Source organism: Mesoplodon bidens (assembly GCF_964165515.1).
Source record: "Mesoplodon bidens genome assembly, chromosome: 8".
In the NCBI taxonomy this organism is placed as follows: Eukaryota; Metazoa; Chordata; class Mammalia; order Artiodactyla; family Ziphiidae; genus Mesoplodon; species Mesoplodon bidens.
Genome location: NC_138165.1, coordinates 41,201,673 through 41,490,030, shown reverse-complemented (window position 1 = coordinate 41,490,030; position 288,358 = coordinate 41,201,673). Strand labels below are relative to the sequence as shown.

Here is a 288,358-nt window from a genome sequence, read left to right as displayed (position 1 = left end):
AAAAGGTAAAGACTAGCTTAACTAGTATCTAGTACACAGCCTGCAATGTAGCACATTCTCAATAAGTGAGTTCTGAATAAAAGATAGGAGAGAGCTAAGGGAGAAGAAAGGAAGGGTAATAATAATAATAATAATAAATCTTTAGAGACCCTATTTTTTAAGGCTTATCGCAGAATTTTTTTTTAAATGTATTACCTTGCTCTTTCCTCCTTTTCCTTTGATGTAATTTATTATCAAGTTGGGGCAAACCATCTACCTGTTTACAAGGCAACCATGATTATTAATTGTTGGTCAAGATATGACATGGTATTCAAACATTTCTATTAACATAAGCAAAACTGTGCTTGGTTATTATATACATCTTGAGTTTTCTCTGTAACTCCCCTTGTCTTATTATAATTTTCTAAAGATTAAACATGATTTGAATGAAAGAAATAGATTTCACTTGAGAAAGATCAGCCCTTGTATTCCAGATTGTAGCCCATTTCTCTGACTAAGAAATAATTATGTTCCTTGTCTATCAGACTGCCAGTTTGTAGAGAAATCAATTACATCAAATGATGCTCAAAACCCCAGGAGTGTAAGAAAACCCACACCCATCTGTCCACTTCAGGTGAGGAAAAAAATAAACAGCATGTGGAATCTGGATTATGGGTTCAGTTTAATTCAATCAATGGCTGAATATTTGTTTAATTCAATCAATGTCTGAATATTTGTTTCCTGGATGTTTGTTAAATATTTGCATGGGGGAATCAGGTTAATTAATGCATAAAAGTAGTCTGACTTCAGAGTAACTTTCCGTATAATTAGGAAAGAGGGAAAGCTGGAGATATTGGCTCTTTATGGAAGTCGATTTCTCTTCTGTGCTGACCAAATAATAGGAAAGAGACAGTTTTTGGTGCAAAGATTTTTTATTTGGAGATCTTAGGATATAAGTGACATTTTCTGTGCGTTGCTATAATTAGTTTTTCTAGGCTGAACAGGTATTAGAATATATCTGTGACTGTATTCAATGTACCCTTTTAAAATCAGCTTTTGCCATTGCAATTATCATTGTTTTCATTCAAAAGTTTATGTAATTGTGATGAAATAGAGATATGGTACTGGTGACTTTGTCTTTTGATACACTTTTTAAGAAAATTGAATCTATATAGGAGAAATACTTCATTTAGGAGATGATTTTAGAAGGATGGTTTAATTTATTAATGGTAAAACCCACCCAGTTCAGCAGAACCTTTTCAGTGCCCATACTCTATGAATCACTGATTCTTGTCTCCTGAGGGGTGTTTTCAAACGGTCACAGTGGAGTAGGATGTAAGATAGACAACGTATCTTTTATCTTTCCTATATACAAGAACGTCAAAGTTTATCCAAACGCTAATGTCTCTGAAGTCCTAGGTAATTCACATCCAGGACCAGAGCCTACGGAGTGGGTAACTGTCTACTTTGTAGGGCTAGACCAGGGCCTAGAAAGTCATTCCTGCTCCATCCGTAAAGTATTTCCCTTGTCCCCATGTGCCATCATGCTTGAAATTCTCTCTTTAGAGATTCATTCATTTGGGTTAAACATTATCCTCTCATTAAAAATGCAAATAAATGGAATAAAACATTAAGCTACTAACCCATAAAAATCATAAATCACAAGACAAGTAATTCTTGAAATCATCTATCCCACCTCTGCTCTATGGAGAATCTGTGTCTGATGATAATCCTGGTTAATCCACTTAAAAATGGCAGGAAGAAAGAACAGGGTACAGATAGAGAAGCCTGTGGGTATCAAAAGCAGGGGCCATCCTATTCACCTTTGTTAGGAACTGGTGCTAGTCTACTTAGCTACTACTGCTACATTATCTTGACATAGTATCAAGAAGATGGATTTTGAAGACAAACAGAACCACTACCTTCTGGCTATATAACTTAGGCAAGATTTTCCATCTTTTCCTCTTTGGTTCCTTATGCTAAATAGAAGAAAAATGAGACCTGCCTTTAATGGTTGTTTTAAGGAGAAAAAGAGGTAAGATTTGTGACAAGTATTAGTTTATTCCTTTATTTTATTTTTTTAAAGTATCTCCAAACTGTCTAAAACATCTGGTACCAGACTTCACATGAGGACAGCCACTGTTTTCTAAAGTCAAATCATTCATGCCAAATTCATTGACAATTTAAGGTAGCACTTTCAAAGGTGTGGAAATACTAATCAATTTTATATCAACTCAGGTTTTTTTAAAAGAGCTTAAACACATGTGCTTACTCATAACTACTAATATGTACGTTCCATGAAGGCAAGGATTTTAATTTTGTCCATAACTATATACCCAACATGTGGAACACTGCCCAGCACATAATGGGGGCACATAAATAGTCATTGAATAAATGAAAGAATGACTATAGCCTATTTCTCTGCAAAGCAGGGAGGGGCTTTTTAAGGAAGAAAAGGGGCGTTATGACTACCAATAAGTTTATTTTATGTAGACATGCAAAGGTTGTAATAGCGAAGAAAAAGGAAACGAAAATAAAGGAAAGGGCATCAGCCAATATTTGTCATGTACCTACTTGTGTCGGGCATTTTATGGACATTGCTTTCACTTCTCACAGTACCCTCTGAGATAGATTTACAACCCACATCCTGAGACAGGGACACTGAAGCCCAGAGATATTACTGACTTGCCTAACGGGACAACACTGGTTGCTGTAAGTAAAAGTTTAACCTGGGATTGTTTGACTTGAAAATCCACATTCTTTTTACTGCCCTATGTCTCTCCAAACTTCCAAAATAGAAAAAAAAAAATTTTGATGAGCCCAAATGTAGAGGTGGAATGGGAGAATAGGGATAATAGAAAACAAGTTTGGCAAAAAGGAACATAAATACTTCTGTTTTAAAAGCTAACATGAGTCTAGAAAAGTGTTTCAGAAACACAGTAATGAAAACTCATGTCAAAATTTCTTTGGTTTTAACTTTCTAAAAATTTTTGTGTTAAGATATAATTATATCATTTTGTTACAACATATTTAATAGCTCACTGTGTTCACACACATTAATGATCATACCAAAGAGAAAACCTTCACTAGCCAACTCTAGTATGTTTTTCCTATTAAAATTTTCAGATGACTTCGAGTATTCATCTCAATGATTATAATTAATTTCAGTAGCTTCTGCATTAGCTCTGTGGTTGGAATTTCTGGAACGATGCACCTGATGTTTGAGTAAGTGAGTAATTAGGTAAGTTTAGGAGACTAAACCAGAGGTTACATATTGGCAGCACCTAGTGCAACTAGTAGGAGATCTGTTGGGTAAGTTCATCTGGGACCCATTAAGTGCTGTGGGATTGAAGTCTTACCTCAACAAGTTAGAGAAAGTCACACTGCACCCTGGGGATGAATAAGCTAAGCTGAACTGAGTTACAGATTATTAGATTGATCAGACAGTATTCTAATAAGAAATCTGCTTCCCAAGTCACATTATCTAACCCCTGATTGACAGGGGCATGGCTGACAACTGCAAATGAATGTTAGACACTTGATGTATGACCACAGAACATGTTTGGGTAAATCCAAGCCAAACCAAACTAAGTCAAGCTAATGTCTAAGTCCCATTAGCGTTAACTAGACCAGATACACAGAACTCAATGTAGTAATAAATGCAAGCTAGTGTGATATGTATATACATATATATACTGTTAACAACAACAACAACAACAACAATATATATATATATATATATATATATATATATAGTTATCTATGTTAACAAAATTGGTTTAACAATCATTACCAGGTCAAGCTGTACAGGAGGACTGAACCAAAGGAGAGTTGAGCCAGGTCATTGAACTTAGAAAATCAAAAATGAAATGGATGTAATAAAATTAGGCAAACCTAACCATAAAGCACAAAATGGTGAAATGACAAGGAGAATGCCTGTATTCCTTTCCAACCTAAAGGTCAATTCACTCCAACACTTCCAGGGTTACACTCACTCAGAATTTTGAAGGATAATTACTTACCACTAGCTCTTTTGCCTACAAAGCATAACTTGCTAATATTAACAAAAAAAGTCAAAGACAATGAATTAAAATATATTGATGATTTCTTAAGACAGCTAGAGTTCTGTGGCTAAATTGAAACATCATTTCCATTTTGTTTGTACAAAAAAGCATCAATTGTCTACCAACACGATGACTCACCTCTCCTTTAAGTCGCTTTGCTGAAGTTTTATTTATAGACCACTATAATGGTACAATTCAGTTATTTTTAGTGAAAGTATAGAACTATGCAATTATCATCACAATTCGGTTTAAGGACATTTCTATTACCCTAAAAAGATCCTTCATGCCTACTTATTGTCAACCCTGCTCCCACACTCAAACCCAGGCAACCACTAACCTACTTTCTGTCCCTATAGATTTGCCTTTTCTGAAAAGTGGATTTAAGTAGAACCAAGCAAGTTGTGGTCTTTTGTGTCAGACTTCTTTCACTGAGCATGGTTTTTAGGTACATTCACAATGTAGCATGTATCAGTGGTTTACTCCTTTTTATCTTAAACCAACCTTGTATTTAATGTAATTATTGATATGGTTAAATTTACATCTGCCATTTTGCTATTAGTTTTCTATATATGCCATTTTCATTCCTCTGCTCTTTTTTTTCACTGCTTTCTTTTGTGTTAAATCAATATTTTTTTTCCACCAAAAAACAAATGGTCATGAAGAACCTAGGGGCAAGATGGGAATAAAGACGCAGACCTACTAGAGAATAGAGTTGAGGATACAGGGAGGGGGAAGGGTAAGCTGGGATAAAGTGAGAGAGTGGCATGGACATATATACACTACCAAATGTAAAATAGATAGCTAGTGGGAAGCAGCCGCATAGCACAGGGAGATCAGCTCGGTGCTTTGTGACGACTTAGAGGGGTGGGATAGGGAGGGAGGGAGATGCAAGAGGGAAGAGATATCGGGATATATGTATATGTATAACTGATTCACTTCGTTATAAAGCAGAAACTAACACACCATTGTAAAGCAATTATATTCCAATAAAGATGTTTTAAAAAATAAAATAAAATAGGTCAACAATGAAAAAAATATTTTTAGCATACTCTTTTAATATTTTTAAATACATATTTTAATTATTTTCTTAAATAATCGTTGCTCTGTAGATCACAATATGCATCTGAACTGTTCACAATCTGCTTCATGTTAATATTGCCTTAATTCCAGTAAAATAGAGCAATTTTGCTCCAATATCATTCCATTTATTCCCTCTTCTTTTGTGTTATTAAATGCATATATTTCACCTATGTGTATTATAAAATAAACAATAGTGTTATAATTATTGTTTTAAAAATCATATCTTTTAAAATAATTAAGAAAATAAAAATAAAAATATATATTTATACAGACTTTTATATTTGCCAACATATCTACTATTCATGGTGCTTTTCATTTCTTTCTATAGGTTCAAGTTACTATCTAGTGTCATTTCCTTTCATCCTAAAGAAGTATTTCCTTTAGTATTTCTTGTAGGGCAGACCTAGGAACAAATTCTCTTAGTCTTCACTTAGGATCATCTTTATTTCTTCTTCATGTATGAAGAATAGTTTTGTTGAACTATTTTGTTGAACAACTTTCTTGGTTGAAAAGGTCTTTCATGTCTTTCACACTTTGCATATGCCAATCCATGTCCTTCTGGCTGCCATTGTTTCTGAAGAGAAGTCACTTATTAAACATGTTGTAGTTCCTCTATGTATGATAAGCATTTTTCTCTTGCCACCTTCATCAGGTTGACAATGATGTATCCAGATGTTTATATATTTGTGTATTCTACTTGAGATTCATTGAGATCCTTGAATCCGTAGATTAATGTTTTTCATTAAATTTGAAATTTTTTCAAACATTATTTCTTCAAATCTTTTTTCTACCTTATTTTTCTTTTTGCTGACACTCTATTACATGTGTGTTAGTACATTTAAATATTATCTCATGGATCTCTGAGGTTCAGTTCATTTTTCTCAATTTTTTTTCTTTCTGTTTTTCAGATTGGTTAATTTCTTTTGCTATATATTCAAAGTCACTAAGTTTTCTGCCATCTCAAATCTGCTGTTTAGCCTAACCAGTGAATTCTTCATTTTGGTCATCATACTTTCCAACTACAGAATTTCCACTTTGTTCTCTTTTATAGCTTCTATTCTTCATTGATATTCTGTATTTATTGAGTCATCATCACCCTATTTTCCTTGAAGTCTTTAAAAATAATTACACAGTTGCTTTAATTCTATTCATAATAGCTGCTTTGAAGCTTTTCTGCTAAATCCAACATCTGCGCCCAGAGTCAGTTTGTATTGGCTGTTTATTTTTTCCTGAGTAAAGGAAAAATATTCAGGAAAATACTTTTCTGTTTCTATGAATGTTCCCTAAATTTTTGTTGAAAACTGGATACCTTAGGTAAGGTTTAGCAACTCTGGATTCTGTTCCCCTCCTGAGGGTTATTGCTGCTGTTTTTTGTTTTGTTTTGTTTTGTTTTTCTTTTTAATGACTTGCCTGGACTTAATCTGTGGAAACTGCCTTCTCCTTGCAGAGTGGGAACTGATGTCTCTGCTCAATATTTTTTTTTTTAGCTTAGTTTCCCAGGAGTCATCCTGATTGCATAGCAGCCAACCAATGCTTGATCAGAGAATGTGTCCAAACATCTTGAGCTAATAAGGCTTCTACCTTCTGCTGATGGAGCTGTGTGTGGATTGAGAGCTTCTTTTAAGTCTTCCCTGGCTTTTACTTTTTACAAGTCTCTCTTTGGTCTTTCCTGCTTATGTGAACAGCCTCCCAGTCAGCCAGCGAGGTGTAGAGCTTATCTAGCCCAAGAGTTACTATCTCATTTCCAGTATCTCCCTATTAAATATTGTGCTTGTCAGCTTGTCTGTTTCTTGCCTAAACAGGGCTATCACCTAGCCTAGGGGAACTGTAGGTTTTCTCCATTCATTTTCTTCCAAGTTTCCTATTTTTATTGACAACACCAATGAGCTTGGGGTTTTTTTGCTCTCTGCTCCAAGTAGAGCCACTCCTCTCTGGCAGTGAATCTGATGTTTTTCACAGCTAGTCCTGCCCTGGTTTTATTACTGTACTAACCAGCCTGAGGAATAGTGGGGAAGGATGACTGAGAAGGAAACAGCCCCAGGCAAGAACATCACAAACTCCCACTGTTTTTACCTAACATTCAGCAGTTTTTTGTAAACAAACATTTCTCAATTCACTACTTGCCTTTGGTTAACTTCTAGAGATTGTTTCTGAGAATTTTATCCAGTTTTAAAGTTCTTTTTTTTAACTGTAGGAAGAACACAACATGATTTTTAAGGGTACAATACAGTGTCGTTAACTATAGGCACCATGTTCTCTAGAACTTATTCTCTTGCATAACTGAAATTTATACCATTGATTAACATTTCCTCATTCCCCCACCCCCACCCCACCAGCCCCTGGGAACTATAATTCTATTCTCTGCTTCTGTAAATTTGACTGTTTTAGATACCTCATATACGTGGAATCATGCAGTATTTGTCTGTCTGTAACAAGTTTATTTCACTTAGAATAATGTCCTCAAAGTTTATCCATGTTGTCACATGTGGCAGGATTTCCTTCTTTTATGAGGCTGAATAACTTTTCATTGTATGTATATACCACGTTTGCTTTATTTATTTATCCAGTGATGGACATTTAGATTTTTCCAACATCATGACTATTGTGAATAGTGCTGCAATGAACATGGGAGTGCTAATATCTCTTCAAGATCCTGATTTCAATTCTTTTAGATAAATACCCAGAAGTGGAATTGCTGAATCACATGGTAGTTCTATTTTTAATATTTTGAGGAACTTCCAAACTTTTGTTTCATAGAGACTGCATTATTTTGCATTCCAACGAAAAGTGTACAAGGGTTCCAACTTCTTAACATCCTTGCCAACACTTGTTGTTTTTGGTTTCTTGATAGTAGCCATCCTAACAGGTGTGAGGTGATATCTCATTGTGGTTTTGATCATATGTATAGAAAACCCTAAAGAGTCCACCAAGAAAAAACTGTTGGAACTAATAAACAGATTTAATAAAGTTGCAGTATACAAAATCAACATACAAAAATCAGTTACATTTCTATACTCTAATCAGGAACTATCTGGAAAAAGAATTAGGAAAACAGTCTCATTTACAATTGTATCAAAAAGAATAAAATACTTAAGGCATAAATTTAACTAAGGAAGTATTGATAAAAGACTTGTATACTGAAAACTACAAAACATTGATGACAGAAATTAAAACAGACACAATAAGTGGAAAGACATCCATGTTCATGGATTGAAAGACTTAATATTTATTTATTTATTTTTGCTGTGTTGGGTCTTCGTTTCTGTGCAAGGGCTTTCTCTAGTTGTGGCAAGCGGGGGCCACTTTTCCTCGCGGTGTGCGGGCCTCTCACTATCGCGGCCTCTCTTGTTGCAGAGCACAGGCTCCAGACGTGCAGGCTCAGTAGTTGTGGCTCACGGGCCTAGTTGCTCCGCGGCATGTGGGATCTTCCCAGACCAGGGCTCGAACCCGTGTCCCCTGCATTAGCAGGCAGATTCTCAACTGCTGTGCCACCAGGGAAGCCCTGAAAGACTTAATATTGTTAAAATATCCATTTGGCCCAAAGTGATCAACATGTTCAATGCAATCTCTATCAAGGGCCCAATGGTATTTTTTACAGAAATAGGAAAAAACTCTAAAATTTTTATGGAATCATAATGGACCTGAAATAACCAAAACAATCTTGAGAAAGAAGAAAAAGCTGGAAGTATTATATCTCTTGATTTCAAAATACATTACAAAGCTACAGTAATTATAACAGTATGGTACTGGCATAAAAACAGACATATAGACCAATGGAATAGAAGAGAGAGTCCAGAAATAAATCCACACATATAAGGTCAACTGATCTTCAACAAGGACATCAAGAATTCATGATAGGGAAAGAAAAGTCTCTTCAACAAATGATGCTGGGAAAACTGGATATCCAAATGCAAAAGAATGAAACTGGACCCTTATCTTACACCATACACAAAAATCAACTCAAAATAGATTGAAGATTTAAAAGACCTGAAATTGTAAAACTTCTTTCTAGAAGAAAACATAGGGGAAACTTCATGACATTGGTCTTAGCAATGATGTCATGGATATGACACCAAAAGCACAGGTAGTAAAAGCAAAAAAAAGATAAATAAATAAAAATAAGACAAGTAGAACTGCATCCATCCAAAAAACTTCTATGTAGCAAAGAAAACAATCAACAGAGTGAAAAGGTAACCTATGAAGTGGGAAAAAATATTTGCAAGCCATATATCTGATAACAATTTCCAAAATACAGTTAACCCTTGATCAACACAGGTTTGAATTGTGATAGTTCAGTCATACATGGGTTTTTTTTCAATAGTAAATACTACAGTACTACACAATCAATGGTTGGTTGACTGTATGGATAAGAAACTGCAGATGCGGAGGGCCAGCTATAAGTTGTGCACTGATTTTTGACTGTACAGAGGGTTGGCGTCCCCAGCCCCGACATTGTTCAAGGGTCAACTGTATATAAGGAACTCCTGCAACTCAATAGCAAAAAAACAACATCTGGATTTGAAGGAAGAGGATTGGCCAACCCCCTTCACTTTGCCATCACTGAAAGTGCTATCTAAACCTACCTCTCTTTTGTTTCTTCCATAATGCCCTTTGTTTTATTTACTTGAATCTTCTGAGCAGGTTCAATTATTTTCAGTTATTTTTCTTCACCACATTGACATTATGCTTTTTTCCCCCCCACTGGAATGTATTTTCCTTTTATCCTTTTTATATTTGTTATATGTTTGCATATTTTTCTTCCTTTTAAGCTACTTAGCATTTAGAAATAATTTGCTTCAGACTATTACTTCACATACAGAAATATAATGCATAGTTTTTTAATGAAAAAAATGATACAGTACATATTTTTACCCTCTCTCAGAATTTCCTATCTCTTCCTCTCATTTTGATAATTGTCTTAGAAAAAAATGGCAGGCTGAAAGGGATAATCAAAGGGATTTTAATCAAAGGGACCATTTATACGGTTTTAAGAGAGTGGTTCTCAACTGGGAATGATGATTTTCCCCCTCAGGAGATATTTGGCAATGTTTGGAAACATTTTTGCTTGTCACAACTTGAGAAGTGCTACTGGAATCTATTGTGTAGAGGCAAAGGGTGGTACTAAGCATTTTACACCACACAAGACAGCCCCCATAACAAAGAATTATCCAGACAAAACATCAATGTGCCAAGGTTGAGAAACCATGGTTTAAGGAAACCAACAAAAGTTGATGAATTCCTCAGGGAATCATAAAATCAGGAAAGGGTTACTACCTTTAGGCCCAAGGAGTCAAGGTGAGAGAGCTGTCACCAGATATCAGTTAGAGCTATAATGTGGAGAGGGACCATGATTCAGGTTTTATAGGGCTTAAGTTTATATAATTTGAAGTACCCACTTCAAGAAAAAATTAAGCAAAATTCCAAATATAAAATTAGGCATTGGGCCTCCCTGGTGGCGCAGTGGTTGAGAGTCCGCCTGCCGATGCAGGGGATACGGGTTCGTGCCCCGGTCTGGGAGGATCCCACATGCCGCGGAGCGGCTGGGCCCGTGAGCCGTGGCCGCTGGGCCTGCGCGTCTAGAGCCTGTGCTCCGCAACGGGAGAGGCCACAGCAGTGAGAGGCCCACATACCGCAAAAAGAAAAAAAAAAAAAAAAAAAAAAAAAAAAAATTAGGCATGAATGTGGATATTTTAAAATAAAAAATCTCAAATTTTTTAAATCGAATAAATACCGCAAACACAACAAAATCTAGAAAGTAATTATTTTATTTATTAACTAACAGAAACAGTTTTGAAACATCTTTTATCTGACTTCTTTTGGTTACTTATTCTGATTGCTTCTTCATATAATTTTTAAGATCGATTTTTAATAGGGAAAAAATAAGTATTTTCTCTAGCATGATGGATTGAAATTTATTTTTCATCATTGTTCATTTAGAATCAACTATTACAATGTATAGCTTCACAATTCCTACTGTTAATGTTTATGTAATTTTTTTGTTTTGTATTCAAATTTTGGAAACCTTCCATCAAGTGTCTGTCATATATAAGCTATAAGATTTCAGGTCATCTCAAGTTTTCTTGTGTAGCAACTAGTATTAAATACTGTTTGAGTTGACAATAGTCATTAACCAGTTTGTCCTAACTGTCCTCATTATAGTGTCTTATTGTGAGTTTTCTATTATCTTTATCAATGTCAGTAATTCATGTCAAAGCATCAACTAATTTATATCTTTCTCCAATGTGTCTGTATGATTCATTCCTCTTTGTTAATTAAATTATCAAACAATTCAAGAGCCTATTCATTCTTTCTATTCATAATTTATTTCTTACTCTGTGAATTACAGCTTTTAGTAAGATCCGAAAAAAATTTGTTCTATTTCTCATTATCAGAATTACTTCTACTGATTTAATCACTCAATTTATCATTTCATATTTCATTAATTGTTTAATTTATCTCTGTTTTTTTAACAAGTGTGTTTAGTGATGAATCAGGAATCTCATATTTCTTGCTTAGAATTTTTAAACTTGTGATGCATTATTGAAATATTCTAAAATTTCTTTTCAAATATACTTCTTAATGCCAGCATATTTTTTTCTTTTAACAAAAACATATGATTGTACAAATATTATTGGAGCCCCTCTCTGGACCTTGGAAAGAGCCTTGCATTTGTGAGTGGTTCTGAAGCTTAAGCTTCATTCATTTCATGGAAATCCTCCTCCAAATGCAGTCACTGCTAGATCTTGGTCCACCATGGAAGAAGTCAGGAAAATAAAAGCCTCAAGCTCTCTCTACTGCTGGTGCCTCCTATTGGCCAAACCCAAATGCAAGGGCAGCTCTGGAGGGACAAACAGTTGAAGGAGCCCAGCTAATTGTGTTTGAATAATTCCTGTCTTCTAAAACTTCTATTTTATAGTATTTATACCTTATTTTGGACTCTTGTGCTTGTGTTCATAGAGAAGGAAAGCAAAATAAAAAATATGATTGGCACTTGTTCATAGAAATTACTTGCTCAAGAAGCACCTGCTAGCTTAAGTATGCCTGTGAATCTGTACAATCTTGGTTCGGCAAAGCATATTCATCCCATAATACATTCACATATCATAATCGAAAGTTTCAACACATGTCTTCTAATGATGTCACTCTATATAATGAGATATGCAAATTAAAATGTTATAGAGAGTCTTAATTGCATTATATCATTCAGAGTTGTAAATGTTCAGCTAGTTACAGCCCAGGTAGGACAATCAGAAGAAGAAAAGAAGAAAAGAAATATTCTTTTGGCTGTTTGACCCAAAAATGAAATAGACTTACATTGTTAATAGGCATATTAAAATGCTCCTCAGACATCTATAGTAACAGAGGGTTAACAGGGATGGCCTCAAGAGCTGTATCAGCATTTTCTTATAAATGCTTTATGAACCCTAGCTTCAGTGTTTTGGGGCCCCCAGGCTCTATTTCATATATTGTTTTAAAGCTTATAAACTGCAAGAAATTAAAAAAGAAAAATATGACTTGTCAGGTAAAGAGTGTAGTAGGGCACAGTATACCTGCTAAAGAAAAACTATGTTCCCTTTCATATACTTTCCATGTAGTTAAATAATGTCCATAATGTTATTTTCCAAATTCTAAATTCTATCATGATTTGACAAGATAAGAAAATGGAACTTTGAAGACCATTTTCCTGGAATAGACTAGAGCAGATTTCCAAGAGGGCTGAGGAAAGGACTCACCACCCTTGTGTTGAGCCCTACTAGGCTTCCCATGCATTTCAGCCCCAGTGTTATCCTCCATAAGAAGTAGATAGGGTTCCAGGTTTCTTATCTTCTTAAAAATTGACTTGTCCCAGGTACTATCTCCTTAGGCCCTCAAACTTATTTAAGAGATAGCTAAATTATTTAGCAATGTAATCCATGGTCATGTGATGGTGCATTCCATAAGATTACTGTTTTCATAGCAAGATAACTATGTGCTTTAGAGGGACCCTCTAGAATATCTGTCTCATACCAAAGGAATAATTCTTCTGGTAGAATTATCATGCTCTACAGCAGGTCTGTTGGGGTAATGGTCTTTTTGTGACAATCAGATTCTATCGTGATCAATGACAATCGAAGCTTTATCGTTTAGACCTCTGGTATTAAAAATTTCCCTTACATACAATGGAATATTTATGTATATATTCGTTCTGGAGTCAGTATAGTGTACTGATTAAGAGCAATGGTTCTGGGGCCTGGCTACCACCATTTAAATTCTAGCTCCAATTTGTTGGCTGTGTGACTTTGGGCAAGTTACTTAACCTCTCAGTACTTCTGTTCCCTTTTCTGTAAAATAGGGAATATAAGATCCTATTAACAGGGTTGTTCTGATGGTTAAATGAGTTACTCCATGTAAAGGACACATAATAAACACTCCATCAATGACAGTAGTAAATAATTATTCATTTATTTTTAACTGGCTTGTTCCCAAAAGGTTTAAACAAGCCAACTGAATAAATAAGACATTCTATATGTAAACCAATCCCATATTTATGATGTTATCTTTTTAGGAATAATAAACAAAGCAGGTTGCTTCTGAACAAGAAAAACATTGTTACTCATCCACAACTACTAATTAGTATCATCTCAAATCAGAGTTTGAAACAACCCAGTACTGAGAAGTGACAGCTACCAGTGAAAAAGAAGAAAACATTCACCAACTAGAAAAACACAACAGTGTGGGACTGACTGTTTAGTTATCTATATTCCCCACTACATTGTATTTTCTGGAGGAACCAGGACTATGTCTTTCTTTTTCATTTTAATTCCAAGCTCTAGCATATTCCTTGATACATACTAGGAGCTCAATGCATTTTAAGTGAATTAAAACTAAGAGTCTTGAGCAGCAGAATAGACTGTGCAAAACAATAAATCTATATTTGTGTCAGTAATTTCTTCTGTGGGGGGATTTGCAATATAGTCATTCTATACATCAAATTATATTAAGGTCTAAAATGTTTTAGGCCAACTCAGAACAACGAACATGTCAAGCTCATCTCAAGTTCACGTGTGTAATATTTTTTCTAAACAAGAAAAGTCTTATATACCTTGTGAAGATTTCATATAGACACACAAACTCTAAAAGTATTTTTAAGTAACTTCTATAATTTACTTGTATAGAAAAAATATATATATAGTACATAGATTATTTTTCATTTCCTAACAAAGTGAAGTAAACATGTTTCTTCTTGAGTTCCCGTAACACAATGTGCATACTTCCATTCCAGCACTGCTCACTATGTAGTGTATCTGTTGATTCTTGTGAATGCTCTGTTAGACTAAGCATCTGTGTCTTTCATTTTTATATCCCCTGTGCTATCTGGTACATAACAGAAACCTAATAATTATGTGTTTAATTAATTAATAAAACCTTATTTTCAATGTGAATTTCTTCTTTAGGCATTTTGACTCCAGAGTAAAGTTTTCTTTACAGAAGCCATCATTTTCCAATAAGAATGATAATGTCTCTTGGTAATTTGGGTCACTGGCAACCCATGCCCTCAGGATAACGTTAACACCACTTAGAAGGTTCTGGGTGGTCCAGCTCCTTCTTTTGCCTCCAGATCCATATCCTTTCATTCTCTACCTCACAATGTCCCTTTAGCTCCAAGTGAGCTGCCTTTTATGAATTGGCTAACCAGGAAATCTTTGCAAGGATCAAAAAGAAAAACTTCAAGACTCTAGTTAAACTATAAATAAAAAAATAATTTTAGGTAAAAGTTCATTGCCTGGTGGGGATCAATAAAAATGAATACAGTTACTCCACAAGGGCATCTGCAGTGATGGCTCTGTTCTCTGATTTTTGATTGTTACAGTTCTAAACATGATATTAGCCGGCCCCTGAATTATAATTTATTTTGAGTAGAGATTGAGTCTTTCTTTAGTAAATATTTATAACCTTGAAAGAGATACCTGGGAGGCTACAAACATGATTTTTTTTAACAATAGGCAATACATTTGTTTTTACCATAAGTTGTCAATAAAATACAAATAAAATGTAAATATAAACGCACATGTTTTGAGTGTCCTTGTCCCCGTGGTGAGCCACAGCCACCCCCTGCCTCTGCAGCAGACCCTCCAACACTAGCAGCCATGTGGCTGACAGGGTCTTGGTGCTCTGGCCAGAGGCCTGAGCCTCTGAGGTGGGAGAGCTGAGTTCAGGATATTAGATCACCAAAGACCTCCCAGTCCCACGTAATATCAATCGGCAAGAGCTCTCCCAGAGATCACAGTCTCAATGCTAAGACCCAGCTCCACCCAAGTGATGATTTCACTTCCCAGTTGAAGTTTCATTCATTGCCAACTGGTCAAAATATAAAATATAAAATGCTTTGTATGGCCTTGTAGAATCCAGGTTCTGATTATCAGTCTAATCTCACCTGCCAATATCTTCTCCCTCAGATTTTATATGCCAGCATTTCTCAGAAAACCCTAGCCTTTTCATATCTCTAAGCCTTTAATCTTACATTCCCTTTTGTCTTTGAAGTAAACTCCTATTTTCCCTGCAAGAGATTCTCCCAGGGATACTTGGGTACTCCATCCCAACGCATGGCTTAGAGGTCCCTGCGTAGAGTTATTAACATACTGTGCCAAAAGTGTTGGTTTTCACGTATGTCCTTCTTATATGACTATAATAGACTTGAGAGCAATGACTATGGATTTTCTTCTTTGTATTCTCAGCATCCCTACACTAGCACATAGAGAATTTGCAGTCAAGATTGGTCAATTAGATGAATGCAAAAAAGGCCCTCCACATTGAACAGTATTACAAACCACCAAGTACAACTACAAAATTAATTGGAGTGGAAGGTGGAATTGAAATTAAAAGTGCTTCTATTCTCAGAGCCTAATGAGATAGTGGCAGTAGAAATAACCACACCTTACTGAGGATTCATCATGTGCCAGACTATTTTTATCTCATTTACAGATGAGGAAACTGAGGCATAGATAGGCTAGGTAAACTGCTCAAGGTAACACAGCTAGTAGTTAGCAATGCTCAGCATACTGCATACTTGTTGGGTTGTTTGGTTGTTTACAATGATTGCTAGTTTTATTTCAGTGCTCACAGGAAGTGCCCAGAATCTCACCGTATCTTGTACATGATACAATGCATTGGATTCTTGAGTCATGGAATAGCTATACTCTTGCATTTAGTCAACTCCCATATTTATATCCAAATGTCAGAACTATTCCCCAGGGTACTCCTAAAAGATTCTAAAACCATCATTCCACTGGAGCCTGCTTCTTCCCTTTATTTTTCTAAAACATAGAGCTTTAAACTAAGCAACTAATCTAATTCCTGAAGGGCTCCTGATATTAGCACAAGGTGGGTTCACTCTTCCCTAAAAACCTCCAAATAGAAAAGAACGATGGGAGCAGAATAGGTACAGAGTCTTGTAGACACCTATGGAAAATAAAAAGCTCTAAGACAAGAGTTTGCTCTATTAAATATGTCAACTCTCCCTAGTTCCACAAGCCTCCAGATCCTAGACTCTCAGTAGGAGTTCAATGCACTCATTACGACAAAAGACCAGGCACTGTGAATAGGTCTACTTGCTTATGTTTTATCTATATGACCTAGACTGCTTTAAACATGAACTTTGAACCTGCAAAGAAGTAAGTTTTACTTTAATGACTAAACCAATGTTTTGCTTGCCTTTGGTTAGGTATGCCATTATTTATGCCCTCATTAGTGTCAGAGCAATTTGGTATCTATATATGTAATAAATATATGTCTACTACCTCAAGCGTTTCCTCTGTACTGTGCACATCTTTAGAATATAAGTCATCTATAAACCCACGAAGAAAGTGTTAAGCAACAAAGCTTACCATTGTCAAAAACTCTCATATTCATACCAACGCAAAGACATCTTATTCCTTGGAAAAAAATCAATGGTAGTTATTCACATATGTTAAAGAATCATCTCAAAAAACTACTTTTTCTATAAATAAATACATTTTGTATAAGTAAGCCAAATGTACATAATGTAATTTAGATACACTTGGCATCCTGAAAACACTTGGGAGAGTATTCACGAAATCATTCACTAAATGCTATAATATTCTGTCACTGTATCATAATATTTTATATGCAAAATATGCCCTTCCTAAAGTGGGCCTAAAAACAGTCATTTCTGAGACGTTTATCTGGAATATAAATGTGTTAATGCACTATGGGGTAAAACACTTGAGTGCCTAAGGATTTTCACTAGGTACCAGAAAATTATCAAAAGAAAAATCTTTCATTCCTTTTAATGGCATACTCAAAGTAATTAGCATCTAATATTAAAATGCTCATAAAAATTTTTTTCAAATCCCCATTCCATGACACAATTCCCTTTGTGCACTTGGAGATAAACTGGGATCTTGTCTTTGACATGCAAAGGAAGCAAGACAAGATTGGCCAAGTGAAAGAAAGATGGCCTTAGACAACCTTGTGAGACCACTTTAAGTTCATTTTACAATTCTATAAACAGACAGGTGTTTAACTTCCTAAGAAGACAATAGATGTTAACTGCCTCAATCTATTTCCCTAGAAATCAATCTAGGGACTTCCCTGGTGGAGCAGTGGTTAAGAATCTGCCTGCCAATGCAGGGGACACGGGATCGATCCCTGGTCCGGGAGGATCTCACATGCCACGGGAGCATCTAAGCCAGTGAGCCACAACTACTTAGCCTGTGCTCTAGGGCCCACGAGCCACAACTACTAAAGGTGCGGCACGCCTAGAGCCCATGTTCTGCAACAAGAGAAGCCACCGCAATGAGAAGCACGTGCACCACAACAAAGAGTAACCCCCGCTCACCACAACTAGAGAAAGCCTGCGTGCAGCAACGAAGACCCAACGCAGCCAAAAATAAATAAAAATAAAGTAAATTTATTTTTAAAAATCAATCTAATTCACAAAGTAGCCATTATAAAGATTACACACGTTATGTCATAGTTAATAATAATGTTCTTGTATCCAAAGAAAATTCACATGCTGTGCAATGATCTGGTGAATTTGCAAGGATCTAGACAACTCATTTATACATTGTCATTGTCTAACTCTCAGCTTCCTTAACATGACCTGGTTGGACTTGTCCTATGCTTTCAAACAAGAGACTGAAAGGAAACACAAACAGCACAGAAAGAAAAAAAAAAAGAAGCATAATCATGTCAGGAAGTCTTGTGGTCAAAAACCCGAGCTCAAAATAATACAAAGATTAAACTAAATTAAAGGTTTAGCATGCAAATGGGAGGGTTAGGACTAAGATTCCACTGTGGAGCCATGACAAGATTAAAAAGGAAAAAGAAGTGATTGATTTAAAAAAACCTTAATATCACTTACAACAAATTCCTGATTGTTAAATAAATTAGAATAATAAAAAGACTTTGCCATTAGTTGTAGAACCTAGGTTAAATAGAATAATCTAAAATTCAACATTCCTTTAAATGATCAGAAGAATTAAGAGTGTTTGAAATAAGCTAATCATAAGACTGAAAATAAAAATCAACCCCTCCTTTATCCACAGTGGTATTTTTAAATGCACAGTTACAGAAGAAATGTTCCTCATTAGAAAAGTTTATCATTAGTTTTACAAGAAAAAGTCAATGATAGCAGCTTTGTTTACTTTAATTAATTTTTTTGTGCAAAAGTAAGGTCATTTTTCCACTAAATCCTTAACACAGTAACAAAAGTAAAGCAGTTTAGCAATTATAAATGTTTGCTTACAGCATAGTCTACCTGTGTAATCTCTTTTCTATCGCTTTTTAATGCAAAAATGATTAAATTAAATCTCCAGGCTGAAGAGTTTTCTAAAATAAAATCAGAAATTATAACCATTTACAAAATGAAAAAGAAATCTACTGAAATCTTATAGCATCCTCTTCACTTAATAAAACTGTCTAGTAAATATAGTTCATTGACTTTTATTAGGGTAATGCATTTTTTAAAACATTTTTTAACAAATAATAATAAAAAAGAACAGTTGGGATCTCCTGCAGCACACTAAGAAGGCACCACACAGACACTTTATATGTCATCTTGAAACTAAAATTATCTGGTGAGTTTGGGTATAAAACACACCCATTAGAAATGTAAAGATACTCTAGATAAAACCAACTGGCCGTAATTGACACAAGCTATTATGTATCAGCTATAAACAACATATCAAAAAAAGGTACAGACAAATGTTGGCTATTTTTTTTTTTCTCCAATCAGCACAGTAAATCCACCAGGGTCCAGACATCAACGTTTACTACGCGGCTTAAGAGAAAATACCTGTGTGCTCCCAATATGATACCTTACTGTTAGAAGTTTAAATTAGGCATATAGGAAATATCAGTTCAAATAGAGACAGACTATAAGTTAGTATTATCGTGGAATCATACATAGGATCCTATCCAGAAATAATTACACGCAGCCTTTTGCAGCAGGCACCCCTAGAAGCCTGCATATGTTGGCTTCTCAGCAGCCTGACAGCAGGCAGTTTCAAAGTGCATGGGGAGTGGAGAGCTCATGTTAATGAGATTCTCTTTCTGCATCTCTCTGCCTAACATGCTGCATCTTCTAGCACAGAAAAATCACTCTCTTACTACGACAGGGAAAGCAGGAGATCCTTATGAGTCTTGAGTTCACTTACGTCTTTTTGCCATTAATATTTTTAGATCTGTTTCTATTTCTCATTGACACTGGAAGAAATATTTTCCTTTGCTTGGCTTCTAGAGCAGGATGCTTTGTAATATCCTTTCCCTCACCTCCTTGCTTATTATAATTTAAAGTGGCCACTTCATTTTCCATTTGTACTTTTCCCTTCCAAGCTGCTCCAAGTTTCAGAGGGGCATGCCAGAAAAAATACTAATAAAAGATAAATGAGAGCACGCCTTTCTTCTTTTATATGTTTGATACTGGGCTGTGTTCCATCAGCATCACTTTCATTATGAGGAGAACAATTCCGTGAGAGGAATATTTTACTAAAAGAAAACGTTAAAATCCTCTTATTACATTAACCAAGGTAGGGTTAGCTTACTATAGAATATGTGGTCAAGAATAGATCTACTGCGAAGAAGACCTCTGAAAGTAGGAAAGATTCTATTTTTAGGATAGCTTCATTTAAGATTCACTCTGACCTTTATTTGAATGTGTCATATTTAGTTTAAACTACATATAAAATTCTTCACATTCTAAATTGAAGTAAACTATTGTTTTTTTCTTTGTTTTCCTCTTTCTCATCTCAAAGTTTTTCTAGTAGTGAATAAGTGGTCCTTTTTGCATTAAAATAATAATAATAATAATAATAATAATAATAATGCAATACTCTTTACTAATTCCTCAAAATTGCCTCCATTATTTTACAAGTAACATCATGCAAATTATTTTTCTGATAATCTACCAAATCCCTCTTTACTTATTTTCTTCCCCTTACCTCAAAGTTATCACCACTTTGGACCCATCTAAGCAATTCAACTCCTACCTTGGTATTTACACTCCTCAAATAATCATACATGGTTTTCTTGTCTCCTCCCCACTCTACTGCTTGTCTTGTTTGGATAAGCAATACATAACTGGTTCTTTTAATCTTTTCTCCTAAGTCAATTGCTCCAGCCCTTAATCATTTTTTGTTGTGGTTCTCTGAAATCTGTCCAATTTGTCAACATCCCTCTGGTGCTGGGAAGTTCAGGACTGCACACAGGATTCTGGCACTGCTTCCTCAATGCTTTCTTCAGAAAAGGATTTTCACCTCTCTTGTCCTGATGGTGAGAAGTCCCTGGGCATGCAGCTTTAAAAGTATACAAGCTTTTTCTCTTTTTGGCTCTAATTTTACGTGGACTATTTCTACCGAACTTTTTATGTAGCCTTCACTCCGAGCATTAGCATTTTACAAATTTTTCGCTTGCACTCATACTCTGTATTTCAAATCCATTATGCTGAGACATGTATTGGACATATTTGCTTTCATCTTTCTCAGCTGAGAAGTGCTTCATTTTCTCTGTGTATGCCTGACCTCTCTTTGTGCCTCTGTATTTCTCTGGTCTCACCAAGTTCTCCATTCTGTACCATTTGTGAGTGTAATTAATGTGATCTTTGCCCATTATAAGGATTATTAATAATAAGGTTAAATACAAGCCTTATAACAGCACCCCCAGTGAATCACTCCACACAAGCCAGCTTTACTGCCAGACAACAGTTCATTTTATGTATGCTCTTTCAACCAATTTTCAGCACATGTGACAGTGCTCTTGTTAATCTGAATAAGATTTCAAAAAAGGTTTGGTGAAACTGTATCACAGGTTTCATGTTCTTTTCAGTCACCAGTTTTGTAATTTGATCAGAGGGTTGTTAAGTTTGACTGCTGCAGCTCAGTCTTCAATTTTGGAAGTTACCGTTATTAGCTGGAGGAAAAAAAATGATTAGGTGGTTCATAGTAGTGGGAGATTGATTTCTCTAAGTGAAAGCCATAGGAACATAGACTTTTAAAAATAATAAGCATTCATTGCAAAATCATATACATTTAATAATATGCTTACTTTCCATGTTTATGGTCCTGTTTCACTAAGTTATCATCAAAATTTATGAATATGTCTACATAATGCAAGTATTTGTATTCTAGTTACAGAAAGGAAAAAAATGCTTATTTACAGCTTCCTGTTTATAGTACCTTGCCTTTTCTGTATCATACATTGCTACTTGCAATCTAATGAATGATGCACTTCTCACCCACACCAACTTTCCTATAGTCATCAAATTCCATAACTGTTTTATATTATGGTACATTGGAATGCTTATTTTGAATACATGTCAAGGGAAATTAACTCAAGGAAAGACAAGCACTTGATTTTCTTTTTCTTGCTTTTCTGTTAAGTACGTACAAGATATGCAATGAATGAATCAACAGTACATATTTTGATGAAAGCAATGTTAAACATACAAAACACTGCACATTGAAGAGAAGCCTTGCATTTTTCCTAACTCATAACACTGGAAATGAGATTCACAATCTTGTTAGTGTTAGACTCTCATCCTTCACATTGCTCTACAAATCAAACTACTATTTTGAAAAGAACAGCACTGTACCTTTCATGTTAAAGTTTTCTGTTGTTTTGTGTTTTATGAAAGAAATTTTGCTCAGAAAGATCCTCAAGGGATGTGAAAGACGTAAGGCCTTGTGAGTCCAGAAGAGAAACTGGAGGATACCAGTAGGTAGCAGATAGCGTGCAAATTGGTCTCTTGATACCATTTGAATTGCAAGATGCGACATTAAATACTTGTGCTAACTGAAAGTAAACTTATGGTATTCTTGTCAAACCCCGGGCCACTACTGCTGTGTGTGTCTTGGAGGTGATGTGTTAGCCCCCAGGGAGAGGGTACATAGGAAAGTGCACATAAAACTTCCACTCCAGAGGAAAAGCAGCACTGACACCCTGGACACAGAAAGTTGCCCCTTTGTCCTCCCACCTGGAGGTACGGTACGGTCCTGGCATGTGACAACAGGTGGAGATTAAAAACAGGAGAAGTATCTGGGACAAAAAAAATGTCAAAGCCTTAGAGTCAGTTACAGTCTTAAAGAGAATAACATTTAAAGGGAAGTCACATTATTAGCAACATCAGCTTTAAAGGGGAAAGAGTAATTAGCAACTTATTAGTTCTGAATTACAAAACTTTCAGCCAAATTCATCCATCCTTAGACAAGTCTGAATAGACATTAGAACAGACTTTGTGTAGCACCCATGTTTATCACACAAGGTAAAAGTGATAGCAAAAGATTTTCAGTCAAAGTTGTTGCCTTTTCCAACACTCAGAAAACAAATGATAATCCTTTTCGTAATATGTTATTCATAAATTTGAAGAAAATTCCTCACCAAACATTCACTTTTGAATTCATTTACTCAGCTCTACCTGTAGAACTAACATAGAAGATGGTACAGGGAAAGATGACCATAGTATCAAACCTATGTCTTATTCAGAGAATGCTGTCGAAATCTCTGATTCTATCTATATTTAGGTATGTAGATTTTTTACAGTAGACTTACCTCAAGGCCACCTAAATTTCTCAGTTCAATTGGCACTTCTCTACTAGAGATACTTTACATCCCTTCCAAAAATAACTGAATACAGGACAATTTTAAATGCTACTCAGACAGATTTCAAAACCTCTATTCATCACACCAGATTCTGGCACACAAATTCCTCAGCTTCTGAAAGCATAATCATTCCATAGAATTGTTTTTCCTTATGTGCTAATCCAGGACTGTAGCAAATTTGGTATGTTTGACATGTATCAAATATATTTTTTCTTTTAAAACTAAAAATCAAATGATCTCTTCTCTATATAGCTCTCTTTTTCTGGCCATAGCATAGAAACCAGTAATAATTTAATTCATTTAAAACATTATTTGCATAAATAATAACAAATAATTCATCCAATAAGGAGACTTATAGACCCCAAATATAAACACCAAGAGCTGTATTTTAGTAGGAAAACATGAACTATTGGGGGAAAAAAATGCAAGACAGAGCAGTACACCATACATAAAATGTCAAACATGTCAAAACACTCATGAATACCAAGATCTCCCACCACACCATGACCAATTTTAAAGGTTATTTAGGGCTAACACATCTGCAAGTGCAGATTTTACAGCAACAGACTTCATTTTTCTCAGATATATTAAAAATAAGTCACTGAAGTGTCAAATGTTTTTGATGTTGTTTCCACACATGTGGCCCAGCCACATTCTGCCCAGCACTGCTGAGAGTGGGACCATTACACAGAACACGGATTCTTGGCATCACATAGATTCATTATGGATTTCTGGAAGCTTGTTTTTAGCTGTATCCATTCACTATACAGGGAGGATAATTCAGCAAAAGACCAAGAAAGCAAATGTAGCTGTCTTCATTCCTCAAAAATAAAAAGCCCTGTTAGGGTCTCCATAATTCAACTTTTCAGAACTTCATTTCAGAAAGGCACTTTCAGAACATGTCACAAGGCTTCCTTGTCCTAAGTCACTGATTGTGAATTATTTCCAGAGAGCTGCAGACAAGTATGTTTTATAAAACAAGAAGCATAACACATGCAGAACATACCTATCCTATTCCCAGCCCTCAGATAAGCAAAGCTTAAATTAAATGTCAAAGACGAACAAAATCTATTGTATAAACAAACAGCTGACCTAAATCCACGATATTTTGTTTGTCAAGTGCTATATTTTAATAAAATTTGTAATATAATAAGACTATTTTTGCAGCCCTTTGACCATGCCAACTTGGATGCAGATAGTCTTCTGGAGAAATATTACTCTCCACTTGACACTCTAAGCAAAATCCATTTATGCCATTTGGTGGACTGTGAGAGTAGCTTTTAAGAAAATGTTCATAACAGGTAAACATTGCAGACCACAAATACAGGAGAAGTCAGGGAAAGAGTGAATGGCTCGTGCACAGCCAGTTTTTACAAAGTGGTCTGCTTGGGGCTGTGACTAAAGTGAGCTTACTGATGTACAATTTGGTTTTCCTGATGGGAGATGTAGAAGCTGGCTAGAAATCAGATGATTAATAAAAGGAAATTCAAACAGCTTGAGGAGGAAAAACATTTTTCCTCATATTACCTTTAATACGACTTTCTTGATGACAAAAACAAATACAGCAATCATTCCCATTCTTTTCTTGGGCAGCAAAGCAAGCAACTCAAAACTCCTTCATGCATTAACTGTGAAAGCAATCAAAACACAATCAAAATAATCCCTTCTGAGAGAAGGGATTCTTCTCATAAATAAAAGAGAAGAGCAATGTACTATTATCACTACCCACTATGATTTCATGTTAGTTCTCCCCTCTAGAAGTCTGAATACAACATTCTCAACTCTCAGCAGAAACTCATAGTCAGTTTTGGCAGAAGTTATGGGAGAAAAAGGTACAATCCTTCTGTGCCAGGTAGCACAAAAGCAAGGCAGTTGGAATTGTTGTCCTGGTTCTGAGTTCAAATTCCAGCTATTCCATGTACTTAGAAGCCAAGATATTTAACAGTACCTTTGAGTCTCATGTCATTTGTAAAATGGAAGCAACAATGCGAACCTCACAGGTTGGAGTTGAGAGGATTACATGATGAGATGAGATCTAGCCTTGCAACATGGCAGGTAGAGTTATTGTGATGGCACAGTCTCAGAAACCATGGCCTCATCTGCCATTTGGTACTGCCTTTCACATTGGCCGGAATCTTGAAAAGAATCCACATTACCCCAGACTGGAGACTGCAGCACCCCTTAAGAAACAAGCCTGCTTTCAATACCCCTTAGTTAGAATGGAATGACAGGGGAAGTACTTTTCCATGTCAATGGTTTTGTTCCTTTTAATTCCTTATGACATAACTTGAAACTTCTGTATGGTCTCCATTAACCCAAGGTTTCCCACACCTAAAGCCACCCTCTCCTTCCATAATCCTTTTACTATGGCCTCCACATCCAACTTTCATCTTATATCTGCCCACCCACACCCAGCATCCTTTATGTGCCCCTTCTGTTTGCTCTTATTGGTCTCTTCTTTTTTCTTGAAGCCCATCCATATTATTGCTGGTACCCTGGCATCCTGTATTTCTAGGGCATTTTAGTCTTCTTTCCCATCTCTATTTGCCTTCAATTCTAGCACTTCGATTAAATAAATCCTCAAATTTCCCCTTCCTCTTCCATCTCCTCAGTCCCCACTCATCTGATCTTTCTCAGTAAGGTTCATTATCTTTACCCTTCCCTATCTCTACCTATTTCCTCAAAAGCTTTTGCTTCTTTCCCAGCGTTGGGCAATAAATGAAAAGGCCAGGCACGTGGTGAATGGACAATGTGATGGTCACTCCCCTACCCTCTCTCTAGCTTCCCCCACGACTTGCTTCACTGTTTACTCTATTCCCAGGTGCTAGGTTGCTGAGGGAAAGGCAAAGGGAGTGGCTTTGTGTGCTTGTCCCCTGGTCCTTACTCACAATGCCCAGCCGGGCTCCAAGCACTCAACGGGCCAGAGGATAAAGAGAGGTGGAATTTCGTTGGAGTTGGGGAGGAACACGGAGGAGACGGGGGACAAAAAAATAAATAAAACATACAGAAAAGAGAAGACTGACCACAAAACCACAGTGCTAAAATTCCCTTATCAGCATCTCTCAGTACAGGCAACCCCCCTCCTTCACTTCCGGCACAGTCTGTTCGGTCAGCAATGGCTCTCAAACTTTTTACCTGAGACCCACACTCATAAATATATTCTATACTGTGGGCCAAGAAAAGTTTCAGCTAACAATGCTTAGACTTTTTATACTTTGGCTATTCTGTACAAAGCACTCGTGAGTTCTATTCTGTTATTCATTTATTTCTTTGAAAGAGAATTCTGATCGTAACCCATTATTCGGATTTTACACACCACTAGTGGGTCAGGACCCTCAGTTTGAAAAACACTGGCCTACTTGCAGCTTACTGATGGAGAGTCCTCTCTCCCTCTCTACCTCGTACCTTCTTCAGAAGTCCAAGTTAATCTAAGATAGTTAACCCGAGCTTCCCTTAGCAGGAGCAGTCCCTCTAGAAGCCCTTCTAGTATCCAACGGAGTTCTCACACGCGCAGCTGCCCCTCGACCACCCTCTACTGCCCCCAGGGAAGTCTCTTACAGAAACTCGGAGACTCTTATTTGTTAGGACTGGCGGCACGTGTCCTGGAAATCCTAGTTTCTCTAAACACAACTTTAGCTAGAAATATAGAGAAATAGGAGTAAGAGAGATCAACTGGACGAAGAAGAAACGCGGAGGAAAGCGTGGAAGCCGATCTCTCCAAGGATCCGGGTTCCTGCTCGGTGCTCTGTCAGGTCCAGCTGAGGACTACAGAGCTCGGCTAAGCAGAGAAGAGGGCAGCCAGCAGCCCGCAGTCCGCGGCGTCTTTAGGGGAGGAAGGAGCGCGCCCGCGGCAGGCGGATAGGCGGACTGGATGTCCTGAGGCCCCTCCAGGCGCTGCACTCATCTGGCCACCTGACGAGTCGCATCCCCCGGCGCGCGGGCCTAGGGCTCACAACCCGTGGTGCGAGACCTGAAAGCAGAGCCGGATGCGCACCATGTCTCCTAGGAGCTTCGGGGTTGGGAGCACACTTGCGGGGCACACGTGTGCGGGGGGTCCTGGGGCCCCTTTCCGCAAGGCGGATGCGCCTCCGACTCGCGCCCCGGCGCCTCTGCCCCTCCTATTTGTGAGCCCACAACCAGGGAAAAAAGATTTTCCCCAGGAAAATCTGGAGTGGATGGACGCTCCAGCTCGGCTCACAACTAGGGGAGACCCAAGACTGACCACTGATCTGTGGGTGCAGGGGAAGCCAGGGGCGCTCTCGGCCGCACGTGCTCGCGCCCTGTCGCACCGGACCTGGCCACGCGGCGACTGGAACCTGTTGCGGCCTCCGGCCCTGGGGGACGTGGAACAGCTGGGAAAGAAGCAAGGAGCAGCTGGGGAGGGCAGGGCAGGAAACGGAGGAAACAGAGTTAACCCGAGCGAGTTCGTCCTAATTGGTCCAGTGCTCCCTGGGCAAAGTCTCCTGCTGCAACCTTCAGAATCAAATTCTAAGTCTCCAAAACGCCTCGGGCAAAGCTGGAGCGCGTGCGTCCCCGCATTCGCACCCCCGAACCACAAACGGAGCCACGTCCTCTCCAGTAATTCTGGGGCCTCAAAACCAGACCACGCTGGGAGGGGGGAGCCTAGTGGGAGGGCGTGGGGGTAGGGAGTAAGCGGCCGGAGCCTCGCTCTCCGGAGTTCTCCCGCCACTGTCTGTTGGGCAGGGAGCGCACGTCGCGGCTAAGAACCAGGGGTGCGGCCACCTCCTTACGCCCCTAGCGTTGGGTGGGGCCCCGCTGTCCCGCTCCGGGAAGCGCCCTCCTACGGAAGTGGGACTTAACCTAAAGAAGCGCAAAATTAAAGTCGGAGCAAAGACCCTGCGGCCCCAGCGGTCATCTCCAGTCGTGCTCAGGAAACAGAAAGACTGAGCGAAGATGGATTTAAACGACAGCCTCACCATCCTAAATGGCTATGCGTAATACCCAATTTGGAGTTTCTAGTAAAATTCAAAAGTAAAAATGAAACGTGGATTTGTGCGTGTTTGTTTTATTATTAAAAACGAATTACAAAAAAATGACGGCGCTGTTTGGAGTTCTTATCTTGCTTTACTAGTAAAGTCAGCCAGTATCGACTGAACCCCAAAACATGCAGCTTTGCTAAACGCGATCCCCTGGCTGAGTTCTGCCAGATGCATAGATCTTGGCCGAACCTTTCTCGAAAACTGTTGCTACTGGGTGCGCTCTTTTCAGTCCTGGCTGAGACCCATGGGGAGGATCCGTTGACTGGGCTTAGGCTGGGACCCCAAACTCCATCCCTCCCCGGTGGGACTCTAAAACTCGCGGGGCGCACAGGAGGCTTGGACTACTGAGGAATTTCCGGGCGCGCCCACGTAGCGACAGTTCCTGTTCCCGAATAGCAGGCGAGGTGGGGGGAAGCCTTAAAACCCTTTTTGGAGGAGCACGTTTTAGAGATACTCACTCCCAGACCTCTTGTTCAACCGTCGAAATAATACTGGGAAAAAAAAGTTTTTAAATCCGCGGAACAAGTTACCCTCTTTTCCCCTCCCACCTCGATAGAACCTGTCTCCATTTTTGAGGTGGCGGCGAGCAACACGGCTTCGAGACAGAACGAGGAGCCTCCCTCACCGAGAGAAGCGATGCCGGCCCGGGAGACCCCAGCCCTCACTCTCCGCAGCCACCTCCGCGCTGCCGCGCGGCGGATAAAAAAGGAAACGGGCGCAAGTGAGGAGCTAGGCAGGGAGCTGGTGGCGCAAAGATGCGCATCCCGCGACATGCCTGGAAGGGCCCTGGTATCGCTACCCTGGATAGGGCCTGGCGCGATGGTAATGTATCCTGTACCGGAAAACTCTGTGATCAAAATATTGCAATGAAATAAAACTTTCCCCTCACAGACGTGTTTGTATCGTGGAAGTATTCACTGCCGACGCCTAGGTTTAACATACAATTAGGTAATTGACTATTAGTTTTGAAGCGCAGATAATGCCGAGAGATTCTCATGGCAAAGTGAAATGGAATCTTCAAGCGACATTCTTAAGTTGGCAGGAATATCTGCTTCTCCTTGTCCGGCTCCTTGCACTCTAAGAACCAGTGTCCCATAAGACTTATGACCGGTATTTTTAGTGGAGGGGGCACACCAACTCTCTAGGGACGGAGTTGAGCACCGAAATGAAATACACAAGGTAAGGTCGTTGGGTGCCGCTGTCACCGCAGGGTGCTATCAGCTCTCTGGACCAGGCTATCTCTCTCGTTAGAATCAGGACCAGAAATTCAACCCCCCCGCCCCCCGCCTCTTTCTCTCCGCGAAAGCGGAAAGTCAGAGCCAGGGCCGCCTGGGTTCTTGGAGAGACTGTGGCAGTCGCCTGGACGGTAAAGAAGCGGAGCGCACCAAGTAACAGGCAGGAGCGCTGCTCACCCGTGCTTTGTATTAAGGGCAGCTCTCCATAAATTCAGGGCGTTCTAAGTAACCACTCGACGTGGGTCTAGACACCTTGAAGACTTAAAATGAGACCCTCTTTCAGAGCTGAGAAGTGTATGGTCATGTCTTCTGAACAATGATAAAATATTTCCATTGCTGAAACAACACACAGTAACTGAAATGCTTAAGAGGACTTGGGGAGAGGAGGGCTATATGAAGCCCCCATTATAAAGTTTTAATCTATTTCTATAGGAGTTCCATGAAACTTCTGTCTTTTGCAACGCATCATGTCTGTTGCTTTTCTTGGGCTTTACTCCTAGAAAGACCAGGACAGGAAAAGTCCTCAGCCTTACGGATACCGGAAGCTGCAGGATAGATGCGTGCGAGGCTCTTTCCCCGCGCAACCCAGTGCGCAGCCGGGAGTTGGAAATTGACTCGGTAACTGTGAAGCAGGAAAAGGACTAGCCACTTTTCAATTTAGGAATTACAACTAAATATACGCGGAGCCGGTGCAGTCTGCACGCGGGCATGGGAGAGAGTCATCCCTCCCTCCTTTCACCCCAAATTCTCGGGAGGCGCACTACCTGACACCCCACTGGCCTCGGGTGATGCACAGCCGCTTCCTTAAGGGAGAACCTGCAACAGAGTTCGTTTCTGGGTTCAACTCTCGAGGATTCTGAGTCGGAATGTAATTGTCTCGGGTTTGCAGACACCTGGGAGATGACTGCTGACGGCTCTGCAGACTCCCAGCATTTCTAAAGAGCTTTCTCTTTCTCTCTGCTTATTAGTGTTCGGCTTTAGTTGAGCAGAAGTTGTGAAAATCAAAGGAAATGGCAGGCCCCATCTTTTCAAGGAAGCTAGGACATTGGACATTTTGCTTATTACTTAATCTCTTATGTGGCCACACACTTTTGCCCCTCAGAGTTACCTGTAGAGAAACGCGTCTCTTGTAAATAACCTTAAATTACCACGGAGACCTGCCTTATCTCTATTGCCCGACCCGTAAAACATGTCTTTTTTTTTTTTTTTTTTTTTTAAGGAAGAAAAGGCAAAGTAAAAATAACCTGAGAACTCTCCTGGAAATTTACTGTTCTAACTCTGCATTTTAAAAATAATAACACGTTCTGTAAATTTCAGTGACCGGGAGGCCAATTGAAATCCACCAGGGCCAACGAAGAAAACCACCCCCATCCTGCACTTTCTATGAATTCACAGCTGTCCAGAGGCGAAACTGGCTGGACCTCCACCACCCAAGGACCAGGTCGCTGAGAGGAAGCTGGTACCAGAAGTGGCTTCTACAGTGTTAGTTACTTTCTTTGCTAAAAGTTGGTGCTGGGTGGAATCCTAGAGACTTTGGTATAACTTGTTTGTATCTGACAAGACCCAGGACCTGACAAATGGATATTTTGTCCTTTACCTGAGAAACTTTTAAGACGGAAATATTATTCTAAAACTGCAGATTGAACCTCATCACTATTCACTGAAGGAGGAAAACAAAAAGTTGTAAGAAATGCCTCTATTCTGCTCTATGCCAAAGACCACCGACCCAAGGCCCAAAGGGACCAAAATGCTTGGCTCTTCCTCCAAGATCCTTTACAAGGAGTGGGAAAAATCAGAGATTATATTTAATACACTACAAATCCATGTTGACTTTCTGAGTCTTAAAAAGATACTTTCTAAACATTGTGCAAGACAAAAACTTGATAGGACTTCGAACCTTGCAAAACTTCAAAAGCTGTTAGGTCTCCTGAACTTCTCTTCTGAAAGCTGCACTTACTGGCAAAGTTATCAGAAGAGTTGAGATATTCTCACCTGATTCTGATAAATGTAGGTTGCCACACTGGAAAATTCCGGTTAAGGAAAAATACTGTACAGAATTCTCTGGATAATTAGTTCAATTTCCCAGTTCCTTTTGCCAGAATAGGTCTAAGCTGTCAGAAACTCAGATGTTGAATAAGTGACCTATCCCAAATCAATCTCCAACTCTGTCTATTGTATACTGCTGTTTAGTCATCATTTTTCCTAACCCAGAAAGAAGACAAAATTCTGTTCATTTACATAGTTTATTGTTGTAAACATTAAAATTGTCTTTCTCAAAGAAAGAATTTATCAGGAAAAAAAATCAGCGTCTCTAACTGTCATACACCATAGAAAAAAAGGCAGTGACTCATCTCGTGTGCCATACTGGAAATATACAAAGAAAAATACTACAGAATATGGCAATATTAAAATTCTTACTCAAACATAAAATAATATATTAACTGACAATCTTAGACATTAAAACAAAAAACAAAAAAATTCAAAGTGCTCAGTAATTTCCAGGGAGTTATGTATATTATAAGCACTCTGGAAACGGTCAAAAGCTGCTGCATGCAAGTTCTGTTTAGCTTTAGACAACAAAATAATCAAGATATAAACTTTCTTTTATCAACATCAACGGTACATACAACACTTACAAACAAGGAATGTTGGACGGTGTTACAAACACTATGTGTCCCTTTTGTCAGGATTTTCTGATGTGTAATACTTGTGCCGACCTATTTTACAATTGAGAAAATGTTTAAGCTCAGATAACTACCAATCTTTATAAAATCTAACAGACTACATAGTGTCTGAAATACTATTTATATAATATAGACATTACTGAAGTAGCAAGTGCCTATAACATTTTCAACCTAGAATCAACATGCTTGTCCCTTTTTTGTGGTTATTTCTTTTTTCTTTTTTTTTTTGCAAACACACTTATCTTTTAGAATTTGTAATATTTATTCATAAATAGGCACAAAATAATTTAAAAAGCCAAACTGCATTGGGTAAATTTACAAGCCTTTGCCTTCTTCAACTCATGCCACCCACGCAACATTTAGTTTTACTATATATTACAGCTTTCTTTACAGCAGAAAACTTTGAAGTCTTTTAAAGGGCAATACTTGTGGGTCCCCTTACAATGTGGGTGTGTGTGTATGTGTCTATGTGCATTACATTTGTCTTAACTGCAACAACCAAACATGGCCAAATGTTTTCCGTCATACATTAAGAAGCTTCCTTCTGAACAATAAAATGATTTTTAAACTGATAATAAAAAGTTTATACCACTGTATTGTGTGTAGTCCGTGTTCTAAATCCAGGATGCCCCGGAGCCAAAATGCCCTTTCAGGTTCTGCCTGCAGGTTAGGAAATAGTAACAGTTTTTGCTTTTGTTGTTGTTTGTTTGTTTGTTTTCTTTAGAGATCAAGGGCCAAGGTGTATGGAAGGGGTGGGGGCCGGCTAGAGCTGAGGCAGCTCAGGGGGATCTCTCTGCCCTTGTGACTTGCCCCCTCTGGACAGTTTTAGGTTTCTTTCCAGTTTCTTTGAAGTGCATGGAAGGAGGTCTTAGAAAGGTAAAGTGTCCAGGAAAAGTTTGTCAATTATTGCTGGTGGTGGTACCAAATCTTCCAGTTTCAGGTAGAAAATGCGCTGTAGCCCCTGCGTGCAAAGCGTACGGAGTTCTGGAAGCTTCCCCAACAGTTTGGACAAATAGTTGGGGCGGTTCAAGCCCCCATTATTGAAAGTCACATGGTCTTTGAGACAATTTACAATCTTGTTTTGCAGCTCCTCCACTCTCTTGGGTTCCTTGAGACCGTGTCTCTCTGCAGAAAACACAACCAGAAACAAAAGAGGAATGCACCGAGCAGTTAGCTAGCTGACAGGACCAGGGGGTGGGGTCGGCAGGCAGCAAGGGAAAACCGGGACGAATCCCACTGGGCAGTTCTGGAGAAGTGCCCTGTGCCTGTGGTACTGACCTGTGACCATAGCCAGGGCAGCAATGCAGGAGAAGGCAGAAATGTCGATGTTCATATTCTGCAAGTTGGAGGAGAATTCAACAATGGAATCAATCCATTCCCCAAAGCCACGAACGCATTGCAACCTGTGCAAGACCACCCCATTGCAAAAGATGAGTTTACCCTCCACTGGGTTGGACCTGCAATTAATACCAAAGAGAGGGGGAGGGGGAGAAAAAGAGAGAGAGAAAAAAGCTAAACAACTAATTACTTGAAGAGCAATAAATGAGGGATTTAAGAGGCACCTAATTACCAAAGAGTTAATAAAACGTAGGCCAGTGGACCTTGAAAGGGTTTAATTTCATAACAATCAAGAATGCCCCCTATCCCACCTCCATTCCATTCATCTAAGGCTTCTGCCCTCACTCCTTCCCTTCTCTTCCTTTTATCTACTCTCCTTTCCCCCTCATTTATTTCCCATTCTGTTCTCTTCTCTTTCCCCCTTTTCTTTCCCTTTTCCTCTTTCTTTTCCTTTCTTGATTCCTCTCTTCCTCCATTCCCAGCCTTTCTGGATCGCCCTCTCCGTTTACCTGTATGCTAATCTCAGCACAAATAGTTCTAGGAAAGCCGATTCGAAAAGCAGGTCCTGGTCGGCTTTGGGCAGGTCAGCGAAGCCCGGGATCTTCTCCGCCCAGCCCCTGATGATCTCCATGGAGCCAGTCAGGAGATCATAGAATTGCTGGATATGCTGGGTGTCATCTCCACTCATCTGATAGTCAGGGTTCGCCTGGAACTGGAATTTCATTTTAAAAAGCACTTAATGAGGTTCTCTAAAATATATAACCCGTGAAATTGCTAACCTCGCTTCTAGTAGGGGAGCCAGGTTTTTATAACAATTAAACCTCTCTCTGACCAGTAAGGAAATTAGATGTTCCGGGGCAATTAATTCAATTAGGGATGGTGCTATGAGGTCGCTGCTTTAAATATGTAAATTACCATTTCCATACAGACTAAATACGGTGCCAACCAGCCCTGGGAAACGTTCACTCTTATCTCCACAAAACAATTGACACGTTAGTATTCATGCCAGTCCCAGAGTGGGTCTCGAGCAGAGACGCCCTTTGCAAATCTCAATAAAATTGCAGTGGCTTCTAGGTTTGCTTCTAGGCTTGCCCGGCACATTTCCTCCATTTAAAGCACACACATTTCTCATGGCTGGGGTAAAAAAAGGAATCTGACCACTTGATTCCCCCGTTCACTGCCATTCCTCATACCCCCTTCTCTTCCCCTTCCCTGACCCGGGAGGAGGCATCCCTCACCCTGACGGCACCAGAGAGAATGAGGATTGAAGCATCTCAGTGGAGGACTGGTGATAGAACCCAAGTGGGGGCTTTTGCACTGCCTCTGGTTTATGCATCAGAGGCACTGGTGTGTGTGTGTGTGTGTGTGTGTGTGTGTGTGTGTGTGTGTCTGCACTGTGGTGCTGGGAAGGGGCCTCACAGAGGTTTGACCACTGTGGCCTACCCTCTCTTCCTTCCTCTGCCCTGTCCTCACGTCTGCAGCCCTAGCAACGCCATCTGTCTTCTGTGGCCCTGCCCAGAGCTGTGAAGCCACAGCCTCGCATGCTTCCTTTATCCCTTGGGCCTGGGGGTTAGTGATGGGTGTGGGGAAGGGGTCCTGCCCATCTGTCAGTTGTCCGAAGGATCCCCCCCCGCGCCAGCTTCTTACCCTGGAATAGTCCAGGCTGGTCATAGCCGGGTTGGAGTCGACATGGGCCCTGACGAGGGCACTGATCAGACTCACCGGGGGCGAGGGGGGAGAGGGCTCCTGTGGGCTCTTCGGTTTCGAAGGTAAACGACCTCTCCGGCCTTTTAAACTGTCTGTGCGAACCACTGCAAAGGAATCGCCGGGTGAGGGCAAGCAAGATCCAGCTGCTGCCTGGCCCCCTCCCCGGAGGAAGGCCGCAGCCGCGGGGCACCCGGCGGGGCGGGGCAGCGCCCCATCGCTTGTAAAGCCTTTACTGACAAGAAGCGTAAAAAAGGGGGGGTTGTTTCATGTCATCTTCCCAATGGGTCGTATAGTTAAAGGCGGGAAGGGCCTAGCGGCTTTCTCCTAGGGCAGGATGGGCTAGCAGGCAGCTGCCGAGTCGTAGAGGCCGGAGGCCGGTGCGGGGGAAGCCGGAGACCTCCCCCCGCCCCCGCCCCGGCTCTGGGAAGTGGGTTTGGGGCCGGAGCAGAAGCTCCCCAAAGGCGCAGACTGGGGAGTGGGCTGCTGGCCCCAACCTACCTTCTTTCACCATCCCAACAGCCAGGCACTTCTGAAATCTGCAGTACTGACAGCGATTCCGGCGCCGCTTGTCCACTGGGCAGTTTTTATTTGCTAAACACACGTATTTCGCGTTCTTTTGCACCGTGCGCTGCAAAAGGAGACAATACAGGCCGGAAAAAAATTTTTTTTACTCTTGAAAATCCAACAATTCAGGGAATCCAGACACAATTTCTGAACGGCCGGGATCCACACACCCTCCCCATAAACAAACACATACACAACTCCTTTTTATTTTTTTCTTTTTCCTTTTCTTTCTCTCTCTTCTCTTTTTCCTCCCCCAGGGCATTTAACAGAAGAAAATTGATAGCGTTAACATTTGAGCTAACCTTGCCGCTCCTTGCTGTGTTTTATATGCCAAGAGAAGAAGGAGACGCTCAGTAAATACAAATCCGTGGGCATTCATATTATTTACATTCCTTAGAGACCTTCTCTATTTAAAATGATAAGATTATTCAATCAGGATGGCGAAATAAAGAGATCACTTAATTTGACCATAGGGAATTCTGTTCCACTTGGTTAGCTCAGACACGGTTCTCTGTCCTAACCAATTTCAATCTGAACAGAGAAGACAGCTCCTAGCACATGCAAATGACCCTCTTCCAACTCAGCTCCGGCAACTTCGGGCGGGGGCTCGCCGGGTCGGCTGCGTGCGGCGGATGCGACCCCGGGTCTCCCGGTCTTTCAACTTCCCTTTCCCAGGCACCCAGAAGCCTCCGCCGCAGCCCAGGGGAGGCTGCAGGGCAGCCCCCGTGGACCCCGGGAGTCGGACGGTCAGGGGCCAGTTGGCGCCGGGCGCCTGCACCCCGGTGGAGCCAGCACTCTGAGGCTCCGGGCACTAGGGGGCCCCTACCTGTCTCCTCCGCCCCCGTCCTGGCTCACCTTAAAGAACCCTTTGCAGCCCTCACAGGTGCGCACGCCGTAGTGCTGGCAGGCCGCGTTGTCGCCGCACACGGCGCACAGCCCCTCGTTGGAAGGGGAGCCCCGCGACGGCGGCGAGGGCACCTGCGTGTCGAGCAGCTGCGACGCGTGACCGATCTGCAGGCCGGGGAAGCCCATGGACGCGGGCTTTCGGATGGGGTTGGGCACAGCGAAGGTCTGCCCGTCCACCACGTGGTGGCTGCTCGCCGGCTCCGGGTTCATGGGGACGTGCAGGGGTCCGTCGAAGCGCATCTGGCAGCTAGACACGGGGGTGCCGGGGGGCGACTGCTTAAAGGAGAAGAGGGAGAGGCGGGAGACCGGCGTTTTCCTCTGCTCAATCATGTGCGTGGTGGCCACGTAGTTCTGGTGGAAGTTGTGGAGGGAGCCTGGGTCGTCCCACATGGGGCTGTGCTGCACCTGGAAGCCCGGGGTGGTGGGCGTCGGGGGAGAGGAGGGCTTGTAGTAAACCGACCCGGAGTGCGGCATCATCTCCTCGGACTGGGGGGGCAGGTGGCTGTGTTGCTGGTAGTTGTGCATCTGAATGTCTTCTACCTTAATGGAGGACTGCTGTCCGGACAGGGGCATTTGGTACAAGCAAGGTGGCTTGACGTCGTAGCCTGTGCTGTAGTTGTCCATAAAGGTACTGAAGCTGGGGAGAGAAGTGGTGGCAGTGATTTCAGTGTTGGTGAGGTCCATGCTAAACTTGACAAACTCTGGAGTTAAGAAATCGGAGCTGTATTCTCCCGAAGAGTGGTAACTGTAGCTCTGAGAAGCGGGGCTGGCTCCTTGAGGCGAGGACCCATACTGCGCCTGAACACAAGGCATGGCTGGAAATGAAACAGGGTAATATACACTCAGCCTGGTCAACTGAACACTTTCTCCCGGGCTCGGGTACACCTGGAGCTACACCGGCAGCCCGCGGCGGTCAGAGAGCACGTAGGGGCGCGAGAGGAAGGGCGGAGAGTGCGAATACTGCGGAGCGAAACAGTGCAGGACAAGGAAAGGCTGATCCAATAAAGACCCAGAACTAGAAAGCTATTACAGTCTCCATTCCCGGATATTTCCAGCGCCTCCCCCTCCGCCCCCTTTCATGGGTAATCCCTCTTCAATGAGCCTTTCCTCTGAAGCTCGGGTTCAGCAAGCTCAATCCAGAAATCAAGTTGAATTGCACAATGAGAAACTTGTTCCCGAAGGCGATGGGTCGGGGGGGAAAAACTTAAGTTACAGGGTTTGCTGGGAAAGATCGCATTGCCCTGTTTCTTGACGTTTACGGAACTCGGGGGAGGGAAAGAAAAAAAATGAAGTTGCACTAACCTTCAGCTGAGTTACAGGCGTTTTCGAGAAAATTAAAGGTGGACAGTGTCGTAATTCAATGAAGGACAAAGTTTCCAAGATTTTTAGAAAAGCAGTGGAGAGCCCAGCCTGGCAGATCTCCTCCCTGAAATAAAGACACAGGAAGCCTTAGGGTGACTTTCTGGACAGATTTGGCTGGGCATCTGTATCACCAGGCAGGCCCTTCTATGCCTTTCTTGATTGTTTAATTGGAAATTAGTGTGTAGCCTTTATCAAACAGCATTTAAAATGAATGTCTAAAAGAGATGGCTGGAAACAACAGAAATTTTCACCCATTGACTGTGTTGATCCTTGCAGAGAATACCTCTGAAGAAGGAAAGGTATTCCATGTACTTATTTATGATGAAATAAATTGGCCCCTTTACTGGGTGTTTGGGGGCAGTGCAAGGGGAGTGTCATTTCCATTTTAGTTTAATTCAAAACTAAATAAGAAGAAACTGGGGGTTAATAAAATACAGCACTGGAACCTTCTCTTGAATTTTTTTTTCCTGTGGTGAAACTGGCTTTTCATCTAGGAAGCAGGGAAGGAAGTAGAAGTCAAGAATATAAAATGTGAAAACAATCTCTTCCTTCACCCCCTAGGAGTTACAAAATGTTAGCAAGGCCCGGTAGCCCTGAAGGCAATCTTAATGGAAGCATCTGGATTTCCTAAGAGCTTTTGATGGAGTACTGGGTTTGGGGATACAGGTGAATGGGCATTCACTTCTCCAGGAAATTTGTCTTTCATCTTTAATGGCCAAGAGGTGGAAACAGGGGACCCTATTTTTTCAGGAGCATCTTAGTCAGTTTCAGGGAGAGGGAAATGCTGCATATCCAATCGTGGCACCGGTGTTTGAAGCACCTCTCAACATAGCAAGCTGAGCACCTTTCCTATCCAGCCTTCCACAATCTGCTTACTTGCTGGAACAAGGCATTCTTGTGTCCTAGTACTTTTCAGATGTTCCCACTTGGAAGGCATTCTAGAGCATAGACGATTGTATTACTAATGAAAAAGAAAGCCAAACATCCAATTCTGTTCTCCTCCCCCACCCCCCTTCATAATCTTGCTTCATGGAGGAGGGAGGGTAACCAGAAAAAGTAGAAAGAAAGGAGACCCTTGACGGATATGCCTGTGCTGGATATTAACCCTCTGGTAACTTCGCAGCTTCATAACTACTCTAAATAGTCTGTCTCTCTGTCTCTGCCTCTCTGACAAACTCACAAACACAAGCGCGGCATATGTCAAAACCAGAAATTTCAAGCAACTTAGTAACAGGTCACTCTACCAACCGCCCCTCCTTACTCAACAGTACCCAAGAGACACGGGCACTCTGGCCAGCCGCGGAGATACAGTTCCCAAGCAACACATAAACTGAAGAACTTTCACTCTCCCTGTCACTTTGTGGGCAGCGTCCAGGTCCCTCGTATACACAGGACTTGGAGTCTACGTGTCCAAAGACCACAATCAATTCCGCACCAAGAGCAAACTTTGCGCACATTTCCGCGTGTTAAGTCCGCAGCTCCCGAAACTGTGCAAGCCTCCCTCTCACGTCCACCAATGAGGAGCCTGGAAGCCTCTGTTGGGTGGCAAAGCAGGAGTTCCGACAAATGCCCTCTGTAGCTGCGCACACCTACTCCCCATCCTCCGGCCCCACTCGCGCTCCGCGCCTTCGGCGCCCACTTCCAGAGAACCTGCACCACACAAGCGGGAAGAAGAGACGTGCAAAAACAGAAAGAAGGATAAAAGAACGCGAGCTGTACGGGCTGCACCTACTCACTTAGGAGTTCTCCGTCTCTCTCTTCATTCATTCAACTCGGCCAAAGTGTAGTTCCCTCCGGGAGTCGGGGTGGCAGGGTCGGGGAGGGGTGGGCGAGAGGGGCGAAGGGAACGGAGGCGCCGAGAGCGGGGAGGGAGCAGGGGAAGGCGGCGGCTGGGCAGGCGAGCGGGACCGCGGAGCCTAGCGCGAGCCACCGGGCGGACTGGCCCTGGCCGCCAATGTGCCTTTGTTTATGTGGCTCGCGCTGCCGCTGCCAACATTCACCTAAAGTCTCCGCGCGTCAGCGCGCGTCAGCGGCCTGCCGCCCAATCGCCGAGCCGCCGCGATCCCCAGACTCCTGGCCGGCGCTCGCTTTGGTATATTTCCGACCTGACGTCACGAGCAGGGCCGATTTTAAGGTGGGAACCATTCAGGGTTCACCTTGGTAGCCAGCTAGGTTTTTTTTTTTTTCCCCCTTTTCCGAAAGAGGTGTGACCTCTCCACTTAGGTCCGCGCAGCCCACAGAGCCTCGACATCTCCCCTCCCCACCCCCCCACCCCCGGCCAATCCCCGCGCCGCCGCAGCGGTCCGGCAGCTCACAAGTGGGGGAGGGTGCAACAAAAGCCCGAGCGGAAGGGGACCCAGGCGTGGGCCAGGTAGCCAGCACCTGGAATCGCACGAGAACGGGGCGTGCCTGGCAGCACCCTAACCTCGCCCACCCACAATTGCCACCCCCGTTAGCGGAAGCGAGTACAGATGTCCCATGACACGAGACGCTCGGAGGGCTCAGGCAATTGGGGTGGGATTTCCCTAGTCCAGTGCATCCCCCTTTTCTCTTTTTTCCTGTCCCCGGCCTTCTCATCTAGCATATTCTCTCTCTCTCTCTCTCTCTCTCTCTCTCTCTCTGTCTCTCTCTCTGTCTCTCTGCCTCTCTCTCTCTCTCTCTCTCACACACACACACACACCAAGGTGGAAGAGAGTAGGTATGGCCTATTTTCTATGTTCCCTTCTTTCCTTGCAGTGCTCACGTGCGAGGGAAGACGTGGTGCGTGGGGAGGGAAGCGGAAAGGAGAGGGTAGCCAGTGACCCAGCCCTTCAGGGACCCCCAAAGTCAAAGTGAGGCGTCACCCACTTTCCTTTCTCAGACAATGCAGCCGAGCGCCGGGCAACAGGTGTGTTCTGCAGAAAGGTGCCCCAGCCTCACCTTTTACCAACTCTCATACTTTGACACTACTGGGTGCCCATCAACTCGTGTCTTTCCACGAGTTTTAGGGAAATAAATCTACCCTCCTCTGAAGCACAAGGGCTCTCGAAGCTTCAATCTGAGAGCCAAGAGGGAAAGACTAAACATGGGGGAAGCGGCGGGGAGGGGGGGGGTTCTAGATCTCTGCGAGGCGTACGGTGTGTGCGTTCAGCCTTCCCAGGAGTGGGGCGCGGCGGGCGACCGGAGCTCGCCGCACCCCCGCAGCCGCCCCAGCCGCAGCAGACTCCGCTTCGCAAGTCAATCCACCTCCAAGCTGAGGGCTCAAGGCGCTTTCTAGCAAAGAAACGCCGCTTCTCCCGGGAGCAAGCCCCCTTCCGGGTTCCTGGGCTCGAGCTGGACGGGCCTCGGGGCTTCTCCCATGGGGCTGGGGAGTTAAAGGGGGAGGGAGGGTTCGGAGGCGTCCCCCTCCTCCGCCCAAGAAGACTTCCAGCCGCCCCTCCCCCTCGGCGTAGCTCGCTTCCAGGCTCGGGGCCCCTTTGCACACCCCCATCCTGGTGTTCCCAGTACAGGCGGGCCGAAATCGCCGTGGAGCTCTCCGCCTTACGGTGCCGCTCAGCTCTAATCTGCACCCCAGCCTTTGCCCTCTCCCGCCGCCTCCTGCTCCCCGGCGGCCGGAGAGGCGTTGCCATCAGGTGCCCCGAGGCTGCCCCAAGAAGCCGCAGGCTCTTCTGCACCGCATCCTCGGGAAAACCTACGTGACCACCTTAAGTTTCCCCCAGATGTTGCGACTGCCGCTGCTGCTACTGCAGCCACCGCGGCGGCTCAGCGGTGCCCTAGCGGGCGCGAGGAAAAATAAAACCAGGAAGTGTGTGTGAGAGCGCGCGCGCGCGTGTGCGTGTGTGTGTGTGTGTGTTGGGTGGTGGCGGGGGGGAATGTTGCGGTGGCGAGTGAAGGTGTGTAAGTAGGGGGATGAGAGGAGGAGGGCGAAGAATAGCTTATTAGCATGAGCTGGGTAGCGTCAGCGCCCTGTGGGCAGAAACGATTCCACGCGAACGAAAGGGAAAAAGTGAGAGTTTGGAGAGCAGGGGAGAAGGAAAGCGGTGGGGGTGGCGGTGACGCAGGGGCTCAGGCATTGACGCACCCGCCGGGCTGGGCCCAAAATAGCAGCAGCTCTAGCTCGGTGGCGCCCTCCCGGGTTCCCTTCCCCTTCCACAAGGGAGCAGGACGCGCGGCCTGGGGGAGCTTTCCTTGATCCCAGGGGTGGGCCAGGCTCCCAGCAGCTATTTTCAGGCAGTCGGAAATTCAAGCGCAGCCATGCTGGAGTGGCAGTTATTGTTTTTTAATATATTCCTAGGAAGGCGGGGGCCAGGAGAACTTTAAGGTTGTAACCATCATTCTCCAAACACCAATACTCACGTCTAAGTAGGTACATTCCCTCCACACGCTCCTCCTCCCTTAAACCATTTAAAAAAACACTTGGCTTTAGCCTGGGTTGAGTCTGCGGGCAATTTGAAAATTCTCTCCCAGTAAGTGGGAAAATGTGCTGGAGTTCTTAAAGTGAGCTCCAAGGAAGACAAACATTGTAATGTGATGGGTTATTCTATAACAGCAACTTGTCGAGTCTGGCTTCTTGATAACAGAGCTTTTGCTCAAGTCTTAAGGCACCCAAGATCGAGACGCAGTTTTCACAGCAGCTTATTATAACAATTATTAGTAACCGGAAATGGATTGAATAAATACAACATCAAAATGAGAAAAAAAGGTGGCTTTTTTTGCCTTCTATTCTACAATCCATATGAATTTTCTCTCTCCTCAAATTCCTATTCTAGCTCCTAGGAAGTGTGTCTTCTTGGGAAGACACACTGGATGCAAGGCGGATAAACTCACTTAAACCCATTATTGGGTAAGCTATTTCTTGGGTTGGTATTTTTGGTAGGGCTCAGATGTGCTCGGGGTGAAAAGGATCCAGCAGACATTAGAAAGTGTAAAGAATGACCACGCTCAAAGCTCCAGACTCCTGTGTCCCCACCAGATTCTGATGGAACAGCCTCAGTAGAAGGGCCAATGTCTGTAATTGACTGATCCTGTCAGTAGGGGGCCTGACTCCACAACGTTCAGGAAGATACATCACACACACATACACACACACACACACACGCACAAGCACATACACACACAACTAGCTATTTACTACTTAGGCCAAGCCCCAGGAGAGCTTACTGCAAGCCAAAATATTCATATTCTGCTGGAATTCATAAATAACTACAAATCTTTGATTCTATTCTGTATTTCTCAAAAAGGGAAACAGTTTAACACTGGAATTAGGTTCACAACAGATTTTCTTTATTTCCTCCTGTCCATGTTTAACTCACTGTTAGCTCACAGGGAGAAAAAAAAGTCAAAATGGTAATAAAATCTTTCATTTTATCACCAAGCAGTTCAAATTTGGCATTTAGTTTGGAAAAATGAAAGCATGTTTTAAAATCTTATGATTACATGTTTAAATAAATTATAGTTTAGAAGAGGATTCCTGTGGGTGTATTTGCTAGTACATAAGAGAATGCTTTTGTGAATAGAGGTTTAATTACACATATAATGGAATCAAAATGTAGAATTGAACAACCTTTTAGAATATGTTCAAATGATGCTCTAGGCTAAAAGAAACTGAAATTCTGCATTTATATGACTGCAATCCTGCAAGATTCTTGAACATAAATAGATTCTTGAATATAAACTATTTTATAACTCGATTAAAAAACAATAATGTTTCTTTCAGGGCCCAGAGTCTGATATAACTTTAAATTATTGCCATGTATAAATACATAAAGTTACCCCAAATGAAGGTCGGTGTTCTTAACAATTTACAATAAATGGGAATAAAATTGATCCTATCCATAAGTAGGCCCTTCTTTTGAAACCAACTAAAATAAATTACAAAAGTATTATTTCTATCAATATACAGTATTAGATGACCTCAGAAACAGCATATAGGAAAATAATGTTACTATGTTATCTTTTATGATATTAGTCAATATTAAGCAGAATATATTGGTACATGTATAGAAAAAACATTTTCATAAAAAAACAATGTAAATAATGCATACTCACATCTAAACCGAAGTATTTATTTTATGCAAGGCTAGGCAGATTATACTTAATAAAATTGAGATTTTGGTATAATTTAGAAAGCAAACATGGATTTAATTCCATAGGGTTTTGTATCTTAATGCATGGGAAAGGGGTCTTTAGGGATTTATTTCACTATTCTCCCAAAATGTACTCAGAGTAGCCCTTAGCTCTTACAATTCAAATATAGTAAACAGATATACCTGTTATGCTATAAGAATCAAGGTAACTTGAAGACATTTCACAATAATATTAGTTAATGGAGCCTATGTTAAGCATAAAGTGAGACATATTTTAAGTTATATTTGGACAATTTCCATGGCATTTGTTGCCATTCAGCAGGAAGTTTTACATTAGTGATAGAAGAAAGAAATTTTCACTTTGAAAAAAACTCAGTTTCTGAAAATACAAAATCATTTTTTAATATGGAAGGTTTTTGGTTATTTGCTTTGCCATTTCACTTGCATTAATAAGATACTAATCAAGCAATCATTTGTTCCTCTTTTATGAGATGCCTAGAGAATAAGTCAAATGCTCAGCTGGTAATTCACATTTTGGGTAGTTGTGGCTTTTGCTCAGTTTTACCCAGCCCATTTTTCACTCCAAACCACTTAATGCAAAGACTTTAAAAACTGTTTCTTGCTTTGATACAGTATTCAGTTCTAGAAATGTGGAAAGATGTGCAGAAGAAAACAGCACTCTTTTTTTCTAGAAGCATCTACTTATAAATTAAAATTCTAAAACTGAACATATGGTAAAACCTCATGCCACTCAAAAAGTATTTGCATAATAAAAATCCTTCATCTTTTCTCTAATTCTTGACTCTCAGTAACAATCTCCTAAATATTTACTTTAAATTAACCACTTAAAATTTTCTTTTTGTTGTTGTGGTAAAAGACACATAACATAAAATTTACCATCTTACATTTGTTAAGCGTACAGTTCAGTCATGTTATATACAGTCATGCTGTTGTGCACCAATCATCACCATCCACCCCCATAACTCTTCATCTTATAAAACTCTAACTCTATAACCATTAAACAATAACTCTCCATTCTCCCCTCCTCCCAGCCCCTGGCAATCACCAATATTTTCTTATGTAAGAATTCTTCTTGATTCAGCAAGGAAGTGTTACTTTGGTTTTAGATTTCCTTGCTGATTTCACTAAACATGGGAGCCATTAAAATGTACAAAGTCCTGAAAGACACTTTAAAGATTCTGAAAATAAGTTGCTATATGCTAAGAATATATCTCAGACACTTGAAATTCTAGAAGTAGCTGATAACATTAGTAACCATCACAGTATTACATAGAATTTTCTTTTAGTAGATAAAATACATACACTTTGCAATAGTTTTCATATGTATATCATAGCTGGTTAGTTTTTGTTTTACCTTTAATGATAAAATAACCATTTTTTATTTTTTTTCCTCAGACTAACTGGCGTATAGAAACTTCTCAATTTAATAAAAAATGAAGACATGTTATTGATATATTATGACAGACATATATGCCCTTTTTTATCATAATTCTGCAATTATCAAGCCTACAATTTTAACACTACAAAAGTAACTTATAGCAAGGACCCTTATAGTGATAAGTAATAAATCTAATTACCATATCCTTTGAATAGATGTAATATAAATTTCATTGCTCACTTAAAAGTTCTAAAGTTAACAGCATAAACTTGAAGTTGAGTAATTAAGTAATCCTTATATAGACACTTATTAAAGTATTTATACATATTATCTTAAATCTACATCTATCATTTTGCCAATTAAAATTAGGACTTTAATTGCAATTAAGTAATTTAATTGCCAATTGAACAGCAAAATTGCTAAGTGACTAATTTCAATGCCTATTTTAATTACCAATCATGACTGGGGAGGGAGCTAATCAAGTTACATCAAGCAGTACCAGAGTAATGATGTGAAGAAAAAAAAAAAGTAGAACAAACATTCAAGGCTACACGCTTTAAAAAAAGAAACATAAATTAAATAAATGCAAACACAATCTTATAAATGTATAAAAATACTGTATTTCAACATCTGAATACAGAACATGAAGTAGAGCAAGATTAATTAAAGAAGCCTCTGTCCATCTTCAAAGTAAGGAACACCAAATCAAAATTTTATGTGTTATTTACATGGCCACCACACTAACCCAGGTAAAAACAAAGCTGCATATAGTCGAGAATAAAAGATTGTTTCCTGCTTGGCTGGTTAAATATTTACAGATTGACAGTTTTTTTAAAACATGTTTAAATGAAAGGCTATAAAAGAGAGAAACAAGTTTCCAATGCAGCAATGTGGTTTTAAGTTTGAAAAGCAAACAGGGCCAGTGCAGTGGGACTATATACTCTTTCCTGATGGCTCTCCTCCCCACACTCACTCACTCAAATGAAGTGTACCATTAGAGGTCTAATGCCTATCCATAACTTGTCCTATATTACCTTGAGAAAGGCATAAATCTGTCCTATCTTAAATATTTTAAAATACATTCATAGGTTAAAAAAAATAGAAAGCATCTAGGATTACATCACAATTAAAATTACTTAGAGCATGGGCAATATACCTTGTCCTAATAGTATTTCTTAATTTTCAATTAAAATATACCTGCCGGCTCAAGATTAAGACTGTAAACCAGCAGGCAACCAAAAACTCTGGTGAAAATCTTGGCCAATACAAACACATTTTCAAAAGTTTTCATATTCAAACAAATTCTCAGATCAGCAATATGGAAGGGCCATATTGAAAGAGGTAGGTGAAGTTGGGAGCTCAAAAAACAGGAAGTGATTCCCTGGTAGACAATAACAATACCACTACTTTCCAGCTATAGGGATCCCCTTGGCAGCCAGCCACCTCATCTAGAGTAACAATGGACAACCATCAAATCTTTGTTTAAAATAAGTCATGATGCAAGATACATAATTTGCTTTTGCTACTATATATGTATAACAAATATACATAGTTTTTGTCTACAAATGGGCCCGAAATTATTCACAATGTATGTAATATAACTTCAGGAAAAGCAAATATTGCTGCTTAGGATTTTATGTACTAATGGACTTGAATTCTGAAATAAAGCACAGCAGGACTTTCAGCCTGGCTTTTGAAGAACATGTTAATAATCATGGGGCTTGACAGAAGCCTGCAATATCTGCTCATGACAATAACAGCTTTATAAGGCGAGTTCTGTGTGACTGGTTAAAGGACACATTCACTGTCTATTCAGAAGTCATGGAGATGGAGTCATTATTGACAACCTCACTACTGATCAAGGTTAAAACTCATTGAATGCTGACGCTACAGAGAGAAATACAACCTCAGCCACTAAAAGACTGCCAAAAACAGTCTCCAGTAAGGGTTGCCATAACTCAGATATATCTTATTTTGTTCTGTATAAAATTTTCTGCCATTTACATACACAAAAGATCTTATATTATTTGATAATCATTATCAAAATTATTGCCCTAACTCAAGCACTAGGTAACAAATCATCAGTCATTACAAAAAGAGAAAAGAAAGGAGAAATATTATCTTGTAATTTAAAAATGAATATGAAACTTGTATGACTGAAAATATGTATATTTTCAGACTATGTCCATTTTGTGTATTTCGCTAGTTTATCAGTTCACATGAATTAATGTGGTTCACATATTGCTGGATGCAAAATCTTTTAAAAGATAGTATGTCTATAGCTTTTAGATATCCCTTAATAGGTAAAAGTTTAAAAACAAAGTTATTGTAAATTATTTTACTTTTTTTTTACCCTTATTTCTTGTTTTTCAGTGTTGCCTCTCCTCATTAGTGAAGGAAAAAGGAGGGATACAGTAAAAGACAAGCATGTTTATAATCTGAAATTAGGGCCAATCAATTAAATATTTTATTAATCACCAGGGTATTTTTTTAGAAGACCTGTGAAATATTACAGAATCATTCCACTAGGATCTGACAGTGAGCTCAGTATGCTGTCACTGACATTTGGGGGGGGGAATAACAAACGACCAGTATTACCACATCCAGGATTCAAGTCAAAGTACACACATAGTTGAGGGCATGGAGGCAGGGAGGGAAGGGTATAGAAACTAGTTTACTAAGGAGGTCCTTCTTATCTTTCTTATATTTCATATTTCTAAGTACTTTTCCATAAGTTACTTTCCTAAGTTTAAGAATGACTGAAGTATAAAAAAACAGAATTTCAAATAGTTAATAAATGGCTTTAGGAGTTATATTGAAACGACTCAGAACACATAATTTTCTTAGGAGTCCTTTAATTTTCTGATTCAGAAAGTACGGTATTCCTAAAGACTGCTCTTAAGTACCTAGCTCTGGAAATCATATTTTCCATTTCTCCATACCCTCATCGATTAGTATTTGGTCAGCTGATTGGCAGTTACCAAGACAACAGTTTTGCTAAACTTTATAAACTTTCTATCAGCCAGAGGTGGGGGGGAGGGGGGCAAGACAGAAACGGATTTTACAGCCAGAATGGTGTGACAGAGCCCCTCAAACTACAAATAGATGTTACAAATCTGAAACGTAGCTCTGTAGTTCAATTTATACCACAGAAACTGTGAGATGCTACCTTCCTGTTGTTATAACGTATCAGGTCAAGGGATATAAATTGTACCAGGTAATTCATTTTGCCATTCAGAGAGTCATTAAGTTCCTCCCAGAATATACGTGATTGATATCCCTGGAGGTGAGAGGCTAAAGGAAACATATGGCAACATGTTGCATTCCGTATGCTATCTGCCCATCCGTGCTTAAGCTGCCATTAGCAACATCTGTACCTAACTGAAATCCAGCTGCGCCGACGCCGGCTGACGGAATTGTACTTGGGGGGGAAATCTAGCTTAGCGCCATTAACTTGAGACTTAGAGTCTATGTACCAGGACGGATGGAAGCTTTCACAATTAGACGAGACGACACAAATGCTTTATTAAAGTTTAATTTTGAACTCCCAATTAGCGAAACTGCATTACAAATCGACTGCAATTTCCTAGAAGGCACAGCAAGTTCTCTGCCTGCCTGCCACGTGCGAGAGGCTCCGGAGCCAGCTTCCCCAGCTACCGGCTGCTGAAAGGGGACGGTTCAGAGCTGCTCTCCGCATCCCAGGAAGTCCCTAAAATCCTCGCCAGCCCCTCCTTCCGCGGGGCGGGGGCGGGCGAGGACCGAACCCGCGGCGAGGGGGTTGGGGGGGAGGACTCAGATGTCCCCGGCGTTGGGAGGGAAGCAAGGGATGGGAGTGGGCGGGGGAGGGGCGACGGGGGGGGCCTGCGCGGAGGGGGGTGCCTGCGCGGAGGCGGGCGGGGGTCCTCTAGTATCCGAGCCTCTCCGGAGGAGCCTCAGCTAGTCACGCAGAAGTTTCTCTTTCGCTCTTCGCGCTACACACCCAGGTTGGCTTCCTGCGGGCAGGCCAGGGGTCCGGAGAGCGGGGGAGGAGACAGGAGACCCGGAAGGGCTGCCCGGCATCCACACCCACCCCAGGTCCCCTCCCCCGACCCCAAACAAAGCCCCCACTCCAGGTCCAGGATACGTTACCTGCCTGGCGCTCCCGGCCCCTCGGTCACCGCGTCCCCCGCTGGGCGCGCCTTGGGCGGGTCCCGCTCCCCGGGACGCACAAAGTGGTCTCCCCCGGCCGGCTAAATCCCACTCTCTCGTCATGTTGGGGGCCAAGAAGGGGGAGCGGGGGAGGTGGAAGCGGAGGTTGGGGCAAGGAGAACTGACTGATAAAATTTTTTTAAAAAAGAAAAAAGCAGCAGCCGGCGGGGCCCGGCCAGCGGCAGAAGAGGCCGGTTACGTTTCGGGGGTCTCGGGCGAGAGAGAGGGGGGGTCGGGGAGCGGCCGCCCGCCCCCCTCCCCCCGGCCCCCAGCGGCGACGGCAGCTGCACACACAGAAGCCCATTGTCGCCGGCGCCCGGCGTGCAGCCCCGCGGACTCGGCCCCGCGGCCAAGCGCGTCAGCGGCCCCGTCAGCCGGGCCGGGCTCCGTGACGCGCGCGCAGCCCGCTCTATAAATAACCCGCCGCCGGGCGGTTCGGGCGGCTTTCCAGTGACGCCGGGGCGAGGCGCGGGAGGAGGAGGGCGAAAGGAAACAATGAAACCGCCCGCCGCCCTCCTCCCAGGCCGCCCTGGGCGCTTCTCGCCGCGCTCCCCTGTCCCCGCCCCGACCCGCCCTGCCCGGAGCAGAGCGCGCGTGTGGGAAAGACCTCGCAGAGCCTGCGTCCCCCGAGCCCGCCAGGAGACTCGGGGGTTGGGACCCATCGCTCTCCCCCGGGGCGGGAGGGCGGCTACTTACACACCGGGGAACGGGCCGGGGGAGGGAACTTGGCGACGAGTTTAGCGAATGGGTCGCTGTGTTACTTACTCCCAGACTGATTTAAACAACTTGATGCTTGCTCCGACGCTTTCCCACACCCGTTCTAATACAGGTCGGGTGTGTTCATGGCAGTAAACCCTCACTTCAAAACAAAACACAACACTTCCCTCTTAAACGTTCTGACCTAGCGTATTTTAAAGTATATGCCTGTGTTTGCATCTCATAGGGTTCTGCCTACATCTTACCCTGTATCTGGATTATATCCTTCCTTTCCTAAATTCCACCGGAATTATTTATCTAGGTTTTTGTCGGGCCAGGCCTACGTTACTGTTTTCATTTGGGGAGTTGTATAAAGGGTGCCCAGTAGAAGCAGCTTGGGCGTGGGTTCCCGGACTCATGCTCTCAGTCCCAGAGCCTTTTTGCATGTCTTTTTGGCCTTGAACATACCATAGGCCTTGAACGTAGAACATTTGAATTTTCCAAAGTCTATAATATTTCAACGTCTTAGACTTTCATCAAGGCTGCCATTTAAAAGGGGCTTTTTCTATAGGTAAATTTTTTCTGAGGACTTTCTGTCTTGCTTGCATATTTAGGCCATTCTGTCCTACACCCGGACACTCCTCCCTATTAAGGTGCCCATGTACAACTGGAGGCAGTCTGTCTTCCCGGAACCATCAATTAATGGACTAGTAAGACAGGAGTTCCTCTTGAGCAGAAGATCTCACATATATGAACTCCACGTTTTCTGGGATGCTGATATCCATAGTTTGCAGAAGCAAGCAAAGTTCTGAAGTGACCAGGCACGGATAGAGTGAGTTAAAAGGGCTGAGGAAGTGGTTCTTGGTTCACAGTCAAGACAAAGTAGTGTAATGAAGGGTTCACTGGGCCGGTTTTCAGGTTTTAATTCTATATTCATTGTATCTCTCTGTGCCACCTTGCAGAAATCGCAGTCTGTCTCTGCTTCAGTTTCCTCGTCTTCAAAATGAAGGACCAGTGGTTTCTAAGCCCCTCTCAACACTAGCATTCTAGGACTCTTAAAGGATATAACTGTGTTCAGGTATAAAGTTACTAATGTGAATACCCAGTGTCTCATGGGAAAAGGATAACCAAATGTAGAATGATTAATTCAGTCTTCTTTCAGTTTCTTATTTTGTACATTTTTTTCAGAAAGAAAATATATTGAGGCCACTTCAGAAAAAGAATGAATTCACCTGCACGATTACAACTATAATAAGAGGGAAAAATAGTTGTCACTTTTTGCTCCATTCACATGACAGCAAACACAATTACAGTCTGATGATGTCTTAGGCCCTTTCCAACATCATATTCACCATGTGAGTGAATAAATTATGAGTAGCAAAATGTACTAGGACCACTTTCTCCAATTTTGCCCCCAAACCTGTCTTGTATGGTCTTTAGGAGGAAGTTTTCAATTGAAAGACACTAAATTGTTTATCAATGAGCAGTATTTATGAGACAAGCAAAAGTCATCTGATTGACCCTCACCAGAGAGTCAGAATTTGCTTTATTCTCCTGTCTCCAGGTTGGTGAAGGGAGAAAACATAAAAGCGGCAGAAACAAGTTTAGAGCCAAAGCATTTGCTTCACATAGACACCACCAAAGTGTGATCACAACTAAAAGTTAACCAGTATTTTCCCGGTTCCAAAAGCACATCTGTCTCCCTTTCCCATAAAATGTTCTGTATCTCTGATTTAATTTAATTTTGTCTTAAAGTTCTTTCTTCTGTAGCTTATAAAGAGGTATTTTTCTTTCACTGCTACTTTCCTGAAACTTCCAACTTCTCACATCGTTTTTTTTTTTAACATCTTTATTGGAATATAATTGCTTTACAATGGTGTGTTAGTTTCTGCTGTATAACAAAGTGAATTAGCTATATGTATACATATAGCCCCATATCTCCTCCCTCTTGCGTCTCCCTCCCACCCTCCCTATCCCACCCCTCTAGGTGGACACAAAGCGCAGAGCTGATCTCCCTGTGCTATTCAGCTGTTTCCCGCTAGCTATCGTTTTACATTTGGTAGTGTATATATGTCCATGCCACAGGACAGGAATAAAGTCACATAGTTTTAAATTGAAACTCTTTCGCTTATTTCTTATCTTTTTTTCATGTGACCAGTTCAATACTCCATTATCCTTACCCTTAAACGTTTAACAGAATGAGAATTAGAGTATCCAGGCTAAAATTGAAACATGACCAATTTTAGAGAGATGAAAGAAGGCTTAGTTCTAGGACCAGTAGAAGTACAGTGAAACAACCAGTTTTCTCAGAGCAAAAGCAAAAAAAAAAAAAAAAAAAAAAAAAAAAAAAAAAAATCCAGAACAATCAGGCTGAAATTTGTGAAAATAGGAGACTGAAAATGTGGAAAACTTTTATTTGGATCTCCTTGACACCATAAAACTTGTTACAATTCTTTAAACAGTGAATGTTTTAGAATGTGGATATTTCTTAATATTTCCAAAGTTTCTGTCTACCTGAAGTTAAATCCTTTGAAAAGACTACTCTACGGTAACAGTATTGAAGAATTTATTCAAGAAACTATTGTGCACTCTTGCCTTATTACTCATTTAATCCTGATCTATGTTTAGAGAGTTGTGCCAGCCAGATCGAGGCCTCAAAGAAATGAGCACAAACATTTACCCTTTCCTATGCAGTATAGTTTTGGTGATAGAAAATTCATTTGGGAAATATCATTGAAGTTATAGTATAAGCAAATTCAGTAATCTTTAAATAGATAAACAGAAAGCTACCGATAAAGTGATAATGGATTCTTAGTATTTCAAATGAAAAGAAAGGGGAAACCAAAGTTTTAGAGCTAGGAGCTTTCTGCATTTAAAAAGCCAAGGAATTAAGGCAGGCAGTGTTCTTAAAAGGAAGGTTGACTAAATTCGGCAAAATTAATAGGGCTTCCAACATCAGTTCAAAATATGAACATACGTACATAACTGGCTCTCTATTTTTTTTTCCCTGATTTTAATGGTTTATCCCCAAGCTGTACAGCCTTTGGTAACTCCTTGATGAGATCCATTATAAACAGCTTTGTTCTTCCTGTATAAATTATAACATCAAACCAGGATTTGTTAACAGTGAATTAAAAAGAAATTCTTTGTGAGGCTTCAGGATTCCAGGCCTGTTTGCTCTCTGATCCATTCCTGGCTCTTCTCTCCCCCTTTCTGGTCTATATCACAGGGGAGCTGCTCCTGCAAGCAGCGTTGCCCTGCCTTCCCTTAGGAGCTGGCTGCCAGCTGGGTGTGACCAGTGGGAAGCAAGAGCAGGAAAGGAGAGAGCTGGAGGATGGGGCAAAGTCAGGATATTCCTCACTCAGCCTCCCTGCTCTAGCTCCTGCCAAATGCCCTGTGACTTGACCCTGGGCTCCAGTAACGTTGGCTTTTCCCTTTATTCCTCCTGCTTAAGAATCATAGTGGCTTTATCCTGTTCAGAATCACTGTCCTCTTTTGGGGTTCTCTTCTCCCTTCTGTCACCTGCTTTTACAAATTCCTCGAATTAAATTCCCCCTCTGTTGACTACTTAGAGCAGTTTTCTGTTTTTCTGTTTGGAGCCTGACTCTGTGCATCCTATTGAAAGGCATTATTGGATGATATACATGGAAAACTCTATTATTCCTTGATTTTCTTTTGCTAGAAATTCTTTACTTTTAAATGTGCTATTTAGAAGTGCTAATAAAGGGTTCAGTCCTCAAAAAAGCAGAAAGAAACCCAACACATTTTTAAAAATCAGTTTTCCATGGTCATAATATTCAAAACTATAAACACAAAATATTATAAGCTTTACTGTTCATTAGTCAGAACAGGGCTATACTTAGCTGTGACTGATATATAAATTCCATCCTAAAAAGAGGAGTGGCATATAATACTTGTCAAGACAATTACATCACACATCCTGTATAAGGGGTACTCATTCACCAGCTTATTTGCCAGTGGTCTCTCTGTTTTCTCATATCAGAGAGAGAGAGAGAGAGAGAGAGAAAGGGAAAATAGAGAAGAAAGAAAAACTGGAACTTTCTGAATTACCAATTTGAAATGCCATGTTTGTGAGTCCTTGGGATAATATTTTGAAATCTACATTATGTCAGCACTTTTTTTTCTCCCTGTATTTTCTGCTATTGCTTCTCTCCTCCCTTCCCACCTCTGTAAGCAGGTCTCCTGCTAGGTATTCATTGTCCCAAGAAAAGGCAAAAAGAAAGGCAAACAAAAGTAATCTATGTGTATTTCTGGCTTTGTTTTATAGAATCCTGAATTCTCAGGGAAAAGAGTTTCAGGACACAGACTAAGTATCTTGAAGGACCTTCAGAGGGAAAAGGGTTTTCCTGAATCTCAGAAGAGGATACCCACAGGCACGCAGAAGGGGAGAGAGAAACAGTGCATGTTCAATGATTCCTGAGGAAGAAGCAAGAAGCTGGGAGCTGATACTGGAGGAGTTGCTGAAGTACAGAATCCAGGGTAGACTTAGCAAAGGAGTCCCCTGAGATCATGGTTCTAGCATGCAGGTGTGTCATGGCAGATTACTCATCACACAAATGCTACCTGGACCTCATTCGTCTGTACCAGCGATTACATTAGTTCTTCCACCTATTGACCAGTCAGCACCCCAAGTAGCCACAGTGACTGGTCAGGACATGTGCGGGAGCCACCAGGAACGATTTCTCCCTTTTTTTGTTCTCTGTGCTTGAGCATGGAAAGATGTAAACTGCCACCACAGGCAAGAGTCTGCGAGAGAATGCAGCTAACACAGAGAAAATGGATCCAAGAGATGGAGGGGAATTGGGTGTTGAGGACATTTGAGCCTGGATCAAGCTGTTTCTGGAGTGAGACCTATCAGACTCTCAAGTTATGTGAGTAAATCAGTTCTCTTTTAGCTAAAGTCAATTGGGATTGAATTTTCTGTCATGTGCATTGGAAAGACTCCTAATTGATACACTTATCCCTAATACCTACCTGTTCAAGGCCTTAGTGCTGGGGCATAGTAAGTACAGAACTTACCTGAAGACTAATACTGATGCATACACTTAGGATATAATTTATTATGCTACTGCTACTGGGCAGGGGGAGAGAGCATTTCATATTATCACATAGGAAGTGGCATGTCAAAATCAAATGGGAGGGGCTTCCCTGGTGGCGCAGTGGTTGAGAGTCCGCCTGCCAATGCAGGGGACGCGGGTTCGTGCCCCGGTCCGGGAAGATCCCACGTGCCTCGGAGCGGCTGGGCCCGTAAGCCATGGCTGCTGAGCCTGCGCGTTCGGAGCCTGTGCTCCGCAACGGGAGAGGCCACAACAGTGAGAGGCCTGCGTACCGCAAAAAAAAAAAAAAAAAAAAAAAAAAAAATCAAATGGGAATGCCCATTTTGGGTTAAACCTTCAGGGAGGATGAGACTCTTCTTGCCACAGAGACATTAAACCCTCTACCACCACAACAGAGAGCTTAGTGATAAAAGCTGGAGACATGAAACACAGCAGCCTTTTTGGGCCCTGTACACCTCTCACCTCTTTATTTCTTGATTCACTCAGCCTCAGTTTCCACGCCTAGTCAACTAACAGGATTAGTTAGACTAACCCCAAATTTCCTGTGTTGCTTCATGTATTAGTACCTTTGCACTAGCTCTTTCCTCAGGCTGGAATGAACTTCCCATACTGTCTACCTTTCAATTCCCAGTTAAGGGGCTTTAGCTTCTGTGAAATTTTGCCTGACACCAACACTACCCTGCTTATTATACCTCCCACCCACATACTCTAAAATTGATCACTTGTCACACTGTGTACATCCTTCTGTTGTGACCCATATGCAAGTTTTTGTTTATTTCTCTGTCTCCCATATTAAACCAAGCTCCATGAGGGCAAGAATTCTCTCTAATTTATCTTGGAATTTTTAGGACCTGGCCATTAGGCTATCTACAATTATTTGTGAATAGTGGAAATTATTGAATACATGAAATAAATGAATGTGGAAGCAGAAGGAGTCATACATTTTTAGAGCTGGAATATTAGAGTCCACCTAATCCTTGTGAATTAAAATATTTACCACAGGAACAGGAATAGCAAAGTTATAAATTTTAAGAGAGTGAAAGGTTAAATTTTATCAGAACGCATCATATGATAGCATTCTTTATTTTATTCTTGCACAAACTATAACCTTATATTACAAAGTTTAAGAATTCTCATTTTTTTAATTTGGCTACCTTAAATTTCTCTTTTTCAAATTTAAGACCTTCTTTTCCTTTAAGTATTTTATTTCCTGTACAAGTCTGTTTGTTCCCCAGGACTATGCAATATTTGTGATTACAGAATATGAGTTCAAATAGCAAATGAAATCAGATGCTTGAAAGAGCCAAGCTAATTATAATTGGAAAAAAACCCTCCACCAACTTTATACACACAAACACACACACACACACACACACAACACTTATATCTATACTCTTTAATAATTCCATGAATTCAACATCTTTGTGTAGGAAGGGAGTTGCTGTCACTTGAAAAGGTTATGTAATGCATCCTGTTTCTTACACACCTATAGGAATCTGGGCAAGGTTAGAAGCAGGAGGATGAACAAAGTGAGAATCAACATAACTCTGAATAAAAATGTAGCCAGTTATCTCCATTTAGGGTAGACTCAGTGCAGATTATGTTTTTAGGAAAATTTTTCTCTTCCTTAATGTGAATTGTCTTTGATAATTATTATTTGCTTTTGGGAGATATGCATGTGTAGAATCCAGTGGATGAGCAAGGAGAACGAGGTGCGAAATCTTCACTGCTACCAATAGGTACAGATTGAAATGCAAATTCCACGGGGGCTGTGCTGTTAGAGACCCTCTGTAGTATTAGTTCATACTGCCTAATTCAGGCTTTGGGAAAGGTGTTGCTACACATAATATCCTGTGGTTGCACTGACTGGGAAAGGGGCTGGACCCTCCATGAGATTAAACGCCATGAGTAGGGCGTAAGGTGGTAAAGATATGTACTGTAGAGATATGAAGAAAGGTATTTTCTAAGGGGAGAGTCAATACCAGTGGACCTTGAGACGGGGGACTTGAGACAAGGAAGAAAGGCTAGGAGTTCGGGATATGCTCTTAAGGGGATCTTTGTGTAAGTAGTAAGTTTTTTTGTTGCTCTTTTCCTTTGACCAGTTGGGAAGTTTTATTTAGTGAACAGTTTGTAATCTGTCCTCTATGTTGTGATTTCCTTCATTTGTTTCTAACTTTCAGTCGTTATTAACACCTGCACAGACTTGAGTGGTGGGTGTATGGGACAATCAAGGAAAAGAAGACAGCATCGGGAAGTATAACCTTCTGCACATGGCACCTCCCTGAGACCAGGGTTGTGGTCCCTACTTCTGACAAGCAGCAGGGAACTGAGTGGTGGCCTCTGAAGCCTCGTGGAGGAGACCAAGGCCCAGAAAGAGCTATGGATGAGCAGGTAACTCAGGAGAGTGGGGCAAAAACTTTCTTTGCCAGAGGTGTCAGAGCTTCCTGTCCATTTTAACTCTAAACACTGTATCCCCACACTCCCTTCCCCTCACAATCTATTTCCTTGCTCTTCTTTCACCTTTCGTCACTTTTTACTTGGATTTTGGCAACAGCTGACTATGTCATCTCCTGTCACCAGTGGCTTCCTTGCCCTGGCCTGGCCCTACTCCACACAACTGCCATGGTTGTGTTTCTAAAGAGTTCTGGCCCTTGACCTTCCCCAGTGCTTGGCCAAAACCTCCTGTAAAAACCTTCTTTCTGCTTGTTTACTGTCCTTGGGATTTCTATCGAAAGTTGCACCTTTCATTTGAAGACTAGGTATTCAAAGCTAGTAGAGGTGCCACTAAAGTCATTAAGAGGTGCCATTAAAGTCATTTGTCATGCTAAGAGGATTCCATTTAAGATTTACCCCCTTAAAGATTACTCAAGTTTTCAGTATTGAGACAGTTGGCAACACAGTGGAAGCAGTGATGTCCTGGAAAATCTGTCAGTTTTGTTTGGGAAATTAAATGTTCATATAGTCAAAGGCTTGTGGGATATGCTTTTTTAATAATTCCGTAATCTCATCAAATATTTCTGATCCTAGATGAATCCAGAGAGAGTAACATAGGATATGATAGAGAGCATGGTGGGGTCTCTGAACCATTGGATTCAAATGGACCAATTCTTGGGCAAGGATCTTTACCACTACACCTTCTCTTTATCACATTACACCGGGGGCTTTTTTACACACAGAGCTCACTTAATTTCCTGAAAGTTAGTTATTTTTAGCATTTTAAAAAGTCTTCTATAGAGTTAAGTTCATACCCACATTTCTAATATGCGTGATGGTTTATAAATATGTAGAAGAGAAAGGAGGAAACAGAAAATATGCTCCTCTATCCCAGTAAGTCATGCTATTGAAAAGGGACCCAGACATAGCTTTGAAATCCAGTCTGGAGCTCCCATTATCCCTCTCTTTTCATTTCTTTGGTCTATCTTGATTGAATGGATAGCATGAAGCTGATATATAGAGTCTTGTCCTCATCTGTATCATAGAGAAGTACATCATGGATGTCTTCATAAGTGACACTAGTATAAAATTTCTCCTATATCAACAATGTTGTTATAATACATTCAACTTTGGTATTTCGTTTATATGCCTTAAATCCAAAAGCTCTTCACCCACTGCTGCCCACATATGCTGACAACTGTTCTGATCTGATCCCAGCAGGAGTAACAGATTTTATTTCTTAAGCATTGCAGAACTACAACCAGAGTGTTATCATTAGATGAAAGATCTCATACTGGTTTTGCAAGAGAGAAAAAAGAAAGAATCGAGATGAAAATAATCTAGGCTATTTAAAAATGCCCCACATTTTCAAAATTGTAATTCAATTTGGTTTTCAAAGGTAACATATTAAAATGGCTCAAAGTTCAAAAGGTACAAAATTATGTACAGAGAATAATTTCTGTCATATCCCTGTTCCCCTGCCATGCAGTTCAGGCTAAACTAATGTTATAAAATGTTTGTATTTTCTCCCAGAGATAGTCTACATGTATACAAGCAAATGTGAGCTCACACACATTTTAAAGTATGTATCTTGTCTATTTTTCCTTAACCACTTATTTCGGAGATAGTTTTGTATCAGTACATAAAGCGCTTTTAAATTATTTTTTCTGGTTGCATACTGTTCCCTTGCAGGGATATACATAGTTTATTTCATCACTACCAAGTGAATGAATATTTAAGTTGTTTCCAAAGTTTTGCTAACACAAAGATATCCCTGCACCTACATCATTTGGTTTAAGGATAGATATTTCTTTAGTATAAACTCCTAGAAATTGAATTTCTTGCTTAAAACTATACTTTTTTAAAGAATGTAATTTATTCGTTTTTGAATTGTGATAAAAATTCAAAAGGAACAAAAGGATATATCTTGAAAAGTAAGCTTTCTTTATCCCCCTTTGCCCAGCCCCCCACTTTTTTTTCCCAGAAGCAAATATGTCATCAACTTCCTGTATATCCCTTCGGAGATTTTACACACACACCAAGCACACACACGTACAGACGCCTATGCAGGAGAATGTCCATATGAGAAAATTTAATGTATATAGGCAGATTTGTATTTTCTTCTGCATTGTAGTCTGCAGGGATCAGAAGGCCCTTGCAAATACGGCTGACAGCATTCAATGTTAACAATTTAAGTCAGGAATATACTCGTTTATTGCCTCATATACCATTATCATTTAAAGTAATTCTACCACTTTTCTCTATGCACAGCTGTTCTGTGTGGAGGGAAGGAAGGCTGTGGATAAAGAGCCTTGCCCTGTCCTCACCAAAAATTGTCTAAGGAGGTCCATTATGGCCTGTATGCAAGGTGAACCACAGTTAGCCTGTAATGCTGTCCTCTTTATCTAGGGCTTCTCTTCCCCTTTCTTTTGTGTTGGAGTCCCTGTTCCCTCTGGCACATGTAATCCTCTTTTTCTTAGTGTTCCCCCCAACTCCTCCTCCTTGCCAACACACATTCTCTTTCTCTCAGAATATATCTTCTGGGCTTCCCTGGTGGCGCAGTAGTTGAGAGTCCGCCTGCCGATGCAGAAAACATGGGTTCATGCCCCGGTCCAGGAAGATCCCACATGCCGCGGAGCGGCAGGCCCGTGAGCCATGGCCGCTGAGCCTGCGCGTCCGGAGCCTGTGCTCTGCAATGGGAGAGGCCCCAACAGTGAGAGGCCCGCGTACCGCAAAAGGAAAAAAAAAAAAAAAAAAAAGAATATATCTCCCAATAGCTCCAGCACAAGAGTGTCTAGGAGGTAAGTTTTTAAAGATCCTACATTTCTGAAAATCTCTTTAATTCTTTAATCTGATTAACAGTTTGGCTGATAATACAGTTTTAGGTGGGAAATACTTTTTTTCAGACATTTAAAGACATTGCTCCGGTCTTACTGTTAAGAAATACGGTGCCATTGTGATTTCTGACCCAATTTTTTCCTCTCTGGAAACTTTGGTGATCTTCTCTTTGTCCTCATTGTTCTAAAATTTTCCAATGATATGCCCTGATGTGATTTTATTTTCATCCATTATATTGAGCACTGAATAGGCCTTTCATTTTGGAAATTAATGTCTTACAGTTATGGAGAATTTTCTTGAATTATTTCAGTAATGATTTCCTCTTGTATGCTTTCTTTTATCTCCATTTCTGAAGATATATTCATTATATATTATATATTATATATTAGACATCCTGGACTGGTCCTTCAATTTTCTATCGCTTTTCTACTTGTTTTTATTTCGTTTCTGCTATATTTTTTGAGAAAATTCCTCACCTTTATTTTCCAACTGACATTCTTATATATTTTATTTTTCTATTTATTTTTATGGTGGCAAAATATATATAACATAAATTTTCTGTTTTAACCAATTTTAGATGTACAGTGCAGTGGCATTAAGTATGTTTACACCGTTGTGCAGCCATCACCACCATCCACCTCCAGAACTTTTTCATCTTCCTAAACTAAAAATATGTATCCATTTAATAACAACTCCTATTCCTTCCTTCCCCAAGCCCCCAGCTCCTCCATATTAGAGGTTTTCTCAGATGTCTTATAATCCTTGATTTTCTGCTTTTGATTAAGAATGAAAAACTAAAAGCTGATTGGGAACTTTGAATGCATACATGCATATGGAACTCACTGATCTTGAGCTTTACTGCAAGGTGATCTGGGAAGGCTGTTTTTTGGGCATCCTCATTAGCAATACTTTTAGGTCTTCCTAGGTGGCATGGCCAGGTACTAGAGAAAAGTCCACCTGTCTCCTTCGTGGAGGGTCAAGATTTGGCTGCCAGTGTCCTGGGAGCTGAGTGGGGAAGGTGTTTGAGGTGGTGTTTTCAACAGAATATTCAAGTCTTCAACTGTGCCTGGCCTTTATTAGTCCAAAATAACCACGGGGCCTTATTCCAAGGTGAGGAGAGTTAGTCTCCCACTGGCATCGGGCTGGGAAGGAGATCAAAGGAGATGATTGCTTCTCAGTCAGCTTTCACCGAATACTCCTGTAGCACCGACCTTCCCTCCTTCACTTTCAGTTTTGGAAGTACCTGGGCTATTATTTCCTGAACCTTAGGAAAATTCTGTTGTATTAATGGAGATGTTTCTCAGCTTTCCCCATTACTAGCTTAGTTTCCCCTCTCTGAGGTCTGCTAAGTCTCTCAGGTTTCATTCACTTATTTTCCAGTTTTCAAAAGTATGTTGCTGTTATCTCCTATCTTCCTCTTTTTTTTTTTTTTGTGGGTGTGTGTCTTAAAAAACATGCCCTTAAGATTTCTTTCACAGGATTTCCTGAAGTAGTGGCAGTTAACGTGTGTGTGTTCAGTCCTTCCTTCAGCCCCACGCTGGCACAGCATATTTAATGCTTGCCTGGAGGATCTCCTTGATTCAACAACTTCCAATAAATTTAGGGATCTAGAATTTAGTTTTATGCCATTAACTTAATATTGCCTTATTGAAAATTCTCTCATTTCCTCATTTTAAGGAAATATTTAGAAATTGGTTTATTTCTTCACCACTAAGGTGCTAAAGTTGGGCCTAAATCATATGAAGTGCCTATTCTGATAAGGCAGTTGACATGTCAGCAAATAAATCTATTTTTTTAAAGGTGTAGGGCTTCCCTGGTGGCGCAGTGGTTAAGAATCCGCCTGCCAGTGCAGGGGACACAGGTTTGAGCCCTGGTCCAGGAAGGTCCCACATGCCGCGGAGTAACTAAGCCCGTGCGCCACAACTACTGAGCCTGCGCTCTGGAGCCCGTGCTCCACAAGAGAAGCCACCACAACGAAGAGTAGCCCCCGCTTGCCGCAACTATAGAAAGCCCGCCTGCAGCAACAAAGACCCAACGCAGCCAAAAATAAATTTAAATAAATAAATAAATAAATAAAGGTGTAATCTTCCTATAGACACTCTATTAGGAGGAATAATCATTGAGAAAATTATATTTACTCAGCAGATTTTAAATTATAAATGATTTGTGTAATTTGGTCCCCATTTATTAAAAAAAAGTGTTCCTCTAGGTTTTTTTTTTTTTTTTTTTTTTAAGTTTCACATGTTTTCTTTGAGGTCATTGCAGTTGGTCAAATTAGTGTTGCGGTAATCAAAGTGAATTTTCAAGGGAAAAAAATAAAAATAAAAATAGAACCTGTTTATTACCCAGATATATCTGTTCCCTCTGCTGCATTTTAGTCATAGCTATTTAATTTCCTGAAACAAAAAACAAACAGATTTTTCACTAATGTCAGTACTGCAGAGCTAGCATAGGACAGAAGAGCCAGCTGTACTCGATTTCGTCTTATGCATCATCAACAAAATTGGCAGCTAAGTTCTGATTTCAGAGCCTTTATGGTTAATGATGATGTACAAGCTGTGCTTGATTTTCAGATACAAGACTAGTCTTTGCTGACAGAAAAATCTATTTTTGATTTGTAAATTGAGCAAATTTGATGCAAAATTATTGATGTAGGATAAACACAGATCATGAAGATAGCATTTTTAGACTCACATTTCTAACCCTAAAGCCACTTCATTTTATTATTATTGTCATCATCATCATCCTTATAATTATTAGCATTACAATGATGGTAACTAAGTATTTAACTAAAATTGCAGTTAAGTTTTGCGAATGAGTCATATCGACGAGTATAGTAACTTAAGAATGTAACTGCAATGAAAAGGAGCAGCAGAACTAATTAGCAATCAATTCTCTTAGCATCCCTGTTCTGGGTATAAGGCTAATTCAGAATCATGTTGCAAGAGATCATGGGTAAAATCTGACATTGTGTAAAGAATGGTGGAGCAAATAGGTGTGAAAGAGGGAAAAAATGCTTCTTTGATTATAAGCTCTTTGACAATAGCGATTATAACTCAGTCATTGCTTAGAGCAGCTACTATAGTTTTTGAATTCATACAAATCAATTTTATCATACTTGCTAATGGCATACCATTGAATTTTTTAATAGAAGCAGCAATATTGGCCTTGTGCAAATTATGGAGCTATAAAATCTTGTCTTAGATGTTCTCTCATCTTGTCCCTTGTTAGGAGTCCTACCATACATAGCCAGTTCTTTCATGCTGCCTATTTCCTGGAGGTAGTGCTCGCTACCCCTGCTTGGGGTTGCTCCTCCCTTACTCTATACCTATCACTCCTTAACCTTATCAAAACTTATCTGCCCTTGTCCCATTCCTTTATGATTTTGCAAGGACACGTGTTAAGAGCTTTAAAATGTTTATTTTTTTAATATGTTATTCTAATAGTACAGATTTGTGGGGTTTTTTTGTTTTTGTTTTTGTTTTTTTTTGCGGTATGCGGGCCTCTCACTGTTGTGGCCTCTCCCGTTGCAGAGCACAGGCTCGGGACGTGCAGGCTCAGCGGCCATGGCTCACGGGCCCAGCCGCTCCACAGCATGTGGGATCTTCCCGGACCAGGGCACGAACCCGTGTTCCCTGCAACGGCAGGTGGACTCTCAACCACTGCGCCACCAGGGAAGCCCAGATTTGCATTTTTAAGAGGAACTCTTGAAAACCTATTGCCAGCAGTAGAAATGTCATATCTTTCTGTCTGGCAAAAGTGGCAAAAATCCATATCCAACAATAACAGGCTTTTACTTATTGATTCTACCCAGCTTAAAATGTGTGTTTCGGAAGCAAAATGAGATACAGATTAAGTTCAAGGGCTTTGCAGTCAAATGGATCTAGTTTGAAACTCAACTCTGACACTTACTAGCTGTTGGTCACAATTTACTTATCTTTAAGATGGGATACCATTATCCACCCTATAGGGTTGTAGTGAGAAGTAAATAAATGAATGCATGTAAAATTATTGCTATAATGCTGAGAAATAGTAAAGGTTCAGTAATTGGGAACTGCTATTATTATTTACATAATTTATATCAATATATATTCAAATATTCTTTCTACATTGTTGATTTTTTCTTGGTCTCAAATATAGGTTCTATGTAAATATGCCTAAGTGAACCAAGAATATGTAAGGCTTTGTTTTCCCGAGACTGCATATAATAATTGCTAAATGAATATCAAATTTTATTTAATCCACCATGAAATGTCTTTGATTACATTATATATTTCCTATATGGAAGAGGTGGCTTAAATAAAGGAAAAAGATTTTCACACTAATGTACTTTAATTGAATCAAACCATTTTTTGTGGTTTTCTTCAGTAAGATCAAATGAAGTATGCTCTTAAAACACAGTCCCATTTCTTTTGTCATTAGTAAAACAGAAACCTTACAAGTTTTAAGCAATAAACCGGTATCCCAGGGCCCAATTTACTGTTAAGGAGCACATTAGATACCTTTAGATTAATAGCAAAGAACAATAAATTACACTCTGGGGTCCTAAAGAGTTAATATCTCCCTATAAAGTGCTACTTGTTTTATGATCAGGGAATAATTTAAACATTTTGAGAATCTGTTTTAATAATATCAACAAAAAAAACAGCAGCATCAATAATGTTTGGTCCAATTCTGTAGGGCATAATTAGTGGGCTGGAGTTTAAAAAATATCTTTTAGAAATGGGGGTTGTGGGATTTCCCTGGTGGTGCAGTGGTTAAGAATCTGCCTGCCAATGCAGGGGACATGGGTACAAGCCCTGGTCAGGGAAGATCCCACATGCCACGGAGCAGCTAAGCCCGTGTGCCACAACTACCGAGCCTGAGCTCTAGAGCCTGCGAGCCACAACTACTGAAGCCCGTGTGCTACAGCTACTGAAGCCCGTGCCCCTAGAACCCATACTCCGCAACAAGAGAAGCCACCGCAATGAGAAGCCCGCGCACTGCAACGAAGAGTAGCCCCCGCTTGCCGCAACTAGAAAACGCCTGCGTGCAGCAACGAAGACCCAATGCAGCCAAAAATAAAATAAATAAGTTAATTAATTAAAAATAAAGAAAGAAAGGGGGGTTGTTCGAGGGTTGTTAAAAATGAACATCCGGGCTTCCCTGGTGGCGCAGTGGTTGAGAGTCCGCCTGCCGATGCAGGGGACACGGGTTCGTGCCCCGGTCCGGGAAGATCCCACATGCTGCGGAGCGGCTGGGCCCGTGAGCCATGGCCGCTGAGCCTGTGCGTCCGGAGCCTGTGCTCTGCAACGGGAGAGGCCACAACAGTGAGAGGCCCGTGTACAGCAAAAAAAAAAAAAGAACATCCAAGAGACCATCTCTAGGTAGAGAGTTTACTTAGTATTTGCAGTGAACTTCAATCCAGGAATATTTTATTTGCAGTATAGCTGATTTACAATATTGTATTAGTTTCAGGTATACAGCAAAGTGAGTCAGTATACATACATATATATTTTTTTCAGATTCTTTTCCATTAAAGTTTATTACAAGATACTAAATATAGTTCCCTGTGCTATATAGTAAATCCTTATTGATTATATATTTTATATATAGTAGTGTTTATTTGTTAATCCTATAATCCTAATTTATCCCTCCCCCCCTTTCCCCTTTGGTTACCATAAGTTTGTTTTCTATTCTATGAGTCTGTTTCTGTTTTGTAAATAAACTCATTTGTACTATTTTTTAGATTCCACATATAAGTGACATAATACAATATTAGTCTTTCACTGTCTTCACTTAGTATGATATTCCATGTTGCTGCAAATGACAATATTTCATTCTTTTTTGTCAGGCCAGATATCTTTTAAAATTGTTTCTATAGATTGAGTTCAAGGTACTGTCATAATGAGTGACTAGTGAGTGACTCTGAATGAGTCTGATGCAAAACATCAGGCCCTCAAAAATACAATTTGATGTCTAACAAAATCTAAAAGGCTGCTTGATTTTTGGAAGCTGCTGGATCATCTTTGAACATTGGAGAACCTAAATTGACTACTTACTGATTGAGTTTGGGGATACAGACATGAGTGGAGTAAGAAAACCTTGCCCATTCCCATATTTACCAGTGATTGTATCTTCGTTCTTTAGAAACTCAATGTGTTTCTACCTACATGAAGCCTTGCTTTGCCCTTTCTCCTTGAACTGGAGTCAGCTCACTGGAGTCAACAGCACTGAACATCCTAGAGAAGAGGTAGTCTCAAGCTTTTAGCTCCAGATGAGACCCATTTACCATCCTGGATTACACTGGGGCCACTCAAAAGCAGATTCCCCACCAAAACTAATGCTTCTTGCCCATCTCAGCAGTTCCATGTCAAGGTCTTCTCTTATCCCTAGCTGAAACACCGGGGAGCTGCAGATGCCAACAGATGCTTGGTAGCTTCACACCTCCCATCTTAAAGTGGCTATCCTCCTTCTTTAGGAAGGTGTCAAACACCTGTTTTGACCCACATTTCTGCCTCTTACCTCAAACATCATCAGGAACTCAAGCTCTTTTTTTTTTTTTTTTTTTTAATCCATGGGCCAAATCCAGCCCACTGCCTGTTTTTGTGAATAGAGTTTTACTGGAGCACAACCAAGCCCATTTCTTTACATATTGTCTGTGGCTGCTCTCACACAAAAAAGACAGAGTTGAGTGGTTGTGACAGAGGCCATCTGGCCTGCAAAGCTTAAAAAATTTATTAGATGGCTCCTTATAGAGAAAGTTTGCTGACCCCTAGCCTAGACCTTCATCCTCATCTGACTCTGTACATCCACTCACCTGACCTGCTCTTTCACTTCTGCTGCCATCACGTCTACTCTGCCACCTGGAGCTCAGAGTCCAGCAGCACCAGACCTGTGTGCATCCTCAGCTTCAGCTCTTTGCTTTCTTACTCCAAGTAAAACCTGGATGTGCTCTGCTGAAATCACTTCTGATGCATTGTAGTCAGCATGGGCTGTTTTTCTTTTACATCCTACCTAACTACAGGTCTGATCCTGGAGTCAGTGTTCTCCTTGCCTCATCATTCCAAACCCTCAGCTCTGTGAAGTTTATGCCATCATACTTTGTCACCTTCTCCTCCGCTTTGTTGAGTTCTAGATAACTCAGTTGCCTTCGTTATTTGATAAAGTTAGCACCGGCATCACTGTCTTTCTATTATTCTACCGTTATTCTCCTAGACTGACTTCAGTCAGTCTCCTTCTTACTGACTTCAGCATCCACGTGGATGATACATCCAGTACCTTCAATTCTCAGTTTCTGGACCTCCCCACCTTATGACAGAATGATGTTATTCTTCACCCATCCTCAGCCAGTTTCTCCTATGGTCATACTTTTGACCTTGTGATCATCATCAAATCCATCATCTCCAAAATTTCAAGTTCAAGCATGCCACTCTCTCCTAAACAGCTCAATAAACCACGTACACATACACAGCAACATTTTGACTTCATTAAGATGTTCCAAGCTGTTGGCTTTGTGACTGTATCACTATCAATCTGCCCTCCCCAGATCCTCTCTTCCTTCTGTACCCAGCTTAAATTATATAATACATTCATATAATACAATATTAAGCCACTCTCTGACAACACCCTTCAGTCCTTTCTGCCACCCTCTCTCACCTGGCCGAGCTGCAACCCTGGTTTCACCCAATAGTCCCCATACACCTAAACAACTGAACATTGATGAAGACACAATAGCTATGTCAGCCAGTATCACCTTAAATGCTGGCTATAAATCTCAGACCGGTAGTTGTATTAGGATTTTCCAGGGAAAGAGACCAATGGTAGATAGATAGATAGATAGATAGTAGGTAGATAGGGTGATAGTAAGGAATTGACTCATATGATCATGGAGTCTGAGAAGTCCCAAGACCTATAGTTGGCAGGCTAGAAACCCTGGAGGGTGAATGGTGTAGTTCCAATCCATGTCCAGATGCCTGAGAACCAGGAAAGTCAATGATATAAGTTCTAGTCCAAGACTGAGTCCAGAGTCCAAAGGCAGAAGACCAATGTCCCAGTTCCAAGACAGTAACACAGAGAGAGTGAATTCTCCTTTCCTCAGCCTTTTTGTTCCATTCAGGCCTTCAGTGGATTGGATCATGCCTACTGCACTGAGGAGGACAGTCTGTTTTACTCAGTCTATGGATTCAAATGTTAGTCTCATCCAGAAACACCCTCACAGATGCACCCAGAATAATGTTTAACTAACTATCTGGGCACCAGTCAAATTGACACATAAAATTAACTATTGCGGTAGTCAAGTTCTATCATATTACTTTTATAGGACTTTAACATTCCCACTTTTCAAAATGATAATTTAATATCTTGTCTTTACTCCCTGAATCTCCTAACCCCTTTTACTCTCCATGCTCTCAGCATATAACATTGCTTCATAAATCATTGAGAAAATGGAAGTAATTCGATGAGAATTCCTTTACCTTTCCAACCTAAAACTGTTTACTCACCTCACTCTGTGCCTGACCTCTGCCTGCTTTGTTTTATGACAGAGCAATCATCTCTGCTGCCATAACTGCCAACACCCCTCTAGTTGTGCTCTGGATCCCATTCCCCCTCTCCTTATCAGGGTCTCTATTTCTCAATTATCGCCTCATCCTCTCCTGAATCATCAGTCTTCACTCAATTACTCCCATTGTCATAAACCACCTCTGGTAACTCCTTTCTCAAACACACACACACACACAAAACAACAACAACAACTACTACTTCTACTACAGCAACAGTAGCAACAATAGCAGGAAAAAGACCCTCACTTCACCTTACATCCTCTTCCAGTGGTCTCTTGGGCCTCCACTAAAATGTTTTCTAAGAGGAGTATTCCCTGTCCACATATTTAAAAGTAGTCACACAGGTACTCTTTATCTTATTCTATTTGAAGTCTCTACGTTGCATTTATCACTCCATTATGTGTATATATGTTGATGGTGTGTGTTTACTGCTTTTCTCTCCCCAGTATTACATAAGCTCTGTGAAAGCAGGTGTCTTCTCTGTCTTTTCACCTTCATTTTATCAGCACATGTGACAGACATAGAGGATCCTCAGTAATGATTTCGCAAATGATTGAATGAATGAACGATTTCCTTTTTTTTTTTCTGTCTATTGCTAGACCATAGGATTCTCAAGGACAAGGACTCTGTGTCTTATATATGTCTTTGTAGTTGATTTCATAAACACTTGTTGAATGGGTGAATGAATCATTGATCTAAATGAGCAATAACCTAAAGATAAAAGTTATTAACATGATGTTCTACTTTTAAAATTGGCATTGGCATTTTTACTTTAAAAAATCAGAATGATTTCTTTAAGATTTATACTAATTCCTTTTAAACTAGTGCTAATTTGTATGACTTATCCATATGCATCTAAATTAATTTTTCTAACTTTAACTAAGACTTATAAATAAATAAGTGTACATATATGTATGTAGATGGATGGCTATATATACACCTACCCACACATATATAAAACATATGTTAGTCCTGTTCTAAGAATCTGCCAAACTTTCTTGGTAAGACTTGCCAATTGCAATCATGTGACAGGATGACAGTTCTCTTCTCTGGGAGAAGTCCAGACTTACAGTGTCTGGGACAGAAATAATATAGACCAAGAAACATATATAGCTGATGATGGATGATTTTTGGCTCCCATAATGTGAGGTTTGGTCTTCTTATTGTGAGACTTTGAAAATCATTAGACCAGAATTTTTTTTTTTTATTTCTACTCAGCTAAAAATTTTCTTTCTCATATTTCTGTATGCAGGCATACTGCAAAGATAATTTGCCTGGTCAATTTGGATTTATACTAAACTCTACCACTTAATGATAGCTTGAGATCTTTTTGCCAGTGTAGCTGCCTTATTTTTATTGGCATTGTAAGTATGTGCCCAAATATACCCAATTACAGATGCTTTCCTTTCATCATTGATATAATACTCCTTAAGAGTGAAGGTGTTTTGGGCTTCCCTGGTGGCACAGTGGTTGAGAGTCCGCCTGCTGATGCAGGGGACACGGGTTTGTGCCCCGGTCCAGGAAGATCCCACATGCCGCGGAGCAGCTGGGCCAGTGAGCCATGGCCGCTGAGCCTGCGCGTCCGGAGCCTGTGCTCCGTGACGGGAGAGGCCACGACAGTGAGAGGCCCGCGTACCACAAAAAAAAAAAAAAAAAAAGAGTGAAGGTGTTTTCACTCTCAGGCAGAACTGATTCTAAGGAGGTGACCAGGACACTTCAGTGATCGCATATGTGCACAGAGGAGGTAGCAGTTAGGAATGCTCTTAGCTGCAAGCAACAAAAAAGTCAACTAGCAGTGGTGTCAACAGATTTTCGCACAGTGGCTTAATGACATTAAGGCTGCTATCTCTGCAATGCCACTGGCCTTCTCCTCAACGTCAAATGATGGCTGCAGCATAAAAGTGTTCTGGCACCCTTGTCTCAGCAAAAGCATGTTTCAAATGCAGGAAGCAGGAGGTGTGTGGGCAATATCTTTGAACATTGTCTTCTCATCAAGGAGAGAAAACTCTTCAACAGACTTCTCTTAACATCTTCTTGGCTCCAAATTGGTCCCATGACAGTCCTTGGACCAGCTGCTGAAGCCATATTTCCTGAGAACTAGAGACTGTTGCCTGATTTCTGAACAAACCTGGGGCTCCTTTTGAAAGAATAAAAAGAGGAATGACCTTTCGTTGGCAATGAATGGTGTCTCCCACAGAAGCTACCAAGAACACTCATGAGACTTCACGGAGATCATGCTTATGTTGAATCTGGAATTCAAGTAGAAGTTGGCCAGGTGAATAAAGTTTGGAAGGGTTGAAAAGGCAGAGGGAGCTGCTTCTGCAAGTGTGTGGAACAATCAGAGAACTGCAAATAATTAGAGTTGGGCATCCTGTATGTGTGGAAGAGTGAGAGAAGAGACTGCAGAGGTTTTTGGGAGTCACATCGCTATGAAGACAAGTGAAAGCAGGGAGTCAAGTTCTCACACCTTCAGGAATTCATTCTGAGGTCGTTAAATTTGCAAATAAATACCTGTCTGGGCTTTTCCCCCAACCTCCCACCCCACATGTGGCTGAGAAGATCTAGACAATACTTCCATTTCCCTGTTTTAAAGAAGAAAGATAGAGCAGTCATTACACATGATTACTTGCTCTCTCTTTCTCTCCTTAGCCAAATCTTGCTTGGGAATTTTTCAGGTGTTTGCTAAGCCAGACTGTACTCGGTGGGTTATGGAGCCTCAGAGGACTTGCCAGCTACGCTTCCTCTACTAAAACCTTTGGAGAAAAGAAGCTGAGTGCTTAGAATGAAACCAGTCCTACCGTGATCATTATTGATTAGACCAAGGGATCAGTACCTGAGCCAAAAGCTGCCCAGTAGGAATGCAACTTATTAGGTAATGACAGACAAACATAATCAGATCTTCTCACTTTGGGAAGGTTAACAGAGTGAGGGACAGATGCCAGAAATATCAGTAGCAGAGGCAAGGTGCAGAGGAGGGAGAAGGGAGAAAAAGGGCTAGAGAGAGAATAAGAGGAAGGGAAAGGGAACAATAGCTGAGCTCTAGAAATGAACACAGTAAGTCTTTGATCTTGGAAACTGTGGGAAAAAGAACATAGAAAGCATCAATTGTTAAACAATTCTTTAGTGACCTGAATTGTATTACCATCAGACCATATGAATCATTAAATTTATTTTCAAAATGCAATATAACCCCATTCCTCCAAAGAATATGATATAGTCAGATAAAATTATTGATGCAGGTTGCAATCATAAATTATTTTGGATCAGGTTGAACTGCTGTTCACCTTCCAAGGTAAGTACCTGAGGTGTGAGGTCTCTGGGAATAGGCATGTCACTGTTTCCTTTCTGTGAGCTTGTGGTTGATGGCTCATAGAGAAGACTTCCTTTCTTCCCTGAGTAGTTTTGAATAAGAAAACAGTTATCAAAATGGAATAAGGTAATCTCTGAGGCAACAAGAGAAAGAGAAATGACGTTTAGTTATTAGAAACTGAGGGCCAGAGGAGACATGATTCGTGGATCTGCCAGGCTGAGGTGTACAGCCTGAAGTGCAAATAGAAGCAGATTGGAGAACAGGAAAGAAGCTTGTGGGGAAAGCAGGCAATAGGGACCTGTTCCAGTTGAAGAATACCTACGTCTCCCGGAAAAGTAGTTCTTCACCATGACTACTCATCAGAATTGCCTGGAGTACTATCGAAAAACTCCATTTCCAGACCTGAAGTCCTGCTGAATCAGAATATGACATTTTATGCAGCTGGCCCAGCACTCACCCATGACGGAGCTTTCACCTGCTGAAGTGAAAATATTTGTGTCGTGATGGCAACAGTCCTTTCTTGAGAAGGACTGTCTTTTTTTCTCAGACCATGGCTATCTTAATTTTTTACTGGAATGTTCTTCCTGTTATGAAATTGTTGTGATAAAACATGGTACTTTAAAACAATGTTCTTAGCAAAATCAAAGTTAGCAAAACTACTGTGGGTTTTGACCTTGGGTAATTTACCATCATTACTATCACTAGTTTCCTGACCTTAAAATGTAACAGAGTGGTTTTGTGCAGATTAAGTGAGATAACATGCGTAATGTGCCTGGTACGTATAAAACTCTCAAAATTTTCTCTTCCTATGCTGTTAGGTAAAGTACTTGAGTTTGCAAAGTTTGATAACTCCTGCTTAGACAATAAAGATGATTTATTGTTTCAGATAAGTGAAAAGTCTAGATCTTGTGGTGGGCATAGGGTATTATTTAAACAGACTTGGCTCTAATTTTCTATGATTCTTTCTGTTCTACCCTCCTCTGTGTTTTGGTTTTGTCTCTGGGCTACCTCTTCAATGTGGCTGCACATAGTGAGAGATCCACATAGTGAGAAAGAATGCAGTTCCTGAAACCAGGAACCAAATTCCAGTCCTAAGGAGTTTGGACCACCCCTGAGCCAGTGACTATGACCAGAGAATGCCGTGCATTGACTGGCTCAGCCATGATTCATCTGTTCCTGAACCAATGCCGGTGCTAAGGGAAATGGGATTGCCCTAATCAATTTAACGTGCCAGGACCAGTCCCCAAAGCTGGAGATGCTGTAAATCCCAACAAAACCAAAAGGCTGCCACCCAATGGGCTGGAGGAGAATTGAAGCTGGAGGAATTACCACAGGCCCTTCCATAGCTTTATTTCTAAATATACTTGCTATTGGCTACCTGCATACAGCAGCCTCCTATACATACCCTTACTGCCTGCATTAAAGTAGTTTGGGTTAAAATGAAAGAAGCTTCCAGCATTAAATGTTATTTACTTAATACTTAAAAGTACTAAAATGTTGTTATTGAAGATTGAAAAATATAGAAAATTAGAAGGGAGAAACGGCTCTTATGCCACCAGCGAAGATAACCATCATTAAAATTTAGCGTTATCATCATTGTCTTTCTCTTATGTGTGTGTATATTATGTTATATACCAAATTTTGTATGTCATTTTAAATTGAGTTTTAAGCTAATATATACCTTTCTTGATTATAAGAGAAGTATCTAGTCAAGTTTTTAACATGGGAAAATACAGAAGTGTGAAGTAAAAAGAAAGGATGGATGGCAGAAAGTAAGACAAAAACAGAAATTTCATTGAAATACCATCTCTAATTTTTAGTATGCATCCAATATTTGTTCCATATAGTTGAGGTAAAGCTACTTATACTTATGTTTTAAGCATAATTAACAAAAAATGCTCATTTTTCCTAGATGACAGATAATATTTACCACTGGATGGTTTATTAGTCTTTCCCAATTAAAAAAAACGACTCGTAATCAATATGAGTTTTAAAGATGTGAAACTCATAACTCAAGCTTCCTAGCAATAAAAGTGACCACTGTTACTATATGTAGCTCTGTTTTATGGAAGGGAGGGTAGGGGCTTAACATGTAATAATTCTCTCAGTGTGGCTCACAACTTAGTAAATAGTTTAGCCATTTTTTATTTTAATTTTTAAAATCCAAGTAGTATATGCACATAATTTTAGAAGATAAATACAAACACAGAAGTCCTCTGCTCCAGCTCTCCTAGTGGATCCACTTCTAGTCCATCTTCCCAGATATAAGCACTTTCAGTTCTTTTGGCTGTATCTTCTAGAGACCGTACTGGCATATGTCTTAATGCTCTTAGTGCCATTTATAGTTATTGATTTTAAACTTTAACTGCTACCTCTCAACTCTAGAATATGAGTATTTAGCAATCTTCCACTCCTCCTCTCATCCTCCCAATATTATATCACAATTTTGGGTTAAATAAACATAAATTGTTTGTGTTGCTATGTCCATATAAATACTGTTTATAGATGAGTATGTAATTTATTATGATGATACCTTCTTTCTTCTATAACTTTGCCTTCCAGAGTTAATTACTGTCTGACTTGGTTGTTGTTATTATCAGTTTTCTTTATTTCCTATACATCTAACATTACTTAGCCCCCCCAAATTTTTAATATTGATTTTTAAACATTAAACTCTCCCACTGAAATGAAAAACGTATCAATAGAGTCAAACATATCAAGTTCCTCTTGCTTGCTGGCTGCTTACGTTTTTTGTGCTATCACCTCATCCCAACTGCCCTCCTGTTCCAGGGACACAGACTAACTGCTTTCCAGGTCCTCTGCATCGCTGTTGTCCTGGGATTCCCCTCACTACTCTGTGTTGACTGTTTTCTAAAGATTTTTCCCTCTTTCACTGTACTCCTTCATTTAGTAGAGCAAATCATGCATCGGAAGGCCATTTTTTGAGAACTTGCTTGTCTGACAAATTTTTATTCATTCACATTCAATTGATAGTTTGGGTGGGTAGGTAATTCAAGACTAAACATTTTCTCTCGGTGCAATAAAGGCATTTCTCCACTCTTCTGGCATCCTGGGTTTCCAGTTACCCTTCCTTGAATGTGGCCTCCGCTTTCTCTCTGGAAGTTCTTACCTCTGTCTCAGGTGTTCTAAAATCTTATCGTGAGCTTTGATGTCTGTCTCTTTCTATTCATTGTACCAAGAACTCTGCAGAAACCTGTTCTTCAGTAACAGGATATTTTCTTGTATTATTTCTTTGATCATTTCTTTTTATCAATTTGCCTCTCTCTCTTTCAAATTCTTACTGTTCTGATTTTGTATCTCCTGTATTGGCATGCTTGATTTTCTTATTTTTCCTCTCCTGTAGCTCATCTTTTTGCCTTTTATATTATTTTCTCTGGCTGACTTCCCCAACTTTATGTCCTAAACACTCTACTAATTTTAAAAAATTCTGCTGACGTGCTTTATAATTTCTGCGAACTTTTATTCTTTTCTTCCTCTCTACTTCTTTTTCTTCAATAACATGTTCTTCTTGATTTATGGATACAATATGTCACTTAGTTTTCTGATTATATTAATTATACTTTTTTTTTTTTTTTTTTGCGGTACGCGGGCCTCTCGCTGTTGTGGCCTCTCCCGTTGTGGAGCACAGGTTCCGGACACGCAGGCTCAGCGGCCATGGCTCACGGGCCCAGCCGCTCCATGGCATGTAGGATCCTCCCGGATTGGGGCACGAACCTGTGTCCCCTGCATCGGCAGGCGGACTCTCAACCACTGCGCCACCAGGGAAGCCCCTAATTATACATTTTAAGCACAGTTTTTCTGTCCTCCACATTTCTGTTTCTTCTGCATTCAATTTTATCTTTTAAAAATAGGTATTCCTATTTTGTATTTTGGAGGTGGCATTCACGTTCCTGGGGATAGTGGGCTGTCTCTTAGGTTCTAGATGGAAGCTCTATATGCTAATTGGAGGCTCTGTGCATGTGTATGGGAGTGAGGCGATGTGAAGTGAGAGGGATGTGGCCAATTTGAGGCTTCCCTGCTGCAGGGTGAAAAGAGAGGGACCTAGCTGTCCAAATGTCAGTATTGTTGGCCTTTTATTTGGGCCAGATCCTTTGTGTTAATTTTCTATGACTGCTGTAGTAAATTGCCACAATGACTTAAACCAACACAAATTTATTTGATAGTTCTGTAGTTCAGAATTCTGAAACAGGTCTTACTAGGCTAAAATCAGGGCTATGTTTCTTTCTAGAAGGTCTACAGGAGAATTGGTTTTCTCGCCTTTTCCACCTTCTAGCAGCTGACCACATTTCTTTCCTCATGGCCTCCTTCTATGTTCAAAACCAGCAATGGCTGGTCAAGTCTTTCTCATATCTTATAACCCTGACCCTGACTTTTACTTTTCTATCTCCCTCTTCCACATTTAAAAGACACTCTGACTACTTTGGGCTACTCAAATAATCCAGGATAATCTTCTTACTTTAAGGTCAGCTGATTAGCAACCTTCATTCCATCTGCAACCTTAATTCCCCTTAGCCATGAAACATAACATATTCACAGGTTTGGGGGATTAGGACCATCTTTGGGGGGGGTCACTGTTCTGCCTACCACACATTCCAATTTCCTGTCTGATGATCTCTTCTAGGTACAGAGCAGGGAATAGAACTGAGGTGTCTTGATATTTTATAGGAATTTCATATATTCCCCCTGTTTTCTATTTTTGCAGTGGCTCACTTCCCATTCTCTTTTGTCTTAGTGTGGGTTCCCTATAGTTTAATTCTTCTGGAAAATGAATCTCTGGTTCTTGCCAAATATAGAAAGAGATCTATCCATAAACCGGGAACCTGCCTGGGAGGGTGATAGCTCCCTAGATGGGGTGGTCACGTGTGTGGGTAGCTGTGTCACTGGGTAGTGTGGCATGAAGATATGAGAGGCTAATGGCTGTTCTTTCCCTTTTCAATTCCAGCCACTACTCCCACCTTTTTAGGTACCTGGTGTATTCCTAAGCCTTCTCAGGAGTCATCCATCTGCTTTCCTTCTTTCAAATTTGTTGACCTCCTTTTTTCACTAATTTCTTCTCACATTATTTTTCCTCCTGTGAGTTTTTACCTTTTTTATTCCTTTATGTCTATTTTAGTGAGATATTTTGGAAGGATCAGAGATAAACAAATATAATCATTAACCAGAAGTTGTTTATCATTTTTAAACAAGTGATAAAACTGGAGAACAACAGGTATTATTTTAGGTTGTCACTAAACACGGAGAGAGGTTCATTATAAACTGAGAGGTACAGATTTGCAAATAAACATTCATGTTCAGGTCATTGGAAAAGAGAAAGAAAAAAGAGGAAAGAACAGATTAGGGAAGCACTGAAGATTAAGATTGTTCCAAGTCTGCAGAATTGATCTGATATCACATTTTCAATGGGATTAATGAAAGAAGGCCACACCATGTAAGAAAAACTATGCAAGTTCTTTCATATCACTACTTCTGCATTTTTGAAATCTTAATTTTGAATCATCTCTGAGTTCTCCAGATTATAACTGCACGGTACCTTATTTTCTGAGACAATGCATACCTAAGAATTTCTTCCTTGTTCCCTGATGCCTGAAAGACAGCTTGTCCAGGTGTAAATATTTTAGTTATTTTTTTCTTTAAATCTCTTCAGATGTTCCTCCATTGTCTTGGGAAGGTGTTATTGTACAGGTGTGAAGATGGCTTTTTGTTCCTTTCTGTACAGCCTGCCTAGGTGCTTCTGAGACTCTTTTTTTTTAGTTATTAAAATCATAAATTTAGGCAATTTTGGGTTATATGCTATTGATAGTCTAAAAGTAATAAACAATGAAAGTTACTTTAACATACATATTGACACATTTCTGAGATTAGGGTAAAATATGTAACAATGTTGTAATCAAGGATTCCTTGAATCACATACAGATGGTCCTGCTTAATGATCTGTCCTAATTAAAAGCTGTCTTAATTTTTAAATCAGCCTTTCCATGGAGTCACAAGTGGGATTATAAATTAAAGGCCAGTAAAAAGCTGAATCACTTAATTATCTAGAAATTTCTTACTTTAAAATCTGTGTAAATCTATATTACTACTTTAACCCTCCTTATTTCAGAATGTCAAAGCCACAAAGGCTAGTGTTTACCCTTTCTGTAGGAGCTGACATATATGTGAAGCTTTAGCTTTTATTACAGAGTGGATGTTGTTACAGTCTGACTTGGTCATTTTATAGGCAAAAAAACTACTTCAGCTGATTTAATTGTCATTTCAATTTTTCACTTTTTTCTTTTTCTTTTTTTTTTTTTTTGCACTTTGGAGACATTCTCTATTCAAATTACAAGTGCTGTTTTGTTTCTTTCTAACCCTGTTGTCTCAGAGTGTCAATTTCACGAGCTATACAGTCCTTAAAGGTAGGGTCAGGTCTCATCCATTTCTATATTTGCAGGGCCAAGCCCAACAACTAGTTTGAAAGATGCAGAGTGCGGGTGAGGTGTAAGTTGTGCATTTATACTGGAGCGTATATTTAAGCCTGGAGTCACAATGGTCTTTCTCCTACCACTGTACAGTTCTCTGGGCCTCCCAGAACAGATAGTCCACCCTCTGGCTTTAGTGGTAAACCTATCTGGAGGCATGGATTGTAGCTGAACATACATAGGATGTTTGCTTTGGGGAGTTCCATGGCCCATGCCACCCATGGAACTGCCAACAGCATATCTGACGACATCTTGAGAGGTTGAGTGAAGGGTTAGGATACCTGTTGTAAAGCAGTAGTACAGTTGAGTGAACAGCCTGATATAATGCAAGTGATGAAGGAGATGAGAAGGAAATGAAAGTCCTGGAACCTGCTCAGGAAGGTGAGGTTTACCTAGATGGCAGGGCTGGAGAATGACAGAAGACAGCAAATGAAAAATTGCTGAATTCCCAGGCATAGAACATAAGGAATTTGAATTCATATATCCCAAATGAGTCTCCATCATTATTTAGGCACCTAATTTTTAAGAACATCACTATTCTCTTCATATTCACAGGCATATATACCTGTATAGTAAATTGTACTATATTTTATTCCCATTGAAGAGTTAAATCTATTTAAGCTCCATTCTCCAATGGAGAATTCTTAAATCATGGTCTCTGACTATTCCTTTAATGAACAAGTGAAGTCTTGTGAATAGCTTGAGTATTTCAACAATGGTCAAGTAAGCTTATAAGCAGAAACTTCTATGTAACAGCTGGATCATTGCCTTTATCTAACCAAAACAAGGTGAATCAAGAATTAATCTTCCTAAATTACACTCTAAATATTTGTTTCAACTTCTAGGCTTGCCACAAGTCTATGGGAGATCTGGTTAGTGTTTATGAATGACCTTCCTAATGGGTGGGAGAAAGCAACCCTCCTGCCCCCTCTCCCCTGCAGACTTCTCCAGTCTTTTCTGGTGCGTTTGTTATAGAAGAATTCCAAGATCATGATGGCTCTGATTCGTCAAAATCATTTGGAAAAGGTTTCATTCAGATCCCAACGCTGTCATGAAATGGATATCAAACTGGGATATGATCACAATAACAGCCATAGAGGAGTCCTTAAATACCTCTTCCCAAAGGATTATTTCTTTATGATGCAAGTTGAAATCCAAGGAAATAATTAATATTCCTCAAGGCAATAAATAAATAAAACAATAAAGTAAAAATTCAAAGCCATAAGTAAAAAGTAAGGAACTTCTCTCAAATTCCTCCCAGAATTTTCCTGTTTAGGTATCCCAGGGATCTCGTGTGTATAGCCTCCAAATGCTATGGTTCCTGTGTTCCTGGTAACTAATCTATGAATTTTATTCTATTTAATTCAGTTACGTAGAAATATCTAACATTTATTACTTCTATGTGGCAGGTCCAGTTCTAAGTGCTTTGCATATATTTACTACTCAATCTCCACTTAGCTTTTGTTATTCCTGTTTAGAAACTGAGGCACAGGAAGGATAGCAATTGTCTCAAGGTTGTTCATGTAGGAAGTAAGAGAACTAAGATTCAATCCCAGGCAATCTGGTTCCAGCATCAAAGTGCTTAATCACACACGATAATGCCTCTCTAAAATTCTTACTTTGTTACACATAATTATCAAATCCTATGATTTTACATAGTTTTCTGAGTGAAAAGAGGAAGCAAAGGAGAGCTGCCCAAAAATGTTAGAAGCAAATGTTATCCTGCTGTGTTCATTTTTTAAAAATCTTTCACTGACCTCATGAGTACAAAGAAATGTGTCCCCATCCAGATAAAACACCAACGTGGTGTTCCAGCAATGGATTTGAACTCCAAATCTTTGATGATCATAGATAAGAGACTTGGGAGAACCTAATTTAAACAAATTGATTTGAGCTAAAGACAAAGCTCAAATTAATGGTACAACCTAGAAATGCTCGCTGAAAGGCTAAATCTTTGGATTTTTATACTATTTGGAAGAGGAGTGGTTCTGTTAATAGGACAGACTTTGTGCAACATATGTTAAGAAAAAATTTGGAAGCACTTAAAAAATACAAGCTGGAAGCTCAATCTTGTAAAAAAAAAAAAAAAAGGGAAAAAATCCTTAAAATATTTTGGAGCTTTTAGAAGAAAGTCAATATTAAAATTAGCATGAATATAGAGAAAGGGCTTTATGAGTCGAGTGTCTGTTGTTTTTCTAAATGTCAGCATGGAAACCCAAACAGACAGAGGTGAGTTAGGTCCCTGGAAAGACTGACTGGGAAAATTGTGTGTTAAGTTTGTGACGTGGTTGATGGCAACCAAAAATTGTCAAGTGCATGATGACAAAGTATTTCCTGGAACTAGGGGCCGCTTCAAGACGTATAAACAAGGGTAATGTGGGGACCCATGCTTTAAACTAAGATGGGTTATTGCCACACATCACCAGCTGTTCCCAGAGGGGGAACAATGTTCCCAGAGAGGTCTCTGGAATTCGGAAACCATTAACATAGTTTGAGCTGAACTTTATACTGAATTGACAGTCTATGCATACAGCAGAGGAAAACACCCAATTTTAAAACATAACTTCCACTCTTTCATTTTAATGTCGTAATCTTGAAAACAGAACACTTGGCTGTTAACCGAGACTAGAGCTTACTTCATTACAGCTCTTAGAGTTTACCCTGAAAATCACATTTCATTGAGTTCTTAACTTTAATTCAAGAAAACTTCCTCTAGAGGTATGACTACCTACTCCAAGGAAGCAGGAAATTGTATTTGAATTCAAAGTTACCGTCGGACCCTTAGTTTTCTCATCTATGAAAAGGAAGGTTTGGTCTAAACCCTCTATAAGAGTTTGTGGGATTTGTTGGTGTTGTTTTTAAGCCTCATAATCAAATTCAGATGTTGTTGATATGACCTCCCTAGAGTGACTATCAGTTGTAACAGAAGAGAAGAGAGGCCTAGGGGTGTGTGTGTATATGTATCAGACATACCCACAATACATATGTATGTATACATGTGTATATGTATACATATACGTGTGTATACATATACATGTATACATATACATGTGTATACATATACGTGTGTATACATATACGTATACATGTATATGTGTGTATGTATATATGTATATATAATACTCAGAAGTGAATATGATGCTCAAGAAATTTACCACACTGAAAACTAAATAAGAGGCCCTCTCTGCAAAAACCAGAAAAGAAACTTACCTAGCTTTCCCAGTATGCTTCTCCAGAACATTTTTCTCCCCATAGAGTAAGAAAAGTACTTTGCAAAATTCTTAAAACATCAGCCTAAATAGAGTTGTGACTCCTTCTGAAGTCATGGGTGTTTCTGGCTCACACTTTACCATTTAGGTTACCATTTACCGGAACAATGAAGTGTTTTTGTTTAAAAGTCTGTCCTCTCTAATTAAACAGAAATGGAACTGAGTCAACAATGGAGTTCTAGAAGCTGACAAACTGAAAATGTCAATAAGCTATTAAAGACATGCCCTGTCAAAAGATACTAGGAAGTTGCATTGATCCTGAATCCTTAAGAGAAAAAGACCTTTAGATCAGAAAGCTCTCCTTAAAAGGAGCTGAGGAACCTTAGCCTAATCGTGATTCCTTCCCTTGCGAACGCTTTCTGATCCACAGGCTCAGCAACTCGGCCATGCAGCAATGGCATTCTCTCTGTACTGTCTCCTAACCCTTTTGTAAAATGCAGAACATTTGTTTAGCAGAGGGCACCAGTGCTCAGAAAGCAGACCGGTCTGATGGTGTGCGATGATTCTGTCTTTTATCTGTCTTTATCCTTGGGGATGGGGGAGGGTTCTTTATACCTGGACCACAGAGCAGCCATCTCCATGAAACTTTTAACTAACCCAGTAGACTTCAAATTTTATGGTGATGGTTGCACAAGTTTGTGAATATACCAAAAACCAGTGAATTGTATGCCATAAATGGGAGAATTATATCTCAACAAAGTTGTTATAAAATTTTTATAGTGTGTAGCGTCACACCTGGATACAGTTCTTGAGTCTTAGTCCAAAGGGCTGAATCTCTAGATGCTGAGTCCAGGCAACCGTGTTTTATATTTTTTTATAAAATTTATTTATTTATTTATTTATTGGCTGCATTGGGTCTTCGTTGCTGTGTGCAGGCTTTCTCTAGTTGGGGTGAGCAGGGGCTACTCTTTGTTGTGGTGCGCGGGCTTCTCATTGTCATGGCTTCTCTTGCTGAGGAGCACAGCCTCTAGGCGCGTAGGGTTCAGTAGTTGTGGCACGTGGGCTCAGTAGTTGTGGCTCGCGGGCTCTAGAGCTCAGGCTCAGTAGTTGTGGCGCATGGGCTTAGTTGCTCCGCGGCATGTGGGAATCTTCCCCGGCCAGGGCTCGAACCTGTGTCCCTTGCATTGGCAGGCAGATTCTTAACCACTGCGCCACCAGTGAAGTTCCAGGCAACCGTGTTTTAAACAAACATTTCAGGTGACTCCAGTGAGATGACCCAAGGTCCACACTTTTAGGGAAATCTAAAAGAGGTGCTACATTTTGGTACTTCCTCTAAACAAGAAAAGAAATCCCACAAAAGTTCAGAATAATCAATAATCGGTAAACAAGTAGTATAACCATCCTTCAGCAATCATGAATTTGATTCAATTCATAATTCCCCATTATGAATGTGAATATTATCAGTACTGTAGGAACTGTGATAAATTTTTACTGGAACTAGGTCAGGAGTCCCCTCAGATAACTTATATGAGTATTTATCAGGCCACAAAGGAATTTTCAGTACATTTTCTTACTGAATCCTCACAAAAACCCTATTGAGTTGCAGGAGCTGTAAAAGCCACCTGTCTTCTACAGATGAGAAGGTGGAGATTCAGCAAGGGTAAATGTTTTGCCCCAAACACCTGACTGATAACTGACAATCTGCTTGGATACCAGGTCTTCTGACTCCTAGTTCAGCACTCTTTTCACTATAAAAATCTGTCTAAAGATGCTTCCTCAGCATATACCAGCATGGCCTGCCTCTAACCTTTAGAAGCTATTGTTTGAGCATATTTATGAAGTTACTATTATTAATGCTGCTAAGAAACTGTACATCTTTTTTTTCTATCCGTATCACAAAAAGAAAATGCACAACTTAACACATTTAGCCCCAATTTCTGTAACAGTTTTGTCTAAAAAACTGGATTAATGTACATCAGCAGTGGGGAGCATCTGTGAATGTGTGTGTATGTTGAGAGAGAGAGAGAGAGAGAGTAGATATATGGTGTTTCCATATGTTTGTGGAAAGAATGGAATATTATTCTAATGTGAAGTTACAAAATAGAATTATCAATTTGTAGGTGAACTGTTAAAAGAAATGAACATGTATTGGATAATTACTATAAATCTACTTCCCTCCTCTCACCAATCCCCACCTCTCCCTGTCTCCATTCCTTAAAGACATGCATTGGGCTCATGGCCTGCTCCACCCAGACCCCACCATCTTCCTGAGGTGAATTAATGTCCCTGTTAATATCTCAAGCCTTTCAATTCCTTGATCATCTCATCTTTATTAACCACCTCCACTCTACCGTAGATACCCATTCCCGTGGCGATGTCATCACCCTGAACTTCCCCATCTTTGAAATATTTGTTCCAAAGATCCCACTGACCACAGCTCTCTCATTTGACCTCAAGGAATTCTTCAAGCATCTGGTCAACCCATTCCTCTCTTTATTACTGTTAAGGAAAATCTTAGATTCTATGTTCATCTCTTCAGTTGTACTCTTGTCAATTCCCAAATTCCTGGCCCCATTGTCCTTTCACCATGGGCACCTTCAGAATCTCTACCCAGGCAATCTGGCATTCCCCTTTCTCTGTGCCTACTGCTGACCACTGGCTCTCCACACTTCTCTCTTTAACCTCATCTGGGTTTCAGTGCTGCCTGGAAATCCTTCCAGCTCCTTTAGACTTTTTCCATTTTCATCAACCCTTTAAACACAATAACTTGTCTAATAAGGCCATGTGGATGGACTCTCTTCTTTGCAAAGGAAATAGAAGCTTTTTTCATGGAAATGTCTTAAATTTACTACCTCCAAATCTATACAGTTAACTATATGCCAGAACCCATCTGTTCACACTTTTCTCTTGCTTCAAGAAGGTAGATGTGTCTTCTTTAAGGGAGACTTTTAAGATATTCTTCACATATCTTTGTTGTCTCCCTCTCTTCTGACTCCATGTTTTTATTCAAACATACTGAATCTTCTTCTACCTTAAATTAAAAACAAAACAAAAAACGTTTCTTATCCCTAGACCCTCTTCAATCTACCATTCTTTCATTTAGTTGCTCAAGTCAGAAGCTTTGGAATCATTTATTCCTTTCTTTTCCTTATCCCCCATATCCAATTGATATAAAAGCTCTGCCAAACCCATTTCCTCAGTATCTCTTTATTCATTCAATTTTCTCCTCCTCCATTTCCCATGCAAAGTCTCTAAATCAGTGTGGTCCAACAGAACTATAATGTGAGCCACATGTGTAAAATTAAAATTTTTCTATTAACGATAAGTAAAAAGAAAATTAATTTTAACGATATATTTTATTTAATCCAGTATATTAAAATATTATCATTTCAACATGTAGTCATCATGAAAAAAGCTACTAATGAGATATTTTACCTTCTCGATTTGGATTAGCCATATTTCAATAGACATATGTTGCTAGTGGCTACCATATTTGATAGTGCAGCTCTAAATCATCATCTCTTGCCTGAGCCCATCATTTCTTTGCTTGGTGCCAGAAGGAAGCTTCCAGTGGTCTCCTTGCTTCCTGTTGGGACCCACTTCCATATGTTCTATAAATTTCAGCCAGAATGCTTTTTCTAAAAATAAAATCTCACGTTCGTTTCCTCTGTAGAACTCTGCATGGTTTCTCACAGCTTTATATGCTTTTACGATATTTACAAGACCCTGCATAAACTGGACCTTGTCTACTTTCTAGCTTCCTCTCTTCCTTGTCATATTCCACAACACAGCACACACACCCCACTAAATATATTTTACTCCTGAGAGGTTTATGATCTTCTTGGCTTCAAGGTCATTGCATATTATTCTGTTCTTGCTGCATAGTATGCTCTTCTTCATCCTTATCCCTATTCATCCTCAGTAGGCTAACTGCTACTCATACTTCAAGTCTCCACAGAAACCTTCCCTGATCCCCTAGTCTGGATTATGTGTTCCTCTTGGGTGCTCACATGGAATTCTTAGTTCCTTCTACCATAGCCTTTACTGTACTATCAATGCTTTCTTTATATTCACTGCTTCCTCACTTACCCCTAAGTACAGTCAGGCTTGGGGCAGGACTAACTTTGTCACTTTTTTATCCCCAGTTCCAAGCACAGTGCCTAGCATGTGGTAGGTGATCAACAGATCTTCACTGAATAGATAAATGAGTAAAATGAATACATGTGACCTTTTTTAAGACAAGAAAATTAAAAAAAGAAGAATCTTTCCTATTTGCAAATTCTCCTGTGATTAAAGGTAGTTGTGTCTCTTGTCCTTTCTTGATTCCTTGGATCTCACTAATTTCCAGATGAATTTGCTTCAAAAGAAATAGTTTCTTTAAGGCAGGTATTAAAAGGTAGAGAGCATGAAAGAGCTTCCACTAGAAGAAAGACAGAAAAACTTCCCAGAGAGAATAACTGAATTACATGGCATATATTAGAAGAATTAACATTTGATTTTGTGGTGAAATAACCATTATTAAAATTAAACAATGACTTCCATGTCACTAAATCCAAGGGACGTTTTAAATCATCGAAAATTTACCTGATTTCTCAGGTGGCAGTGTTTTTAAACTTATCTCCCTATTGAAATGTCTTTTCCAGTTGGGATCCCTGAAATCTTACTCTGCTTTTCCTTCTGTCTCCCTGGCTGTTCCTTTTCATTCTCCTTTCTCAGTCTTTAAGTATTAGAGTTCCTCAATGCTAGACCCTCAGTCCCTTCTTGTCTCATTCCCTGTTCTTTCCTTAAATAGTCTCATCCAATCCATGACTTTGTTTTCTCTATACCAGAGCTTCTCAAATATATATATTTCAATGCCAAACCTCCCTTCTTGTCTCCAAATTCATCATCTAAGTATCTACTTAAGATCTCTATTTGGAGAGATGAATGCATCCTAAATTGAACAGAATAAAAATGGAATTAATAACCACCTATAAAGCTCCCTCAACCTCCAGTGTTTTCTGTTTCATTGAATGACACAATGGTGCACGTAAATGTTTAAGTCAGAATACTGGGAATCATCTTGGACACCTCCTTCTCCTGTAATTGCTATTTCCATAAATCAATCAATAGTTTACTGAATTAATATCATAGATGTTTTACATTAACAAATATGTACAGAGCCCTTAACACATATATGTATTATATGTTATATATTATTATTGTATTTATGCAATATATACATCTATATTTGCAGAGCAATGGAATTTTTTCTGAAGTTCCAGACATTTATCTAAATGCTCCTCATTCCCTATTCTTGTAACAGTTATTGGAAACAGTAGTTTCCCTATCTATGTAACAACTGTTTGCTTCTTTCTACATTCACAGGAAATCATTCATTCACTTTTCCTCTTTTGTGCGTCATTTTGTTTTCTTTTTCAGATCAATTGTGCAATCTGTATGTGTAACTTCTCACTGTCACATTAATCCTATTCCATTATTAACACATTCCATTCCCTTACATCCCCCTCTTTTGAAGCTTTATTGAAGGGTAATTTACACACCAAAAACCTCACCCATTGGGCTTCCCTGGTGGCGCAGTGGTTGAGAGTCCGCCTGCCGATGCAGGGGACACGGGTTCGTTCCCTGGTCCGGGAAGATCCCACATGCCGCGGAGCGGCTGGGCCCGTGAGCCTGGTGGCGCAGTGGTTGAGAGTCCGCCTGCCGATGCAGGGGACACGGGTTCGTGCCCTGGTCCGGGAAGATCCTACATGCCGCGGAGCGGCTGGGCCCGTGAGCCATGGCCATTGGGCCTGCGCATCCGGAGCCTGTGCTCCACAACGGGAGAGGCCACAACAGTGAGAGGCCCGCGTACCGCAAAAAAAAAAAAAAACTCACCCATTTTAACCATCAAATTAAGTAATTTGGGTAATTTTACTGAGTTGTGCAACCATCACCATAATCCAGTTTTAGAATATCTTTTAGAATATCTTCATCACTGCAGTAGAATCCTTTATGTCCATTTACCCTTAAACACCCTTTTAGCCAATTTCCCACTTGAAATTGTAAAGTCAGGATGTATCACATGCCTCAGTAGAACTCAGTGAGTGCTTGGTGCTATGGGGAATTCATATAGAATAAAATACAATACCTAATCTCAAGGGGGCTAGCTAGTTGGTAAAATAAGACCTCAGTCAGAGACCCACACAAGAGAAAATAGATCCTATTTCCCGCTTTTGTGAATGGGCCAGTATAAGACTACAGAAACTCCTGTCATTGAGCAGATAATCTACATTTGGAAAAATCTTTCATACCCCATACAGATTTTTTTTTTCTCCTTGCAGCCTTACAACACTCTTTCTTAAACTGACCATTGATAGTTTCCAGAAGTATGGGCTTTTTGTAACATCTTTTCTCTCTTAAATGTCATCTTAAATATGTACCTCCTTCTGTTTCCATCCATTTGTAACCAGAATCTAAATTACAGAATTTGCATCTTTCCAAGTAGAATCTAACACTGTTCAATAAATACGTCAAATATGATCACTATAATTTTTCACTTTGGGGTACTAGTGAAAGGAGTAATGTTTATTAACTTTCTTTGAATTAAATGTAACCAGTAGCTTTTCTGGCCCTTGGGTTGTTATTAATAATTAACTGTGGTGATGAAGAATTACTAATAGTTATGACCCCGAGGAGCAAAATAATGTATTTCGAAGAGCTGCCTGTACCTTTAAGTGTTGAGTAAAGCAATTCAGTCCTTTTTCATCCAGGAAGTCACAAGCACAAGGCATTCCCAGGTGCCAAGTGCTGATTGCTCTGCTCCCATCCTTTCCTAGTCTCCTTTGAGCCCTTCTAACAGCCAGCAGATCAGCAGGGACAGCTCACTGGAGGAACCCATTAACGTAATGTGGGGATGGGGTAGAGGAGACAGGATATGTGAAGCTAAGAAATGTTTGTTTGCAGCACGTGAACACCTGCCTCCACCAGTTTTATTTTATATGAAGGAAAATAGGGAGAAGTTGGAATGAGTTAGCTTCTTTCACCCTCTAGCAATGCTAATTTCCCAGTGTTCAGGGCCCTGTGCAGTGAGTCCTCCACTGTCAGAATTTTGGTAGGCTTGGCTGCTCACATAACTAGGTGAAGAGCTTGAGAAAGTACCTACTGGAACGCTATGGTTCTCTACCTTGGCTGCACATTAGAGTCTCCTGGGAAGCCTTTTAAAACTCCTATGTGCAGACCACCAATTAAATAAGTATATTTAGGGATGGGATTCAAGCATCAGAATTTTTTTTAAAGCTTGCTGGGTGCTTCCAATGTGCAGCCACATTTGAGAACCACTGGACTGGTGATAGACATCTCTTGGGGGTTTTTTTCCCCAGTTTTATTGCAACACAATTAACATATTGTATTAGTTTAAGGTGCACAACATGATTTGATATATGTAAATTTTGTGAAATGACTAACACAATGAGGTTATTTAACAACCATCACCAGACATCTGCTGTTGTCATGAAAATAGCCCTCAAGCAGTGGCTCTCAGGCTTAGCTGCACACTGGGGTAACCGGGGAATTTAAAAAGATACTGATGCAGGGGCTTCCGTGGTGGCGCAGTGGTTGAGAGTCCGCCTGCCGATGCAGGCGACACAGGTTGGTGCCCCAGTCTGGGAAGATCCCACATGCCCCTGAACGGCTGGGCCCTGTGAGCCATGGCCGCTGAGCCTGCGCGTTTGGAGCCTGTGCTACGCAACGGGAGAGGCCACAACAATGAGAGGCCCGCGTACTGCAAAAAAAAAAAAAAAGAAAGAAACTGATGGGTAGACCCACTCCTAGCGATTCTGACTTAATTGGTTTGGGGGGGTGCTCAAGCAAGTATCAGCATTTTTCAAAGGCCCTCTCAGTAATTCTAATGTGCAGACAGGAGTAAGAACTACTGCTTGAACTGGGAATAAACATCTTAACTCGTTGCCAGCTTAGAGGGAAAGATGCTGTATACCTGCTGGACGAAGATTGCCATGAACTGAAGCAAGAATGTGAAAGGAAATGTGGAAGCAGTACCAGAGATAAAAGTCACCTGCCTCAAAGTGGGGACGTAAGATCAATCGTTGTGAATGGGGTGTGTGTGTGTGTGTGTGTATGCATATGCGTGTGTGCACAATGTGTGTGACAGAGAGAGAGACTGAGAATTGGGGAAATTTGTCCCCAACCAAGAGAGATGTGCTGAGGGTGGAAGATAGAACTGAACTTTTTAATACTTCATAATTTTGGACACTTGGTCAGCCTCTCTTCATCTGCAAGCAGAGGTGGGGCAGTTTTATTTGCATATAGAATAGATGGGATCCAAGAAGTATTCCCTAATCCAAAAATGTGCCTTCTCTTTCACCTTTCCCATCGAACACAATGGCTGAAAAAGCCATCTTTCTCTTGGGTTATGCCAGACCAGTAAATCGATTTCACATTCTCTGTTGGTTTTAGAGCTTGGCTTCATTTTCTTTATCAAACGCACCAAGTTAGGCCCTGGACTGGTAGGAGGAGTGAACAGTTTAAAAGAAGCCTTCTCTAGGCTTAGCTCTGAACCTTAAGAACAAAGGTTCCTGCCTGAGAACAAAGTCCCAGAAAAGAAGTGCCTCAGGTGATTGAGAAATAAACCATAATGTGAGGAAGGGATCCTAAAGAGGATGTCAAAGATGAGGTCACCAAAGGCAAACGTGCTTCCTTTACAATTAACTGAATACTGCAGTTGTAATTTGCACTGGTGAAAACCCTGGTTGGTGAAAAATGGTCTGTCTCTGTTTCCCGACTCAGAGTCAGCTGAAGGTGTTCATGTTCTAGTGCCTCTGGATGGAAAGCAGGGGTTGGTTTGGAAATGTTTTGGTTCTGAGTAGAGCTCCTTAATGACTGTCCACTGACGTGGCTTTTTTTTTTTTTTTAACATTCTGTATTATAGCTGTATTAGATCAGTATGTGGTTGTTCTCATTAAAAACAAAATCTGATTATGAGCCATTATTTGTTGAAATTACTGTAAGCAAACACAGTAACATTTATTTTTAATCTAGGACTTGATTATGAAACTTGTGGTTTACCCAGAGTTATTTTGAAACTTCTGCTTTTCTGCTCTGGCTTTTGGCCTGCTGACTATTCCATTTACGAGGGGTGCTCTGCTGCAACGGAAAGCAGTGGAAATTCTAGGCCCTCACCGTTTGCTTGCTGGGTCAGCCTTACAGGTCGGCTGGAAGTGAAGGTAGCCCAGCTCCCCTGACACCAAATCTCTCCCCTGCTCTTTCCCATCAGGGTGTCTGAGGCTTCTCTCAGTCAGCCTTCACTCCCCTGGGATGGTATCAGTTTAAACTGCACTGGGAAGGGTCAAACACACATCATTTCATTATAATGTAAGTTAGCTCATCATATGACCTAACACTCAAACAACTAGAGAGGCAATTTCCGAGGAAGCAGGACTCGAGGTACATTTCTTCATTTGGGGCTGGGAGTACGATTAGCGGTTAGTTAGGAAGGGTTCAGAGGACAATAAAGGAGCTGTTAAGTGACTTACATTCCTATCACAACATAGTCACATGGGTCCAAGGTGTAAATATCAAACAGCGAGCAGAGTGCATCTTGAGCGGGTACCTCGCCTCGACTTTATCACTATTTGTACAAGATTAAGCTACAAAGAGGGTATCGGTGTCAGTTTCTTTCAGTTTGGGCCCCACTCAAAGAACACGTTGTTAAGTTATTTTTACCTCCAAGAGTTGGCTGTAATCCCTACAAAGTCCAGTTTATGGGGATTTGGCGTGAACACGTCGTTTTCCTGAGACGGGGCGTGGGGGGGGCGTGGTGGTGTACAGGTAAATCCAAAAGGGTTTTGGGTGCGCACAGAAGGTCCCCACCGCTCTGCTTCAGGAGCAAGTCTCCTCTGGCCCCTGGGCAGCGTCCGTGGCTCTGCCCGCCTGCTGGCCCGTCAGTCGGCGTCGTAGGCGGGGCTGCACCCGTAGCAAAGCGGCGGGCTAAACGCCCCGCCCCCCACCTCTGCGTTCCGGGCCGCCTGCGCAGTCAGCCGGCAGAGGAGTCGAGCTCGGGCGGGCGTCTGGCAGGGCAGGGTACCCGATCCCTGGTCGAGCTCCAGGCGTCCGGCAGGAGTGCTCGAGAGCTGGTCAAGGTTGCGGCCCACACCGCTGGCTGCGTGGAGTTCCGATACACCCTAGAAGCAGTTTAAGGCGGTGTAGGAAGGGTAGAAGCGGGGTGTCGCAGAAGCGCTCACCAAAATAGTCTTAAAACTTAACTATAGCAATTGGAGTAGCGCTGGAGTGAATGAATACCTATACCAGAAAAACTTTCCTCGGCTGGGGGATGTAGCTCAGTGGTAGAGCGCGCGCTTCGCATGTGTGAGGTCCCGGGTTCAATCCCCGGCATCTCCATACAGCCGCGATGGTCTTTTAAATCTCAGAACACTATATGGCCCATTACTTTTTGCTCATATACTCTAGGGCCCCCAAAAACGTCTAAAAGAAAGGCCAGAGAAATACGGCAAATCTCAGGGAATCGGCAGTTTCGACTGCTCGAAGAAAAAGTGAAACGGGAAATTATCGTTGCTTTGTCTTTCTTCATTTGCATAAAATCAATGTGTCTATGTTTTTGTTGAACTTCTTTTGGGGATCTGAGGTGTGTAGGAAAGATGGGGTGAGATAGAAAAACATTGCTGGTTGCATTGGCCGGGAATCGAACCCGGGCCTCCCGCGTGGCAGGCGAGAATTCTACCACTGAACCACCAATGCATACAGGCAGATGAGTTCTTCCATGCTCTACTAGAATAGATATTTACGTGTGTACTGACTCTTATGTTAGTAATTATAAACTTATGTATTCAACATCAGAGGAAGCAATGGATTTTTTAGATTAAATAACTATAATAAAATATTGAGTTAACATTTACATAAAAATCTCATTATACTTACTTCTGTTGAACCTTATGAGGAGATTCTTTCCTCCGAAGTCGTCCTTGGTGAAGGAGGCAAATGAAAATTTTGTCATGTATACACAAGATTACATAATTACTTAGCTGTATCTTCAGATATTTAGATAATTTAGAACAACCACTCCCTTTTTACTTTTCTTATCTTAGCTATTCAGACAAATACATGAAGATATTTGTCAGGTATTGGGAGTAGGGATGACGGGGCACCAAGTTATAAGAGTATATTGGAACTATGAGATCTGAACAGGGAACTTTGGAGCATTGGTCATTGACAAGTGACCTAAATTCTCTAAACTGCCCCTTCCTTCATAGTGAGAGACTTGATCCTGGGACCCCTTTCTACTCTAATAGTATGAGTCTGATCATTTACCCTTAGTTTCCATAAAGTGTAAAATTGCAAACCACACACCAAATACATATAAGGGGGAGAAAGTAAAGTGAAGGAAATTCATTCGTGGAAATGAGTCTAAATATAAGATGGAAGGCTCTGGATTTAGGCATTACTGGCCCTTTATCCCTGAGAGGGAAATTCCCAGAGATCTGCAGGATCTTTGATAGCCAAGAAGAATTTTTTTGGGGAAAATAGCAGAAAACACATAGCACTTACTATGTGCTGGGCTATGTAAATAGCATTACATATGGACTTCAACCCAGTGAAGTAGGTATTTTTATAATTACCCTAACTTAACAAATGAGAAAACTGAGGCTGTTAGAGGCAAGATTGGAACACAAGTGGTATCATGTTTAACATTTGGTTGCTTAGCCACTGTCCTGTTCTGCCTACAACAGAATAAATCACTGTGTAGTTACAGCAGAAATACTGCATGTGTAGCTCAGGAACACTGTATATCAAGAGTGGAGTTAAAGAAAGATCATAACACACTGCTGAAATAATGTAAGAACTTCTACATCAAGATTTATTTTTAAGAACTTTTTTTTTAGTGTCTGCATACAAAGCAGAATTTGAAGAAAAATACATTACAGAATTATAAAGATGTAAAAGATATAGAGATTAGAGAATCAAGAAATCTAGACTACAATCTTAGTAAGCCATGGAAGAACAAATTCAAATCATTTCACCTCTCAGAACCTCAGTTCCTTAAAATAAGAGAACTATAGGAGAGATGAGGTTTTAAAATTGCATTCTGAAGGACTCTAGCTTTCCAGAAGTGCCTCAGGGCCACTAGCTAGTGGGGCCTCACCTTCTTTTCCCGGGCCCCTCACTTCACCAGCTCATTCATAAACTCTCCCATTTATTTGCATTTGTTTGATGGGTTACAAGTCTGGAATAAAAAACATTGAAAAGCCCTCAACTAAATGACCTAAGTTTATTTGAATCTGAAATGTTATGATTCCAAATAAAAAAGCAATCTAAAAAAACCTCAGCATGAGAAACACTACAAAAATTTTAAACAGGTGGAAGGAATCAAATAAGAAGTATGATCTAATGGCAAACACTATTCGTGACCTCCTATTTTACTTTTTTTCTTCCTAAAAGTCTGGAAGAGGTTACCTAGCTCTAGGGACAAATGTGGTGCATTAAGCCAGTTATCCCATTTTCCCTTCCGAAGATTGAGCCGGGATGGGTTTGTGACAGTTCCTGCCAATGAGAGAAAAGAATGGTCAGCTAGGGAAAGACGGTGTGTATGGAAGATCTCTTTAGCCCTTTCTTGCTTGCTTGTAACACTGCCTTGTGAGGTATAATGGTTAGAGCTGCCCCAGCCATCTTGTGACTTGCAGGGAGACTGAGGATGACCCAGCAGAAAGAAAGAGACATTGCACCATCCTGGAATTTTCTCCAACCAGATTTTAGGTTAGGTCAGATAATTAAGGATCTTTATTGTTTAAGCCCCTTTGAACTGGGTATTTTGTTACATGCAGCCAAAGGCATGCAGGGCGTGTGTGTGTGTGTGTGTGTGTGTGTATGTGTGTGTGTGTGTGTCCAGCAGTTCATACACTTTCTGGTACAAGTCTTCTATTCTGTAGAGAATCAATACCTTGAGATATGGGTGAGGCTAACTTGCCTCTTCATCTCTATTTTTCTGTCACAGTGATAGGTCTACCCAAATATTTTCCCTTGCCACTGTGCTTAAATAGAGATGATATGTGACTATAGCAGGGGTAATCAGAGTCCTTACCAGAACTTTCTTTCCAGAGCTATAAGCAAAGACTATATTTTTGATGTGGTGGGCAAACAGGTTGAATGTATAACTGGGATTGTTTGTGGCCATCTTGCTTGTCCAAAAGAGTTAAGGACATACCCACCCCTAGTATGACATTGAGCCCCTAGAAGCAGCCATGCCTAACTAGAACAAATTCTGGATTTTGCGTTTATATGAGTCAGTAAATTGTCCTTATACAATAAGTTGTCTTTTATTTTTTAAGTCAGTTTGAATAACATTTATATTGCTTGCATCTGAACAACACAAATTGAGAAGTTATTTTACCCCAAACAGTAAATTTAGAGAACTCATTACTCCAGAATGTGCTATAGGATGAAAATATGAAAGTTTAAGAAAAGTTTAAAGAAATTCATCATCAGTGGCTGAATGACCAAGAGACAATAAAAGCCATACAAAAAGTTTGAAGGACCCATCCTTAGTTTGTTGGACTAGAATTAATTCTGTAGCAAAGGAAGCCACCTAACATTTTTTGAGCAGGGAAAGGATCAGAGCATTTGGAGAGATGACCTAGCAACAATGTGTCAGAGAAATGGAAGTAAGAGAAACTAAAAGTAGGGAAATTCACCGAGGAAGTGGTTACAGTGGGAGTGGAGAGGCATGAGGTCTCTAGCATGAGGCAAGGCAGGAGGAAGAAGAAAAATGAATCTAGAAATCCAACTTAAGTGAGTGGGAGAATAGTGGTGTATTGTAGGGAAGTCAGGAGAAGAAAGGATGGGAAGAAAACGGTAGAGTGTTTACTTCTGGAAATACTGCCTGAGGTAAGTAGGGGGAGTCCCTTACTGGGCAGCTGACGCCTAGATCCGAAGAAATCAAGGCTCCAAGGTGGAGTGGGGCGTTGACTGTACAGAAGTGAAAAGTAAGAATGTAGATGTGGAGGGAATCACAGAGAGAGCAGAGAGCTGAGGGCAGAGCCTTGGGAAGGTCTATTTTAGGGAATGGCAGGAGTTGAGGGGACAAAGGGAGAAAATCAGGGGAGTGGGGTGTCTGGAATCTGTGGAGACATGGCTTCTCAGGCAGGCAGAACCCTCCCCCTTTGCTAATTCTGAGTGACACATCATGACAAATACTGGTATTACTGTGTTTCAGGGATATACTCTGAATTCACACCAGAGATTCTGTGGCAGGCGGTGATTTTGTCCTTGGTATGGTCAAGCATGTAAAGATCACAAGATGGCACACACTAACACTTTCCCTAGTCTGCTGGGCTCCCAGGCTCTGATGAGTGGCCCCTGCTGAGGCTGGCCGAGAGGAGGAAAGCAGGGAGTGCCGTGAAAGGTTACACAGTCACATATCTTAGGAAACCTGGTCTTTGTGACAGCCCCATGGGCCAGGCAGGGGCTTGTGATTCACATCATAGCACCTTGGGACACTTGCTCAAGGCACCTAGTCCTGGCTGGTGTTGGCTTACCATGGAAATGTGGCCAGGCTTACAGCTGAAGAAAGCAAACCATTTAGAAACAGAAGTAGTTCATAGAATGCATAGCCACCAAAGCAATGACTTTTTTTTTTTTTTTTTTTTTTTTTTACCTTGTGAGTGATTGTATTGATTTAATACACACAGCTTATTTCTGTCCCAGGTTACAAACTAGCCCTAGGGAAATGGTGGAACCAGTCATTTGGATTGCCCTTTACTGGCTGGGAATTAAATCATTACTTATTCCATTTTAGAATCATAAGTAGTACCCCAAGGCCTACTTTCCTAAGGATTAGAATCAAGGCATGGAAATGAAGAATACAGGTGTAATTCTAAGATGCATGCAAGATGTTGAGAATGCAGCAGTTTTTCCTGGAAAGCTGTCACTACAAAATCCTCCTGCTCTCGATATGCTCATTCCTAGTCCTCCAGCATGTCCAATTAGTCAACACATCTGATTCCCCCCTTTTATTTTATTTTTATTTGTTTATTTATTTTTTGCAGTACGCCGGCCTCTCACTGTTGTGGCCTCTCCCGTTGCGGAGCACAGGCTCCGGACGCGCAGGCTCAGCGGCCATGGCTCACGGGCCCAGCCGCTCCGCTGCATGTGGGATCTTCCCGGACCGGGGCACGAACCCATGTCCCCCGCATCGTCAGGCGGACTCTCAACCACTGCGCTACCAGGGAACCCCCCGGGGAAGCCCCGGGAAGCCTCTTCCCCCCACCTTTTAAAATGGCATTGAATCTTGCTTTTCCTCCTCATGCCTATCCCTCCCTCCTACCTAGTGCAGACCCTTATCAGCTCACTCCTTGGGTTGCCTGGGAAACCCCTGGTTTCCTTTGCCATCCTGTGTACTGTTACCAGTTGAATTTTCTCCCTCCTTCTCCTATTCCTTCCCTCACTCCCTGCCTCCCTCTGTTTCTGATTTCCCTAATTTTTGAAAATGCAATCATTCCTTTATTGCTGGTTCAAAAATTGAATTAATTTCAAATCCATACAGAGTCCTCAGGCTATATGGGTGTGAATTCTTTATCCTTTTCTTGTGACACCCCTCTCTGGATGCAGCATTTATTCAAATACTCTTGAGCTGTGTCACTTGGTGGCTCACCATCTAGGGGCAGTAGTGAGTGGCTTTCCCCTCCTTTCCCAAGGGCTCCTTCTTCCTCTCAAGTCATTTGGTCTCTTAAAATATATTTTTTCAGAAGTAACCCATGCATATGGTAAAAAAAAACCTCAAAAGGTGTAAGAATACACATTAAACAGTAAGTCTTAAAAAAAAAACGGTAACTCTTCACCCCACCGCGGTCCAGTTCCTGGGTTCCCTTTCCTACAGGCAACCCGCAGTCATTCATTTCTTGTGTTTCCCTCCACAGATATTCTATGTAGATACGCATATAGCATTCTACTTTTATGCACAAATGGTACAATACCATACACACTGTTGTGCTCATTGCCTTTTCTTTCTTTCTTTTTTCTTTTTTTTTTCAGAAAAATAGATCTCAGAAAAATTTCCTTCTACATGCATGTAGAACTACCTCTTTCTTTTTCATGGCTCTATCATTTTTAACTGCCCTTTACTGGCTAGGAATTAAAACTTTATTTATTCCATTTCACAATCACAAATGGTGCCCCAAGGCCAAGTTTCCTAAGGATTTAGGTCAAGGCAGGTAAATGAAGACTGCAGCTATAATGTTATGATGCATGAAGATGATGAGAATATCCATTGCATGGAGGTGCCATCATTACCTTAGCCAGTTCCTTAGCAGAGGACAACTAGTCTGTCTCTGATCTTTTGCTAGTGGAAACAACACTGCAGTGAATATCCTTTAACAAAAGCCATTTTGCTCATGTATGAAACATGTACACGATAAATTCCTAGAGGTGCAACCACCAAGTCAAAGGGTAAGTGCATTGAAAATTTCAATACATATTACAGAATTACTCCCAAGAGAAGTCTGTATTTTTTTTAAACAATGATTTCATTATATTACTCTTTTGCTCACCAACCTCCCAGTTGCAAACATTTTCTAAACCTTGCTAGATTCAGGCGCATCCTGTGCAGTCACCCAGAGCCTCGCACTTGGATGGTAATGGCACACACCATTGCTTGTATGCAACATGCAGAAGGAGTGGGTTAGATGTATTACAGAGCAACATGGATGCTCTCAAAAACATGATACCTAGTGAATAACGTAGGCTAGGGGAAAATGAGATATGACAAGATAAGTTACATAAGTTTAAAAATAATGTATGTACAGCTTTCCTGGTGGCGCAGTGGTTAAGAATCCACCTGCCAATGCAGGGGACACGGGTTTGAGCCCTGGTCCGGGAAGATCCCACATGCCGTGGAGCAACTAAGCCCGTGAGCCACAACTACTGAGCCTGTGTGCCACAACCACTGAATCCCACACACTTAGAACCCGTGCTCTGCAACAAGAGAAGCCACCGCAATGAGAAGCCCACGCAGTGCAACAAAGAGTAGCCCCTGCTCACCGCAACTAGAGAAAGCCCACGCACTGCAACAAAGACCCAACGCAGCCAAAAATAAATAAATTTAAAATAAAATAAAATAATGTACGCAGAACATGTTTTGTAAGGTCACATATAAACAAAAAGATGTATATTAAACACAATATAGTGATGGCTTATGGGGAGGCAAAGGAAATGGAATAGGGATATGGGGATAAAAGTGAATAAATATATGAACAAAACAAGAAAGGGGTGTGGTCCAATGATAATAATGAATCATGAACAGAAAGTATAAGTAACTCAACTCTAGACAACTGAGCTCTCCCCAGCTCAAAAAAGGATGAAAAAGAAAAAGTAAAGCATATATGTTATAAAAATGCAAACAATACAGAAAGGTATAAAATTGAAAGTAAAACTTTTCCTCCATTCTAGTATTCCTTCTCTTCCCCATTTCCTAAATCCAGTTCTTAAAATTTTCGGCCACTAATAACTTCTTGTTTAACCTATCTCTCTGTATATCCATTTCAGCATAGGCAGATCTGCCCTTACTATAATAATGGCTGAGTCCTCCATGGTAGAGAGAGAAAGAGAAAGAGAGAGAGAGAGAGAGAGAGAGAGAGAGGGAGAAAGAGAGAACATAATGTAATCAATCCTCTATTGATGAGCCCCATTTGCTAGAATGTTTCTCATTTTTAAATTGATTTTTGAGAGTATTTGTATATAAACAAACCTCATTTGTATTTTCCTTTTTTTGAGCTCCTTCAGTATTTCTAGTCCCTGTCAAAATTTAGCTCTTAATTATTGACAAAAAATATTTATATGTTTTACTCTTATTCATATCTTCCTATTACATCATACTTGTAGTCAGAGAAAGTTTTATACAGCTGTTTTGTTTGCATGATTGCTTTTCAGCAGTCCCTAATGCAATGTTGGATATAAAGTCAGTGTTCAGATATTCTGATTGATATTGGGAATTACATGTGCAAAGTAACCTACTCTCTAGTTTTGAACAAAGATGTCCATTTAATGGACATTTAATGGACTTAAATAATAAGGAAGATATGTTATAGGCAACAGAAACAATCTTCTAAGCAAGGAACAGAAGAGCTGGAACCAGCTATAACTTTATCAAGGCTATTAATATATCAAAAGGAAAAAAAATGTGTCTCTGGGAAGGGGTTGGGGATACTTGGCTTGGAATAGGGAGACACACTATAGCTATATGCAACTCATCCAAGGATGAGAAGGGCTCAGACTGTCATCTCTAGGTTACATTTAGAATATACAGTGTATGCTAAATAACATGAAAGGGCAAGAAAGCCTCCCTGACCAGGGGTGAATTATCTTCCAAACATGCTTTTTAGTTCAAAACTAGAGAGTATTCATGACAAATTGTAGTACAGTACATTACAGAAAGATCTGATTTCCCTGTGTTCGAACCGGCACATCCTGTGCCAACCCTGCGAGTGCTGGCACACCACAGAGCCTCTGCTCCCAAATTCTGGCTTTTTTTTTTTTTTTTTTTTTTTTGGTGTGTATTCTGTTGTTTCCTCGTCCTTATGGCCCTCAGACATGCTCTTGGAAATGATTCCCAACTTCCTTGCTTCCTGGTACTTCCTCTTGGGGCATTTATCTCCTTTAGCCCAGTGCTCTGAAGGCTCAGTTCAGCTCAGTTCCTAAGGCCCCAGATTGGATGCCATAGGCCTAAAGAACAGGGCCAGGGCAATGTCTTAAATAACTTCGTGTCCCTTCAGCATTTTGCACACATTTAGTTTCCTCTAAGCGTGTGCTAATATAATGGACAAATCCATCTTTTGAGTTGTTTGCAAATGCCTTGAACTTTTTTCCATCCAGGATTGAGTCATCCTAGCACAGAAGCTGTGGAGGTAAGATATCTTAATAGAAACTTACAGATTTAACTTTGGTTGAACACTAAGAACCATTAACACATTTGTCTTTATTTTTTCTTTACCTTCATTTACTGCAAGGGGCTGGATTACAAAGTCATATAGTGTTTGACTTTGTTTGGATCCTTTACATTCGTGACCATCTTATCTTGAGTTTATGCTTAAAAGGTTAATACTGCTATTAGTTACTTGGAGACCTCTTCACTCTTCCCCTTTCCTCTGTTATGTATATACAGTATTTACCCAGAAAGGATATTGCACTGGTGAAAGGAATATTTCATTTGGTCAATTAACTGAATGTCTAACAGACAAATTATTTCCAATTTAATGTGATTTTTTTTCACACTTCTAAGACTAATCCTATGTAGTGGAAGAAAAATAACAGGGTTGGTGAAAACAACTAAAACTGCATACAGTATTTTTAAGAAATTAATCTTTGTTCAGCTTGAACTAACAGCAAAATAATTACCATAAACTAGAACACTTGCAGTTAACAGATTGAGGAAATTAAAGTTTAAGTGACTTGCTTAAAATCCTTCAAAAAGTAAGTGGAGGGTTGGAAATATGACTCCACAGCTTATATTCTTGACAAGTGGTCTATAACAGACCCATAACAGATTTACTGTGTATTTGATTTGTATAACTTTCCAGTTATTTTAAGTTCTATATATTAAACAATTGCATCAGTGGATATTACTAGCAGTTTTTCCTTTAGCACCAGGTAGCTGGAAGACATCAAGCTAATCAGATGTCTTCTACTATGACCTTAAGGGTCATTAAACCTGCAGTTGTTCCTCAAAAGGGTAAAGAATTCTAAATATAATTGCCATATTCTGACTTAATGATCCCATATTGTAGCACAAATACATACTATTAAAATAACACTCGAATGTTTGAATCATTGATAGGAATTCTTTCTATAGGATCCTTCATGGTCTTGAGGAATATTATGCCTGGCCAGAAAAGCTAAGTCTGCTCAGATACTAAGTAGTTTCCTTGGCTCAGTTTACTATCCTGAGTGAAAGTGCTTGCCCAAGTCAGTTGAGAACACTGGTTAAACAGAACACCCATGGGCTTCCCTGGTGGCGCAGTGGTTGAGGGTCCGCCTGCCGATGCAGGGGACACGGGTTTGTGCCCCGGTCCGGGGGGATCCCAAATGCTGAGGAGCGGCTGGGCCCGTGAGCCATGGCTGCTGGGCCTGCGCATCCGGAGCCTGTGCTCCGCAGCGGGAGTGACCACAGCAGTGAGAGGCCCGCGTACCGCAAAAAACAAACAAACAAAAAAAACAGAACACCCAAAGCTTCTCCTACCAGTGTTGAGTAATAAAGAGGCAGGCTTTATCAGTCACCCCTTAGAAAGTACCTGTAGACAGTTGTATGGAACACTTGTGGCATGATATAATAGTTAAAAGTTCAGGATCAGGTCAGGCCAAGTTTTAAATCCCATTTCCATCTCAAGCTCTCTGAACTTAGGCAAGGCATTTACCTCTCTGTCTCAGTTTTTCCCTTGGTAAAATGTGCACACAGTTGGACTTACCTCTTAGGGTTATTGTGAGAAGTAAATGGGCCAACGCATAAAAAATTCTCCCACAGTGCCTAGCAAATAATAAACTTAGCTCAATAAATGTTAGTTATTAATAATAATAAATGAGAACCAATATTGCAAAACCTGCTTATAATCAGTATAAAGGTGAGTAACATAGTTATAAGGACCAATAAATACAAAACTGAGAGAAGAAACAACATAGTATCCAAAATATATTTTTTGCTGAGTTAGCCAAAAAGGCCGTTCTTTATGTCATCAATGTTTCATAGTCTTTGCTTATAGTTTTTGCAGCTATTTTGGTAGGGATGATGTCAAAAGTAATAATCGGGCCTCCCTGGTGGCGCAGTGGTTGAGAGTCCGCCTGCCGATGCAGGGGATACGGGTTCGTGCCCCGGTCTGGGAGGATCCCATATGCCGCGGAGCGGCTGGGCCCGTGAGCCATGGCCTCTGGGCCTGCGCGTCCGGAGCCTGTGCTCCGCAACGGGAGAGGCCACAACAGTGAGAGGCCCGCATACCGAAAAAAGAAAAAAAAAAAAAAAAAAAAAAAAAAAAGTAATAATCATAATGGCCTTTTATGTTTATAGTATACTTATGTCACGAAGTTCTTTCACAGGCATTTTGCTTTGCGACAATCCTGTGACAGCTAACATTTCCTTGTTTTAATAGTGTAGAAACTGAAGGTTAAAAAAATAAAACATCCATTTCAAAGAGGCATAAGGTTTTATTCATTCTAAATTCCTGAATTTTCTTCCATGGGAGTGTGGAGAATGTAGATAGAGTGACCTATATATTTAACACAGTAGTGAATCAGCAGAAAGGATTCAATTGGATTTAGTTTGCCTCAGAAATTGTCACTTCGGTTTAAATAATTTGCAATGTTAAATTTAAAAGTTTTGATGCAAATGCACAAATCACTTGGAGACAAAGCTTGATTTTCCTTACAATTGAAGGATAGAGTCTTGATGTCATTCTTGCTGTTACTTAAATTTTAAAATGGTGATAAAAATATAGAGAACATACATCATGTCATTAATCTACTTTCATTTTAGCATTCTAAGTGAAACTGTTTTCAGAACTGATATTTTAAAGCAGACTAAAACATAAATAACATACAATTTATTGGTTACCTATGTTTCTAGTTCTTCAAATTGTATCTAAACTGAAAGTTAAACCCAACAGTTCTGTAATAATTGATCCTAAAGCACAAGGAGAGAGAATCGACATGTGAGGTCAAACATTCACATTAAAATTTACGGAATAGACCTATTATCTAAAATTATTTATAATGTTTCTTATAGATATATCTAAGTGTGTTTCTGTCCTAAGGAATACATTGGTCCTGAATAGTCTAGATATTCACATGCTTTATGGAAAGGGTATGAACCGAATGATCTCAAGTTACTTTCTGGCTCTGTAGCTCTGTGACATTTCGGTGGCTTTATCAGCATCATATTATTGGTGAGCTTTATTAAAAAAGGAATCAACCTCTTACATTCAAAGTGGATGAGATCTAAAAACTTTTTCGGTTATTTAGTACCAGCATTACTTTAATGAGTACTTACTCTTTAAATTATTATAATTTCAACGCCATTTGTATTTTGAAAAACAGGGCATATCATCAATTATTTCATATATATTCTAAATAGCAGTGACAGTCCCAGAAGGGATCAGCAGGTCCTTAATATATGTTGTTAAATAAGAACATAAAGATATTACATAATATCTAACTAGATTCAGAAATTACATTATTATGATGATGAGTTAATGTGCTCCTATTTCCTCCATCTTTTAGACAATGTAATGGCCACACATGTTATTATGCAACTGTGGAAGAGTAGAGCAAGAAGGAAGTCTAATTCAAAGTCTTTACTTTTTACTAATTACTTTAGTCATTCATGAAATATTTTTTGAGACCTTTATGTGCCAGGTACTCTACAAGTCACTGAGGATACATCCTTGAATAAAACAGAAAAAAATCCCTACCCTCATGGCATTAACATTCTAAGTGGGAAGATTTTTAAAAGATGCAATAAATGGGAATAATAAACCAGGGAAAGGGGTTATATAATGTTGATAAGGGACTAAAATTGTAAATAAGGTGGTGAGGGAAGGCCCCATTGCGGAGGTGACATTCAAGGGAAGATGTGTCAAGGGGGAAGAGTATTCTTGCAAAGAGAATATAAAGTGTAAACTCCAAGGTCCCTGAGGTGGAAGGTGCTTTTTTTTTAAAGAAGCAGCAAGGAGATCCTGTAGTTGGAATGAAATGGAGGCAGGGGAAAGTGATGGGAGATGAGATTAGGGAGATAGGTGGGCAGGTGGTGTCCATGGCGAGGAATTTGGCTTTTGATCTGAATGATATGGAATGTCACTGGAAGATTTTAAGCAGAGGAATGGTTTTACTAAACTGATATTACTTAACAAAAGTAGTCTGGCTGCTGAGTTGAGAATAGAGTGAATGGGGGCAAGAAAGGCAGCAATGAGTCAAGGTAAGAGGTTATTCCAATAATCCAGGCAAAAGATCATGGCGGCTGGGACAGATGGTAGCAAGGACAATGGTGAGAAGTAGTTAGACTCTGAATGTGTTTTGCAACTACAACCCAATGTTAGATGCTTCCAAATCTAAGCAAAATTCAGGCCCAAAGAGGCTGTAGTTTGACTAAGGACAGGAGCCAGTTACTGGTAGAGCTGTCATCAGATTACAGGTCTTCTTCTAACCCATTTTATACTTTTCCCAATAATCTCACTTGTATAAGAGTTAAAATAACTCATCCTTTGAAATCATATTGGAAAATGAAAAAATATTACTTGAATGTAATTTGGATTACGTGTGTTAGGATTCGTTGTTTAAAATTAAATGAAAATATGTCAAAGTCTCCACATGCTTTATATCACTTTGTTCTAAAGTTCAAACTAATTTGCCTGGCATACTGGACAGCTTAGATCTGGATTGATTTTTTCCTGTTTATCCAAGTGGTTAACATCTGACTCTTTTCCTTCACTATTCATGAGTTTTATGAATGATTCTTGAGTGCCCTGTATGGTGCCAGATCCTGGAGATTAGCTAATACATGACTCTACTGAAACCTCACCTTGGCTGTCCTCAGGCACTGTTGGTCACTCCTTTGTACTCCTGAGGCACTGATACATACCTCTCTTGTAAGATTTATTGCCCCAAATGACATTTATCTGTTTAACAGACTTGTTTTCTCATGAAATTTTAAGCAGTTTGGAATCAGGATTAAGTCTTTTTTTATCTCCGCATTTTCAGAAACTAGAACCATGTCTCACGCATAGTAAGTGTTCACTGACGGATGAATCAATCAATTTTACTCAGAATTTGGGTTTGGGATCACTTTCTTTATTTTTTTTTTCCTTAGATCTCATCCTTTGCAAGGTGAATGATCAATAAAAAGGAACACTGAAAAGTTACAAAATAGTATTTGATTAATGCCAGTAATTAGGTAAACTCTGTGAATGGTTGTATAAAATTAAACATATGCCAGAAGATGAAAATTACGATTGATTTGATGATTTGGAGCAAAACCTTGATGAATGGGCAATGATTTCCTATTTGTATCTTGCATATTCAGGTTCATAAACAAGCTACTAAAAATAAGATTTGTTCCTTAATTTACCAAATATTCATTGAGCACCTATTACATCAGGATTTGCCAAATGCTGTTGGTTCATGAAATGCTTTTAGGTGCATATGGACATTTAAATTTTTTCATTTATTTAATTTGTTTATATTAATGTGTAATTCATGGAAATTATTTCTTAGGGAGAAGTTAAATTTTTTAAAAAGTAAGTTGATTTGAAGAAAAATGTTAACTAGGGAAGCAAAAATAGTGAGGGGCATGTATAAATATTAAAAGTTTGAGAAAAAAATAAACCATAAAGTTACAACCAAGAGATTTCCAGCGACCAGTCAAATGGTCCGTGAAGTATTATAGCTGATAATGAAGCTTGATTTCAGGAAGAAATAGCATTTCTTTCCAGTTTTAATGAGAAAAGAATTAGCACTTCAGCTCTTTTTCTTCTTGTTACTGTTGGCTTTAAATTTATATATCTGAGTGACGTAAAGCCTCCGTACTGACTGATCTCATCTGGATCTCTCCCACTTCCATTCTGCTTTTCTTTTTTTCTTGACCTCTTTTGTCTTTTTAAATCATCCTTCTCCTCCTTATCATCAACAAGAACAAGTCTGAAGAGACAGAACATGGTTAAATTTGCATTAGAGAAATTTTACCTGAGTATTTTTTATGGTGAAATGTGCATTGAGACATATACTTTTGAGTACTAATCAAAAACTTATAAATAAGTGCTCTATGGCTCTGTGGTTAATTCTGTCTGTCTGCCTGCCTCTCTCTCTCTCTCTCTCTTTTTTCTTTTGGTTAATCAAAATCAAACATTTCTTTATTTAAAATAAACTTAGAGGATGAAAACAACCAAAGTTGCATTGCATCTTTAAGGTCTAACAAACTTTGAAACTTCTTTCTAAGTATATTTCAAACACAAGAAGTGGGATACAAAATTTTTACTTGATCTAACATATATTATTTTTCCCTTTGGGTTATTCCAAATCCCACCATACCTATCTGAAATAATTATTTAACTATTTAGTGAAAATTTCAACATCCTAACAATGTTCAGATTTGATTACAAGATGGTTGTCTCCAACCAGATCCTTATAAGAGACTAATACAATGAAATCTGTGACTTAACAAGGTGTATTTCTACCAATTTTTAACTTCTTAAAATATCAACTAGGAATGGTAAATAAAAGCTCCATGTTTTCCCTATTTGTTTTGTGTTTCAGCTACATAATTTTCTAATTTGAAAGGTTCATCAGTAGAAACTGACAAGAGGAATAAAACCAAACCCAATTTTATTTCATTTAGCATCTATTGATCATACTTCGAACTGTTTAAATCTTTCTTGCTGCAACCTCCCCTGTTAGAGACTGATATACACATAGAAGGGGTTAACTAGAGAACTATGAATAGATCATTTAGATCTCATTTTTCCTCATCACTTTTCCTGGAATGTTAGTGAAGGAGTCTTATATGTCACTGGCTTATCCTTCTGGGATTTTTTCCCCCCGAGATTATTCAAGTGATTCTGGAAAGAATGTGAGACACAAGGCTTCTTGATGCATATTCTCAGTACCCAGTAGTATATGAATTCTTGGTCTCCCCAAAAACCGAATGGATGGGACTTCTACTTTTCATGGGAAATTTTTTCTATGTTGGATATACTCAGTTTATTTATTGACAGTTAACCTAGGGTTTATTAGAATTTAATGTGCATGTGAATCATCCAGGAAAATTTTTAAAGTACAGATTCTGTCTGGTAGGTCTGGGGTGAGGTCTGAGATTCTGCATTTCTAACAAGCACTGAGGTAATGCTTTTGCTGCTTATACAGGAACTGCCTTTTGAGTAGCAGGGGACTAATATAGCAGAGTTATTCAACATGGCATAATCTGAGGACTACCTACATCCAAATTAGCTTGGGGTGCTCATTAGAATACAAATCCTTAGTCCCCAACCTGTTTTTACAGGACAAAATCTATGTAGGCACCTTTTACTTCTAGGGAGAAACATTTTCATATAAGTGGTCCAGGTTATTTGTACATACATTAAATAAAAATAAAACAAAAAACAATCAACAACTTTGTATCAAGCAGCCCTACAGTTCTATACTTTTCCTGGAAGCAGAGAGAGGGTTGAGTGGGCATTGGAAGAGTGGGCTAAGAGGTAACAGTGGTTTGCCTTCCTTGAAAGTTCTGCCTGGTGTTGTGGATCATGAAAATGTTCATGTTAGCATTCCAGAAGGTGCTCCAACTCCTTAGCATATTCTCGAGTGTTGAAAGAAAAAAACCCTTATCCTTTATATCTTTTACCTTACATTACCCTCAGAGTTCTCTATAAAACTACTGTTCCTTTTTACTGATTTAGCCCCAAAGATGCCTGGGTTTAGAGTATGACCTCAGAACAACTTGAAGATAATGAGCTCACTCCTGTTGATATCTTTCTCTCACTTTTCTTCCCACTCTTCTGCTTATCCTTTAACACCCAGCTCCAGTATCCCTTCCACCTGAAAGCTTTCCTTGGGCAAGCTAATAATAGGTGTTAAAATGTTTTTTAAATGTTCATCAGATTTGGCTCAATAATCCCACTTGAAGCATATATCCTTAAGAATCATTTGGACATGAATACAAAGATATTCAAAGCAGTGTTGTCTATAATACAGTTTGGAAGCCATCTTTGCAGGTCCTTGAATAAGAGATTGGCTGAATAGATTATATCTTCCCACTGAAATGCTATGCAGCCAGTAAAAATGATGATATGGATCATGTCTAAGTATTTATTTTCATATAAAGATGTTCTCTATGTGTTGTTAAGTGAAAGCATATACATAATAGAAAACATTTGTAATATGTTTATAGCAAACTATTAACAATGGTTGTGATCTGAGTGATGGGACCATAGGGATTTCTTTCTCTTTTTTGTCTGTATATTTTCATGTTTACAAAATGACCATGGATTACAGTAGTAGTCCCCCTTATTCACAGTTTTGCTTTTCGCAGTTTCAGTTACCCATGGTCAACTGCGGTCCTAAAATATTAAATGAGAAATTCCAGAAGTAATCAATTTATACTTAGTGGCTGTCTAGGTTATGAGATCAGATAGGCTGTTGCATGCTTGTGTTCAGGTAACCCTATTTTACTTAATAATGGCCCCAAAGCTCAAGAGTAGTGATGGTGGCAACTCAGATATGCCAAAGTGAAGCCATAAAGTGAGAAGTTGAAAGTTCTCGACCTAATATATAGAGAAAAAAAATTATGTGCTGAGGTTGCTAAGATCTACAGTAAGAAGGAATCTTCTAACCGTAAACTTATGGAGAAAGAAAAAGAAGTTCGAGTTCGTTTTGTTGTTGTACCTCAAACTGCAAAAGTTATGGCCACAGTGTATGATAAGTGCTTAGTTAAGATGGCAAAGGCATTAAATTTGTACAATAAGGTATTTTGAGAAAGAGAGACCACATTCACATAACTTTTATTACAGTATATTTTTATAATGGTTCTATTTTATTATTAGTTACTTTTGCTAATCTCTTACTGTGCCTAATTTATAAATTCAACTTTATCATAGGGATGCATGCATAGGAAAAAACATAGTATGTATAGGGTTCAGTAACACCTGCGGTTTCAGGCACCCACTGGGGTCTTGGAATGTTCCCCATTGATAAAGGGGAACACTGTACTTTCATAATAAAATGCCTATATTAAAAAGAACCTTTTTTTGTTTATTTCACCATCATCGCCAACAAAAATGCTTTCTTTGGCATTTTTCTTTCTAGAAAGAATAAATCATTCCCTTTTCTTATGCTATGTCAAAACCCAGCTCCACATCTACTTTTTGCTCTTTTCACTCTTTTATAGTTATTATTGTTTCAATTTTGTTTCTTTCCAACTTAAGCAAGTTGGAGAGTGTATTTTATTTATCTTTTTATTTTTAGGGCTAATGTGGTGCTCGGTGTGCCAGACATATATCCAAAGAGATTTATCTAATGAAAAAAGAGCTTTAAAATAGTAAAATCACTGTTCATCATTCTATTTTTCTTTACCCCTTTCCTTGTGCAGTAAATATTACGTGTTTGTTCCTCGTCTCTGCCTTGGCAAAGCAAGTCTCAACTGCCCTTTTATCTCCTACTGCTAAGAGCAGTAGCCACTAAGTGTAAAAAATCAAAACAAAGCACTTTCCCATCTCCCTGATGGAGTAAAAGCAGTGAAGCCCAAATAATGCTTAGTTACCAAAAGCAATGCCAGGTGTCTAATCGAAACGGTATTGATTTTAGCTAGTAAATAGCCCTTAATAAAGTTGGAACCTGGGTTGAATATGCAGTCTGGTAATTAGCTAATAAAGCAAACAAGGCCTGTAGAGAACGTGGTGCAGTTGGATAAACAGCAGCCTGTCATCCAGGAAGCTTTCCTAGGTCTAATACCTTCTCCTACAGAGGACTTAAGTTACCCTTAGGTCTCCATGCCTAGTGTTTTTAGCCATTAAGTAAGGAAAAAAACAATAAGTGTATCATAGGGTCTGAGATATGACTAAAAGCAGTTGTAAATGTTTTACAAATATTACATGCAATAGAAATGCTTCCTGGAGACAGATGTTGCAATTTAATAATCTTAAGTGGGAAGGTTTAATAACTACTTTAGATCATTAGGATAATGTTTAGTGCCCTAGGATAATTATTAAACAATTCTCAGTTTGCTAAATTATCTGATACTCCAGAGAAATCCATAGCCTGATTAGTTCTCACATTATCTGTCAACTGCTCAATGAAACCGCAAAGCAGTAGAGGCCAGCTGGGAAAAAAGAAGAGCAAGGGTGAGAAAAGGACTGTGTTAGCCAGATGTCAGGTTGAGAAAGAAGAAAATCAGGGATGGAGGGCCAGAGCCAATGTGTAAGGAAAAGTGGTAAGGTGCAAATGATCTGAATCAGAGATGCTGATTAGAGCCTAGAGCTTCAGCATCCAAATGCATTGTATCAGGCCTGCACAGAGGTTTTGTCGCTGTTGTTGATTTGCTTTTAGATGTGGTTGCTAATATTTTCTTATGTGGGAAAAGCATTTTATATAAATATCCCAGATTTCCGGCTTCTTTTGAAAATTCAGAGTATCTAGTAACAGTGGGCCTAATTCCTACATGACAGCAATGGACAAGAGCTGTGTAAAGGCTGCCCCATTTATTTTCTCTCAAGATTTTGATTATGAAAATCTTAAGGCTAACTGAAGAGTAGAAATACAAATAAATATCTATTCACCTACCTCTAGATTCAACAATAGTTAATATTTTTCCATATTTATTATAAAAGTAAATACCTATATACATTTATATTTTTGCTGAACCATCTTAAAATGGTTATATTACTTCATCCCTAAATATGTTAGCATGCATTTCTAAAAATAAAGACAGTTTCCTACAGAACTGCAATCTTACTATCATGCTGAAGAAAAAAATCAATCATCATTCCCGAAGGTCATCTTTACTCAGTCTATATTCAAATTTCCCCATTGTCCCAAAGTTTCTTTCAGATTCATTTTCCTTTCAAGCCAGGATCCAATTAAAACCTATGCATTGCATTTAGTTATGTCACATAAGTCACTTTTACTCTAGATCAGGCTCTCCCCCACTTGCCCCTTTTCTTCTATGGCATTGTCTCGTTGAAGGGGTCAGTTCTCTTGGGGATTGGGATTCAGATCTAAAGGCTTGACTAATTTAGGTTAAACATTTGGTGCAAAAATAATTCTGAGGTGATAATGCAGACTTCATATTACATCACATAAGGAAGCATATACCTGCTGTCCTAGCTGGTAGCACAAAGTTTGATCACGAGGTTTAGGTAGAGCAATCTCTTTAGCTGTGGTATGCTCTCTCCAATTTGCCCCAGACCCACCACTCCTTGTCTTACATCTAGCCTAATTAATTCATTTTACCTTGCCTGGAAGGCATATGTAAAGGTCAACCTAGAGCCTATCACATGCTACAATCTGGACTATGTGATACGAGCACCTACCACTGTATCCCTGGAACAATAGAACAGTGCCTGGTGTATAGGTGGTGCTCAGTAAATATCCATTGATTGACTAAAATTAGAAACACATAAGTTAGAGAAACTTGAAAGGAAGTAGGGTTTGGGGAAAAATTTGGCAACTCATACTCCTGCACTATATGTGGTTCAGAGAAGCCTGGTGCCCTTGGATATGTAGAGCAGATTGCAAAGGCTCCTGGCTCTAGGAAATGGTTCTTTATTTGAGCTGGACAGAAATGTATAATCCCAGTGGATAAATCAGAGAAAGGAGAAAGAACGAATTTAAAATTATGTGGAACTGAAGGGTTTGGTTACCTGGGCTTCCCATTTATGAAAGGCCCTGACGCAGCTTGGGTTTTCTGGAAGCAGATACTGAGACAGAGTATGACATGCAGGTTATTTTTAGGGATACTTGTGAAAAGAAGAGTGCAGAAGCAGAAGTGGACAGAGGGAGAAGTAGAATTGTGATGCAAGCTCAACAAAGCTTCATTCACCCCCTAAGGGAGTTCTGGAGCATACACAGCCCATTATCCAGCTGAGCCTTTATACCCCTGCTTCACTCAATCACAGGGTAAGGACCAGTCCAGGAAAGGGATGGCCTTGCACAAGGCGGCTCTCTCATTGAGTTGGCAGCTGGAGATGCTTCCAGCAGCTGGTGAAAGAATTTCTGCTTGAAGGAGGATCTGGGTGGTGTGTCAATCCATCTACCACAGACCTCAAATTAAAAATTTTGCTCTTATCTCTAAATGAAGCTATAGGGACAATTACCAACATATTCCTTCTGCTAAGCATTAGTTGGCTAACTGTAACATTCAAATTATACCATAATTTTTTCAACCTTGTTTTGGTATTTCATCACTTATTAGAAAGCTCAAAAGAAAAAAAGGTCCAGGCATCTCTCAAATTTTGGAAATTTCTGGTATTGCTTGAATGTCCCACAAGGCAGAAAATTGAGCCCATTTACATGGCTGTAAATTGCTTTGGCATCTTGAATGAAGAATACCCTACAAATGCCAGTGATGTACTGAAGGGCTAGATCTACAGAGATAGATTGATGTTGGTGTCAAAGGAAAATAAATGAAGGAAGTTGTATTAGTTTCCTATTGCTGCTGTAACAAATTACCACCAACTTGGTGGTTTAAAACAAGAGATATAGTCTCCCACAGTTCTTGAGGCCAGAAGTCCAAAATTAGTATCACTGGACTCAAATCAGGGTCAGCAGGGCTGCACTCTCTCCAGAAGATCTGGGGGAGAATCCATTCCTTGCTTCTTCCAGCTGCTGGCATTCCTTGGCTTGTGTCTGCATTACTCTAATCTGTGTACTTGATGACATTGTCTTATACTCTTCTGTCTGTGTAAACCCTCCCTATTACTTCTTTCTTATAAGGTTATATGTGACTGCATTTAGGGTCCACCCTGATAATTCAGGAAAACGTCTCCATCTCAGGATCCTTAATTAAATCATATCTGTTAATACTCCCCATCCCCCATATAAGGTGACCTTCAAAGGTTCCAGGGAGGCCACTATTCAGCCTACAATAGGATAGCTTTTAAGTCTTCACTTTACCTCCTTAAGCCTGGGGATAATTTGCTTTCACGTAGCTCCAAAGCAAGAATGTAAATTGTGTCTAAGGTGAGGAAAATCATGGAAAAGGTAGAATTCCACCCTGCAGCACTTTGAGACCCACTGTAAGAAGGCCATCTTTGTGAGGGCTGGACTTTTACTCTTTTTCAAAACTCTGTGAGGCTCAGTTTGATAGTGAAGAGCACATGCTCAGGAAAAAGTGCCTTCCTCCACATTTGACTATTGAAAGATATTTTTAGAACACACATACTCTAAATTTACAAGGAAAAAAATTGTTTTTTCAGATGCCCTGACATCAGTTTCTAGCTTTTTATCACATGTCAAGCTGTCTTAGTTCTCAGAAACTTGACCAGGGTTGAAAGTTAGGCAAGAAGGATATGGGATTATCTATTTACAGTGTGGTCTAGAGAATATTAATAGACTTTCCATTAAATTTTCAAATTTCTCTTTGATGAAGGTTAGATTGGACCATTCTCTTCTTTTGTTTTATGCCCCCCAAAAGAGCTATTTAAAAAATAAACTTCCATATGTAACTCAAAGATAACAGAACAAAGATTCTCTACTTTTCCATGGTTCATTTTTTGGCTTTGCATGATGCTTTTGCTGATAGAGGAGGAATGAAGGAGATTCCCTTTTGAGTCCAAGGTATTTGCTGAGGTAACAGCACCTGTTACTCTCTGGCCTATACCCCTGTGTGTAAATGGCTTTCCTCTTGGCTTGGAAGAAATTAGGTCATTGCTCATGTGCTTCAAGGCTGCTGAATTAAGACACAACATTCTTCTTATTTTAAAGCTGATCAGGCACAGGCATAAACCCTGTCCTTTGCTGTTGTTGCTCTATTTTTTTGCTATTCAGATTCATTCGTTCAAAAAAAAAATCACATTATAACATTACAAACTGTAGTCAAGTTAATTTTAAGCATTTACTGCTGAGATTGAAGCCATCTCCAGGTTATGTAACAGGTATTCAGACACGGAACTGAACAAATCTCCAGTTTCTTGGGCTGTTTACTCTTGGCTTATTTGCCTCTTTCACTGAATCATAAACAGTTACTCTGAAGAACCCAATCCTCCATTTTGTTTCAGCTCCCACATCAGAACCTAATACTTTTTCATGTTCTCTGCATGAGTTATTTGGGACATATCTACTTGCCCACAACCTTCCTCCTGCTATTAAATAGGAGGCTATGTTCCAGAGACAACATTACTCAATTTATATCACCAACATTTGTTTTCAGTGCTGCCTTGTCCAAAGATCAAAGTGGATGCCTGCCCAAGGAAGTTCATATTTCCTTTACCCACAAGACCTTTACATCTAAGTAAGTTTCCTGGTGTCACTTTATATTGATGCCTTAAAAATTTATTTCAAGAAGACTTTCCCAGATTCTTATAAAGCAGAAATAAACCTTAAAGAACCCATTAAAATATGTGTTAAACCTATTAAAATATAGTTAGTATTTTCATTTCGTCTTTTCAAGGATCATATATTGTATTTTTACCTCATTCTTGATCCTAACTCTTTGAAAATCACTGATGTGGGAAGATTTTCTGTTGTATATTTTTAGATGTCTATAATTCTGCTTTTAAGAATTCAAGTAACAAGGAGGTGGAGGCCCACTAAATGATAAATGACCTGCTCTAATCTCCAAGCCCCAAAGGTACTGGTCCAGTCCTGTTCAAGGATTTAAGATTTTTCTGGACAGCGCTGCTAATCTTCTAGAAACTCCATATTAGTGGTTTTTTGTTTTGTTTTGTTTTGTTTTTTGTAAGTAGTAAACTTGAAGTCTTTGTTTAATGTTTGGTTATCTTCTTAATGTTGTAACTGTTGTTAACAATGGATAAGATTATAGGTACATTCAGTACTTCCTAAATTATGTAAAGTACTAAAATAATAGAATGGAAGAAAGATGTGAGCATACACAGCAATCGAAGCTCAGAACAAAGGTGTCTTGGCCCAGTATTGGACCATGAGTCAGAATGTGTGGGGTTCAGGGTAGGGAAATGACATTGGTGATACTTTTATCGACAATCTACATGTCAGGCATTTTACATATATTATCCCATTCAATTCCAGTTTGGCTGTTGCTAGCTGTGTTTTCTTGGGCATGTTACTTAACAATTTTGTGCCTCAATTTCCCAGTTTGTAAAAACAAAGCCAAACCAAAAAACTCATAGTTATTCAGAGTATTAAAGATTACAAGTACTTTGTTAAGACTAGTGCCTGACATAGAGTAAGTAGTATTGAATGTTTGCTATTCTCAATATATTCTCACTGATGAGGAAACTGAGGCTCTGAGCGGCTAGAGGTTAAAGAACTTAGAAGAGGATGGATTTGAAGCCCACACACTGGTCTCTATACCAAGCAGTTTCTCATTTTAGTCTTGGCTCTATGTCAGGCTAACTCTGTAACTTTAGGTAAAGTACTTAATAATTCTGGGCCTTGGTTTCATCATTTGTCAAACAAAAGTCTGTGAGTTAATAACATTTATGGCCCCTTTCAATCCTTACATTCCGTAATTTTATTATGAGCTTTGATAACCAATGAACACTCAGGGAAAATGTGTTCCTCTCTAGAAGTGGGCAGGGACTAAAACAGTTGACCCTGGGCAGGTGGTAAATGGTCATAAAAGGTGAGTAATAGAATCACCAATGGAAGGTTCCCCATTTTGGGGAAAGGTCACCCCCAGCAGTTGGGTTGAAGATGTCTAAGCGTCAGGGAACCTACTCTCCAGGCTTGGGAAGGGAAGAACTTCTCACTTGTATTGTTACACTAGACTATAGAAAATAACCCAAATTTACCTGACAACACCACAAAAGCAAGATAAATTAATGGCAGGCGAATTTAGGCTTTGTTTACATAGGAACAAAGGAAAAGGGGAAAGCTTTTCAGATTTCGGTAGCCATGTGAGCCTGAAAACCTAGGATAGTCCTGAAGTTTCCGTAGGCACATGAGAAAAGAGTTAGGTGGCACCAAAGTTATTTGACACCCTCAATCTGAAAGACAGTAAACATAGTTTCATTCCAAATGCTGAGTAATGCTTACGGCGACAAGGAGAAACACTTAAGACTCTTAACTTCTCTGAGGTACTGGTAGGGTCAGTAGATTGTTTTCTGCTAAAATAATTACTTCATGCTTTTAAATTTAGTTATGATAAGTGCTTCCCCTCCTACACTCTCACTCAGTTTTCTCCCTTTTTAGCCCTCAACATGTTTGTTTGGTTTTGTTTTAATTCCATGAGAAGCTGTAGCAGGTGTATGTGTGTAGGGAAGACTTTTTCTTTTTAATATTGCTTGTGTATCTAGTGTAATACTTAATTTTGAAGAGTAATTTCTAAATGAATGATTATTGCCCTCCTCCCCCAAAAATTATCTTAACAATGAAAAGAAATTGCTTATCCATATGGGAAATTACATTACTGTTAGATATGTCAATCAGCAACCAAATTCTTTCAGTGGAATTCTTATCATAATAAGCAAGACCCAGGGGCAGAGATAGAGAGGTGGAAAGCTACTTTAGGTACTCATAAACAGTAACCTAAGTTTTAAAGCATCATGTTCAAGGCTAAAAGGAAAAAATTATTTTTATACTTTATTCCTTCTAGAAGATACTGATGGAGTAAATACAGCATAGGTTTTGATTTTGTAAGTCTCTGTCGGTCTTAAAGCAGAAGGATCATAAAACTCTGCATTTTGAAATTATCTAGTGTATATATTGAAAAGTTAATTTTTTTACCGCTTTTGCCTTGAATAAAAGTGGATGCCTAATTTATGTTGAATAACTACAAATCAGCTATGTTTTTATGCATAATTGGAAGTAATTATTTTACAATGATTTCTAATTAAAAATTGTTTTTCAAGGCTGTAGTTGAGATTAGATGTGTATGGAGCATGGGGAAGAGGAGAGCCGAGGTGGGTTGTTTAGAAAAAGAAGATCCAGAGTAAGCTGTATGCTTATCATGCATGTTAAGCTTTCTTATCTCTCCTCTCTTAACCCCTCCCCTACACACCTTTTTCATTTGATACCTTTCCTGAATTCCACCAATGCCTAGGGTCCTCCTGCTTTCCTTTGGTTGCTTTGTGCCCCAGCCTTGGCAAGTGAAAACATGTCCAGTGCTTCTGAGTTTTCTCACCTCAAAATTCTCTACCTCTTCCCATGTCTTATTCCATCAGGGTCTGACTTGGATTGGACCATCATGGATGGTCATGGGGTATTGATGAGAACTGAATCCCTGCTGGCTTGTTAGCTAGCAAGGTGACCAGGACTTGTGGGGAAAATAAACAGCAGACATAATAGGGCTCGGAACAAATTGTTCACCTGAGCATTCATTTCATATCAATGAACAATTATAGAACATCTATTATGTTATAGGGACTGTGCTAGGTACAAAAGTGAATATGTTGTCTCCATTTTCCAAGCACTGAACTGTCCTGGGAGAATTACTGGGAAGAAAATCCAGGACTGGCACCTCAATTCTGCCAGATTATTCCTTTTCTATGCAACGTGTTGCTCTTCTAGACAAATGTTTAGGATTTGAAAAAATGTGAAAGCAATGGTCTATTAGAGGGGTTCTCAACCCTGCCTGGGTGCTCACGTGGATCATGGGGTGGGGGGAGGGTTTCAACAGTGGTTTCAACAGTGGTTCCAAGCTGTAGTGTGCACCATAATCTCCTGAAGGGCTTGTTCAATCAGCTAGGCCCCTGGCCCCAGAGTTTAAGAATCAGGTAGTCTGGAGTGAAGCCGAGAATCTGCATGTCTCTCAAGTTCTCTGGTGATGCTGGCTCCCCCAGCTACACTTTGAGACCCATAGTTTTAAAATATAAAGATTTCCAGGTTCCATCCACCGACTGATTCAACTGGTGTGGAGATGGGAAACTAGCATTGATCATTTAACACACACACACACCCGCCCCAATCCCCCGCTGTTCCACTGGATAGACTACCCATTGGATAAGCTGGTTTCCTGTTACTATGAGTTTGGGACCCAATGAAACTACATATTCCTCTGGGTCAATTATAATAATTATCTGGTATTTAAAGAAATTAGTAAGTGACAATAAATAATTGGCTGAAAAAAACCCACCCCTGCGATTTTGTTTCAAACTAATTTGGCTGCCTTTTTTTGGAAGGCCTTTCCAACCCTTCCCTGGGTATTTTCCAATACCACGGTAGAAACGTTACGTGTAAACCTCCCAGAGATCTTCGGAGGAAAGACCTTAAAGAAATGGGTCAATTTGAACCCTATCTGCGTCCTCCTTGGGCCCCCTTGGTCTCGCCTAGCACTTCTAGTGCCAACAAGTGAGCTGGGCATGCTCAGTGGGCAGGGTCGGTTCTGGGGGTGCAACTGGGAAGCCTGCTGCTCTGCTGCCTGGGCTCTCCCCTCCCCCCACCTGTACGAGGCTGGGCCCGAGGAGCCCGTGCTCAGCATCCCACCCCCTGAAGCTTGGGCTTGGTCTTCCCTGCGGGTCTTCTCGCTGACATTCAGGCAGGGGTCAGGCGGCCGGGCACGCCTCCAGAGCGCGCGGGGGGAGCCCGGACGAAGGCTTTGGGCTCTGACGGTGGGGTCCCAGGGGTCCGCCTGCCTCCCAGACGCGTTTCTAGGCCCAGGGAAGCCTGCCTGCCGAATAGGGGAAGCCAGATTCGGGGGCGGGTAACGAGAAATCAGGTAAGCCAGCCCCACCGGCGTGTAGGCGGACGAGTGTCTCCTCTCTCCTGGGCAGGTGGCGAGGGCGGCACACAAGGGGGAGGGCGGAGGAAATCCGACACCTCCGCCGTCTTCCCTCGGCCTAGCCCCGCCGAGGCTTCCCGGCCCGCCAGCCGGCTGGCGAGGCGGGGCGGAAGGTCTGAAGTGAGGCCGGGAGAGGACGCGGGCAGCACTTGGGGCCTGGGGCCAGGGCCCCGCACACGCCGCGCCGCGGCCCATCCCCGCGGGCCCCGCGCCCCGGTCTAGTCATGTTCATTTGGAGGCGGAGACCTCGCTCGTTCTCTGCCCGCTGGTTCGCAACCCTTCCCCGCCTTCCCGGCCGGGTACCCCGCCTCCACTTCCGCGCTTCCCCGCTGGGTCGGCGTAGCCTGGGCCCGAGGTATCCGGCTGGATGTGGCGGTCGCGCCGCCGGGGTCGACCCAGGGGTCGGCAGGGGAGTGGGAAGCGCGAGTTTCGGGGGAGGCGGGGGCGCGGTTGCTCTGGTGCGTCGGGTTACAGTCGCCCTGCTTATTCGGGGGGGTGACATCCACGCGCACCTCGCTGCGAGTATCCGGACCGAGGCGCTGATTCGGTGGAGGCAGAGACTCCGCCCAGGCCCGCGGAAACGGGTGCTTCTTCCCTCACTCTCCTCGCGCGAGAGGATCAATCTAAGGTGTGTGCTTCCCGGGAGACCCCCGTGCCCCCGCCCCCTGGGTTCTGGGGAGGCGGGTGGTCCCTCTCTGGCCGGGTGGAGTCCGGTGTTGGGGTGGGTGGTGGCAGAATCTGGGGAAAGATTTAGAATTTTTCCGCACCGACAGAACGTGGGCTCATTCTTACCGGGAGCGGGGCTGTGGGGTGGAATACTTTTGCCTCCTTGGTTAAGTGGCAGGACTTTGGGGTGAGGGTTGGTGTCTAAATGAAAGTTTGCTGCAAACTTTTGGCTTGTGGATGCCGCTCGTCTGAAAAGGACTGTTGCTCCCTTCTGAAGCAAGGGAGGGAAAGATTCTAGAAGGGGACTGAGGCTTCTTTGAGATCTTAGCTGCTGGAGTGTGACAGTTTTAGGAGGAAATGGAAGGTGTACCCTGATGAACTTAAAACAGACCCTACTCCCCACGTAGTAACTTCTGCGTCAAAAATGGACTTGAAGCGTGCTTTGGCAGGAACGTATAGCCCTGTGAATGAAGGGCTGATCTGGAGCCCTTGACCTCTAGACTGCCTTCCATCTTCTGCGGGGGAGCATTCACTCCGGGAACTGCCCTCCTCAGGAGTTCCAAAGTTTACACATGCAAGTTCTCTTAGTGACGGGGCCAACCCAAATTATGCAACACTTTATAAATATCATGGGAAGGGGTGGGGACAGCTATAGAAATAGCTGACAACTAATTTAGTCAACTTTTATACTTGTATAAATAGGTATGGGATGGAAAAGTAGGTTCCACTGAGTCCTCATTGCTTAAAACAAAACAATTTTGCATGCGTTCCCAAGTTTAATAGATGTGAAGTTTTGTTTTGGAGTGTGGAGGGTAATGGGAACTGCCACACGGGGGCCAGGCACTTCCTGGTAGCTACTGACCACTCTAGTCTCTGAGTGCCACAGTTCTTGCTGGCCATGGGCTGAGTGCTGGAGGCCATTGCTCAACGGATACCATGTGCAGCCTGGCGAACCTTATGATGAGGAGGATGTTGGAATCCTTCTGTGTTTCTCATAGGGGGATTATGTCAAGTTACAACACTCCCTTGATTTTTCCGAATCAACTCGTCAAATGATGCAGTGGTACCTTAGTAATAATGGATAAAGATGGAATTTGGGGTTTGAGAACCAGCATCGTTGGAGCTGTCCATTCTGATATCTCACATAGTCACTTTATTTTATAGACATTCTGAGCAGCATTAATACTCTGCTTCCTTCTCTCTCCCTCTGATTTATTAAAAGACTCAATGGCTTAGCTCAGTAATTGACAAGAGGGCCAATCGTCAATGCCTCCCCTCTTGTTTTTGTAACTATTTAATCTCAGAGATGTTTAGAAATATTTGACTATCATCGTACATAAGTCATGTTGGTGAATAATTATAACTTTCAAGTTATCCCGTTTGCTATTAGTTTCTGCTTTCATTACTAGAATGTACATTCTGTGAGAGGGCGTGGGCTGCCTCACACACTTTCGTATTTCCAGTATCTAGAGTGGTGACTAGTTTGTGATAAATGTTTTCTCAATGAGTGACTAAACTGTGGGAAAAACTCTAGCTGGATGTAGTGGGGGAAGAAAACCAGAGATTTTGGCTTTAGGGAAACTAGTCAACCTCACTGGGCCTCAGTTGTCTCACTGACAAAATGTAGATAATAATATATGATATAACACGTAAAATCACTAGTGATGTTCCTTTCAGGTAGTAGACTTCAAAATATTATTTTCTTCTTTCTTATGTATTTTACTTTTTATATTCAAAAAGGGAAGACTTGGGGAAAGAATGCAGATAGTTGTGAATGAATTATCCAGGTTTTTTCCCCGTTAATTTGGTGTGTGTGCTAGAAGGAAGGGGGAGGGGGGAAGTTAGTGGCAGCTATGGTTATTAGAGACAGAAAACAATTTCCAGATCATTATCTAATTTCTCCTCTTTATATTTTTCATGTGATGAAGTTTCTGCTCAGGTTTTCCAGAACTTGATTTTTTTTTCTACTTGTCAACAACCAGACTCACTAGGTTGTCCTAAGTACAGAAACAACACTTTAGAAAGAGCATTAGGAATCAAATATTTGTAACACTTGACTTCTTAAATGAAATTTTCTGTAGTCTTGTGCAGCATTATATAGTAACAAGATAAAGAAAAATATGGTTATCCTGCTTTTGAGAAGGTTAGAGTTCATTTAACAAGGTAAAACATATAGATGTTGAACAGTTACAGAGCAGCATAAGATCTTGCATAGTCCCGCACCCACTGGTCATGGAAGGGAGAGGTTAACATGCTCTCAAGTAGCTGGAGACAATTTTGTGGTGAAGAGAATGTCACTTCAGCAACAGAGAGACTTAAAGTTTCCTGAAGATTACAGCGGATCATTTTTGTTTCAAGAATGTTTGCTATTTTGTACTTCAGTGTATTAAAAAGCCAAACAATCATATACTTTCAAAAGTAAACTTTCTATGGAAAAGCATATTAGAAACTTACAATACAATTCTGTACATGAACTAAGTGATACTTTTCACTGTGCCTCTGAAGTTTTAAAGCCCAGGATTGGAGTTAAAAATTATAACTTTTCATTCTTGCCACTTTTAACACCCTTGCTTAAAACAAAGTGTCAGATGGCCTGCCTTTTACTCTCTCCAGTTGTATATAATAGGATATCGTTTTCACTGAAGTTTCTGGGGAAAATTACTAGTCATTAAGTTTGGGATCCCCACAACTGGCTAATTTTAGACGGTGTTATAAAAGTGGTTTTAGATGCTCTTCAAAATACTCAGGAAATTCCATCAGGATTCATCACCTTTGAGATAAGAAGGCAACTTGGAAGTTGTTTTATAGAGGAAGAAGAAGCTAATAAAAGGGTGTGTTGTATACTTCCTTGTTTTAGAATTGTTGACATGATGGCGGAAAGAAATGTGGGGGGGGAGAGATGATCAGATTCAACTGCAAGTGAGAAAGACAAGGGCCAACGTGGCTGCAAGTCAGGAAATGTCGAACAACTTTTGACCCCTTCCTGTATTACCTGACCAGGGATTGATCTCAGGAGCATTTTTAGGAAAAGGAAGCTGAGGAGCTAATGGTTTGAATACCTGAGGACGTTGAGGTAATGACTGTGGTCAGAGTTTGTCTAGAACTCTAATTTTGTGTCCTGAGGTGAATGTGACCATTTTTGTTTGTTTGTTTGTTTTAGTCTTTTTTCCCCTTGTTTCCCAGGATTTTCACCTTTTTTTTTTAGCAGTTCTTACTAGTTCTTTGGGTTAAATATTTCTTCCTATATCGTATCTGTGTTCTTATTTCCCATTTTCAGTTGAAAATTTTCTGTTGATTCTTTTAAAATAAGGTTTCTCATTTGTGCAGCAGACAAAACATTGTTTCTGATTTTAATTAGGTCAAGCTCTGGTGCTGTTAATTCACTAAAATTAGTGGGAAAAATTAACTAATAGAAAATGTTGCCCTCCTAAGTAAAAATTTATTGTGACAAAACATATTAACAAAACTCTAAAGCATTACTTGGGGATATCTTTTACTTTTTCTGGCAAAATGAAATGATTACTAGTGTACTTTATTCTGTAGCAGTCAGATACTGTTAAAGTGTGAGCAATGACTGTTTCATTTAGATTTTTCTAGCCTCGGATTCTTTAAATAGTGATATATCCTCTATGGAATTTCATATTTGATTATCCACCTATATCCTTCAAACCCCACAAATTATAACAGAGAGGCTGTTTTCTGAAAATGAGATTTCTAGAAGCTGCTACTGTCAAATGACACGGTCTTCGAGTATGACTCGCTGACACATGCTTAGAAAGCTTTATTACTTACCTCATATGCACCAGTGACCACTAAGTCTGGTTGGTTATTCACACTAGGAACAAAAGTTGATGTTCAAGGTAAACATTTTAGGAAAATTTTCATTGGGATTTTATGAGTTTCAATAAAACACAATGAATTTCTACCTGTATTTGAAAAGTGATGAAAATAGTACGGCTCAGAGTACTAGGTTCTCAAAAGTCGTTTTCCTTTTGTTTAAACTGAAGAAAGAGAGGATGTTTTGTTTCGCTGCAGTAATATCAGAACTGCTTTGATCATATCACTCTTTGTTCCACCCTTCCGTGGGTCACTCTGCCCTATTGCATTAAATTCTTAATATTTATCTTTGAATTCATGGACGTTTCCGGTCTTGCCCCAATATTAATCTTCTGCCCTTCTCTTCCTCGTGATCCAGTCGAACTGGACTACGTTAGATCTGTTTTATTCCTACTGCTGCCCCCTATGCTAATGTTCTTCCTTCTACTTTACCTCTTTAAAATCCTACCAATCCTTGAATGTCCTGACCACAGGCTACCAGTTTTGTGACGCTTTCCTTCACTACCCCAGTCAGAAGTGTTTTGTACATTTCCTAAACTCTTTTTCGGTAAGCGGGCCTCTCACTGTTATGGCCTCTCCCGTTGCGGAGCACAGGCTCCGGACGCGCAGGCTCAGCGGCCATGGCTCACGGGCCCAGCCGCTCCGCGGCATGTGGGATCTTCCTGGACCGGGGCACGAACCCGTGTCCCCTGCATCGGCAGGCGGACTCTCAACCACTGCGCCACCAGGGAAGCCCGATCCTAAACTCTTCAACTACTCTTTTTATGCCACTCATAAGTATCTCATTTACTCCTGTGTATGGTCATTATTTGAAAACATGCATAATTTCCTTTCCTGCAGAAGATCATGCAGAGCAAGGGCTGGATCTTTTACAATTTTATAGACCTCATGTGCCCAGCCAAGTCCCTGCATGTGGGGACACCTAGTAAATAGTTGTTGAATGAATGATTGACTCATAATTCACTCATCCCTTAATTACCAAGAATAAGTGATAGAAATGGTTGGGGTGTGATTGGACAGCAGGTAACACACAGGCAGATGCATTTCAGATAATCCGTTAAACTGAATCTTTATCTTTTTTCAGGCCTCCCTTTCTCCCTATACATTTGGCAGTTCTTATATCTAAAGGATATTTGTTTTAGGAGGAGGAAAGGAAATTGCTGCATTTGAACCAAAGTTATAAAAGCAATCTGTGAAGAAAATCAGTGGAGGAATCTGCAAATGAGGAGGTCATTTAAGATCTGCTAAGGAGTCACCTTTGTCAGGGCTCTTAGGGCTCCCTTCTCTTCACTAACTTCTCTCTTTTCCCCCACCTGCCTACCTAATCCAATCTCTTAAGAAAGAATCAAGAAAATTAATTCACAACAAGATGACTGATAAAATTAGCTTGTCGCTATGTCAAAGGTCTCTGGATTCTAAGGGGACAAAACCTTAGGGACCATTTATGTAGGATAAGTAGAAGGAGCTTTGGGGGTGGGCAAGTGTTTACTTCTGTGCATCCCTGAAGTCACATTATAGCCACCTGCCTGTGGCCTTGGTCAGTCTCTGCACCTGTCAGTTTCTTCCTCCTTAAAATAAGGTGGCAGAACTGTGTGAATTTAAAGCCATAAAAGTGCGCGGTGTTTTATTGCTCTTGCCGTGTCTTGCAAGAAGAAGCCAGTCATGGTCAGTGGGTTCTGTTCACCTCTGGACCTGGCCTAACTTTTCCTCTTACTTCCCCGAGTTTGGGATGTCCTTTCTCTCAGCCTCTCCAGATATGGCATTCACTTGGGAGGATGCTGCATTCCCTGCTTCTCCTTCCTGGCTTGTGCTCATAGGATCTGTTACAACAAATATCCTTTCACTTCTCTCTTTCTTTATGTTGCCCTTTTCCCCTATCCCAACCCACCATTAAGTAGCTGGGATATTTATCTAAAAATATATATATTCACAGAATTTTAAATAGGAAGGGGGTTAAAGATCTAACCCAATGCTGCTTTTTATTATTGATAATAAATAATAATAAGTATCATCTAGAACATTTAGAGCAACCACCTTTTTCTAGGCCCTGTGCTACGCACTTTGCACACATTATTTCATATATCAACAGTGAACCCTGTTATATCAGTGAGGAAACCGAGTTCCAAAGAACATAAGTGACTTACTCAAAGTCACAGTTATGTTCCAGTATGACAGAAACTCCCTTTTTTTTTTCTTGCTACTTTGGATTCCCCTGCTTGACTCATTGAACTTTGCCTTTTAATATTTCACTTCCTAATACGTTGTGCTGTGGGTCAACAGTTTCCACCAGTGATGCTGAATTTGTTCAGACATTGAATGCATAGCACAGTATGCCTGCCTGAAACAATATTTCTTTTTTTTTCTTGTTTTCTATGTTTTTCTTTATTTTTTTAATTTATTATTTTTATTGGAGTAAAATTGCTTTACAATGTTGTGTTAGTTTCTGCTGTACAGTGAAGTGAATCAGCTATATATGTACATATATATCCCCTCCCTCTTGGACCTCCCTCCCCACCCCCTGCCCATCCCACCCCTCTAGGTCATCACAGAGCACCGAGCTGAGCTCCCTGTGCTATACAGCAGGTTCCCACTAGCTATCTGTTTTACACATGGTAGTGTATTTATGTCAAACCTAATCTCCCAGTTCATCCCACCCTCCCCTTCCCCACCGTGTCCACATGTCTGTTCTCTACGTCTGTGTTTCTATTCCTGCCCTGCAAATAGGTTCATCTGTACCATTTTTCTAGATTGCACATATATGCATTAATATTCAAAAAGACACATGTACCCCAATGTTCATTGCAGCACTGTTTACAATCGCCAGGATATGGAAACAACCTAAATGTCCATCGACAGATGAATGGATAAAGAAGATGTGGTACATATATATAATGGAATATTTCTCAGCCATAAAAAGAAATGAAATTGGGGTCATTTGTAGAGATGTGGATGGACCTAGAGTCTGTCATACAGAGTGAAGTAAGTCAGAAAGAGAAAAACAATATTTCTTTTGATTTGACTTCTAGGAACCATGACATTGTTAAAATCCTCTTTAGTCTTAATGAATGTGGGAACAACCTGCGACTTGGTATCAATCTGCATTTTCCACTCCTACACCTGGGTTTGTGAATGCTGGTGGGAAAATGAACACCATCATGCAAACTGGAGGCACCTACAAATTTATGTTCTCTAGCTTTAGCCACAAGGCAGTTCTTTTATCTTTCTAGACAGCATCTTTTCTTGTTTCTCCCCGTAGTTTTTCCAAACCTTCCGCATTTTCTTTGAGCCTTTTATCCCACTGTGCGTTTCTTTACCAGAAGATGATCGTTAGTGGTTAGAGCAGACTAAACTGTTCTAACAGAAAGATCTGAAAATAGATAAAAGCACAAACACAGCAGATGTTTATTTCTTGATCATGTCATAGTCTTGGTTGGTGGATGGCTTTCCTCTAATTGATGACTCAGGCATCCTGGAACCTTTGATTTTGTGATTCTGCCATCCCTTAGGACTTTGTTTTCAAGCGTCTTCAGCTTCTCTGAAAGAGAAGAAGCATATCCACTTTCTAAATACTTAGTCTTGAAGTGAATGTAACAGTTCCACTCACATAGCATCAGTCAGAAATCAGGTGCGCAGTCACACCTATCAACAAGGGGAGATTGGAAAGTCTAGTCTGGCTGGGAGAGGAAGAGATTATGGGTTTTTGGTGAAGAGTTAGATGTACCTTTCACAGTGTCCTTGCCTCCTGTTATACTGAGAAAACAGATATCGTGTCAATATTTTGATATCTTAATATTTTGTTCTCCTTTCCACATCTTCCTGTATCTGAATATATTAACTCCATCATTAACTACCAACTTAGAGGTAGAGTTATCCAGAGTTTATGCTTTCCCCAATACTCTAAATCTCCCATTTCTTCAGCTAGCTTACTCTATGAAGTTTCTCCATATTCACCTGCATTTTAAATATTTACAAGAATGTTCAATATTCTCCCATCACAATAACAAGACCAAAACCCAAAACTATTCCTCCTCTCTTCACTCCCCTCTAGCTACATGCTCATTCTCTCCTTTCTTTCAAGCTACACTTCCTGTAAGTATTTTATATGTTGTTTTTCTACTTCATTACCTTCCATTCACCCCGCAACTGTTGAAAATTTGGCTTCTACCTTAGATGAATCTGTTCTTTTTATGATTATTGGTTTCTCCCTGACCGGCAAATCCATAGGAGCTTATTGCTTGAAATTTCTGTGATTCTGCTGATTCCCTCCTTTGTGAAATTGAACTTTCACCAGGCTACCATGACACTTCATTCTTCTTATGGGTCTACTTATGGATCTCTTTGCAGATTCTTCCCCTTGATGTTGTAGTTCCCAGGGTCTGTTCTTAGTTCACTGTCTTCTCATTGTAGATGTTCTCTGTTCCATCAAGTACATCTATATCTTTGATTTCGATGATTTCAAATCAACATCCCCAACCAGACCTCTTCCTTGATTTCAGACTCAGTGGATATTTCCACAGTCAAGACAGGACTCATAATCCCCCTCCCTGCCCTCATGATGTTTTTCCTCTCATTGAAGAGCACCACCATCCTTTCTCCCACCTGTAGCATCCACTCATTTGTTAAGTTCCTCAGTCACCTAATATGTGCTGGGTATTTTTCTACAAATTAAAATTATAGTGGTGTACAAAACAGATACAGTCTCTTCTCTTGTAGCATTTACATTGTCAGGGAGGGGGAAATTTTCCCCTCTACCTGTCTTGAGTTCCTGTGGCTGGATTAGTAACAAAATTGACATAAGACATTGACAGGAGAAAAACAAATTTTAATTCATGCACTCAGAGGTCTCATTGAAATGGGACATAAGAAGTGGCCAAAGCAGGCAGCTTTTATATTTTTAGACAAAGAAACAATAAATTTGTGAGGAGTTGACAGGACAAAGAAATTTAGGTTTTGGTGCTCAATTAGTAAGGAACCTAACCAGAGTTTGGGCTTGAAGAAGTAACCAGGTTTGTTTATATAGGCATCTCTGCCCAAATTCCCTATCTCTGGCCTGAAGGGTGTCCTACTTCCAGATTCAGGGAGTGTACCTTTCACATGAGAGATTTATTTCTTACTTTCAGGGAGACAGAAAGGAGAGTCAGACTGTCCCTCTTGCATTCACCATTTCTTAAGGAACTTGAATCCAAAATAATCAATATACCATTGTACATATTTTGGGGTGGCCTCCCCTGAGCCCTAGCAACATTCTGGGGGGTGCAGGGAAGAAATAATAATGATTAAATAAAGATGAGATGTATGAGCTGATGAGAGCTGTGATTATTTTGGATTTGGATGGTTTGGGAAGGCCTCTCTGAGGAGCTGACATTTGAGCTGGGTCCTGAGTGAGCAGAAGCTAGCTGTACAGAGATGAGCAAAGCATTCCAGGCAGAGGAGACAGCTGGTGCCAAAACCCTAATTGTATTCTTGATGAATCTGACGGGCAGAAGAAGGTAAATAAACCCAGAACTTCGCGAGAGGCAGAGGTATCTGTATTAGTTTCCTGTGGCTGTTAAACAAATAACTGGAAGCTTGGTGGCTTAAAACAACAGAAACATATTCTCTCTTCGTTCAGGAGGCCGGAAGTCCAAAATCAGTATTACTGGGCCAAAATCAAGGTGTTGGCAGGCCATGCTCCCTTCTGAGGCTCCAGGGGAGAATCTGTTCCTTGTTTCTTTCAGCTGCCAGTGGCTCCCGGCATTCATCAGGTTTTGGCTGCATCACTCCAGTCTTTGCTTCTGTGGTCACATTGCCTTCTTCTCTTCTGTGTGTGTCAAATCTCCCTTTTGCTTCCCTCTTATAAAGATACATGTGATTGCATTTGGGGCTCACTCTGATGATTCAGGATAATCTCTCCACTCAAGATCCTTTATTTAATCACATTTGCAAAGTCTTCTTTTTGGTGGTTGTTATGTAAGATAACACTCATGGGTACCAGGATTTAGGATGTGGATATCTTTACACTGCCACTACTCAATCTACCATAGTATCCAAGAGAATCTTTATAAAGTAGGCAAGGGCCAGATCCTATAGAGCTGTACAAGCCAGGATAAGGCATTTAGATTTCTTTCTGAGGTTATATAAGCCATTGGAGGATTATGTGCTGGTAAATGAAATGGTTTGGTTTTGCTATAACATAGTGTCTCTCAACTTTTTTTTTTCCATTATGTCTTTCCAAGAAGAAAAATTAAGTTGAAATTAATTAATTAAAATTTTAAATTAATATTTCCCTAGCAAGAATGTATTCCTTAAATATAAAAAATAAGATTTTGTTAGGTAGAGATGAGCTTTGGAGGACCACAGCTCATTATAATATGTAAGATTTTTCACCGTTCTGCCCCAAGAACCAACTTTGTCCCCTTGTGAGTGTTGCTGTTCCCATTCAGCCTGTGTGCTATCAAAGGCTGATCTGGCTACACAAAGTGGACTGGATTGTGGCAAGTTGGGGAGGGAAGATTGGATGCAGGACTCCAGTTAAGAGTCTATTTTAGTTGCCCAACTAAGGAATTACAGTTGTATGGACAAGCAGGTGTTAAAGATGGAAAGAAGTGGATGGATTTAGGATTTGTTTTTGCAACCAAGTGAGTTGACTGAACTTTCTGATAGATTAATTCTCTGGGGAGAGGAAACAAGAATTGAGACAAAGGCTTACACTTTTTACTTGAGCAGCTGGGCCATAAACTGAGAAGAGGAGAATTGGGAGAGAAGCAATTCATGTACTTGAAGGAAGATGTAAAATGTTCTGTTTTGGCTGTGCTAAGTTTGAGGTGCTTCTTAGACATTCCTTTGGAGATGTCAGTTAGATAATTGGATAAATGGAGTCTGGAGATTCTGGGAAGGGTTTTGGCTGAAGATATGGAGCTAGAAGTTATTGGCATATAGTTGTATTTGATACTGGATGGAATTACCTATGGAGAGTGTGTAGATAGAGAAGTGGGCTATTGGAGCACTGTGTTATGCAGAAGAGAAGGAGGACTTGCCAGTGGGGTAGGAGGGAAACCAGGAGGGTGTGGTATCCCTGAAGTTAAGAATTCAAAATGTTTTTAAAAGGAGACATTAAACTGTTTTTAAAAGCTTATTGGATTGAGTTGTGGAAGTAGAGACAGTGCTTAGAGACAGCTCTTTCAAGTAATTGTGTCATGAAGAGAAGCTGAGAAGTGGAAAAGTTCCTGGAAGAAGTTACTGGTTAAGGGAGGGTTTCTTGAACCAGAGAGTAATAGAATGAGTTTAAGTAGAGAGGAAATGATAGAATGATTAACTAGAGAGGAAAAACTGATGAAGGCAGGAGAGAGTTATGGATAACTGTTGGAGTACAATTCTTGAAGAGGCAAGAAGGGAGATTTAGAGACAGATGAAGAGGTTGATCTTCACTAGGATCAGGAACATTTCATTCATAGTAAAAGGAAGCTCTGCAGAGAGAGTGGGTACAGAGCTGATAGGTCATGGTTTGGGTGGTGGGAAGATAGAGTTCTTATCTCATGGCTCTCCTTTCCCAATGACGTGTGATGATGTTGAGGTAGGATGGGGTGAAACAGGTTTGGGAAAAGAGGAGATTTGAATTGGCTATTTTGAAACACCCTGGAAAATGTAATAGTATTGCTGGTCAATGTGGATTGCCCATTAGAGACTTGTAGCCATGAATTTAATTGAGGCTAGTTGTGGATGTGGTTCTTTCTTCAGGCAGTTTCTTTAGCTGTTTAGGTAGAGGTGTGGAGCAGGCAGATAGCTGGGCTTAATCAACTTGAGTATTTTCCAGGTAAGTAAGAAGCAGGAAGAGAGGATCAAGGACGTTAAGGGTGCTTTTTGCAAAGGAGAGTTTACAGTGATGGACCTTGACCATGAGCTGGACAAAAAGGGAAGTGCATGTGTAACTGATAGTGTGGAAATTGCCAATGGATTGGAAAACCAGATAATGCCAAGAAGATGCTGGAATGGAAATATCAGAGTAGATGAGCTGGAAAAAGAGAAGACGTTGTTCACATGTAAGATGCTTGAAGCTGACGTCTCAGAGCGGGTGCAAGTATTCATAATGCTAAATCAGAGGTTATGACAATGAGAGCAGGTGGCTGAGGCATGGTCAAAGAGAAGACCATCAGAGGTGAGGTACTTTAGGAACTGGGGCCTCCATGTGGATGTAGAAGACAGCAGAAGTGAAGACAGTTATGAGTTTGGAAAGGGAAACAGCCAGGTGCTTAGGTCATCAGCGAATGAGAGGAAACAGCAGTAGATGGGTAGATGACAGCAAGAAGGGGTGATGGGTGGTAAGTATAATGATGTGAACTTCAAAACAGGTAAGATTTTTGACAAACAACCCAATCCAAAAATGGGCGGAGGACCTAAATAGATATTTCTCCAAAGAAGACATACAGATGGCCAAGAAGCACATGAACAGCTGCTCAACATCACTAATTATTAGAGAAATGCAAATCAAAACTACAATAAGGTATCACCTCACACCAGATAGAATGGGCATGATCAAAAAATCTACAACCAACAAATGCTGGAGAGGGTGTGAGGAAAGAAAGGGAACCCTCTTGCACTGTTGGTGGGAATGTAAATTGATACAGCCACTATGGAGAACAGTATGGAGGTTCCTTAAAAAACTAAAAATAGAATTATCATATGATCCAGCAATCCCACTACTGGGCATATACCCAGAGAAAACCATAATTCAAAAAGACACGTGCACCCCAATGTTCACTGCAGCACTATTTACAATAGCCAGGTCATGGAAGCAACCTAAATGCCCATCGACAGACAAATGGATAAAGAAGATGTGGTACATACATACAATGAAATATTACGCAGCCATAAAAAGGAACGAAAGTGGGTCATTTGTTGAGATGTGGATGGATCTAAAGACTGTCATACAGAGTGAAGTAAGTCAGAAAGAGAACAACAAATATCGTATATTAACGCATGTATGTGGAACCTAGAAAAATGGTATAGATGAACCGGCTTGCAGGGCAGAAATTGAGACACAGATGTAGAGAACAAGCGTATGGACACCAAGGGAGGAAAGCGGCGGGGGTGGTGGTCGTGGTGTGATGAATTGGGAGATTGGGATTGACATGTATACACTGATGTGTATAAAATTGATGACTAATAAGAACCTGCTGTATAAAAATAAAATAAAATAAAATTCAAAAATTCAAAAAAAAAAACAGGTAAGATTTTTGAAAGAGGATAGAGGAGAAATTGGAAGGTGAAATGGTGAGACACTTAATGATCTCCAGGCCGGGGGATTTGCAGAATAGAAGCAGGCGTTTAACTCAAAGTATTTACAGCTAAAATGGAATGGGTACTGCAGGTACAGATCTTTAGTCTGGAGTGGGGTCCTGGAGCCTTTTGTGAGGCTAGACATTAACTCTTTAATCACTTAATCATAGGAAGGTCCTAGGAAAGGGGCTAGTTATCACCTGGTTCAGAGATGTTTTGATATTTTAGCAACTGGTACAGCCATTGCTGTTTATCCTGGCTGAACGCTGGACTTAGATATGAGAGTATAAACAAACTCCCTTTAATGGGGTGCTGTGAAAACAGTGTAGGTAGGCTTCAGCCTTCAAAATTCAGATTAAATCTTGCTTTCTCCATGTTTTCAGGGTATTGCCTGATGAAAGGAACGTCTAGAGAAGAAAAGGATAGATTTTGAGTTCTAGAGGGCTTAACTGGGAAGGAGAGAGGTCTGAGAAGGTGAGAAATGGGGCAGGTTGGGCTTATGGTGATGACTGAGGTAAAGAGGATTGTGGAGCATGCTAGGATTAGTCCTGTGATGTCCTGGGGGGAGCTGGTTGCAGACATCTGGCAGCTCCTGTTGATGTGGTGGCCAAGGGTGAGCAAAAGCCTCCTCAGAGTATCTGTAGCCCTAGGACATCTCCTCATGGCTTGGTGGCCAACTGGAGTATAAAGGCCTCCTTGGGGACTGCTCTCAAGTGGCCAGGAGCGCCAGATGCTCTGAGGGCCTCTTTCTCAGCCAAAATGGTGGTGCAACCCCTGGGGGAGGTGCTTTCTCCTATTTGGCAGAAGCTAAGGAGTGCTGCTTCTGGGGACCATCATCAGAGTCAAACGTATTTAGACTGTGTGCTCTCCACTGTTGTTACTGTCATTGGCTTAGTATGGACCCTTAGGAGTTTGTGCTGGGATGTTTACAACCAGTCTCCTGATTTCCCTTCTCCCAGATGTGTGTCCTTTTAATTTATCTCCCAGCACTGCTTCTGGTAGTGGGGAGTGGGGAGGATGGTCTTTAAATTCAAACGTGTCTATCCATCCTACTAGGAATGTTGTGAGGATTAATATAACATGTATCAACCTACTAGCACAGTCCTTGTAACGCAGTATGTAGCCAACAAATATGCTTAAAAGCTTTCTTTGGTGATCCATTGCTTACTGGACAAAGACCAAAATCCTTTGATTGGCACATAAGATCTCCAGAGATTTTACCCTTGCTTTCCTGTTCAGTCTCCTCACTTCCTCACTTATAACTGTTGTGTACCATCCTGTTCTCTAGACATACATATTACACCCCCTTCTTCTTGAAAATGCAATATTCATTCATACAGTCATGTCCTTGCTCATGTTCACTTGGATCTGTTGAACCTTCAACATTTGATTAATTATTGCTTTCTCTACAAACCTGCCCTGATGACGTTTCCTACCTCCCCTTAATTAACCCCATGGGTAATTACTCCCTTAGCCCCTAGTCCAAACCTTATTTGTATCACTCATATTTGTTTTAGAATCTTCTTCTCCAAGTTGTGAGTTCCTTAAAGGCAGAAACTATAAATTATTCACATTTGTTTACTCACAGTCTTAACACAGTAGGTGCTGAATGAATATGTTGAATAAAGGAAAACTCAATACATATTTAAGTTTACATATTGCCTCTCTGTTATAAAATATAAACTATATTTTGTGTACCATCTTTTTCTTTAATAGTGGAGGCAACTTTTCTGACGAAGCAGAGGAAAATTGGTGACCATGAAGTTAGTGAGTAGGCAGACTTAGTCCTGTGTTCTTTTTCTTTTACCGAGTGACTTTTATTTGAGTTATCCAGTGATATTGTTCACCATCATCATTGCTTTATGTTGAGTTGTAATCATTAACTTTTGCAGTTATACCCCCAAAGAACCTCAGACAAATGTGGGTTTCTGGTATTGGTTCGGTATGCTTGACCGGGTGGTTTCCAGTGCCCGCTTACAATTGCAGGATTGGTGTGTGGAGCCTTTGGCAACCTTGGTCAAGATGTGCAATTCCTTTTAGGTCTCTTCGGACCTTGGTTCCTTTGATCCTATGAACTGATTAATTATATTTAACAAAGAATTGAGATAATGTAAATCAGACATCAGCAATCAGAATCTAGTCAGAAAAGGGTGGGAAGAGCAAATGTGAGATGAGGTGGCAGGAGTGAGTCACTCCTTGTTGTCAGTGGACTAGGAGTGGCGGTAAGAGGGCAAAGGTGGGTTGAGGGGTGATGGAGGCGTCTGTGGGGAGCGGGCGGGATTGTGTGGACATGGGTAAAGGTGGTTTGGAGGATACAATAGACTGTTGGCTAGTGGTTGGCATGCAGTGAATGAATGGCCAAACAAGACTCTTTGGGCACTTAAATGACTCTTGTTCCTAGGTTCTTGCTGTGTACTTAGTCAGAGTCATGGTGTATGTTTTTACATCTTGGGGTAAGGGCATGATCCTAAGAAGGGACACATTCTTGAGAAATATCTCAGTTTCTTTGAAAATACATTGACTCATAGAGTTGACTGTTTTGGTAGCATTTTGTTTTTATATCAGTATTTTTTTTCCAAGGTAGAGGGTGTTCAAGGTTTGTGATAGAGCCAGAAAGCAATTCCTCACCCTCTCTGAACTAACAATAAATACCAGGAAATATTCTGAATAGAGGACAGAAAACCACTCTTATGGGTCAAAGTTTTCCCAGTGACTTGGGTTGACTCAGGACACAAACCTTAGATCAAGCCTCTTACAGAGACGGTTTTAAATCCGCTGACTAATTGAGCTACTGGAGGTAGACTGTAAACACTGGCTTCCATGCGCTCAGAGTCTAACCTGAAGCAAAAGAGCCTGCTGCGTCCTGTGACCTCTGGAACAGCTAACCTGTGGCCTGGAGTCAGATCTGCGTTAGATGCTGGGCTTTACAGGGTTTTTATTTTATTTTATTTATTATTATTATTATTTTTTTTAAAGAAGATGTTGGGGGTAGGATTTTATTAATTAATTAATTTATTTTTGCTGTGTTGCGTCTTTGTTTCTGTACGAGGGCTTTCTCTAGTTGCGGCAAGTGGGGGTCCCTCTTCATCGCGGTGCGCGGGCCTCTCACTGTCGCGGCCTCTCTTATTGCGGAGCACAAGCTCCAGACGCACAGGCTCAGTAGTTGTGGCTCACAGGCCCAGTTGCTCCGCGGCATGTGGGATCCTCCCAGCCCAGGGCTCGAACCCGTGTCCCCTGCATTAGCAGGCAGATTCTCAACCACTGCACCACCAGGGAAGCCCAGGGTTTTTATTTTTGATAGAACGCTCCACAAATAATGGTATCCGTTCTGTGGAGAAGAATGTTTATTTGGGGGAGAGATGCTAGAGAAATGCTTGAGAGACCTGCCTACTCTTTTTTTTTTCCAAGGGAAATGACTGACAGGATTCATTTCCCCAACCTGGGAATCTTAAGTGCACTTGCTTGGTCAGAGCCAAGTGCTGCTTGGGCTAAAGCTAGGTTACGGCTGCCTTTGTTCTCTCTAACCACAGTCTGTATCGCCCTGTTCAGCACTGCACACGTGGGGACCCACTGCAGGTTACGTATGAGTAATGGGAGTTGTTGACAGCAGATATACTTCTACACTTCATCTACATTATCTCAAATTTTCAACGTAAGTTGTGAAACAGATGAGATTTTATGCATGAGAAGACGAAAGCTCACAGTCAGTCACACAGCTAGTAAGTGACTGAGTTGGAATTCAATCCGAGGGGGGTGGTCTCTGATGACCTCTACACTGGCTACCTCCTGCAGAGAATGTTCTATTGACTGGTCAGTGGTGTGGTTTGAATATGCCAAGGACAGCGCCTATGACAGAAGGATCCCAGTTATACCTAGGCGAGTAGCTGTGTTCCTGCGTGTAAGCACTGAATTGTCACGGGGCAGGGAAGGGGAGAGAGTGTTGGCCTCCGTCTAGGATGGTCTGTGCTTTCTCTGTGTACCTGTGGCTTCCTTCAGGGCTGGCACCGTGGAGGGGTCCCCTGGGTGTGTTGTTGGCTGAAGAGTTTCTGTGTTTATGGAGTTGAATCCTGGGGAGCACTAAATGCCAGTAAGTTCGATCAGGTTTGCAGTCACTGGTTTGATTAGTTGTTGGAATTTCTGATGTTATGTTAAACTTTAAATCCCTGAGACGATGTAATATGAAATAACTAGAAATTCAAGGCTAGTTTAGGGGTAGTTTAACTCAGGCTTAAATAGTTATTGTGTCAGATGCTCGAGGCAAATTCATCCCAGTTAGGGTAGAGACTGTTCTTCAGAATAAGGTAGATAATTCTGTGACATTTTCTAGTTCTTGTTCCAAGAGTCCTAATAAATTCTAAAGGCAAAATATCCTTTTCCTTCTCTGTGTGGGTCTTTTACTCTATCTAGTTCATTAAAGATGAGAAAAGTTGTGTAACAGGAAAATCACTCAAGTAGTGGTCAAATGATATGGGATTTAGTCAAATGTCAGCCACCTATCTGCACGGTGCTCTTTAGAGCTCTTATTTTTTTTTTCTCTCTCTCTCTCTTTTCTCTCACTCACACATACACACACAGATTGCTTTTTTTTTTCTTATTACAAGAATAACATGTGATCATTTTAGAAATTTAAAAAATGATACACACAAGGAAGATAATAAAAATGACTTTCAACCCTACTATTCAAAGATGAGATTTTAAATATTTTTGGGTATGTCCTTCTAGCCTTTATGTGTGTGTGTGTGTGTGTGTGTGCGCGTGCGTATGCACATATACTTTAAAACAGAAACACACACAGATACTATTTTATCTACTTTTGTTCTCTTCATAATTAATTTTCATTGCCCATTACCCCATCTCTATCCAGAGTGTAATTAACCCAGAAAGAATTAATTCCTAAGCAGTCAAGAAATTCTAGAATGTATAACTTACTTAAGGCTGTCTGCTTATTTCTAGACATTTATAATTATTACCAGCATAAAAATGTTGCTTTTTCAAGTCAGAGTGGGGTAAGAGGATGGCAGTCATTTTGGCCTGGTGAGTGACCTACCCTTGTGGTCCAGTTCAGATGGGAAAAATGGCAGGAGACTCTGGAGAGCAGAAACCCAAGCTTATGGGGTCTAGCAATGCATGCAAAAGGAAATGTCTAGATGATTTCAATCTTTTATGTGAGGAATCTGAAGTCCAGAAAACTCAGGTGGCTTTGTTGAGGCTGAGATTGTCGCAGGGTGGGGGTCTGGCTCCGGTTGCTGACTGCCTGTCCTGTGATCGCTGCAGAGCCTCAAGACACAGACTGAAAAACAAACCACGCTCTTGCTGCTGCCAAACTAATGACCAAGGGAGTAGGCACAAGTGCACTGGGTGAGGTCATGCCTGAAGGTCGCTGCGTGGTTGTTGGAACCTGGCATTTTGACAGGAGTCCTATAAGATATACCATTTTGTAAGTCATTTTTTAAGTCCTGACAGCCTCGTGGTAAAATCACAGGCTCAACTATGGGCTAAATTTTTTGGATTAACTTTGGGTTTCACTTAACATTATCTCAAAATTTATGGTTGAGAAGAGGCTGTTGAGTATAAATTGCTAATGTGCTCTGCTGATTTCCATCAGCTATGTGCTTTGACTGACAACAGTGTGGGCCTAGCCCACTGGGGTCTGGTGAATTACATCTGCTCAGCCAGAGTGTTTCTTGAGCTGGAATTGAAATGCATGGCCCTTTAGTTTCCAGTGTGATGCCAACACTCAGGCAATTGACTTTTGCTCTTCAGTCTCCAGCAGGGGGAAAATTATGAAATAAAATGGGGAGAGGCCAGGCATCCTCAAGATTCAAACCCATAAATATAAATAACTGTAATTAATCATATGCAGTCTCTCTTGTCTATTACCTCTATACTCAGTGTGTCAGTAAGTTTCACACAGCTCTTTAGCGCCCTGCCTGTATGGTTGGTGCGGAATGTTCTGAGTGCCTCAGCTTGTTGAGATGTGACCTAGGGTTCTTTTCCAATATGAGTTCAAAATCAGTTCAAGATATCATGAGTTGCTGGGGGGCAAAGTCACCTGCAACGTACCCTAGCCCAAGGGGGAATAGAAGTATAAAAAAGACCTCTGCTGTTGGCATTTGAGAGGCTCTCTCAGTTGACACTCTGTTCTTTGTTACCAGCTTGTTAGACTGAATGGGCTGGAACAGTCTTTCAAGTGTGTAAGTTCAGCAGACATTTATATTCAAGATTATCGCTGAAGTGTTTGTTTTCCTATTACAGAATCCTATTTTTGATTGTGGTTTACATTTTTTTTTACTATTTTGTCATATGATTTATTAACTCTTCCTCTCTCTCTCCCCTTTACGTCCTTTTTTCATCTACTCATTATGAACAGGGCTAATGGCGTCCTTAAGAAAAAGCAACTGCTTTTACTCTTATATCCTTGGAAAGCATCCTCTATGCTGTAGCTAGGGTCAATCTTCTTTCCTCCCTCCCTCTGCTTAAATTCCATTGTATCATCGCACTGATTAGGACCTTCCACTGATTTTCTGTCTCTATCTTGTCAGACTAAACACCTTGCTAGAAGGAAGTCATACATGACTTGGCACATGTCTGGCTCTCTGACCTGATCTGGAACCCACTGCCCACATGATACACTGTGCTGCCCCTACATTGTCCAGTGGAGCCCAGGCGTACACCTGCTGTGTGTCTTTGTATGCCTGTCCCCTCTGTGTAGAAGGCCCTTCTCTTAGGTCCCTGTGTGGCTGGCTCTTCCTCCTCAATTACGTTTGTGCCAAATAACCTGCATGGACTTTCTATCTAAAGTAGATCCCTTCTACTCCCAGTCACTCTCCAACCTAATTATGTTCTTCATAGCACTTGTCAGTTTCAAAGTACTCAATTTTTAAATTGTTATAGGTTTATTTTTTGTTTCCCCCAATCCATGAGAGCAGAGAAATTGCCAGCCCCTAGAACAATGCTGAGGATATAGCAGACATTCAGTCAATCCGAGTTGAATCCATGTTGCAAGAATGAATGCTCCTCTTTTCATCTCCCTTAGTTGGCTAGTTCCTTCAGTGATACTTCCCTGAGTTTTGTTGAACTGTTGCTTTCATTATTTTCTTAGAGCGTACAATTTTAATCTCTCCCTCACCAATGGTAAGTGCATTTTTCATAAACCAGTTTCCAACAATTAATTTTGAAGTTTTTTAAAAGTGGCAGGACTTCCCTGGTGGCGCAGTGGTTGGGAGTCCGCCTGCCGATGAGGGAGACGTGGGTTCGTGCCTCGGTCCGGGAGGATACCGCGTGCCGCGGAGCGCCTGGGCCCGTGAGCCATGGCCGCTGAGCCTGCGCATGCGGAGCCTGTGCTCCACAACGGGAGAGGCCACAACAGTGAGAGGCCCGCGAACCACCCCCCCCGCAAATAAAATAAGAGTGGCAGATAGCTTCTTTTTTGGCCCATTTATCTGTAATCTTTTCCTTAAATCCAAGAGAGCACAGAAAAGAGGTTCTAGTTGTTTCTAGAGCAGAAGCATACAGCTTTGCCATATTTTTTTTCATATATGTAATGTGAATTTGTTCAGATGAGGCAGAAATGAAATAAGAATTTTCTTTTTCTTATCTTGGACTATGTGCTTGTACCTGGCTTGAAATTCTTAATCTTCATCGGAGACCTGTGTAGTTTGTTTCATCCACGCTGTGTACCATAAACTTCTGATAAGACATTATCTGGTAAGATCCACTGACCTAGAACAAAGGAAGGAAGGGGGAAAAAGGCCCTTGAATAAATACAGCCAGAATGTTGAAAATCTAAAAGCTAGAATGCTAATGAGTTGCTCCTTTTGCCTTGCTCAGAGTTATTTATTTGTATTTTAAACACAGTTTTAGCTAAGTTGGCTCTCACTTTTCTGACCACAGTGGCAACAAGTTAGAAGTGATCTGGAGAGCTCAAAGATCAAAAGGGAAAATTACCATCAGCCGTATAGTTTGAAGAACCAGGAAAACTTTATAAAGCAGATACGGGAAGAATTCAAATGGGAACAGTGTGGTTTGGAGCCACTGAGTAAAGGAGTAATAGTATTCAGCTGTTCCTGAGGACATTACCCTAGCAGCATAGTCTAATGTATATAAGGATGGCTCCAAGCCATCAATAATTGAATTCCTGGTTAATATTTTTAAGAAGACAAAGTATGATTTCTATTTGTGAAATATTTAAATTCAAAATAGTTTAGACTTAAAAAAAAAACTATAAACTCCATTCAAATGTAAGCTCTTAGAAGGCAGGGATTTTTGTTATGTTTGTTCTCAGCTGTATGTTTAGTGCCTGGCATATGTTAAATGATTAGTTAGTAATTATTGAATGAAAGAATGAATGCAAGCCTTAATCATCCAACATTGCTAAATAAATAGGATATTAAGGTAGTACCAAGTTTAGTGCAGAAGGCTTTTCTTTTCCTTCTGCACCTATTGAATGAAGAAAAACCATAAAATAATACAAATTTAAAGTTAAAATAGATCTGGACATTTTCAAAGATGCTTCGTTTATAAGTGGAGTGAAGATCAGCAAATTCAAATGATTTGCCTGAAATCACAAAGCAAGTTAGTGGTATAGATGGAATTACAAGGCGAGTCTCCTTAATCTCTCCTTCTAGAATACCCACTGGTGATTTTCTTTTTTAATATGGTATTTCAAGAATTAAAAGAATATAGAGGTTTTTGGTGTGTGTGTACTTTTTTTGGGGGGTGGCAGTTTTAGCAAGAATATTGAGTAGAACCCTTGATCTTCTCCTGTGCATGCTATTTCAATTTTAGACTGTCAGATGCTAGGGTATTAGCTGTGTAATGTTGGTACACAGTATCTCATGCACAATGACTAGACTTGTTTATAGTCTAGTATTTGAAAGCTTTCCACTTAGGGTGCGTGCCCGTCCTTTTAACGAAGAAAAGAAAAATCTAAATAGGAGAGGCTTGGAGAGGTTGCCTCATTCAAGTGGGGAGAATAAGATCTTATGACCAAGACTGTTTTAGCCAAGATGACTGAGATGGAAATACAGCTTTGTTTATTACTTTTGCATAGGTGAAGACCTACTATCTTTTCTTCTCCTTTCTGAGGGGCCAGGGGATGGAGCATTTACAAACTGTTGTATGATATGTATTCCATACTTTTGAGAGAAATTTTTGGTAGAAATATGAATTACTGCAGTCTTTCTCTCCTGTTATCTGATTCTTACTTCCTTAAGGGTGAGACATTTTTAGGGAGTGTCATCACTAAGCTAAATAGTATAAAATATGATTATTTTGTTGTAGTACATCTTAGATTTTCTTTGCATCTGTGCTTTTTGTGTGTAATTTGACCCTTTGTTGATAGTTAGATTTATACATGCAGTGGATTATTAGATATGTATGGGAGTGAATTTTAAATGCAAATTTCAGCAGGCTATAGGGGAAAAGTGGTTACAGGATGTAAAAAGTGGTTAGATTTATTTCCTGGGGATTTTCTCCAGCTCAAGGAAGCAGAATAAATGGTCTCCCCACCCCATACACTTTTTGGTCTCTGTTATAACTCCCAACGATGTCTTATGCATTAATAGAGCTGTAATAGAGCTGTAATTAAATTTAGAACTTTTTTATTTACAATGTAAGTAAATTAAATTAACTGAAATTATTGTGCTATAACTAATTATCATAAAAATTATATCATAGTTTTTTATGAGCCCAGATTTCATAAACTATTTTCAACAAGTATTTCCTAAAATGCATTTTTAATGACATATATAATGCAATTGCTACTGGAACTTTTGAAAGAATTGGTACATTTTCATTGTATTTGGTGATAAAAATAATGAATAAAGCTGAGTTAACTCAATTGGCATCAGCATTTTGAAGTAAAAAAAAAAGCCAGTTTCTCAAAGTTTTGTTTGTGCTTATAACTTTCTAAGGCAGATTCTCAAACCTTCTACATCTGTGCTATTCAAAAAAAAGAGATTTTGGAAAAATGAGCTTGTCTCTTTATAAGATTTTTTTGAGCCTTAAAAAAATCCCTATATTTAGTAGATAGTTTTTCCTAATTCATAATGCCATATTTCTTAAAAATATATGATATTGGATAACAACAAAACAGATCTCTGATTAAGATCCAGGCAAATAGAAGCTTAATTATCTTAAGCACTTCTTTTTCTGAACATGCTAAATTAATTGAAATTTTCTTAGGGTATATTTCTTTTGACTAAAGTTCATTATCATCTATATGTGTTAAAAACCTTTTCATTTGATTCACAGTGCCTGCGCACTATTTTATAGCACCTAAACCCTTTTTATATAATGAAGTAGATGTTTTCTTATGGAACATTTTAGGGTGTGTAGTCAACAGCCATGATTGTTATTACTTTATAAGGGTTTGTTATTTTTATAATAAATCCGGAGGAGAGGCTTGATATATTTTAGTGTAAAGGCAGATATTTTGAGCTCTGTTATTTGATTTGCAGTTTATTCTATAACAAAGTAAAGGGGTTCTTCTTGTCTTAATTACTGAAGTAGACTCTATAACAGAATGTAAAATCTAAAAAAAGGGGGTTTATGCTGCTAGAAGAATGTGAACCATTTTCCTAACCCAACAATAGGGTTAGTAAAGGGGCAGAAAGACTGCAAGAAGCCCAGGACTGGGACTTCCCTGGTGGCGCAGTGGTTAAGAATCCACCTGCCAATGCAGCGGACACAGGTTCAATCCCTGGTCCTGGAAGATCTCACATGCTGCGGAGCAACTAAACCCGTGTGCCACAACTACTGAGCCTGTGTTGTAGAGCCCGTGAGCCACAGCTACTGAGCCTGTGTGCCACAACTACTGAAGCCCGCGTGCCTAGAGCCCGTGCTCTGCCACAAGAGAAGCCCACACACCACAACGAAGAGTGGCCTCCGCTCGCCTCAACTAGAGAAAGCAAAGAAGACCCAACGCAGCCAAAAACAACAACAACAAAAAATCACAGGACTAGTGTGGTCTGTTTGCCTAAAGAATTATTTTGGTGTGCGATTCACTGGTAACATTTCTTCTTCTTCAAGACAGAATTAAAGCTTTTTACATTGTCTGCTGTATTCTTTTTAAGTGAGGCATTTCTTATTAGTTGATACATAAATGCAAGTTTATTATTTCATAGTTGGCATGCTATCCACTCAATTCCTTAACCTGACTTGGGTCTTTATAAGGGGTGGGCATTTTGGGGAAGGAATGCTCCAGAATTTCTCTTATAAGGGGCATTTTATTTTATGCCTCTCAGGATTACCTTAAATTACATAGGGTAAACAAAGAAGGCAGACATATATTTTTATGGAAAATCACTGATAGGATTTTACAACTTTAAACAAAAACCCATTAACATATCTAAGATGACAGCGAATATATATTAATTTCAGTTTTAAAATGATTTTAAAATGGAAAACAAGTTCACCTGCATGAACTAATTATAGTTCTTCATGATTTTTAATAGCAATTCTATGGAGAGCAAATACAGTGGAAATCATTCCATTTTGAATTAAACTATGATCATTTGCATTTAATGAATATAAATCTATTATTAGCTGAGATGGGCTTCATTGATTTCTTGTAATTCTAGAGTGAACCTTATGAAAATAAGAGAAAAGGGTCAAATCTGTGACTTTATAGTATTGGTATGCATTTTAGAAATGGCAGAAAACATAAATACATAATATGGAAGTTGCCTTGGCAACCCTATTTATTTTTTTAAAATTGCGTCTTACATAATAAATGACAGTTAGAGTGTGAGCATGTATCCTCTTGTTCCTCTGCGGCCTTCTTCCCTTTTGAGACGTTTTCATTTTGGAGGACTTTGTGAAGTAAATGCTTTAATTGGTTGTGGCATTGCATACTAAATTTAAAAAAAACCAAAAATTACACCAAAAGAATTCATGTGATAATGTTTGAGTTGAATTTTTATAAACAGATAGAGGCTTCTAACTGGCTCATTTTAAATGGTTGACTTTATTTTCTCCTCTTTTTTTGGGGGGGGGGTGTCTTGTGCTTACATTTCTTAAAGTCTGATTTGAACCTCTGAAAGCAGTGCAGCCCTTTTCTGTGCCAACTCTTTCTGTCAAGCTTCCAGGTGCCTGCTGTCCTTTGAGCCTGAGGGATGGTCCTGGGCTAACCTCTCTCTCAGTCATCTGTAGCTGTGTGTTGTGTTTGTTCTAAAATGATATAATTGACCTAAAGGTGCCCCAGAGTGACTAGTAGGAATCATTTCCAAAGTACCTTCTGGCTTGAAGCTATGTGGACCAATACAAATATAGTGTTTGTCTTCTTTCATTTTCTCTTTGTTGCCCGATTCTGTTTCTCTTTTGTCTTTCTTAAAATACTCTCCAGTCATTGAGATTTTTTTTTTCCATCTTTTGGGTTGGGCCCTTCTGGCAAGGGATTTCCTGGGGAAATTGATTGGAAATGGAACCTGCCCATCCCTAAAGCAGTCTGGCTTTTGGATAGGGTGTGAAAGACAGGGACCAAGCTAGGGTTTGGGTGCTGTGCCAGCCACGTGTGATTACGTTGCCTGAGCTTCCTCATCAGCCACAGGCCAAAATTTCGGACATCCAGAGCCTGAGGACTCATTACATTTATAAGTTTTGTGCTGACTTTTACATGGTCCTTTCATTTACCTTGTTTTTCAGGAGAATGCTTTTCTCAATGATTTCAGAAAAATCTTTTTGTTTGTCCTTTGATATCCTGTTCAGTGTATGTATTTTTTACAACTGTAGGCTGTAAATTGTTATCATTGTTATTATGGTGTTTGTGGTTTAGGGAAAAATATATATGTATGTACGTATATGTGTGTGTGTATATATATATATATATATATATATATATATACACACACACACACACACACACACACACACACACACACACTAGAGGAAGGCCTAGGGAAGGTGAAGACACTTTTAAGTGTCTCCTGTTTTCTCAGGATTTGATACATTCACTTATTTCCATTGGGATAATCTTTTGTGGATAACCCTTAGGTCCATTTTCTATGAGGACTTGGTCTAAATCCTTTTCAAAAATGTTTGAAGCAACTGAAAAAAGAATGATTCAATTTCAGTTTATGGACTAGGGCCCCTTTCTGTTTGCAAAGAACAGGCTGATGGGCCTCTGATGTTGACTGTTTGGTTCATTTACGTCTGACAGCTTTCAAAGAGCATGCTTGAGGGTTCACTCTGTGTTTCTGTAGGGATCCCATGCTGCTGTGTAAGACGTATGTGTGCAGAAGTTCCTCTCTGCTTGGCTGGGGAGGATGCGTTTGTAGGCAGAGCGCTAATCACTCTCCCCTCTGTAAAGCCAACCTTGGGGAAAGAGGCGGTAGTGCTTGGTGTGCTTTGATCGGTACTCGTTTGTGGGAGCACTTTATCAGGCTTAGGCTTGGTGTGCCTAAACTGTTACGTTGTTTCTTATAGGAAAGTATGCATAGCATTTGCTATCACATCAATCGGAAGAATAAAGGGTTTGCATGCTGAAACATGCCCAGTTCAAAGCACCCCCAAAACCTTGACTTTTATAGTTAAAACTACTTGGGTGGGAAGGTGCTTTTGCGTTCACTCCCTGTTCTTCCATTTTGCTGTGAACTTGCTGTCAAGCTCCATGACTTTCTGGGTAGGACTTCCTCTGATGAGGCCCTGCACCCTTATTTAGTAAGATTCATGCAACTTTCTCCCTTAAGTCACTGAATTTGTGTGCAGGTGGATCTTGAGGCCCTGCGCTCGGACTTGTGCCATCTGTGGGTTTGACGGAGTGTCATGACTCAAAATAGATGAGGGGGAGGCTTTCCACGCACAGCCACAAGGAGGGTGGCTGCACAACTGGAGTGTAAGGAGCGTCTTCCTACCTTTGGACCTGCATCTGCTTAGGTAAAGGGCTGAGTGAAGTAGCACATGCTACATCTAGGTTACATTCGGGGAGTCTTATTTTATGTTTTAAATGCCTTGTTCATCTTGGGGTCTCAGTGTAGGTGATCAGAGGGGCATAGAATGCCTTTATATCTTGCCAGAGAACACATGTGCCAGGGACAAGGCTTGTGGTTGAAATGACTCTTCTGAAAATGATCTTTGAGCTATCCTCCTTCCTCCCCAGCACCCACACTGATAATTCTTGTGAGGGATGGAAAGAAATAGGTTTGCATCTGTGCTGGCATAAGACTCAAGACCCTGAGAAGTCTCAATTTTTCTTAAATTAATGGAGAGCATGGAGGCTAAAATGGAAATAGCTGTTTCTACGCAAGAGAACAGAGGATAGGAGAGTTTTTGTAGAAGTGAAGGGATCCTTCCACAGAGGAGTGATAAATCTATTTGGATAGATTTTTATTTATGCTGAATTAAGAGAGAAGCTAGGACTGCAAGACAGGGGGAGGAGTTTGAGCACTCTATTTTGAGAATTCCGGGGCCAGGAAGTGTGCTTTTGTTCTGGAATAAATTTGCTCGTGAGTAGTTGCCAAGGGGAACCCCAGCCGTTGCCAGTGGGTGGTTATTTCTTGTTTTTAATTCTCAAGTGTGTGGTTAAGTCATCTAAATGCATGATTTAGCTGGTAGAGTAGCCTTACCAATGAGTAGGAGGAAGGCAGAAGTGGTGAGCGCTCAGGAACTATTTAAGATAAGGTCTGAGCGGTTGTCTTCATCGTCGAAGTCACTCTGTCTATAATGAGAGTCCTAAAAGGACAGCCAAGAATCCTGTGGAGCCAGATAACTTGCAGGGTTAGCTAGAAGCATGGGTCAGCAAACTTTGAGAAGTGGCAAGTCCAGTTTTTGTTTTGCTGGCGATAAGTACATTTTATTGTGAGCAGGTATATCTGTCCGTTTTAGGCAGAAAATTCCTCACACCATAGCTTTTGCTATGAGGACTCTTGTGAGTTTAAGACCCTCCTATCTTTATGTTTGCTCTTTTCTCTCTGTAGGTGTTCTGTCAAGATCTTAAATATTTTTGCTTCCAAATGAACTCCTCTTCTCCCTTAAACTTGCTTCTCTTTCTGATTCTTAATGTTGTAATGTTGGGGCAAATCCCCCATTACCCAGGCTAAAGCCCCTTATGACCTTCAGTTTCTTCCTGTTTCCTTCTGTAATCACTTGTCAGATTCTGTAATGGTCTGTAATTGAGTGCTGTCATTAGAGATTTCTGCAAAGCATCAATGTCTGCATTAGTACTTTTCAGTGTTGTCCTAAACCAGGCTTTCGTCTTCTCATGTGGGGACTATTTTATTGCCTTCCAGTTGGTCCCCTCAGTCTTCATCATAAGCTTCAACACCAAAATCTACTTGAACATTCTTCATAAGTCATGAGATGAAGCAGCTTGCTTCCTTCGTCTGGAATCTCAGCTCTCATGGCCAACAGAATATCATAGAAAAATATCTTATTTCACATGTACAGAATGTTCTTATCTCTTGCCCTGGACTTCTTTTTAAACCTCACTTTCAAATGAACATCATCTCCAGCCAAACCAGATAACAACTCGCATGCCTCCTGAACATTACCATGATGTTCCTCTTTCTCCTCCAAATCTTTCTCAATCCAGACCTGCCCGTACTCACTCCCCTCCAAATCCTTTCTTCTTCAAGAGGCTTTTCAAGTCTCCTGTCTTCTGAAACCTTCTTTAATTCTTTTAGTGAGAATTAATCTCTTTTCACTGCAATGATATAGTACCGTGCTTTCTTTTCTATCAGAGTATGTATGTGTTTGTATGTTTGTGTTTATTTTATTTTATTTTTTTTCTATTTTGTTTGCCATTACCATGTGTTTAGAGCATACAGGATGAGCTGAAGCATAAATTCACTGTGCCATCTTGACTGGATAGTCACTGATTTTTAAAAAAATTTGATATTGACATGGTTTAGTAAATAATGTAATTTAACAGCCTGCTTTATTTATAAACCCTTCCACCCTTCCACTAATTTTGAGGGAACCCAAGTCACAGAAATTCAGGTGAAGTATAATCACTGTCCATTTAGTGATTCCTTTCTTTATTTGAGGGCATGATAACTCAGTGCTTGAGTTAGAATAGAACAAAGGAGAAATAAGCATCTTAGTTTTATTCTGCGCTGTATCTTCTGGTTGATGAAAATGGTATCAGATAGTGCTTTGAGCTATTACTTTCAAACCACTTTGAGCTATTACTTTCTTTTGGCTGTAATTTAAATGTTTTTTTTTCTTCCAGGTTTATTGAGATAAAATTGACACGTAACATTGTATTAGTTTAAGACATAAAACCTAATGATTATATAACATTATAATGATTATATAATGATTATATAACATATATAACATTATATATATGTGTGTATATATATATATATAATGAAATGATTATCATAGTAAGTTTAGTTAACATCCATCATTTCACATAGTTATGATTTCTTTTCCTTGTGATGAGCACTTTGAAGATTTCTTCTCTTAGCAACTTTCAAATATGCAATTCAGTATTGTTAACTAGTCACTATGCTGTACATTACGTCCCCAGAACTTATTTATCTTATAACTGAAAGTTTGTACATTCTGACCACCTTCATCCATTTCTCTCACCTCCCACCTCCTGTCTCTGGCAACCACCAATTTCTTCTCTGTTTCTGTGAGTTGGGGTTTTTTAGATTCTACATGTAAGTAAGATCATACTGTATTTGTCTTTCCCTGTGTGTCTTATTTCACTTAGCATAATGCCCTCAAGTTTCATCCATATTATTGCAAATAGCAGGGTTTCCTTCTTTTTTCATGGTTGAATAATATTCCTCTGTGTGTGTGTGTGTGTGTATGTGTTTGTGTGTGTGGTGTGTGTGTGTGTGTATCACATTTTCTTTATCCATTCACCCTTTGATGGACACTCTAGATTGTTTCTATGTCTTGGCTATTACAAATAATGCTGGAATGAACATGGGGGTACAGATAGTTCCTTGAGATAGTGATCTTGTTTCTTTTGTATATACACCCAGAACTGGAATTGCTGGATTATGTGGTGGTTCTGTTTTTAATCTTTTGAGGAACCTCCATACTGTTTTCACATAGTGGCTACATTAATTACATCCCTATCAACAGTGCAAAAGGGTTCCCTTTTCTCTATATCCTTGCCAACACTTACCTCATTTTGTGTGTGTGTGTGTGTGTGAGGTGGTATCTCATTGTGATTTTGATGTGCATTTCCCTGATGATTATTGATGTTGAGCACCTTTTCATGTACCTGTTGTCTATTTGTACGTCTTCTTTGGAAAAATGTCTACTTAGTCATTCTGCCTGTTTTTAAATTGAATTTTTTTTTTTTTTTTTTTTTTGCTATTGAGTTGTATGAGTTCTTTATATATTTTGGGTATTAACCCTTTATTAAATATATGATTTGCAAATATTTTATTCCATTCATTAGGTTGCCTTTCATTTTGTTAATGGTTTTCTTTGCTGTACAGAAGTTTTTTAGTTTGATGTAGTCCCACTCATTTTTTTTTTTTTTTGGCTTTTGTTGTCTTTGCTTTTAGTATCAAATTAAAAAAAAGTAATCGCCAAGACCAGTGTTAAGGAGCTTACCCTCTATGCTTTATTCTAGGAGTTTTATGGTTTCAGGTCTTAATATTTAAGTCTTTAATCCATTTTAAGTTGATTTTTTTGTATGGTGTAAGAAAGTGGTCTAGTTTCATTCTTTTGCATGTGGCTGGTCCAGTTTTCTCATCACCGTTTATTGAAGAGACTGTCATTTTTCCAGTGTATATTGTTGGCTCCTTTGTTGAAAATTAATTGACCATGTATGCACGGGTTTATTTCTGGGCTCTCTATTCTGTTCTATTTATCTATGTATCTGTGTTTATGGCAGTATCATATTGTTTTAATTATGATAGCTTTGTAATATAGTTTGAAGTCAGGAATTGAGATGCCTCCAGCTTTGTTCTTCTTTCTCAAGATTGCTTTGGCTATTCAGGGTCTTCTGTCTATCAGAGTATTAATAACATTCAGTGTAGCACATGTAGTTATAAGACAGTTATAAGACAGACTTTGATATTTAATCCTCCAAATTGATTGTAAACCCCTTGAGAGCAGTTGATAAACTCACAGATACATTTAGTTGACTAACTTTGTTTAAGGTTTTGTTTAGTTGCCTGGTGTTCTCCTTGCAAGAATTAGAGGGCTGGCATTGGTCTGTGCAAATGCAGGAGCCAGTCCTGAGTCAATGTATATGTGATTTATTCACAGGCTATTTAACATAGACATCAGGCTATGACAACTAAGCTAATTTTATTTTTAGATGATTTTTCTACCTCCGGTTTTCTTTTCTACCTCTGGTTTTCTCTTCTGCCTCTGACTTTCTCATACTTTTAGTTGCAAAAGGTAAAGATTTATTGACATTTTTATTCCCAGTCTTTGCTAACTTCCTGGTTGCAGCTTTTATGTAGAAGGAAGCAATCTTTTTCTCCTTGTCATCATTGTGAAAACCTTTTTCCTTATAATGGAATGTAAGTGGGTATAAGTAGTTCACAGCACATAGTTTAACGTTAATCTGGTTTTACATTTCTTTTGGTCAACATTAAAACAAAGTTTTCACATTATCTGGCAGAAGGTTACTAGCAGATATTTTGTCAGAGTTTTCCTCATTGCCTTAGAGGAACCTAATGCCGAGGAACTGTACACTTTGGGTGACTGCTTGTGAATAGGGCTTTCTTTTGGGAGTAATAGCAAAATATGGTGTGGCTCTTGGGGAGAGGTTGGCTTTTCAGAGCAAAGGCAGGGCAGAACCACCTAGTGATTAGCAGCAAAGACTAAGCTGTGGCTTTGTCACTTACTAGGGAATGACCTAGGACAAATCCCCTACTCTCTTTGAACTGCAAGTGCCTCTTTTATGAAATTAGGATGTTGTGAGGGTGATATGAGCTGATATATATAAAGAATTAAAAGCATGGTACCCATTTCCTAGCAAATAACTCAGTAAATGGCAACTATTGTCATTATAACATTAATGATGATGATGCTCATCATCATTATCATCATCATCTTGGGAGAGTCAGGTAAAGTCGACTGATTCTGTGCTTTTGTAAGAGTGATTTATTCGTTACAACCAGCTAGATTATCTTGTGGATAAATTTGATCACAATAGAAATAATAATATTTAAGCATAGGTTATTTTATGAAAATACTGAAAAAAGAAACTTTATTATAGCCAATATTATCAATAACTCTGCAAAATAATATGTCAATGCAGTTCTTCCATAGTATTTGTGGCTCATTGAGAAAATCCATGAAGATATCCTCCTTAGCAAGTTTTGGTTTCAGGAAAATCAAATTGAGGCAATATAATAAGGAGCAGGGAATGTAGGGAACTACACAATTGGAAAAACTAGCTCCAAACTTAACTGGCTGAATGAACACCTCTGCTGAGACGCTTTATGACTGTGTTGTATAACATTCCTCAGTTAGCTATGTTGATGTGTGGTGTCCTTTGTGAGATCATCAATGACATTATCAACAAGACAGAAGCAATGATACTGAGCTAAAGTCAACCACCTACAAAACTCACATCCAAGGGACTGCCAGGCTTCTATCTGTATGGGGTGGGCACAGGCATTGTTTAGGTAATCAGAACTAGGTCTCTATTCTCTGTCTCTAATTGTCAGGGAAGCCCAGTTAGCCAGGGGATAGCATGCTATCTCCGGGCTGCTAGGGTTTCTGTTGTGTGATAGGCACCCATATGAACATTTATAGCAGTACTAGGAATGGTGATGCTGAGCTATGACAAAGGGGTGCCTTCCAAGTTGGCTCAGTTGCGGTTTTCACCATCAGAACAATTGTGGACATTAGGTTTTTCTTAGGGTTGACTGAATGATGAATGGAAGCCCCAGCCAACATACACCAACTCTTTTGCATAACTTGGGAGAGAGGGGATGGTTGATGCAGAGAAGGGATGGGAAAGAAGAGACCTCCAGCAGTAAAGAACATATGCATGTGAAATATTTTTCTGGTGAGAATCTTAAAAATAAAGATGAGTCTTAGAATTTAGGAGTTTGTCAGAAAAGAATGAGATCAGAAGAAAAATAAAATTTTAAGAAATGCCAGCTTTTATTTTGGTATATAATTTATAGTATTCCAAAATGGATTTTCTGTAGAGTCATAGTTACCAACTGCACTTGAAATTCTTTGATTTAGGATAGTTATGCTAATAGATTCTATTCAGTCAAGATGAACTCAAACTTTTTTTTTTAATATATAAATTTATTTATTTTTGGCTGTGTTGGGTCTGCATTGCTGCACATGGGCTTCCTCTAGTTATGGCGAGTGGGGGCTACTTTTCGTTGCGGTGCGCAGGCTTCTCAACTGCGGTGGCTTCTCTCGTTGCGGAGCACGGGCTCTAGGTGCGTGGGCTTCAGTAGTTGTGGCACATGGGCTCAGTAGTTGTGGCTCATGGGCTCTAGAGCGCAGGCTGGTGGCGTAGTGGTGGCGCACGGGCTGAGTTGCTCCGCGGCATGTGGGATCTTCCCAGACCAGGGATCGAACCCGTGTCCCTTGCACTGGCAGGCGGATTCTTAACCACTGTGCAACAGGGAAGTCCCTGAACTCAAATATTTTAACTGTATCATAATTCACGTTGAGATACTCTATGTTTTTTACTATCCTAGGTTAAAATTGGCTTCATATTAAATAATTTGAATTGTGAGATATCTGTAAAGCATAAGGTATGTTGTCCAGACAGGTCAGAACTCCACCCATTCAGGAAAGTAGGGTAGTGGCTTCCCTGTAACACGTGGGTGTGCCAGCTGCTTTTGTAAGTGAAAGACTTAGGTAGGTCAAATTGCTAAATATCAGCTCTAAGTTAGAATTGTTTTTAGGTGATTACACAGTGTTATTGTTTTTTGTTTGTTTGTTTGTTTAGCAGAATAAAAGGGAGTACGATGTTTTACATTGGAATTTTTATTTTTTATTTATTTTATTTTATTTTTTTGGCTTCTGAAAAAGTTAGACTATTTAAGTCCTCAAAAAAAAAAATTAAGAAACTCCATCAATCCGATAGTGGAATTTTTTTTTTTTAACAAGTGAGAAGAAAGAAAGTCAAGGGCTAACACAGTACAAGACTTTATAGAAATATACAGTGAGCACGAAGGAGTGCTTGATCTGGAGGGTTTCCCCTTGAAATTTTGGTGCCATGCAACTCTGGCTAGAAGAAACCTTTTTTTTTTTTTTTTTAAGTTCCCTTAATGAAAGGAATTATAGCAGTGTTATATCTGTCATTTTGTAAAAGGATCATGGCATGGTTTTCTTTTACTTTTTATCTGTAAAGTGTAGAGTCTTCCAGGGATAGAAACGTAAATGTGTTGGCTTTTGGTTTTAGTGAGAGCTTTATTCGGAAGGGGAAAACTCAGGAAGGGAGGTGTACCAGAGTGGAATTCAACACTTGCCAAAGAACCCAAAGCAGGCATGAGGTTCATTGTCCTGTTGAGTGACAGAAGACTTCCACCAGTTCTTTTCGTGGAGGGGATTAGTGGTTGAACAAATTTACAAGTACAGCATGAAGTTTTGTCAGGTACACATTTCTTTTCACAGCTCTCTTGACTTTATACTATGTAAATAACCTCAGTTGTCTCTGAATTTTTCTTTCTTTAATTCCTATTGGACGGTCATTTTATAAAGTCAGTTTCTTGGTTTTTTTGTGTATTGTTTTTGAATTGTGGTATACAAATTGGTATATTAACAAATTCCTTATTGTGTGTTTTCTTTTCTAGTTTAACATAATTTCATAATCTAGGCAGTCTCTTTTTGTTATTGGATTATTATGTGATAAAAATCCCAAATAGGGCTTACCTGGTGGCGCAGTGGTTGAGAGTCCGCCTGCCAACGCAGGGGACACGGGTTCGTGCCCCGATCTGGGAAGGTCCCACATGCCGCGGAGCGGCTGGGCCCGTGAGCCATGGCTGCTGAGCCTGCGCATCCGGAGCCTGTGCTCTGCAGCGGGAGAGGCCCGCGTACCGCAAAAAAAAAAAAAAAAAAATCCCAAATAACTCTTTTGTTTCTTTTTTTGTCTCTGTAGGCTAAGAAATGGCATTTCAGAAGGCAGTGAGAGGGACTGTTCTTGTTGGAGGAGGTGCTCTTGCAACTGTTCTAGGCCTTTCTCAGTTTGCTCATTACAAAAGGAAGCAAGTAAGTAACTGTACATGTATTGATTACAATATGAAACAAATCTGTTAAAGAACTGTGTATGGGGCGTGTGTAGGCTAATGGTATTGTTTATCGATTACCGTCTCAGCTTGATCTGAAAGACACTAATTTAGAATACTGCCTTATTGATCCTTGAGAACTGTGTATATCTCATTTTTTAAAAAGTAAATTTCTTTGTCAGAAAGCATTATATTATTTAGCCTCTGTTTTGGCTCTTTGGTTTTAAAAGACTGCTTCATTTCCGAGTGCCAGGGTTTATTCATTTATACTTTCCTTGTCTAATTCATCCAAATGTCTGGATACCTTCTATGTTCCTGCCAAGAGTTTGTCTTATTAGAAGGCAGGCAGCTGAGAAAGGAAATGGAAAAGAAAGAGCCTATACAAAAGGCTCAACTCGGAATCTTGGGTTTATTTCTGAAAGGTTTAGTTACTTATGTAGTATTATTACTTTATATTGGGTAAAATTTTTAGTGGGAGAAAGCTATGAAAATGAGATTGGTATGAAGTTTCCAAATAATTTAAAGTGTTCAGTTTATTTTCATTTTGGTTTTTTTCCCCTTTGCACTACAACTATGCCTTCCCATAGTTCAAATTGATGCCAGGAAATAACTTTGGTGAATGTTTTTGTTCTTTTCAGCCTTGAAATACTAACCTCAGTAGTTAGTATTAATCACCTGTTCCCCCTTCCCTATGTCATTAGGGCATTTTGTGATACCAGTTGGTTGGTGCATTCCCGATTCAAAGATGGAGGTGAAGGAATTGGGGAAGCTATTTGTAGCTGGGCTATCTGTGAACTACTCACATCCTACATTTTTGTGAGAACCTTTAAGCCCTGCCTGGGCTGTCTTGTACATGTTGTTTCTGTTTCTTTGTGCTACATGGTGGTGGAGCCAGCCACGTTGCTTGGAGTCCTATGTCCTGAATGGGAAATACCACGTTAAAAACACGTATTAAGAGCTTCCCTGGTGGCGCAGTGGTTGAGAGTCCGCCTGCCGATGCAGGGGACACAGGTTTGTGCCCCGGTCTGGGAGCATCCCACATGCCGCGGAGCAGCTAGGCCCGTGAGCCATGGCCGCTGAGCCTGCGCGTCCGGAGCCTGTGCTCCGCATTAGGAGAGGCCACAGAAGTGAGAGGCCCGCGTACCGCAAAAAAAAAAAAAACAACCAAAAACCAAAAAACAACCACATATTAAGAAGAATCAATTTGCTGGCTTATAAATAAAAAAGAAGCTAATTTCTAGTGCTACCTCCTAAAGATGGACGATATTGAATAGGTTGTGCTGGTTTTTTCCATTCTTAACTGTGAGCACATTACTCTTAAGGTTTCCCTAGGTATACATGTTGCAGGTATTACTGACTTGCTATTGAAGTTCATTCTCACCTGCTGAACATGCTTGATGCACTATTTCTTTTAAAATGTTCCCTTGGTTTCTTAAAAGTAAGTGTGAAAAGATGTTGTTTTTGCTCAGGCTATTTTAGAAGTGCAGTTCTGTTTGGGACATGGACTTTAACAGATTAGATTACTTCTGCCATCTTTTACCAGTGGTATCTGAAACGATATTGGAAAACGCCAGTGCCACAGGTCACGATGTCTAGTATGGTAAGTTGTTGCTAAATTTGTACAGGGTTCATGTCTGTTAGCAATAGTAAGCATGTTCTATTTCCGAGTTTATAACTTCACTTTGTACCTAGGGAATACTGTTTCAGAAATATATTTTGTTGTCGTTGTTGTTTGACTTCTCTTCTACTTCACAGAATAGAATAAGCAGTTGATACTGCCTCCAATCCATCAAGTTGGGGGTTAATTTTAAGTCAGTAAAATCAAGCAAAACAAGGGTCTATCGATTCCTGGGACATTTTGTCATTTTCTCCTTCCTAAGTTAGACATCCTGACCACCCTAATAGCCAAACGAAACAGATACCAGCAGTTTCAAGTCATTTCTAATTTTAATCTGACAAGTTCTTTTGAGAAAAATCACCATAGGCATATTCAATCAATGAGTTGCATAAGACATATGCCCAAGTGTGTGTATTCTTTTTGTAGTGATTCCTGTCCCTTTAAGCCACTGCCGTGAGGGTATTTTGGGTAGCAGTTTTGGATGTAACCATAGGGATTGGCAAAAAAAGAGAGGGGCGTGTGAGGGGGGAGAGGAGACCAACTCAGTTGAGCCATTGACATAAAATGACCACAGGCCTCAGCTGTCCTCTCTCAGAGAATATCTGCCAATCAGAGCCATTCTAGGGGAGGAAATTTTCCTGACTTCAATAGTCAAGAAAAAAACTGCCCCTTGACACCCATTATTTGGCCACATTTTATAGAAGCTGTGACCTTAAATGTGACTAGGCATGCTCTATTTTTCTTGAGAGCAATGCTTAAAGTATTGGCTTGTGTTTTTATCTTTTTTCCAGTTTTATGAAAGGATTCCGACCGATAAACTGTCCTCCTTTAAGAATAAGTTGGTTTTGAAAGCCCAAGGTACTGATGGCTGAGAAAACTGCTGACTTTTAAGCTTAGGCACATTTTGCTGGCATTCCTGCACTCGAAGCTCTGCATCCCCTGGCCGCTAGCTTGTGCTCATTTGATATTCCTGGTGCAAAGCTTCCTTCCTAAAATACAAGCAGAGGTCATATTCCAAATACAAACGGGTTGATTGTAAAAGTTGGTCAGTTGTTTCAGCACCTTTGGTGACGGGATAGTGCTGTAAGTGTTTAGCTGCCAAGTCAGCTCACAAAACCCTTTTTTTTTTTTTTTTTTTTTTGCGGTACGCGGGCCTCTCACTGTTGTGGCCTCTCCCGCTGCTGCGGAGCACAGGCTCCGGACGCGCAGGCTCAGCGGCCATGTCTCACAGGCCCAAGCCGCTCCGCGGCATGTGGGATCTTCCCGGACCGGGGCACGAACCCGTGTCCCCTGCATCGGCAGGCGGACTCTCAACCACTGCGCCACCAGGGAAGCCCCTAAGCTTATATAATTTATGGCAGACTTGATTTATATGGTGATATGTTCCTAAAAAGTTATGTGAATATAGTCTTTTTGATAAATTAATGAATATATAGTACACTATTTGTTGTAATTCTATGGTGAAACAATTTAGAAAGCTCTGTTTTTTTGGGGGGGGGTAAACCTGGTTTTTGAGGGTAAATCAGAATTTAGCTTGAAGGGGAATATAATTAAACTTATTCTTTCCTCAAACCAGTGATGTAGTAATATTTGTTAATGACAGGATCTTCATGCTTTGCAAAATAGCCTCTCACTTTGTAAGAGACAGCCTATACTTTGAGTGGATTACTAAAGGCTATAGTTTACTTTGTCATGCATGGTAATTAAGGGAACATGAAAAACACGATAGTGGTGATGTTAGTGAGTTGATAGTATTAGGTGAGTTGAACTATAGGTAAACCTATAAATACCACCTTTGTGAGGAAAACTACTTATGCTAATGCGAGGCCAAGTGATGTATGAAAGTTAAAATCCATAGGAATTTTGAGAACATTGTTTTACTCTCAGCCTCTCCCTCTCAATACATTATTTGTAAGAGATCTTAGTGAACAAGGGTCTTTTGATTGGTAGGACCAATGACCCCAAATTCAAAAGATACGATTGGTGCAGCAGCAACAAAAATGGAATGATTATATCTAGTCAAAGTAAGATCTACTTTGGGGGTTATTTTAATGGATCCTCAAGTGAGAAGATACTTAGCTCCCTGAATGTGTCTGTTAAACAAGTGTGGCCGGGTTTTGGTGAGCTTGTTACTGTGCACAGGTTATGAAAGTTTCCAGAACTCTAGTTTCTTTATCAGGTAAGGATACTGTCACTTTACTCCCAGGCTTTTCCCCCCTGCCAAGCACTAACCAGTTCAGAATATACAAGGTAATGATCACAGTACCTGACACATTAGCAGGTCTTTCGTATCTATTATACCTCTTTCTTTTCCCCGATATAGGATATAAAATATTTGAAATAGACCTAGCCTTGTTTGGCGTAACAAGAAAGATACAACACCAGGTTTCTTTAAACAGCTGAGCTTTTGATTGGCATAATGCTGCTTACATTAACTGCTGGCCAGAGAAACTGGTAGAGGTTAGGGAAACCTTAAGATGAATATCAGTCAAAGAGAAATCAAAATTATAAGCACAACCAATCAAAATCATAAGCACACTAAATACTAGTGAGGATGTGGAGCTACAGGAACCCTCATTCATTGTTGGTGGGAATGCAAAATGACACAGCCACTTTGGAATGCCATAGTTGGGTGGTTTCTTACAAAACTAAACATATTCTCACCATATGATCCAGCAGTCACACCTATTGATATTTACCCAAAGAAGCTGAAAACTTACGTCCACACAAAAACCTGCACATGGATATTTGTAGCAGCTTTATTCATAATTGCCAAAACTTGGAATCAATCAAAATGGCCTTCAGTAGGCAAATGAATAAATAAACTGTGGTCCATCCACACAATGGAACATTATTCAGCACTAAAACGAAATGAGCCATCAAGCCATGAGGAGACATGGAGGAACCTGAATGCGTATTACTCAGTGAAAGAAGCCAATCTGAAAGGGCTACACACTGTATGAATCCAACCATATGACATTCCAGAAAGGGCAAAACTTTAGAGACAGTAAAAAGATCAGTGGTTGCCAGGGATGTATGCAGGGAGATGAATAGGCAGATCACAGAGGATTTTTAGGGCAATGAAAATACTTCGTGTGGTACTGTGGTGATGGATACGTGTCATTATACATTGTCCAAAACCATAGAATGTCCAACATCAAGAGTGAACCCTTAAGTAAACTATTGACTTTGGGTGATTATGATGTATCAGTGTAGGTTCATCTTTGGTAAAAAATGTGCCACTCTGGTGAGTGATGTTGATAATGGGGGGGGGTGCTGTGAGTATGTGGGGCAGGAGGTATATGGGAAATCTCTGGAATGTCCTCTCAATTTTTTTTTGTAAAACTAAAAGTGCTTTAAATTTTTTTTAAGTTATACTTAAAATCATAAGCATAGCATCTAGGACAAGATGTCAACTGAGAAAATTTCAATTGTAAAAATTCTACTTAAGTATCACTTTTCAATAGTATCTTTGATTGAATATAACTATTTATTTTTTGAATGCACTTAGTATCTTTAAGAATTTAACCTCAGTTGTAAACATTCTTCTGGCTCCTAAGCTAAAGAGTATCTGTGGGTTTGAAATCAGTAGAAATCTTCCTGAGCACTAATGTAGCTGAAATTATCACATGACACGTTGGATTTCTGCTTACCAGATTGCTTTTAACTTTGTGAGGTAGTTCTGGCTACCAGACTTGTTTGTTCTCTCTGAGTAAACAGTCTTACATCTCCAGAGGCATTTTTCATAGGTTCATAAACAGCATTTCTCTTTAAAAAAATCTTATAAAAGTGCTGTAACAGGAACTGTTCTCAAACAGTCTTCATTTTTGTTGATTTTAATGTTTAGGTGGGAACTGTAGTGTTAGAGACCACATGAAGAATGTATATTTAGGAGGAGAAAGGACTAGTGGTTGACTAATAGGCTTCAAGGTTCATCTGCCTGCTTAGAGAGCTGTCAACATCAGCATTACGTTAAACATGAAGGAAGAAATGTCTCTGCACCATGGTTTTCTGGGGCTTGCATTTGATTATCTGTCCTTTTGGAGCTTTATCTCTATGGATTTATTTTTCTATATATGGTGGGGTCTAACCCATCAGAGGAAGATTCTGGACTGTATACAAAGTATGGGAATTGCAAATCTTGGGTTGTAATGCTAAATATATCTCATATTTGTGTATTAAGTGGAGTAAGCTAATTGGTGTAATAAGCAGCTCCCAAAGCTCAGTGGCTTATAATGAAGGTTTCTTCCTTACCCACATTACACTTCAGTGTGGATAGGTGGGGAATTGTTTCTTGTAGTTATTCACGGACCTATGTCCCTTTATTGTAGTGGCTTCTCCATGTTTTATAGCTTTTTGACCCACTGGATCATTTCTAGCCAACTGTAAGGGAGGGTGGGAAGTGTAATCCAGCAGTGTTCTCTGGAAGAAGAGAAAACGTTTTAAGCATCTAGCCATTAAATCTGTGTCCTGACTTTAATTTCTAATCAGTTTGACAAATAAGCTGCATTTTTTTGATAACAGTTTTATTGTTAGAGTTTATGCCAAAGACTGTATAATTAATTTTCTTCTCTTGTTTAGAACCCTGTGCCTAGATTTCTGGAAGAATTGTTTTTCTACTAAAAACACACCTAAATATGTTGGGGCTGTGTCTGATATCTAAAGCTTGATGAGGATTTTGAACGCATTGTATTTTCCATAAGGCGAGTTGAAACTAACTCTATATGGTTAACCGTTTCTCAGAGGCTTGTTTCATGAAAGTACTGAAATTATGCAGACAGAGCTGGAAATGTTCTTTGAAGTGCATCCTATCATTTTCCTTATAATTTTGGTTTTTATTTAACACTTCGCTCCCAAAGTGGGACCATGGCAATATCTTTGAGTTATAACTCACATCAGGCCTTCGAGGAGTTTGTGATGCTATTTTATTGCTGGCATACAAAATCCGCGAGGTTAACTGTACTGCGATAGGTCACACAGTGAGTCAACGACTGAGCTATGATTAGCGTTGACAGCTGGTGAGCTTGTAGGCTGTTGCTAACTGAGCAACATTGACATTCATTTTGATTTGACTTTGCATTTCACTTTCAACTATTTATCCATTTTAAGGCCTCCTTAAGAAACTTTTTAGGGATACTGTGGGACTGAGGAAACTTTCTAGAAATGCTTTGGGAAAAGTCTACTAGCTTCCCTCTCCAGCTTAATAGTTACATTGTGTTAATGCTAGGTAGGCCCCCTTTTGGTAGAGTTTGCAAATTAAGAAAATAGATGCTTTAAGGTGTTAGGCAATGTTAGGCAAAATAATTTTACATGCTTTATTTCAAAATTTGTGATTTTTCAACAAAGAAGTTCTGAGATCCAATTATATGCTTGTGAGTATAAACTAGAAAAATTATAAATGTGTATACATTTGATGAAATAATTCACAGAGAAATGGAAAACGTGCATCACAAATTATACCCCAAACTATTTTGATCTTAAAATTAAAATGCAGCCAAGGGCCATCTGGATTGTGAAACTTGGAAATGGTCCTTTGGCTCATTGGGTCAGCATTTTATTCACATGAGAGGGATGGGGCGGGGGGAAGTGAGTCCCATTTCAGTTCTGTATCCATTTCCAAATGTATGTGTTAGGGAGGTTTTTAAGGAAAAGTGCTATTTCGTGGAACCCTGGGTGTCACTGCCCGGTGCGTCTGGCCATGGGCAAAGAAGGTTCCCTCAGACTTCTGATTCCACTGGCTGCCATCAGCTGTTCCCTGCAATGCTGCTGCCTGCAAGACGGGTGGATCTAGAGCCCTAGGTAACCCACACATACAGGGAAAGATAACCTAGCAGAGCTGAGGACATGGGATTTGGAGTCAAACCAGGGATCAGATTCTGATTCTCTCAGTTACTTGCCCAAAGAATAACAAAACTCAGTTTCCTCACTGGTCAAAGGATGACTCCCTTCTTTTTTTTTTTTTATTATTTATTTTTGCTGTGTTGGGTCTTTGTTTCTGTGCGCGGGCTTTCTCTAGTTGCGGCAAGCGGGGGCCACTCTTCATCGTGGTGCGCGGGCCTCTCACTGTCGTGGCCTCTCCCGTTGCGGAGCACAGGCTCCAGACGCGCAGGCTCAGTAGTTGTGGCTCACGGGCCTAGTTGCTCCGCGGCATGTGGGATCCTCCCAGCCCAGGGCTCGAACCCGTGTCCCCTGCATTAGCAGGCAGATTCTCAACCACTGCGCCACCAGGGAAGCCCCCCTTCTGTGTCATGGTAAGACCCAAGGGACCTGACTTGTTAGTGTGTGGGCTAGCAGCAGCTCTTCTTCCCTCTCTGCACTCCCTGCCCTCAGGCTCCCTCTCTAGATCCTTTCATTCTCAGCACACTATTGGAATTGAAGAGCAATATCAAGTTCAGACACCTCCAAACACATATTCTATGTCTTTAAAATACTTATTTGAAAACTGGTGAAATGTATCCCTCAAACCTCAGATCATGTAATTATGTGATTTTATTTGAAGTAGATTCAGACAAAGCCAAAGGGTTTTCCCTATTTTTCAGCTATAAAAAAGTTTTATAATTTAATGATTTGGCTATGTTGTGATTGGTATTAAAAGAGCTTCCTTGCGATTTCTTAAAGGAATCACAACCACTTAAAGGCGCCATAGCACCTTCAGCGTGAGCTACAGCTCTTTTCTCAGCCACCCTAGAAAGATGGACTTGTCTTATTTTCTCTTGTCTGGTCCCCAGTAGAGATGACGGTCCACCCATTAGCCAGTCTTCCTACTGAGTAATCATGAATCCCTCACCCAGTACATTTATATTGAGAAATGTTGCTTACTGTCCTGTCAGTATAAGAAGAAACACCACTGTTTAGAATCAAAGTGATTCAGGAGGTGAAAGGTCATTAAAACATCTTAGGATTCATTCTAAGGAGATGCTTATTGCATTTCCTTTCCAGGAATATGGAAATATAGTATTTTTCAGTGACAACAAAACATGAAGCAATTCCCCTTAAATCTAATGATTCCATTATCAATATATATAATTCAATCACATAATGAGAGAGAGAAAGAGAGAGAGAGTGATAGTTGCAGTAAGAAGTGATTTGCATGAAGCCCTACTTTATTCTCCAATTATTACTCTACATGATTACAGGACAACCTGGTTGTTAATTGCATGTGGTCTTTAAGTATGCACTTCTTTCAGAAATAGACACTAATTATTAGATCTTGTTTTCGGTCTCACCTGAAGTTGCAAATGTCTAGGATATATATTTTTTTAAATTTGCAAGTCTAATGGTGTACAGACATAGTAAAACTGATCTCATTCTGAATCCCATTTTGTTCTCTGGGATGTAAACTCTCAAAGATTATGAACTCGGCTTTCAATTCTGTATAGGTGTTCTATGTGCCAGTCTCTTGACAAAAGCCATATGTTTTCTATCAGAATGCTGGAGGAATTTTATGTTTTCAAAATGTAGAGGAACCTTTGCTTACAAGTTAAAAAAACCCCACCTACTTCCCCACAGCTCACGATAATTAAATATAATCAGAAATAACAACATCAGAGTAATATTAAATATTAGGTATGCTCCTAATTCTACCAAGATAAGAATTTTTTGTTTTGGATCTGTACTTGGGCTTAGGCTAGGCACAAGGCAGTTTGCTTTGTGTCTTGGGCTCTCCTTTCTTCCGACGTCAGTGGCTGAATTAGGTAATAGATCCTGAATCTGATAGTGCTGGACTTGTCCTGTCTTTAGGCCAGGCTTAGCAAACTTATATGCCTGCAGGGGCCAGGCTGGGGCGATGAAAGTGTGAAGCCAGTGAGTGGGAATCCTGGGCTAACAAGGGTGCACAGCCCTGCCTAAGGGCAGCAGCTGCTGTTCAGTTTCAGAAGATTGATCTCAGCTAGAAATCCTAATTTTTATGTGAAATATAGCAATTTATGTTATTTATTTATATTATTTTTAAGTTGAAGTATAGTTAACTCACAATGTTATATTAGTTCCAGGGGTACAACATAGTGATTTGATATTTTTATAGATTATGCACCAAAGTTAGTATAGTATTAATGACTACATTCCCCGTGGTGTACATTACATCCCTGTGACTTATTTATTTTATAACTAGTAGTTTGTACCTCTTAATTCCCTTTACCTATTTCTCCCATCCTCCCACCCTCTCCCCTCTGGTGACCTGGGTATTTACCTGAAGAAGATAAAAACACAAATTCAATAAGATACATGCACCCCAGTGTTCATTGCTGCATTATTTACAATAGGCAAATATGGAAGCAACCTGTGTCCACTGACAGATGAATAGATAAAGAAGATGTGGTATATATATGCAATGGTTAATATGGTTAATGGTTAATACTAACCATAAAAAAAGAGTGAAATCTTCCCATATGTGGTAACATGGGTAGACCTGGAGGGTATTATGCTAATTGAAATTAGTCAGATAAAGACAAATACTGTATATTTTTAGTTATATGTGAAATCTGAAAACCATGAACAAACGTTACAAAACAGAAGTAGACTCACAGATATGGAGAACAATTTTTAAATATTGGATGTGTAACTCACGTTTTTAAGAAACTAGTATGCTGACCAATTCACTACAGTGACTTCTGGTTTTAGCACATGCTGTGCCTACTTCCTTTCCTGGCATTTTCACCCAGCTAATGCCTATTAGTCTTTCTTGACCTGATTTAGCTGTGGTTTCCAGGAAACCTTCTCAGGTCTGGCTCATGCCTCCCATGGCTCTTATAGCTTCTTCTCTATCTTTAATCCACCTGTTAAGCAATATTATAATTTCCTCTTCATCTTTTTGTTTTGTCCTCCAGTCTGTAGAATCCTTGAGGGCCTCCACTGGATGAGGAAGTGCAGTGGTGCGTGAGGTGTCTTCTTAGGTGACTTAGGGCATATTGCCTTTCCAAGCCTTCTCCCAGAATCTCTGGATCAGTCCAGATTCCTGTTTAATCAACTGCCTTGATTAATTTGTCTGCGAAGTTTGATTAGCAGGTCTGAGAAAATTTGGAGCACAAAGGCCCCCTTTCTTAAAGCGTGCTGTTACTTACCACTACTGTTTTATTCCTACTGCTTTTCTTTGATTTCTCCTCAATCGACATATTCTAGGGAAGGTAGAGTGCAGATGTGTTTCTGTGACTCAAAGCCATATGAAGCCCAAATGAGTCTTTCTCTTGTCATAATTATAAGGAGGGCTTTAGGCTGTGTTTACTGCCTCTAAAATAAACGTGGTGCTTAGCTTCTCAGTTGCAACACTTTCCAGCTTTTATGAAAAAAATAAACAAAAATAAAGTGTTGTTTTAAATGTAGTGTCAGAAATTAGATAAATTACCCTCAATAGTGCCGTATATTCAAAAAATATATATTTTTGGAAGGATTGTTCAGCAAAACCCCCACGACAGAACCATACAACAAAAAACCCCCAAACTTTCTGCATTTGATAACTGATGATATCTCATCCTATTATAACTATTTAGTCTATTTCTTAATTTTTTTCAAATTATACATAGAATCAGTATGTTGTAGTGATATAAAACTAGTCTGTGTCACCAGGCTGCATAAGTTCAATTCCTAGCTCTACCATATACCAGCTGTATAATCACAGGCCAAGTGCTTAAGTTCTGTGTCTCAGTTACTCCTTCTGTAAAATGGAAATCATAGTAGTACCTAACTCATAGAGTCATTGTGAAGATCAAGTGAATGAAAAAAGTAAAACCCTAATAATAATGCCTGGTGCAAAATTGCTGTGTATATTGTTACTTATTATTATTATTATTTAAAAATAATTCTACAGCATTTCTATTTATTGATTGATTAACTGATTGGCTGTGTTGGGTCTTCATTTCTGTGCGTGGGCTTTCTCTAGTTGCGGCGAGCGGGGGCCACTCTTCATCGCGGTGCGCGGGCCTCTCACTGTCGTGGCCTCTCTTGTTGCGGAGCACAAGCTCCAGACGCGCAGGCTCAGCAGTGTGGCTCACAGGCCCAGTTGCTCCACGGCATGTGGGATCTTCCCAGACCAGGGCTCAAACCCGTGTCCCCTGCATCGGCAGGCAGACTCTCAAGCACTGCGCCACCAGGGAAGCCCCTTATTATTTTTTTAAGTCAAGTTTATTGAGGTAGGACTTGGGGTGTAATTTGCATGCAGTAAAATTCACCCTTTATAACGTACAGTTCTGTGAGTTTTGAAAAGAGCATATGGTCATATAACCACCACCACAGTCGAGATATAGAACATTTCTATCATCCTCAAAAGCTCTCATGTTCTCTGTAGTCATTGCTCCCCACCACATCTCCAGACCCTGACCATCACTGATCTCTTTTCTGACCATATACTTTTGCTTTTACAGAACATCATGTAAATGGAATCATGCCCTATGTAGATTTCTGAGTCTTTCTTCTCTCACTTGGCACAGGGATTGGCAAACTTTTCTCTGAAGGGACCAGCAGTACAGGTTTTAGGCTTGAAGGCCATACCTCCTCTGTTGCAACTACTCCACTCTGCTATTGCAGTCGTGTACTAGGCATGAATGATTGGGTGTGGCTGTGTTGCAGTAAAACTTTATTAAAATAGGTAGCAGCCAGATTTGGGTGGAAAGCCATAATTTCTCAACCTGTGACTTAGCATGATGCTTTTGAGATCCATTCATGTTGTTGTGACTATCAGTAATTTGTTCTTTTTATTGTCAATTATTATTCCAGTGCATGGATGCATGAGAGTTTGTTTAGTGATTCACCAGTTGAAGGATGTTCGAGTTTCTAATAATTTTTGGCAATTATAAATAAAGCCACTGTAAATATCTGCCTACAGGTTTTTGTGTGAACACAGGTTTTGATTTCTCTTGAGTAAATCACCTGGGGGGGGGCCACTGTATGGTAAGTGTATGTTCACCTTTATTAGAAACTCTCAAATTGTTTTCCAAAACGGCTGGATTATTTTGCATTTCCATCAGCAATATAAGACAGTTCCAATTGTGTTGTATCACCACCAGCACTTGGTATTGTCCGTTTCTTTGTTAGATTTAAGCTACTCTGAAAAACTGTGACGCATCTTAGAAACTAAAGATGCTTACCTTATGTTGTATTAAGTCGAAAGCTCTTGAAGGGTTTTACACGTGGAAGTGACATTATTTGGGTTTTTACATGATTACCCCACCTTCAGTATGGAGAATGACTTGGAAGGGGGAATGGTAACTGTGTGAAGACCTGTAGGAGGATATCATTTTAATATAGAGGAAAGGGAAGATACCTGGACTTGAAAGGCAGTGAAGATGATGTGACTAGATGTGAGAATTTTTTTAGGTGGTGGAATTTATAGAACTCAATGACTGAGCAGGTAGGAGACTTAAGAGAGTGGCACAAGCAACTAGATATATAATGGTACCTTCACTGAAATGAGGACAATTTATAGGGAAAAAGGTTTGGGGGGATAAAGTTATCAGTAGAATTTTGAGATAATGTGAGACATCGAAATGAAGGTGCCAAGTAGGAAGTTTGACATCCAGGTTCTAGAATAGGGGAGCATAAATGAGGGTCAGGGTGGTATGAAAGATATCTGATGATATGGAGGAAGATGATGTTCCCTAGAGAGAGTTTTTAGTCATCTGAGAAGAGTGAATGGGACAGACTCAAGAGGAACCTCAGTGATTAACGTTGGACAGCAGACAGACATCCAAAGGAAACTAGAGAGTGAGTTCAAGAGGCTGGAGGGAGAGAGAGAGAGAGAGAGAGAGAGAGAGGTCATTTCAGACTGCCATCTTCCAGATGCTGAGGTGAGTGAATGTGCTGAGATGACAACTGAAATGAAGGATGAAAAGTGCTCACTGGGTTTGGCAGCATAGTGGACATTGGTCAGTGTTGGCGGTCTGGTCATGGTGGTGGTGCTGGTGTATGTGAAAATCCATATTAAACTTGAGTTGGGGAGTGAATAGGAGGTGAGGCAGTAGAAAAGCAAGGGTATACAGTTACTTCCAGAATTTTCAGGCTGATTGTTAGAAATACATGTAAGAGACATTTTTTACTGTTTGTTAAGATGAGACAGGTTAGAACGTACCGATGAGAAGTATGAGGCAGGGGATGAGGACAGGAGAAACAGCATAGTCAGTGGAGAGATGCACAAAAGGCATGAGAAATGCCCATCAGATCTGGTGTACTTGCTGAAGAAGAATTCTGCTGAGTTTAATCTCCATGGTTGCAACCTGTGAGCAGAGTAGAATGGGGTCTGTTAGTATTGCCAAGTTCTAATGAACTCTACCATAGTACCGTCCTTACATTTATTTTCAACTATTTCTAGAAAACTTACCAAGCAGCAAATGTCAGCACAATTCTTTTGATGTGTGAAAATGCTCTGGCAGTTTAGTCACTTGTCAGTCTCGTGTTCAAGTCTTATCCATCTGTCATGGCCCAGTTGAAAGCCTCAGATGAAAGACTCTCCCTCTCTAATCTGAATGGTCATAGCTTGGTGCTTTTTTCTTTTTTTCCTCTATTTTGGCATTTGTTCTTGTATGTGTTTACCATGTGTGTGTGTGTGTGTGCGTGTGTGTGTGTATGGTCTTTTTCATTCTTCTCCTTTGATGATGGAAAACGAAGACCATGACTGAAAGGCGTCTTATATTCTCCACAGCACCTAGCCAGTTACATTTATTTAGCTTGTTACCTTAAATGCATGTAAATATGAACATGGGGAAATGGTTATTAGCAGACAATTAGGAGGAGTTATATAAGGAAGCGCAAGATTTTTGTGGTTTGGAATCTGAATTAATAGTCTGAAAAATTATGGTACCAGATTATAACGTTTTGTATTTATGATACTTAGTAAAATATGTTTTGAAAGTTTCCTGTTCCCTGCTATTAAGTAATCAAATTATTTAACAATAATACAACTCCTCTTTGGTGTAATTAATAGTTTACTACCTACTTTCATATCATTATTCCCTTACTGAGGGTAACCCAAAGATAAAGAGATAGAGACATCACAGGGGTTTCATCCCATGTTGCAAATGAAGAAACCAAAGCCAGAGAGATAATCGGTCAAAAGTCCCTTTACTAGTAAACACAAGTGCTAAGATATAAGCCAGGACCCTCTGATTCTAATCCAGGTTTCTTTCAATGTGCTCTATGGCTTTTAGGTTTTTTTAAATAGAAATCCAATTGGCCTGATAATAATTAAATCCAATTGTAAGGAGCACTTTGGTCTATTTTATTTAAATGAATAAAAAATCACTTATCAGAACAATCTCTTGGTCAGAGCTAAGACCACCTTTTCTGGAAGAAGCTTGGCCTTGTGGTTCAGAGCTTCATACATGGCCCTTCAGCAGAATGGGAAGAACGCTGCCCTTGTGGATTGTGCTGATGCTGTGATTTAAAGAAAAGAAAATAGAAGCCACATATCTGTGGAATACTAACTGTTAGAGCAACGGTGACCAGCACTGTTCAGTATAGTGAACGAGCCTAGTATTCGCATTTTGGAGAAAAAACAGATACATATCTGTTTTTCTAAGCTTTTGACTCTGACTTACTACTTTTTTATATATAAAGACTAGCATCATTTTTGATTTAGGATGATAACTTATATTCTAATGAAAGAACTAGAAATAAGGAAGGTCATTATCATTTAGGGGACTATGGCTGGCTTTAATCATATTATTGTTAAAGCTTTCACAAATTGAAATAGTGTGTATTAAATATATAAAATCTATAATTTTCTGTTAAAACGTTGAATGGGGAAGCCTCTGACTAAAATCTTTATATAATATTATTCCCATTGGCCAGAGCTGATTTTAAACTGGATAATAACGTCTGTTGAACAGATTCTTTTTAATTGTACTGATTTTAACTTATAGATCCCCAAACTCAAGAATATATTTTTGTCAGGGGAATTAAGGAATGAAGAACATATACTTTTAAGAAATTGCGGAAAGGCATAAAGTGCTTTTTCCTCCTCCTTTTTACACTTTTAAATGTTATCTGAATGAATGGCTGCTACCGGGTAAAACATTTCCTTATGTTCTCCTATAAATTGTCTTAGACAAGGTATTTGGGAATTGCTGTACAGTGTGGGAATTAATTGAACTTGGTTGTATATGAAACCAAAACGATCAGTTGAGATATTGAATCTGAAACCAGGTGTTCCACCTGGTTAAATAGTTACGATTCATGGAAAAACAAACCTCACAGAATTTTAAGGACTTTTTTTTTTTTCTCCAAGGCAGTTGGTTCTATCACTCACTCCATGTGGACTGTAGACTCTGGTCTAGCTCTGGTTATCCTTATCTCCGTTACAAATCTTTTTTTAGTATATCGTAAAATTTATTAAATTGGCTTTCCAGATGCATATTTGAAAATGGTCTTTTACCTCAGGTGAACCTGGCCTTTGTTGAAGCAGCAGACTACGTCTCAGAACCTGTTAACAGGGAGCCTCCTTCCAGAGAAGCTCAGATACTGACTTTGAAAAACACATCTGAATTCGATGTACTTGTCATTGGAGGAGGAGCAACAGGAAGTGGCTGTGCCCTGGACGCAGTCACCAGAGGTGAGTTCTGGTGTGGGTGGATGTAACACAGGTAGAGGTTTCATCTGTCCTTCTGATATAAACACACAGTGTGCGCTCCGTGCTGGGAAGCCACGTTTCTGTTGCATTGCTTAATTTTCCATTCTTTGTGAAGCACCTTCCCCTTTTTAAAATGTAGGTACTTGCACAATTTTGAAATTAAGTATAGTTTGTCTTTTACACTGAAATGAATTTATTTAAAAAGAGAACTTTATCTTCCTGTGAATTCATTGATTTGATGTTCTGGTTAGTTTTTTTTATACACAGTAAAGTACATTTATGTGAAATAAAATTATTTGTGTATCACCTAAAATCACATTTATGTCAGTGATTTGTCTTTAATCAAAAGATCTATTAAAATGAATTAATCTATTAAAATAATTCTTTTTGTTTCTCTATTAAAATAATCTTTTCCAATGAAATACAGACTACAGTTTGGGAAACTCTAGTTCAGGTAACTGAATAATGGAAAAGACTTGCTAACCTGTAGTTCTGTCTCACTCTATTAGTCAGCTTCAGGAAAGATATTATGAGAAGTTCTTTCAAAATGGCAACAGGATATATAAAGAAAGAAATTTTTGTATGGAACACCAATGCTCTTACATATGATATATTTAATGATTTGCTTCTTTTGCCTGTGGTTATGAGTGTGGAGTTTGGAATCAAAGAAATCTGAGTACATATCCTGGCTGAGCTGCTTTATCAGCTGTATGTATGTGTATACACACACACACGCACATGCACTTAAGCAAGTTACTTAATTTCTCTAAGGTCCCTCATCTTTCAAATAAGGAAAGAAATATCTTCCGTTAATGATTGTTATGAGGATTAAATGCATAATGATGAAGAGGATTTAAAACAGTGCTTGTCACACAAAGTAGAAACTCAATAAATTGTAGATAGTATTATAGCTGCCATTAATAACATGAAGGCAAAAGACTTTTAGAACCAATTGTCCTGGAGAAATAATCCTTTGTGATTATTTTTAGATATATCAAATTGGACTGGGTACTGCTGCAAGGAATTTTGACTCCAAATTATTTTAGTTACTATATGAGGTTCAGTATTCTTTGCAGTTTCATATTCAGTGGTAATAGTTTATTACATGGAATAATTTTTCTCAGATTAAGTTACTACCACACCCACTCTAGACTTAGTTACTTTGCATATCTGGTGGATTTTAGTCTTACAGAAATGAAATAAATTTCGTGAGATTAGGCACACATAAGCCAAAAAGTACGCTAGATTTACTGTGATTGCACAGGACCCCCACTTGAGTTTTGATCCATGTAGACATCACAGCCTAGGTCCTTTCTGTCAATTCCAAATAATGGTAAACTCACAATAATAAGTCCTGGAACATACTCAGTTTCCTGGCAGACCCTAATATTTATATAATTCTGTCTCCATCCATAGTTTATAATTTAAGCTGCATTATCCTGGGACATACTAAGGCAGATGGAAAGAAGAGTTGAAGTCACCTCAAGGTGTTTGAATTCAACACTCTTCCCTGGAGTCCTGGGAAAGAGAGTGTCAAGAGAAGACACACAGGCAGTGTAATGGGAGGTCTCGTTTGGGACTGCCCCAATTGTCCTGGGACTACCCCAGGGGTTAGAAGTTACCAGATGACAATTTTCTATGTCCAAGAGGATCGTTTCCCCAGTAGGTTCAGAAAAATATTTCTTGCTATCTCCACTTATGTTCATGCTATGTACTGAAGTATACAGCAGTTCTTTTTCTTTCATTTCAACAAATATTGGCTGAGTGCCTGCTTTATGCATGGCAATATTCAAAGTACTACATGAGAATACAAAGATGTTTGATCCAGGCTCCACCCTTAGGCTGCTCCAAGTTCTGTAGTTCTGTAGTAGACTGAGTTACCCTATAGAGAATATGTGCCTTTCAGGAGGCTCGGGGGCATTGTTATATCTGCATAGAATGGTCTGGAGAAAGCAAGCCGCTATTTAGCGCGGGTAGAGTTTTAGTAGGCAAACATTGCTTGCTGAAAGTGTGCCAATCTGAGGGAGCATGCGAGAGGAACAGTGTGTGTGGGAAACAGCCCGTGTTTCAGTTGGGATCACCCAGGCTGTGCTGGGCCTGGGATACCGGGGAAAGGCCTTTGGACTTTACTGAACAGGCCCTCTGAGACAGTGAAGAGCATTCGTGATGAGGAAAGGATAGGCAATAAGGAAGAGGCAGGCACGGGGCTAAACTTTTAAGAGATCTAGAGACAGATACAACAGAAAGGACGTAACTTGCTGGTATAGTAGGATATGAATAAGGGAGGCAATATGTGCAAGAATTGTTTCTTCTTTCTTTTCTTTTTAAGATAGGAGCCATCTGAATATTTCTGTAGACTCAGAGGAGAGCCTTAAGATGCAAATAATAGAAAGCTGCATGTGGAACAAGCTCTCGGGAAAATACGAGGCATGGGATATCAAACATGTATCTTAGCTTTGGCAGGGCAAGAAGAGACATTTCTCAGAGACAGATACAAAGTGTAAAGATTCTAAGGCATAAAAGAGGGAGTCTGTGTGACTCTGAAGAGCTATTCTTAAACACTCAAAAAGAAGTGAGATGTGCTACTTATGGATAGGAGTAGGGACTTGGATGTAGAAAAGATTTAGAGAATGTGATAGGAACAGGGGTTGCTTTGCTCTGGTTAGGAAAGGATATCTGTGTGTGTGTGTGTGTGTGTGTGTGTGTTTGTCCCAATGTGTGTCTAATATTGCTCAGAGTTGGGGCAGAGAACATACACGATAGGGTAGAATCCCAGATTGAGAACTGACTGTATATGGTATTCATTGTTTTTCATGGCTAAAAAATTCATCCCAAAGACGTTCTTGTTAATGACTCTTTAGGTGGTTTCCGGTTTTTTGTTTTGTTTCATTCTGCTGTTTAAAATAATACTACTTGTGAGTCAACTGCTGAACCCGCTCTGGGAATATAAAGACTAATAAGATGTGGCCTTGCCCTTGAGGAGCTTATAGTTTATTAATATTTGCTGAACAAACATTTTTCCTTTGGGCAGTAAAGAATGTTACCTAGTACATTAGCAGACGATTGTGGGTGATGACAGTGATGATGATTTTGAAAAGATAAGAGTCTTCAGACCCAGAATGTTGACAAGATTTTTAATACTTATAGTTAGTAAGAGCTAAGAAAATGATGTACTTTCAGTATCTCCTGGCATTTCAATTGCTGTCTTTTAAAATAATTGACTGACTGTCTTATTTGATGTATACGGAGTTACGATTTATAAAAAGGATGGATAAACCATAGTTTGTATTTCCTTTATTATGCTGGTAGCCCTCTGAGGGTAGCATTTATAATTAAAATGTATAGAGATGCTGAAGTTAATCTATATTTATCCTTTTACTACAATTTCTGATCGTATCAGTAGCCCTCTGAAGTGTGAAATAATCATGGGCATTTGGTTAATGAATTGTGCATTGTTGCTGTTCATTCATGGAATTTGCTCTTTTATTATATTTGATGCTTCACTTAACAACAAATTTTGCTTTCTCTGCGTTTGATATGTTTTTACCAAATTATTCCTGACTGTATCCATTAATCTTTAGTCACATTTGACAAAAATAAATTGCTGTGATCTTTTAAAGTTACCAGTAATAATTAGATTTTTCAGGACATCAAAGTTTTGGGGGAACTGCTAGATGTTAAAAGGCTCATATAAAAATGTTTTCACAAGGTTTTTGATGAAATATTGTGCCCAAATGCAATTTTGGTAATGGATAAACAAAGACCATAGAAGGAAGAGAAAAAGTCATGAAGTTTTCATAATGAACATTTATTTGCATTCTTACCATCTGCATTTTCTTGGGAATCAGTTTTTCATTTGTTTCATTTGGGAATATTATTTTATAAACATAATATGCACAACTCTCCTCGCGTTCTCCTGCAGGTCTCTAGGATCAATAGGAATTGCTTCTCTGTTTAAAACCTCTGTGGCCAGTCCCCAGCCTCGAAGCACGATGATATAGGAGGCACCTTGCCCCCAAAAGAGAGCTGGAATGAAGAGACTCTGATAAATATAGTCACTCCCTCAGGGGGCTTCAAGATGTTTTTTTCAGCTCTTTTTTGTTATTTTATGTGATTTACCTGTATGTATCAGGGGTCAACCAGTACAATTTTGGTTTAAAATCTTATTTATAAACTTAAACTTTATGGCTTCAAAATTCCAGAGAAGACTGCCTCTTGCTAGAAGAAAACATTAATTGTAGTTCTCTTGTTTAAAAATGTATATGTACTTCTAGTTTATGAATGGTGCCTGGCTAGTAATTCCTGAATTCTCACCACAGTTCCTTCGAGTCTAAGACAGTATAGCATAACGAGTAAGGACACAAGCTATGAAATGAGAACCAAGTGGGATCAGTCAGCTTCGTCATTTACTAGGTCCATGACCTTCAATAAGTGTCCTAACCTTACAGAGAGCCTCAAGGTTCTCAGACATAACGGAGGATAACAGCAACACTCTTCTGCATAAATAAAGGTTTGTGAAAAGGAGCAGGTGTGTGCATTTTTTATTGCATTAAAAACTGCAGAAAAGGGAGAGCCATGGAAGATAGTGCATTTTGGGAATTACAGATCTCCACCGCCTTCTACCAGTGCCCCTCTCCCACCATGAGGGTAGAGAAAATCCTATTTCAGGACACTAGAATTGCAGCAGATGAAAGTTTGCTACTTACTGGACTGCTAATTAGACTAGGTTGCAAATTGCTACTAAAATTAATCTGGAAATTTGATGTAATTTAGTGATTACGTTATAGTGACTGTCTTTGGCAGGAGTAGGGTGGGGAGGATTCGAGAAACTGTGCCAAAGTTATCTGGAAAATTCAGCCTTTGAGATTTACTAGATTAATTTTGAAAAAGAATAATGATAAAGCAGATAGAGCTCTATCAATATCGAAGTGTATTCTAAAGCTACTTTAATTAAAATAGTTTGCTAAAGGAATGGAGAGATTAGCGGAGCAAAAGTAAGAGGCTAGAAATAGATCTGAATACATAAAATTTAAGATATGGTAAAAGCATTTCATATTTGTCATTATTGGTTATTTAATAAGCGATGTTGAAGTATCCGCTTTCCCAAATTTATATTTGTATTTATATATATATTATGTATATTTATATTCTGTTTATCATGCTCTCTGTGGATCAAGGATTTAACAATAAAACACCACAGGGCTTCCCTGGTGGCGCAGTGGTTGAGAGTCCGCCTGCCGATGCAGGGGACACGGGTTCGTGCCCCGGTCCGGGAAGATCCCACATGCCGCGGAGCGGCTGGGCCCGTGAGCCATGGCCGTTGGGCCTGTGCGTCCGGAGCCTGTGCTCCGCAACGGGAGAGGCCACAACAGTGAGAGGCCCGCATACAGCAAAAAAAAAAAAAAAAAAAAAAAAAACACCACAAACCTATTAGAAGAAAGTATATGGAAATTTTTAAAAATGGAGTAAGAAAGGTGTTTTTAAGTATGACATCAATAAAGTCATTTTCCTTTTGGCAAATCCTGTTAAGTTTGATTTCATAAAAATTGAAATTTATCTGTGGCAGAAATATAATAAACATCTGTGAAATTGGAAAAATAACATATCAGACAGGATTTGTTTCATATTGTTTTCAACTTTTCTATATCCTTTTGTTTTAATATGTCTATGATGAAACAAAATTCGCTGGATTCTTCTTTTTTTTTTAACGCTTGATAGATAGAATCTGTCTTTCAACAGGTGAGTTTGGTCCATCTCCATTTATTTGGATGCCATGTGCTTTTATTTTGTACTTTTTACCTTACATCTTTTTTTACTTTGCTCCATTTCCTTCTTCCTTTCCTCCATATCAAATCAGCTTTGTATCACTCTCTGTTTCCATACATTAAACTCTATAGATACAGTTGCTGCCACCTTCAAGTCCCATCAGAGACTTTTCTCAAAACCAAATCGAGGCTCCTGCCCTGTGTTGATCTTGGCCAGCCAGCTGGTGGTTCCCTGGCCCAGGTACTGCTCTCCAGGCTGGGTCGATCTTCCTACCTCCTGGGCATGTCCCAGCAGATAGTCCACAGCCCCAGACAGTGGTCAGCAGAAGCTTTTCCACCCTTCTTCAATCCCTGGATTCCAGCACTGGTCTGTCTTCTTTACCTCTCCCTATCTCTTGCCCTTCAGGAACTGAAATCTTGGTTACCTTTGAGTTTCTAGACCCAGATTCCACCAAGACAGAGGCTTTGGGCCTAACTACTCTGAGTTTCTGCTACATTTCTGGTCCATGAGGTGTTTATTTTTGAATCAACCATGCCTTAAAATATATGTATGTATGTGTGTATATGTGTATGTGTGTACATATATATATACATGTAAAAAACAAATATACACACACACACACACACACACACACACACACACACACACATATAATTTTCTCTGTGTTTGGAGAGGAAGAGTTTAAAGCTGAACTCGCAGTGCCATATTGGTCAAAATTTTACCTATAAGCAATATTTATAATAGCAAAAAGAGTGTGGTATGGTTTAATAAATTGGGTCCATTCAGTTATTCAGAGAGGCTTATAAGTATTTACAGGGCTAATGGCTAAAATGTATTGTAAATTGAAAAACAAGTTGTGAAGAATGAGTTTGTTAATTGTATTTGTTTTTGAAGCAAAAAAGTACACAGGTTTATCAGCATAAAAATTTCTGGTAGAATATATGGGACATTTTTAATAGTTAAACTTGGTTATGTCTGGAGTGTATTATTCTCTCTTTTCATCATTTTATATTGTTGGGATATTCCTTCTCTCTGAATACTGGCTGTTTTTATTATAAAATAATAAAAAGTAAAATAGTAAAAAAGTAAATAGTAAACTGGTAAAAAGAGAAAACAACAACAGCAACTTCCTTATTCCCCTGAAACTCTATTATTGTAATTAGTGTTATGGCTTAATACATTTTTGTGCCTCCATAATCATGTGTGAACTTAAGGGACTCAAAGTATGTTAATTGCATGTTCTAACTTAGCATAGTATCTCCATTAATGGTTTATATGTTTCTAATAGAAGAATAGAAATAGGTATAATAACCAATCCAATATTATATAGTTCTGTAAAATGTTAACATTCACTGTTAGAAAATACTAGGCTTAAAGCATAGAATCCTGATCATGAGGATTAACAAGCTAGGATTGCTTTGCAGCTTTACAAGAGTGTTATTTTTTAGAGAAATTGGTACTAATGTACAGAGTGTCTAAACTTTTTGATTTGTGTGTTATTACCTGGGTTCCTCTGGTAGTTATTTCATAGCTATTACTCTGCCCTTTCTATTTAAAAATAGTTAAATAATGCCATATCTGAAAATTTATTATAATGAAATAAAGATGAAGAGAGTTTAAATGAAAATATAATCTTGCAGTACTGTGATAGTGAAGGTAGGAAATAACCCAAGTGTTCAAAAACAGGGAATTGAATAAATAAATCATTGTAAATATTTAATGTATTACTATTCACACATTAAAAGTGAAATTATAGAAAAATATGTATTGACATGGAGAGATGTTTACAATAAATAATGTTAAATGAAAAAAATGGAATGTATCATATGATCCTATTTTGGTAAAAATGTGCATATGTGATTACATACATGCACAGAAAATGTGAACATTTAAACACTCAAATGTCAACTGTGGTTATCTCTGAGTAGTGTGATTACAGGAGGGTTTTATTTTGTTCTCTTTACTTCTCTGCATTTATTATATTGAGCGTGTTTGCATGCATAATAAGATAATCAGTAAAAGGTATTAAAATATGCTTCTGTTCTATTTCATGTTGTAAAAGTTAAATGTCGTACCATTCCTCCCCTTAGATGGTAATTATCCCTCTGTATTCATCCAACTGTCTTGATCCATGAATTCGTTTAGTTGGAAGTGCCTGGTAGCTAGACATTCTCACTCAGGACAGAAAAGGCAAGTCTGTGAAGAGCTGTATTTCGTTCACATCCCTGACCCCACCCAATAGATACAACTTTAACTTCAGAGATGGGCTGAGTATGACTGAAAGATAGATTTCAAGTTGACCTTCTTCTTCTGCTATAACTAATCTTGTTCTTCCACCAAAGAATTTCAGAGTAATCTCACTCCAAATATTAATACTTTACCACTGCAGTGAAATTCATGAGAATAACTACTAAAAGCAATCAATTATAAAAACAAAAAATCGAATAATCATACCACTCCCAAATGTTCTGGTTCATCTCAGCAGTGATAGAACATACTGCTTTCCATAAAAAGTAACTTCTGAAAAGAAAAGAAACAAGCAAAAGCTATTCCTTATAAAATCTTGAACAAGTTTAGTGAATTATCATAAATGTACAGAGGCCAGCCCTTCACCGGTGGGCATGTGGGGAGGTCATTCTTTCCACTCTGAGAAAAGATCTTCCCCAGTGCCTCACATCCAGCTAGGCACAGTTGCTGGAAGCCTGGATGCATTAGTTTTGGTCTCCTTCAAATTTAATTATTTTACCTAAGATGCAAAATGTTAGCATTGAATGTCACTTAAAAATACCGTTCAAAGACAAATATCATATGATATTGCCTATATGTGGAATCTAAAAAAAAATGGTAAAAATGAACTTATTTACAAAACAGAAAGAGAGTCACAGATGTAGAAAACAAACTTATGGTACCAGGCGGGAAAGGGATGGGGGAGGGATAAATTGGGACACTGAGATTGACATATACACACTACTATATATAAAATAGATAACTAATAAGGACCTACTATATAGCACAGAGAACTCTACTCAATACTCTGTAAGGGAGTGCAGAGTACTCTATGGAAAAGAATCTAAAAAAGAGTGGATATATGTATATCTATAACTGATTCACTTTGCTGTACACCTGAAACTAACACAACATTGTAAATCAGCTATACTCTGATACAAATTTTAAAGAAATACTGTTCATTCTCTTTGAGAAGATAAAACAGTGCTCTCTCTTCACTTCCTTGCTTTATACTGAAAAAAAAAAAAACCCCTAAACTTTTATTTTCAGATTGGAGGCGGAAAAAATGTTTGGGTTTTTGAGAAGTGAAACAGGAAGGAACATCTTAGGTAACAGAATCATGCAAGATCATTATAAGACTTTAAACAATTTCATTGTCTTTGCTGTAGTGGGTTAATCAGTTAAGGCAAAAGCGGTTGTAACTTCTAATAATGTCTTGATTTTGCATTACTTTCCTCCTTTCTCATTCCATTGTTCTCATCTAACAAAAACGAGAAATCCAGAACGTTTAGCATAAAAGCAGTTGAAATTTTTTAAATGTTTTCTTTTTAAGGTTTCAAAAACTTTTGGTAATACTTTTAGGTTACATGGTACTTAATATATCAATTTAGCTATAAATTTAGAGACTAAATTTTTATTTTTTATTTTGCTCTGGAAGGAGCAGTATCATTTCTCTTCCGAAATTCTGGTGGGTAGCTTGACGATGACACTGGAAATAATGGGACAAGAAGAAACAGCCTGGTTTGACAGAGAAGCCCATTTTAACTTTTGTTTGGTATTCACTAAGGTTTTTCACATAAGTACATGTGAATAACTTTTTTAAATGTCCAATTCTTGCAAAAGCAGTTTTGAGGCTTTAAAGTGTTAGCTCTCACTTAAATATCCTGAAATATCCTCCTGAGATGGCTTGCTAATTCCTAGAGTAGTTCCCTGCCTCACACTGTGTCAGTTTGGGAAAGAAAAAAAAATCCATCCTGATAACACACACCCATAAAATTCTCTCTTCATATCACTCTCCAATTACCGTCCTCTGCCTTCTGAGGCTAGACCCTTTATCGCCCCCCTCATGCTGTGTGGTTCCCCTAGAAGGTCTCCCCACACTCCAGCCCCTGAGTGACAAGCAGACCCTAAATAAGCTGGGCCATTTCAGTCATTTGCCTTCTCTTGCTTAAGCTGATCTTTGCCAGTGATAATTCCCTTACTCCTCCCCTCAACCGATCTGAACACATCCTCCTCGTAGACTCAGCCTTTCTCCAAGACCCCATCCCAGATACAATTAAAATAACTACCTTGGCTGTAGTTATTGTTCACACAGGGAATTGTGTCATCGATAAACTACCCCCCCACATTTTGTGACTTCAAACAAGAACATTCATTCCCACACAGTGTCAGTGGGGCACGCATCTGGGCCCTAGCATGGGCCCTCTGGCTCTCAGTCTCTCACAAGCTGCAGTGCTTCCTAGCAACTCACATGGAGGTTGGCAGGATTCAGATCCTCACAAGTTACTGGACTGAGGCCTCAGTTCCTTGTGACCTGTTGACCAGGGGCTCTGTTGGTTCCCTGACTCAGAACAAGACAGGTTGCTTTATCCAGGAGGAAGTCACAGTCTCTTGTAACCTGACCATGGAAGTGGCCTGCCACCATTGTGTCTGTATTCTGTTGGTTAGAAGCAAGGCACTAGCTAAGCCCACACTCCAGGGTAGGGGATTACATACTAGGAGGTGGGGCTAACTGGGGACTAAGGCATCTTCTCCCACAGCCTGTGGGTACCTTTGGGCAGGTAGGAGCCATAGGCTGGATGAGAAAGCTGCTTATCCTCTCTCAGTTTTATGTCCCTGCCTCGAATGGTGTGGGCATCTTAATGCCGTGACTGATTCCAAGACTGGAAAAGAGGTGTGTTCTAAATAATTCAGCTCTTAAATGCCATTTGAAAGTCAACTTCCTCATCTGATCTTCAACTGAAGAAAAATGGTATATTTTAGTACTGGAAGAAGAACTCTCTGTGTTGGACTTACTAAGAAAAGGTGATAGAGCTCACCAAGGCAGTGCATTATAAGAGAGATTGCAAATGTAATCTCGACTAAGCAATTTGAGGTTTATATCCTGAATTTAATTTTTGACCCACTTTAGGATAAAGAGTCCTCTGCATTTTCAAATGCAGCACCTATGAAACTTTGCTTCATTTTGTTCACTTGCCTCTCTTTGGGTTGGGAGCTACTTGACATCTTGGTCTATGTCTACTTCATTTCTAACACCAGCACTTTACCTGGCACTTAGGCTCTCAAAAAATATGCACTAATATGATATATTTTTCTGTGTGTTTAATACGTCCTGTACTAAATTTACTAAGCATTGCTAGAGTTTTCATAGTTGAGAATTTTACACATCTTTTTCTGGCATAAATGCTTAAAAAGAGTGACCTGGGTCTATGATATCTGTAATTTCTGTGTTATTTTGCTAGTTCATTAGAGCATTAGCAGTTTTTGCCCTTGAATCAAAGTTCCCTACTTTTCTCTCCACAGTTTCCAAATATTTTGTCCTTTTGAGTCAAGGGAATTGCCCTGATTTTATGATGACATTTGGGTACGATATTTAAACTGTTAGAAGTTATAAAAACGACCCTTTGGTATTAAATGTAATAAATGGCTCTGAATTGAATACATGCACAAGTTCTCTTATATGAGCTTTGTGAGCCCAAACTGCTCCAGCTACATATTCTCATTGTAATTGGATTCTATGACATTCTCTCATCCCCCAAGAGTATGGCAGGCCATGAAAATTTCTTCTGGCTTGGTGCTGATGTATACTTTGGGTCTTTTGAAATTTTGGATTTCACGTCTAACTAGCGTATGGAACTTGTCATACTGTTGGTCCTCCCAGTCCTGAAGAGACAGGGGTGTCTCTGCAAGAAAACAAAACAAAATAAAACTTATTTCATTCCTAAGAGATTTATTGCAACCCTCAAAGAAAGCCAGGTTGGGAGGGATGATTTTTAGAACTGACTTGTCTCTGTTCAGCCTCACCTTAACCAAGAATATTGTCTTTTCTTTACTCATGGATACTCTGTACTGGGTTCATTTGTCCTGGCTTGTGTTTTTCTTTGTAGTTCTACAATATTGTGCTTGCATGTCTTCAGTTAGACTATAAACTCCTCAGCATCAGAGGTTATTCTCTTCTTTCTTCTTCTGTTTCGATATCTTTGATCTCTTTTCCCGTTTTATACCCACTTTCACGCCACTCCAGAAATAGGAGCCGGCACGTAGAAGGCTAGTCTAGATTCACAGTCGATGCATCAGAGTTGACTGGAGTTGAGAGGCTGGCACACGTCTGGACTCTCCTAGTGAGGGATGAATGTGAGTTCCAGAAGGCATCGGTAACAATACTGAGTTAACTCTACATGGTTAAAGATGGGTGCCAGACTCGCCTTCGACCCTCGAAACACACCAATGTTATGTTACTGCCATGAAATTGCACTGTAATATTTTCTAGCTGTGATTCATTCACAGTTTAATATGCTTCTAGTTCTGGTTTGACTTTTCCCCCAGGAAGAGACTAAAATCTCTTCATTATAATATAGACAGTGTACTGCACTTGGAATACAAATTTATCCATGTTCAGAGTAATTTTTCTTGTGACTGTCTCTACCCTGGAGAAGTGCCTTTAATGAATTACATACAAATTGTGTAATTTAAGAAGTTAATTTGGTTTTCTGGTTACACAGGACTAAAAACAGCCCTTGTAGAAAGAAATGATTTCTCATCAGGGACCAGCAGCAGAAGCACTAAATTGATCCATGGTGGTGTGAGATATCTTCAGAAGGCTATCATGAAGTTGGATATTGAGCAGGTAATTGTGTATGCTGGTTGTTAAACAAAAATTGCGACTGTGCTTTTTTCTACCCAATTAAATCAGTTTTTTTTTTATGGCTTTTAACATTTCTTCCTATTGGAAATACCTATATAGTGTATTCTGCTGGAGTGTCTTTCAGGAGAGGTGTGCCAGTTTTATTCCTGTAGCATTATGTTTATGGGTAATCAGGGGCTTTTTCTACACAGGCATGTCAAAGTAGCAGATTTACAAAATCACTTTTGGATGTGTTGCTTTTAACAATTGTGATTGTTTTGTTTTGTTTTTGTCCCCACCAATGGCCACCAAATTGCTACTTCCCAAGCAGTTTCAAGGGAACTGTGTTGTAATACATGAGGAATATTAAACTGATCCTCTTAACTGCAGATGCAATCATACTGCATATTGTCACTGACATATTCTTAAGGAAAAGATGATCTGAGTCATGCTTTTTTTTTTATGTCACACTCTGTTGTGTCCAGTCTGCCACCATTTGAAAACTGCCAAGGCAGTGTGGAAGATGACATTTCCCAGAGGAGAAAAGAAAAAAAAAAACTCAACTGAACTCCCTATCTGCTTTTTGTACATGAAAAACACAGCAGCACTCACTTGACATTGTCAGTTTTGAATCTGTCCCCTTCTCTTATATGTCTGTTTAGCATCATGATGGATGTGAAGAAAAGAGCATAGGGTTTAGAATCAGCTGACCTGTGATGTGTTTCAGCTTATTTATTTAATTTCTATGAGCCTCTGTTTTCTTATTTGTAAAATTAGTATTATGATAGTAATGCTGGATCTTCAGAGACGTAATGAGGACTAAAGACAAAAGCTTTTTAATGATAGTCTGTAAAATACTGTGCAACTCTTAAGTATCATCTCTGCTTGGGCTAGTGGAGGCAAGAAGGAAACGTTTAACATGAATCTGAACAATCTGTTATCTCTTACATGAGAAAATATAATGGGAGACCGAGAAAAGGGACAATACAGAGAATGCAAGATAAATTGTTACAATAACCTTGTAACTCAAGTCAGGAAAATGTCTTACATCTGGGAACTCTGACAGCATGTTTTTCTCCTATGCAAATACAGTTTAAGGTTTCTAAAAAATCTTTCAGGTTGACAGCATGATGTATTATTAGAAATTTGATTAGGAGGGTGCTATCCTTGCTCAGAGGTAGAGAGGTTTCTGTGTATCAATCAGTTGGCAGGGTGTCTATTTGCCATTTGAAAATATTATGATCTGTTATTGCCAAACTAATCTTCTCTGTTTTGCTTTTCAGTACAGGATGGTAAAAGAAGCCCTTCATGAGCGTGCCAACCTACTAGAAATTGCTCCCCATTTATCAGCTCCATTGCCTATAATGCTCCCAATTTACAAGTAAGCCTTTTGGTATCATCTGTGTACTCTTTGCTTATCTGAGGTCAATAGAACACAGTTTTAATGGAAATAGTTCCTCATTGTGTATTTCTTAATGTAGTTTTAATTAGTCCTAATCTTTAATCCTTTAAAAATATTTTCCTGGGGCTTCCCTGGTGGCGCAGTGGTTGAGAGTCTGCCTGCCGATGCAGGGGACATGGGTTCGTGCCCCGGTCCGGGAAGATCCCACATGCCGCGGAGTGGCTGGGCCCGTGAGCCATGGCCACTGAACCTGCGCGTCCGGAGCCTGTGCTCCACAACGGGAGAGGCCACAACAGTGAGAGGCCCACGTACAGGGGAAAAAAAAAAAAAAAAATTTCCTTTGTTGCATTTTAAAAAGTGTGACTCTTCCTAGATTACTCTCTGCTGACCCACCTCTAAGGGCTAGCTCTTGAAGGCAAAGGAGGCTGTGTCCTGCACTTATAATTAGTAGTTTTTGACTCCAGTTTCTGAGAGTATATACAGGAGCAACTACATTTGCACTGGGGAACATAAGAGGGTCATTTGCAGACTAAAATGCAGAGCCAGAAAGAACCCTGCTGCAAAATCTGAACTGACATATATCAACTCCAAACCCTAAGCCATTCTGTGTCATTTTAAATTTCCTAGTTAACCAAAACTGAAATTTGGTTTGGAGGTGTCAAATAATCAAAAATTATTAAACCCAATTTTCTGAATGTGGTTAGAGCTATCCATCAAGTTGACTTAAGATGGAATACAGGTGGTAGGAAATACAGAATTATGCAACTCTGCTAGCTGCATGAGTCTTGTGGGGCCTGGAAGCAGATTTTATAATTTTTGTCTATATTTTGTCATAGATTTTTTAGGACATCTTAAGCCAATGATTCTCTACCCTGGGTGTACATTAGAGTCACTCTGATCTTTGCCCTAGTCTAGTTAAATTGATCCCTAGAAACACGAGGCCCAGGCATCTATATTTATTTTTGATGCTCCCCAGAAAATCTAATATGCAGTCAGGTCCAGAACCACTGCCTTAGAGATGATTCATTTACTTTTATAATTCAGCTGGGCTGGTGTCAGAACAGGCAGGCACTTCTCTTGTTTCTTTTGCAGTCACTTCTAGGTATACTTTGCTTTTCTTAATAAAAAGTGTCTTGTATCTTAAAGCGACAGTCTATAATGTTATACTCTGTTTCTAAAGAAACCTTTTCCCCTATTTATGCTGTAGGTGGTGGCAGTTACCTTACTACTGGGTAGGAATTAAGCTGTATGATCTGGTTGCTGGAAGTAATTGCCTGAAAAGCAGTTATATCCTCAGCAAATCAAGAGCCCTTGAGCATTTCCCAATGCTCCAGAAGGATAAACTGGTAGGAGCAATTGTCTACTATGATGGTATGTGATTTTTTTATTTTTACAAGATACTTTTCTCCCACTCATGACCCTTACAGCATATTCTTAACGAGACAGTTTTGCATCCTAATTAATGTTAATCTTACACAACACACAAACATACATGCACACACTCCACATAGTGTTTTGCTTTTAATATTGCTTGAGTTTGCATATTCCTTTTCTTCTTTGATTTCGACTTTGTATCTCATGGTTGGTTTGGTCCATTTTCCATCATTGTGTATTTGGACACCACCTTCATGCCATTTAATTTGTTATGTTTGCCAGTGAACACTTGCCTTATGAATATATTATAATGTTGAAAGCAGCTGAGGATCTGTTAGGTTTTCTAGATGAAACCTCTATTTTCAAGGGGTTATAAACCTAGAGAAAAATGCCCCCTGGGCTGAAATTGACATGTTTGTATTTTGCACAAGGCACAATTCTTGAACGTAGAATTTATGTGAGAAGGGAGATGAACATTGCATCTGTTAAACCAGTCCCTCAGTTTTTAATGCTTATTTTATTGTAGTTAGATGTTTTCTAACAGTGACATTATCTAGTACCCATTTGCCACATGTTCAGTGTTGATTCTTTGTGTTTGTGTGTGTGTGTGTGTGGACAATACAATTTTGTACACTTTTATTTGAAGGAACTAACCACTTAATATATCTCCAGATGGACCACAGTACAATACAAAACAACACAGGAAAAGCCATTTGTGAAGTTTTGCTATAGTTTTAAAGGGTGAATGGAATTTGAAAGTAGTCCAAGGATGTCTATTTATAAAGAAATAGCTGGACACAGATAATTATACATGGTCAAAAAGTCTTAGAATTTTGTGGCACAAAGACCCGATAGGGTCAGTGAGGTTTTTTTTACCCCTACTATGTGATCTTTTGTATTTAGTGTTAGATATCTAAACTCTTAACATGAAGAAATATTTTTGGTTTTCCAGGAGACTTTGATATTTATACTTCATAACATGGGATATCCTTAAGACTACCCCTACCTTTTTTTCTTCTTCTCAGTGTTAGGTTTCCGAATCAATTTAGCTGTCTTTCAGGCCTTCGTATATGAAAGCAAAATGTGTACGTGCAGATGGGGCAACGGGGATAAACCCAAGAAGATGTGTTAGGAGCAACAATATTAGAAAAATGTCAAGGGTCTTAGACAAACATTAAAAGCTAGAAAATTCACAGTTTACAGTGCCTTCCAGCATCTGAACACCACGGGGTGGGGGGCACTTAACTACTTTTTTGGTGCCCCTGATTGAGCCTACATGTTAAGGGACAATCTTAACTGTGAATATTCTTTCTCTGCTTCAGACACTTAATGTTAATCCACTGTAGTTTGTTGGGTGATTATATTAAAGAGGTTTTTGATTCAGGAGGAATAAAAAGGCATTCTGCAAATGGCCCCCTGCCCATCCTGATATGAAAGTGTTTGTGCCCTTTGCCTCTTAGTTTGAATCCCTCCCTTGCAAACTCTCTCAAGAACTTGGCCATTTTCTCTACCATGTGATATATTGAATGCAAACTACTTTTATTTGTTACTTTTGTTTTTTTAGCTTGTGCATATCTGAACCTCCTTGAGAGGAATATTAGTGGATGTCATATCTGAATTTGTGCCATCTGTGTTATGTTGGTTTGATATTCTTATGAATTATAGATTCTTAACAATTCTACATGGAGAAACCAAGGGAAATCTATGTCATATACTACAGGAGAAACCCTATCCTATTAGAATCAAGAGGAAGAAGAATTTCTTTTATCTAGAATTGGCTTTTATAGTTTGTTACAGGTTGCAAAATTATGAGTTCAGCAAGGATTATTGAAAAGTTAAAAATTATTATTTAAAATAATTTCAAATTGATATTTGAAAATTGATTGTGAAACCCAAGTCTTGAAAAAGTAAAAATAATTCTAGTCACTGGAAATAAGTTCTTTTTTAATCTTGTTCTGAAATGATTCAGGTCCAACTATGTCATGCCTGAGGCAAGACAAAACAACAATGTGAAACAGTGTAGTTCTATGGTTTCACAGCTGTATTCACAGATAGGGCAACTCTTGTTAAAGCTAATGATGTGATGAACAAATTAAATACCAATATAGAAATAAGGTAGAAAGGAGCATATAGTAAAGGACTTAAATGTAATAAATATGTGCTCACAGAAAGGAAGGGATGACTAACCCTTCAACCAGAAAAATAACATTATTATCCTGCTACCAAAGTATTTCAGAGAGGAAAAAATACTTCCTAAGCATATACCATTGCAATTGAAGTCTAAATGTTGTAATTTATAAGATAAACATTTCTTAACAACAACAACAGCAACAAATACTCTTCTTCTTAAATAATCATTATGAGAATGTAGTAACAGTCTCCCAAATGATTTCAAAATGCATTTGGGCTACACGAAATAACTTTTTTTAACTTAAAAAAATAATTTATTGAGGTGACATTTACATAACATAAATTTAACCATTTTGAAGTGAACAGAAATAATAATTTTTATAATTCCCACCTTGGGAGGATCTTGATCATAATGAAAAAGTGGCAGAAGTAACTAAATGAACTTTTAAAATCTACAAGAAATTTTGCCAATTAACAGCTCTGATTAGTTATCCATCACACAGTTACTTCAGTACCAGTGAAAAATGAAAAAATAATGGTGTGAAAATATAGTCAGACAGACTACTAAACATCACCATTAACATGGAGGGACCAGTGACTGAGTCCATCTTTAAGATTCTTTCAAAACTGAGATGTTACGTCTGTAAGATATTCCCTCTGAAGTACAAAATGTACAAAGGTCAAAAATTTTTTCTTAATTATTCATGTAAACAGTTTATGCTAAAAAAAGTAGTGATGATCATTGCATAGGATTAAGGCAAAGTCTTTTCCTCCACCAAAGTCCACAAAGGGAATAAGATAAATTCCACATACATTTTTTTTTCTTTTTACCTTTTTTTTAAATTGAGGGATAATTTACATATAACATTATGTTGGTTTCGGGTATACAACATAATGATTCAATATTTGTATATTGCCAAATGATCACCACCAGAAGTCTAGTTAACATCTATCACCATACATCATTACAAACTTCTTTTTCATATGATGAGGGTTTTAAGATTTCTTAGCAACTTTCAAATATACCATACAGTATTATTAGCTATAGTCACTATGTTGCACATTACATCCCCAGGACTTATTTATCTTATAACTAGAAGTTTATGTCTTTGACCACATACTTTTAAATGTAGTAATTATAATAGCACTTCTGTGCTTGGCATAGGTATGATCCATTGCCATATTTTGTTAAGCTCTGAGAAACAAACTCACATATGTGGAGGAATAACTACCATCTTTTTCAGTATAGACAAAGTAAATGTCAAATTTCTCAGTAAGATCCATTTGAAGTGAAAGTTGGGATAGGAAGTGACACACTAGGTTATTTTTTCTTTTTATATTCTGTTAGAGAAAGCAATATAGTCGCCTCACTGGTTTTCTGCCTGAGACATGTCCTAGTGTTTCCTCTCTGCTCCTCTCCATATCCCACCAAAGATCCACCAGCTGGACCCTGTCCGTGGCCATTACCACTGATCAGGAGGTCTCCACGTAGAGAGTGTTGTGACTGGTGCAACTCTCCCACGTCAGCAAAAAGTATTTAAGGCACGACAGGCTCGGGTGACTTGGCAGGCTGTGAGGTTATGTGAGCCAGCTGTGGAGGGCGAGCCAGTTTCCTCAGAAACTTACTTGGTCTTCCTCCGTCAACTTTACTTCAATCTCCCTGCTCCCAGAGAAGATCTTTGGTGCCATTCTAGTTGGACCTCAGTCATCCAATCCAGTGCACAGAAAATGAGATATAATTAAAAATCATTAAATATTTAAAACCATTAGATACCCCCATTAAGCTTCTGTAAGATGAAACTGGAGGACGAAATTACAGCTTTAAATTCTTCCTTCTGAGAGTCCAGGCGGTGACAGAGAGAGATGTCTGTTATTTCGAACCTGATGATGCCCTTAAGTATTCCTTATGCACATATGAAAATAGCAACCTACGAGAAATTACATTGGCTTTCCTAGTGTAAATAGAAGTTGGTTACAGCCATGTTTCAAAGGGGGAATTAAAGCCCAGGTTTCACTAGAATATTCATGTTTATTCCAACCTAAAACTCACAGCATACAAATAGATGAATTCAGCTCATGAGAGAGCAAAGCCAATTTAATCTCTGGCTCCCCTGAGGTAAATGCAGCTCATGGTCCTGCCCTCGCCCACCCCCCCCACAACCTCAGCTATAATCCCTGGCTCCTGGAGGTAAAAATGCACTGAAGTGAGGAAAATTCTGCAGCAGGATATAATGATCCAAAATGACAGGGACAATAATGACAATGAATTTCATGTCTCCCAGTCATGAGCTGGAGATGCTTGACTAGGCTGACTTATACAATTAAATTGTTACAGGTACAGCAGGAGATGCAGTTAGCTGTGAGCTTTGGGGAATGAGGCCTCTGGCAAAAGGCATATTGTGGAATCCAGACTCTTTTGTTAGGAACAAACTATTATTCCTCTAGGCATGCACCCACAATCATATATGTCAATAAAAGAAAGCCTGGGTTAGAGACAAGTCTTTTAAGGTGTTGATTTTATCTACTTTGAAAGCTTAAAAAAAAATCAATTACCCAATAACACAAAGGTGATTTTTTTTTTTAGTCTTATGTTTTCATTTTTGTTTTTCCATTGAGTTCTTGGAACATAAGTCAAATCTAAAGATGGTGCCTTTAATCCTCATTTACATTATTTGCAAACACAATTGTTGAACTATAATTGGGTGTTATCTACTTTAAATTTGGACAGACACATTAATTTCTTCAGAACAGAAATCGATTGAATACATAACTGAATAGTGTGGATTTACAAACAAAACAGCAGTACCATTATGCAAGTTTGTCTCTGTGCTTCTTAATGCAGTTCTTGTGGGGTTGTTATGGTGATTCTAAAGTGGTTGTGTGAACAGCCTCCCGGGTTGCACAAGACCATCCACTGGGGGTAGGAAGAACATATGAGAACTTTTCCTTAGACCTGTTTCTAGCAAATTCTGTTTTTACATATGGTTTAAAGGTCTATAAGTACAATAGTACAGGTAAGTAATTTATAAATAAATAAACATATTGGAGTTATATGCTGACATTTACTCTACTTTTGTAATGCTCAACTTGATTTTTCTTTTTTGAACCACTGGGTTAGTAATTTATCATCATTTTAAGTCTATGTCCCAGAGAACTCTTATGTGTGGCAACCAGGAGATATGTACAAAAAGTTTATAGCAGCACTGGGAATAACTTCAAAAAGGGAAATAATTCAAATATCTATCAAGAGACGAATAAGTAACCTATAGTATATTCTCATAATGGCGTAAAATAGAGCATTGAAAGTGAATGAACTAAGCTAAGCTGAACTCATCCTGAGTTCAGTCTTAGGAAAGATATGTTGAAAGTGGCATGATAACTTGTCTCACAGTTGTAAGCATCCCAGTCATACTTGGAAACTGCTTTCCAGAGTACCGTAGTGTAGTGGTAGCAGTCAATAATATGGAGGTAGATGACTTAGGATTGCAAATTTTATTGAGTTTTGAGCCACATTACACATCTATGAATTTAGGCTTATAATGTTTTGCTCATGAAGTGTTTTGAGCTTCAAATGAATAATAAATGTAAAATAACTTTATAAGTATAAAATTATTTAAATTTTAATTGTTTTATCTGGGTCAATTTTATGCATATTGTATCGACCACCAGACTTCAACTTTTCACAAAAATGTTCTAAAGCGAAGCATCGGTTCCACAGATGTCCCTTGTATATTTAAAATTTGCAGATTCTTCCAGAAAATTTGCAAAACATTCGCAGGAAAAAGGAAAATATTGTGCATACAAACATGCTTCACATAAGTATACAATATTTGAAATTTAAGGGTTAAAGAGCACATTTTAAAAGAACTTCCTCTAAAATTATCCACTTCTTAGACATGATTTAAAACCTATTTGTTTTAGTATTTTCCCTGTCCATATGCAGTTTTACACTTATAAATTAAGTGAATAATTTTTATCTTGATTTCCTACTGTCAGCTTTTCCATTGTATTTCTCCTCTTGTTTTCTGTGAGTTACATAAATGAAACTGACATTATTGCTCATATAGCAGGCATATATTTTACCCCCGAATGCTGCCTTTTTGCTATTCAGTGTATCTGGATACCAACGAATGCTAAATGAAGTTTGACATGTACCCCTAAGAAACAAAACTTATAAACTGTGGCTTCAAAGGAAACCTTGAATAAATAGGACACATTTGTGTCCATCCAGGCTAACATCCAACATATGCTTTAGCTTCCTGATGATGAGGCAGGGCAAAATAGCCTCTAGGAAAGTTTGCAATTGTTTATTGCTCACTTGACCAGCATGTGTTAAATACCAGGCTTTTATTCTCTTATATTTAGTTTTTTTTTTTAAAGAAAATCAAAAGCACACAAAAGTAGATTTGATCAGGTGTAGCGTATGAGATAGTAATTCACATTGTACCCTGCATATAAAAGCTTAAAAACAGTGCTAAAATTCACCAGTAGAAGGGTATGTAGTGTATATGGTGTTTGAACAAATAGTTCTGGTGCGTTCACAGTAAGATACTTACCTCTCACACTCTTGTTGCTCAGTTGACCCTTTTTAAAAAGATGCAGGATCAAAGGCAAAAGCAAGTGCATCCAAAATTTCCATGCCCTCTTTCCTCCAGTTTATGCCTTCATCCAAAAAATCTTTATGGAATTTCCATTTTCTAAGCACTGTGCCTGGTATTAGGGCCAAATGCATTAAGGACAGAGTTCTTAGCTTTCAGATTTTGAGGGAGTTCACTGCATATATTCCAAATATTGGGCCAAACACGTGATTCTTACTACAGATAATGTTTTGCATTTGTGTAGCAGAGTATGGTTTTCAGAACATTTTTTCCCCATAAATTGTCTTAGTTGATCAAACTCAGCATATACACTGGAATGAGATATCATGATCCCTATTTCCCAGGAGAAGGGGAAGCAAAGTTAAATATCTAGATCAATATTTTGGACATGTGGGGATGTGAAAGTAATTTTTTTCCTTGGCTAAAAAAAAAACTTTACCAAATAAAGATGATAACATCATGGCTTCTTTCAGCTAGCATTAGGTTTTAAGTCCATTATATGCTTTAACAAAAAATAGCCGAATATTGATAGTTCAACAAAGTATATGCATTTTTACCAAGACATATGCAGAAGTAAGGAGAATAATCAAATGAACTTCCATTTTCAACACATAAACTCATGGCTTAATTTCATCTATATTCCTATTTGCCTCCAGATAACAAATATTTCATCCATGAATATTTTGGTCTGTATCTTTAAAGTTAAGAACTTTGTTTAAAATACAACCACACTTAAAATGTTTAACAATAATTCCTTAAGGTCAAATACCTGGTCATGATCACCTGTCAACTATAGTGTCATTACCTTAATTTGCTCCTGATTAAAAAATAAACCCATAAAACAAACAAAATCCTAGTTAAGGTTTATATATACCAATTCATTCTTTTTATAATAGGTTTCCCATCCCTTCCCTTGTTTCCTCATGGTTTTGTTTGACAGTTCCCCTGTATTTCCTGTACATGTTAGGCTCGTCCCGTTAATCTGTTGCTGCAAAAGAAACAACACCCAAACTTAGTGGCTTAAAACATCAATGGTCTCTCTCAGAGTTTTGAGGATGGATGGGGTTAGCTGGGTGTTTCTCACCTGGTATCTCTCCTGTGGTTGCAGTGAGTTGGTGGCTGAAGCTGGAGTCTTCTGAAAGCTTTCTTACCTACATGTCTGGCTCCTGGGCTGAGAAGGCTGGAATAGCTGGGGGCTGGTCTTGCATCTCTCTCTCACTGTGGCTTTTCCACACAGCTGGGTTGGACTTTTACATAGACTTCTTATGTGGTGCCTGGCTTACCCCAATGAGTACCAAGAGACCAAGTCTCAAATGCAAGGCTTCTTCTGACCTAGCCTTGAAAGTCACACAATGTCATTTCTACCACATTCTGTTAATTAAAGTGAATCACAGGGGCATCCCAGATTTAAGAGACAGGACATTACAAAAGCAAGAAAAATAGGAAGCATCGTTTATTGGAAGGGGAGGAGGTGGGACATCTTTAGTGATAAGTTACAAGGAGGCTGGATCAAATTGTTTTGTCAAAAATATTTTATAGGTGGTGGTGTGAATTTCTATCACAAGTCTTCTTGCCTCTTTATTTTTAATCAGTCATAATTATTGCCTAGATCAATTTCAGTATGTCATTAGAAAATGGTACTTTTCTAACTCTGTCATTCCAACTTCATTTATTAGTTGGAATAGTTATAATTTCCCTGTATCGACTCTTTGCCTACCTTGAGGTACATTTTTGTGTAAAATCTGGATAAATGCTGGATTCTTTCCATTTATATGCTAGTTTTCAATAATAATGAGTTAGTTTTCTGTTATCCTCCAAATGTGTTGAGATTTGTTTGATTATCAGTTAAACTCATGATTTTAAATATATAAATATATTTGAGTTACTGATGTTCAAACTACTCTTTTCTGGCCCATGGGCACCTTCTCAAGTTGGTTCCTGAGCCTTTTTTTTTTTTTTGCGGTACGGGGGCCTCTCACTGTTGTGGCCCCTCCCGTTGCGGAGCACAAGCTCCGGACGCGCAGGCTCAGTGGCCATGGCTCACGGGCCCAGCCGCTGCGCGGCATGTGGGATCTTCCCGGACCGGGGCACGAACCCGTGTTCCCTGCATCGGCAGGCAGACTCTCAAACACTGCGCCACCAGGGAAGCCCTCCTGAGCATTTTTGATAAGCTGTTAATGGTCTATGATGACTTCTGTGCTATCTGCTATGACAAGATATTCTAGGTTAATCTTGTAACTTTCCTGACCTAGACCTGGAAGCAGCCATTTCTCCAATAAGCTTTGACTCCTTCCTGTGGGGAACGGTAATGAGACCATAATCTATTTGCTACGGATGTTCATTGCTACTGATTGGTCATTTCTAGGTTTTTCTGTAGAAAGAGTTAAGAAAAGTTTTTTGCTTAAAGAAGAAAAATATGATGAATTCTTAGACATAATTATACTTTAAATTCATGAGTACATGGCTTTTATTTAATCTCATCAATCATACCTCCAAAAATATTATTACTGAAACCAGTTTAAGTTTTTTGTTGTTGTTATTATTGTTCTTAGAGTATATGCCAATGGGAATATATAGATAAATTACTGTCTTTTAAAGCTACTTTTCATAATGTCTATCAGTGTGGTTATGCCATCAACTCAGTACATAAAATCATTTAAATTTTGCTTTAGATCTTTACCTTTTTAAAGCTGTGCTTTTTAAAAAAAATTTGTGTAAAATACAGGGCTTCAAAGTCAAAATGAAAACAAAGACTATTCAAATAAGGCTAGCTTCTCTCCCTGTTCACTCCACCACATGTCCTCTTTTTCCTTAAGATAACATTTTAAAAAATAGAATTTTGGCATATCCTTTCATTGTGTGTGCATGCGTATGCATATGTGTATATTTTATGTACACTTTAATTTGCTCCCCCTTCCATTTCTTAGGTAATAGTAATACCTTGCTCTTTTCACCTAATATAATGGGTATTTCATTCCTTAGTAACATAAGGAGCCACAAAGTTTTGAAAAGTTGAATTTAAAAAGAGATCCAGGAACCAAATTTCATAGAGTTAAATTTTATAGTCATGTTAGCTGCTTAGATCAAAATATATGTATTGTCACAGCCTTAGCCATCAATAAACCATATTTTTAAGTTATTTTTCTTTTTTTTTTTTTTTTTGCGGTACGCGGGCCTCTCACTGCTGTGGCCTCTCCCGTTGCGGAGCACAGGCTCCGGACGTGCAGGCTCAGCGGCCATGGCTTGTGGGCCCAGCCGCTCCATGGCATGTGGGATCTTCGCGGACCGGGGCATGAACCCGTGTCCCCTGCATCGGCAGGCGGACTCTCAACCACTGCGCCACCAGGGAAGCCCATTTTTCTTTTTATAAGTGAAAATGGAATTTTATTTTCTTTCTTTGGACACCACAAAACAATGGCATATCTACTAGTTTTACCTGTATAGGGAGATTAAAATTAGGCTGTGAGTCTCAAATGCTATTATTGTCATTATTCTCTGATTTGTTTAAACTTGCTAAAAACCTAGTACATATCATCTGCTTGTGTCGAAAGCCAATCTTCAGACTAAATATTCATGTTAATTATAGTCTTTTAAATAGATGGATCTGGGCTTCCCTGGTGGCTCAGTGGTTGAGAGTCCGCCTGCCGATGCAGGGGACACGGGTTCGTGCCCCGGTCCGGGAAGATCCCACATGCCATGGAGCGGCTGGGCCCGTGAGCCATGGCCACTGAGCCTGTGCGTCCGGAGCCTGTGCTCCGCAACAGGAGAGGCCACAGCGGTGAGAGGCCCGCATACCGCAAAATAAATAAATAAATAAATAGATGGATCTGTTTTATACCAATACATGAAATTATACACTTCTTAGTAACATTTTATTTTTATATTCTTTATATTACTGGTGAATTTAAAAATTTTAGAAATGAAACATTAATCGCAGTTTACAGTTAAGACTTAAAAGTTTGAGGGATTTTCTACTTTTGTTTTAGAGACATTGGGAAAACAGACTCCCAAGAAATTTTTGAATGAACTGCATATCGAAGCTTAAAGTAACTATCCAGTACAGTTGTCTCAAAGAAGTTCTCCTTCAGAAATATAGTCCCTTAGATCATTTTTGGAAAGAAAGGGAGAAGGAAATAATTGCCATTAGAATATGGGGAAATAAATATGAAATTAAAAAGGTATAGTGATTGGTCTTCAGGAGCTGTTTTTCTTGCTACTTTATTGTATGACAATGTAACGCCTCACGGATCTATCGGCGCAGTCTCCAGGTACCCACTGATCTACCCACTCTAGCATGTTTTCTAGAATTCTTTCAAGGGGTTCAAGAGTCTTTGCACAGATAAACGTTTAGAAAAAGAAAGAAAGAGAGACAAAAACAAGAGTCAAATCCATTTTTAATTGCTCTGCACATGACACACAGCGGCTTTCTTAGTGTAACAGAAGGCCAGGCTGGTATCTACCCTCAAAAGAAATAGCAGTAATAAAAAATCTCTTCAATTAAAACCCCCCTATGTTAGTTTCAACTAGAAATTCTACAACCAAGCCCTGGTAATGTAATATAGAAAAACTGACAAAAGGCGTTGGTACATAGTTCTTATAAATGAAACCTTGGTAGATTATATTCTCTGGTGCCAAATAAACCACTATTTTAGAATGTGAATTTCAGACTGGTTTCACTATTACTATTAATACTTATTCATATCACACTTTACATTATTAAAACACTCCTTAGATCGTTATATCCACCCACAGAAGATATGAACCACACAACCACTTACTTTAAAACAAACTCAGCTTTGCACATTAAATACACACACAAAAACACACAACTGACTTCCCACACAACTTGTATAACTACTGCTTCTCTACTATCCCAAACCAAAGAGGCAGTCTTGCATTCACTGTAAAAGTATTACCAGTGTGTAATTTACTGTCTATTCAGAAGAATAAGTCTTTGATTAGAAAATGATAAAAGAGCACAAGGATTAGATGAGCAGCTGTCAGGTTAAGAACAAGTCAAATAACTTGTATTTTATGTCTTTATGTCAAAGATGATTAATACACAACCCTGAATTGACTTGGGATAGGTAACTCCGAAGCCTCTCAGTAAACCAGAAACTTCCTATTTCCCAGGTATTTTAAATTCTTCTCATTTTTAACCTGAGAAATACAGTAATGAGTGGGCTTAGGATTTCATGCAGTTTTCCTTTTCCTTACAGAGGACAAATTGTGACTGAAAGTCAGCCGAGAAGAGGCTCCAGAGGGTTTTCTCTCTCTCTTGATAATTTTTTGTGTGCAAAGCATTGTACCTCAGTAGTTAACTCAAATCTGTTTTGGCAAAAGAAGGGGTGTAAATACATTATTATTTTAAAAGTAATCTGAATACCCTCAAGATTTACAAATCAGACAAATTCACTACTCTTGTCCCCTTAAGAGAATAATATAAACCCAAATTATCCTTTTCAATAGTTGCCTCTTCAAAAAACATTTAAAAAAATAAATAACATTACATGGGGGTTATAAGAAACATGTTTGGTGTAAAGCAAGATTAATATGTTTTTATCATTTCCCTCTATCTTCTATTTGTCTATTCCTTTTTCTCATCTCTTTTGGGTAAAACTCATGTCTTCACGATCCTTCAGTATGAATAAAGAGAGAAGAACATTTTGCCACTCAATTATGTCTATTTTTTTAGGTAGCAAAAGATCTCATTTAAAAGGAGCCAAGCGTAAACATTATTAACACAAATATAATGAAACAAACATACAACTTAGAGTAATATTTAAAATATATAAATACCTAGAGGCAGTTAAATACCTCATTCTCTGAAGTTTATTTTAATTTGCTACATTTGCTGCTTAACGTAACTTTGGCCCTTTCTCCTCTCCAACCCTGACAAATGTGAACATCATTAACTTATCCAATACATTTCGATTTAGACTTTTGTCTGAAACTTATCTTCTCCCCCCCCCCTTTTTTTCATACATAAAAGCAGTCATTTTTATTTGTGTCTTTCCATTGCAGCTTCCTTATATTTCATGGCAGGAGGGGTGGGTAAACTTAGGTCCCCTTTTTGTTATTCAAGTATCTTCAAGCCTTTGAGCGCATGTGATTGTTCCTGAGGGCCTTCTGGTGATGCCACCCTCCCCCAATGTTCCGGGCCATCCGATTTTGAGTAGGTGGTCTTCCCTCACTATGTGCGCATTTTGAGCTACAAATTTCAGACTATTTACTCCTCTTAATTCTGTTTGAATTATGGCATTGTAAGCATTTTTTCACAGAAACTGAACTTGAAATTTTAGAGACACCACAGGGGCCTGATCCTGTCAGTTCTTATTGAAATTGTTCTTCTGGCTGCAACAGCAGCTACAAAGCAGAGAGCAGTGCCACCCAGAAATGAGGTGAAACGAAGTCTCAGGAATTCAGAGCAGAACCAACAAAGTGACAGGAATGTAGAAGGCTATTGAGTAGTAGAGAGCTGGGGAGAAAAAAACATGCTCTAATCTCCACCTCTACTGCCCATAGAGTAGTAGAGGCACTACCACCTCTACTACTTTCATATAGAAATTGTGCTTTGTCTAGGCTGGGGCAGAGGCACATATTAAAACAAGGTGCCATAAATGTTTTCCTAACTCGCACTCAGAGAGACCTATGGCACTTCGTGTAGGGTAGTCAGTCTGGGTGAGAAGATCTCTGTCAGCATGTGAGGGCTGAAGGTGGCCTTGGGGAGGTTAAGTTACCCCAGACCTTCAAATCCATCCTCCAGCTCCACAGGGAGGGACGTTTCCAAGGGCTGGAGGAAGCAGCAGCCACTGAAGCACTGAGTGCTTCTCTCCCTTGTCCAGTGGACTGTGACCACTCTCATTACTTTCAGGTTTCTTTATGTCCAGGATCCTTGTGTCCAGAATAAAACAGGGGTCCTCCAGAAAATTCTGTACCATTGTAGCACTGAGGAGCCCTTGGATCCATCCGGGTGGTCTCTGTATGTACATTTGATCAATCTATGAAAGGGAAACCGTGAAAAGCCTTATTTTCCCCCATCAATGCATGAGCTATGAGAGCTTCTGAAGAAATGTTGGAAAATGGCTTATAAGCAGTAGTTGAATTTCAGCCTCATGTTTCTGCTGCTGAAGCTGCTCCTCCCAAAACTGCAGGGCTTCTTGACCAGCCTACGTTTCACCTCATAGCCTTTGAGTCCATCCAGGACTCAGATGGGAAACACAAAACAAACAAACAAACAAGCAAAGTTCCACGTAAACACTGCTGAACTTCCTGATTTCTCATTCTTGGGAAGAAGCTGACTGAATGTTGACATGTGTTACCTCTGAATTGAAGTGTGCCTACTCTAGGTCTAGGCTTAAGCTGTATGATTGTCACGTCTGTGTAGACTGTAAAACTGAGTACCAGCCCTTTCTAAGCTTTTCTTTTCATTAATTCTGACTTTCTTCATCAAGATTGGCCTTAATGTACTAGTCTTGGGATTTGCATAGCAAGTTGAAATAATGTGTAGATTCATATCGTTCTAGTTAGGATAGTATTCTTAGTTTGTTTTTTCTACGACTAGCAATTTTATTTATTTATGTATCTATTCAGTAACCATATATTAGCACCATGTAAAATCCAGTAACTTGATAGGTCCTGGAGATACACAGAATAATGCAAAATGTTTCTTTTCCTCCAAAAGCTCTTTGGAGAATAAAGACACTGAAATCAATGGTTTGCCATACATGTGAGGAATTCTACAAGAGGCATATACCTAAGGTGGTTGTGGAGACCTAGAAAAGCTTCTGTAAGGAAATAATACTTTACCAAATTTTAAGATGGAGTAGTATAGCAGGTGAGGTCAGTGAGGGAGGATGTGGAAGAACATTGTGGCCAAAGGCATGAAGGCACACGGAGTACAGGAAGCAGCTGTATAGCGTGTGAGCATCACACTCTATGTAGTGTGATGTAGAGGTGTGGAGTGGCAAACAGGGCCAGGATCCTGGAGGATCAGGTATTCTATGCTAAGGAGTTAAGTTTGAATTCTGTAGGCAGTGGGCATCAGTGAATGAAAACAGCATTTGCTGCAGGGAACTCAGAATCTAGGGACCATATTTGGGTGGTTAATGGGAGAGTCTTGGATGAGATTTTATGCTGATTTGAAGGAACCCAGGCTGAAAGAGAGGTGAAGAGGTAGGACAAGAAGGTATAATACATAGAGCAGTATCCGTCTCTTTGCTCACAGTTCCTTGACAACTCCAACCTTCACTGACTAGATTTTCTTATATTTTTGATAGTTGTCTTTGTGGCTTGGACTTTTTATTTACTATATGTCAGCCTTTCTGGTCTTTTGTTAAATTGTCCTCGATTTGGAAGTGAATTAATAAGCTAATGTCAAGTGGTTTACAAATTCTGTTTTAAGAGAAATCTAGATTTTTTTAAACTTCGGTAATGTGGGCTTTAAAAAATCCGTAACTGCCCAACTGGCTTATGTCAACATTTTGGAAAGAATATCAGTCTTTAAAGCAGTGTTAGAGATATAAACCCTTGGGGGAGTGAAGAATGCCTGGTGCATGCTAATTTTGTACTTATCCAGGTGGAAGAGAGAGAGGAATAGCCAAAGCTATAGATAGAACAAAGGGATGTCACCTGCCACCTGGTCTCAGTTTGGGCTTAGTTCTCCTCACTAATTCCATATCAGAACGTCAGTGGTTTACTTATTTATTTCTAACCTGTATCATATTAAGATCTTACTTTGACAAATCGCATTTTGATTTATAGTCTGTGCTTTTGGCGTGTGCTTTAATAGCATTAGCCAACTCTAGACGCATACTGAATTCATTATGTACCTTATGTATGTAAGTAGTAATACTTCCTTTTAATGAACATACGGTCACATCAAAGTGCTGTGAGGTTGTTTTATAAAAGCGTCTTTGTGCGGTGCTCCTGAGAAGTTTTGAGACATATGTTAAGTTGAAGACTAATATGCTGCATTTTAAGTTGTATTTTAATGGAGTAGTATATTATAATCTGGCCTCTCAAGGTGAATAGGGTGTTTGGGTCTTTGATTCTTAGGCTTAGGTTTTTAATTAGAATTCAATATTTTTGACATTTAAATTTTTTATTTGTGACCAGGTGAACTTGAAGCTCATAAAGTAAAATTGACCTTGAATTTGTATCCTGAACTATGGTATGGATAAAGGGTAGATGAGTGACTCTTTTTCGTATTTTCTATAGGCAGTAAGACGTTTGCAGAACCTACTCTTATAGATAGCTATATGTGGCAGCACTAAACCGTGGCTAGATCTGCTAAACTGTTTTTTACCCTTAAAATATGGACACCCTTCAATAACTTTTGAGGGCAGGGCTCTCCCAAGGCAGGTTGATAGAAGCAGAGAAGTGAACCAGGAACAGGCAGGCTCAAGGTCTAGCCTGGCTATGAGCAGTCTTCCAAGGGGAGTGGCTAGCAGTCCTAACCACCTGTCTCAGCTGACTTGGCAACCCCAGGACTCCTCATCCCAGTCCTATCAGTGTGCGGGAGACTGATGGTGGGTCTGAGCAGGGAAGCAGTTTTCTCAGTGAAGTGATGCTGCGTGGAGTCAAGTGCATGGCAGCATTTTGGGGATTCTTTGGGAGAAGGGGGAATCTATGGAGGATACTAGGCATCTTCTTGAAATGGAGAGAGAGAAGGGCCAGTACTTGAAGGAAGAGCTAGGCAGAATGTCAGAGCTCTAGTCAAGCAAGCTGAGATGAGAGCAGAGTTCTAGTCCAAGTAGGAACATAGAGTGCAAGTCCAATATTGGGCAGGGACTCTAATGCTTGGTGTATATGGCAGGAGAGACTGCAGCCTGGTAAACACCAGGGATTCCCTTGTCTAGGGATTCCCGGTAGGCAGGTAACAGTTTGTGGGCAGATTCTAATTCTGGAGGGCTGGGACTCCTCGTATACTGCCACGTGCCAGGATTAACTCAGGGACTGCTCAGGGCTGAGCCTGCAAGTTGAAGGTTGTCAGTAATTTTAGCTGCGTGAGGGTACCTTGACCGTCTCAGATAGAAACTAGTATGATCTTTCTTTGACAGTAACCACTGACTAGCATTTCCAGGAAGACTTTGAGAATTGCTGGGAATATGGGAAAGAAACTCTGCTTGCTGGAGCATGGTATTGTTTTTACTTTTCATTTTAAAACAAAAGTGAAAACATTACTAATAGTTATGGTATGTCCCAGCCTTGTATTTAATAGTTGAAAGTAAAACTAATAAATGTATTTTCAATTTGGTGGGGCATTGTGTAGCATCTAAGTTTATTTTTTTATATTATAAGAAATATTAGCAACGTGAGGGTGTGGTTAGTTTTTGTTCGTTTGTTTTTAGTTAGTGTTTTACGTTTGAGTCTTGCTGCATGTTACCATGCTCCAGAATTTCAGAGACAAAAGGAACATTTTTTGACATTCATTGAAACCTTTTTGGTGAAAAATTTGTTTTAATGGTACTATTTAATTTTAATTTATGTAAGAGTTTATCAGAAATGAGTCCATAGCCTACTTATTGAATCTTTTCTTGTTTAAACTCTTAAATATTTATTGAGTGCAGATTTCAATCAAACTGTGTAGAATATTGGAAGTGTCTTTCTCAAGTCCAGGGGCATTGATTAGCTCTATTGTCAGTTTATTTCCCCCCAGAGAGGGAGTTCTAAACAACCATGTTTTATTGGTGTGGAAAGTTTGACAACACGTGGCAGGGTAAAGGAAACTTCACATGAACCAGATTAACTATACATTTGTCATTGGGAGCCCCATAAGCGTAATGGTGATGGTGGCAGCAAAAATAATCTTCCTTTCCTTCCCTCCATCCTTCCTCCCTGCTTCTTTGCTTCCTCTTTCCCATTTTAAAGCTTTAATTTCCCACCCCCAGCTTTATTTAGGTATAATTGAAAAATAAAATTGTAAGACATTTAAAAGTATATAATGTGATGATTTGATATACATATACATTGTGAAAGGATTCCCTTCATTGATTTATGAAACTTTAAGTTTTTATTATCAAAGCTTGCAAACATACATGAAGGAAAGTAGGATTTTGAACTGATGTGTACCATCTCCAGCTCTAACAATTATCAACTCACAGGTACTCTTATTTTATCTATTTCCTCCCTCCCTCTCTTTCCCTCCCCTCTCTCTTTTTATTTTTCTCCTAGGGCAGAGGTCAAATCCCTACCTGCCTCTTATTTTGTATGCGAGAATGGCTTTTATATTTTTAAATGGTTAAATTTTGTGGCACGAAATTACATAAAATTTAAATTTCAGTGTCCGTAAAATAGAGTTTTATTGGAACACAGCCATGCTCATTCATTTAGGTATTGCCAACAGCAGAGTTGAGTAGGTCAATAGAGATCGAATGGCCTTTACAGAAAAAGTGTGCCATCCCCACACCTAGAACATTTTAAAGCACATTTAACTGATAAGCATTATTCTTTCTTTTTTAATAATTTAAAGCTACCGTGCCATTATTATACCCAACTAAATTAAAGAGAATTTTCAATGTCATCTAATACACTGTCCATATTCAAATTTTATGAGTTGCAGATTGGCCAGCCAGAAGTTGAAGTATCACTGAAGGTTAGAGCAATGAAACAAAACTTTTTATGCGTGTGTCAGGAAATGGGTTGTTTTCTTTTACTTAGAAATGAACATTTTCAAATTAGATAATAGACTGCAGTTATCTATTTTCTAGTCTTTTGAACAGTATGAACAGTCATACTGAGTCATCACTAAGTTACAACTCAAGCTACTTTCTCAAAGTAGAAGATCTTTTTTTCTTACGATGTCTAGTCTTTTTTTTCTTGGTTGTGTTCATCTTTCCAGAAGAACAAATCTGTTGGCTTTAAAAATATGGCTAGAGCATCTGGCATAGTATTTGATGTGTGTGGTTGCAATATTGACATAATTTCATTGATAACTACATTGTGTATAAACCTTCTGTTCGTGTTTTTTTTTTATCTTGGAGATGTCAGATATTCTACTAGCTGTTCGCAGGTAGGTAGTGACATTAAAGGAAGAGCCCTGTTAAGCTGGTTCTCACAGTATTTGCACCTTGGTCTTCTGCCTCATCATGTGATCTTGGCTGTAAGGATTCACAGTATCTATTTTTTCACTTCTCTCAGGGTGATAAGGCTCTGCTAAATTGATGGGCACTGGCTGAATGCACAGACGATTGAATTATAAATGATTACTTTAGACAACAAATGTTTTAGCACCTTCCTACATGCCTGACACTGTTGTCCTTCCTGGAGGTAAATCGGTGGTGGTGATGGTTGCGGTGGGTAGAACTAAGTCCCTGCCCTTAATTTATTGATTCCTGGGAGAAACAAAACATCCATGCGGCTCACATGAGTTATCCATGGCTCATGGTTGCTGTTAAAAAAAAAAAAAATTTCCAGCAGAGCAAACCTATTTAAATGACCAAATTAAGATCAGGATTTTGCTTATTTAGTACCTAGCAAGTTCAAGCAAAAGCAATTGGATATTTTTTACTATAGTTTGAAACAATATCTGTTAAAGATATATTTGTAAATTGAATCTGAAAGCTTTGTTTTTGTAGTTACAAAGAGAGTTAAATTCTTACTGTTCTTCCTGTTTTGGAGTTCAAGCCCCAAATTAAGTTTCTAAATAAACATTGAATCTGGGTTGCTCAGAAGTATTATTCTGAAAACTGAGGAACACTTATGATTTGCATAGCAAGTAAAAGACTATCTCAGACAAAAGGAGAGAGGGAAGGTAAACTTAGTAGAAGGAAATCTTTGTTGACAGTAATAGCTTCAGTCTCACAGTGCTTCCCAGTTTACAAATGCTTCCCTGTACGCTCTAACCTGATCATTTCAGTGGCAAAGAAGTTGGTGTTAACTCTGCTTTGCAGGTGAAGAAACAGGCTCTGATGGGTAAAGTGATATGTCCAGCATCAAGTCAGTCCGTGACTTGCTGTGTCCTGGACTCAGGTGTTCTGAGTCCCCAGGCGCAGTGCTCTTCCCTGGGCTGAGAGCCTGCTTTTCTTGTTCATGTGATAGTACACATTCTTTTCAATCAGGACATTGGGCTCTGGTCAGACCGATTTGATAACAACTTGATAAGGTGTAGAATCTTCCCGTGATTAGAGACAGAAATCTGATAAGATACAGGACTCACTTGCAACAGATAAAGCTTCTCAAAAGGTTGCTTCCAGTTAGAATTCCCCAGCTGGTCCTTAGGACACGGTTCCATGTTATTTATTATGTAGCTCACACTCGGAATCACCCCTGGGGCAGGTGGAGCCATTCCAGTGGGTTTGTAAAAAGTTGCGTGCATGTACTCACACACAAATGAGGAGACGGGGCCTGGGAGATGGTCCTAGGTAAGTGAAAGGACTCACTCACTTTTGCCAGTCCTTTTGTGAGAGGTCGATTGTTTCCCATTGAAGGCTTTCTTTTCCTTCGTTAGAGAATTCGACTCTCAGTTGGCTTATTTGACATTCTGAGATGGCAGCTTATGAAATTGGTAGAGCTGGAAGGAACCAGAGAGATCATGAAGTTCCACTCTGTGGCTCCAGCAGCAAGGAAACTGAAGCAGAGGGCTTGGGACTGGCCCAGGTTTTTAGTCAGAGGCAAAAGAAAAATAAATTGGGCTGACTTAAGGAGAAAAAACCTTTTTGAGAGGACCTGAAAAGCAGGCAGTGATGCTGGGAAAGCTGCTGAAGATATAAATAATGGCAGCATCCAAAGCTGCAGGCACAGTCCTTTCCCAGAACCGGTGCACCAAAGACGTCAATGCTGATTACCGCCCCTCGTGTCTCGGTCTGCCATCGCTGTTGACACCTCTGTCCCCATACCCCTAGTACGGGATGGTGCTGCTGCTCTTTGGCCTCCACCTTTGAATTCTCCGTGTCTGGTTCTCTGGGTCACTAGTTCTAGATTGAAGTCTGTGTGGGGAGCATCTGATTGGCGGAGTGGGGTTAGAGGTCCGTGTGCGGGGGACAGGTAGACTCTACCTCTTGCGAGGCTTCTGTGATGGGGAGAAGGGGGGATGTTGGGAAGCATAAACAAACAAACAAAACCCAGACAGTTATTTGTTACAGAAACACATCCAGTTAGTGGCTATCTGAGGCATTAGAACTTGGATCTTTTGACTTTTCTCAGTTTATAGCAAGTGTTGATTTCCTTGGTAGAAACTGGCAGAGGCTCCCCATTTTTAAAAGAAAATGAAGTCCTCTGGATGAAGACTTGGTGATTCTGATATTTCCAAACACTCTGTTATCCTGTCAATGCTGTTTTTCTTCTGGATTGAAAATCACTCCCCTGTCTTCCTATCCTTGATGGCACACAGAAAAGAATACCTTGCACATCAGTGGTAAAACGTAAAGAGAGAAAGAAAGAGAAACAAAAAAGAGCAGGCACCGTTCAGGAAGTGCAGAGATTAGACATTAGTTGTCAACACATTTCAGGAAAAGCTTGCCAGATTGATGAGCAAGAAACCATTTAGAACTAGAAAATATACAGAGCTTTCTTTTTGTTTTTATTTTTTAAGTATTTTGGGCAGTAGTGATATCTTTTAATTAAGGTACAAAGTGGTCTTGACTTTTCAGTACATTTTTTAACCTTTTAATAATAATCGTTAATTTTTATTGAGAACAGTGATGTCAGAACAGACATTCCCTATCTCACTCCTCGACCTCTGTGAATCCCATTGTCATTCCCCCTGTATAGATGAGTGACTAGCGCCTTAGATGAAGCAACTAGCGTGAGGTTTCACGGTTGGCTGAGATGAGGCTTGAACTTAAGTCCACACTCCTATGAACAAAGCCTTGCAGATCTTCCTGTAACGTAAGAGAGAAAAAGAGGTATGTCTGGAGCACTATGCTTGGTGATATTTTAGGAAAACTGCAGGGGAAAGAGAAAGGAAAAGTGCTCAGAAATGGAGAGACTTTTTGGAACTTGCGACCTTTCCAAGTTGGACTGTAAACTTGCCCTTGTTCTCAGAGTCCTGGGGTAGCTGAGCCAATCCATTTCAGTCTGCTCCCCACAGTGATACTTAGCTCACTGACCGACACATAGTAGGTGTTTAGTAAATATAATTGTTAAAGAAATAAATCTCAAGCATCCTCAGGTCAGTTATCTTGGGTTAAGATGCCATGCATTCCAGACGGCTGCTCTCAGTTAAGAAAGACCCTTACCCTCAAAGGTGCTTATCAGTGACTTTGGTGCATCTCACAAACAACTAAGGAGGATGACCTGTGGCTTTAGCCCACATAAATGTATGGTCTGTAAAAGAGTCTCTATAGTGTGTCACGCTTCCTGACTTTTCAACTTCATTTCAATTAATTTTTGTCACATTGCTCCTTTTTCCTTTTTCTTCCTTAAAAGTATAAAAACCTATTTTTGACTTGTACTAGAGAGAGAATTAATTGTTCTGCATGGGAGGGGAGGGGGTCTTTACCGTAAACTGATGTATAGACATTTTTGCACAGATGAGAGAAAATGAATACCCAAAGCATTCTGTTGTTTGAAGTTTAAATGTGGTTTTATTTTAAATTCAAATCTAGCTAGATTCCTAAGTATCTGAAAAGTAGAAAACTTATTCATTAGATTCATTTAAAACTTTTTCAAGAAAGGAAAGCCCTGAGGGTATAGAAACTTTAAGTACTTAAATATGTCATGTTAAGGCACTTCACAGTGTTTTTTTTACATGGGGCCAGAGACCACAGATCCACGCTGATTGCTAATTATTCAGGTTGTAAATAGCTTATTCGAAAACTTAGGGGGAGACAAAAGAAAGATGAAGGAACAAAAGGCCTGCGATAATGAAAAGGATATTGTGAAGAGAAGGGCTGGGCAGAATTATGATGCAGGTCACATTCTGTGCCTGTATTTAATTGTACCTTTGTATTTAATAATAAAAATGATTACACGCTCAGGGCTAACAGGTGTCCCTTCCTGAGAACTGTAGTATGGATAAGTGACAGCAAATTACTCCAATTCATAAACTTTGAATATTATGCTTTTGAGTTTCACCAGTCTATACTAGAAGACATTTCCTGCAAAAATGTACATCAGCCCAGGAAGATTTCGAAACCTAATTCTTGATCAGTATTGATATATATAAACTATAGGTGACTGCTTTAAAGCATGAATGACAAACAAATCACTTTGCAGACACTGTTTAATCAAATGTAGTTTTGCTAATATCATAGTCACATTTCTGATAGTTTATGCTTCATATAAGCTTTGGATATAAGTGCACATTAGCAGTGATTAAAGTTTATAGGTGGTGGTCTTGCTATTAGGACTTAATCTTCCCTGCATTTTCTCTACTTCTTGCTTATCTTGACCACTTTTTCTAACTGCCCCGCCTTCCTTAACTCCCCAGGTTGTTGCTCTCCCTGCCCCCTATTTCCCCTTCTGTTGCCGTTATTGCAATTTGTAATTGTCTTTAATTTGTTTTACTTGACTTTACCTGTCTTCCCATTAGAATGTGGTTCCATAGAGCAGAGACCAGGGTTAGCTTATTTTCCCTACTCAGTGGATCTCTAATGCCTATCATCATGCCTGGCTCATAATATGTCCTCAATCAATATTTGTTAAAGGGATATGCCACTTGCTGTTCTGATCATACATCAAGCCCTTGCTTGCTTTAACTTTATCACTGGCCTTTTTCTTTTGCTTGTACTTTGACCAAAAAGTTTGTGGTAGAAGACATCTTGTTTCTATTGTCTGCTGGGTAGCTAGGTAGAGAGACCATAGTCCCTTGGTTCAGTGGAAACCACAGCTATAGTGGGGGTAGGGTTAGGGGTTAGGGGCTGTTCCTAGAATCTGTAAGACCTGAGCACATTTCCCATATTTGAACAATCTCTGACCTGTGATTGTGTTCTGTAATCATGTTCATTCATTTATTCATGCATTCATCAAATATCTGAATGTCTACCCGGTAGCAAATGCTATGTTAGGCACTGGTAAAGCAAAATTGAATAAGATGTCCTCTATCTTCTAGTAAGATATTATTAGAATCAGGGTGCCCTAGGCCTGAAACTATGTCTGTTTGGGTGTCTGTTGTAAATCCAGCTCCTAGCATAATCCCTGGCACATTTAAAAGCATGTAGTACATATTTGCTCAATAACTGAGTGAGTGTTGAATGCAGTTATTTAGAAAATAGTTTGTGCTGTAATAAGGATATGTACATAGTGCCATAGAAGCACAGAGGAGAGAAGGCTGTTGTGTCTGAGAGGAGTCAGGGAAGGTTTCATGAAAGAAAGATGAACATTTGAATACTTTACTAGGAAGGGTAAGATGTTCCATGGAGTAGGGATACCACGAGCGAAAAGTCAGAGGTGTGAAAGAGCTGAGTTTTATTTGAGGATGAGCGCTTTGGTCAGCCTGGAGATTTAGGGTGAATGTGGGGGGGGCATCGAGGCTATTATTAATTTCCTTATTCAGGTACCCTATGCACTAAATAGCTCTTGTGCCACAATTTAATCACCTACCACCATCTAGTTATAGCATTTCTATAGGAAAATTAATTGTGTTCTAAATAGCCATCTTAGAATGCAGTCTCGAAGATAGAACCTGTTTTTAAGCTGGGACTGATGTTATTAGAAAATTGGCTACATTGCCTGTATAAGTTATCTGTTGTCACAATTCCACATAACAACCATAAAACCTAAGCAGCGTGAAAACAATTAGGATTTATTGCTCATGCATTGGAGTATTCATCTAGGTGGTTCTTCTGATCTTGTCTGGGGTTGGCTCAGCAATTCTTCTGGTCTCTGCTGAACTTGGACTCATGTTTGGAGGTTCAGCAGAGACTCACTGTCTGTCAGCTGATGTAGGATTGCCTGGGCTGGGATGACTGGGGCGAGTCACCACAGGCCTCTCATTGCCCTCCTGGTACCAGCAGGCTAGCCTGGATATGTCATTTTCATGGCACTGGCAGAGCATCCTTTTAAAATCACATCTACTAACATTCCCTTGACCAAAACAATTTCACATGGCTGGGTCCAGAGGCAAAGTGGGAACCTACACTGTGAAGACTCTTGGCAATGGGAATGGATACAGGGAGGGGTGAAGAATTTGGACAATTTTTGCAGTAGAGTATGTGGCTCATAAAAGCTAATCAAATCAAGATTTCATTATAATTCTAGATCTAATGGAAGAATATTATTTCTCATTTTATTTTTCTGACTTCTTTTACAAAGCACCTATCTTTTGGTCTTCATTAATCCCAATCTTTTTTTAAACATGCTGGGCCAAAGTCAGAGAAATCATAAATGAGGAAGAGCTTGCAAGTGAAATCTTGAAAGAGAGAGGTAGCTATTGAAGAGTAGCCATTACACGAATTGTATAATTTCAGAGGCTCCCACCCAGCTCCTCTCCGTTTATAGGACACTGAAACCCAGAGGAATGCAGTGCATCACTTACATTCCCCCAGCCTGGTTAGTGACTCACTCAAAACTTATGCCCCAATCATCCCAAGCCCAGAGCTGTGTCTTGTAAGGTACATTCTCCTTAAACTGTTTCATGCGTCTCCCTGATCCCTTCCACTCCCCACACAAATAATCGTTTTTATAAATAACTTAGTTTTAGGGGAAATTGCATTCTGTTTTAATTTACGTGAAAAGTATGTTCTCATTTGACTTTTCCTTTTCAAGCTTACTCATCGTATGTACTTAAACCAGAATTTAGTAATCCCCTTACACAAAGACACACACACACACACACACACACATACACACACACACACGCACACACCTATTTTGCTCTGCCTCTACCTGCGCTTTTCCCATGAAAAAGGAAATTTTTAAATATAATGGTTATATTAAATCAGCTTGGGTTTGGTGTGTTAGCCTTTGAATTACCTTTGCCAGACTGTTAAGAAGCTTCAGAGGTCATTGTGTCACTCAGTGTCAGTCAGAGACAATAAAGCATGCCCTGTGAATTTTGTGAGAAATGGGATTAAAGCTTTAGGGAGGTATTCTTTCACACTAGCATCCTTTTTCCCTCTGCTAGAAGTAACCACATGATTGCATGAGGCCCAGGTCAGGGAGGTGGAAGGAAATACTCAGCATTTCCACAGTGGCAGTTTTTTATTGATGATAAAGTTATGGATGGTGTTATTTTAATTAAGAACTAATTTTTTGCTAACAATTAAACTTTGTATATGGTTTCTGGGTCCATAGATTGGTCTGTGGCTATCTATGTAAATGGCCATTTAACAGTAGGCTGAATTAAAAGAAGATTGTATGTAGGATTTCAGAGCATCCTGGAATTTTAGATCTGAAGGGCCAGGAAAATGCCAGCTAATTTGTTACGTAGGGTTTTTTCATATTTACTCATTCTTCATACCTTTTATACATTCAATGATTGTTTCTCTTTTCTTCAGCTATTTTGCATGTTAACTTTTGCCAAACTTTGAAACCCTCTGAGGAGAACTATATTGCTTTGTCCCCAAAATATTTATATTTGAGGCCTATCTTATAGAAAATTACATCTTAAAATGTTTTTCACTTAAAATATCTCTCACCATCCTGGGTGCAAGGCCATTGCGGACTAAGGCAAAATCCTTCTCTGCCACTACTGACCTTCATCTCATTGGTGGGTGGATTTTATATTTTGTTTTTCTAAACAAGGGAAAACAGTTATAGTTCCACCTCCTATGTGCTTCCTCTCATCTGAGTTGTAAGTTCAGTACACGCACATATGTAAGATTTCAAGTGCAAAAGGAGAACAGAGTAGGAAACAGATTTTCACAGTCCCTGTCTGGGTCCTTGCGTAAGTGCCAACGCAAAGCTATTCACTGATCAGTGAATAGTATCATGTTGTCTGGCTCTAAGGCATTTGAAAATCCAAACTTAATAAGCAGATCAATTGGGTGGGGGAGTTGAGATTATTGTATGGCATTCCAATGACATGCAGTGTTGTCAAAACCTTTTTACTCCGGAAATAAAATTACAGGAGGCATATAGATACCTTTCAAAATGTCAGGAAAGGGAGTTGGGGGGGATTTAGTTAAGAATAGTGAAAATATACCACTTATCACAGGAAGCATGCACTGCGAGCATCTGGGTATCTCAGGGTAAAGGGTGAATTTAATGTGGGTCGGGGAGGGGGAGGTCTGCCCTGAATCCAAGCAGGTAAATGAATTAAGCTGAATGTCTGCAAAGAGGGGACTTCTGGGTAGAGGTGTGAGCTCCCGGGCCAAGTGGGAAGTCAAATTACTTAACTCCTCAATTTTTAGGAGCTTATAATAACTGTGTTTGTATTCCCCTTCAGAGCAAAGGGCAACTTGAGGGTTAAGTCTTGAGGGAATCATTCATATCCATTTCTCTTTCTGTCCCACTTATTCAACTTATATATAAGGGCTAGTTTGGGTTTAAGTTAAGATTTTACACATTTCTGGGGTTTCCCTGCTCCCTTCAAATTTATTGCCACCAACTTACTGATGTCTGAAATTTTTTTTTAACTTGAGACAAAGCATTCCATTCTATAGCTAGAGATAATACTATAAATCTATAAGGACTATAAAATTTTATATAATTATGTAAGATTTCTATAAATCTAGAAGACTATAAATAAACCTGTTTATTTAACACATCGAATGGAATTTGGCTAAACTTAACACTTACTGGGTACCTGTTCTGTGCTTGGTACTAATGAGGAAAAGAAAAGATGAACAAGTAAGACCCTGCCTCCCCATGACTAGGCTGAAGAGACATGGAAATCATATATATAGTAATTACAGTGGGATACTACTTCCAGGAGAACCGAGATCTCCCTGTATCTTTCTCACCACTGGGTTCCTTGCATTTGTTACAGTGCCTGGCTCATAACCAAGGCTTATTATTTTTTTTAAGTCGATGGATACAGGGATGACTAGTATCATAAAGACTATAAAAATGGTATGTACAAGGTACAGTGTTGGTGCAGAAGGTGGAATGAACAACTTGGCCTTGGAGGGTTGCAACACAGATAAGCAGAGTCTTCATGGTAGATATTGAATCAGCTCATGAGAGAGGACTAGGAGTTGTCCAGAGCTTCCAGAATGGTTTTCCAGCCAAAAGAATTAGTGTGGACAAAGGCAAGAAGGTGTGAAGTGACATGGACGTTCAGGGAGTTGTAAATAATTTGACAACCCTATGCAGTAGAATAAAGGCAGTAGAAGAATTTTGGCAGGTGAGGACCTTCATAAATAAGTAACATTTTTGATTTGAGTCAAGGCAGGTGCTGCTAGGTATCAGGATGGGCATGCAAAATAAGGACCAAAGGAAGTTGTTTCCACCTCACACTTTTAACTGAGGTTTATCTTGTTTCCCTTCAAAAGTATTGGGATTTGGAAGCTAATTAGGGAGGTATATCTTAGTACAGAAACAGTAGAGCTTGATGAACTATACCAATACTGCTCCAATGAGATTTTATAATTTAGAAAGGTATTAAAAGAAAGATTTTGTATTTTCAAAAGTTAGAGTTTCATTACCAGGTGATCATGTAAATAGATAATACCACTTTACAAAGGGATCTGTCATTTAATAAGTGGGCTTTCTGCCTGGTTCCTTTGAACAGTGACATCATATAAGATTTAAAATAGTTGATTTTCACATAACTTTCCAGAGAACCGTCCTGTGTGTAAATCAAGGCACACTTGGATGGGTGAGAGTTCCCCTACCCTAGGAACATGACTTGGATTTCTTGTACTACCCGTAGGGTGTTTCATTATTATGTACATAAATTCACTAGAAAGATTGGGTGGGATGAGTACTTCCTTCAGTTTAGATGTATAATCTCTTTAGTTTAAAGAGAAGATATATAATGGAGTTTTTATTTTGTTTCTTTGGACTATTTGTGAACCATATTCCAATATTAAATGAGCCCTACGTGAATAAAAGTGAGTTTCTTAAACTTAACTTGAAATGTACCTACTGACTATTAGCATCTTTAGGGTTGTGCTGAGTTGAAATCGATAGAAATGCTACCCTTCTTTCTTCCCACTTCTAGTTCAGCTGCTGCTGCTGCTGTTTTCTTCTACTTCCATTCTATTAATTTTTGGATAAAATAACTCCTTATTTTGCATGTTGAGTTTTAACGTCCGTTCTCCACTTGATAGAGGCTTTAGTTTTGAGGGAAAGGTCCTTGGCTGATTGCGTTAGTTGAGCGGTTCTAGAATAAGACATTTGTGGGGAGGGGCGGCAGAATCCTGTCATTGATTCTCTCTTTATAATTGTGCCCTTTTAGCTGGAACCGATTACCTGTGTAGTGCTTCTGGCCCTGTGCAGACTGAATCACAAGGAAGAAACTTTACATAAAACATTTATACTAAATGTTTGGTATGCTGGCAACATAAATCAACAACAATATCCATTATAAATTCATCCCTTTATCAGTATTATCTTGATAGAACTGATCCCAATGTGTGGGAATTTGAACACTGCTTCAATACATCTAGCCCTGGGTAATTAATTATTCAGGGCACAGAGAACCTGGCCTCTGTGCTGTAGAGTAATTCTTCCTGGTCAGCGTTAACTCCACTGGCAATAATAAATAGAAAAAGTCTCTAGTGATGCCAGTATTTTAAAGTGATTAATCATCTTTCCCCCCTTCGCCTCCCCCTTAGTTTTCTTTAACTAGGATTTTTCAGCAATAAATCTTTAACAATACAGGTAGGAATTGTTCTGTAATTAAATTTTGCCCTGCTTAATTTCTTACCTTTTATGTATGATTAAAAAAAGTGTTACATTTTAAGGGGCTCTGATCAAAATTCAAACCAAGAAAAATCCTTTTATAGAATACTGAGAGATTCTCCATGAAAGATTAAGCTCTTGATTTTGAATATTAGATAGAGCACATATTCATAAAAATTGTTCATCAGCACCAGTTGGGGTGTCAAATATTCTGAAGTTTTGAATTGCTTCACTTTCTTGCATACGGGTTGTCTGCATTAGGAAAAGTCTGACATATACGTATGTTCCCAAACTGAGAGAATAATTACTTATTTCTTAACTTTCAAATAATTGATGTGAGCTCTGTAGGAAAGGGAGATTTTTAGTCCTTTTGTGGTACACAGAGTGCACTTGCAGAAATGGCAGGTAAATGCCTGACCGAGAACACCCATGTATTTTCAAAATAATGCCCTATAGAGCTGACCAGCCATCATGTATATTCTGGGAGACAGGGACAGATGTGACATATCTGTTGTGACACACTTCTGTACCACCAGTCTGTGGCTCGAGGTGACTCCTGTCCCTCCTCTGATGCTTTCCCTTGCTGCAGGACAGCACAACGACGCACGGATGAACCTTGCCATTGCTCTCACTGCTGCCAGGTATGGGGCTGCCACGGCCAATTACATGGAGGTCATGAGCTTGCTCAAGAAGACAGACCCCAAGACAGGGAAAGAGCGCGTGAGCGGTGCACGGTGCAAGGATGTGCTCACAGGTATGCGAAGGCTCAGGCGGGGAGGGATTTCTTAGCATCTTGCCTTGTCTACATAAAGACTGAATGATAATTTTTCTGTCACTTCTCTTTTATTGAAGCGAGATTTCAGAGTCCTATTAATTATATTCCTTATTGTCAACAATGACTGGTTTCACATGGAAATGTTCCCTTGTAGGACCTGGCAATTTTTCCTCTTTGTGTTAAACAATAATGATGATCATGATAATAATAAATGCCCACAAAATTCCCACAGCTATGAATGCATTCTGTTTTCTTTACAAAAACATGTCATTAAGAAAATTCACTAATGTGCCAAGTTTCAAAGTATCATTTAGGTGACATAAGCAGTGCATTTACCCGTCGTTAAAAGTCAATCACTTTAACTTTGGTGAGATTTTCATGCCCGTCCAGTTCTATGGCCGTGTGGGCCAAGTTTCAAAATTACATCGTTTCCTTCAAAACCAGCACTGTGAAATATATCATCTCACGGCAACACTGCTCACACATTTGAGTTTTAAGGAGAAAGCGGCTAATTTACTCACTTTCTTCCTATTTGGCACTTTAATGCCGGGCATTTTGCAAACTAGAATGAGAGCTGAAATGAAAAAGTGGCATGTTTTTCTTCCTGCGGTTTGGACTTGGTTTCAATAAATTTACTCACATGCGAACCTTTTGTGTGGCTTCTCAATGACTCTGGTTGCCCGTGTCACTTAGTGTGGCATACAGTATACTCCACAATAGGTTAAGTTAAGAGATGAATTAATAATCCAAAGCGTCAGTGAGCAGAGAAACAAACAGGGTGTGTGATTGACGCTGCTTTCTTTCACAGGGGAGGAATTTGATGTAAGAGCCAAGTGTGTTATCAATGCCACAGGACCTTTCACAGACACCGTGCGCAAAATGGATGATAAGGATGCCGCAGCTATTTGCCAACCCAGTGCTGGCGTCCACATTGTGATGCCTGGTTATTACAGGTACCTGTGTTCCCACTTGGCCGTCGTCGTCAGAGAACGAGGGATGCAAGAAATGGTCTATATTTATTCCTGTAGCACACCTTTCTTACTAGATGGTCTAGCTCACTGTTCAAAATGAGAAGAAATGAGTAAAAAAAAAAAAAAAAAAAAACTCTTCCAAAGCACAAAATACAAACCAGGCTTGTGTATTTCTTAGCTTTTTTGCCAATACTCCTTTCTATGAGTTAGTGATTTGGGATCTATTTTTGTACTTTTTTCAGTGTACTTATCGTCAAAGGCTAAAGAAGCCTTACTATTTTTGAATTTTAATTTCATTAAAACCCTAAAAATAATTTTGCAAAAATGTCCATAAAGGACATTTTCATTAAGACACTAAAAAGTTAATTTTACAAAATACCCAGATTTGCTTATGAAGAATCTGAAAATGAGGACCACTCAAGTATTCTTGTTTATAACTTTTGAAATGTGTTTTGAAAAATACTATAGCAAGTAAAAATTGGTTATTATTTCTGATTTATCAAATTAACAAAGATAATCACAGGTAGAGAAATAGATAAAGATAGAGGTGAAATAAGAGCAGCTATTAACTGAAAATCATTTAAAAGTTAGGTGATGGGCACATGAAACTGAGATTTTTGTGTGTGTTTGAATTTTTAATATTTTTTTATTTTTAATAAATTAGAAAAGAGACATTTATGTGATCCTAACTAAGAAATTGATAATTATTACCCCTCATGTACATTTCAAGACATCTGGGGAAAAATTCGTGTGTCTATGCTGAGTATGGAACATTTTTATTTCCACATGTGGTAAATCTAATAGGCAAACTAGTACATAATTCTGTGAAATAATGATTTATGCTCAAGGTATTCATTAAGACATTATTTGTAGTTGAGAAATTTTACAAACCACTTCAGTTTCTAACCTTAGGAGAATGGATAAGTAAATTATGGTGTACCTGCATGAGGGAGTATTATATGTTCATTAAAAATTATAATTATAAATAACATTAGTGTCCTAAGAAAACGCTAGTGATACAATGTTAGTTTAGAATGGAGGATACAAGATTGTATGTGTAACACAATCTAAGCATTATATAAGTACATAGAAAAGAGATTAAAAGAAATATGTTAAATACCAATGATGATTATCTCTAGGTGATGTAATTATGGGTAAAAAGGTAATTTCTAGGTAATGTGGTTAGGATGAGAGCTATCTCTTCCATATTTTAATAACTTTCCATAAAAGATATATACATTTTTCATATTTGATAAAACAGATGTACAGATCCATGATATTTCATTTAATATCTGCATTCTTCTAGAATGCTATCCTGCTATGTAATAGATGATACTGCCTTATTAATTATCAGCTTTCCAGTAACTAAGTCTTCTTGAAGAGAGTCCAAGATATACCTAATTGTACCAAACACACTTCTAATGAGAAAGATATTACACTTCTACCAAGAGGAATATTAATGAAATTTCTTATCCACCAGCTTCCAAGGTTTCTTTGTCATTTTCTAAATGTCTATGTGTAATTGGTAGACAGTCATTAGTATTTTCACTTAGGACTGGAGAAACCAAGGTGCTTCCAGTCTCAATAATAAAAACTTATGCAGTGGTGCTTAATAGAGTTTTAAAAACTGCTAACAGAAGTTTAGTGCAAATGAAAAGGAGAGAAGTCAATATATGTACATGTTGCAAATGTTTCTTGTAAATAGAGAAGTTTTCAAAAATAGTTCCAGACCCAATTATATATGTTTATTTTGTGTTGGGTAAAAATATGCAAGGCCAGCTAGTTTGTAAGTTTTTTGGAGTTTTGTTTTTAATGTTTCGTAGAGTACAGATGTAATACCTAAACTATAGACACACACATCACCATAATCCTTATATTTGTTTAGGTCTTACTAGATTCAACATATTTTCCTGTACATTCTGTTTCGTATCTTCTTCACTATTGTCGCATGATGTCAGAGGACACTTACTAGTATTCTGTATTATTCCCTGTGTTATTTCTGCCACTTAATAATGACATTGTTTGGGACAAGCCATTTTATTCTGCAAACCTTAGTTTACCTATCATTAAAATGGGAAGGCATTCTGCTGTTTCCAGTACATAGACAAAGACAGTATGAAGAATAACTTCAGGTGATACCTTGGTAAAGAACTTCCTGGTTTGTTCATCACTTTACCTCTTGCTAACTCTGTGACTTTGGGAAGCTGCTCATTTCAGCTTCTGGTTCCTTATCTCACGATAGTACCTATTTGTATACATTTTGACAATGATTATTTACTTTTTATCTGTTTTCTTGACTGCTATATCCCCAGCTCCTGGTATATTATCTGGCGCATAATAATGACCAGTAAATATTTTTTGAATGAATCCAACTAACTTTTTTGTGATAACTTGCCCAAATTGAGATTGTTGCTTTTTTTAATTAAAATTTTAATATAATACCTATAAGGGAATTTTAAATATATAGATATTAAAATATAGAAACAAAATGTGATTCTTCATTTTACTGCCAAGATAACCCCTGTAGACAAAAATAAACAAAAATAATCACTATAGAAAAATAGAAAGACATAAAATGAAAAGTGAAAGCCTCCCTCTTTTCTTCATGCTCCCAACTTCAGTTTTTGATCACACTTCCTTCTGATTCCTTCCATAAAATTTTGTGTTTATATTTGCACAAATGTATATCCTTTTAAGTTTTTTTTCTTGAAGGAAGTCATGCTACACATATGTCCTATACTATGCTTTATAATATGCTAATAACAGAGAAGATAGGTGGTTTTTAAGAAATATAAATATATATCACTTGCATGTATAATAGTATTTTCCAAACAGAATACCTTTCTTAATCCTAAAAATTAGGCCTTAGCTTCGGGCCCCTGCCCATAAGTCATGAAAGTGTTAGTCACAGCTGGGTCTATTTCAGTCTAAGATGCAGTAAGTGATCTCATTCTACTTTGGGAGAAATTAATGTCTCCATCTTTAGCACCTTGAACTACAACCACTACACATCCTGTGGGAAACCTTAGAGGAGTGGTCTGGCAGCCCAGTTCCTGTTCAGGCTCTGTTTCAGATGAGTCCCTTGGTTTGGGATTACAGCCTGGGTTAAGCGTTTGGTCCCTCTTTCAGCACTGACCTTGAGCAGCTGTATCGCTGGCATCCCAGAGGGATGTTTTACTTTCCATATCAAGTCATTCTCTTGGGTGGGTTGGGGTCAGGAGATCTCAGCCTGAAATGGTTCTCTGGATTTCTCAATCTCATTCAACAATTATAACTCAAGGGTTCTACTAGGTCCTCAGAGATGAGTCAGACCTTCTGGTGCTACCCTATAAACCAGCTGATAATAACGTAAGGCCTAGCATTTCAAGTAGAACCTGATCAGTTTGGCAATGCAATGAGTTCAGGAGCCACTGATTTATTGACTTTAGGCTGCTAAATGGAGAGTGAGGACGAGGTATGCAGTGTATCCTGCTGGGCTATTTTCAGGGTATCTTTATGGAATTTATTAAGCTTGTTAGGACCCTAACTAACATTCCACATGTGGAATTATCTTGTGCCATGGTAGCAGCTTTCTCTCTCTCTCTCTTTTTCTCATTCTGGATTGTTTTAATTTCATAAAACTCAACACACCAAAATCATTTACTTTTTTTTTTTTTTTTTTTTTTTTTTTGCGGTACACAGGCCTCTCACTGTTGTGGCCTTTCCCGTTGCGGAGCACAGGCTCCGGACGCGCAGGCCCAGCGACCATGGCTCACGGGCCTAGCCACTCCAAGGCATGTGGGATCTTCCCAGACCGGGGCACGAACCCATGTCCCCTGCATCAGCAGGCGGACTCTCAACCGCTGAGCCACCAGGGAAGCCCAGAAATCATTTACTTTTGAAGGCACTAAGAACATTAAGAAGGCATTAAGAGCAAATCTGGAATTTTCATCAGAGTTGTGGGTAGATGCTCTTATAAAAGCAGCAACAATACACCAAATGACTGAAATACATGAAAATAATCATCTCCTCCTTTTAGCCTACAGATGCTTTTTATTGCTGACGAAAGGTCAATTTTTTTTCTATAACGTGTGTGCATACTGCTAGCTCCAACACTGATTGCTAAGTAGTTAACAATAAATTGATTTCAGTTTAAATAAGGGTACTTCAGGACAGCAATGGTCTGCATGAGGAAAATGTTCATTAGATCTTATCCTAGACACACACGTAAATTAGAAGCCAGCTTTTCCTGCTGATGTCAAGTGAATTATACATATTGAGAAAAGACCTATGCCTCACCGCATTGTATATACCATCACTATAGTTGATAGCCATTTTCAAACTTTTGTGCCACCTTGCAGAATTAATCATTTGTAAGAAAACAAACTTTTCCCTAAGGGTGAGTTATGAATTAGGTAATTTAGAACCGATGAGAGGTATTTCCAAGTGGATTCTTAAATTTTTATACCATTCATTAATAGCTTTGGCTTCCCTCTATGCTTGTTAATTTTATGTTTGACACATATGTCTTCACTTAAGCAGTTGATTCTCTACAGGTTCCAGTTATGTGTGTGTTGGTAACCATCACATTCACCCTTTAAACTGCTTTTTATTGCACTGAAAGATTTTAAGGGATTCAGCAGTTGTGCTTTTCTAACAGCATTTCTTGTCCCAGTTGCTGAATATTATAATTTTATGCTGATGTTGATCAAGTTTATTGAGTTAGACACATAATATGATATCTGGTCCATAAAATGATGATATATAAAATATACCAACATGTAATTTATTCCTTAAATATTAGAATATGGAATTTATCCTTTTGTTTCAATATAGCACTATTTACCAAATTAAAAGTTTGAACTCGTGAGTTAATTTCTAATCACAAAGTGACTTATGTAATCTAAGGGCATATCAACCCAGGATCAAATTCGGTGCTTACAAAATATATTTTAACTAGTTTCTTTTAAGATCTTTAGAGAGTTTTATGGCAAATACAAAGAAAAAAATATAGGCATACAGAGACTGAAAATACTCGATATTTGTAGTTTTTCAATGTATTTTTAAAAAGTAAAATTATTTCCTGTAAGTAACCCTGAGTGAAGATGAGATCTTAGCTGAAGGTTTAAATGATTGACACACTTCTGTGGTGCTTTTTGCATGTGCTAAATAGAATAACTGAGGCCTACTGTCTCCTGTGTCTCATGTAGGCTGCAGATAGTGATTTCTTTCTGCAAGGCTGTGTGGACATGGCAGGCATTTCATGGGGCTGATGGGTCTTTGCAAAGAAATATTAGTACTCCTTATGGTTTAAATGAAGAAGATACATTAGCTAAGCTGACTGTAGGTTTCTTTTTCATAAAAAAGCCAGTTTTGTTTTGCTTTTAAACAGTATTTAGACTCTCATCCTTACACATTTGAATCTGAGTTTCATTTTTTTTTAATTTTAAGGGAATGATAAGCATAAATAGTTGACCGTATGCCCTTTAAAATATGTGAGTTTAAGAGGGATTTCTTGAAACCAAATAGAATTATATTTCCTATTCAAGAAATGTTATTAATAGAAGCTAAAAATATATTCACAGAAAATACCTTTAACATTGGCTCCTTATGAGAGGTCAGTCAAATTGAAACAGCTGTCTGAAGATCAGTAGTGTTCAACTGTTTGAGAGGGACACTTGCAGATTCCTTCTACTGCTTTAGCAGGACCTCCACAGTTTTAGAATGGTTCATGGATACATTAAAACAAGAGTTTCTAATGATTTAATAATACAGCTGAACAGATTTTGTTAATGTTTATTTACACTTGCCTGTTCTTTCAAGTGTGTTTCACAATTTGGTTTTAGAATACTAAGTAGGTATTAGAAAAATTCTTGATTAATATTTCTGAAAGTTTTACATAGTCTGTCAGAAGAGGTGTCCTTGAACCTTGATTTAGCAGCATAGTACACCAGCATCTTCTGCCTATTTAAAGGTTTTCACTGCTAAGATATTACTCTACTTTTTGACCTTATATCCCAGTACACTGTTATTTAGGTAGTAGTAGAAAACTGAGCCCTTTTCTCATGGATGCGCTTCTTGAGATTTCTGCAAAATTGAAATAAAGTAAGAAATCTCATATTTGGTGAAGTGGTACAAGCTTATTCAGGCACAACGGAGTAAAGAACTTTTTGATTACATTTTAGTTTCTAGAAAGTTGGACCCTTCACTTTTCTCTTGTACTTCTGAGACCTTAAACTGAAAGACGTGCCAGATGTCAAATGTCCCAGGAAAATACTTTTCATAGACTTGAAAAAAGGTTGAAGAGCTATCCTTCATTGACCATCATGAAAGAAATTATAGACATTTATCCTGCTGACATTATCTGATGTGAATGGTCCAAGGGATATAAAAACCCAAACAACTGGAAATTGAAGCCCACTTACCTAATTTACCTTTGCATTACTGAGTGGGGAGGCCTGAGTTCTGCTGTGGAATATTATTATTATTATCCCACTTGCCCCATTCCTTTTGTGTCACCAGAATTATTTTTTCTGTTAGGAATTTCTAGATTAGGGTAGTGGCAATAAAAGTAACAGTTCATATGTTTCTTGTTTGTTTATATGAGAATTAGTGAATAAAATCATTTTTAGAATGCAGATTAAGAGCAAACTTTGGCTAATTTCAGAAATATATGACCCTTCTTTTTATCCCAGCCCAGAGAGCATGGGACTTCTTGATCCAGCGACCAGTGATGGGAGAGTTATTTTCTTCTTACCCTGGCAAAAGATGACTATTGCTGGCACTACCGACACCCCAACTGATGTCACACACCATCCCATTCCTTCCGAAGAAGACATCAACTTCATTTTGAATGAAGTGCGTAACTACTTGAGTTGTGACGTTGAAGGTAACTTATGAAGTTTATCCTCCCACTTTTATATCTCCCAAACCATTCCAGCTCTCACTGGGTAACTGCCGTGTGTCCAGTCTGACTCATCTTCACACCTGGCCGCCTCTAACTCTTATGTGCTGACCACTTCTTTTAGAAGGTTTATGAGGGCCAAGTTATAACACAATAGGAAGAAGTTGCCTTTTTTCCCTCTACTTTCCACATCCCCATGAAACACATACCGTCCTTTTCTGGTCCTTTCTAATGGCAAGATTGGAGTGCTAGCTATTACGGGAGCTCTAAACACCCATGCTCTTCCAGAAGAGTATGAAATGTTTGCATCGCTATTTAATTTCTAGAGCTTGGGAAGATCTGATTTACAGATCTAGGATATCCATAGGAAATAATTAATCAGAGAAATGAGAGGATAGAGGTATGTATTCTAAGAAATTTAGTGAGCTGTTATTATGTGGAAACTGGAGTATTAACAGTGGATTTAGCTAAGAAGAATAAGTATACTTGTTTTAATTGAAAAAGCCAAAGTTTACTTCTTTCCAGTGCTGACCTGAGCATGCTTTCTTTTAACTTGGATGTCATAGTACCTTCTTTTTTTTTTTTTTTTTGCGGTACACAGGCCTCTCACTGCTGTAGCCTCTCCCATTGCGGAGCACAGGCTCCGGACGTGCAGGCTCAGCGGCCATGGCTCACGGGCCCAGCCGCTCTGCGGCATGTGGGATCTTCCTGGACCGGGGCACGAACCCGTGTCCCCTGCATCGGCAGGTGGACTCCCAACCACTGCGCCACCAGGGAAGCCCCATAGTACCTTCTTTTAACTTGGATGCCATAGCATTTTCTCCAGTGGACATAGATGGTATAATGCATTTTTTTTTTTATCTGTGCTAGTTTCAGAAGTTTCCCAACATTATTACCTATCTCAGTTAATAGCCTCATCATCCGACTAGTCACCCAGGCTAGAAATGGCATGCTTATCTTTGCTGATCCTTCTCTTTCCACATCCAGTCCAACTCCCATCAATGCTCACTCTGAAGTATCCTGTAAATCCCCTCTCACTTTCATTACTCTGGGTCACACCTGTGTCACTTTTCACTTAGAGTTGCATTGGCCCCCTAACTTGCTTCCATATGTTAGGTCTCTGTCCCCACTCAGTCTGGTCCTTCCACCAGAACTCTCTAAAACACAGTTCTGATCATCACTTCCCTGCACAAAAATATCCCTTTGATATCTCATCATTAACTTCAGGAAAAGTTTTAAACTATTTCATATGGAATCTAAGGCTTTCCATGATTTGTCTTTGCAGGTTTATATTCTACTACTCCACTTATGTGCATTCAGTAATTTAATCATATTACATTACTTACTATTTCCAAATCAGGTCATGCACTTTTAAACCTTCATGCCTTGTTTACTTAGGTTGAAGTCTTGCTCTGGGATGTCTTTTCCCCCAACTTCTCATTTTGGTAAAATACTATTTATACTTCAGAAGCCAGATATCTTTCGTAGTCCCCTAGAATGCTGGTCTAGTATATCACAACATTATACAATAGGTAATAGTCTAAGATATATTCTTACTTGGAGCTCCTTATAGGTAAGGGTTCTTTATTCAGTTACAAAGCTTGTTATATATCTAGTACGCCACTCATGATTGTTTTAAATCAAAATGAATTAGTAATAGGTGCTTTCAGGGTTTTTGATGCTGGTAGCAATTTGAAAATCTTTCTATATTAAGGTAGAAAGTTTAAGATTTTTGAAAATAGTCTTCATCTGTTTATATCAGGAATCTCCTATAATGTTGGCTTCAATGGAGGACATGCAAAGACACAATTTTTGTCTTAAGGTGACTCAGCAGCATCTATGAGTCCTTCTTCCCTAAAGAATTTTTTTCATTCTGTGATCACACATTTACAAACAAACAAACTGCTTTAAAAAATGGTTTGGGGGATTCTCCTAGTTTAATTGATTGATCCATACTGTATAGTTTTAGTTTCTTCTAATTTCAAACAATGGTTGTAATTTCATTTTGAGTAGATTCTCTTTGGATAGCTATAATAATAGTATAAATGTATTAAATGCCCGTAATTGAAATCTGTGTGGCTAAATTTATACTCTTTCACACACACACTCAACACTCAAACATAGTTGTTTAAGAAATAGTCATGCCCTGTTTAATATCCATACTTAGTACTCAAAATGCATTTCAATTTCAGCTTTTTTTTTCACCCTTTGCAAAGTAGGAGGAGCTTCATCTGGGTATGATTGTATTTTAATGTATTGATTATTGTTAATGAATCCTGCTTCATTTCACATTTACCTGGGTATGATATTTGTTGAAAGTGGGTTTATATTGGGCCATAAGAACAGGAAGTTTAGATTGTTAGAGCAAGAAATAAAATTAATTCAAGAGCAGAGAGCTATAGTTGACAGTTTCCAAATTCTTAAAGTTCAAATGCACTAACAAGAAATCTAACTGCTTATACGGGCTGTGCTGGGAATAGGTGTAGGTTCCAAAAGGCTGCTGTGTCCATATCGTGGGTGGGGATTTCCATCAGTAAAATGAGCCTTGGACTGGAACAGAGACTGAGCCTGTACCCATCACTTTTATTCTGCTAATTAATAGGTAGGAGACTTGGTAATACCTGCTGGGACCTGCTTGGTCTATAGAGGTCCTTTCAGTTAACATACCTTTTGGTAGTCAGGTTAATTGGTGAAACTAACAAAGAGTTTTTGTCAGTTTTGATTTTTGGTAAAAGCGGATTGAAATTAATATGTGAACACTGTAAATCAGGCTTTTCCTCTGGTGCTCTCGGGACTCTTGAGATTACAAATTCTCCAGGTAGCAAATAACCAGGGTAAAAGCAGAAGTGACAGCTCTTTCATGTACTTCATTTATTTCCCTCTGCTCACCCTCTTATCACCCCTTTCCTACTTATCAACTTATCCTTTTAAAAGCAATGAATCAGGGCCTCCCTGGTGGCGCAGTGGTTGAGAGTCCGCCTGCCGATGCAGGGGATACGGGTTCGTGCCCCGGTCCGGGAGGATCCCATATGCCGCGGAGCGGCTGGGCCCGTGAGCCATGGCCGCTGGGCCTGCGCATCCGGAGCCTGTGCTCCGCAACGGGAGGGGCCACAGCAGTGAGAGGCCCGCATACCGCAAAAAAAAAAAAAAAAAAAAAAAAGCAATGAATCAGTAGTGATTCTTTATGGTTTGTTTTCATTCTTATTTCTACTGGACTGAAGGCCTCCGAGTATATGAGGAATTACCAGTCTTGGTAGAGTGCTAGTTACCTAGAGTATGTCTGTATCTAAAGTAAAGACATTCAAATTTGTATTTTTTCCAAGGAATGTTGGTGAAACCCAATACTCGCTTCTATACTGGTGAAATGTGAAAGAGAAACTCGGCTTCAGGCACCGTTCAGTTTTTTTGACTACATGCTGTTGCTACACATATTTTAATCTTTCCATTTGTCTGCAGTGGGTTATGCATGCTTTATTTTTGAAAACTCTACTGTTATTGAGCACTTTTTATGCTACACACTCTGCTAAGCATATTGCTTATATTATCTCTGATTCCTTGTGACAACATTGTTAGTTTTATTTTGTAATTCCCATTTTATAGATGAAGAAACTGACGCCCAGTGACTTTGTTTCCCTCCCATAGCTCATTCACGTTGGATTGATATTGAATGCAAGTCAGTCTAGCTCTAATACTTGTGCTTCTAAATATTATGCAGTATTCCAATTGGTAGTCCCGGGTTTGTTGCATGATGTGATATTATATCCACTAGGGAGTGGATTAAGCCTCTCAGTTCATTTCATGGAAGCTGCCAGACACCTTCAAAATGATAGTGACCTTTGCTCTCGACTGGCCTTATTTGGATTTGAATGTTAAAGTAGAGGAGGTTTCATTTCTCATAACCAATCCCTTGGGCCAAGCAGTTTTCTCTACAGATTTAAAAACTAAAAAACTTGTGTAGATCCTAGAGGAAATACTTTTGAAATGGTTTGTATTCACCAGGGTTGAAATAATCATTTTAAAAGGATTTATTAAGCGGATGAATAAGTAAAATTCTGACAACAGTTTCTGAGCCTCCCCAAATGGCTATATCCTTGAGAAAAAAAAAAAGTGTCAAATCTTAACACTCCATGCTGTTCGCAGCGGCTGCCACACTTCTGCAAAATGCATCGGAACAATTCTGAAAAGCATTTTGCCTGTTGGGAATAAGACCATGTCTTCTTTCACGATTTAGAAAGCTTTCCATTCACAGGCTGAATTTTCTAGATTACTTGTTTGTTCTCTTCTGAAATGGGTAATTGATAGTTGTGCAGTGTGTATTGGGTTAGGAAGAAAAATGATCTTTTGAAAAATGTATCATTAAGTCCGCTGTGTAGAGGTTAATCAGAAGGACGCAGTGGCGAAACTAAGCTGTGACTTAAAGGGATTGAGGAAGACAGAAGATTTGCAGAGTGCTTTATCCATGTAGTTTTTCCGGAGTGCTTCTCTAAGCAGCTTCTCTAGTTGTACACAGATTTTCACATATGCAATTAGTAGTGTTTATAGATTGCCTGTTATTCAATTAACAACGGAGCTGGCCGTATCAACTCACTGCAGACCTGCCTTTTCACTGCCAGAGATTGTACCAGGGTTATCAACTTACACAGGCTTGGATGTCTTCCAGCTGTTTAATTATAGTGTCACGCGCTTTGCTTTTTCTAGTTTCATTAGTTAATAAATGTAATATGGTATCTTATTTCTGTGATTAACACTTCATTTCTGCAGGTTAAACATGCTGGTAGAGAAGGTATTGATTTCTGACACTGTTTCCCCTGTGTTCACGTAGATATTTTCACATGCTTTTCATTGATTTTTTGAAAGTGGCAAACATGAGAAAGAGCACCCCAAAATGTATGGCTAAATAACTGATGTGAAGCAAAAGCGCACATTTAGTTCTTAATTGTTACTTCCTGTGGGCTCCATTTTCTATTAACTTTTAAAATCAACACTTGTCTTGCCAAGTTTTTAAGAATAAAAATATTAATTATAAGTGGAAACAATTACACAGCACTTAGGCTTTTCAACCAGCTGTGAAAAATGTCTATTCAACTTTACTATTTATATTTTATTCTTTATATATTTTATACACTAAAACCTGAATGAGTTATTTATCAGGGTTGTAATAAAAATAATTCTTAAACATGATGGTAGAAGGAGTATTTTATTTCCTTACTATCCTTCTGAAAATATCAACAAGTACTTTATACATTCTGGAGTACTCATGGGATTTTTAACATCTGGGCAGTTGGCACTTAAAAATCAGAGTGGCATGGATTTATATATACTACCAAATGTAAAATAGCTAGCTAGTGGGAAGCAGCTGCATAGCACAGGGAGATCAGCTCAGTGCTTTGTGACCACCTAGAGGGGTGGGATAGGGAGGGTGCGAGGGAGATGCAAGAGGGAGGAGATATGGGGATATATGTATATGCATAGCTGATTCACTTTGTTATAAAGCAGAAACTAACACACCATTGTAAAGCTATTATACTCCAATACAGATGTTAAAAAAAAAAAACATCAACTGGGTGAGCCACTCTCATAAGTGGTGTTAAGTGATAATTTTTCTCAACTTTAATAGTAGTGTTGTTTCCTGTCATCTTGTTTTATTAAAGTGTTCAGTTGTTTTAAAAGAGGATATCCAATTGTTTAAATATATAGTCATTAGAAACCTAAAGTCTAGCATGTTGACTCAGAAGCCAAAATATTATTGCTTTTGATTTTGTAATGTCAGCTCTTGTTTGATATAAAAAATTCAGAGAATGTTTTAATATGCCATTTCATATTTATTGATCATGATACATGACTCCTACCTGATACAGTATTTGAGGTACTGAGAAATACTAGAATTGACATTGCCGAAGACTTTCAACATGGTGAGGAAAATGCAACAGTAATGCCATCTTGTTTAGCTATCCTGATGGTATGAGGACCAGGAAAATCAAGATGAATCTTTGAGCTCTGAAGCATCCAATCCTTGAGTTGAGTTATTTTCTTCACGTGTTATACCATGGAGAGTTAAAGTAGGTGATGTTCACTGTCTACTCTTGGCTACAACCTAAATGATAGAACCAATTTCTGGGTAAGAACTTGAGGGTAGGAGTACCTAATTTAGTACAAATATTTTCATTTCTTTGAATTGATGAGATTAGTAGGAGAGGAGGATACTTTGAAATGGTAAATATGGAACATGTTATGACCATAAAGTATTTTGAGGTGGGGTGTCTCATACTATTACAGCAGATTATATTCTCACTGTCAAATTTCACTGAAAGGATGCTCCATTGAAGACATGGGCAAGGTGGCCATGGGGGAAATACCCAGCTTGATGATCAACCAGGACAAGTCTGAGATCTACTACTTGGTGGTTTTACTCTAGAACTGCCTTATGCAATATTATAGCCTGTACATGTGCATATCATGTGGCTATTTAAATTTAGTTAAAATGAAATAAAATTTGAAATTCAGTTTCCCAGTTGCATGGACCACATTTCAAGTGCTTAATAGCCTCATGCAGCTAGTGGCTAGTGAATCAGACAGTTTAGATACAGAACATTTCCATCACTGCAGAAAAGTCTATGGAACAGTGCTGCTCTACAGAAGCTAGAGGTATTTACGTAGACATTTAGAGAAGCACTCAATTTATTAGAGTCATTGAATTTGTATTTTTTGTTTTTTGTTATTATAAAATAAATAATGTATTATCATGTAAAAGAAGATCTCCACATATAAGAAGCCTCAAGAGGTGATTAATTTAATGATTGAGCAATGTCTTTAGCGAAAGACCCTTATTTCTCTTCACTCCACCACCCCCCAGGTAGGCTTCATGCTATGGTTGTTTCCCCCATGGTTACAATATGGCTGCAGCAGTTCCTGGCAATTTTGGAAGGTTCTCTATGCTATCTGTCCACTGCTTTTGAATCTCTTTCTAAAGAGAATTTTAATAAGAGTTTGTTTAACAGCACACAAGGTTTCCAGTGTGTGTGAATAAGTAATAAAGAGAGAAACCTGTTAGTTTAGTTTGTTGCTGTCTTTTCTACAAGAGGTTAGAATTCATGTTTCATGTGTTTAGCTATGCTGTGCCCTGTGGGCCTAGGTTATACCATAGCCCTGACTGGTCATTACTTAATTTGGATGGTAGAGAGGTAAAAAGTGCTTTTATTCTTCAGCAGCAAATGGCATTTTGAATAATCCATAAAAATCATTAAATCTCAAGGTTGGGAGAAAACTGATAGATGATAGATCACCTGATCCAACCACACTTTAGTCTAATAACATAAAAATGCTGCAGGCTATAAAGCCTGATTCATACTTGAAATATGATTTAAAATTTGATTATCCTTAAATGAATCTTTTAAAATAAATATAATCCCAATATTCATCTGATATAATTCTCAGGCTAAAAAGCTGAATGCTAAGATATCAGGCAAAATAAATTAAGGTTCCTGACATGTTATGAACTCTTCCTGTTAGTGTTTTCTTTTCTTTTTTTGAGTATCAATTTCAAAAGTAAGGATTAAAAATGGTATCAGTATACATAATGTTTTATTTAATTTTCCTCCATGAATGAAAAACTCAAGTGTTTTAGTTTGGTCTTTTTGTTTCGGACAGTACAGTTTCACAGATGTATTTTTCTGCCTGTTATACCAGAAAGGGTGAAGCATTTGCCACAAAGATTATTTGCATGTGCTTTAAATTTAGAAAGTCTAGTTTTCCACAGAATAATTTTAAGATCAGTCAGAAGGCTGTAAGAACTGAAACCAAATTCCTGATCAGCGTGGCTACCTAAGGAATTTCAGAGAACACACTCGGCAGACTTTGCAGTGACCACAGTGACGTTCTAAGTGGTTGGCTAAGTTTTATTTTTGACTCTGAGGGCAATTTGAACTCTAATGGAAAATAGTGGTAATTTCCTAGTTAAGCTTTTTGTAAAGATTAAAATATTGCATGATTTATGTTGAGGTTTTACAAGACTTTTGTGGAATTGTGTGGAGCAAGAATTAACCCCCATTCCATGGAGGCCATCAGAATTAAACATACTGAAGAGGATGCACCCTTCAAAGGGGCAGATCTAGGGATGGAATCCCTACATTGAGTTACCAGTTAACAAGACTGCAAGCCTTAGGCTTTCTGCACCAGTTTATGAGGTTTACTCTCCCTTTGTTTCAGAGTCAGTGTTGGGATATGGGTTTGATTAAACACCCCCATAGAGGTGTATGGGTACCTCTTCTTTCGGATTATAGTCATGTTTAGAGTGTGGTCCTTAAGGAGCTGAGCTAAAATATGTCAGATTACCTTAGTTGAAGTTAGCTTTACCAGAAATTTTTTTTCGTTTGAGATCAAGATGGAGAGATTGTCATGCAGTAATACTTGTTTTTAGGATCTTTCCCCTGTACTTTTTAGGTGCTTTTTTTTTCTTTTCTTTTCTTTTTTTGACTAGTCCAATATACCAGTCACATCAAAGAGTCTTTGTGACTCTTTACACAAGATTTCGCTAGATATATATTTAAGTACTTTTCAGAGTCTGCTGTGTCTAAATGTATAGGAGGTTCGCTGTACAAGAACACAGGACCAAGGGGTGAGTGGGATCTGAAATCCTGACTGCCCTCTGCTCCTAATAAGTATCTTTGTCTTCCCTGAGTAGAGATAGCAAGATATACTCTAGGGGGAAATGTAACAAGTCATGTCTTTTTGTTTTGTTTTTTTTTTGCGGTACGCGGGCCTCTCACTGTTGTGGCCTCTTCCGTTGCGGAGCACAGGCTCCGGACGCGCAGGCTCAGCGGCCATGGCTTACGGGCCCAGCCGCTCCACGGCATGTGGGATCCTCCCGGACCGGGGCACGAACCCGTGTCCCCTGCATCGGCAGGCGGACTGTCAACCACTGCGCCACCGGAGAGGCCCTCTTTGGGTTTGTTTTTATTTTGTTTCTGCTTTGTTGTTGTTCTTTCTAACTACTGCAGATTGTCCCAGCTGAGGGTTGCTAACATTTGTTTCTTTTGTTTCCTCTTTGGGACCCATGTCAGTGATTTTCCAGTTCTTTACTTTTTTCCTCCAGGTTATCTTTGTAACAAAACAATTCTTTGAGTTTTTCTTGTAACTTACCCACTCACTTAGTTCTTATATTTAAGGATACTCCCTCTTTTTAAAAGTTCATATTCATATGTTCCTTTTACTGAACTCTTTTCTGCTTTCTAATCATTTTAGTTTTGTTGAGACGTCTTTGAGTAATCCTCTTAACCCTTGGCATTGATCCTTCCCAGTAAGAAGAGGGGATGTCCTGGCAGCCTGGAGCGGTATTCGCCCCCTTGTTACAGATCCCAAGTCTGCAGATACACAGTCCATCTCCCGAAATCACGTCGTGGATATCAGTGAGAGCGGCCTCATCACTATAGCAGGTATGGCATATTACCTTGTTGTTTGGGTGTGCTTTATATCTAAAGCAGCTTGAGTTAAATTCTCATACCAGAATCCCTTTTAATGCTAAAAGGGGACTTTTTTTTTTTATGATTCTGAGTAAAATCTTATGCATTGCTTTGCCACATTTGTTATAAACAACAGGTGAATTTTGTTATTAATAAGTTGATAAATGGTTAATTATAAGAAAAACAAGGGGTGGTAACCTAATGAATTATTTATCAATGTATTTGTAGGTGGAAAGTGGACAACCTATCGATCTATGGCAGAAGATGCCATAAATGCTGCAGTCAAGGCCCACAATTTGAAAGCAGGACCAAGTAGAACAGTTGGGCTTTTCCTTCAAGGGGGCAAAGATTGGAGCCCTACACTCTACATCAGGCTTGTCCAGGATTATGGACTTGAAAGTGAGGTGGGCATGCATTGCTACATCTTACTCTTGAGCTAATCTCACTATTGCCAGTAACAGAATCGGCAACCATGTGGCCTCCATGATTTCGAGTTTCCTGTTGCTGGGTTTGTTTCTGTCTGTGTACTGTGGGAGTGAACTAATGGGAAAAAGCACTTTTTAGGTGCTTTAGTCACCTAAAAAGCAATGCACGTTTTGGTTTCTGTTTTAGAATCTGGAGTTTGTTTGGCTTGTTCCTAGCAGACAGGACCTCCCAGATTCTTTCTGTCTCGAGCATAAGGAAGGCTGTTCTTCAGATGTGATATCTGGAGCAGAATGAAGCTGAAGCTTCATCAGTCACTGATACAGTAATACATGTGTAGTAGCATTAGTGCTGGCCTAAGCATTTGGAGCCAAAGTATTTTCCTCCCACGAAATCAAAATCTAACACTCTCCTAGGATTTTTAGTTACAGGCTGTAAAAAAAAAACAAAACTGACAAGATAAGCATGTACATTGTTTTGCTTTGTACCTAGAAGCTGTTGATATTCAGAGGACCTGCCTGATGCAGTTTTGTTTCCTTAGGTGGCCCAACATCTTGCTGCCACCTATGGTGACAAGGCTTTTGAGGTGGCCAAAATGGCGAGTGTGACGGGAAAGCGGTGGCCCATTGTTGGGGTGCGTCTTGTGTCAGAATTTCCATACATTGAAGCAGAGGTACGTGAGTGGCCATTTCCTGTATGCCAGGGGATACCTTTCATCTGTTCACTTTTCATCCTCTTTAGAAATAATATATAGCTAAGTTTTAATGTGCATACATCAGCTAAAACCTGGAGTAAAACGTCTGCCCAGCACAGTTCCTTTCATTTACAAAATTTTAATTTCAAATCTGAAGTGATATTGATAGTGGTAACATAATAATAGAAAATATGGATTTCTTTCTCCTCCATGGAGCTATCTCAAATCTTACTGATTCACAGTTGTTTGCCCCTTTTGAGAACTTGTAGCTCCTCAAGTTTGTACCACTTACGCACTGCCTGATGCCGTATCTTGACTTGACACTTTATATTCATTTATAATTCACTACACTTTAAAAACATGGGTGTCATGTAAGCATTTTGTTGTTGATTGAAGGCAAGACTTCTGTCATCTGATTACTCTGAGACAGAAAACTTTGGATAGCCAAAAGAGATGAGACCATAACTTTTTTTTAAATATCTTTATTGGACTATAATTGCTTTACAGTGTTGTGTTAGTTTCTGCTGTATAACAAAGTGAATCAGCTATATGCATACGTATATCCCCATATCTCCTCCCTACTCAGCTATGTAAATTAACATCCGTGTCATGTATGAACAACGAGGTGATTACTGTAGATGGTAAATGAAAAGTGATGCAATTTACATGTTTGCACCAGGTTCTATTCAAGGAGAAGGCATTAATAACTCTTATCCAAACTGTCCCAGTTTCCAAATCTTCTTTGGCAGGCAGATGGGGAACTTGTATGATGTCACTATGTATCATGCCTGCTAAAGAACCAGAGTATGTAAAGAAAAAGGTCACTTTTCCTAAGCATGAATTTTTTTTTTTTTTTTTTTTGTGGTACGCGGGCCTCTCACTGTTGTGGCCTCTCCCGTTGCGGAGCACAGGCTCCGGACGTGCAGGCTCAGCGGCCATGGCTCACGGGCCTAGCCGCTCCGCGGCATGTGGGATCTTCCCGGACCGGGGCACGAACCCGTGTGCCCTGCATCGGCAGGCGGACTCTCAACCACTGCGCCACCAGGGAAGCCCCTCCTAAGCATGAATTTTAAGTGAAGCTTTATTCCCCCTTTTTAAAAAAGGCCTAAATTAATAATTTTACTTTAATTCAAACTCAGGTGAAATATGGGATTAAGGAGTATGCCTGCACTGCAGTGGATATGATTTCACGTCGTACTCGCCTGGCCTTTCTAAATGTCCAGGCAGCAGAGGAGGCCCTACCCAGGATTGTTGAACTGATGGGCAGAGAACTGAGCTGGGGTGATTCCAAAAAAGAGGTATTGTATAGAAGTCTTTAAAACCAATTTCCATTATAGACATGCAATGTCTTAATCTGTTAGTAGAGGCTAGCATAGTTTTTGATGGTGACTTTAGATTGCCTGCCAGTTCCTGTGTGTGTGTGTTTAATATTGCTAGGCCTTAGGAAACTGGAAAGATATTCTTGTAACAAATATCTTGTTTTAACAAATTCTTGTAACAAATATCCTTATAACCGAATATTCTTCCTGGTTGTTTTTGGAAAATCCCTTATAGAAAAATGTTCTCAAATTTGTGGTCGTAATTCCTGAAAAAGTAAGATGATAACAATTGTGGGTAGAACCTTTTCTGGTTTTCATTGAAAACATTCTTAGAATGTATTCTACAGTGAAATTCACACTCCTGCAAGGTTGCCTTTGGTAGGAAATTGTGGTTTTATGGCCTGACCACCAAATGCTTATTGATTTGTGTCATTTGAAATTTTATATTTATATCCAAATTTAAAAAAGAAAGCCAGCGATACTCAGATGCCCACCTATACAGCCTGGGCTCCTTGTAATAAACAGAAGACTGTCATGATTTTTAATTAAACCAAACTATTGTGATGTGCAGAGGCATTTTCATGTATTTATTCAGAAAATACTCTGTGTTCATTGGTTTAGTTCCTGCCCCCCCCCCAAGTCTTTCTTGAACCCATTCCATGTAGGCTCTTTCGTGGCCATTTTGCTGTAGTGGCTCTGGTCACACTCCCCAGGCACCTTCATGTTGCTCAACATGAGTGCTTGTCAGTTCTCGTCATCCTTTTACTCAACCAGTTAGTGGCCTTGACACAGCTGATTCCTCCCTCCTTCCTGAACACCACCTGTCTTAGTCTACTCAAGCTGCTATAACAGGATACCACAGGCTGGGTGGCTCATATAACAGACATTTATTTCTCGCAGTTCTGGAGGCTGCAAATCTGAGATCAGAGTGCCAGGTGAGATGGCTGGGTTCTGGCGAGAGCCTTCCTCCTGGCTTTGAAACAGATGCCTTCTGGGGGACACAGAGAGCCAGAGAGAGCTCTTGCTGAGGGTGCTAATCCCAATGAGGTTTATCTAAAGCTAGTTACCTCCCCAAAGCCCCATCTCCGAATCCTATCACGTGGGAGGTTAGGCTGTCAACATATGAATTTAGGGGGATATAACTCAGTCCACAGCACCATCTCTCTCAGATCTCCTCCTGCCTTCCTCAAACTACTGCCATTACTGACCTCTCTGTGTCGTAAATACTTATTCCACTCCGGTTGCTTGGGCCTAAATCTTATTTTCATACTTGATCTAATAAGCCCATCAGCAAACCTCATCATACTTGTCTTCAAATAATGGCTTGAGTTCAACCCTTTCTTAACTGCTGTCACCCTGATTCAGGCTATCAGCATCTCTTACATGGATCATTATAACAGGAGCCCTCTGTAATCTGGCCACCACCTTTCTGATCCCCCTCATTCTTCTTCCCATTTATTCACTCTCTCCAACCCACAGGTTGAGTTGCTTTTCTTTATTCAAGCCCTACTGATCCCTCTCCCTGGAATGCTCTCTCCTAGATGTCCTCATGGCCTACTCCCTCACCTCCTCCTGGTCTCCACTCCAGGGAGGTCTCTCTTCACTGGACTGAATAAAAGAGTAGCCCCCAATCCGAAAGGCATCTTCTACTCCTTCCTTTATTTTTCTCTTTAGCATCAATACTCACTTGACATACCATGCATTTAGTTTATTTACTGTCAGCCTCACCTCCCAGAAGTAAGCTTCCCAAAGGAAGGGATCTGTTTTTTCCTGTACCCTGTACCCTCAGAGCCTGGCATATAAAAGGCCCTAAATAATGTGTATTGAATGAGTGAATGAACATTATTGAGCATGTATGTCACATGCTGAAGGCGTAAGGAAGGACCGGACATAGGTCTTGTCCTTAAAGCGTTTTCAATGTGGTGGAGATGCCTGAAGATGGTTACATATTTGTCACCTGGGAATGGTAGGGAAAAAGGCAGATTTGAAGGCTTGACTATCAGAGTCTTCAGGGGTGAAACCATGGCCCTACATTTAAAATTTTCTCCTCCTGTAATTCTAATGCCATGTATGTAGTGTACTGATGGTAGAAATCACTGTTTGAAAAGAGTTCCTCAATCCTATCACAACACTGTCAAGCATAACCTTTACCCTCATTTTATAGTTGAGGAAACAGGCTTAGGGAGAAAGTCCCCGTGAGAGTTCATACAACTAGTAGGTTGTGGAACTGGGATTGAAACCAGGTGTTCTGATCCCAGAGCATACCCTTTTCCCACCCCGCCCTGTTGCCTCTGCATTGGCCGGACTGGTTTATAGCTCTTCCTGTTTTGAGTTTTGGTTTGGCCAATTAAAGCTATATACTGGGGAGTGGCGGTGGTGGATGAATTGGGAGACTGGGATTGACATATATACACTAATATGTATAAAGTAGGTAACTAATAAGAACCTGCTGTATAAATAAAATTCAAAAAAGAAATGAAATAAATAAATAAATAAAGCTATATACTGAGGCAACACAAGAATGAAACTTACTCTTGTGCTACTGCCAATCATTTTTACCATATAGAAGGACTGGCGATAATGTGTTCCTGTAAAAATTATGGTTGAAATGATCTGAATGTGCAGGAAGGTACTTTGTGCCAGGAATTCAGGCTGTAGGAGGTAAGAAGGAGGAAGAAAATTCTGTAAACTGCTTGTGTTCAGCCCTCCCGAGGAAACTAGATTTAACTTCAGTTTAGATTTTATGAGCAGATTTATGTACTCAGAAATATTCTCCCGTCCCCCTTAACAAACAAAATAACAGAAATAAAAGACCTAAAGTTATTACTCAGTATCTGAGACATAGGAGTATTAATGAGAACTGTGGACAGTCTAGAGAGAACAAAGGAGAGGGAAAAAAGAATTAAAGGTTAGAAAGCTGGACTTCTGAGAAAAGGTTAAAAGCATTGGGATTACTTAACCTGCAAAAGTGAAAGAGGAACAAGGTGATAAATAACCCTCTGTAGATGAATTGTGGTTGTTTTTACCAGTCAGTACTTAATGAGTGACTTGTCTACTGAGCATTATACCAAATATTTTAGAGGAATAATAAATAGCTCATAGTTTCAGGGATCTTCAAATTTAATTGAGTGGTTACAACACATATATACCTCAGAAATGTGTGTATATTTTCCAAAATTTATAGAAAGATTTAGAGAACTGTTACTCAAGACCAAAGGCAGCCAACTTGGAAGAAATGGTTAGGGAGGAAGGTGTTGTCTAGGGGACTTGGGGACTGACAGAGGAGTTGGTGAAGACATTTAGAGAATGTGTCATTGTCAGGTTGTGTTTTACACAATTATATAAATTAATACATAATTATAAATAAATATCAATATATAACATCAGTGAAAAGATGACTACATGGTCAAAAGAGTTTGGAAAATTCTGAGTTAAACAAATGAAACCATTTTCTTTAATGCAGATAATTTGGTGCCTTTAAAATGCTTATGTGCATTGTCAGTTTCCAAAAGGCAATTTATTTGGAGACAGACCCAACTCTCACTTGTTGGAAGGGCTGGTAGAAAGGGAAACTAATATTGCTTTAGGATGTATTTTGGGAAATGCTGCCGTATTATTTGGTAAGGTAGACATTATAACCTTCAGACAAAACGTGCATTTCATTGAGAGACTTTAAAGAGAAGATCACTCGAGTAGATTGAGGGTATCTCACAAAAAGAAATTATTTCAAAATTGATTCCAGCAAGGAGAATAAAGGGGAAGCAAGTGAAGTAATGGAGTGACTATGGACAAAGCAAGCTAATAAGCACCAAATATCAAACAGATGGAAGATACGTACTCAACAATGAAAGGGTATCCAGGACTAATAAGGATGTGTATGAACAGTGTCAGGAATTGGCTGAGTGTTGGCAAAAATGCTAAAAACACCAAAAATAACTGTTAAAAATGGAAAAGAATGCAAGTAAGGCCTAACCTAGGTCGTTGCTCAAGGTGACTAGCACCAAATCCTTGACTGCTGGAGAAGGGAGAGAACCTTTCAACTCATAGTTTAATACCAATTTATTTTTCTTTTTTTCCTTTTTTGTCAAGGAGAATGATTTTCATTGTGAGAAGAGCAAAATAAATATTGGTAAGAGGAAATAGACATTCAAATAGGAGGCTGCTCTAAATGAGTTTGTATGCCAACCCAGAAATGTTATACTTCAGGGTACTCAGAGAATTTGCAGATGGGATTTATTTAAGTACTGTTGAGCTTTAAAATATTATGGCAATATGGCAAATAGGAAGAGCACCAGAAGACAGAAGGTAGGCAAATGTAGTACCGCATTCCAAAAAGGGAGAAGGGGGGAAAATATAGTTTGTAACCTATAAATTAGTGGACTTGGCATTGGTCTTGGGCGGTTTTCTAGGTTATGGCATTTTAAGTTTGTTTTATCAGCATTTAGCAAGAAGGTAGTGATCACTGGAAGGTAGTAAGAAATCATTTCAGACATATTTGTTTTCAGAAAGAGCAACAAGTTTGTTAGATTGAGGAAATGTTATAGACATAATGCATTTGGATTCCATGAAGCATTTTATGAAGCCCCATGTGATATCTTCTAAAATTGGTGGATTTGTAACCAGTCAAATGATCACTGTCCTCAGAAGAGGTCTTTGATAGCAGGTCATGAGGATTCTGTCTTTGGTCTTGACCTAGTCTACTGTGGTTCAAGTGCCTAGATTACGACATTGATGGCATGCATCTTTGGTGTACCTGTAAGGAACTGGAGGGAGAGTGAATGTTTGGTGACAACTTGAAGCAATGGGTGAGATTACATTAGGTATAATTTAATAGACATAAATGGCAAACCTTGCATTAGGTAGAAAAACAACTCCATCCATTCATGATAGATTTGACAAGACTTTAACAGTAGCACATGCAAAAAAGAAATATGATTTTCGTTAACTGTGAATGCACAGCAGGTAACAGTGGATCATGGCTGCCCCCAAATGCAATTACAGTCTTAGGCTGCCTAATAGAGATCATATCTCTAGATTGATGAAGCTGATAGTTACTTCTTTCTAGGTACTTGCCAGATCTCTGCTGGAGTATTATGTTGTGTTCTGATCATTTTATTATATGACAGACTAGTTGTGGTTTGGGAGAAATTATTCAGCATGATGATGGGATTTAAAATCATGTCTCATGCAGGAGAGTAGTTCTAGACTTAAAGAAAATTCTTAAAGAGGAAAGCTCTATCCTTAGATATTTGTTGTGGTGTGATACAGGGAAAAAAAACTTAGACTTTATAAAACATTACTATAAGGGGAGGGGGTGGTGGTGGGATGAATTGGGAGATTGGGATTGACATATATACACTAATATATATAAAATAGATAACTAATAAGAACCTGCTGTATAAAAAATAAATAAAATTCAAATATTTAAAAAAAGATAAAGAAGAAATTACAAACTGTGTATTACCCCACCATTTAGCATGTGCTTACATTGCATTTCCACATATTTATATATGTACATACTGTATCTTGAAGATAAAGCTTGGATCCTAATCTACAAAAAAAAAAATATATATATATATATATATATGTATGTATAACAGAGTCACTTTGCTGTACAGAAGAAATTAACACAACATTGTAAGTCAACTATACTTCAATAAAATTAAAAAAAAATAAACTCTCACTTTCCTTCCATGGAATTTCATTGAAAACAACCCCTCCCAACTTAAAAACAAACAAACGAACAAAAATTACTGTAAGAAAGTTGCACTGATCCCAAATAAATTCTAAGAATTGCAGAGCTTGATTTAATCTCAGCATAAATATTTTTAGCAGTTGGAGTCTTCCCTTTATGGGCTGCTTTCAGTGGAATTGAGTTACCTCCCTATTGCTAGAGCTCTTCTTTAGATGGAGACCTCATGCTTCTATTTTTGGAACATTGTAAAGGAAATGTGGGGTTAGGGAGGTACTTTGGATGACTCCTAGGGAAAAAAGCCCTTTCAGCTTTAAATTCCATGATTCCTTGCTTGATATGGAGTATGGATAAATTACATAGGTAATAAAGGGACATGACTCGAGGAAGAGCTTGTTCTTGGAGGGAAGTATCAGAGATGCCACTTCCAAGGAGATAAACGTTGAACCAGTTTTATAGAAAATGACTGGGCAAAATTGGTGCAATAGAAGAATAGTTTTATTTATAACTATTGGATTTTCCTGTGTGAAGAGAATAATCTGCCAGTGAAGAATGCCCTTGGTGACTTCAAAGGCAAGTTTTATGTATACCTTATAAATCATGTATATGTGTGTGTAATAAAATAAATATTTTATGTTATACATAATAAAAAATATATAATAAACATATATAATAAAATAAAATTCCTAATGTTCTTACATAGCAAAATGAAAAGTTAGAAATGCTAAAAAGTTCTCTCAGCTAATATATATATATTATATATATATATATATAATATATATATATATTTATGTTTTAAAATATATATGTCTCCTAAGAGAAAGGAAAGTAGGAAGGGAATAATCTCAGAAAAAAATTTATCTTCCAAAGAAAAAGGAGCAAAGGGACTTGTCACTGACATAAACAAAGAAATATAAACACATTTCCTGCAAGAGTATGTGCTATTGTTTTATTTTCCTTGTTTCATTTTGCACTGGCACTATTCTACAGGCCAGAATTTGGGTCTACAAATTGATTTAGTCAGATCCTTTGAGGGGAAGTCTGAGGAATTTAAGACTTGTGTTCGTAAGCATTTTCTATGTTATACTGTATAACAATTTCAGAAGCTCACCGGTCTAACATAGCAAGCATTTACTTTTCACTCATATAACCTGAAGGCTGCATGTTAGCAGCTGTGGTTCTTCTTCATATTTCAGACTGGCTTCAGATCTCTCTGATCCATGCCCTTCTTATGGTACAGGAGCAAGAGAGGCTAAGCAAAACTGTGCAATTTTGTATAAAAGCTTTTGCTCAAACGTGGCATATATTATATCCGTTCATGTGCCATTGGCCAAAGTAAATCACATGTCCAGACTCACATCAATGGGGTTGAGAAGTATAATTATGGGGGGAGAAGTGTGTGTGTGTGTTTATGAAAGAGACTATTTGTGAACAATATACAGCACAATAGAGTCATTTTGGAAGTTCTTAGTTTGGAGACTGGCATGATGAAATCTAAGAAAGACAGTGTTCTCAGCAATAGGTAGTATCAGTTGTGGCCGAGATCATTGAAAACAGGAAGAGTAACTATTCAATAGAATAGCTTGTTTCTTCTCCTGACTCTGTAACTTCTACCCAACTACCAGCATCCTAGTGACAAAATTTTAGAATTAGTTAACCCCATGATGTCTGTCTTGGTACCGTATGCCACATTATAATCGTTGTTCAAGTCCTGGATGTCTTCTTCACTTTTAATTGCTCTTTTGTCACCAAATGTCCCATAGATTTTGCTAGTCAATACTGTGGAAGAATATTCAGCAGTAAAAAGAAACAAAATATTAAAGCATGCAACAACATGAATGAATCTCAGAATTTTCATGCTATATGAAAGTAGTCAAACACAGAAGACTACAAACTATATGAACACTTTCATATGAAATTCTAGAAAAAGCAAAACTCTGGTGACAAAATCAGATCAGTGGCCTGGGGCTAGAGGTCAGGGGCAGGAATCAATTGCAAATGGGAATACGGAAGCTTTTTAGGGGGATAGAAATGTTCTATATCTTGATTGTGGTGGGATATACATCGAACTGCATACCCCAAATAGGTGAATTTTATTGAATAAAATTATACTTCAGTAAAACTGGAGGGAATAAAAAATTGACCTGGCCAGAAAAATGAAGATGAGCTTTCATTTTAGAAAACCATGTGGAAAAAAAAAAAGGAAGAAAAAAATCAATAATTCTTTCCATAAATCTTTGAACTTTGTGTGTGTCTGTGTTTTAGGAAGAACTTGAAACAGCCAGGAAGTTTCTGTATTATGAAATGGGCTATAAATCTCGATCAGAACAGTTAACAGATCACTCTGAAATTAGCCTACTGCCTTCAGACATTGACAGGTACTTCTAATAAGTTTCTGTATCTCTCTTTCTTTGTCTTCACTTATCTAAGTATATTTTTCCATTATTCAATGTTGTGTTCCAGGTACAAGAAGAGATTTCACAAGTTTGATGCAGACCAAAAAGGTTTTATTACCATTGTTGATGTTCAGCGTGTATTAGAGGTAATATTTTTTTTTTGGTTCAACATCTTTGATAGCAGAAGAATGTAAAGATTATACTAGATAATTTTTTTCTCATCTAGTGCTTTCTGTAAGTAATATTTCTCTCAATTTTTGAAAGGCTGGTAACATTGATAAAGTGATATGCATAATTTCTAATGAAACTTCATTATTTTGTGCTTTCCTTTTACTTAGAGTATCAGTGTCCAAATGGATGAAAATACACTACATGAAATTCTGAATGAAGTAGATCTGAATAAAAATGGACAGGTTGAACTCCATGAATTTTTGCAGGTGAGTTGTAGTGAAAGGAAACAAGTGTATTTTCTTTTTATCTGTTGGTCATCAATTTATATTCAGGAATGGATTTTGAAGTCCACACAGTTGTCACCTCATTCTGAAAAAGAAGAAAGCTTGAAGCCAGCAAAGGTTGATATGTCTGCCCTTAAGGATAAGGCTTTACGTGGTGCATGTTCTTTTGCTTTTTATAAGACACATTCTGTTGCGCTGGGCAATTTAGATTAAATCTAAGTTAATTATGGCTTAAAGGACTAAATCAGAAGTGTGCTTTATAAAGAGTATGCCTCGTGGGATTCCCTGGTGGTGCAGTGGTTGAGGGTCCGCCTGCCGATGCAGGGGACACGGGTTCGTGCCCCGGTCCAGGAGGATCCCACGTGCCGGGGAGAGGCTGGGCCCGTGAGCCGTGGCCGCTGAGCCTGCATGTCCGGAGCCTGTGCTCCGCAACCAGAGAGGCCACAACAGTGAGAGGGCCGCGTACCGCAAAAAAAAAAAAAGAGTATGCCGTGGGATACCACCACCGGACCCTTCTTTACTTCTAATGTGGAAAGTATATTTTTAATCGAGGAAGTTTAAAGAAATCAGAGTTGTATTCATTTGAGAATCATATTCACTTGAGAACCCAACGTGCAATGATTATATTCTTACATTAGAACGAACCTGAAGAGCAAAAGAAAGGAAACCTGTATTCCTGGGTCAAGACCATGTAATTCAAGCATTTCTATTTCTAATTTTCCACTTACTCAAGGCTCAGTTGTTTAATCATAACCAGGAAGGAAGTAAATTTTGTTACTTTAACTTCATACTGGATGCTACACATCATTCCTAAAAGTTCCTTAAAAGAAAGAAACTCAACAAACCCATACATTGTTTGTAACTGTCCATAGGACTCTGCTCTTATGAAGAATGTATTGGTTTCCAAGCAGCCAGGGTTTTTCTGTACTGCTTCTTGGGCAGGTATTTCAAATGAATGCCAGGTCTTGCTTGCACCATGGCAATGATGAATGCTGAACATGAAATAAATTAATGCTGGGGATTTTGGTCAATGTCAGCCCTTTCTTCACTGTGTCAAGTTAAACAAACAAGATCAAGGCAAAGGAAATGGTAATTGTCTCTCTGGAGATGAGCTGCAGATAAGAGCATTGTTGAATCTAAATGCAGAAAATTTTCACAGGTTGTGTCCAGCATTACAAAAAAGAATGTTTAGTTCTTTAGCTTACTGTTTAACTAAGTGGACATTTGAAATTGAGTTTAAAACGTATGCTTGGGAATTAGAAACCATTTCATACATTTTTTGTCTGTTTTTTTCTGTGAGAAAATTTTTTTTTCTGTCTCAGGATTTTAGAAAACTTTTCTTCAGATAAATAGTTAATGCTTCATTTCATATACGTTGTAAATAAACAACAGCATTTAGGGTTCAAGGACCTGGGGTCTTAGAAACAGTGAGTCTAATTTTATGGATATGCTATGTGGTTTGGGTGTTAAGTAATTTTCTTGAGTGCAATAGAGTTAAACACGTAGAAAATAATTTAAAACATCTGCAGGCTTTCTTGTAGAGTCTTTTTTAATAACTGAGTATTTCTTGTCCAATTCTAAATGAAAGAGACTATTCATGCTTCTACTAAGTACAAATACACAGTGTAATTTTCAACTTAAAAACGCTGACAATATTTCTTATGAGATATATTCACACCCAAATACTATTTTTTTCTCGTAATATGGTTTCAAGATACATGTAATGTTTGAAGAAGACTTTGAGTTTTTAAAGGTTGGTACATCATACAGTGTTTATGGATAAAGAAAGAAAACTCCAGCTCTCTCAGTTTTGTTAGCGCTGATAAACTTTGAAAGTCTTTATGGAATCAGAGGCAAGATGATAAACAATCAATTGTTCCATCTGTAGATGTCAGCATTCTTTGTTACACCATTCATCAGATGCAAAGTATGTTTTCAGGGTTTTATTTTTCATAAAATATTTTCCTTCCCTGAAGATTAAGAGCCCATGTTTATCCCATTAAACACCATTTTGAATATAGACTTTTTAAAAATAATCCTCATGGAAGGATCTCTATAGATACTGTATGGTTACATGACTTTATTTTTAGGTTTGGGCTCTAATGACACTTCTGCATGTAGGAGTCCATCTCTAATAAGCAATAGCTTGTGAAACAGCTTTTAATAAGGTCATGAAATTCTGATCCAGCCCCTTGGCAGATGCCTCTGACCCTTATTCAGAGTCTTTTTTAAGAAATGTATTTCTTTAGGCTAAAATCTATAACCCTAAAAATATTTTGAGGATTTACAGATATATATATTTCTGATGAATGACTAAATCAGTTCTTTAAAAAACAAATAGATAAGAAAGATTGAGGAAGTGAGATCAAGAAAATAGTAAAAACCACATCAACTTGAATAGGAAAAAAAAAAAAAATCCCCATGCTGATAATTGCACAGTGCCTTCCAGATTAAAGGCGTTTGCCTGCTGACTGCATGTAATTTCAAGACTAATTCTGATTTTATCCACTGGATAAAAATGAATTAACTAAAATCTGGGCTGTGGAGTGCTTTTAATTCTTAAGGTAGATCTCTGGGTCCATTTTCAAGGACTTAAATGTAAATTACTTTAAAAAGTCTTTAAGGAATTTGGATTTGGGGGACTTGAAGTTGTCAAGTACAGTAACACTAAAAAAAGAGTAGTTAAATATAGGTCACGGTTTGTCTTTGTTCAATCCCTGAGATTCCCTTTTAAGATTTTAAAATGGAATTAAAGATTCAATATTTGAGTTACTCCAAAAAATATATGCTCTGAGCACATTAAGGGGCAAAAAGTGATGCATTCGATTTGCATTTAAAGGCAGGCTGATTTGCCAGATAGGTGTAGTTTTTGCAGCCGTGGCAAAATACCTGCCCCTTTCCCCCTTTTTGAAATGTTTGAAAATTGTACTCTTAAGTGAGCTGTAGTACCTGCTGCGGTTTTCGACGGGGGCACTTAATTACCCCTGCCTGCTGCAAAGGTAACCATTAAAATGCCATGGAGAAGGGAGGAAGCTGGTTGGCCTTCTGAATCTGTTGCCTATTTTCTCTTTAAGCTGATGAGTGCTGTTCAAAAAGGAAGGGTGTCTGGAAGCCGGCTTGCTATACTCATGAAAACTGCAGAAGAGAACCTCGACGGAAGAGTTCCCATCCCCGTGGACCGAAGTTGTGGAGGACTGTGAGTCTGAGCAGTAAGTCCACAGCCAACAAACATAGGAACAACAGATCATCACGTACCAAACCAGAGATGACTTACACCGCTCTAAAATAGTGGATATGGATAGCTGCCTTGTTTTAACACTGGGAAACATTCCAAAGCTTTAGGATGTCAATGTATACCCTTTATTTGTATTTGCCATTCAATCTAGCTTCTTAAAAGTGTATTTTATCTTTTTTTTCTCTCATTTTCAATGCACACTGGTTTAATGTTTTGCATTTATTTTGTGACCTGTTAGACTGGACATGCTCCCTTTTTGTTTGTTTATTCATTTAGTCTAAGTCAGTTTTAGAGGCAGAATATTTTGGCAGAAATTGAACTAAAGAAGCTGGAAACATTTCCTGATTTGCACAAAGCTCTGGACATTAAGCTTGTTGATAGTACTTGTTCTTAAAAGAAACTGAGTGGGGTGGGACCTATTTAAACGATAGTGTTTCTGGAGACCCCTCAGCCTCTTCTTCCTCCAGCTTGTCTGCCTTCCTCATCCAGACTTTATATCTAGAGCGTGACTGGCAAAACTGGAGAAGGAAGAAAAAGTTTAGATCTGGTATAGGAGCAAATCTCGGAGAAACTCTGAAAGCTTCCAGAATCACAGGTACAAGATATAAGGATAGCATTGACATTTACTGGGAGTTACAGTGATAGTTTCATCTCAGCAATTCATTTTTTTTCCCCAGTCACTGCTGGTTTTTCTTTGACTATTACAGTTGCCAGGAAGATCCTTGCTTTTCTTACTTCAAAACCAACATTTAAGTGGCAAGTTGGATGCATTGGGATGGGACTAAATTTCTCAAATCTTTACAGTAGTAATAAATTTAAGGATTAAAAACCTGTGTTTATATATCCACATATTATAGCACCATTTTCAATCCCCAAATCCTAGATCTTGGAGCATGTGACACTGTCAAACATGACCTATTTTGCTCAGGTTATTGCATCATTTGGGGGAGTATTTGTAAACCGATAGTAAAAGAGGAGAGAAATAGCCTTTAGTTAACTTTAGTTACAATTATTTATAAAAAGCCACAAAATTGCAGTGTTCAAGGTCATTTTAATTGCTTAAAGCCTTTCTCCTTCTGTACTCAATAGAAAAGTTCTCAAACAAAAATAGAGAAAACCACACTCAGCACACACACACGCATTCCCCATCACACACATACACACTCACAGAAAGACAAAACAAGACAAAAAAATCAATCTGCCCATACCACTCTCTATATACTTCCAAATGTAAAATAGACAGCTAGTGGGAGGCAGCCGCATAGCACAGGGAGATCAGCTCAGTGCTTTGTGTCCACCTAGAGGGGTGGGGTAGGGAAGGTGGGAGGGAGATGCAAGAGGGAGGAGATATGGGGATATATGTGTATGTATAACTGATTCACTTTGTTATACAGCAGAAACTAACACACCATTGTAAGGCAATTTTACTCCAATAAAAATGTTTAAAAAAAATCAATCTGCCCAGAATTTAGTAAATATGTAATATACTGAATTTAAAGGGCCAATGTATGCTTTTACAATAGTTTGGTGGCATTTTAGCCAGTCATCTGAATGTTTATTCATTGTGCTTCCTCTTGTGAAGTTAACTACCTACTTTTTTTATTTTTTAAGATCACGTTGTGTATGAAATAGGAAATGTGACCCTTTATTTAATGTCAGGTTTTCATTGTGCAGACTCGAGATCTTAATTTTTCAAACTGGTACATAAACACTTTTGTGCTATTATTTCTATATATGTCAACATTGTAGAATATCTTTTATGCCTCATTCGCGTGGGGTATGAGCCTGTCTGCCATAATATACACACTGGAGGTTCACTCACCTAAGCCCCTACCCCTACCTCTGAAATAAACAGTGAAGACAGCACCTTAACTCATTTTGCTTTTAAATGAAGTTTAGACTTGCCACTGCCTAAAGGAAAACCTAAAACAGAGAAAGTGACCTCCCAGGTATCACTGTGAAGTTTTTTCTTTTAAGGTGTGAATTTTTTTTTTACACTGGTTCCTTCCTTCCTTTCTTCCTTCCTTTCTCCCTCCCTCCCTCCCTTCCTCCCTTCCTTCCTTCCTTTCTTTCTTTTTTAATAATAGAAGCATGTGGCTTTGTAACTTAGTGTTTTTCTATCAAGACAATAACTTCACTCTTTAGAGCCCAGTGACCCTTAATAGATAGAAGAGCTGTCCTTTAAAACATCAGAGGTGATGTACCACGATACTGTACATTTGTGCTCTCTCTCTTTCTCTCTCTCCTTTTCTAGTTAAATCAAGACAAGGATGACTTGTATCCTCCCTGAATCCATTACAGTAGGGATAAGGCTTATAACCTGACTGGGCTGGGCAGAGCTGTATTTGAAAAGAGGCCTTGTTTCTGCATGCTGTTTTATGAGTGAAGTTCCTTTAAGGACAAAGAAAAACGCACTTTTCTTCTTTGGAGCACATCTGCTTTTGCTTAAAATCTGCTAATTCTAAAACATACGCTCCTTCACCGATCCCAGAGACTCATCTTGGAAACGAGCTGGTTCCAAGTCTTTACTGTGAATAAAGCACCCCTGCATTTTTGTGTAAGTTCTTAATTAAACCTGTACAGCTTCTTTACCTGATTTCAGAAAAGGAGAGAAGAAATGGGGGCTGGGGGGAGGTGTGAGTGTGATTCAAAATCTATTCCAAGCACAAAAGAATTATTTTCTTTTTGTATAAACATGTATCAGCTGATTCTGTTGGGGTGGGTGTGAGGTGTGTAGAGATTGTCTTTTATCAAGTGATTTATTTAAAGAGGCTTTATTAAGGGGATTCAGGTGAAGGCACCCCCATCTGTGGTGGAGAGCTGGATACTCCTTTCAGTAGCCCTTCCCACAGTCATAACAATAGTGATAACGCTGGATTATTTGTTAAGCCAAGGTTGTCTGCCTCATATCCTTCATGCTGCTGCAACATTCTTGCTTTCAATCAGTTTCTACTGAGTGTAACTTTAGGATTTCTACGACTAAATGCATGCTCCCTATTTTGCTTTAGTTTCTAGCTTTGTTTTGTCTTTTTCAAAATATATGTAGCTTACTCCTTTGTACAACAGAAATTTCATTCTTTTACTAAACATACTGTAAGAATGATCATTGATCTTATTTCCTTTTTTATGTATTTGTAAAGATTTTTGGCATATGAATGTAATAATATTGAAGTCAACGATGCTAATAACTTGCACTGTTTTGCATTATGTTGATCCTTTTTAGGGAGTAAAAGAGCCCTACTGTGCTTTTAAAGAATATCAAGTATAAACCCAGTACTGGAGTCGATATACACACTGCATGTTTTCATATATGGCATTTTTTATGTATTGTGTTGGGTTATTGTTCTAGATTGGACTCTTAAATACTATGTTTGAGGCTGGGTTGTCATTTTTATAACTGTCTTGGTGTTTTATCACCATTATTTATTACTCTTGATATACAGAATGAGCTGCATGCATTTATAGAGCAATAAGAGGATGTATTTAATGTGCCTTGTTTTTAACTGAATAAGAACTGAAAGCATGAATCAATAAAACTGATTAAAATGGGCCATTTACTGGCATTTTGATGTTACTTGCAGTCAGAGAAATAACTTTGATTACTGTTGAAGTTTAAAAAGTTTGAAAATATCTTCACAAACTGTATTTTTAATTGCACTCGCACATTAATTATTTTCACTTGCAGTTTTGTAATTTTATCTCAAAAGTGAATCCCTGCATAGACCAATGCAATTTTATGAGACTGCCACATTTATTTGTATTAATTTGTTGCTGGAGGCTTTAGGGTACGACTTCTGTATCTGTGCAATCCTATTCTAAAATTACATTCATCCTATTCAACTCTGTTGAATTCTTTTTTCCTCTCTTTCTTTTTTTTTTTGTCAACCAGAGCCTTTCAGCCTCAGCGTTTCCAGGCACACTGATGAATTTTATCATAAGTAAAATCAATAGAAATGAATGGGAAAGATTACATAATCCATTTTGATCATCTTACATGTCAAGTTAGTGTAGGGTTGCCAAGTGTTGATAAATGCTCTGACAGAAAAAATGCTATATATTTTCATTGTCAGTAAATCAGTAAAGCTGTTACCAGTTTTAACACAAATTTTATAATGCCTGTGTTATTTTATATGTTTTAATTTACACATGTATATGGAACATCGTCTCCATTTGTGGTTCAGAAGCGCTGCCTCTTGGTTTTGCGTGCTCAAAGGCCTGTGTGAGCTTCTGAAGTTTCTTTGAAATTGTATAGAATAACCCAGAGAACTGGACCCCAGACAGACTTGGAACAATGAATTGTTTGTTCAATGCCTGGAAAAAAATATATAGCAGCTCAAAACATTGTTCATTGATTTAGCTTATCAAATTTTATAGCACTTTAAAATTTGTCAACATAAAATTTGTCAAAATACATTGCTCCCAGTTTTCAAAATTTATGGTAATGAATTTATGGTAATCAAAGAAAGAGAAATGGATACTCACATCGACATTTTGCAGTCTTGGTCAACACTGCATTATCATCGGTGGCAGATTTCACCTGATGACATTTGACTTAGGAAGGAAACAGACCACAGAAGTTTTAAATTGTTCGGGCACCCTCATAACGAGAGTATTTCTGTATAGGAGACGGAGTTGATGAGCCTTCTGTGCTTGTACTTTGTATTTTAGGTATCTAATTAGCTACCACACTTGTGAAATACGTGCACACAAGGTGAGGTATGTGAGCCATGATGACACCAGAGATAGTCCTGCAGATCCTGTGCTAAGAAGGCGGTGGGGCCTTGTCAAAAATCAATAAATACCTTGGCATTTTGTTAAATGCTTGATCCAGAATAGTAAAATTTATTTGGTCTAAACAAAATACCCTCTTTGCAAAATGATCGGGGCTATCTTCATTCTCCACATGCGGCATCGAATTGCATTACTTAGCAAACCATACCATCGGTTCCCTGTTAGTTCCCCATATTCACACTGGGGTTGCTTGCAACTATGTCGGTTAAGGTGCGCGTATCCTGTAGTCGTACATAATATATCATGTTTCAGTGGAAGAGACGGGAAGATTGAGTGTCACTTGGATAGTAGAGCATGGCACGTGGTACAAGTGGTTCCACCCACGTCTGAGCCCTTCAAGCCCACCTTGTTGTGTCTGAAGCAGAATCTGCTCTCATTCTCCAGGTACAGTGACTCCTGTAGAGCCCGGGCTTGCTCCTTCCCTGGCTGCTAGCTTTCCTTCGGTGCGGTGTTTCAAGGAGTTGGGAAGTGGAAAAGTATTTTTTTCTTTTCTTTTGGCCTTGGTGCCTATTAAAAAACAGTTTAGGTAAAGGAGAATCTTGAATTGGAGGCTGGTTTTTCTTCATGGCCATAGGATTTCTTTATCCAACCTCATACTATAAAGCTGGCTCTAACTTTTTGGTGATTTCTTTTAAAAATCTAATGTAGGCATATCTGATTTTGATTTAAAAGCTACCTTCCTCTGTTTGTCTAAGCGATGTAAATGTAATGGTTGATCAACATATCACTTTCCTTTAACCTGACCTTAACGCCCTCTTTTAAGCAAGCAGTTTCCTCTCCACTCCCTCCTTCCTTCAAAGGTCTTAGAGTAAATAGCTGCTGCTTCTCCCTTTTAATTTGTTGCTTGTTAGATTTTCTCTTCTTTGCTTAAAATCAATTTTTTTGTTGTTTTTCATCCCCATCATTAATTGATTTACAATTCATTTTTATGCATACAGAGTTTTTCCTATCCAAGTTAAGAAGCTGTAAATCTTAGATCCGTTGAAATGACAGTGAGAAATATTTCATTTTATCCTATGAATCATTTGCCATCCTTATTGCAGAAAAATGGCAAAATTATGGTGTACCATGTTTTCATAAATTACCCTGCCCTCCCTACCCCCGCACCCCCGGCCCCAGTTCATTTCATTATTTGTTTGGAAAGACTGTAAGAGTCAGATTCCAGACACTTGTGGTAAACAATTCTGATTTTACAGCAGGCTAATCAAAATTTCATAACATCACAAATTAATTCCTCTGGTACTGTGAAGAATTTAATTCATGTACAAAATATATCATCTGTTTTATAACTCAAAAATAGCTTGATATTAAAGTACATTCTGTGATTTGCTAGTCTAACAAAAGGAGAAGAGTGCCAAGTTCTTTAAATAATGTATATAATTTTCATTGGGTTTCATATGTCAAAGTAGTCATTTATGTCCTGAAAGGTGTGTGCTTTGCACTGTGTTTGAACACTATTAAAAAATCATGGCTTCTTCCAAAAAGGACAAATCATAGGTTTGCATTTCGCATATGACCTGGAATGAAATATCTTATATGGAGACTCCCTCCTCCTGTCCTTAGGAATATCCTCAAAAGTAACGATTAACATATTTCTAAAGATAAATATTTTTTAAAAAGCAGTGAATGAAAGCAGTTCCTATCATGTTATAACGTTGCCAGATGAACAGATTTGTCTGTGGCTTTTCACCTCTATTTTATTATCAGATCTTTTAAGGAACCCTGGGCAGTTAGTTATACAATTGAAAAAGTCAAGTTTATCCTGATAAATATATTCGTCATAGTGAGCTGCTAAACTGTTTTCAAAATGGGCCATTTTTTAAATGGAGCTTATCCAGCTTGATCCATGCTTTAAGCAGCACTGAACCATTAAATAAAAACCTGGGACAAAATGCCTTTGAAAAGGGTTAATTAGCTTTAATATTGATTTATTCCGTATAGGAGCTAATAGACTAGAACATTTATTTCTGTTTTGGATCATTAAAAACTGGCTTTCGTTCTTGAACAATTTGTTTCTAATAAATAAAAATTAGACCAATTAGAGTAGTTTGAGTATAACCTACAATACATGGTGCACTTTTTAAGAAAACAAAAACCGGATCACTTATTTCACAATTCATTGCCATTCCATCAGACACACGGTCCGCAAAATACGAGATCATTAAGCTCAAGACAGAAGTATTTCTACTTTAACCCCAAAAAGGGAGAGGGGGTTAATGTAGGACAGAAAACTCCCTAAAGCTAAATTGGCACATGCTGTTCCTGGCGTTGCTTTTCTCTAACACTAGGATTTGCTCCCATCTTCTCCATTCATTGGCTTTACCCTTGGAAAATATTACGGTATTGAAAAAGTTTACACCCGGCCAAGGTGCTTGCCTATCTGCAGGGGATACCGTCCTTGCTGTGCTGAGTTTTTGTTCTAATGCTGCCCTCTAATGGATACCAAATTATTTCATTAGACCCAGAACAAAAGTAAATTTTCAGCTTCTTCGAGCTCCTCCTGCCCTAGCCCATCACACTCTGAAATTGTGATCTGATCATTTTTCCTCCTGTACAAGTGTTGGTGCAGGAGACATTCGTGAAGATTGCATGGAGTCACCCTGGCCAAAGTTGCGTTCCTCTTCCGGGCAGTAGCGGGGCAGCCATGCTGATTTGTGCTCTATCAAACTTTCCTTTTTGCTCAACCAGCAGTTGGAAAGAATTGATGTTCTGGGGGGACTTAAAAATGAGGAATTAAAACAGTGTAAGTGCTGTATTAAGATGATATGCTGTATGTTTTATCAGCCACTGGCACCTAGTTCAAAAGACAAAAAAATTAGCAGCAGTGGTTTGGGAATAGGCCTGTGCATGGGGTGGATATCAAATTCATACGTGAAGAATATCAGCACTTTTCACATGCTGCTTCCTGACACCCATTGCTAGAGCTGAAAACTATCTCTATTGTCCAGTTTGATTGCTTGAATCAAACTGATTTACAGCAAATCCATCTGAGCTTTGATAAATCTATTACAGTTTCATTTCACTGATTTCATTAACGTGAATAAAACCAGCCATGCTTTCTGCATAACTGCCTTTTAATGGCTTGGCCCTGTCACCTGCCTGAATATTAATCCCCCTGACTTATTGCTCCACAGAGGGAATGAGTAATGGGTATTTGAATGTGATCAGCACAGTACAATGCAATTAAGGAAGCAGTACTGTTCTGTGCCTTTAATCCTGAACTAATTTGAATTGCAGTTTGATAGCACAGTGAATCCTGCATAATTATGTAGGGTGCATATTAAACTCTGTGACAAACCGGAGAAGCTTTTAACCATCACAGCTATGGTAGACAGGGGAAGGCCAGAGGCAGAGAGCCCACTATTGGACTGAGGGCTCAATTAATAGAAAACCTTCAGCAGGGAAAGCTTAGAGAGCAACAGATCTTGGAACACAAAGTGTTGACTTGTTTTAAATCGATTTTATTTTACCAGGATTTGGGCTTTCAGGGTTTCCTTTGAGTTTTCAAGGTAGCAAGGGGAAAACTGTTCCCTAACAAAACTTTGTATTCTCTCAGTGCGTTCAGCAGTTAAAAAATAGCAGCCGTAATAATTTGCAGCTTCTTAGCCTCTTAAGGATCCAGTTATTTGGTCCTGTACAGTTCCACAAATGGTGCAGTCAGACCAGGACCAAAACTTAGAATTGGTGAGCTGGAAACAAAAAAAATGCATTCACACACACACGTGCACACACACACACGTAAAGCTGTTTAGAATGTGCCCACTTAAAATATCCTCTTTCTCCCGAAGTTTGAAAATCATTTTATCAGAAGTCAGGCTTCCCTGAAATGTACATATTATATGATGGTCGATTATTTACTGTGCTATATAGATGTTTTTGACTCTCTATGAGTGCTAGGGATTTAAAAAAAAAAACGTTAAAACAACATAACACAAATATTCTGTATACTTTGGGTCTTTTGTGAATATATTGGCAATTGATTTGCATGATGACTTAAGAGTTTGTTTTTAATCCAAAATATAACTCCTGGCTGTTGCAGAAAATGAAGGGTCAGAAATAAAGACAATATCACCCCTACCTTGTGGTCCTCCTTGCTACATTTAGTATCACATCTGAGTAAAAATAAGAAAATGAGATGTGTTAACTTGTGTCCCAAGTTGGTCCTGCAATGGGATATAACCATAAAAGGTCAGAAATGACTAATTTTCTGCTGTTAGGGCATTTAAGGTAAACAATCAATATCATACTTTTAATGCACGTTATTATCCAAATAAAAATGACATCTTGATTCTAGTGAACTATTTTTATGTAGTACTCTAACGACACTTTGCCACAGTAGCTCTGATACTTAAATGCTTTGTGGATGGAATAGAAAATAATAAATAAGGAGGTGGCTTTTACTTAAACAGTAGGAGGCAGGACAATTACATTCAGAGGAAACGTGTGCTGGAAAAAAAAACAGAACTGTTTTTACTACAATCCATTCAATGCTTGTGTAAACTTCGGAGTTTACTTTTGTGTCACGTAATTTATTCATTGATACAGGTGATGGCTGATACACTTACTGAAGTTTTAGGAAATTTGGGTACATGGAGATGTATGTTTGAGTAAAATGCTAGCACTATATATTCTAAAATAATAAATAAATGAAAAGGTATTTTTTGCTATCCAATTGGGAATGTAGATTTAATCTGACAAATTGTTATCCAAAATAAACTAAATGTAAAATGCATCAAGTAAAATGAAATTGGGGGAGGAGTGACTTCCCTAAGGGTGTACAATAATATTAGCAGGATTACAGACCTTTAATTTTTTCAATCTAATTGAATCCAATAGAATTACTGTAGATTCTTAAGAGTCACCATATCCTGCTGGGCTACTCTAATCTAAATATTGCTAGTTAACCTTGTTTTTGAAAAATACATTGGAAAAAGCTAAATTGAGCCTCTTTCCATAATCAGTTTACATTATGTTGCACACTAACTGTTGATTACATTTTCCAGAGATGGATTATTTCCCTTATGCTACCTGAAATGATTTTTTCAACAATAGTATTCAACTCTGGTTTAAATAAAATAATTTTGTTTTATGGCCTCAAAAAAACATAAATCATACATGAGAATAGATAAAAGTATAAAGAAACTGGAAAGAAAAGCACCCTAGAATTAACATGAAAACACTTTCTGGTAGTCTGTTTTTTGTAAATCAAAGCAAGTAACTGAATATATGGCACTCCAAAAAAATGCAAGTATTTGAAAGCTGTGCAAAACGCAGCATACGTTCTGTTACTGAAACTGCTGTAAGTCAATACAAAAATACAAATTATGTTTGAAATCATACTTTTAAGAGTTTAGCCTTTGATTTATGTATCTTATGAGGTTACTTTTGCATAAGGAAATATTCATCTAATTTTATGGATATTTTACAAAGACTTCTGAGATGCTCACTTTATTTCATTCATTTATGTTAAAAATATAACAATAAATATTAAAAGCCCGTTGGTGCTGTTGGCCACATGAAAAAATACCTCACAACGATCTTTGTTCACTTATCTATTTAGAGTTTTCTTTTAAAAGTTAATTATGGCTCCTCCTTTGTAGCAGGAGAAGTAGTTTTTATTAATCCAGCACTATGAAAATAATAATAAAAAACACTCCTTTACCCTTACCTCCACCTTCCCCCACCCTCATTATTGTTGTTGTTGTTGTTTTTTAACCATAAAACAATTCTAGGCAGCAAGAGTAGTATGTTGCTTGGGCTCAGGCTGGGCTGTTAGCTAAATTAAGCCATTGTGACTCAAAATCCTCCTTTAATAAGGTTCATGCTGTCTACAACTTCATCATTTTCTGCTGAATGATAATTACTTTATTCAATCATGTTCAAGGTTTTAGTGAAAGCTAGCATTGATTGATTAACTTCAATTACCATGCTTACATTTGCATAGATAAAAACTGCTTTTCAATTTGTGAGTGGCACGCCAGTGGAAACCCTGCGCTGATATTTGCATTTCAATGTGAACAGTGAAGAATAAAGGTGGAAGAGAGGTCTGATCAGTGCTAAGCCCTTTCTGCTTCAGTGCTTAAGCATTTTTCCATAAACACTCTTGTTATGATGTTAGTTTGTTCAAACCACTCTGAGGTAACTGATGGAGGCTCCTGTTTACAAGCTTTCCTGACAATTGAACAGTATGGATTAGGGGGAAGGGACTCCCATAGTAGCTTGCAGGCCGGCCACCAAGTTAAAGAAGAATGAAAGCCCTTCCTGTAGCTGTCACAGAAACTCCCAAATGCCAGCAATGCTTTGAAGATCAATCTCGTCTGCGGCCGATTGGCTCTAACCTGGTCTGACTTTACAATAGCTGGTGCTTTTTCCCTGGAGCGATCTGCTGGTCCCAGACCAAATGTTGAGCTTTTATCAGTCCGATTTTCTGTTCAAATGCAAGGGATGGTCCAAAGTGAAATGAATAAGTCCTTTTCATTCTTACCAAGTAGGCCCATAACAAATACTGCGTTATACTAGATTCATTGGATGTTATCATCTTGTATAGTTTGAGTAATCTGATTTTTAGCATGTGTCTAAGACAAGGACTGCCTTGATTTCCTTACCCTTTGGTGGTTCAGAGATACAGAAGTTTGGTGTAGTTTTCTTTGCCTTTTCTGCATATCACAGTTTAATTGGGACCACAGTATTCTTAGGCCAGTCCTGGGAAGTTCAGCCTTTATAAAATCACAAAAGCTCATAACCAGAGAGCTATTTCTTAAATCAGTTTGAGTCTCTTCTTTTTTTCTTCTACAAGATCGGCAACTAAATGGAACACTTTCTCAAAATAAGCTCAATAACTTTTTCTTGTGATTCTAAACAATTTTGACACATAGTGCACTCAATAAACCTTTTTGGTTGCGATATCTTTGAACGCTAAAGCTCCTAGAAACTCCAGGACGTTCTCACTTGAGGACTAGGTAGATTCCCCTAAAAAATAATGTCCATCTTTAGATCTTTAGGACAAAGAAGTAATGCCACTGAAAATACACCTTCAGATCTAACTGCAGAGTTTACATGGACACCCAGGCTTCCATTAAGTAAACTTTAAAATGCATAGGAAATTGCTTATGCAGTTTACACTCTATATACTAATGCATGTATTGTTTCGATGATGAAGTTTAAAATAATTTGAAGGCCAGATTGCATGTTGTTGCACAACATATTTTCTTTGCCAAATAAAAAAATCCCCTGGTGCTTCGTGTAAAATTTAAAGAATATTTAAAGATGAGATGAAGTATCATCTTCTGCCTAAATATTACTTGTCACTTTCAGATCTGGAGCTGTATGAAAATTATTTTTTAATTAAATTAGGGTATGCATTACAATGTTGCCCCAGTCTCCCCTCCTCAAGCTTGAAGAACTGAGAAGTGCTACCACATGCTTTGTGCTTGAAGATGGGTCCTGTCCTTTTCATAGAGGCCCATGGTCCCAAACTAAAGTTTAGCACCAGGCAGATGGGCAGCTGTGCCTCCCCAAGGGGACAATCCAGCAATCATTGCCATTAATGTTGGCCTCCTTATAATAACAAAGGGAAGCCAGGCTCCTGAGATGGTAATTTCTGCCAAATGTGCAAATATTGCTTGTCAGTCCTGGGCTGATATGTTAAAGAGATAAGTCAAATTGGTCATTTCTTAATAGATAAGGTAATTAATAAATTTTAAAATTTCTTTATTAAAAAAGTTCCTTAGAATGCAAAAGGAGCCAAGCAGAACGTAACAAAGCCATATTTGTATTGGCACTTGTGACAAATAAGGGATTCTTACTTCAACTAAAGAGTTTTTGTCCCACTGCTTGGGAAATGGGGATAGAGGTGGTCGCACAGGATTAAAACAAGTAGATTTCACTAAGGATAAAGGCGTCATGATATGAAGACAATTTGGAGAGAAAGCTCAGATGCTTAAATATAATGGTAAAGATGTGCCACCAATTCAAACAGTTTGGCCTGAAATATTACCCACCAAAATGCACAGAACTTTCTTTGTAGTCAATTTTGTAACTGGCATGTGTAAGAATGCTATTTTGGAAAGTTAATTTTAGCAGGGTTGGATAATTAAGTGTAGAAAAACGAAGCAGTCTTGGAAGTCAGTGAAACTGTGTTGTCAAACCAGCACACGACACATATTAGCATAATAGCAGGCAGAAAACCCATTCCTGTAAGATTTTAAATGGGTGAAATGAATCACTAATACTTTTAAAAAGCTTAAAAACTTCATCTTAGTAGATGGGAGTGAGCAAATCACAGACACTGTTAATCGTCTGTGAGTTAAACAAATGGGAATGATGAAGTGCTGAGAACATGGATTTGAGGAAGTAGGGCTGAAAACGAGTAAATGGTCTAGGATTGCCTACGTACTGAATAATTTTCACCCTGAAGACAATACACAGTAATTTGCCCTGCGAAGAACTAACCATTCTGTTATTTTTCTTAAACTGGTGATCTTTTAACATTTTAAATTTGGAAACACTCTGAAAAGTGAGCGCATCTTTCTGTCTCGTTTGGCCCGTGATCTTCATTTCTTCCTCTCCAGCGCATTCTCAGTGGCTTCCCGGACTCAAAATCTTCTCCATAAAACACTTACAGCCTCTTGGGCCACCCCATGACGTGCCCCAGAGCTATCCAGAGGAGCTTTTCACTACTGAGGGTCAGAAACATGAATTCCCATGTGTTTGTATACCCACCGTCTGAGTTTTGGCAGCTCTTTCTGGAAATCTAGGATTGGGGTTCACTAGAACCTTCCTCTTCCATTACTAGGTACCATCTTTTCTTCTGTCTCCAGTCATCTCCTCCTCCTCCCTTTGTTTCCATTTTTCTCCATTAGCAACTGTCCTTGGAAAGCTGCTCTCTTTACTGGCTAATTTTAAGTAATAGGAAGCAGCTGTATTGGTGCAGAGCAATTTTTCTTTCTAAAATGTCACAAGTTTAAAAAGTCCATCAGGGCTTCCCTGGTGCTGCAGTGGTTGAGAGTCCTCCTGCCGATGCAGGGGACACGGGTTCGTGCCCCGGTCCGGGAAGATCCCACATGCCACGGAGCGGCTGGGCCCGTGAGCCATGGCCGCTGAGCCTGCACGTCCGGAGCCTGTGCTCTGCAACGGGAGAGGCCACAACAGTGAGAGGCCCACATACAGCCAAAAAAAAAAAAAAAGTCCATCAAAGCCAGATATTTCCAGCTCTCTTCCAAACATTTTAAATTTTACATGGTTATTTAAAGACGGAAATATTACATTTAGAGACAAATATTCTCAAGGTTCTAGAGAAGCTTAATAATTCTCATAATTGAAACAAAGGAAAGCTTAAAAAATATCTGAGCGATGCCTTGGCAAGGGATGTAACACCTATAAATTGCTCAATATACGGGTGAATTAAATACTCACTGTAGATAGAAGTCATCCTAGGATATAGGATATAAGGATATAAGCCTCCGCACTTATATAGGATATAAGCCTCCGCACTCAAAGGATATAAGCCTCCGCATATAAGGTTAAAGGATATAAGCCTCCGCATATAAGGTTAAAGGAAAGTGATATAAGGATATAAGCCTCCGCACTCAAAGTCCAGTTACGTGGAAATGGAATAAAAATTCTGAACATCTATACTTACAGACATTTAACAAAAGAAACAAGGAACGGAGGAGTCAAACACCTCAGATGAAACTTCAGAAATGCGTGTTTAAAATTGTTCCGATTCTTGCTGTCACCCACAAGAAAGCAATGGGATCACTTAAAGTGAATTCAAGAGAAATTCAAATAGCAGTGGTTTTAGCCAGGACTTGGGGGAAACGGGTCTTCGCTACCAAGCACCCTGCCCCACCCTGCCTCCCACCCCAAGCCCTCAACTCCATCCTTTGAGTTTTTCATTCTCCTGGACAGACCTAACTTTGAGAGGAGGTACGGTGGGACTGACATCGAAAGCACTTGCTCAGAGCTGGGGAAACAGGGTTAAAACTGACAGGCCAGTGGAGTCTTGCTTCTCCCAGGTTTATGAGCAACAAGACACTAAATGAAAAAACCTGAAGTCAGGAAATCTGTTTTCTATTTCTTATTTGGCATCGCCCTTTTGTGCCCTCCACTCCAGCAGCCTCACTCTATGTCCATAAAATCATGAGTATGCTGAAAAGTCAAAATCGGGGTTATATAACTGTTCTTGAAAAATCCCTGCTTTTTTTCATCTATAGTGTGGACAGGTCATTTTCTGGTTTGGTTACCTGGTTCTCAGAGTCACTGTTATGATTCATCAGATACTTTCAAATGATTTTTTTTTCTTGGTATTTTAATGATTTTGCAATAGAGAAAACATACTTTTTTGTTCATTAACCTAGCATTAAAATAATTATTTTCCTCTTATCCTAGGAAGAAGATAAGCTTTTAAGAAAGAAATCCAAAAACCACAGGACAGTCAAATGAAGGAATTTTTATGCCAGAAAAAAATTTTTCTCCTTCTGTCCATATACCAGATCATTTTTTAAAAATGACATTCAAATGACAATCACATGGCACTGTCTTTGCTGGAGTTGCTATGCACGATGGTGCTAAACTCTGTATTATAATATATGTTGCAGATGGCACCTACAGTGCATTTATGTAGAGATTTTGTCCACCCCTCCAAAAGATATATTTACTTAACAATGATTCAAAACAGATGGATAGACAAATCTGTCTTCGATATTTAATACTAATAGATTAATGTGTAAATGACTTATAACAATAGGTTTGTTTTCTAGAGCCTAATGCAATGGTTGCCATAAGAACACAAATTATGTGTACATTTTAATGCATCTATGCTTCATAATTATGCATGGTTGTGTGCTGTTATAATTGACATAAAATATAAAACAGGTCAAAGAGCAGCTATTAAAACTATTTTTCATTTTGCTTCTTGACAGCCGGCAACATTGGTGCCTGGTACATTTAATAGGGCCATACATGCAATGCACAGATAGTTATAGAATTGCAGCCACATTAAAGGGCTTCAGAATTTGTAATCTAATTATTTCAAACATTGTTTTAAGGCTGATGATTCTATTTAGAAGTTTCCTATTTTGAGACCACATAAGTGAAATACTTTAAAATAGAAATCAGTGAGGGGATGAGGGAAGGGTATCTTGTGTGTGTGTGTGTGTGTGTGTGTGTGTGTGTGAGAGAGAGAGAGAGAGAGAGAGAGAGAGAGAGAGAAAGAGATTTTATTTGAAAATAATGTGTCCTGAAATCATTTTTTTTTCTGCTTAGGTAAAATGAAGCGGTCGGTTGTCTCCAGTGTTCTTTTGTAATGATAACTAAGTTTCTGTTCTGTGTAGCTCTAATTCTGTTTTCTTTGTTTTTGTTTTCTAACACACTTAAGAATCCTTTGGTTAAATTCTCATCTCCTAAAGGTTACAGAGGAAGAGACTCTAGTTTTCTAATTACTTAATCCACTTGCCACCCTGGGAGGGAGCTGAGCATTAATGCCCTCACTTTAGCAGTGAGGGAAGAGAGGCGAGGGGAGGTTAAGTGACTTGCCCAAGGGCACCCAGCAAGCCTCCCTAAGGCTGGAATTGGAACTCTGAACACCTGCCTCTCAGGCCTGCACTCAGGCCCTGCTCCTGCCGCCTCAAGTATTTGTAATTCTCCTGAGGGCCAAACCATCTTCATTTTCCCGTCATAAAACTCCAAGGACCTCGGGGTGAAAGAAATAAAACCTGTACAAAATCGACCAAGAGCAATACAAGTTTGATTTATAAAAAGTTTCTGTTATTGTATTTTTCAAAGGCATAGGTTTTGGGAACTGTAAAATAAAAACGTGAAATGTACACTCAAAGAGTAAAAATCCCTTACTGCCATTGTGATACGCCAACATAGCTGGTATAATTCTCCTTTGTTTCAGAATTTGCATTTTAGAAAGACAATTGTTTTGTTTTGTTTTGTTTTGTTGTTTGTTAAATATTTTTTAATTTTTATTTTATATTGGAGTATAGTTGATTAACAATGTTGTGTAAGTTTCAGGTGCACAGCAAAGTGATTCGTTTATACATATAAATGTATCTATTCTTTTTCAAATTCTAGAAAGATAATTCGTTTATTTATTTATTTATTTATTTTGGCGGTACGCGGGCCTCTGACCGCTGTTGCCTCTCCCGCCGCGGAGCACAGGCTCCGGACACGCAGGCTCAGCAGCCATGGCCCATGGGCCTAGCCGCTCCGCGGCATGTGGGATCCTCCCGGACTGGGGCACGAACCTGTGTCCCCTGCGTCGTCAGGCAGACTCTCAACCACTGCGCCACCAGGGAAGCCCTAATTCGTTTTTTCAGATACTTTTTTTTAAGCTCTACTTTATTGATTATGCTGTTTTTATTATTTTTTTCGGCCGTGCCGTGCAGCATGCAGGATCTTAGTTCCCCAACCAGAGATCGAACCTGTGCCCCCTGCATTGAGAGTGCAGAGTCTTAACCACTGGACCTCCAGGGAAGTACCTAGAGATATAATTCTTTTTAAACAGTTGGGGAAAGACACTTTTCCACAGAACCCAAAATCTTGTATATTTTTATGTGTTTTAAGCATTTTGAATAATTACAATGTCAAATAATGAAGTCGATAGGAAATTTAGAGAGGCTGAAATGGAGTAAGGGCGTGGGGAAGAAGTACAGGTTGGAAGAAGCTCTTACTCCCCGGGCTGCCGTGTCTCTCGCTCCCGGCTGCTCTAGTCCTACCCTGTCCGCTCGCACCCTGATCCCCGCCCCCATCCCCTCTCTCCATTTAGGTCACCAGCTCCTAAAAGGATCTTCCTCGCACTCAGTTCCCTAGGAACCACCAGGCCCTATGGATTTCCTAAGCCCTCATGTCAGTCAGAACTTCCTATTTTCCTTATTTAGGTTGCTTTAAAGTGCTTCCCTCTATGCTGAGTTTTTTTCTGCTCTGAGGGCTGGGCCAGGGTGGATGCATATAGAAACCAAACAACAATGGATGGAATTAAAAATTAGGGGAGGGGATCTTTAAAAAATTGCTAATAATTTATTCTTCAACTATTCCAAATCAGTGAAGTGCTATTATGCACTTAAATGCAACTGATCTTATTGCCCACATCGGGGAGAAAAAGTCCAGAATAAACAAGCAACCCCAGTAATGGTCACAGTGCAACAACTGTTATTTATGGCTTAATACGTGTCAGACACTCGTCTGAGTGTTTTACCTATGCTAGCTAATTTAATCTTCATACAGGTCTATAATTAGGTGCGGTCACTATACCTTTTTATGGGTGAAGAAACTGAGGTACAAAGAGATTGAGTGACTTTGCTCCAGGTCACAGATGCGTTAAGTGGCAGAGCTGGGATTACGTGCAGTGGGCAGTTTGAATTGTCTTCTTGTTCTTCCTGGTTTAGAGAGACGAGAATGAGGGATAGTGGTCCAGAGGCTGCCTGATCCAAGGCACAAAAATTCTAGCCTTAACTACTTCTTGCTTCACATTACCCACCACACCTCACACCAATTTACCCAAGAAAAACCCCAAACAATAAAAATAAGTAGTAACAAGAATCAGATAAAAATAAAAGCTGAACTATTGTGACCTTACATAAAAACAATTTAAGCATCTTCCAAAAGAACATTCTTGATTTTTCCTAAATACAAGCTTATGGCCTAATGCTGTTCTTCAGTTAGGAATCTCTAGTCATAATTTTTAATTGTATATAACCCCATCTAGATGCCTTTTTTGTTGTTGTTGTTTTGCGGTACGCAGGCCTCTCACTGTTGTGGCCTCTCCCGTTGTGGAGCACAGGCTCCGGACGTGCAGGCTCAGCGGCCATGGCTCACAGGCCCAGCTGCTCCCAGGCACGTGGGATCTTCCCGGACCGGGGCACGAACCCGTGTCCCCTGCATCGGCAGGCAGACTCTCAACCACTGTGCCACCAGGGAAGCCCTAGATGCCTTTTTGACTGTGAAGGTACAAAGGAATATGGAAACAAGGCATTGTTTATATTTGGTGGCTGGCGGGTTTTTTCTCCTTTCAACTGGTTGCTGTTACATGAAGACTTTTAGTTGTCAGAGCTCTACGTTTATTTTGATGCTGTTGTGGTCCTATCCCTGTTGTGCTTGACATGTCTTATTTCTGTATGGGGTATCTGAATCTTGACGTCATATCTCCAGCATATGAAGATATATGCTACTGCTTGGAGATATATTACTTTGAATTCTACACAGTTTTGTAAATTGGACTTGTCATTTTCCTACTAGGGTACAGTTTTCCATAAAAGTCATATTAATTATAATGCAGAATGCCCAAAGTTGTAAATAGTGTCTACATCAACTAAAGAGTGAAGAGTTCCTGACTGAATCACCAAAATTTATCTAACTTAGTATAATAATCTCCCAAGCCCCCAACGGTGTCATGAGCTGAAGACATCATCATAGTGTTTTTTCAAACACTGGCAGTACAACAAAGGGAATAACGCTGCCTTTCTCCCTCCATCCCATTTTTACCCTTGATCAGATGCCAAGTTAAGCTAATTCTAATTACAAATACCTTGCCCATTTGTCCCATCATTGTCACCCAGGGTTGACTCAGGCTTCCATCATTTCTACCTGATGGAATTCTGCTATTTCCTAAACTATTTTCTTTGACTTCAACAGGCACCAATAACTGAGCACCACATGCCCATTGTCATTCTGATTGGGTCTCTCTCCTTGTGACCTTTGATTTCCAACAAGCTTCTAAGTCTGTTCCTCCATAAAAAGCTGGAGACAGCTCTTTAACAAGGTGAAGAGATGGCTCACACCCTGGTAGCTGTCTATAGTTCCAGGCCCTCCCACATCTGCCCTACACCTTAGTGACACAGAGCTACTCCCCATGGAGCCGTACCAGGCCCTGGCAAGCTGCTATCACTGCGTGTGATGTTCCTGCAGCTTAGACAGGCCCCACTGAGCGCCACTTCCGGGTTATGTAATTTCTTGTATTTTCAAACCTGGCTCGAATGTTACATCTCTCTAAAGTTCTTCCCCACTTTTGTTATTCCAACTTCCTGTCCCAGGAAGAAGAACTAAATCACCCCTTCCCTATACTCCATCAAACCTTGATTATGCCTCTGTTATAGTCATTAGTATGTCTTATTTTATTAGTTATTTATCTGACCATACTGATAGAAACCCATCTCCTCCTGGTCAGAGACTTTGGTTTATTCATCTATTTAGCTCCAGGCAAGGACCTTGCATGCAGTGGACGTGCAATAAATATGAACTAAACTAAGACAGATTCCGATAGGCTCCTGGATCACCAGGTGACTGTTGTATGCCTGGGCTCCTTTTCTGTAGGGCAATGGGGAGGGAGGCCAATGGGTCACATTCTGGTGAAAGAGAAAGGTATCCATGGAGACCAGAGGGATTTGCCTTGGGAACACAGGGCTAGGGAAGGGGCAGGCTTCCTGGTCTGTGTATTTCCAACGCTCCTCAGAACTCTAAACTCCTTTGGAATTTGCACACAGGAGATTCTGGAGGATCTGTATAGCGTTTCTGCTTCTCAGCTTTGCATGACGAGAGTGCGGGGGCAAGGTTGGAAAGAAGGCAAACATCCCTTTTTCTTGCACAAGCATATGCTGGGAACCCTCCCTGGCCTCTAGACAAGGGAGAGAGCCAGGCTAAATGTGTGATGCTAAAAGACTTGAGGGAAAAGAAAGAAAATAGATGGCACATTTTATAAAACTGAAACTCGTAGGATGTTGAGGAATTCAAAACACTTTTATTGCCTTAAAAAACTTAACATGGCACTGGTTCTGTGTATGTCTATTTTTCCGGTAACGTAGATGAGAATAAAGAGCACTTCTTGTCTCTCCACGCTGTCCATCCCACTTGTTATTAGTAACACTGGCTTACATTGTAGCCCACATTGTGCCTAATCACAACCAATCTTTATAAGCCACCAGGCCAGCCAGCCGGTAGATGGTGCCAGGTCAGATTTCAGTTTGGGATGATACCGGGGGTGTGGGTAGTAGACCAGGAAATCTAAAATACGAGGAGGAGAATGAATCTTAAAGAAATGTCAAAGAAAAAGCTGATTTGTCATGTATTCTGTTGTCTTCTCTTGGGCTCAAAGTGACAAAAGGCAGGTTCAGGCTGTTATTTCTATCAATGGTGCAAATATTGCCTGACAATTGTTGTGTGAGGCCCTGGAGTGAGAGAAGAGCGAAAATGACTGTAGGCTTTTGTTCCTCCAAATGTCAAAGGTTACTAAAATGGAATGAGAAGAGATGAAATGGAAACTTTTAGTGCCGTATGATGTCACCCCATCTGAATCTCATTCAGGGACATCCAAACGCCCTGTTCCTTGGTGAGCATGTTTTCTCACATCTCATCTCCCTCCATTAAAATAAAACCAAACCAACCAAACTTGAATTGGAAATAAAATTAGGGGAGGAAAGTTTGAAAGAAGGGTGTATTTGGATGGTTTTGAGTTCATAAGAATTAATTTTGTCACAAATTTTACTTGAGGATTTAGCATTATACCAACTAAAAAAAATTATTCAAGAAGTATAAAGAAGAATGCTAAACTCACTTGAAAGCCCAGTATTTGGGATTACCCCAATTAATATTTTGGTGACCATCCTTTCAACATATCCCTTTTCCACATGTATATATATATATTTATGGTATATCATACATGATGATCTTATCACAGGTACTTACCATTTGCTTTATTATTTTTCACTAACACTACACCTTACAGGTCTACTGCAATGTATGAGGCTACTTATTACCATGTATTTCTTTCTTTTTTTTTTTTATACAGCAGGTTCTTATTAGTCATCAATTTTGCACATGTCAATCCCAATCACCCAATTCAGCACACCACCATCCCCACCCCACCGCAGTTTTCCCCCCTTGGTGTCCATACGTTTGTTCTCTACATCTGTGTCTCAACTTCTGCCCTGCAAACCGGCTCATCTGTACCATTTTTCTAGGTTCCACATACATGCGTTAATATACGATATTTGTTTTTCTCTTTCTGACAAACTTCACTCTGTATGACAGTCTCTAGATCCATCCATGTCTCAACAAATGACTCAACTTCGTTCCTTTTTATGGCTTAGTAATATTCCATTGTATATATGTATCACATCTTCTTTATCCATTCGTCTGTCAATGGGCATTTAGGTTGCTTCCATGACTTGGCTATTGTAAACAGTGCTGCAATGAACATTGGGGTGCATGTGTCTTTTTGAATGATGGTTTTCTCTGGGTATATGCCCAGTAGTGGGATTGCTGGGTCATATGGTAGTTCTATTTTTAGCTTTTTAAGGACCTCCATACTGTTCTCCATAGTGGCTGTATCAATTTACATTCCCACCAACAGTGCAAGAGGGTTCCCTTTTCTCCGCACCCTCTCCAGCATTTGTTGTTTGTAGATTTTCTGATGATGCCCATTCTAACTGGTGTGAGGTGAAACCTCATTGCAGTTTTGATTTGCATTTCTCTAATAATTAGTGATGTTGAGCAGCTTTTCATGTGCCTCTTGGCAATCTGTATGTCTTCTTTGGAGAAATGTCTATTTAGGTCTTCTGCCCATTTTTGGATTGGGTTGTTTGTTTCTTTAATATTGAGCTGCATGAGCTGTTTATATATCTTGGAGATTAATCCTTTGTCCGTTGATTCATTTGCAAATATTTTCTCCTATTCTGAGGGTTGTCTTTTCGTCTTGTTTATGGTTTCCTTTGCTATGCAAAAACTTTGAAGTTTCATTAGGTCCCGTTTGTTATTTTTGTTTTTACTTCCATTACTCTGGGAGGCGGATCAAAAAAGATCTTGCTGTGATTTATGTCAAAGAGTGTTCTTCCTATGTTTTCCTCTCAGAGTTTTATAGTGTCCGGTCTTACATTTAGGTTTTGAATCCATTTTGAGTTTATTTTTGTGTATGGTGTTAGGGCGTGTTCTAATTTCATTCTTTTCCATGTAGCTGTACAGCTTTCCCAGCACCACTTACTGAAGAGACTGTCTTTTCTCCATTGTATATCTTTGCCTCCTTTGTCATAGATTAGTTGACCATAGGTGCGTGGGTTTATCTCTGAACTTTCTATCTTGTTCCATTGATCTATGTTTCTGTTTTTGTGCCAGTACCATATTGTCTTGATTACTGTAGCTTTGTAGTATAGTATGAAGTCAGGGAGTCTGATTCCTCCAGCTCCATTTTTTTCCCTCAAGACTGCTTTGGCTATTCAGGGTCTTTTGTGTCTCCATACAAATTTTAAGATGATTTGTTCTAGTTCCGTAAAAAATGCCATTGGTAATTTGATAGGGCTTGCATTGAATCTATATATTGCTTTGGGTAGTATAGTCATTTTCACAATATTGATTCTTCCAATCCAAGAACATGATATATCTCTCCATCTGTTGGTATCATCTTTAATTTCTTTCATCAGTGTCTTATAGTTTTCTGCTTACAGGTCTTTTATCTCCCTAGGTAGGTTTATTCCTAGGTATTTTATTCTTTTTGTTGCAATGGTAAATGGGAATGTTTCCATAATTTCTCTTTCAGATTTTTCATCATTAGTGTATGTAGGAATGCAAGAGATTTCTGTGCATTAATTTTGTATCCTGCAACTTTACCAAATTCACTGATTAGCTCTAGTAGTTTTCTGGTGGCATTTCTAGGATTCTCTATGTATAGTGTCATGTCATCTGCAAACAGTGACAGTTTTACTTCTTCTTTTCCAATTTGTATTCCTTTTATTTCTTTTTTTTCTTCTCTGATTGCCGTGGCTAGGACTTCCATAACTATGTTGAATAATAGTAGTGAGAGTGGACATCCTTGTCTCATTCCTGATCTTAGAGGAAAGGCTCTCAGTTTTTCACCACTGAGAATGATGTTTGCTGTGGGTTTGTCATATATGGCCTTTATTATGTTGAGGTAGGTTCCCTCTATGCCCAGTTTCTGGAGAGTTTTTATCATAAATGAGTATTGAATTTTGTCAAAAGCTTTTTCTGCATCTATTGAGATGATCATATGGTTTTTATTCTTCAATTTGTTAATATGGTGTATCACATTGATTGATTTGCGTATATTGAAGAATCCTTGCATCCCTGGGATAAATCCCACTTGATCGTGGTGTATGATCCTTTTAATGTGTTGTTGGATTCTGTTTGCTAGTATTCTGTTGAGGATTTTTGCATCTATATTCAGCAGTGATATTGGTCTGTAATTTTCTTTTTTTGTAGTATCTTTGTCTGGTTTTGGTATCAGGGTGATGGTGGCCTCATAGAATGAGTTTGGGAGTGTTCCTTCCTCTGCAATTTTTTGGAAGAATTTGAGAAGGATGAGTGTTAGCTCTTCTCTACATGTTTGATAGAATTCACCTGTGAAGCCATCTGGTCCTGGACTTTTGCTTGTTGGAAAATTTTTAATCACAGTTTCAAGTTCATTACTTGTGATTGGTCTGTTCATATTTTCTGTTTCTTCCTGGTTCAGTCTTGGAAGGTTATACCTTTCTAAGAATTTGTCCATTTCTTCCAGGTTCTCCATTTTATTGGCATAGAGTTGCTTGTAGTAATTTCTTAGGATGCTAAAGATGTACTTGTTATCACTCTTCAGTATTAGCCAACAGCTTATTAGTTCTTCAGCTTGAATGTTAAGCGTCTTTCATGTACTTATTGACCATTTAGATTAACTTCTGTTTGAACTGTCTATATCCTTTGTCCGCTTTTTTATTGGGATTGGTTGGTTTTAAAAAAATTAATTTGTAACACATTATCTTTTATATGTGTTCAAGTATTGCCTTTTGTCTTTTATTTTGCAGTAGAAGTATATCTTAATTTTATTAAGTCCAATATATCTTTTATAGTTTTGGGGTCTCCTGTCTTTGTTATATACCTCTCCAATCCTTAGTTAGGAGTTAAGAGATACAATTTTTTAAGCTTGTTATTGTTTTGTGCTTTATATTTTAGCTTTTAGGTGTCTCAGGAGTTTGTTTTTGTACATGTGGTGAGGTAGAGATCCACCTTAATTTTTTCACATGAGTAGCCAGTTATGAAAACACCATACATTAACTCATAAACATTTTTCACATTGAAATAAACTATATGTCAAGTATATTGGGATTTATTTCTTCACTCTCTATTCAATTCCAGTGATCTATTTTTCTATTCTCAAGTGAAGAAAATATTCTTTGAATATAATGGCTTTATAGTATGTTTTATTATCTATAAAAGCAGGTCCTCCCTCATGATTCTGTGTTTTCATAATTAACTCCAATATTCTCAGACATCTACTTTTCCAAAAGAAATTCAGCAAAAAAGCAACTCTTTTGAGATTCTAACTGGAATTGCATGCGATGTATAAACTAACTTTGGAAGAATTGACATTTCTATGACAAATTCTTCCCTTCAAAATAATTTTAATGATATGAACCCTTCATCTGAAGATACATAGCCTTCTTCTGGTCCATCTTTATAATCATGTATAAAATAATTAAAATCAGAAAACTAAGTGGTCTCCTTCCCAAAGTGATTGAGCATTTGAGAAAAACTGTGAACCCTGTGATGGCTCAGCTAGGACTACAGTCTGGTCAGAGGAAATTATACCAGGTAGAGGAGGAAGGAGGGGTACTCAGGTGTTAGCATAGATTTTTGCCCACATTTCTTGTAAGTCTAGTTTCAAACTTATATTCAAAAATCTTATTTTTTTTATTTTTTGGTAAAAGCCACAGTCCCCTCAAAACTATATCAGATTTTGTGACTGTTTTTGCTTCAGCACTCCTAACACTGAAAAGCTAAGTTTCATATACTCTGCTTCATATGAATTCTGCATTGGATAGCTTTGAAAAATATTTTTATGGTTCTTTTCTATCACAAAAGTAATATGTGGTTACCACAAAAATCTATACATCGTGGAAATAACCCAATCACGGAGAAAAAAAATAACTACAATTTGATCTTTTCTTCTAGATATTTTTTTCACTCAAAATGAGATTAGACTGTATTTGCTATAACTTGAATTTTCCCTTACCTATACACTTTATATTCTTTTATTTCAGTACATACAGATTTTTATTTTTAATGGCTGTATACTATTCCATTATGTATAAGAAACCAAAAGTTATTTACCCAATCTTCTAGTTACATATATTAGAACTGCTTCCAAATCAATGCAAAAATAAATAATTTTATACACCTTTTCAAATATCTTTTGGAAAAATTAATAGAAGTGATTATACTTTGCCAATTGCTGACACATTTCAATTTTAATTAAAAATGTGGAACCAGTTGGCAGGCATCTCTGACAACGGTGTATTAGAGTGCTGTTTCATAGCACCTTTGCTAGTCCTAGGTTTTGAAAAACTCCAGAACTTTTCACTCAGCAATCATCCAAAAAGTTGGAAATGTTTTGCCACATGATAGAACAATGGTGTGGATGAGTCCAGTCCCTTACTCCTTCTAGTATGTTACTGTCTTATGAATTCAGCAGGATACTGTTGTTAACACCTCTCCCTGTTGATTCTCAAAATTCTGTCATCATCATTCAAGAAAAATACAATTGGCCCATCATTTTGAGGGATAAACTCGAAGTTGTTTTTTCACTTGGATGATGTCTTTGATCTTCCTCATGTCATACTACTATTTCATCTACTGAAGTCAAATATGCTCATTTGTGAGATGGCTGAAACATAGCTCAAACTCAGTCTGTCCAAAATGAACTCATGTTCCCCTCAAATTTGTTAATCCCCAGTTTTCCTTCATCTTGGTGAATGACATCATTATCACTACAGCCAGCAGCCTAAAACAAAGCAGTTATTTAAAATTTCTCCTTTTTTCTCTCTCCGCTATTTAATCCATACATCCCTGATCGGTTCTACCTCCAAATATGCCTCAAGTTTAACTTCTCTCCATCTGTACTATCTCTTACTTAAAACACTCCAATGGTTTGCTATTGTATTTAGAATTAAATTCATTCTCTTTAAAATGGCCTCCAAGACTATTATTTTTTCTTATACCATGTCCCCCCTAGTTCCCTGGCCTTCTTTGTATTTGTCAAACATGTCAAGTTTTTGCTCTCCTCTGGGGCTTTGACTTGTTGCTCTCTCCTCCTGGTTCAGCTTCCCTGCTTTCTGCATGGCTGGCTCTGCCTCATCACTCAGGTCATCGATCAAGTGCCACATCCTCAGAGAGGCCTTCTCAGACCACCCGATCTCAAATGGTCCCTCCTACCTAGTACTCACCACCAGCTGAGAGTATTTTGTGCTTTTCTGTTTAAGTTGCATGTTTTCTTCTCTTCCCTAATCCTGAACGGAAGGTCTACGGTGCTATGGATCTTGTGTTAGTTGTTCCCCCATGTATCTGCTGTGCTTGTAGGAGCATCTGGCTCACAGAGAGCACCAATAAATATTTATTCCATGAGTGAATTCCTGAGGCCAGTCTTGTGGTCCTAGCCCTCATGGAAGACTTGACTTCTCTACTTCTCTGCTTGAGATGCACCTGACACAACAAGACACAGGAGACTGAGTGCACTAAATTTGCTTATATGGACTAAGTTTTGATGCCTTTGCTGAGTTTGCATAGCAGAAAAGGCAAGTTAAATACAGAAGCGGGAGCTCATAACCTTTTACAGCACTCAAATGATGACACTGTGAAGATGAAATTATTTGGGGCCTTTGACCAAATAATCTGAACTTTTCATTTTATTTTGTTTTTAATCAGTTTAAACTTAAGTACTTTTGCAAAATTCTTTTGGTTATTTTCATTGAGCTATAACTTTCATGTAGTAAAATGCAGAAAGGGTACAGTTCAGAGAATTTTTATAGACCTATACCCTGAGTCGCCATTATAGATCAAGATACAGAAAATTTCCATTACCCCAGAAGTTTCCCTGGTGCCCCTGTCAATACCCATTTCCCATTCTGGCTTCTATCAGCACAGATTACATTTGTCTGTTCTTGAACTTCATATAAGTAGTCATAAGTACCTACGGTTTGTGTCTGGCCTCTTTCACTTAACCTAATGTCTGCAAGATCCATCCATGTTGTTACCTGCTGCAAGGTACATCCTCCTCTTTATTTGCTAATGGTAGCCTGGGATTACTATGCATTCCTTCCAAAGCAAAACTTTAAATTTTGCACTTCAAGCTTCTTAAAAACCTGGAGTGGTGATTTGGTAGCAGTCTCAGTTAAGGGCTTTGAATGCCATTCTCACAGAATGTATCAAACTAGTGTTGAGCTAAGCAATTATCTTAATCCATCTGAAATAGGCGGTCACAGTATACATTAGATGCGCATCTTGAGTCAAACTTGAACATGCAGTCAACCCGAACAAAATGAGCTCAGTCACAGAGGGCCAGATTTCTTAATTAGTTCTCAGTGGCAAGAACATTTTATGTTTCCAAAAGTCAAGTACAAATTCTACAAGTGACACAATTCAAGAAGACTTCATAAGGGTGAATTAAACCTGGCCTCCCACTGTCATCTGCATCATCTGAAGCCATTTTCATTTGTTTCTCACTGTTAGTGCTCTTAGAAGCACCAATATGCTACAATAAAAGTAACGGCTACCTTTATTGTGATATTACTGAATTAAGTAATCCAGTGCAGCCCCTCTGCTTGACCTTCGGCAGGTGGTTGTCTTCCCTTTTCTTTTATTGTTTTCTCCATTCTCCATCTTCTTGTTTCTGCCAAAGAAGAATATTAATTACATGAAAGGCATCTTATTCCATCAATCCTTTTACACACACATATTTTTTAAAAGTCGGAAGAATTTTGAAAGGCAAGAAATCAAATATAAATAATTTTTTGTTTTTGTTTGGTTTAGTTTCATTTTGACGTAGGGTAAATTATGTGTAATTTAGAGACTGTATTTATAAATGTTAGGAACAGAATGTGGTGATACAATGTGTTGACACTTTTTTTTTTTATTACTATTGCTGTTAATAATGAATGCAAACTGCTTTTTCCAAGGCTTAAACACACATCTCCTGAAACTTTCCTGGGGATATAATAATCCATGGAAAGTCAATGCTGAAAGGGACCAAATCCTTCCATCTTTAAGTACACCTGCAGGGGCCTTCCTTTTCAGATTTCCTTCATCTCAATACCATATTGGTGAGTTGGAAAATGGCCATTATTTGTTATAGCAGCTTATCATAACAGCAGTAGCATCTCCTATGCTTGATAAAAGAAGATACACAAATAAAGGAAATTTAATGAGCATTAACCATTATTCCCAATTTCATATTTCTCTGAAGGCTGGAATATTTTAGTACTTAGATTTCAGGTGACTGGAATTTAGTTTCATTGCTTAGTCTCATAATTTAATTGAATTGCACAGACGTGTTACATTTCTCTCCACTGAAAGTATCCACTCCTCTGATACTGATAGGTCAACTGACCCAAATAGTTTGATCTCCTCCTGCCTAAGTATTGAAAAGTAATCATTCTTATAGGGGATTTGAAGTTCAACATGGAAAAAATTCATGAAAACCAAAAAGTTTTAGTTATATTTTTCAGTATAACTTATTTGACAATAAATTCAGAAAACACTTTGGAATTCATTGGAAAATAGTTAACATCATCTTGAGATATTTCTCCATTGCAAATCATCTCACTTTGAGAAAACAAATGGCTCATAGGATTGCTTACATTTCTCCCTTAAATCCAGACAAAAATATGAATGAAAGAGTTGAGCTCAAGGAAGCTCTTTCCAACTTAATGGGTAGCAGAACAAAATAATTATAAGTATCCATTAAAAATCATACTTAGCATCTAGAAAAGAAAGTAGCGTGTCAAAATAACGCTGCATATTTCCCTTCCGGTTTAATCTCAGCTTTCTCTCCTTGCCATCTGTTTGGTAAAGGTAACTAAGTTTGATATCACTCCACCTCTAAGCCTAATTTCATACTCTCCATTAATGCAGCCCTTCTCAGCAAATCATGCTTTCCACCCTATGAGAAATGGGTAATCAAGCCAGAAGAAAATTGGTGGGTGGCTACAGCCCACAGTTGAACAATTTAAGCATCAGAGAGAATAACTGGGGGGCTTCCCTGGTGGCGCAGTGGTTGAGAGTCCGCCTGCCGATGCAGGGGACACGGGTTCGTGCCCCGGTCCGGGAGGATCCCACGTGCCACAGAGCGGCTGGGCCTGTGAGCCATGGCCACTGAGCCTGCGTGTCCGGTGCCTGTGCTCCGCAACGGGAGAGGCCACAACAGTGAGAGGCCTGCGTACCGCACAAAAAAAAAAAAAAAAAAAGAATGACTAATTGATTTATACAATTTAATATATAAAAATCTATGAGCCTATAATGGTGCTTTAAAAAAAGCAAAAAACAACGACAAAAATCCCCTTATTGCTACTATTGGAGATCACTTTACCACCAACTCCTGACTCTGAAATGTAGTTATTTAAGGGAAAGATTTAAAAATTTACCTTGCCTTTCGAGTAGAAACTGTCTTTCAGGGTAACCAGATAGTTATATTTGATGAAGGAATGTCCCTCCTTACAAAAGAAGCTAGCAAGTTTAGAGGGAATGATATAAAATATGTCAACAAGAAAAGCAAAATATTAATAAATTAAAATCTAGAGTACATTAGATTATGGATATATGGAAGTTCATTATACAATTCTCTCACAGTTTCCATATGCTTGAAAATTTTCATAACTAAAAAAATAAAGTTGGGGTCTTCCCTGGTGGCACAGTGGTTAAGAATCCGCCTGCCAACGCAGGGGACATGGGTTCGAGCCCTGGTCCGGGAGGATCCCACATGCCGTAGAGCAACTAAGCCCGTGCGCCACAACTACTGAAGCCTGCACCCTAGAGCTCACGTGCCACAACTACTGAGCCTGTGTGCCAAACTGCTGAAGCCCGCGTGCCTAGAGCCCGTGCTGTGCAGCAAGAGAAGCCACCGCAATGAGAAGCCCATACACCGCAACAAAGAGCAGCCCCTGCTCACTGCAACTAGAGAAAGCCCGTGCGCAGCAATGAAGACCCAACACAGCCATAAATAAATAAATAAATAAAATTTTTTAAAAAAGAAAAAAAATAAAGTTGCCACTAAGACAACAAGCAGAAAATAAAGCTATAAAGATGATAACTTGGATTTAAGATACATACTTTATAAAACATGCCCTCGATATTCAGAAACCACAGTTAAAATTACCAGCCCCACTAAAGAAAGTTTCTCCAGGAGAGAAAGGAAGAATAAAGGTTTAGGCAAAACCAATCCCTTACCCCCCCGCCCCGCCCCCAATCCAGCATAGTAGGAAAAATCCCAGTTGCAATCACTCCAAATAACTGTTCCAGCAGGAAGGACAAGTAAGTTTCTACCGGCATTTCTCTGCAGGGTAACAGACTCAACAGAACTCACAGTAATAAAAGATCTCTCAATGATATTTTAAAGACTTATACCCATCTTATAAGACTGTGAGCCCAAACCCAGGACCTGCATTCCTTACCCTCTCTTTTGTCTGTATCTATAGCAGGGATGACGGGCACAGACCAAGGTCTAGTGCCTTGCAAAGGGTTTGGTCTAAGGTGGCTATAAATTCACCATTGTTTACTCACATCCCAGTTTTAAACTTGAGCAGCTTCTCCTCTAAGAAAACAGAAGGTAGCCTCCTGCTCTCAGAAAGTATCAGAAGGAATGAGGGCAACAGGAAATATATATATAAGCAAGTGAAAAAGATGATATATTCTTAAAATGTACTCCTTAATTCTTATATAAACAGCATTGTTTAATGAATCTAAGATTTATGCAGAATACTAGATTAAGTACACTAGTGGGAATTTAGTTACAAAGGAAAAAAAGGAGTGATAATCTTTGAATAAAATTTAATCAACTTTGTGATTATTAAAAAATGGTTTTTGACCATATTTCAGTGATAATATATTAGCATTTTTTGAGTTTTCTAGCCTCTTTATATCCTCATGAAAGCAGCAGTTTAACTAACTTAGTTTTTTCCACAAATATTCACTTTCCCCTGTATTATTTAATAAATAACCAAGGTCTTTTCCACTGGTCTAAGATACTTGCTTTATCATATACTGTATGCACACAGTGACTGCAGCCTTACTATTTTCTTCTATTCATTGGTCTCATCACAGTGCTTTAATTATTTAAGCTTTATAACACTTCAATGCCTAACAAAGCAAGTAATCGCTTTCTCTTTGTTTATTTATCCAGATGAAATGACAAATAATTTTGATGATTTCTCTGAAAATTATGTTAGATTTTAAAAATTTGTTTTGCAGTAAATCTACCCATTGATTTGGGGACTGACAGATATAAAACCTTTTTTACATACAAGTTTATATATTGATTTCTAAGTGTATTCTCACATACATTATCTACATGTATTTATCTATTTAAATGAATATGTAGATATTTATATACATTTATTTGAAAACATATGTTAACCTGTGTTGAGATATTTATATGCTCATATGACATTTGTCAAGGCTAAAATCCTAGCTAAATGTCTTCATTAGGGAAAATGAATGTGAGAAAAAAATTACAAAATACCTCTCTGCTTGCACCACACACATTAAACTATTTGTTTAATTAGGAGTTTATACTTAAATTGAGTCAATTGGCGATTACTAATAAATGAAATTTGCACTTGGATTTCAAAGGCATATTTGAATTTCATTAATCTTGCAGTTTCAGTAGCCTAGGGGTTTAAAAACTTTGGATTAAAAAAACGTGAGTCTGAAGACTTGCCTCAGACTGAAACTAGCTGCATGAGCTTACCATAATAAGTAAACTTAAAGTTATGTAACATCTCTAAGCCCAGTTGCCTACCATAAAATTGGGATTATAATAGTGCCCATGTCTTAGAGTCATTATGAGGATTAAACGAAATGATATACATAATATAATGATCCCAGTGCCTAGTTCATGATAAACTCCCCCAAATGTCAGCTATTATTCCAATCTGGAATAAGCAATCACCAAAATTTTGATGTCAGTCATACACCTTCTCTTAAATATAATAATAAGCTTTAGTGAAATACAAACAGAAGAAAACAGTTTGAATTTAACTTTTTTCCTACTTTGAATATTCACTAGAAAATAACTGTCAAATTCTCTGTCATTTTCTCTGTTTCATCTGTGGCCTTTGTCTAATTCTTCCTGCATCTTGTTTACTTTTTTCTGAGACTCAAGATCTTGTCCTCTTCTGGTGTTGTATTTATCTTTCACCCAATCCTATTTTGCCCACCCGGGGAGCAGAGGTATTAAACACCATGAAACTGGTTGAAGAATGGGTGACATCAACCCCAAGGTTACTGTTGCCATTCTGACTTCTCCTTCCTTACTCCATCTTTTTTTTTTCATTTATAAAATCTCATAGCATGAATTCACTTGAACTCGTGCCTTCAGTATCTACTGAATTTTATGTCTATTGAATTTACAGGCTAATGACTATAGGAAAAATAATTTATTATTTTTTTAAAAAATGAGAGAATACCATGTGCCAGGCATGTGATTCATGAAATAACAAATTTATGAAACAAAGTTCCATTTGTATATCTAGTTAGGAAGTAATGCATGAGCTTTTGTTAATCCCATGTCTTTACAATGATCATGAATGGAACATACTGACTAAGTTTGAGTTCTTGTCTCTTATGTAATACCTATTTAAATTCTACATAGAAAAGAAATTAAAACACATTATTCTTTTCTGATTGACATTACAAAACTTTAGTTCAGACAATGATTTTAGCATATGCTATCAATATTAAGAGGATTCTTAAAGTAAATGTGTAAAAATAAAATGACATGGAAAGGTCTGCCCTGATTAGTTGTTTGTTTTCCCTGCCACTAAAGAAGCAGACTGCTTTTCTTTTAAACACATCACACAATTTCATTTTGGATGCTAGTCGATAAAGTTTTAATTTGATTCAAAATGATGTTTAAAAATATTATTTAAAAATATTTCATGATTGCAAAATAAAAAAACACTAAGAATTAGTTTAATTTCTTAATTTACATTTTTGAGTTTTCAATTCTTTAAATCAAAGTGGTCAAAATGTCATCATTTTCTATAAACTGGCAGAAACATTTAAGTGCCATAAAAGTCAGGTTTCGTGATCACTTTTTCACTGAGCAATGGTCCTTAAGTGATGACATCCATTGTCAAAGGCATCTTCCAAAAAATACAGCGATTTTTGAAAGAGAAACGAGATTGTCTTTTTAAGTAATATAACACTTATGCAATTTTCCCTTTTTTTTGGACCCTTTTTATTTCCTGAGGGTTTTAAGTAAAGACCTCCAATTTAAAACCTATTATTCTGTAGGAGCTGCTATTCCCCTGCCCCCAACTGTAACCTTGCTGTAATCTCTGCCCTGTTATTTTCTGACTTCTTCACTTTGCTTAGCACTGAACTATACTTAGGATATAACCAGAATATGTGTGTGTGTGTATATGTGTGTGTGCGCGTGTGTGTGTGATGTTCATAAAATAGTTAGAGCAGACAAACAATTTTAAATATATTAAATATCAGCTTATTTTTGCTTATACACTGTCACAATCCAAGGGATTGTTCCCTACTCTTTTTACAAAACTGTATAAATTTTCACAAAGCTAAATTTTAAATGATGAGATTATCCCAGAAGTAATTATTAATGAATTATTATTTCATATCCACATGGTGCATGGCCTTGTATTAATAGTGTAGTAGAACTGTAATAATGAAGGGAAGATATGTTTCTTGGAGAGCATGTTCAATCTTATTCAAATAGACACACAGTCAAGAAGGTAAACTCTGATCACACCCATTCTGGTCATCTTTGCCTGTTTGAGGAGGCTTACTGGAGGAAAAGAGCTATCAAATCAAGAAGAGCATGAAAGCAGTGGTTTTCAAACCAAGGTGTACAGACTTTCCCAGGGAGATATGGATATAAATAATTTTAAGTGAATCGATTTCAGTTATAAATATCGATATATGCTCTCTTCCCCACACTGCCTGGGATGTTACTAATAGTCTGGTTTCCCCTTGCCCACCTCCCTCTTTCTCTTCCCATACTTCCCCAAAGAAAATCTTACCACCTATCTGGAATTTCACAGGGTGCACTGCCCTAAATACAAACCCTCTGATACCAAACCAGTGTCAACTGCACCATTCCTTTAACCAAGGCCTCATAAGCAACCCACATTCATTTATTAAAAGATGGATTCACAATAAAAATTTACTTCTTCGGATTACTGTTGATCAACATTTGTAACATATTTTTGAGATTTTGATACGTTGTTTACCAAAAACAAAGTAACGGCAAGTAAACCTAGGAGAAATATTTTAACTATATGCATTATAATAGTATTATTAATACTATTTTATAATAGTATTATTTTAACCTGAGTATAATGGTCACAAGAAATTTTTAAAAACTAAATTATATATATACATATATATGTTATATATATTAAATTGCAGAGAATTATGATAAGGCAATCAGTAAGAGACTTTCAAGCATAAAATATATATGTTTAGTATAACATTCTATAGGGGAAGTGGGATGAAAATACTATTTCAGGAGAAAAAGTTATAACATAAAATTTCCAACTGTTTTGTAAATGGATAATTATGGGTCTAAATTGCTATGTTATTTGTATTTCATTAAACACATCTAAAGGAGTGGTGGAACATTTTATTTTTAAATATCAATATTTATAATATGCCAGAAGTGACATCTTTTGCAATTAATTAATCATATGAAAAAAATATTGTATGTCAAAATTGTTCTAGGGTGTGCATAATTAAACAAAATTCATTTGGCAACACTAGAATAAAATATTTGAAAGCCTCTCTTCTAAAGGATAGTCTCTGTTTGGTAGTGAACTCTTTTCTTCTAATATTAAAAAAAAATCTGGCTCTAGTTATATATTGCAATAGCCTCAGGATAAAAGTAAGTTCCTATCATGAAATGTTTGAGGAGGTCCACCCTGATCTACACCTGTATTCAAGGATTTGAGAGAATAATTCATCATGGGTTTGGAGGATTCAGATTTGTTGTCTACTTTTAGTAATTTCAGCAGGATGCAATAAACTGTTTACTTTCTAAATACAGATATATCTTGCTGGTTCTTGCTAGTTATGGGTTGCTAGTTGTTAGTTTCTTGTTGCCACTTTTAGTTTTAGAGTGACAGCCTCACTCAATTTATCAGTCACAACAATACCACTTTTTGGGGTCAAATGGGCAGGCGCTGTGGACAAGCCTGAAAACAGGGTGTTTTTGGAGTCAGGCTGTGAACTAGAAAATATAAATTTCCAAATCTTTCTACGGAAACAAAAGTCATTATCAACCTGCTGCTCAACATCCCATCATGTCAATTTGTAGAAACAAATGAAAGGTCATGGATGCTTGCTGAGAAGAGAATCAACAATGAGTGACATGTCGAAACAATAATTGGTATATATGTTTATACATACACATATACTTCCTTCTTAGCCATCTTGGACAACAGGTGTAATTTTAATGCTTCAGAAGAAGAATTAAAATTCATGCTGTTATGCAAAATGTTATGAGATGAATGGATAATCTTTGAAGATTAACAACATTCTTTAAAGTTCAAGGGGAAAAAAATCTGCCTCGACATAAATGGTAGAGATTCAGTTGCCTGAGTTAACACTTCCCATAGAATGGAACATCCAGAAATACTCCTGAAAAGAAAAGATTCTGGAGCTTGGAACAATATGATGTACTTTTTCTGAGTCTTGATTTAGCTACAAATTAAAACATTCACGACTTTGTTTGGAAATGTGGGGGTGAGACAAGGCAGAAAATTGAAAGTTGTTAAATATTTCAAAAGAAACAAAGAGGTCTTATTGTTGAAAGAATACAATAAGTGGATGATGCTACAAAAAGTTGGACTAGCTGCAAGATGGAGAGTGGGCTGGAAGGGGCCAGAGAAGAAACAAGAAGACCATCGGGGGGCACTGCTATAATCCAGGCAAAGGGTGACCATAGGGCGGTGGCAGTGGAATATAAGAAGAATGGAAAGGTTCCAGAGCTACTTGGGAGGTAAAATTGAAGGAAATTGATGAAAAGGTAAAGGTGTGTGGGGAGAAAGGACACATGAGAAGTGATGCTTAGGATTTTGAGAATCTCGAAAATAGTCAAAGACGCGTTAAAAAATTGTTTTTCCTTATAAGTAGCCTAAACATGGTTAAATAGCTAGGTGTATTATTTTTTTTTTTTTGGCTGCGGGCATGCAGGATCTTAGTTCCCCGACCAGGGATCAAACCCGCGCCCCTTGCAGTGGAAGCGCACAGTCCTAAACACTGGACCACCAGGGAAGTCCACTAGGTGTATTCTTTTTGAGTAAAGATAACTTCAGGGGACATGCATCTAAATTTTTTCAAATTTGGGCTTCCCTGGTGGCGCAGTGGTTGAGAGTCCGCCTGCCGATGCAGGGGGCACGGGTTCGTGCCCCGGTCTGGGAGGACCCCACATGCCGCGGAGCAGCTGGGCCCGTGAGCCATGGCCGCTGAGCCTGCGCGTCCGGAGCCTGTGCTCTGCAACGGGAGAGGCCGCAGCAGTGAGAGGCCCGCGTACCGCAAAAAAAAAAAAGGAAGCACAATATTACTGTAATCCAGTTTTTCCAGGTCACAACAGGCTGAGGGCAATAATGATCACAATAATAGTAATTACTGACAGGTTATCTTTAGCTCACCCAGCACATAATTGTGTTCCACATCCTTGGACTTTCAAATACCTTTCATTAGTTCTGGGAGCCCCCGGGGACACCGTCCGTATACTTGCAAAACTCATCTGTCAGCTCATATTTAGGGGTGATAATAATTCACATTTCACAGGTCTGTTATGTGGATTACGGGAGTTAGGTGTGTGAAAGCATTTAGTAAACAATAAAATTCGATACACAAAAAGCATTGTGTGGTATAGAATGGGCAATCTCTGTGCAGTAGGTGCTACCCTGCCCTCATCTAGCCTGCCCCGCAGCACTAAATCACTCCACCTGCCAGCTGCTGACCCTCAGCTCTCTTCCCTCTCTGGGAATTGCCCTTGGAGAGCCACACCCAAGGTCACATCCCCTTCGTGTGACAGTGACAGGTCTATGTGGGAAGGTGTGGACGCGGGTATAAATGCTTGAACTCTTCGTCCCCACTTGGGACAACCCTAAGGGATCATCCCAGTTCTAGGCCTTTGCCTTGAACTTGCTGAATCCTCTGCTGTGACTGTACTAACCCTTCTTCTTTCTCCCTCTGCTCCATCCTATTTTCTTCCTTTTATCCAAGAGTATTAATCCCAAGAGCATGTACTGATATGCCTTCTTCACACTAATCATTGTCTCAGAATCTGCTTCCTGGGGAACCCAGTGACATTTCCCAATCAGACAAAGGGGAAGCAAACTTTTTAGATGTAATTTTCCCTTTTCTTGATCTTTAAGTATTTAGTGTGTATGGATGCAAGAGAATGTCGTAATTCATTTATTCATTTCTGAAATGAGTATTCACTTATCAAGTACTATTACATCCTCTGTACAAAGAGACACATGACCCTGAGGGTAAGTTTCTGATCAATCTGGGAAGCAAAGACAAGTGAAAACAGTCAGATGTTAGCGAAAATCAGTCTCATGGTAAGTTGTAAGTTGCTGGTAGTGCTCTGAGTGCTCAAGAGGAGGTGGCAATAGTGTGACCAGGAATGTTTTGTGAAGTTCTTGAATCAGAGACTCTGAGAATTTTGGAGGTGGACAAGATCTTAGAAATTTTCTAGTATTAGATCTCTGTTAGAAGGTGAGGTAATTGAGTCCCAGAAAGGCCAAGTGACTTTCTCCAAAATCACAAAGCTAAAGTAGTAGGTGAACCTTGAAGGAAGGAAGGAAGACTTAGATAGCAGATGTCACCCCAGGTTTTCATGGTCTCCTTAGTCTTCTTCAGAATAATTGTTAGTTCTGGGGCTGTCCACACTCTGCAGAGGTCTGATCTTAATCTTGTTACAAGGTGTCAGCTCTTGAGGACAATTACTAATGTATGCTCAGCACTCTGGGGTCTGCATAGTACCCCAGGAATGGGTCTGAGGGTCCTGGTTGATTTTCCATTCACCTCTCTCCCATGCCTGCCATGGTTGGTGCTTCCTGCTTGTGAACCTGCCATCTGTCCCTCAGTTTCCAGTTCCTGGAACTCAGCTGAAGCTGCTCTGAAGCAAAAGCCACAAATCACCTCTTGACATGACCTGATGTCATTTGAAACTTTACATTATAGCTCCCTTCTTCTGCACTCCTTCCTTGCTTTGGTGTGATGTGATTTAAATCTCCAACAGATCCATGATATGGTTAACAACTGTAGCATTTCAAGCTGACTTTTCATTAGAAGCTTAGAAAGTGATTCACGATTATAGTGACCGTTCCCTTCTGGCTGAGATTCAGAGATATCAGACAAAGGCCATGGAGGAGGATCTGTGTGTCTCCTTACTGACCAAGAGCCCTGGCCAATCTTGTGGAATGAAGTGCCACGGAGAAATCCATCAGAGCACTTGAAAGACACTCAGTCAGCCTTCAGTGATGCTACACTGGAAGCAATTAGAACTTTTCAACAGTTGGTGATTTGCCAGTTGTTGGTAAATGTACTAGCTTTGGCTACCAAGCCTAAGTCTTAGTGTGGAAAGGCATGCAATTTTTTAAACTAAAAAATTATAAGTGGTCAAGCTGAAATTAGAGAAAAAACTGTTCCTAAAACTCTATCATTAAAACAAATATAATTTTTATGTATTCCTTTCTAAGCTTTTTACATATTCATGTGGACAATAATAAAGACATGCTATTTATTTTCTTCAATCACTTTTGTGCATTTTTTAT

The 288,358-nt window shown here is 39.1% G+C and overlaps 2 protein-coding genes across 11 annotated transcripts; one reads left to right on the top strand and one right to left on the bottom strand.

Moving 5' to 3' along the window:
- Nucleotides 1-31,688: 31,688 nt before the first annotated feature.
- On the bottom strand, nt 31,689-50,156 carry NR4A2 (nuclear receptor subfamily 4 group A member 2). 9 transcript variants are annotated; one of them, XM_081242847.1, is made up of 9 exons: nt 41,131-41,466; nt 39,471-39,665; nt 37,956-38,079; nt 36,603-37,468; nt 35,682-35,811; nt 35,124-35,287; nt 33,986-34,188; nt 33,417-33,595; nt 31,689-33,263 (listed from the first exon to the last, which is right to left on the bottom strand). In XM_081242847.1, exons 4-9 carry the CDS (start codon nt 37,464-37,466, stop codon nt 33,007-33,009), a joined length of 1,797 nt encoding a protein of 598 aa, XP_081098973.1. In that variant the 5' UTR covers nt 37,467-37,468; nt 37,956-38,079; nt 39,471-39,665; nt 41,131-41,466; the 3' UTR covers nt 31,689-33,006. The 9 variants fall into 9 exon arrangements, with proteins under 9 accessions (XP_081098973.1, XP_081098977.1, XP_081098970.1 ...); XM_081242851.1 differs by lacking the exons at nt 39,471-39,665; nt 41,131-41,466 and adding an exon at nt 49,608-50,156 and having other exon boundaries at nt 35,199-35,287; XM_081242844.1 differs by lacking the exons at nt 39,471-39,665; nt 41,131-41,466 and adding an exon at nt 49,608-50,155.
- Nucleotides 50,157-119,466: 69,310 nt separating this feature from the next.
- On the top strand, nt 119,467-250,089 carry GPD2 (glycerol-3-phosphate dehydrogenase 2). 2 transcript variants are annotated; one of them, XM_081241886.1, is made up of 17 exons: nt 119,467-119,571; nt 155,393-155,502; nt 171,502-171,673; nt 184,186-184,310; nt 185,591-185,688; nt 186,917-187,080; nt 217,072-217,236; nt 218,066-218,210; nt 224,903-225,096; nt 234,408-234,542; nt 234,798-234,973; nt 235,534-235,665; nt 236,826-236,984; nt 244,963-245,075; nt 245,161-245,239; nt 245,432-245,530; nt 248,623-250,089. In XM_081241886.1, exons 2-17 carry the CDS (start codon nt 155,401-155,403, stop codon nt 248,746-248,748), a joined length of 2,184 nt encoding a protein of 727 aa, XP_081098012.1. In that variant the 5' UTR covers nt 119,467-119,571; nt 155,393-155,400; the 3' UTR covers nt 248,749-250,089. The 2 variants fall into 2 exon arrangements, with proteins under 2 accessions (XP_081098012.1, XP_081098011.1); XM_081241885.1 differs by lacking the exon at nt 119,467-119,571 and adding an exon at nt 120,138-120,262.
- Nucleotides 250,090-288,358: the final 38,269 nt, after the last annotated feature.

Excerpts from the sequence above, each read along its gene's own strand:
- NR4A2 (XM_081242844.1), bottom strand. The coding sequence starts at position 37,466 with ATGCCTTGTGTTCAGGCGCAGTATGGGTCCTCGCCTCAAGGAGCCAGC. Across the intron at positions 35,288-35,681 it reads TGTTGGGATGGTGAAAGAAG|TGGTTCGCACAGACAGTTTA; the intron begins GTAGGTTGGGGC and ends ATTCCTTTGCAG. Across the intron at positions 33,596-33,985 it reads GTGCTGAGATTAGCATACAG|GTCCAACCCAGTGGAGGGTA; the intron begins GTAAACGGAGAG and ends TATTAATTGCAG.
- GPD2 (XM_081241886.1), top strand. The coding sequence starts at position 155,401 with ATGGCATTTCAGAAGGCAGTGAGAGGGACTGTTCTTGTTGGAGGAGGT. Across the intron at positions 235,666-236,825 it reads TTCCATACATTGAAGCAGAG|GTGAAATATGGGATTAAGGA; the intron begins GTACGTGAGTGG and ends ATTCAAACTCAG. Across the intron at positions 245,531-248,622 it reads AACTCCATGAATTTTTGCAG|CTGATGAGTGCTGTTCAAAA; the intron begins GTGAGTTGTAGT and ends TTTCTCTTTAAG.